This window comes from Polyodon spathula, chromosome 16 (genome assembly GCF_017654505.1).
Source record: "Polyodon spathula isolate WHYD16114869_AA chromosome 16, ASM1765450v1, whole genome shotgun sequence".
Classification (NCBI taxonomy): Eukaryota; Metazoa; Chordata; class Actinopteri; order Acipenseriformes; family Polyodontidae; genus Polyodon; species Polyodon spathula.
In genome coordinates, this window is record NC_054549.1 from 3,800,083 (window position 1) to 4,088,440 (window position 288,358).

A 288,358-nucleotide genomic window follows, 5' to 3' on the forward strand; every position below is an offset into this window, starting at 1 on the left:
CTAACCTAGCTACTGGTTAGGGTGTGTGATTGTGCAACACAATAGCCTGGCAGGTGGAAGTCCCTTTCACACAATCAATTAGGAGCTGAGCCTCAGTAATGCACATTTGGTTGGGTTGCTGGAGTGTGAAGGGAGGGGGTTTGGTGGTTAGTCAAGTCCTGAGCTGCGCGGAGGGTAATCTATTTGTTTGGCATGTGGCTCAGGGAAGTCCTGCCTAACCCCCTCTTCCTTTTCTCCTCTGAAATATCCAGCAGGAGGCAGGGCTGCCTTTGAAGTGTATTTGCTTAATGACAGCAATAACCCCTAGCTCACGTTCTGGGAGGAGCCAGGTCCAGCAGTGAATGGGAGGCAGTTTGTAGCAAAGTGTAAAGTGGTAGTTCTTGATCTTTCTATGGAAGGGAGAGTGATACAGTGGGGAACTGCCTTTGAATCTGAGTAAGTAACTCAATCTATGCATCTCTGATTAATTAAGCCTTGTCTGTTATGTTAAATAACCCAGGCAGACGGACAGATATAGCTGCAGTCTCCAACAATTATTTTCACTAAAGTATCTTTTTTGAACTTCTGTTGACCTAATTGTCCTGAGAATCAGCCTTGTTTGCATTTTGCTTTAAATAAATGAAGCAAGCATGAAAGCAGGCATTCTTTGTTTAGTTTTTGTTTGTATATTGATTTTCTCTATTTAGTTTCAGCAGAGAGACATTCAAATGGTCTCTATGTCACTCCTAATATCTCTGCCCCTGCTACTATTCTTACAGTAGTAGAAGTTATTGGACAAGCTCTGTGTTTTTATTTGAGTCACATCATTGTACAGAAGATACTCAAGAGCATATTATAAATACATATTTCAACAGTATTTGCACTGTTTTGTTGTTGCATCAATCTTCTAAGTACTATTTGTAAGATATCTGAAAATTATTTCGAGGGAAACTGGTCAATTACTTTTTCCCCAAGGTATTTATGTTGAGTTTTATCTGGATCAGGGCTCAGATATTTGAAGGGCCATTGACTGAACATTTTTTTCATAGTTTTGCCATATTCAATAGGTGACGTTTCTTACTGCAGAGATGGAACCATTAATCCATTATTGATCACCATGGCTTTTATTTTGCTAGCCTCAATTATAACATGTCTGATATTTGATTAGGAAATTGGTGGCACCTCCAAGTATTTTTCAGTTAATTCCTGATTAAACGTGAACATGTTGTTGAAGTTCATGGTAACGACTGATTTAAAGAGTGATGGTACCATATAAAAAAGGGGCTAACTTTGTGGTTACAGTTATTTCACCTGGAATAGCATCACAAGGATGTTGTGTTTCAGTCATGCCAGGCTGTGATCTGTATAAAGTTAGGATTATATTTTAAGTTAAACTACAGTTGTCTTTTTTTGTTCTGTCTTCTAACAAGAAGATATTTATTCTATCATGAGACCACTTCAACTGTCCATATACACTGAGGCATACATGCAGCGAAATCCTTGTACTGTTGATGGTCACCATTATTTAGTGATTCTGAACCTGACCCCCTAACAAAGATTACATCTGACTGTCAGATATTTATACAACCGCTGCTCCGAGGAGAGCTTCTGAACTTTGTACTGGTTTACTTGTGTAACTGGCTGGGGAGTGTAAATCCCTGAGTCTTGATTATACAATCTCTGCAAAGGCGAGGATTCGTTTTGCTTTCTTTGATTGTATTGCAGACATTTTCCTTAATGGAAGACCTCCTGCAGTATGAGTTATGGAAGGTGTATACTTTAGACAACAGAAACACCTGCCACAATATACCATACCAATTAGGGATAATGAACAGACTGCTATATAATCCTGGTTGCTATACACTGCATGAGAGGTGAAAGCAGCTCGCTGACAGTACCCTAGGTATTAAACAGTATAGCTAATCATAATGTCCTGTCATTTCTATAAGATCTGGTACAAGCCATCTGATACAAACAACAAATAAAATCAGGCTTTACTCTCTTATTTTTATATCACCCTTGGTGTACAAGCAGTCCCAGCAGCTCCATTTAAAAGTCATGATGGTGTTTGCTCTAGTTTTTAGCACGCCAAAGTGGAGGAATTCCTTTACATTTGAAATATGTCACTGTTATTGTTCCCTCATTTCTTACATCCAAGCGAATATCATTTCCCTTGGCATGAATTCGGAATGTGAAAAGAATCCCTTTGGCATCTATTCAAACAAACATCCTTTCGGCATGTTTAATATACAGAAAAAATAACCCAGGCAGACAGACAGATATAGCTGCGGTGTCCAACAATTATATTCGATTTTCACTAAAGTATCTTTCTAGAGCTTCTGTTGACGTAATTGTCCTGGGAATCAGCCTTGTTTGCATTTTGCTTAAAATAAATGAAGCAAGCATGAAAGCAGGCATTCCTTGTTCAGTTTTTGTTTGTATATTGATTTTCTCTATTTAGTTTCAGCAGAGAGACATTCAAATGGTCTCTACGTCACTCCTAATATCTCTGCCCCTGCTACTATTCTTACAGTAGTAGAAGTTATTGGATAAGCTCTGTGTCTTTATTTTGAAACTCCTCAAGAGCACATGCTATTTGAATGTAAAGTGTGGGAGTACTGTACATAAAGGGGGCTTCAGTTACCTGCATTGTCACCTAAAAACGGACAAATGTGTCTGTTCAGTGTTAAATGGCTCATGTTCCCTTGAATTACCTTTTTGCTGCTAATTTGTCAGTAACCTAACGCTGTTTCCTTTGGCCCCGGCGAAGGCCCTGCAAGGTGGTGGGGTTAAAGGTCAAAGAGGAACAGAAGAGGTCCTTTAGAGGTTTTTAATGGGGAGGAGGAGGTACTGGAAACAAATTATTAGATAAAGGCAGGCTTCCCTTAAAAAGTTCAACAGTTTCAAAATGCAAACAAGTGTCAAAAACAATTTTAATACAGGTAATTCGGGGTAAACTTCTTTCATGATAATGTACCAGTAATTGTCATGCCCTTGTAAATGGGATCAATGTAAAAAGGTCTAAATAACAGACTTCCAATTATTTACAATTATTTTTTCTCAGCTGGCACAGTAAATGGCTTGTTTTAAACACAGAACCTGTTCTGTTGCTCCCTCCTAAAGCTCCATGTGTTGTGTTTATTGTCAGGGTTTTCCTCTTGTTTATTCACAAGTCACAGGTCACTGACTAACAATCTCATTGTGCCACCCTTATCTGTGAGCCTGGCATTCATGGCGTCTGGTTTTTTTTTTAAAGCTTTTATATTTTTGCACAGTTCTGTAAAATAAAAGCAGTGTTCCAGTTGATAATCAACCAGGGCTTGTGAATAAAGGCAACATCAATAAGCCATGTAAAAACAATAGCATGTTCTTGAAGACGGCAGCTATGATGCTGGAAGTGAGGGTGGGTCTGGGAGGGCAGTAGGGCAGCAGGCAAGCCCAGCTGGGACAGGCCTGCCCAAGGAAGCAGAGAGGTGGCTGGGGTTATCTGATCAGGAAGCCCCCTGGTGTTGTTTGAGAGGAGGAGAGGGCCTAGGAGTCATACAGGCCTGTCGACTGCTCTAATAGCTTCCCCCTGCCCCTGGCACACTCTCCCAGTCCATCTCACAGGACAGCTCAGTATTGACAGGTCATTCTTCCTCTGTCTCACAGGACAGCTCACTATTGATGGGTCACTCTCGCTCTTCATCTCACAGGACAGTGACAAGACACAACAAGATGTGTGCCAATAACTACATCAAACAAATGTTAACTAGTAAACATTTATTCAACAGTTAACACATATTTTCATATTTATTTTAAAAGGGCAGTCTTTTGTATTAATACAATTGAATTCTATCTCTAAATACATGTATTGGTATAGAAAATATGTGAAACAATGTGATTTAGACCCCAGCCTCTAAACACTTGAAGCAACCTCTTGTAGGTTACAGTTTTTGCCATGTGAATAGCAATAGCATCTCGGCAATCTTGATTTGAGCTGCTTAGAGTAACTCACTTGAAAATGTCCCTGGCAACGAGTTGCTTGAAATATTGCTGGAAAGATTTGCCTGAAAGTTGGCTGGTTTTACAAGGGAATCGGAGAGTCTGCCATCTTTGAACCCAGGACCTGTGGGCCATCTGTAACCCTGTTTAATAGTTGGCGGTTGGTTCCCACACTGAAAAAAACAGTCCCCTAGCATCCTGTCTACACCACACTGCAGATGACTGAGTCTTCTTTTAATAATTCTAAAATACTTTACTGATTGTAGTCACTAGCATTCAGTATATTTTCAGATGAGCAATAAAGCAATATTACTTTAACAAAAATAAAGCAGTAGTTTGATATGCTATTGCTGTTCCTGCCTAGATTATTTTTTACCAGGCTTACTAACTCGTGCACTTGCTCAGTGCTCAGTGCACTTGCTTGGTCATTTCCCCTGGAAGGTGAAATTGTCCCTGCCCTTTAATTGATTTATTTACTAATATAAACCAACCAACTGCTTCCCCTGTTGACTCACATGCTTTCAGCCAGTGGCGTGCTTTTACCCAAAAGACACTGCAGAGGTGAAATGACCAGGCCATCACCTGAAAAAGGGGCATAGAAATGGAAAACTCTCTTTTGAGACAGCAAGAGTTTAGAGCATTGTATTAACTACATTGACTTTATGTCCAGAGCCATCTCAATTTGATGCCATTACCAGAACTAATAGTGCTCTCCTGTTTGTTTCCAGGTGAAGGGGTGTCTATCTGTAGAGTGAGTGTTGGTTGGCAGGTGATCACAGAGACTGAGGGAGTCATGGAGAATGAACATGTGCCCCCTACCTCAGGCTCCAGCAGCAGCAGCAGCAGCACCACCACAACCACCACCACTAGCAGCACTGTTACCAGCAGCAGCTCCAGCAACGGGAGGCAGCCAGTGCCTCAGATATCTGTATACAGCGGGATCCCAGACAGACAGACAGTCCAGGTAAGCTATGGTTGATGTTAGGGCTAAAACGGTTACTTCTTTGTCCGAGTTGAATAAAAGTAGAAATAGCTGACTAGTTGCCACTTAAAAATATATATATATATATATATATATATATATATATATTATATATATATATATATATATATATATATATATATATATATATAGGTTGCAACCACAACTGGACTTTTATCCATCTGACACTGCATACGTCATTTCTGCTTAATTTTAAACAGATAAATACAATTTTATTATTATTATTGTTATTTATTTCTTAGCAGACCACCTTACCCAGGGCAACTTACAGTTGTATAAAAAATAAAATACATATCAATAATTACAGTACAGTTAAGAGCAAGATACAAAATACAATGACTTCAGTCCTAATAAGAGCAAATACAAAACACAGTACGATTTAATTCAAGAGCAGATAAGTGTTGAGAGTTACATCAGGGTTAGCTATGAGTGCAAGTGAAATACAAGATACTACAGATTGGGTTGAGTGCAGGATTAAATACAGTGCATTAAAGACAGAGTACTATATTTTCCAGAGTATATTGGAAGAGTTGAGTTTCACAGTGTTGTCTGAAGAGGTGTGTCTTGAGGAGGCACCAGAAGGTGGTCAGGGACTGGACAGTCCTGACATCTGTAGGAAGGTCGTTCCAGCACTGCGGGGCCAAGTTAGAGAAGGATCAGGCTAGTAAGGACATGCTCGCTTGCTGCTAGTATACGCTTTAAATACAGAGAAACATTGTTCAATTAGTCGTCTTCTAGTTTCTGACACTGACTGTCACTTCTCTAATTCTCTAGTCGACTATTCAGTGCTATCCTTAGTTGATGTGAACTGTATGAACGTGTTTTGCTCTATAGTGAGTTTTCTTTGGTGAATTTTAAAAGTGAAGAAATTGCAAGTTGAATTACACAGTAAGTACAGGAGGATAATAGTTATGAAGCCACTATGAGGTGACATTCCATGGGTTTATACAACAATCCTCCTAAACATGTCAAACAAAAAAGTTAAATATTATGGGGCACAACATACAGATAATGCTAATTTGAAATCTTCCTTTGAATGCAATACCAAGTCCTTTACGAGGGGACTGTAGCACCATCTGCTGTTGGGAGGCAGGATTGCACTTAAGAACCAATGTGGAACTTTATTGCCATCTGCTGGTAAACTGCAGAACTTAAAAAAAAAAAAAAAGAAAAAAAAAACCTGACTAATATTTAGTGTGCAATGAAAAGTATGCCAACATATTCAGCTATTATGAGACATTTTACAGCATTATCACACAAATAAAAATATAGGACAGCAGTGTAACTGTGGACCAGGTAAATATTTTAACAGCCCATTTGTGTAATAAAATGTTACTTTTACCAAACATCCAAGATTAGTGCTAATCAGGGTCTATAAGACTAGCTGGTGTATACTTGAAGACACAGGTTTGATGGCTGGTTCACTGTGTGCTGCATGCTCTTCCATGGTTGTGGAGTAAGGCAGTCCTTTCACTGAGACATCCAAACAGATCTTTTGTCAGGATCAAAAGGCCCATGGCGCTTGTCAAAAATGGGAGTAGAGCTGGTTAACCATGGTGACCGGTTGAATTTCCCTGTGCTTAATCTGCAGGGACAGGGACTGTAAGAATTAGGAGACAGTTTGGAGTCTGTCAGGTACTGTAGTCTAGCAGTTATCACACTTAATGATTTAAAACATTCAGGTTTTCAACTTATCAAGTTTTTATACATATGTTTTTTGGCATAAAACTGGACTCTGAAGGGTTAAAAACAGCTGTGCAGTTTTAGATGTCTTTAGTTAAGGGCCAGCTGTGGCACTTGGAAACACTGCACAGCTTCCTTCAAGGTACTGTGCTTCAGCCTGCTGGAAGGGATCAATCCAGAGCGGTGTTTCTCAAAACAGACAAGGTATTAAACCAGAAAAGGAAGGCCTCTTAATAGACCCAGTTCCCCTTAAGAGGGCCCTGTCCATCACCGCACTGACTGCTGGATAATTGATGACCCTGGCAAAGGAGGTTGTCATGGTACCAGCCCTGACTGCACCTCAGGGGAATAGGCCTACTCCCCATCTCACTGCTGCTGCTAATTCCCTTTAAAGACTGCCCCAGAGCAGCATAGCCAAACAGTGAAGAAACCCCATTGGTGGATTATTAAATGGTGAAATAGGCTCACATCACATTTAAACATCATGTACACTTGTATCTTCCTGGTTGCCCAACTTACATACATTACCCTTACCCAATGGCCCATCAGAACAGAGGGTAACAGTGCAACATTTTCATTTATTCATTATATGAATCGTGTTTACCCTTCTGTAGTAGAGGCCGATATATCTACCTGATTCCATATAGACAAGTAGCCCTTATAGAGCCGCATTGTCACACTCTACTGGATTCTCACTAGGTGGCTTTCCTCTCAATGTTCAAATGCTTGCTGATTTAAACCAGGACCAGGAGATTGTTCAGTCAGTCCATTACAGAGGGATTACACCATCAATCCAAAGCACTAGCCGTGCCTTTTGATATATGTTACCGCGCTGTAACTAATTCCAGTCCCGTCTCTAGAATTTAAGATTACTGTGGTGTGTTCTACCCAGCTCTCTGCGTCTGATAAATCGCTTAGCTCTCGCTCTTATCCGGCTCTCTGTTCTACAGCTCTGTTTGTAAGGACAAAGAATGTTTTCCCGTGATTGACTGGATCAGGGCAGGATAATGGGAAACCACACAGCTATTGCAACTTTGAAAAATCTTTGCTTGGACCGTATTGATATAAGCACCCTTTCAGTTTCTATAGAAAGAAGTAGAAAAAAGCAAAACCACCATGCTAACCCACAAATGATTGGAAGTCATGTATGAAAAAATCATGTTGCTAGCCTTTTAATGGAACGAAAGCAGTGACTGTGAAAGTGCTGACAGCGAAGCATTGATATTATCATCTCAATTCTAATGAAGATGTGTTATCTGGGACCTTGTTTTAGACTGCTACCCCTGCTTCTGGAGTCACAAACTAGAAGACAGTTGAAGTTACCAGGAAACAAAAACATGAGTACAATTTCATTGTTACTTTCTTTTGTGATTTGTATTACATTTGCAGGGCTTGCCTTTCTCTGACAAAAAAAGCTCTTTAAAAATCTAAATCTGCATATTTTTGAGTGGCAATTCCAATATGCCTCCCCTTTTTTTGAAAGTACAATAGGGATGAATTTGGGGGTTAGGGGGTTACTGGAAAAAAGGTCAAAGGTGATTGGGGTCAGAGGTCATCCCTTTTTCTGCAGCTGGGGAGAATGCTGTTGCCTGGCAACCACTCTGGGAATGACAAGCATTTTCAGACAGGTTCTGGGGGGGGGGGGGCAGAGGTGAAGCAAACAGTCCCCACCCCCAATCCAGGCTACACCTACTGGGGAAAACGAGGGTCTGATTTGACAGGGGAGCCAGACTTCCTGCACACCCATTAATCAGATGGGTGGGGATTTAAAAATAGTGACAGCTTGAAAAACAAGGGGCCCCATATCTCAGAGAAAGAATCTCTGCTGTTTCAGTGGCCAGGGTGTTTGTGGATATCGTCTGTGGGATTCATATATGAACTTATTGAATTTTGCTATCAAGAGGGGAGAGCATCTTTGTGAAATCCACTCATCTGGGGCAGATTTACCTCCATCAGTCAGTGTGTTGCTGTACGCTGAGGAGGTTTATTTCATTGGTCTTAGCTTTGGGATCGTATTTCTTCTGTGATCCTCATTTCTTCACATAAGAGGGTCCTGCCAGGGTTACTATCTGGTATGTGTGTTTTATAATAATTATAATACAGTGTATTTTGTTTTGGGATCATGCTTGAATGGTATTGCAGTTCATTATGAAAATGTAGTATTACTGCCTCTATCAAATACCAGTTATTCTTAAAGGAGTAATTCCCCTTTTCATATGTAATATATTTCAAAAGGATGTTACTTTATGTGTTGATTATAGAGATTTGAGAAGCATAACTAAACATGGGAGCTGTTATACACAGTCATTTTCTAGTTTCCCCATGCATTTACCATAGTATACCATGATTTGCCATGTTTAATATAATTTACCTTATATGGGCTTTGCAGTGTTTCCCTATGTTTTACTATGCTTTCACTATGCTTTATTGATGTGCTTTTACTATGAGAAATTTTCATAAGGGAGATGGTAGCTTAAAAACTGACCCATGCACAAAAATACATTGTTTTATATTAGTGGCAAAAACATGATTCACTATAGTATACAATAGGGCTGGTGTACATATTGTGCATTTGTCTTTATATATAGGTTTCAGCTATTAACATACATACTGGCAGCTAAAAAAGAAATATTTAAGATGTTAAACAATGACTGCTGCTCCAAAAATCATACTGTCCAGTTGTTTTTCTTTACGTCAATCACAACCTAACTGTACTGCATTTTGAAAGGGTAAAAGTGTAAAACGCGTAATAAACATTATCTGGGGTTGGACCTGACTCGCACAGACACGAATATTCGATTGGTTATAGTGTGACAGGAAAGCCTCGGCGCTGTCCATCCATCACTGAGCTTGGAGCTATCTGGTCTCCCTTCCCTCCCCCCCTCTCCCTCTCCCTCGCAGACAGTAACCACACGTCACTCCTGACACACACAGGGCTGACCGATCCAATACAATGCTCCACTCCACTCCTGACACACACAGGGCTGATCGATCCAATACAATACTCCACTCCACTCCCGACACATACAGGGCTGACCGATCCAATACAATGCTCCACTCCACTCCCGACACACACAGGGCTGACTGATCCAATACAATGCTCCACTCCACTCCCGACACACACAGGGCTGACTGATCCAATACAATGCTCCACTCCACTCCCGACACACACAGGGCTGACCGATCCAATACAATACTCCACTCCCGACACACACAGGGCTGACCGATCCAATACAATACTCCACTCCACTCCCGACACACACAGGGCTGACCGATCCAATACAATACTCCACTCCCGACACACACAGGGCTGACCGATCCAATACAATACTCCACTCCACTCCCACACACACAGGGCTGACCGATCCAATACAATACTCCACTCCCGACACACACAGGGCTGACCGATCCAATACAATACTCCACTCCCCACACACACAGGGCTGACCGATCCAATACAATACTCCACTCCCGACACACACAGGGCTGACTGATCCAATACAATGCTCCACTCCCGACACACACAGGGCTGACCGATCCAATACAATACTCCACTCCCGACACACACAGGGCTGACCGATCCAATACAATCCTCCACTCCCGACACACACAGGGCTGACCGATCCAATACAATACTCCACTCCCGACACACACAGGGCTGACCGATCCAATACAATACTCCACTCCCGACACACACAGGGCTGACCGATCCAATACAATACTCCACTCCCGACACACACAGGGCTGACCGATCCAATACAATACTCCACTCCACTCCCGACACACACAGGGCTGACTGATCCAATACAATGCTCCACTCCACTCCCGACACACACAGGGCTGACTGATCCAATACAATGCTCCACTCCCGACACACACAGGGCTGACTGATCCAATACAATGCTCCACTCCCGACACACACAGGGCTGACCGATCCAATACAATACTCCACTCCACTCCCGACACACACAGGGCTGACCGATCCAATACAATGCTCCACTCCCGACACACACAGGGCTGACCGATACAATACAATACTCCACTCCCGACACACACAGGGCTGACCGATCCAATACAATGCTCCACTGAGGATCTGCTGGAGTGAGTCCTGCCTGAATGAGCGCTCTGTTAATATACACATCAAGGAGCTCCAGTATTCGGATGAACTCAAACCTCACAACTCAACATGGGGAACCACTATTGTATCAATAGAAAATCCACACCCAGTTGGCACATTCACAAGACCAGTGGCAAGCAAACACATATTCTGTTTGTTTATTAACCGCGCAGTGGAGTGAAAGTTGAGGAACTGTTTTTGACGCAGTGCTATTAAACATGACAACACTATAAAACCTGAAACCTACTGTACAGCAACCTGACATGTCAAATTGAATAGCATGTGCCGTGTTGCACAGTTTATAGAAATCAATCAATACACTGATCCAGTCTCACCATAATTTATATCCCTCATACATCACCTTATAGTCTATAGCAAGAAATGGCGCATTGAGAATTCCATTCAGGGGGGTTTCTACTCAGTGTATTGGATGGTTCCCAGTTCTGGACTCTGTGGTTGTGCAACGGTGGAACTTCAGAAGGCAGCAATTTCAAAGCAGACCAGCCTGTCCCGGGTCTTAGCTGACAAAAAAAGGAAGTTCGCTTGACAAGGTCTTGAACTCTGCTTTCTTGAAGTTGGAAAAAATTGGTAAAAGAAAAGCACATGGCCCCAGATTCAATAAACATTAATCAAAGTGTGTCACTCTTTGGGAAAAGCAAACAAACTGGTGACTAGCAATATTCAATGTGTATTTAGAAGCTTTTAGGTGGAGTACAATTCTTTGTTTTCTTTAGCAAACACAATATTATAAACTTCAGCTAATTAATTGATCATGTTTTTGGCTGGCACATCGGGTTGTCTTAAGCTGTAACACCCAGTTTATAGATTGGTAAAATTACTGGAACTTATAAGCTTGGTGGTACAGTGATGCAGTCCATATCAAGTAGGTTGGGGACAATGTCATATAAAATGAAGTTTGAACTTCCGCTTCACTATCCTTTTTGATTAAGTTTATGGTGATTATGAGATTCAGTAGCAGATTTTTTTTTTTTTACTTCACAAACTTCCATTGTGTAACAGCTTGGTACGGTTTGTATGGGGTGGGATCACAATATAGACCACTGTTTTATGTAAACTAGTATTGATACTTGCCTCGGTTTTAGGGGTAGCCAATAAGTCTTGCTTCTCTTTCCCAGAATCCTATTTCAAAGTAACATTGTAATGTGCGCGAGAGTTCCCATGCATTATCCATTCAGTACCCCGAAGCATTACCTGACCAGTGAATTCGAGAGAGGGGTGGAAAACTAGATGAAACAAGGTGGTCTCAACTTATTTCAGCGCCCGTGATTCTAAATGGCCCGCTGAAAGGCATTGGTTCCCCAACTAAAACATAGTCGGGGGGGGATCAAATTCAGTGCTTTGAATTTATGAAATAAATAAATGTTGTCACAACAAGACAGGTACTGCAGAAAAGCACTCTGTCACACTTTCATTTGGGTCTCATTTAGAGCACAGGGCTCTTTGTAAACCCCCCCCCCCCCCCAGCACTGTACAAGTTCCTTATAAACAAGTAAATAAACAACTCTTTGCAGCACTACTGTTCAACGCTGATGGATCTTCGGAAGTGAAGGGCAGTGCTGGGGGGCCCCTAGGGGCCCGGGAATGTGCCTGGCTGTCACGTTACATTGATTGATGATGCTCCTGTAATGGAGTGAGCTGACCCTTGCCATCTCTCAGTTGAGTCAGCCGCTTCATTTCAGCCAGGCAGCTATCCTATAAGCTCCTTTCACACTGGCAATCCTACCCAGGTCACAATCCCGCATAGTGTGAGACCACGTAGCTGGGTTAACCCAGGTCCCAGCAACCAACCTCAGGATGTGGGTCGAAATACTTTGACCTGGGTTGAGCGACACAAAATGCTTGATGGCTGTTCGTGGGCCAATGCAAAAACAGCCAGCCACGCCTGCGTGAAGGTCTCACTTCCACAAGGAATGTTTCTGTTTATTCTGTTTAGCCATATTTTTGCTTGAGACACATCATGAGCCAGATTGCAGCAGGAATGAAGAAACATTTGCCCTAATCAATCTAGAGAAGGTTGGATGGAAGCATCAGTAACAAGCTGCTTCTGGGGCATTGATAAGAGTCTTGTTTACTTGCATCTGTCACCCAGGTCAACCCTGCTTTATCAAAAGCAGTGTGAAACCTCGTAGCCGACACTCATGACACCGGGTCCTGCCCAGGTAGGTTCTGACCAGGGTAGATCAGCCAGTGTGAAAGGGGCTTTGGCATATCATTTTTACTTGTATGTAGTGATATATATATAAATAATATACACACACACATATTGTTAAAACTTGGGTAGGACATTCTTTACCACAAAGTCTTTGGCGCATGTATATGGTCTAAAACAGGCTATGACGTAGAGAGCTTTGAATACTTGGAGTCTGTTTTCTGCAAGATGTTACTCAACATTATGTGAGTGAAGGTCCAGGGGTATTCAACCAGTTTTTCAGAAGCCCTCTGTAAATGGTTGTTTTTAAAAATAATTTGGGTGGCCAGACAGCCCCAGCGCTTCGTCACTTCTTCAGTGCTGCGTTACTTTCCTCAGGGTATATATTCCCAGTAGCCAACAGCACTCTTATTTACTCTTATTCATTCTTATCATCGTCCCTTCTCCACCTCTACAGCAACCCCCGAGGCTTATATATGTGGGAGCTCCAATCGCCCTAATATAACTATCGGGCATACATTGAAATAATCCCAATGAGCAAGAGTCCTGTTGTATCAGTATACTGTTGCCATTTCTATGTTTTTTCCCATTTGCAAATCATGTTCTGTTAAATACTGGGCCGTTCGCCTTGCGCTCCTTTCTAACTGTGAATGCTTTCTGTCTCCCTGCGTGGTTCCCTGTGCGTCTGTCTCCTAGGTGATCCAGCAGGCCCTGCATCGGCAGCCCAACACCGCGGCACAGTACCTGCAGCAGATGTACGCCGCCCAGCAGCAGCATCTCATGCTGCAGACTGCTGCCCTCCAGCAGCAGCACCTGAGCAGCGCGCAGCTCCAGAGCCTGGCAGCCGTGCAGCAGGTACAGACTCGGACCCGCCTCGCTGCTCCACACTCTTCAAGGGACCTCCGCTATTACCAGACCAGTCACAGCAATGGGGGCTGTTTTACACATAGTTCTTAGAGTGCATGGCTATCCCTCCTGCCTGATATATGAATAGCACCAAATACAGTTCTTAGCTAGGACACTGAAGAAGGCTCTCGCCCCAACCGTCTGTCTATTTGACTTATCTAGCTTTACTTCATGGAAATTGAGGCGTGTGCAGCTTGTGAACGCTAAGGGACACTGGCTACAGAACTCGTCGTTCTAAAGGTTAAACATCTAATCCAGATCTTGTATTTGCCCTACTGCATAGAAACAGGTCAATAAATAGGAACAAAAGGTCTGCCTGAAGTCTTGGTTATAGTCGAATACAGTGGCCTATTTGGTTTCTACCCTTTCACAGTGCATTTCCAAGTATAATCCTTCTTATTTGCACGGTTAGGCAGTATACTTTATAATAGTGTTGGGATAGGGTCTCAGAGGGGCTTATCTGTTAAAAGCACGGCCTTGTGGTGTGCAGGGTGAGTTGTAGAGTCAGGGGAGTGCAGATTCCAGGATGTGCAAAGTTGCCGGTTTTCACTGAACTCCACAGGGAGGTTCGCGTTGGCTCTGGTGCTCCCATGGTCCTAGGGAGGAAAAATCATCAGGGACAGCTTCTGAGTTGCTGTGGATATTGCTGCATAATTGGATATTCTAAATTGGGGAGAAAAAAAAACAGGGTTAAAATAATTGCCGTACAATTACTTATGCTTGTTTTAAAATTCAAAAGAATTGAAATACTGTATAATAATATAATGTTTCATTTTGAATTGGCTGTATAATAAGAACCATGTTGCATAACAGAAATCTAGAAGTTATGCTAAGATTATGCAATGCCATAGTTAAACCTAGAATACTGTGTGCAGTTCTGGTCATCTTCCTACAAAAAAGACTTCATTGCACTCGAGCAGGTAGCGCAAAGGACAACTTGGCTGATCCCAGGACTTCATGCATGAGCTATGAAGACAGGTTAGAATAACTAAATCAGCCTAGAAACAAGAAGAGTTGTAAATGCATGGGATAGTCTACCAGGTGAAGTAGGATCTAAAAGATTGGGAACATTTACAAAAGCTTTTAAATTAGTTTCCCCCAGTAGGGGAGAATGGTGCGCTTACAAGGGACAAGCCTTGATGGGCAGAATGGCCTTTTCTCCTTCCCAGACTTTTCTTATGTCTATCAAGTGCCCCCGCCCCTCCGCTCCCAATCAAACTACCCAGAAAACAGCATGTATCCAAATATAAACCCTTGACCTTATTTGCTTGCTTATACTCTGTGCTTTATAATACAGACAGTAGCCTTTGCACTCTGCACACTGTAATGTATTGTCAGTGTCACTTTAAGATGCGTCTCTTGCCTGCAGGGCTGGTGTGCCTGACCCACCTCTTAGTGTTAGAAGGACTGGAATTTGTATCGATTAGATATCAAAGTTTACACAGAGCGAAATAGATGAGTTCAGTCTCAAACACTACCGGCTGATTGCAGGTTTGAAACAGACGACCTTCCTGTAGCAAATTGAAAATAAATTGGCACTTTTTAAGGCGAGCGGTCGGAGAAATCAAACGCAGAAACCGTTTGACCCAACTCAAGGGAGTTATTTTACTGATCGAAACAGCTCTTTATCAATAAATTGACTGCTTCACTGCTCCACTAAAATTTTGTTTGTGTAAAATGTTTTTTAAAAATTAAACATTTTAGTAATAATTGGCACTAGGACCCTTGGAGGTGGCAGCCCTACCGACAATATAACTTCCCTCTTGTGGTTGAGGCTCCGGTCTGAATGGCAGGATTCAGGTGCGCTCAGATTCGAGTTAAGCGAGGAAGCTCTCGTAGCCCCTCACTGCTGTGTACAAGATGAACTGTTTGAGATTAATGTGGGCAAATACTAACGTTCCCATTAGCCTAATGGAGCTGTTGAAAGAGTTTATGATTCTCGAGTGTTCTGATGAGGAGTGAAAAGACCCTTTCAGGGAGTTCAGCCTGGCTAATTGATGACCAGCATGTCATGCCCGGTTTATCCAAGCATGTTTCCCATGAGGCTGGCGAAACATGAGAGGGAGGACTGAGGCACCCCCCTTGTGTTGCTGTTGAGATAAGTCAGCTAAGCATTCCAGAGTCGCTACCAGTAATTTAACTATACATTTGAATGTTATGAAAAGATTTTTAGTTCAGATGCGTTCTTACAAACATGTCCTGTATTGTTAGTTTTTTTTATTCATGTTTTTCTTTGATTTAAATACAACAGTAAATAGATATTAGTAAAAGACATGTGGTTTTCTGTTCAGTTTTCTGAATTAACTCTAGGATTAAGCATGATTAAAAGTTGAAATGTTTCATCTTTAACATATTGGGAATGTTTGTGCCCAGTCAAAAAAGCTAGCAGAAGCTGCCCTCCATTTATTTCTATAAATCACTAAAACATGCATTTGTGTGGAAGAATGTATGTGTACAGCTTTTAATTGTATATGAAATAAATTGGCATACCCTGCACACTTACTACTATGATAACAACATTGAAACTGTTAACACTTCAATCGGAATTGATGGGCATTGAAGCAGTTGTACAAACAGCAACTCAAAAGTAAATAGTTGCAGTGTTAGAATGAACACTAAGTAACTTATCTGAATAACTTCCATTGTGTACCTGCTTAACATATTAGAGTATTCTACTGGTGGTCTTGATATCATTAATGAAGATAACTTGTATGGTAGGCAGTGGTACTCAATCCTGGCCCTCGAGATAGAATCAAGTCCAGGTTTTTACTCCAACCAGGTTCTAAAGTAAGTAATTGAACCTGCTGAGAGGCACTTAACTAATTAGGACCTGTTTGGAATGAAGACCTGGACTGGAATAGATCTCAAGGGCCAGAATGAAGTAGTACTACTAGTCTTTGGGTAACCCCAATATCCAATTCATCCAAATAGACCATGTGGTCTATTTTAATGATCTAAACAGTGGTAGATCAAAATACAGCCACTATTAAATTCCAAGTTAATCCAGTTGAGGTTTTCCCCAGTGAAATGAAGTCTGAGAAACATCAGGTTCTTGCATTCCAGAGCAGCGGTATAAAGACCAGCCTCCTGTTTATTAAAATAGACCCTCTCCATGCCTCATGTTCTTAATGCGTGAAATCCTTTCTGTTTCCTACTCCGTTTGTATTGTAACCCGTTTTCTTTCAAGATAAGTTACTGTTTAACCAGGGCTCTGTCTCTCTGAAAGCATCCATGTGGTGCCTTGTGATTAATGGGTGCATATTTAACCCAGAATCCCTCTCTGCCTCTCACACACAGGCCAGCCTTGCTGCTAGCAGACAGGGCTCCAACCAGAATGGGAGCACTTCTCAGCAAACCGGATCATCACAGACTACTGTAAGTGAAACAGTATTATACACCTCACAGACAGTCTTTCTACTGCAGGGAACCTCACTGTAACCATGGAATTATACTATAAACTTCATGGAATTATAGTATAAACTTCATGGAATTGTATTTATTGGCAAACTGCAGGTTTAAAATGTTTTCCACTGTAATAAACTGTGTCCATAACACTTTACATTAAACCTGCAAGAGTAAATAACTGAAATTCATCAAGAATGGATGATTACTTCGTTTGAAGCCAATTGGAAAGCGGTCAGCCCCTCATTACTGTTACACAAACTCTTCACACTTCCATTGAGCAAGACTGACATCTGGTGGCCAGTTTGGGGATTTGTCTCTTAAATTTGCAATAGGCTTCATAATATATATAATTTCAGATGACAGATGAATATAGATTACTACATGTCAAGAGGAGGGCTTGTGCATATCTGTATGACAGAATAGCTCTGTAAGAGCGTATGTAAGTCTACGTACACCACTCGTTAGAAAAAGATACATAACGCCTTGGTTGTAGCGACTGATTTTTAAAGAAAGGGGCTTGTTACTAGGAGGTCCCTGGTTCAAATCCCAGCTCAGCCACTAACTCACTGTGTGCGCGTGACCCTGAGCAAGTCACTTAACCTCCTTGTGCCCTGTCCTTCAGATGAGATGTAAAAAACAAGGTCCTGTTACAAGTGACTCTACATCAGCAGCAGTTGTTGATGCATAATTCACTCTCTAGTCTCTGTAAATTGCTTTGGATAAATGCGTCTGCTAAATGACTAATTAATAATAATGTTAGGTGTCCCATTGTTTATGGGAGCCCTTTTTAAAAACAATTTTAAATAGAGGCTTCCAACTTAAAACTGAAGAAAAGGCGAAGTAAACGCTGAAGTTGCCTGTAACTATACTGAGCCCTGTCTGACATCACAACTGTCATAGAGCACTACAATAAAGTCAAAGAAAAATCCCAAATTCAGGCAGATGCTTTCGTCCAGAATACTGTCTGTACGTATCACACGGCCAGTCTCTCATCCCTTTCTCCCTCTCTCAGCTTAACCTAGCCACCTCCCCGGCTGCAGCCCAGCTGATCAGCCGCGCACAGAGTGTGAACTCTGCTGCCTCTGGGATCGCACAGCAGGCTGTCCTCCTCGGAAACAGCTCCACCACCGGCCTCACGGCCAGTCAGGCACAAATGTACCTGCGCGCACAGATGGTAAGCACCAGCAGGGGGCAGCACCTACACACATACACGCATACAGGAGAGTCTATTTTAATGAGATTAATGTTAGGTAGCCCTTAATCCGGCACACCTATGCGAGGAAGTCTAATACATGCATAAAATGTGCGTTCTTCTTAATGGGACCCTTAAGAAATTATTGACACTTCACTGTGTATGAATACATACAAATACAAAAGTGATGAAGTCCAGTGATAGAAGTATATGAATCAAAACTTACAGATTGAAGACGTTGAAAAATACTTTTGGTCGAAACATTTGTCAAAAACGCTGCTGGGACTGGTAAACAAACATTGAACACTGAATGGTAAAAACAGTTGAAAGGTCAGTGTGAGAGGATATTGTGGACAGCAGCTTTTAGTGCGGCACTCATTAGATCATTGTTATAGACCCTGATGCGTATCTGTCTGTCTGTCTGTCCATACTGTGTTGTATATAAATGATTTGCATTATGTTTGTTGGGTTATATCCACAAAGCATTTATCACAGTGCTAATATTGCATTGTTTTGTAATGTTAATGTGCAAGCTCTTAAACTAACCTGCAGAGTTCTATAATCCATGATAAGTGCTTTGTGAACAAGCCCTGCTGTGTGTAGCCATGTGTGTTTGTGTTCATGGCACTTGCATGTAGTTTGTGTGTTTGACTGCATCCATTTTTCATTTTGAAGACACTGACAGTTTGATTGGCGACATTCTAGTCCAAACGTTCGGCGTTGAATCTCTTGTGTTGCTTTTAGTATTTCTAGATGTATGTAAGTAGCAATAAAATATCAACTTGTATGCAGTCGCAGTGTTCCTTCATACCATCTGATACATATCACAAGCTCAACACCAGCAGCAATGTCCTTTTGTATTTGAATTGATCTGTTATACGATTCGCCCGAGACAGAAACCACAGCCAGAATGAATCAGCGCTCCTCTCGTGGCCTGTGGTATTAAAAACAGAATCCCTCAAGCATTGAGAAACGCAACGAAGCGTGTTTGTTGTGAACGCATGGGTATCAATTTGTCTCTTAGATAAATCACTTGCAATATCTAAGCAACAGTTCATTTAACATTCAACAAATTAATAACACCTAGAAACCACTTTCTAAAGAGTGGTCAAGTAGAACTGGAACTCCAAGCCCCTCACTTAGAAACAGTTCGCTTAGCAACAGGTTGCCCAAGTAACATAGGACTTGCCTAGCAACAGCTCTCTCGGGCTGCCCCTGATTTGGTAGCAGCTTCAGCAGCAGAGCTGTTGGATAACGGTAAAGTGAACCCTTGGGATAGCTGACCTTTTTTAAACAGCACAGTCTCTTGCAATTGGTGTGAAACACCCTATTTGCTTTGAATTGTTTCTAACCTAATTTCACCGCAGCTGCACTAATGTAACGTGACCACACATTGTACTGATAATAGAGGCTTGGCATATCAGTAATCTTATATCAGAGCTGATAATGGGTAAAACGTTAGAGTGCTTTAAGGAATGTCTTAGTAAGGACTGTTTTTAAAACCCATTGATCCTCAGTGAAGTTTGCAGTTCATTCAGCATTTCTGTTTGAAAGGGGCTTAGTAGTTTGTTTTCATTTTAAACTGGTTTGTAAACAGTCCTTAACATAGTTCTGAAATCTGTGTTTGTGAATTAGGAACAATTCCAAAAATTGTTTTCTATTTCTTCAAGTTAATTCTGTCAGTGCAAAAGCACCTTTGTATACCAAGGCTATGGGAAAAAAAAAAAAAAAATCCCATATCTCACTGCAGTTTATTCATGATGAATCTAGACCATAATCTACCACAAAGAGATGAATAAGAGATCTGAGATCTCTCTCCCAACTGACCTGGAGCCAATTACAATGTAATTGTGCATTTTGTAATTAATTATAATTGAATTGTACCATATAATTGATCAATTACAGTGCAATTACGCATGTATCTGTTATTCGATCATTATTCATGTATTTTCAACGACCTTTCGTGACCCCATTTGTTTGAAAACCGTATGTTTCTGTATTTGTACCTGTGGTTATTTCTGGGTTATTTAGCGTGACTAGAGTAAACATGTTAATGCGTAAAGTTGTTTATGCTTTAATGTAATTGAATTCTAATTGTTACTGCAGCATAATTGTAACTGTAATTTAACAAAATAGCATTGTAATTATATTGCATGCAGTATTCAGTGATACAAGATCATATCAACGCCTTAATAAAGCTTCGCTTTCTTTTTCTGTTTCACTCTGTTCTGCATACAGGCACACAAGCTTATCTAACGAATAGTGTAGCCCCCACACACACAAACATGGCTTTTTGTGCGATTATATGGTAAACTCCATTGAACAAACCCACGATGTTTTTTTTGTAACAGAGCGGTTTGCTCACACTGTATGGTACGTGATTGAAATGTTTTCTTAGTTTCTCTGTGGCTGTGTCTGGTATTGAGGTCATTTTGATGTGATTTTCAGGCACAGCAGAGTAACCTTGTGCAAGTAGCTAGGAGCCTAGGCCGTGCTGTCCCTTTGTCCCCTCAGCTCATTTTCACTCCAACCGCTACAGTCACTGCCATCCAGCAAGAGGTCTCCAATCAGTCTACTGGCCAACAAACAGCCTCTTCCCAGGTAAACAGCCTGTTTAATACAGCCTACTGTTACTACTGTGGGGAAACTGTTCCTGCACATCCTGCAAGCTTCACTAGAGGGCAGCAGAGAACTACTGACTATCATAGCCTTGACAAGCCTTGATGGGCCAAATGGCCTTTTCTCGTTCTCAAACTTTTGGTATTACCCATGGCAGTTTATTAATGACAAATAGTATTTTATTCCATACCAGTATACTTTACTATCACCCACAGTCACTTGTTCACTGTGTTTAGCAATGTTTGTGAAACCATTTTTCTATATTAATGTATTTCTGTAGAATATCACATTCCAGCTTCAAAGCATGTGAAATATAACCCATACGCATACCCATGGCTTACAAGTGGTTTTATGGTCACAGTTAGAATCAGTAAAAAAACAAAAAACAAGGGAAATTAAATTTACCCACAGTACTCTTCAGAGTGTTTGGTATGCCCTTCGTTAATGCAACAATTTCTCTCTTAAAAAGCTTGACACAGCATGAATGGGCCTCCAGTCCTACAATCCTTTCTTTCAGGTCCAGAACCTGGCTCTCCGCAGCCAGCAGGGCCCGACCACAGCCTCCCCTTCCCAAGCTCAGCTCCAGAGCCTGGGTCTCAAACCGACCCCCGGCAGCCAGGCTGCTCCCCCCGCTGGCTCTGCTGCCTCCCAGCCCAAAGCTTTAGGGCAGGGGGCCTTGACTCTGGTGGGGAAGGGAGCCTCGTGTGAAGTCTCATCGGAGGGAGGGAAGAAAGGAGAGAGCCCGGCCAGCCTGGAGACTCGTGTGGTGACCGTTAGCAGGAATGTGACGCCTGTGTGCAGCCACCCCCTCATCACTCCAGGTAAGGGTTCAGGCTTCATCCATTACTTAAAAACACTTAATCGTTGTGTAATGGATCACCGCCTAGTGGCTGAGGAGTTAATAACACTGACATCAGCATAAGACATGTACTTACCTCTCGTCTGTAGAGCTGGCTGTTTAGTTGAATGGTAAGGCGTTCATCTTTGAACCGTATGGTTTGCGTTTTGTGTCAAGCCAATGCCTTTCCATTCAATTCAGTGGGCTGAGGTGTCGGTTCATTACAATTAGCAAAAGGTTTTTGGTGAAAACTCAATTCTCACTGCTTGTAACTGAAGTCAAAAAGCAAAATCTCAAAAGGTGTGCATTTATTTTAATAAACCCCAAATTCACTGAAGATAATGGTACAAGTACTAAACATAATATAGACAAATGTTTTCAATCTTTGTCTTTAATGCTGTGATATAAATATACAGTATATTTGGTGTAGGAGACCACACTGAGTCAAAGTGCACCTCAATTAATTTACACCGTGTCACCCAGGGGAGTGGCTAAAACAGCAAGGTGTCTATTATAAAATGCAATACATTGACAAACTATCCCTAATTCAAAATGCTCAATCAGAATTTGCAGGTAAAACTATAGAGAAAAGTCAAGCAGACACAAATTTGACATTTCAGAACCTCTGTGCAAAACACTAAATTGATGGATTTAATATCGCTATACATCGATTATTGTACCCAACCCTAGTGCAAATGATGCCCCTCAATGTAATGTGCTCAGTCTAGGAGTGTATTGTTGTGTGCGTGGGTGTCTGTGTGGATTAATGTCTGTGAATGAGTAAGCCTGTGTGTTTGTGTGCAGCCATTCAAATGAGCGCTGTCTGACTAGTAGAATAAAGGCCTGAGGTCTGAATTGAATCTGGCCACCGCACTTGAGGAAATGACTAATTTGGTTGCCGTGGTGATGACACCCATAGAGCAATCCTGCCTGATGATCCAAGGAGAACCCCCTGGTGTCTGTGTGCAGCACGCATGTGCTGTTTTCAATGTACTCATCTATTTCATATTATTTTATACATTGACTTTATTTTCTGCTTTTACATCTGAAAAGCAGATCATTTATATGACAAGGGAACCCCAAGGCCAATTTTAACATGGATACATAGTGACACTGCATGGGTATTCCTTCCCCCCAGAATTAAAATTAATTCACTAATTCGATAGATCAATATTGTTTTTAACAGAAAAGCTAAATAACAGCCTTTTTTCTGCAGTAAAATTATTAAAATAAAATCATAATTCAATAAAATAGCTGTTTGCTGCTTAAGGTGATACCAAGCTTTTGGGTTTATTAATAATGAACTCATCAGTTTCTTTATTACCTTATGTGGTTGCTATAGTAATTTGAATTTAGTGGATATTCATACTGTATAGTTCTGTACCAATAGCATAGGGGAATTCCAGATTCCACTCCACTCCCCTTGTCTTCTCTCAAAGTCATTGTGGTTGTTTGCGAAGAGTGAAATTATTGCAGTCCATGCTATAAAGGTAACAGTTGCAGGTACCTCTTGGTATTTAATCACGTCCTGTCCTATCCTGTGGCTCAGTTTGCCTCCAGTGGTCTTGTTAGGCCATGTGACCTTCTGCACAGGAAGTGATACGATACCAGGAAGACACAGTTTCATCATTGCTGATCTTCAGCGTGCATGTCCCAAATTCCATGTTCTGGAACCAAAAGTTATAGTGTAAGTGAGAGAAAAGGATTTATAGCCCTGGTGAGCTCTCCATGGAATGAGTAAGGGGTGGAGAGATCGAGCAGGAAGGTTCACTTAGCCTGGAGTTAAGCCTCGAATCAGTATTCAGGCAGTGTCTTCAGACTCGTTTGGAGAGGTGCTGGGGCTTCTTCAGTACAGCAGCTTGAAGAAAACGTTGGGAAATCTGGAAGAAGCAGCTGAGAAAACAAAGGTGCACAAAGACGCTGCTGTCCAGTAATGTTAAAGACACAACAGATGTTGAGCATGGAAAAAATGCATCTGTGCAGAGTGGTCACATTTTACTGTTAAAGCACAGCTTAGAGGGCTTTATTGCAATCCTCTTTGAACGAGGAGGAGGGCAATATGCTGTTAAAAACGTAGAGTACAGTGGGATTATAAAGGGTCCCTGTACACAGATACTTACAGCAAGTTATAGGTCTAAGGTGAATCTGTCTGTGTGTGTCTCGCTAACCTCAAACAATTCTGGAGACTATTAGGAGACTCCTTAATAAAGTGGTCTGGTCCAGTTTTGTGCCGTTGAAAGTGTCTCTGTCTGTGTTTCTGATTTGTATTTGCATTTGTATTGTTTTTTTTTATTGATATATTGGAGGTGGCTTTGACACACTTCAGTGTTTCACATCTAGAGAACCACTTGTCCAATTGCAAGGAAACTTGTTTAAGACATTCTTGAGTCTTTGAGAGATCCAGAACTCCTTTAGGAGGTTCCTGCCCATCTGTCTTTACATATGTACGCATGTTATACATTTTGCAGGAGTAGGATTGCTGATTAAAATGCCAGATGGAAAAGAAAGACTGGACACTCAAACGCTTGCAGTATAATCTCAGAGCTGCAGTGGGTTAGCAGGGAGGTTTGCAGCTGACACAGAGCAGTTCAAGCACAGCCAGGCAGGCAATGTGGCACAGGAGTGTTGCATGCAACATCTTCTTCCAACCACCTGCAAACTGAGATTGCGGCTTAGTTTGTGGTTCTGAAACCTAAATGAGCTACATCCATCTTTCACATTTAGCCACTAAAAGAGTGTTTTGTTATTTAAGTACTGGAGACATGTATGCAGGTCCAGGAACGGTAACCCCACTCTAAACAACAGACTGCTGTTTCAGTATAGGAAAGATCTCTCCAATCAAAACAGCAAGGCTAGTAAACTAAAGTAACTTGGTGCTAAAAATGAAAGAATTGTATTACCAATTGAAAGCCTTTTTAACAAGGAGTGCAGCTCAAAGCTTTCAGAGATGTCTAAATTGAAACTTCCATAAGAATACCTGGCTCAGTGTTCTATATTGCTTTAAAGACCAGTGGTAATGTTGCTGATCAGAGAATTTTAAAGTGTGTTTTTTGTTTGGTTTCACTCTTTTTAACACATAATTGCATTGGTTCAGCTGAGGCTTATTTAAAGCATTTACTATTGATCTAACAGTTAAAAACTGCTATGATTTATTGAGAGCGGCTATTATCTCACTGGGGGGGGTCTACTTATGAGGATCAAATTAGACTTAAAACCACTTAAGTGAAGAAAAAACATTTATTTCAACCTCTTTCCTTTTTAGAGTTTATTTATTTTGGAAGCCTAAGCAGAAACAGACTCCCACTAGAGCACCAGTCCCTAGAGTTTGCGTTTTAATAGGAAATGCACTGACTCACTTACACTGGCACTCTAAATCAACTGCAAGAGACCTTAATGTGAAGGCTTTTAGGAACAGAACTGCTGGAGCTGTTGGGTTCTAGTGTTTAAGAGGTCTTCGGGAAATACAAATACATGCAAAAAAACAGGGAGCAGTGAGTACAATTACTGGGGTCTAACTACAGTATATTTGGACATTTGTTTGCATTCCTGGCTTCTGATTAATTGGGCAAATTAATGAAAGGTATGTCTTGAGAACCAAATTTGCCAAAACATTGCATGGGCGTTCCTAGGAGACTTTTTACCGCAAATTGTGAAGCTAGATGTTGGAAAGACAAGGTACTGGCACCTGACTAGAGGTTTATTTAGACAACTTTATCCAAGCTATACATTGAAAAGGCTTTCCTGAAATGTATTTTATACTGTTCTATCATTCATAGTAAAAGAAAAAATCAAACCACAAGTGGTAATGAGCAGTGCTAAATCACAGTATACTTTTTTCTGTGGTTAAATTATAGTTTTACATCTGTTACAGTTTAATTTCAACAGCAAAATATGGATGCCTAGTTTATGGTTTAAATGAAGGTTATACTGCTGGGATAGAAATGCCATGGTATCTTCCTCGGAATGGAATTCCCCCTTTCCGCTCCCACGCATACCCACCCTCCCGGAGCCCCATTCAAACATTCAGCCTGGTGAAAGTGAGCGAAGGAAGGGCACAAGGGTGATCAGCACGGCTTGACTCTCGGAACACCAATGAGTGCAGGAAAATGAGAACTCGGACACCACTAGTAAAGAGACAAAACCAAAATGCGTTCAGGCGCAGGATTTTTTTATGCATGCCTCAGTTTTTATTTTATAGGTTTGCAAAATGACACGTGTGCTGTGCTTATGTCACAGTAACTGGTTGGCTTTATGCGTAAAGATCGGTAGCCTTTGTGTTGCATGGTTAGTACTTAATTGTCCAAATGTTTATATTTATATATATTTTTATGTACACACATTTATCATAATAACAAGCTAGTAATTAAAGTTAATAATGTCCAATTCTTTCTTGACGTTTTATTTATTGTTTTCAAAATGTAGTTAGGCATCATATCAATGCTTTTATTTTTCTTTATAAAATAACACACCTACTGAATGTATAAAACCTTGTTTTTGAGCACTAAGGTTTCTCCTGTGTCTGTCCTGGCTCAGTAATTTGGTGGAATGTTGCTGGCTTGAGGACACTGTAGGATATTCATTTTTTTTGTTTTTACCAGTTTTTGCGGTTGGTTTTCTCTCCCAGGCTGTTGCATGTATTTCCTAATGTAGCAGACTACCAGGCTTGCTCCCCTTGCAGTTGCAGATGACTGATCCTGGGAACTTTGGGGGGTTTCCGAACAGTGCAGTGCAGTGCTGTGCAGTCTCTGCTCCTGGGAGACGGGCGTGGGAGGCCTGAGTCATCAAGCTTCCTCCCCTGTGCTGGGCCCACTCCAGCCTGCTCTGGAGTGGGCCTGTCTCACTGGCAGCCAGCCTCTGTGTGCGAGAGCAAATAAAACAAACCAAGAGCCGCTTATTCCTAATGGCCTGCACAGCTATTTGTAGGTTTGCACAATATATAGTATTTAATATCCTCAGGGCGTGTTATGAATAAAACCCAAACTACTGCAGGGAAAAGGTCACAAAAGATTTACTTAAAAAAATTAAAAATTGAACAGACTACATAGCAAAGTGACACATTCTGCAGCCTAGCACAGATAAGATGTCTTGGCGTATACGGACAATGAGTTAGTCCTACTGCAAGGAATCATGTTGTCACCACTAGTCAATCGGAGACACGCACTGCATGTGTAAGTATATCCCGGTCACTGAAGTTGAAAATGCACAGAACTGTACAGTACACAACTGGGTGAATTCAATGACCTGTTTAAAAACTGCCTTCCGAAAGAATAATGCTGGAGACCCCCTGATGAGGGCATAAAAGCTGCTCCCTGTAGCCTCTGTTAGCCTGTATTTATTTTTAGAAATGATTGGCCTTTTTGTAGCTGGACAAAAGTCTGTTTTAATGGAGCTTTTTCATGCTCAAATAAAACAGAACAGATGGGAATCATTGTGCATGTTGTACCTCTGCTGTAGCTACAAAACACAGTAAACTGCACCATCAGTAGGCTGCAGGCAACAAAGAATAAGGGTTATTTTGGTGTTTGTAGAATAAACAGCAGTGTTTATCAGTTTAAACCTAACATCAGAACCCCCAAGTATGATTCCCAGTCTATAGCAGTTTGAGTTAGGGGTAGGCTGCTGATTGTACTCACAATTGCTTTTTTGGCAGGTATTCAATAAATCGATTCATTAGGGTATTGATTTCAAAACAAGCTGTACTACAACCGAGTACCAATCAATGGGAAGTAACTGAACATCTTGTTTAAGATTTAAGATAAACGTGATCATTTTCAGCTGATAACGGAACATTAAAACTGTATGAAGTGGGCCCATGAGAAGCGTTCTAGAAATTCTGCTAAGGCTGGTAACTCGCCCAAGTTTATATTTTGGGGAAATGTAAGGCATGCAGTTATGTGAAGAATGTTAGTAAAGAAAGGAAGAGGGGAATAGATAGTAATGCTAGCCACGCGATGCAGGCAGGCCCTATGGAGCTGTTTGTGTTCCGGTTAGTTTTATGGATTTACCCGGGGGGCAAAGCAATTGTTTGCTCCCTAGACACTTGAAGTCAGTAGGTTATCAGTCTTGGCCAAAGTTGTTTTGAAAACACAGCCTGGGGGATAGGTTACATGCTCAGGTATCTCTTTCTCTCTTGGAAGTTTCAGCAGTGGAAATTACAACTGATAACAGCTTCCTCAGTCTACCAGCAGTTAGAATACTACAATTGCTGCTGTATGGGAATTGATTGACGTTCATAAACTGGCTTCAGTGTTCAATGTTTAAACTGTAAAAAAAACCTAAACGTTAGACCAAAAACATTATATTTTATTGGGACCTTCCCATTTCAAAAAGTTTAATTTATAGTATCTTGAAGCATTGTAAAGCAGTATGTGTGAAAACACTATGTAACACAATTTTTATTCCTGGGTAGTAAGTGTTATTTCCTAATTGCTTATGCCTCAAAAGTATAGAAAATGGCTATTATTCCCCACAAAAAGTTTTTCGAGATTTACGATTGTATTGTAAATTTACAGTATAATCGTAAATCTTGAAAAACTACTCACTTCTAAAACTTTTGTAGTCATTTTTTGTATTACTTTAGTATAAATACATGTTAATTTGGATTCATATGTTGTTTTTTTCTGACTTTATGTGAACGAAAAGACACAAGCGCCTGTTTTCTCATTGGAAATAGTGATATTTTGAAATATCACTGTCCTGGTCACAAAAGCAAAGTTTGTGGGGAATAATAACCATTTTCTATACTTTTGAGGCATAAGCAATTAGGAAATAACACTTACTACCCAGGAACAAAAAAAAAATTGTTACACGGTGAAATCATTGTCAAGTAGGAATTAAATGAAAAGGTAAAATATAAAGATGACTATAATTACTAAATCAAGCACAGTTTTTCATTGACAATCTTTGAAACGATTAACAAAGAAGGTTTAAACATTTATTTGTTACCTAATAAAAAATCCCACTTTTTAGAAAATCTCCACAGGGTATTTCAATGACATTCTTTAGTTCAGGACAAACCCCACAACACTATTATGCAGCATAAAAGCACGAACATGAATTGATGACAAGCTTCAAGACGTTATTTAATCCAGACTATCTGTGTTTAATGATCCCCAGCTTACACACAGATCCAGCCCCACCAGCTGATTCAACAGCAGCACCTCCAGCAGCAGCACAAGCAGGTCCAGCAGCACCAGTTTGTGATCCAGCAGCAGCAGCCACAACTGAACGTCCCTCAGAGGTCCCAGCCTCACCTCCTCCACTCTGCCTCCATCCAGCCACAGCCAGTCCAGACCCTCACTATCCAGCCCACAGTGCAGCCCCAGACCCAGCAATGCACCATCCCAGTCCTGCCCAAGCAGCACATCACACCTAGTCCCCAGGCCACCATCTTCCACTCCACGCTGGGCCCCCAGACCGTCGCCCACAATGGGCAGCCCTCAGCCCTGAGCCAGGCCCAGCAGAGCGCCCAGCCTGTGCAGGTGGCAGCCGTCAATCTGCAGATCCAGCCTGCGCCTTCCACGGTAAGCAAACAGACCAAAAATGAAAATGTAAAGGAATAGACCGTGTGGTCCCCAGTGGCTAACCTAGTAGAAGTGAGACATGCAAGTGTGGTTGGAGTCTCGTTCATGCCTGATTGCCATTAGGGAAGTGCTGCATTGGTCTTGGGTTGCAACATTTAAAAGTGGATACAAAAACATGAAAATCTGATTATTATGCATATGGCATTCCTAAAATGTATTCTGTAATAAAGGTAAGCTGCATCTCCCTGGTGCATGTCCGTTTCAGTCAAGATTTCATAGACGCGCAATCAACACAATAAACACAATCTACAATGTCAAACATCCCCAAATGTAAATTGGAGCCATCAGGCATGGAGATACAAAGCAGATTGAGCCATTGCAGGTTTTGTTACGAGTTTAGTTTGACAAGATCTTTTCATTTTTACACTGTAGCTGATTAAGCTCACGTTAAAACCTAGCATGAATCCTGTGCAACATCCGTTGTGTCAACACTTGAATACAAATACATCAGTTATGTGACACAAGATACCAAGGTTAATATTTTTTGGGGGGAGTGGAGGCACAAATTGCTGCCTGGTCTTGTTTGGTAATCAAAACTGAGCATGCACACCTAATGGGAAGTGACAGAGATAGCACTGTTCAAGGCTAGCCCCTCTCTGAAGATCTCTGCTGAGTGCAGATTCAGACTCACTAAGAAATTGCCTTTTATGTGTTACTAATGTCCTAATAATGTGTTGTAACATGATGCCTTATAGGGTAAGAAAAAGCACAATGGGCATCATTTATCAACATCTAAACAAAGGAAAGAGCTTAAAAAGGTTAATCAACAGTAGAAGCCCTTTTAGTACAAGAGATATTTAGCGATGTGTATATTGTGTGGTTTAAGTCCCCTCATCCTGCATTGATAATGGTCAACACCCCTTATACCCTATACATTTTTGAGAGGAGGATTTGGGAGTGTACGGTGCTTAAAATACATAACCCAAAACAGAAAATATTATCTCCGTAACAAAAAATCTACCTACCCAACTTCAGAAACCTAATTCATTCAATTAAGGATAGCCCAGCGTCGTCTTTTTTTATGTTGTTGGTGTGATTGACCTTGTTGGTCTTTGCCCCCCCCCCCCCCCGTTCAGCCCCCAAAACTGGTCCATGACGGTGTGAGTAAAGAGAAGGTGACCTCTGTGACGGCCAGGGAGCCAATCAGAACCAGCAGCGTCCAGCAGCCCTTCTCCACGCCTTCACCTACCACAGCCACAACAGAGCCACACAAACCAGATGCCAGCAAGCCAGCCACGCAAGGTACAGTGCTGCACTCCTCTGACTGCATGCTGGCAACATTCATTCATTACAGGAGCTTGTACAAGTTCAAACCAAGGTTTTAAAATCAATTTCTTACAAATATAAATAGATCAGGTATAGTACTAATTCTCAACAGTATGCTTTGTCTGCATTATTGCTGGAATCATGGGAGAGTTGCATTATCACATGACTCACAGGAGACACAGCGACTGGAAGGGGGTTTCTTGTGTTTGTATAGTGTTGCATTACACAGTATATGCATAGTGTGTACCGTATAATCGCACAAATAGGTCCATGCAATTATGTAGAGAAAATTTGCTTATGTGCAGGACTGGTCTTGAAATACAGGACTACTTAAGTTCAAGAGTAAGAAAAATGAAATGGTTTTAGAAAAGCATTTAAAAGCTTTAATATCTTTTAACTTACCATGTGTAAACATTGCCAGGTGTGTAGGGAAACAGATTCAATTCAAGCTGAGAAATGCTTTCCCAGTTTATATAGAATTCAAGCTGAGAAATGCTTTCCCAGTTTATATAGAACATGCCATTCATGGCATGTATTTGTGGTATATTTCTTATAAGCATGGAGCACTCAGATGACTTTAACCTTGCATTAGTTCAGTCTATGATAAACTCCATCGTACAGGTCCATTTTACAAAGTTGCAGTTTGTAGACACAGAACCATTGGAAAGATCAGCATTGAATTGACACATACTCTCTAGAGAACACTCTATTGCTGTGACTCAACTGCACAAAAAACATTTCTCTCTGTCTCCTATTGCAGCAAACCCACTAACCAGCTATAGCCACTGCCTTATATACCTATTCCTAAATTAATACCAATGAACTGATTAGCCATATTTTGCGCTTTGAATCTCAAGCTATAACATAGAAATGGGGACATACAATTATGTATGCTATTACAGAGAGACACATACAAAGATATTAATTTACATACATTGGCTTTGTCCTACCATGCTGTTGTAAAGTTTAGAAACACCTCACCCCCCATGCCCTGCATTTGCACCCATCTTCAACCATGGTGTGCTTAAACTAGGACAAGGGTGCATGGGTTTATATATGAAGCCAAAGGAGTAACTGCATGTTCACAGAAAGCAATGCATATCCAAGTATAAGCCAAGTCATACTTTACTTACTGCAGTATAGGAATGTGTGACTGGGCTGAAACAGCTGTTATGAAACTGTGCACAACCTCCCTCTAGGGTATTGGTTGGGAAGTAGATGGACAGCTGGCTTCACTGCTGAAGGATGTACCTTGTCATCAAGTGTTTCATTAAGATCTCACCTTCCAGCTGGATGTGCTGAGTAGCGAGAGCGACAAGATAACAAGCCCCATTTCACACAGCCTGTGTAGCACTATACTTTTAAACACATTGAACTACTGGCTTGGGAAATTGTCAGTAGCTTAGAAAGAGCAAAATAGAAACAAAAACAAACATCAAATGCATTTGTCTGAAAGACAATAAACTTACTATTGCTTTTCTAGAATGTCATTATTTATTATATGAAATTCAATTAGTAACAAACAACCTGGGCTCACTTTCGTCTTAGATGCATCTTAGTTGCTTGCTACTGGTTTTGGAACAGGTTTATTTTCCTTACACAAAAACTGAACTTTGATTTTAAAAAGGACTGCATATTGTGCCATAGAATCACATCTCTAAAAAGGATGTCAGCATACGTTTTTCCCATAATGGAAATTCTGAAAACATCAAATAAATGCTTTCCTTTTGGATTGCTGCTTGAGTGAAGCAAACTCCTATTCAGAGCCATCTGTTGGTTTCTTTGATCCAGTTCTAGCTGACCTCTGTCTGCATTCGGCACGACAGTAGTAGAGAAACAGGGAGGAGAACAATCACACTTCTTATTTTATAATATTTATTTTGCTTGATTATTATTTTTATTTTTTTTTATAGTTCCAGTTTCTGTTAAGAAAAAAATATATAAGGAGAAATATAGACTGTTTGTAACAAGTGTGGATTTTATGCCTTTATATTTTGAGTGTACGTGTCTTTGTAACATTTAGTAATACATATGCAGGCATGTAGCCAGAGAGCTATCATAGAAACTTCCAAAATTCCACAGTGTATAAACAGCCCAGCAGAAGGTTTGGAGAGATTTCTCTCTGAATCACTCAAGCAGGATCCTAGCTGTCCCAGCTTGTCCCTGAGAATGGCAGCCTGTGCCCTGGGCTGTAGTTGGGCCCGAGTGGCAGGCCTCTTACATCACTACCATCTGTAAGACTGCCAGCCGGCCCACAATGGACTTCTCTGCGCTGTCTCTCCCCTCAAGCGGAAGAGTGAATCTGTCACGCCCCGGCGTCTATTGTCCAACTCTCGCTCTTGCGAGACGGTGACAGCAGTGGCTCTAATTAGGGAAGAGGGGTTTAGCTTCAGTATTCCCCAAAGGGCAGGGGTGCTAGAGGGATAAGAAGGCATGTGTGGCAGGTGGAAGGGCAGGTGCATCTGGGGCATGGACGGCATAGACAAAAGGTTCAACTCTTCAGTTTTTGGGTTACTGGGTTTTAAGTCTTGTGCTGAAGATGGAGTGCATGGTACATTCCTCCTGAATTTTATCAATGCTGTTTTCAAAGATTGGTGGGATTTGAAGTTACTTTCTTTAAATTGCTGAATTAAAAATATTTTCTCTAAAAATTCTTAAAGGATTTTGACACATACTGTGTAGTTTTTCTGATTTATAGACATGCTTCCTTCCTGTGCAGAATCTTAACTGTCCACTGCACATAGGGCTGCATCCATTGTGTGTATTGTGTGGTGACAAGATAAATCGACTTCACCAGTGAAAGTGAAGTAAACGGTTTATAGAAAAATGAGAAGGGACTTTGCAAGAAAGCTCTTATCCAAATAATGAAAAAATCAGCTAGGCTACTACTCTTTTGAGACTCAGCTACCAAGTAATGACCCTAGGTCTTTCACAAATCACAATTTCCCACAGAAATTCAATTCTCCTTCATGCCAGCCCCCCTATGTGGAATTTAATAACCTCTGCATAATTTCAGCTCAGATGAACAGTTACCATATGTATTGAATCAGATTTCACGTGCTGTCTCAAAACGTTTTTTGCCTGAAAGCCATGGGAGAATTTGACAAATGCGCAAGGGAAAAAAGCAATATATTTCTAGGATTCTTAAGTTAAATTCCCCAAACCGGACACTTGCAATGAAACACATGCTTCTTGTAACTATGACCCCACAGAAAGTGTTATCAGGTTCTGATCTGCTGCCTAAGAGGCCAGCCTGGCTCTCGGCTGGCGATACAGACTGTTGAGAGATGGAAGTTACTCGCAGGGTTACACACTTCAGCTGAGGCTGTGTAACGATGTTATTTTCTTTTGTAACATTGCGATAGAAAACATACTATCCAGAGATGAGACTGGATTTAGAAATACTAAAAGAATCTTAACTTCAATGACAAACATTGTCGAAAAATTTAAGTTTCTTTAGTATTTCAACATTCAGAACTATTGAGTGGATTCTGCAGCCAATTTTGGTTCTGATTTGAAAGTTTCTGTTTTATCCTGTTTGTAAGTCTGCCACCATCGCATCAGTGGTTCGGATCTCAAACTGTTTGAGATGCTGTCTTCATATTTTCCATAGGCAAATGTAATGGAACCCTAAAATGGCAACCATATTGTGGACGGCTTCATACCTCACTGTAAGCTAGCAGTACTTCTCATTTTGAACTGACACTGTGAGCCAGATTTACAGAATCACACTTGTAAAGGATTTTAACCCATGGTGAATACAGGTCAAGGTGATCTACATTTTCATGTTACTGAGCAGTGGAGAGCTGTATTTTGGAAAGCACAAGCCACATCGTACTTTGTGTTACGGTGGGGTGCAATTCTACATTCCGTGGGTCATGGTGACCTACTTCTAAAAACCTGTACCATGCTGCTTTACCCACTTAAACAGGACCGATCACAAGCAAGCATGACCAAGCTTACAGTACAGACCCTCAGATTCCTGACTAACAAAACCAGTTAATTTTCAGAGAGTGATATAAATGCAATATAATGTGGTTTTAAAATTGAAAAAATTCTCGGACAGCCCTGAACCAACAAAGGCCCAACCTGATTGCTAGAATTATATCATTGATGCAAAAATAAAAAGTTAGTTATTATCCAGAACTTTTTCATTCATTTAAATAGATTTTTTTACAACCCCGTCCAGTACCAATCAAACATGACGTGGCCTGAACTAATCGTAGTCACTTTGGAGCCTCCTAATCCATCTGTAATCCACACAATATCCACATTATCACATTCGGCTGCTGCAGTGTCCCGTTACGCTGGGCTCCCCCCTGGGAATCCCATCCCATATCTCGCACCTGTTTAAAAGTTAAAAACGGAGCCTGAATTTCTACTAGAATCATGTTGCTTCACCTCTTCCAGAAGGTAAATGCGTCTCTGTTCTCTGGTATTCTGTGTATTTCTCAGAAAGCCCTTGACAAAAATCAATGTCTTCTTTATAGCCTTGCAGCCAGAACAGTGTATTTTATCAGTTACTAGAGCCTGTAGAAATTATCCTGGTAGTTTCTTATTGTCTGACAGAGTCTACAGTAAGAAAACCCAAATACACTTATGTTAGTCGTGTAACAGCAGGGATGAAGAGAAATATTTGTATGTTAATGGCTTTAAGTTTAGAGACAGGGATACTGGTTGTTTAGAGGAAGAAATGTTTTGTGCAGCTACTGGCAGCAATACAATATGCCTGTGAAGTGAAAACTATCATCCACAAAATTAAGGTTTATTTAGATATTTAATTAGATATTTAATCTAGGACATGAAATGCAACATGCATGCCATTGACAAAACATTTCTAAAAACGAAATTACAGGTCAAAGTTTAAACCACATCAATACCAAATAACAATACACGTTTTAAAAATGTTATCTCACGTGCACCCTTTGTATATACCCTTTATATATAATGGACCTATAGCTTATATATTTTGAACCGTGGGCACAAAGCATTAAAACATGGATTTTTGACTTTGTGTGTGGGTGGGTAACACACGCCGTCCACGTCGGGAAACTAAAACCAAGTGAATTTTCTCCGTTGCGCATTTCAGTGCAGTCGGCCAAAATAATCCCCGCCCCCGTCTCTGACATTCTGTGTTTCAAGTGAATCACTCCAATCACATCCGCCAGCTGCCAGCAGAACCGTGTCGCAATTGGCTGATCAAACCAACGCAGCTGGCCAATGGGCGAGTCGCAGCGTTTCCTATTCAGTTCCCCCTTACAAAGCGCATTAGAGAAGGTCTCTTGGGCTTGTGAGGGAAAGATTTACCAAATAAATAAAAATACACCAGAACTAAAAGTTTTTCGCTGTCTGCTCTGGTATTGTGACCTGGGATGGAACATGCAACTCTTGGAATATCGCGTGTGAAGTCCCTCTTCCAGTCGCTTTGTTTTCCCCGACAGTTAACCCGTTGTTGAAAAGGAAAGCGAGCAGTCTGGAATTATTGAACGGAACAAAGGCGTGTGCTGCTTGTCGAGTGTATTAGGATTCATTCCCAGATGTTTAGTATTGGGATTTCTGTAACGGCGAACGGCTGGGCTGCTGACTTGCTGAAAACGAACAGTAACACAGGTCGGTGAATGTTTTTTCATGAAAGAAGGATTTGTTTTAGCACATTGTAATTTGAGCCGCGATTGTTTTGCAAGCACAGAGAGTTTGTGCGTTTTTTTTTTGTTTTTGTTTTTTGTTTGTTTGTTTCCGAATTGAGGAAGCTGTCTTTTTAGTTCTGCTGCTGTCCCCCGAGTTTAATAATCTTCTCAGAAGTATTATGTTGATTGAAGGAAATTCACGTGGGAATGTGGTCTTGCGATTGCGTTGTGTTTTAGACATGACACAATATGGTACGTACTTTGGAAATGTAACGCGTTACGCAGTATTTATTTGTGCATTGTGCATTCGTAGTAGCTGAAGAGACTCATTTTATTGAGCTGTTGAACTATGCACTTATTGTGATAATGTGAGTTACCTAGTTTTGGATCGACGTGCATTCAGCCGTGAACAGCGTATGGAGAGTTCATTGTTGGCCAGCTAAGGAACGTGTTGTATGTATTACGATTCATCATAATGTGCGTTTTTGTGTTGGTGAGAATCTGGTGTTGTGTGATGGTAGACTAGCACTGGGTTACTATGAGTGTGGGGTTGGATATCCCTCAGGAAGTTTCCCTTTCCTTTGCAAAAAGAGTGTAATGTCGTCGCTTAAAAATCAAAATTTCAGCATCAAATGATTTTCAGTGTTATTATTGTCTCCTCCCTTTAATACAAATTGTAAGCTCAAAGGTTTTGGAATACCCATGCGTATTCTGTTATTCCGCAGTGAACATAGACAATGTGCACAGTATTCCACTTATCAAAAATCGAAATTGTCTTTTTTTCTGTAATAGTTTTTGTTACACCTGTATTGTGTTTTTTTGCGTTTTGTTTTTTTTTCCTCTTGGGGCTCTGAAGGTACAGCCTCCTAAAAGGTTGAATCACAACACTCTAATGAGGTTCAGTTGATACTCAAGGTGACTAGTTGTTTTGTTTGCCTACACTTTTTTGTGTGGATTGAATTTGATATAGTAACATGATGCAATCATGCCTTCAAATCCATGCAATTGTAACCATATTCTAAACATGTGGCTTTGATACATTTTGTCATCACTGAAATGCACATTAAATACCCAAGTTCTTTCTCAACATGCTTTTTCTCACTTATTAATGCAAACGTCATGGTCTGAATGTCAGGTTGGCGATTATAGGTGAGGTTTTAAATGAAGATAGGGAAGGAGTCATTGTACCATTTTTCTCCTAACCTGATTGTCTCTGCAGGTAAAGCTCAGGAGAGAGGAGTGCATGTGAAGGCAGGGGGCGCCTCTGCTCCAGCCATGACCTCGGGGAACGGGAACAGCACTTCCACAGTCACAGGGAGCGCGCCACAGAACGGGGAGAACAAGCCTCCCCAGGCCATCGTCAAACCCCAGATCCTCACACACGTCATCGAGGGCTTTGTCATCCAGGAGGGGGCTGAGCCTTTCCCTGTGAGTCTGTTGCAAACACTTAACTCGAGACACGCATTAAATATTCAACAGGGCTTTATATGGGCTCATTATGGATTTGCATCTTCCATATGTCCCATTGTAAAGACTAGAAAGACTTAAAAATCTGTCCCCATATGAGGTCGCTATGCGTGAAAGGGTTAATGAATAGAGACATGGGGTGTTGGTTTCCTAGGACTAAACATCTAGGGAATGTTTGTAACCAGTAAGAAAAGATATCATAGGAAACCCTCAATCGCTGTTTTATAAATTACTACAACATAGTTGCGTCCAGCATTAAATTGAATATTTGTGGGTGGGTTGGAGTATTGTGGGGTTTATTTTTTAAAATGTTTTACCAGCAAATGCCAAAGGGTGTCCTAACAAGAACAACAAAGCTGTACTGTTCTCCCTGCCCCTAATTTATGAAATGGGACACAGTGCCTCCTTGTGGCAATTTAGGGGGAGTTACATTTGTGTTCATTGTACAGACAAAGGCATACTGTGCTGTAGTCTGCTCCAGACATTTGAGAATTGCTGAAACAAAGCCAAGAGTCTCATCCCAACGTTTCAAAGCAATATTCAGCTTCCTGCTGTGGTTCCAAGGGAATTGACACAGGCTGTGCGGGGAAGAGGGGAGTTTGCTGTTGTTGCTTAGTCCAGTTCTCTACATAATGTCTTGCCTCTGCAAACTGTAGTTAAAGTGCATACTACAAGACTAAAAGGCAGACTAATCGAAGTGAAACCTGTTTGTTTCCAGGTGGTTCGCCCCCCGCAGCTCATCGAGAACCTGAAGAAACAGAAGCAGCAGCTCCAGTCAGACCCAGAGAAGACCCCTCACAGCAACCTTCCCAATACCACAGACTCTGAAATGGAGGATCTTACACAACAAGGTTAGGGTCAGGAGAGGAGTGGTAGTGCCAGACACTGCTTGGAACTGAGAGAGGGGGAGACACACTTTAATAAACACACACCTTTTGTCTTTGCATGTGTTCATGACGTAATCTCTTGTCACCGAAGACCGAGCATTAAGAAATGAACAAAGCAAAAAGTCAGATGAAGTCGTTTTATATAAATCCTGCTGCTGTTTTCAGGGATGCTTCTTAAATATTTTTTTGTAACTGGTTTCCAGATTTAAAAGATCAGGAGGAAGAGGAAGAGGAGGATGCCCCAAAGCTGAAGTGTGAGCTCTGTGGCAGAGTTGATTTTGCTTACAAGTTCAAAAGGTCCAAGAGGTTTTGTTCCATGGCCTGTGCAAAGAGGTAAGCAGGTCCATTGTAATTAAAAATCTCAGTGACGTGTTTTAAAAGCCATGCACACGCCTGTTTTAGTATATATAAATTCAAATTACACTTCCAAAAACTAATCAAGACTGTATATTACAATTGCAGAACCCAAGTAAATCCTTGAGTCAGTAAACATGCAAGGGTGGAGCAGACCCAAAAGCTAAACAAGTATTCCAAACTGGCAAACCCCTTCTGTCAAACCTCTGTACACAGACAGCCTTGTGACATCATATTACACACACCAACAGTATCAAAACCTAAATATAAAGCGGAGATTGTGGAATTAAGACATTTAGTTTGCATTGAAATTGTTTCTTTTTAAGCTCTTAGATTTGTGTTCCTTCTTAAACCATATTCCCTTACACGGTGCCGAAACAGGAGCTCCAGAGCAAAGACTGCACACCCTCGTTCTCCAGTGCCGTTTAATGAGTTTTATATTCTGTGTGGTTTAAATTTCACCAACCCAAGATGTGAGCATGAAATTCAGAAAAGACCAGTCTTGAGTCACAGCTGTGAGTAGAGCTAAGCAAGCTGGCCTTGTGTGTAAAGCATCTATTCCAGTAAATACAAATAACTCGGAGGTGGGCCTGGGAATGAAAGAGCTGTAAAAGTGTGTGGGCGTGAGGAAGGGATTGCCACGAATGCATGAGCCAGTACTGAATGTACAAAGCACAGATTAAAGCAGCTGTTTAGTGGTCTGTTAAATGTTCTTAAAGTAGCATAAATATTGTTGAACTAAAAAAAAAAAATAATAATTCTTAGGCACCCAGGATTCTTTTTGCTTATTTGTTCCATTGCTCAAGTTTGTCATTTGGTGTGGATATATTGATACAGCTCTGCTTACCTGGGCAGTATCTCTGTAGAGCCCCTGTGTAGGACTGAGTTTTTTTCATGAATTTGTATCCTCACCAGTTAATTGACAGCGGTCATATTCACATCATGTCTTTAGCTCACATTGAATGCTGGCAGTCACAATTGCAAAATTATTTGAGTAAAATATCCCACCCAGTCATTCTGCATTTTAAAAATAGATATGTAACATTTGAGGCTTGGGATGTCGTCCTTAGTAAAACCTTTCACCTGCTTTTTGAAGAGGGGATCAATATCTGTTCGGAAAAGCCAAGATGTTTAGTAAGCCAACTGTAAAATAGTGTGGTAAACACATGTCCCATCCTCAAGCAGGGCTGGCTGAATACTGCTTACCTCATTATACAAGTCTGTGTATAAACACAGGATCAAGGTGATATGCAAGTTAATAGTTAATACCTCTCTTTAAGGTACAATGTCGGCTGCACGAAACGAGTGGGCCTGTTCCATCCGGACAGGAGTAAAAGCACACCAAAATCAGACGGTCCCAAACACAGACGCAGGAGGTCACGCAAGAGCAGTCTGCAGCATCTGAACCAGGAGACGCAGAAGCAGGTGACTAGCTGAGCACAGGAAGCAGGGCACTAAGGAGGGGAGCATGTGTATGCACTGAAGAACAATACTTCATACAATGATGATTAGGACAAATCCAGGGATATTAAGATGAATATGGTATCATTTTTTTTAATTGTTTGAGGTTCAATGTGTAATTACAGCAGCCAACTGTTAACACTTCAAGTGTGCTAATGTAGATAATATTGCAAATTGCTATTGTGATATTTTTATTAACATGTCAACATTGTGTTGCAGTTCCATAATGAATTGATAAATTATTGATATCGGTCAATGCATTCCCTTCCTCACGCCTCCTAATGTGCTTTTTATTTTGTCCTAGCAGCCTGCCACACTGCAATCACTGGGCGGGCCAGTCTCCTCTCCGCTCCCCTCAAACCCCAGCCAGGAGTCCAGCCCGGGCTCGGATATCTCTAGCTATGAGGAACCCCCCTCTCCACTGTCTGCCGCCAGCTCTGGGACTGCTCCCGGGAGACAGGGTCCCGCAGGGAGAGAGCTGCCCCTCCTCACACAGCACTTCCTTCCCAGTGACCCCACCAAGTGGAACGTGGAAGAAGTGTACGAGTTCATCCGCTCCCTGCCCGGTGAGCGCACCCCATACAAGCACAGCTATCTCATGCAGCCCATTCACTGCCCCATAGGGTTTTGCCATTTTTGGTAGTTTTCTTGTAAGCCCATGTTGGAAATATGTGAGCCTCCTTTTAAAATGTTACAGGTGTGGCATCCTCCGAAAAAAAAACACTGCCAACACTAATAGGACTGCCTTTACAGCCTGTAGTTACTGCTACAACCTGTTGGTACCAGGGCATACATTCAGTGCAGAGACAGCCCTGGACTATTGTAAAGTGCAGCTTTTCACTTATTTCTATTTTAAATGTTAAGCCCAGTGATAGTTCCACAGATTTATACACCTCCTCCTTTTTTTTGGGCATGTCCTTTCATTCCCTTCAGTAATACCCTGAGCCAGGACTAGAAAGACCTCTGCTGCCATCTGGTGGCATTCAACATTTAAATAATAAAATTAACTTTTAAGCTTACTGTGGTTTACAATGTTGAGTTGGAACAGTAAAGAAATTTCTTGCATTTACAGTAAATATATTGTGTGTCTGTGTTGTTCTCTGGGTAATTGTCTAAAAGATCAAACATTTTGAGGTCTTGCTGAACATAATAGTTGGGTTTAAAAAAAGCTAGTCCCTGTAGAGTCTAATTATTGTAGTAATATGGCACATGTCTTCCTAGTCTCTCCTCGCACTTCACACCACTTCCTAACCTCTCCTTTCCCTTCACCCTCCAGGCTGCCAGGAGATCGCAGATGAGTTTCGTTCCCAGGAGATTGACGGGCAGGCCATGCTGCTGTTAAAGGAGGACCACCTCATGAGCGCCATGAACATCAAACTGGGGCCTGCCCTGAAGATCTACGCCCGCATCTGCCTGCTGAAGGATTCCTAGCCCATCTCCCCTCGGGGGCCCGCCCCTCACGCACACCAACCCCACCACTGCGACGCCGCCGGCCGTCTCGACACAAGCAAACCACGGGGACGCATCAGTGCCACGGGTATGCTGCTACACTGTATGTGCGACACGGACAGCTTTTATTTTGATGGTATTTCAGAGCCTTCAGCACGTTTACAGAGCAAGCACCCTCATCAATGATCAAAACAAGGGCTATCTTGTGTCTGATACACACGTGACATTAAAGAACACAGGCACGTCCAGTGAAGTTCAAGCCAGGATGGGATTGGGGGGGTGGGGTGTTGAGAAACATATTTTTGGTTATTTGTGATTTCTACCCTGTAGAAATGGTTGCTGTGGTGTTTTGATTCTGACATCCAGAATGCTAATGTTTTATACAGTGTGATGGTGATTTTTAATTTTTTTTTATTTTGTTGTTGTTATTTAAAAAAACGGTTCCTACAGGTGAGGGATAGTTATACACAGGTAATATGTGCTCATTGGCAGTGTCCTGTATAAGGATTTTCGCTTGAGGTTGTCTATCCATTGTAGTAGTTGTGTGTGGTTGCCCCTGCCCTTCTTATCCTCCCCTTGCCCAGATCCCTTGTCTACACTCTCAGGGTTTCCAGGACATTTCTTACAGTAAGAATTCAGTTGTGTGAAGCCACCCCCTCTTTGGGTTCATTTATTTGAAATTCACAGTAGTGTGCCGTTTTATGTCCACTTGGGTTTCAGCTGTAAGAAATGTCTCCACCATGGTGCTGGCTTGTGTTAACTATTTTCAGACAACCCCCCTTAAGAGACCAACTCTACCACATGGACACTGAAAATGAGGAGCAAGTAGACTCTAGTTTAGGTAGGACCAGCCCACCTGCTTGGTTTTTTGTTTTCTCCCACAGTGCTGCAGAGTTGTTCGTATGTATTATTATTTTTCCATCAGTAGTGCGATCTCCCTTTTTAAAAATGTAATAAAGTACTGCTGCTTTCCAAAGATGACTCTGAAAACATTCCACCCTTTTTCAACAAAATAAAGTTCAGTAAACTTTAGGTCTGTGTTTTGTAATTATGGGGGCATTCCAACTCAGGAGCACAAACATGGCTTGTGCCTCCTGAAGACAACGACTTTGACATCATCATCCTGGACTCGCTCGGTTTACTTCCCTGCCAACCCTTGCCCCAAAAAAACCTTTTTAATTGAAGGAGCCCATCATATCATCACCCCTGGTAAGCTAAAACAACATACCAAAGGTTTGCACCTGGTCTGTTGCTCCTTACCTTAAGTAATACAATGTTATGAAATACTGGTAACATTTATGGTGTTCACTGCTTTATAATAGATAAATATTTACATTAAATAAAGATTTCTGTTGTGCTTTTTCACGTGGCTTCAACAGCAGAAACCCATGTTTTTAGTTTAGATTTCATACAATTTAAAATAGTGTAAAATTGATTATACATTTAAACCTGCAAAATAAACAAACTTGAATGTAAGTAATAATATTACAAATTAACCTAAACACCACCAGTATATGTATTAAACCCAATTATAATCAGCAATAATTAATTTCCTGAAAGCTTACCATTTTAAATAGGCATGGAACTACTACTCCTACCTTTTTGAAGAGTAATAGGCAGTAAACAAATCTCGCTCTCCGAACAATATAAAGCAGAAATAAAAGCACTGTTGTTCATCTGAGCATTTTAAGCTGGGACCTTCTGTGAATGAGGCTGGGTCCCGTTTCACAAACCCCTTCGCGGGAGCAGTCTGTTAAACACATTAATGCTACAGAAACGCTCATCTTTTAAATATTTAGTCTGGCTGACTTCTGTAACAAAGCAGTTCTGTCTTTATACTTTGTACCAGGAAACAGGTTGAAAGAAGACAGGCAAGATACTGTTTGCTTGCTAAGCAGGCTGCGAAGTGCTTTGTGAAGGGGTGGATTGTGGGATGTGATTCTGGAGCAGGCAGGCAGGCAGGGGTTATATGGTGCTGTTTTTCATTAGTAAATTGTTTAAAAGTTTGTAGTTATCAATATGCAGGGCGGGGATAATTTGTTGCTGCTTCAAAAGAATTGTTTGTTTAAAAGTTTGTATTTAAAAAAAAAAAAATGACTAATATAAAAAATAACATGTTTTTATACTGGTGGTGAATTTATTTCAATTGTTTTTATATAAATGTCAGTAAAGTGTTATAAAAATAGACATGCATACACTGTGGAAGGTACTCTAATCAAGAGTACCAGGTTCTCTTATCAAGTGTAAGTGGCGTTAACCAGCGATTTGCTAGACTTCTTGCCTCTAGTAGGTGTTCCTCCTAACCCTTCGCTGGGTACAGACCATGGCCTGGACTGTTATAAAAGCAAGTCATGTACAGGTAACATCCCTAAAGTCTAATACTTCATGCTCCATAATAGGGAATAAAGAATTCAAAATATAGTCACTTACCTCCTTTTGCCCCAGTCTCGTTGTAAACCCTGAAGCAAGTTGCTGGATAACCCGTTTAACAATAGTTCATCTTTTTTTAATTATTTTGTGAGTTTTTAACTGAGTAGCGTGCTTCAGTCTCCAAGGTATGGATGTTACAACACTTATTTGACAGCAAAATATTTTAACTGCCAAGACGATTTCCTAGATTAAAATTTTAAAGATATCTATGAACATATACTGATTTACTCTAGTGAAATTTTACAGAAGACTGTTTGTCAGTCACAAGGTTCCTAAGCAGAAGTTGAAGGGGTTACTAATAACTACCTCTTCTCCTAGCTGTAGGGTCTGTGGATTGGGTTTCAGAAAGAAGAGATCAGCACAACTATACTGTCACAATAACAACAAAATCATGCTATAATTTAATTTAATAAATGCATTTTAAGATCTAAGTAACTCCTTACTCCAAACATTAAAAAGTGTTGTGTGTGCATTTTATTTGCTACGGAAAACTGTTACAGCTGCAAAGTACATACTACAAAGCAACAGAATCCTGTGTTGTCCATGCCATGATTTTTGGGCTCTAGTTTGTGTCAGTGTGGAAATTGAAGATCCACGAGACATCCACCAGATATAAGCTTGATATCCAAGTTGGGAGTTCAATATAACCAAAACTGAAGTCTTTACTTCTTGCAGAGATCTGACAGACAGTTCCTGCTTTACCCCTAAGTAGTCTTTCTGAGGCTCATTAAGCAGCAGTTTAACAGTTCAGACAATAGCCATGCAGATCTGTCTCCTCCTTCTGGTGTAGCAGTTTGTTCTTTGGAATTACGAGGATTGAATTTCTGAAAACACAACATCAACTGGTTCTTGTCAAACATGCATGAATTACAGTAGCGACGCAATCATTAAGCTCTATAAAACTCGGCTGGATTGTACATGGTTAAAATTGCCATTTAAAAAGCATCCAGTGCTTGATGGCGAATGAGCTCTGGAGAAATTCTATTGATTTTTCTTGGCCTGTTTCTTTTGGCTGGTAAGATTCCCCACGGTGGGTCAGGGCGCATCGGAGTTAGGGTTGGTTTTGCTTTTCTTGCGCTTGGCCTTGGTAGCAGCCGGAGCCAGCTCCAGAGACTCCAGGCGGTAGGGGCGAGGCTGGGGCACATCGAGGCTCTGTGTGGGAGAGATGGTGCTGGGGCTGAGGTGGGATGTCCCATTACCAAGGGGGGCGGGGTGGACAACTGCAGAGTGTGGAAGAATAGCCGCAAGTTATTACACAAAAAAATAATGAATAAAAAAACAAGTCAAATCTGTAGCAATCGCACAAAACAAACATCATCAAAATGTGAATAGCTATGCTGGTCCAGGTAGGTTTTTAATTTTGTGTGTGTGTTATACATTTGACAGGATCAGCTCAAATATGTATAAGAAAATATATACAGAGAAAATTCCATCTTGCTGTGAAATCAACATAAAACTAAAATTGGCTCAAGACAACATTCAATAGAATATCTTTTGAAAACATACTATACAGTCTTGTTTGTTTATTTTCACGTCCAGTTAATAACCCTGAATACCCCCGCATGCAGTTCTCACCCAGGCTCTTCATGGGGTCAGAGTTGAGGATCTGGGAGGCTCTCTTGGATTTGAAGTAGTTGCTGGCAATGTTCTCACTGTCTCTGCGGTTCAACAGCTGCTTGTAGCGATCTTCTTCCTGGAAGAATCAGACACCACACTAAATAGTGCCATTTTGAATTGTTTTATTTGACCATATTTTACTTTTTACTAATATTACACCTACCCTATACCACACCTGTGTAATGTAACATTCTGGTTTGTCTTCAAATTGCACTTGAGTCCATAAAGTCTCTTTTTGCAGTAACTGATAAATGTGATGTGTTGCTGTAATGTCAATGAGTTAGCCTGAATACAAACCAGCAGAAATTCTCCATTCTCTGCCGAAGAGTTTCTGCGTCCTGACTGCTTTCCCAGACTGCCATGAGCTGGAGGAGGAACCGCTGGAAGAATGGAAAAAAGAAAAGGCACGTGTTCAGAATCAAGTGACGGCAAGATTATATATAGCGATCAATTTGATAAATTAATAAATGTGTCATTTAATCCTTACATAATACGGATATGTACACAAAGTAAAATATTTCCTGCTTCTAGTTGCATTTTCTACCTAGAAATGTCTCTAAAATGATTCCTAGCAGCTACCTGCAGGCAAGGATGTTTTTAGCGCCACCACCTCTGGGAGCCTCCATGTGGCGCTGTCCTCGTCCCAGACGGCCTCGCGGCGGACGCGGTCCATGTTGCTGTAGTTACAGTCTCGACGGACGAGCGGCTGCACGCGCTCCAGGATCTGCTGCGTTAGCTGTCCCTCACGCTCCAGCCGCCGGATTGTAGCCAGGTAATCGATTCTCTCAAACTCGAACTCTGATTGCAGGTCTGCAATCTCAATCTCTGCAGCCCTCAGCTACACACAAAGTGGATTAAATGTAGGGGTGTTAATACAGAGGTCAGCTGCAGGGTTTAGACATGGGATGTGTACATGCAAGGCTAGGTATTCAAAGTCTTTTCCATTTACACATAAATGTTGTACACATGTACAGCTGGTTTCATAGATCCCGATTACTACTATCTTGGATTATTTTACCTAAGGTCAAATGTGGTAGTTCAGGAATAGTGCTAATCTATGAAACCAACCAGCAGTTTTATCCATGTTAAAGACTAAGTAGGAGATGGTTCCAGAGAGTGGGGGCCATGAAGGTAAACGAGCACTCTCCTAAGGGTGGTGCACTTTTGCCTGGGTATAACCAGCAGGCCAGGGACATAGCGGGTCAGCAGGTTCGAGAGAGACTCTGGACCTGTGTGATGAAGGGCCGTGTAGGCAAGCAGAAGAATTTTGAAAGTAATCCTGAACTTCACAGGTAGCCAGTGCAGCTGGGCAAGACGGGGTAATGTGAGCATGGTCTTTACATCTGGTAAGGATCCTGGCAGCGGCATTTTGAACCAGCTGCTATCGGTTTATGACACGTGATGGAAGACCACCATAGAGAAAGTTGCAGTAGTCAAGTCAAGAGGATATGAATGCATGACAGAGAAGGAAAGAAGGAAGGAAAGATATGGACGGACCTTTGAGATGTTTCGGAGGTGATAGGAGGATTTGACTACAAAGGAGATTTGGGCATCAAAGGAGAGGTTATTATCCAGAAGTACACCAAGGCTTTGTACAATGGGGGAAGGCAGCAGCAGAGAATAAGCATAACCCCTTTCAAATCAGTGTTTCTTTTTTAACAAGCAGTTTCCTTTTGAAGTGACTGATTTAAGGCCTGGTACTGCTTTTTTTTTTTCCAGGGTTTTATATAAATGAATTGGAAACGCTGTAATAAATCCAGTTTCAGTAGGTCTAAATTACTGACTCCGTACAGTGAAACCTCATTATTAGGGCCAGTTTGATACGCCTTGAACTGCAAATGGTAGACTTAATGTTGAAGGAGACTTTGTACAGATGTCAATTAGAGCAAATCAGTACTATAAAAAAAGTGCCCACAATTGCGAGGTGGCCTTAAATCGAGGTTTCAACTGTCTGTTCTCTTATGTAGTTTGCTGGATACAAGACCATCTGGTGCTACTCCTACTGTCTCTCCTCCAGTAAGAACACCAGAGGGCGCTCCCTACCTTCGTGTGCATGTCCTCCAGCAGCTTGCTCTTGGCGTGCACCTCCTCCTGGATGGAGTCGTAGACATTGAGCAGCATGCTGTCGCTCTCCTCACTGTTTGCTGCCAGCGCCTCCACCAGCTGCTTCTTGCGCTGGTCCGCCAGGTTCTGTCTCTGCTTGTGCCGCTCCCGGAGCGTCTCGTTGCGCGCCTGCTCCCCGCCCACTACCTCCTGCTCCAGTTGCTGCAGCCTGCCAGGGGGGAACACTGGGCTCCGTTACCATCACCTTCCACAACACTCATTCGGCCACTGAAAGACCCGTAACTGTGGAACGTGGTCTTCTGTGGCTGTCTTATTGAAGTTTCGGGTGAGGGATGGGCCACTAGCCCTTCCTGCCCTGACCTTTGTTGCAGCCATGTCATTTAACTGAACACATTACCTCCATCCAGGCCCTAAACGTTTGGCCTGGTGGAGAATGGCCCCTCCCTGTTTTCAGTTTTAAAAAACTTCTTAGGAAATAACTTTTATTTGATCTTATCGAGACCTCCTGTGTTATGTTTTAAGTTCTGTATATTAATCTGTTGAATGAATCAGAATTAAGATTCCACAATTAACCAAGCAACAGGGTGGACAACAGAGGACCTTGACCACCAATCGTAGTGCACCACAATTTCCAGTGCACACTTTAATATGATAGGATAGACATACAGTATTGCGGGTCAGCTAGTTATACATAAGTCATTTATTTACTGCAGTCACCACCATTTCTAACCACCCAACGGCCAAACTTTACTTGTTGCAATCAACTGAGTAGTGAACTAAAAATGAATATTGGAACACACCTCTCCAGGACCTGCTTGGGGTCCAGGGGGGCTGGTGATGTGGCCCCCTCCCCCTCCTCTATCGCCGCCCCCGCTTCCTCCACACTCTCTCTCTGCACACTGCCAATGTGCTTGGCTATCTGGGGCTGGTTTGACTGCGGCTTCAGAACACAAGCAGGTAGAGACCACACAGTCTGCGGTTAGGCAAAAGCAGCAAAACTAGATGACTAGAGCTGCAATCAGCAACTGATAAGGTAATAAATCAATGTATTGAAAACATTGTAATATTCAGAAGCAAATCATGTTTAGACTTCACAAAAGCCTTCAATTACAACACGAATTTAATTATACATAGTAACGCAATATCTGCACACAAAAAGTCTGTCTTTTTCATCCTTAAAAAATACAAAGCTTTAGTCTAGCAATGACACTGGGTAGCAAGCTATGACAGGCTCCAAATAGGGCATCTGTACGATTAACCAATCAAGAACTGTTTTGCAAAATAAAAGCCATGGTGACAAATAATGAATTCATCTATAATGAGTCTACTGGTGGGCTGTAAGGTTTAAATTCGATTTGATCACTGAAGCAGGTGAAACTCCCCATCAGTAGGGTAGACTGTTTGATGTGCGTGTGAATGCAGCCGCTCTTTACCTTTGCTAAAGACTGCTCTGCTGCTGTGACCTGCAGGGGGACAGCAGTGCCTGGGCGGGGCGGGTCTTCTTCAGAGCTCCCTTCCGCAGTCACAGGGAAAACAAATCAAACAAATTAACACTGTATTCAAATTATTCCAATGCCCTTTCAAAAGATTACCTTTAGTCTAAAACCTGTGTCTTTATAGCAAACTCATTAGCATCAACACCAAAGAAGGCATTAGAAAAATATCTGTTTTAAATCATAAAGTTATAATTGAGAAAAACAATAGAAGTTCATTATAAACTTTTTCCATTGTTGGTGGACTTGATCACTGCATGGCATGTATGCAATATGGGCATCAATGCCCCATTCAGGATGCCACATCCAAATCAGAGTCGTCTGGAGCTTTGTCTTCCAAACACTTGGATGGTATTTAGCAATAACGTAATGTTAATGAATGGCTGGCAGTGATCACCACCTTGTTTGAAAGCAGGGAGCAGTTTTACCAGTGCGTTGAGTGCGTTTCTCCTCCAGCCTGGCCAGCTTGCTCTCAAAGGTGCTCTGTAGAGTAGTGATGTCCTCCTGCAGCTTCACTTTGCACTGCTTCTCAGCGGTATAGTCTGCCTGCACCCGTGCAAGCTTCTGCTCATACTCCTGCAGAACACACACACACACACACTGTTAAAGTCTCGTTGGAGCCAGGTTCACCTCATTCTGCTTCCATCAAAAAATATTTTCCAGTCTTTCAGTCCTGGCAGGACCGCAAGGTCCTGCCTTTATCTTAGCAGAAATCACATTGGAACCTCATGGGACTCCTAGGTCCCAGTCTGAGGTGTATAAGTATGTGTTTTAAAAAAAAAGTTCAATAAAGGACTTCTTCCTTCTTGAATGATATAACTTAATGTCAACAAAAATGATTCCGGAAAGAAAGGGTTAAAAAAATGTGGTGGAAAAACGTATGAGCATTTCAGTTTTCAGAAAGTTCTATTTGATTCAGTAACAGCAAGCAAGGGCAGGTTATGTAAAGAAAAGAAAATTGCAGGTTATCAAGTTTTCTCTGGGAAACTCATCAAATATTCACACATGTATACAGACAGGCAAACCCGCTTAATGTCATCCTCCACACTTCTTATCACTGAAATGTCCTGGCCTACATATAATGGATGTTAATGGGGACATCCTCTTGGTACTGTCACTCTGAGCCAGGATAGTGAATCATTGCGTTTCTATTCATATCTTTATACTGTATGGTAATAACTAGTGAAGCACAGTGTAGGTTTCCTTAATGCTGGATCCTTTTTATTTTTTTATAGCCTGTAAGCATGCAGGTTTGATAGGTGTCATTACATAATTAACTGATAGAGGTTCAATTGGTTCAATCAAGTAAATGAGACTGTTTCAAAGGATCCTGACAGAGTGATGCTGCCCAGAGTAGGGGATCAATGCTTGGGTTATTCTGAATGTAACAGTGACTCGGCTCGTGCCTGCGTTAATAGCATGCACCCTTAAAAAGGGGCCGATTATAAGAACAAAATAGGCAACTGTACTAATGCAATTATAACATTGTTTTTTAAAAACATTAATGAATGCAGGATTTCTGACAAAGTCCCCCCCCCCCCCCCCAATTACATAAATAAAAATAAACCATATACCCCTCCTCCTGTTTACCTTTACAGGCAGGTTTATGTTGCATTTGCAGTGACACAGTGTACAAATTACCATAGTACATTTGGAGCCATTTCTCAAACTAAACATAATGGAAGCAGTGGTACTTCCACCGCACGGGTACAAACAAACAACCTCTTTCACTAAAGGGATCAAAATGATCGACTGAAAACTACAACAAAACAAGCTGACTGTTTTAAGAATGGCAACAGAAACGTTCTTCTCGTTCTTTAATGCAGCTCTCGCAGGATCCTCTTACCTGCCGTATCTTCGCCTTCTCTGCCTCAATATCCACACATGGGCTGGGTGGAGGCTTGGGCTGACCTGCAGGAGGCGCTCCTGAGAGCTTGCTGGTCAGCAGAGCTATAAGCAGAAGAGGAGGACACAGGTCGAGGGGGAGGGGTTCAAAGATTGTTCCTAATGTTTAACATTCTGAAATGTATAAACCCTCCCACTTCATGCCAATCTCTGCAGTCTTATCTCAGAAGCTAAGCAGGATGAGCCAGCACAGCACTTGGATGGGAAACTACTAAGAAACATCAAGTGTGTACCGAACCTTATGGTTCAGAGTTCAAGTTTACAGTGAAGGGCACTTTGTTTTTCTAATCTCGATTTTAAACAGGAGCTGGAGTGTTAATCAGCAATCTGTAATAAAGCAATTCAAACCAGTAATATCTCTCTCTCTCTGCTGGTCTTTAAATGATTACCAACTGTAAGATAAGACAACAATGGGATGACATACATATATTAGCAAGGTATAAATCTGCTGCCCTATTCATGCTACCTATATAATGCATGATCCACGTGCGTCTGCAGCGGTTAGTAAGAGGTTTGATATGTAATCTATTCGACTGATCTAAAAGAAAGCAGATCCAGACACCTCTACTGGGATCATTTTAAATGCATTTTTACTAAATTTCTGTCTGTAAAACTATGTAAAATCTTTTTTGATTTATAAGCAGAGTAGTAACAGTTGACTGTCGCAAATCTGAACTCAGCTATTTTGATTTGACAATCTGAACCATGCTCTCACAATGAAATGCATGCTGACAGCAGCAGTATCATAAATCTATGGAAAGTATTGTAAACATTTACATCTGTGTCTATTTTTTACTAGACAAATGACTAGCCATTTTTATTGTAGCGCTGATTAAGATCAGTACTTTTCACACATTACAATACTGCACCAAGTCCACTGCCACCCTTGAGATGAGTAGCCCTCCACTCACTGGAGAGGCTGGTGTCCCCGATCTGCCCGGTCAGCAGGGCGCGGAGCTGCTTGATCTCCTCCTGGTACTCTCGCAGCAGGGCGTCTTTGGGGTCCTCATTGATCCGGGGCCGGTTCTGGATGCTCTTGGCTCGGTTGGCGTAGCGCAGGGTGCTCAGGCTCTCTTCGTAGTTGTTGTCGGCGGGCGACAGGCAGGCCACCATCAGGGTGCGAGTGTTCCCCCCCAGTGAGTCCTGCAGCATCCGGGTGAGTTTGGAGTCTCGGTAGGGGATGTGTCGGGAGCGCCCGTCCACCAGTGCCGAGATGACATTGCCCAGGGCAGACAGGGACAGGTTGATCTTAGTGGCCTCTCTCAGCCGCTCCCCCGTGGCTCCTGTCTTGGACTGCCGCTCACTGCCAGCCAGATCCACCAGGTTCAGCTTGCCTGCCCGGAGGTGGCCCTCACCGGACTGGTCTAGAGGAGACAGAGGATCTTATAGGAGGTTTGTATTGGAGACTATTGTTAGTGAAAGGGGGGATGTTAAACCAGCAAAAGCCTTTTTTTTTTTTTTTTTCCTACTATAAAATCCATAGACTAATGTTGCTGATTAACAAATGGAAGAAATCCTGGACTGTGTAAGTAAGGGTAGAGGTTTGTTTTTTTCCCTCTAAAGGCTGGTACAGCTGTAAATTAATAAACTGGATAAAGTTCAGTTTCCTAAACTCCAAATATCCTCCATCTATCTGTATCTGATGCAGGGATATTCGGTTCCATTCAACTGTCTAACCAATTAAATTAACATATTAGCATTTTGTAACCAATCAAAGAGCCATCACGAGAAGCCGTAGAGCACTGTTGCTGTGTCACAATACAATACAGCACAGATGCTGGTTAGACGACGCTGGTATGTAGAAAATACTTGAATAAATACTGAATGAATAACCTTGCACTGTACACATCCCATGTATAAACACTACAAGCTGACATCTATATTTTATACGCTTATCTTTCAAAAGATTAAACATCAAGGTACGATTCTAAATGTTTAACATCCTTGCTCAAATCCTTTAAGTGATGGCCCGACTGGCTGTATTTGTACTAAGTAGCTGAAGCAGCTGTTAAAAGCAGGTTTCACTGTGTTTATCTACTTGGTGTATGCAGTTATAAAGCAGTAGTAAAAAGAAAGTGTGGGGTAGTAGTTCAGTCCTCCTTACCGACGGTGGAGATCTCCAGGTGGATGGTGAAGATGGAGTGGGAGCGGGACGAGTCCTTGTTCATCAGGGTGTATCCCACAGACCGGTTCTTCCAGCCCTGCTCCATGATGCGCTCGCACTCCCCCACACTGTGTACTGTGTGCAGGGACAGCTCCTTCACGTACACCCCCTGCTCCGGGTGCTCCTTCAGCTGAGGACACAGACACACTGTCAACTGCTATCACAGTATGTGTGTGTGTGTGTGTGTATGTATGTATGTATATATATATATATATATATATATATATATATATATATATATATAAGGTTGTTAAAGCATTTCGTGGAAAGCTTTGTGTATGTCATTGTCCCTTGTCGCCTTATATATATACATTATATATATGTCATATTATATATATATATATATATATATATATATATATATATACACACACCATACATATACATACATACATACATACATACATACATACATACATACATACACACACACAAATCCACTTGACCTTGCACTAATTCAAATCCAACGTCACAGTGACCAGGCGAACGGCACTGTTCCACATTATGTCAGCATTCCTAAGCAGGACGTTGATCTAAGTAAAATAATTTTCTGAATTCAGCTTCAGTTTAGGGGTAAACATACTTTATTTTCCAAACTTGTTATTTTACAGAAGTTGCTGTGAACGTTACCCATGCGGATGTGTGTGGGATAATAAGAGCAAAGGACATAGCAGCACTTTTTATACAGCTCAGTGAGATAACCCAGCAATTCAAACAGTCAGAATGTGGTAATAATATTCCTCCACTTAAAATTACACCACTGCAAGTCAGTGTCACCTATTACTGTGCCTGTGCTGTCTCGTCTCCAAGCAACAGCTTCAAGCTCTCATTATAATCTTGCTGGTTGCTGTGGAAACCAGGCATGACGAGGATTTGCCACAAAGGGTTCAGAACTTGGCATGAGCATGTTTTATATTAAAAAAAAAAAAAAAAAAAAAAAAAAGTTACTACAAAAAAAGTCATCAATTATAAATAACACAGACCTGTTCCCTTTGTTCTCTTTCATTTATAAAAGCAAAAGAGGATGTCTCATTAGAGACTTCAAATGTGCATTGTAGGCACATTTAGATGCAGACATGAACTGTTTGTTTCATAAATGTTTCACTTCACACCTATGAACTTGACCAACCCACATTCCTCTTCAATACAGTTATTTACAGTACATTATAAATAACATTCTGCTTTGTATAGCTCCAGTAATAATTAATAGCAGAACAAGCTTTACAATCGTGTATCTGAACAGCATCTGGATGCTCAGAGGGGTGTATTCAACAGACATAAACATCAACAGAATTTAATACGGTCATTACTGAAAACATTCAATCTAATCACTTTTTCGTGAAAACGAGCACCTCAGTGAATGAGTTTCTTTAGAGTATTTTAATTCATTCTTTGCTGGCCTTCCACATGTTTCATTAAACAGGATGAAGCACGTTCAAAATGATGCAGCCAGAATGATTACTCATACCAAGTGTATCCCTCACGTTTTTCACTTTTGAAGGTCACTACCAGCTTCCAGTGAAACACTGTATTGATTTTAAATACACAGTTTTGGTTCCTTTCTATTTGCACGATTTTCTTTTTTCTTACAAACTGCCTTGTACTTCCAATAAAGGACTAGGTAATATCAGGGACTGGATTAGAAAGCTCTGGTGTGAGGGTATTTAGTTCTCAAGCTTCAGTTTGGAACTCACTTCCAGATTCTATTCACTCAATATCCATCCATCCATTATCATGAACTGCTTAATCCTTTACAAATTATATATACAGTCTTACATTTTTGTTAAGGACCCTGAAATGCTTGTTTTTGAATGAAACATTTAAATGAAATTGGTATGGTATTTCTTGCTGTCACACATAACACTCCAGGGAGTAGCTTTAATTATTAGAATGGTGGCGTTATTAGGATCCACCACCATTTAGATCAATTGAAGACCCTGATGTGTAGTTGTAAACTCATCAGACCTCAGAAGCTGCTCTGTGATTTAATTCCATCGACAAGCCAAGTTCTCACCTCCAGCTTCTGTTTAGTGTCGTTCCCGAGAAGGTCTCGGATTTCCTCATTGTAGATTTCAAGGTATGAGGCTCTCACGAGGAACTTTGTATTCTCTGCACACTGTAGACAATACAAGAGCAGGAAGAACGATTAGCACCACAGTACAATACAAACATGTCTCCTGCAAAGGATGTAGATTACATTCAAGTGCTATGATGAAGTAGGTTACCTTGCTAACTAACCTCACATGTGCAGACTGCTCCTTGGCAAATGGTGGGCACCAAGTCCTACCATTTAATCACAATTGGCATATACAGCAAAGAAACAGAGAGACTATTTCTGCACTAAAAAGACATTTAGGCCAAACAATGGAATTGTAGATACTTAACAGTAATACTGAAACCATCCAACTGTAACAGTCTTGACTGAATCTAATGGATGTGTTGTCAAGATATCTCAATGTTTGCAAACCCTTTGGCTAATGCATCAGTTAAGACTGGAAGCTCGCCAAGGCCATGCTTGTTGAGGATGGTAAAGACAGAAGTGTCTCAGGTTTTAAGATCACTCCCTGCAGTGCTGCACCTGAATGCTCTCAAAGATGTGCTCGAAAGCTCGGGGGATGACTCCCCTCTGGGCAGGGGGGTCCGTGATCCCCTGCATGGTAAAGGACTTCCCACTGCCCGTCTGTCCGTACGCAAAAATGGTCCCATTGTAGCCTTCTGTTACCCCCTGCAAAACGAAATCAAGACGGGAATCAAACCTCCAAACATCAAGGCTTTGCATAACCATCTGGTTACTTCTCCTGGTTTTGCTTCAAATTAATCAACTGGTAAGTTACAATGCAGCAAGTTAGGGTCCCCACCTCAAACAATATACCTTAGAAAAACATACCTCAAAATGTATGCCCTGTAGATCAGGAATGGCACTTCTGTCATATTGGCTGAGGACCAGTCAACAGGGTAGAAAATTATGCATAATATTTTTTTAAATGTACAGTATAACATAATATGTGTCGTTTTACTTCAAAGTGAAGCCATGTGCATGGTGCAGCATCCCCTTTATCTAAAGATCCACTGTTAAATATTGTGACGAGGGGCTTTTACATAGGGATAACCACTTCCTCTGTAGTGATGGCTGTGGGTAACAGTCAGCACATATTGTTCCCAAATGTATAATAACACATTATAAGAAATACAGACAAATAGACAGACAGACATAAACAATCATGGTTCACCTCCACCAGCAGGTACGCGATCTCGTTGTACATCTGTTCCGTGGTCTGATCAGTGTAGTAGGTCCCGTCGAAGGTGAACTGTTTGGGCGGCTCATTCGTGGCTCCCGGCTTCTGGATGAAGCACTGGCATCGGGCGCTATCCATAGTCACCGCCGCTTTGCAGTTCAAAGCCCGCTCCCTTTCATTCATTGGGCGACATCGGACCACTACCTTTACCGATTCGGACGTCATTCTTACCCCCACACCGCTGTGTCGTGCAGAAGCACACTGCCGAATGAATATAAAAGGTACAACCTGCGCACAACACGGCTTTTCAACTGGCTAGAACTTTAAGTAAAATAAAACAAGAAACTGAAGGATCATTATAAAGACGCTCTTTTAAAACTTCTAAGATGTTCTTGTAGATTTCCTTATCAGTTAGCTAAATTGGCATGCGCATATAGACAGATAGATAGATAGATAGATAGATAGATAGATAGATAGATAGATAGGCACACTGAGATCTATTGAATTCCACCTTTTCCTTGATATGTAATGTGTTGATTCTGGTGGAGTTAGTAAGTTAACTTAATAATTAGGTTTTCTGATTGTTATTAAATTAAACAGTACAATTAACTGCAAAAAAATTAACACATTGCAGCGGTAGCCATTCCCACCCTACACGCACCCTCTCGATATCTCTGTTTTCAGAACCAGTGACCAAGATTTTCAAGAATACACGACTTGCAAAATGCATGCGTCTCTCCCAATAAAAAAAAAAAAATTGTTTGAATTTTATCGCCCTCTCCAAACCACACAACTACAACGAGAACAGCGTCCGCTCCGCCTCTCTTCGTATAGATTATTAATTCCAGTCTTCGCAACTCATCCCCAAAATTTCAACCCCGTTGTGCTGATCTGTCCAAATAAACAGACCCGGCTGCTCAACCCCACTCCGGCAGGTTAGGGCCCTCCTCCCGTGTTGCCAGGCAACCACAAACTTCAGCAAAGACGTCACTAAACCAGTCAGGGATCTCTAAATTATTTATAGTGTGTTCTACACTACATCGTTGCTTTGGTCACATATATATATAAATATATTTAGATATATATATAAGATATATATATATAATATATATATATATATATTATATATCTACAAGATCTATACATCGCGGCAACGTGGATATTAGTAATAATGTGCTTGAACACTTTGGAAACCTACACTTACGGGAAATGAATATAGTGTAGACCACAACTATGTGAGTGAAGTAAAGAATAACGTAGATTATTGGTGCTAACGTTTCTGTTGAGTATACATAAATTTAGCTAAAGCGCCTTCCGGTGGCCAAACGGGATACATGTTAAAGCATTAATACAGTAACGCTCTCATTTTATTAAGATGGGAGAAACAGTAGACTATTCCTAGGGAGGTGCAGACAGTGGTATTCTGACAGACTATGATGAATAAACTGGTGAGGACAGAGCCAAATAAAACTGGAAGTTAAACAAAACAAAAGCGTCTTTATTAACAATTACAAAATATGAAAGCCATAAAACAAATAGTTGTCGCGTAGATCTCAGCGTATATATTTGAATTTTAAGACATTTATGTTCCTTTTATAAAAGTGCCACAAAAGCTCAGTAGTAGTGCTATCCACCATTCATCACGTGTGCTACAGTGTTCCTGCATGCGCACAAGACAGACACAGGTCTAGTTTAACTATATGAACAGTGGCAGATCTAACAATACTGCCAGACTGAAACCTGCTTTGTCAGGGATCTCTTACTTATTGCATGTAGTAATGTCATTACAGTGGTCCATTGAATCAGGCCAGGGAGTAAACACCAGCAGGATTTATTTTTGCTTAGATCAGGGGTCTCCAACCCTGGTCCTGGAGAACTACGCTGGCTGCTGTTTTTCGTTTCAACCAATCTGTTACTTAATTGAATCAATTATTGGCTTAATTAATCAACAAGTGTTCCAGATCTTCAGCCACTGATCTAAAGACACCAATAAAACCTGCAGGACAGGGGCTCTCCAGGACCAGGGTTGGAGACCCTTGGCTTAGATCATTAAAATAGACTCCACAATGGTGTGGATGCTTCAAACCAATAGTGCTTTACATTCAATCTCACCAGCTGCCAGTCACAACTAGGGTTGTGTTCCACACAGATTCCCACTCCTTCCAGCAAGAGTCCCAGACTGTACTAGGCAGTTGTGTCTGAACAGCTCTGTGGTTAGTGAACCAGCTTTGAAACAAGCTGGAAGAAGTCCCTGGTAGAAATCACAGGTGATTAGACATGGGCAGCCACCCCCAACCTAGACTACAGAAACAAGAACAATCTCTCCAGTGCTTGACCAATGCCAATCCATGAAGGACACACCATTAGCACCCTTTAAAATGTTTTATAATGAGAGGCAAACGGATATCACTAGGATATCTAGTTCCCTCAGGTTTCTCAGGTCTCCAGCCTCCATGCCTTGTTAAATGTCAGGTCTGTTTTGCAAGGTTGGCAATATTTAATGCTGCCTCAGGCTCAGAGGCTCTTCTGCGCGTTCGGAATCCGCCGCACGTTTACCTGCGGCCTGGTGTAGGCTGGAGCCTGGGCCTCGCACGCAGTCCTCCCCCTCGTAGCAATGGTTTAGGCGGGCAGAATTTAGGGAACACAGCAGCTCCCCTTTGACCTCTGTGAAGTGGTCGATTAAGGCTTCTATGCTATTAAATTCATCCTGGAGGTGCTGAGATAGAAAATATAAGAATAAAAAAAGGAGACGATGAAGGGTATCCTGTCCCTGCTAAAACTTTTGGGAAATGCACCTTTAGCTAAATGAGAGCTTGTTTAGCTTCTTTTGGTAATGCCTGACTCAAATCGATTCTTTAAATAAAAAATAGGTACACAGCATAAAACCAATAATATGATTTCTGTTTAAATCACTGATACTGTACACTTATTAAATTCATACTGGAGCTGCTGATTTTCAAGCAAAGATATAAAATCATTCCAGACTCTAAACCTCGCCCTGTATACTCTTTACCTTCAGGATGTAGTTCCCATTCGAGTTCCTGTTGATCTGGTATCCCTGCAGGCCGAAGGGGGTGCGGACAGAGAGGCACCAGGACTTGGAAGAGTTGGGGTTCTGCCACAGCAGGAATGCTCCCAGGACATCTTTGCGGAGCAGTGCAGAGCTGCTGTCCCTGCAACACAAGCACAGGGCTCTTTACACACAGAATCCATTGCTTACCTCTGCTTCGTGCCATTAAAAATATTTACAGTTCCTCCTTTTATTGCAGTGAGAATCTTTTGGTTCTCTCTAAACCAATCTCGACTGATTCTATAAGGCTTGGGGTTATTCAAAAATAAAAATAAACTTTTGGAGAGTTTTTACATAAAGTACATCAGGCTCTATCAAGTGTGAATTCATAGTTTAGGGCTTCAATTTAAACTGTACGTCCTTTTTAAGTCTTAAGTGTCGCACTGGTTTCACTGCTAAATTGCACTCAGTTCAAGCAACAGCAAGATTACAGTTGGGGATCAGCAGACGATTCATGTTCTTTTCACACCCTGAGATCCTGTGCAGAGCTGTGTAATTAAAAGGGGATTGTCGGTTTCGGACTCTAGCCGATTTCTCTAGACATGTCAGTCTGGACTGTAGGGGGCGGTATTACTGTAGGAGCCCATGCTGAAAATATCTACCCTGTAAGCGTTTCCTGTTTTATGACATCAAAAACAAAAACACCGTTTTGAGTTATGCTTTGCTTTCTCTTGCAGAGTGATGTACAGTACTAGTGACAAGCAGGTTTGAAGAGAGCGTGAGGGCAGGGGACATACATATTTAATACAAGAACAATTCACATTTCTATAGCGCTTCAGGATCCCAAAGCGCTTCACACACACACACACACACACACACACACACACAAAATTAAACCATTCAACTAAAAAACAGTCCCATACAGAATTTAATAAGACAGATTTAAAAAAATTTGGTTTTAATTATACAAGTTGAAAAACTAAAGATAAAAAGCCAGTTTGTAAAAATAGAACAATTAAAATAAATAAATAAAATTGGAATTAAAAAAAAGTTAGACTGATAGTAATAATTATACTATTAATAACAGTAATAGTCAGACAGCGAGAGGGGGAGCACTGTGTATAAAATTAAAATAGATACCATTATTATCATTATTATTGCTGGTAATAATAATAATAATAATAATAATAATAATAATAATAATAATAATAGGCACTCAAGCAGGCGTGGATTAAACAGTGGAATCTCTTTTGTATTTCAGTCAGTTTCATTGCTGAGCCATAGGTCCGGAGAGGAGTAACAGATATACTACAGGGTCACTGACCTGTGAATCCCTGCAAAGGACCACACAGCTTCTGTGAGGATGTCCTGGGTTTCTGACAGGGAGAAGGATTTTCCCACCTGAAAATCCAGACTCCTCCACCCCCGGTTCACTGGAAGCACAGACAGAGTGATGGGAGTGAGGGGGGCAAATACAATATTATTGGAGCAGGTGAACAGGTCATCTTCAGTGCCGCCAACCTTGTAAGAGGTACGGAAAACAAATCCTGACCTTTTCTGTGCATGTTTTTGAAGCCTGCCTAAAATGCTTTGTAAAATCAGTCACATGTTAAAAGAAAAGGTTCTTCATTGAATCATCATGAAACCTGGTAATTGTGCAACAAATATTATAAGCTTTTACTTCCTGCCTGCCTGCACTTAGTTGTTTAATGCAGCTTACCAAAAAAGTTTGACGTTTATGGGGAGACGAGGACAGGACAGTATGTTTAAAATATTTGCGCCTGTTTTGTTCCCCCACAGAATACATATTTTCAGATCCATTCAACATGGAGTTAGAAGCCTCACAAGATTTCTTACAAAACAAGCAAGCATTCAAACAAAAACAGGATGCAAAAAAAATAAAACGGCATGTCAAAAAGTGCTTAATGCAGCGGATCAGAAACAAAGACTTGAAAAAGATCACAGCTGTATTTCGGTGGTCACAGGACTTGTCTTTACAGTTCAATTGGAATTAGCTGCTAAAACACGCAATTGTTGTTGAAAGACAGGCTGTTTCTCAAACCTTTGCCTCATGGCTTTTTCAGTCCGCTTTTAAGAGATGTTACATATGCCGTTAATGCTTTGTGACTAGGACCCACAATAAAAGGAAGCGGCGCGGTCCCAGTGATCCTTACACTTTTCCTGGACGGAGCGGTGTGTCTGCGAGTCGCAGTTGAAGGAGCGGTACGCCCCTGAGCGTAGCACTTTGTTCCGGATCGCTTTCTTGCGGACCAGCGTCGGGGAGCAGACAGGACTCTCAGCAGGAACGCTCGGCTTCCTATGTGCCTGAGAAGGATTAAGAATAAGAATAATAAATTACACTATAGCTTAATAACTATGTATTCATGCAAAGCAACAATTGCCTTTAATAACTGTTTCAGCAAAAACAAAATGGGCAGATAGTGGAGAAGTGAGGTGGTGAAGAATATTAGCATCACGAGGTCCATATCCCCCAGAAAAGAGACACTTGCATCCAATTCAAAGTCATCTATAGTTAAAGTATCCTACAGCTCTTCAGTTTTAAGAAGTAGCTCCATTAGAGGAGGATTGGGTGAAGCTAGAAGACTCTTTGACAGGTATCCCGAGGTGTCAGCGTCTCACCATTTTATCAGGTATGAACTCTCCCTGAAAGGGGGCCCGGCGGAACGACACCAGGGCGCTGACGCTCAGGGAGACCCCGTCAGCGATGAGGGAGGGCGGGGGAGGGATGCCCTCAGGAAGGCCCTCCAGACAGGACACTGTCTCCTCACTCTCTGCCTGCTCTGGATGCTTCTCTAGGTAGGCCAGCTGGAAGGCTCTGCAGAGGAGCAGGTTCAACACCCTGGCCTGGAATTGGACAGAAATCAAGTTCAATCAAAACCTAGGCGGGTGATTGGACAGAAACTAAGTCGGAATAAAATCTGCACTTGTGATTGGATAGAAACCAAGTCAGAATAAAAATCAGGTCTGTGATTGGACAGAACCCAGGTCAGAATTTGTAATTCAGTGAAAACTTTCTCAAATAATCTACAAGCATTGAGAGGGCTTTCTACAAAACAAAGCAAAGGAATTTCAATCTGAATGTTATACTTAAACCTATACCATTGCAAGATGAAATTGAGCGTAACTGTAGACTGTATGCTGTTTCAATGAGCACAGTCTTATTCAAGAGAGGTTACATCAACAAAAAAAAGGACATCAGTCTTGGTGGTGAAATAGGCAAGTTTTAGGAATAAATGCCCAAGGATAAAGACAGGGTTTAAACAGCTGGCAGCGTGCAGTACCTCACAGGGCTGGCTGCCCACAAAGAGATGGCAGTACAGTTCATCTGGGGAGCAACCCGGGTTGTGAGCGACGAAGGCGAACTGGCAGTCCAAGGGGCGGCAGGTAGAGAACAGAATCCTCCTCATGGAGTGAGCCATCAGCAGAGTCTGTACCAGAGGAGCAGAGAGGTCACAGCCAGCCAGCACACTTCCATCACTGATATACAAGAGACGGAAACTTCAGGACTAATGTGTATTTCGATTTAAAAGTGATTTAAAAAACTAAAGCAGTAGAAAAGAGGTTTTCATTTAGCAGCGTACAGGTATTCTCTTCTCTTCTTCTGTTTTAAAATCAATATGCATGAATATCCAGACAATTCTCTCATTTATATTTTAAAACAAAAGACCAACCGTATGGCAGCGATCAGGTCAAACATAAGAAACTAGGAAGAAATCAATACCTAAAGACTCTTACTTACTGCTCCTCCTTCCAGGATTCTTCCTATTCATTCACAAGCATTTTTTTACAGCCGCGGGTTTACTCGCAGACAATCTCTACAGTACCTAAATGAACTGCTGGACTCTTACCGCTCCATCTGCATCGTACACCTTCACTCCCTTGGTAGAGAATTTCAGGGTGACGGCGCTCCGTGTGCTGCAGTCCTGGGGGAGAAGACACAGAGCTGAATGGCTGCTATATTATTATCACTAGCGTCTGGTTTCACAAACCCTGATAAGCACTCATTTTAGACATCCTAATATATATTATATAAAGTATTCCATCACAAGGATCCAATCTACACTTTAATATATAACGTCTTCTGTATGACTATTGAGTTTTCTGCTTGGATTATTAGCTGCCACTCTTACTAACTATTTTAGCAAGAATTGCTCGTGATTTTCTGAATCAAGTAGGGGAATCATATCAGTATTGCACGGGCTTCATTGCCCAATGCTTCACCTACGGGTATCGCAGAGCGACGCTAACATCACTGTGGATCCGCAGTGCGAAAAATGACGGCTTGGCAGGAACACGTTTCGGAGGACGCGTGTTTCGGCCTCCGTTTCCCCGAATCGCCTGGAAGTTGCAGCGGTGAACCGGGATCAATAACAACACAGTGAGTTAGTTTCATCTGCTTTGTATTTTAATGAAATCTGTTGTGCTCAGTCATGTGTAAAATAGAAAATTACAGCTACGCTAAATTATGTCTTTCAAATAGATATGTGAAATGTAATTGTGACTGAGCAGATACACTCAATTTGATAAGAGCTGAACAAGCGGTTCTTCAGATATTTCACTCTATAGTGTGCCATACAGCAGCGGATTTGAATTACCTTGAGGGATCGCAGTAGCTCATATACCAGCCAGGTCTTCTCATCCAGACAGCATTTCTCCACCACACAGGAGCCCACATACTGCACAGGGAGACAGGGAAGAGCACAAGAGCCAGGCTAGTACTGGTACTGCACCAATCCAGCAGTGTACCTGCAAAGGCCAGACCACTAAAACCACACTTCCTATACATAACCTTTCTCAGCAGAGTTTTCAACTGGCTAGTATTTATATCAGGCAGGCTTCTCTTTAATGAGCTTGACGGGGTTAAGGGACTTTATTTCCGAATACAAAGATTTTGTTCTGTCCGAGTTTGATCAGCCTACACCCAGCTGGGATACTTTAGGACAAGCCTATAGAAAAGGTTAAGTCCCTGTCAAATCAGTGCATGGAAAATTCAAGTTGTTTTTTTAGGTCACCCAGCAAGCTGATTTTACTTTAAACTACGTGTATTCAACAGCATATTCATTTTTCAGAATTCAATGGCTAGCTCACAATAATGGCTTGGCCAAGTTTTTAATTCAAAGCTTCCCATAGCAACGACAACATTGAACCCGTAAAGACAAAAATAAATGACTTAATCTATCAACATAAGTAAATAGTTAAACAGGCACTCTTTTTACCATGCACAGTTATGTCTTCCATCACTTATTGATTGTTTGTGTGTCACCTGCTTGGATCCACTGTGTATCCACTCTCTCATCACCATCACTCATAACGTACACAGGGTGCGCAAAACTACAGAAAGACACCCAGTTGTAATTCTAATTAATGAATAAGCTCAATATGCTTTTATGGTTTAGAATCACCAGTTTGCAAAGTGATGTGCTGCTTGATAAAACGGGTAGGCGGCTATATATTGATCAGCGTCTGAAAGGGGAACGTGGGCGACCGCCTACAGGGACCATCTTTATCCTAACTGCATTTGGCAAAGACCTCTGTGCCACGAGTCTTCAAAACCTCTCAGAAACAGATAGGCTATTCCATGAAAAAAGGTATGTTTGTTACACCAACAAGAACAATGGCAAGCCTGACATTTCTGAGGACTTAATCCAATGGAACACGTTTCGCTTTTTCATGAAATGGCTCAACTACTAGAAATCGGTCTACTCCAAGTCAGAAGCAACTTGTGATTGGGGGAAGGTGACGGTTGCAGAGGACGGCATTAGTCACACAATAACACAGACACTATAAGCGAATGCAGAATAAGTTGCATTGATTAGGAAAGTGTACAGAGAGTAATGTAGGAGGGAATTTTACCAAACACAATTTATTAAGAACATCTCCACTGATTCTAATTAGCGACATAACACATTTAGTTAATGGCACTGATACTGAGTAAAGAAAGCACAAAGAAACAGTAAAAACACATGCTGTACCTACTTGATATTTTGATCTACAGACACAAGAACACAAGTACAAAGGAAGTTGTATCGATCGTAGCAGTGTACAGGGAGTATTGCAGGGGGGATTGTTACCAGGTACAAAAGATCTGTCTTTTAAAGACAATGAATACAGTGCTCAAGCAACAGATCTTTAAAAATAAATCAACTACAGGAGCCAAGATCTTACTGTACCTCTGCAAATTTGGTCTCGGTTCTCGTCTTCCTGGCTGAAGTTTCACTCATGTCTTCTCTTTCCTCTTGTTCCTGCAGTCAGAAGCGAGCTTACTGAACTGCAGCCCTTTTCCACTCTGTAAGCCGACAAAAAAAAAAGCAGCAAAAGCATGCGAACATCACCACTAATGCAATGACTGGCTGTGGCTGCACTGTCAAGAATGGAGCGCTGATGCTTTTGTGGTTAGCTCATGACAGTGCTACTGCATGGGGCCTGCAAAAGGAAATTAGAAGGCAGTGTTAACTGACAACCTGGCTGGGCTCTGCTTTAAAAGGCAGACACACCATTGTTTGCAACATTACATCAAAGGGATGGTAATAACACTCCTATTATTGCACAGCAGTTTCATCCATTCCATGCTGTACTGTGGGGATATTTATTTGCTCAAGTAGCTGTCTTTGGATCTGCCACTCTTCAGCTCAATTGGAACCCCATTAAGTCCAGTAGACAAATGTTTCAGATATTTTACTTTAGGCTTGAACTGATCAGCCTGTGCCTGTGCCTGTGCCTGTGCCTGACCAGGATAAGCCACAGCTGGATTGTTTAGAGAATATTAAAGTGACTCCACCCGAGTTGCATCAACCACTCATTTTTAGGCGTCTCCCCTACATGCAAGCCAGACTGGTTATCTAGTGCTGTAAAATGCTCTAAAAAAACACAGCTGTATCTTATCAAGTGGGATATTGGTGGGAAATTGGGTTGCTTAATGTTTTGCAAACATTAAGGCATAAATAGGTGTCAGTTAAACCAAATCCTACAGTAGATGCTGGAATGGCACAACAACGTTTATCCATGCTTTACTCAGTCTAGACCAGTTACCCGTACACGATTACTATTCACTAGCATTACCAATTCGTTTTTACATCAGTGTTTACATTCTACTAATGCCGACCCACACAGTTACACTTTTATAATGACGCACACACAAAAATATTCAATATAAAATTGAACCGTGTAGTTCCTGCTTTCTCCGCCGCTCGCTGTAGCCGATTTGCTTTCTTCCAGGTGCTCGCTTTCCAATCAGGTGTGCAACAGGCGTTTTTCCCAGTGTTTCCCAATCAATGCAGTAATTGCAGGCAGGATGTTTGTTTTTCTCACGTTTCACCGTCTAGGAATGTTACACCAAGTTGATTCATCATCGGAGCAGATGCTTCATTTATGAAGGATTACATTTTATTTTTTTTAAACTCATAACAGTAGTCTACGTATATATATATATATATATATATATATATAATATATATATATATATATATATATATAGATATAGATAGATAGATAGATAGATAGATAGATAGTGAACTATAATTCGCTGTCTAATTTACAAGTACCGAAATTATAACACATAAATACAGTATATAGTGCTTGTGCGTTGTATTACGGGTTTTACACAGTATTCATTTTTTTTCTTAATAAAAATCAGTTTCTCTTTAAATAAATAAGTCGTTTTCATATTTTTAGAAGCATTGTTACTTTTTTTCTTGTGTACCATCTGAAGCGCAGCATTACATGTTTGTTTTCCTCCTTTTCTTTCTGCCATATCTGTCCGGCAGCTGCTGTAATTCAGGTGTGTTAATTAGGGCGTTAACCTCGATGGAAGTTTACCAGTATCAATTAAAGTGAAAAACGCAGACCGCAGCTCATCAAAAAGTTACACGACTGCATTTCACATCCACGTACTGTTTATGGATTTCAACAGGTTTCTGCGGTAACTCAAATACAAAACCGATAACATCACAGAAATGTTCGTATTTTTGAAGGCATATAACAGACGATTCCTCTTCATGAAAGATATGAATCAAATCTGGTCTTGACTGGAAATAACTATCCTTATTTACAAAGAGTAGGAATAAAAAAACAGTAATGGACAGTTTTACCTAAAGTACCAAATGCATTTGTCCAAGATTAGTGGTAATCTGGGTCTGTGAACGACCTTGGATTCCCACCAATTCCATTGCTCCCCTTAGTGTCCCGTTGGTTAAGAGCCAAGCAGCAGTTCAATGGTTTGAGGATGCTGCTGCGAAACACTATTTTGGGTAGAAGTGACCAAATTACAATACTCAGTGTATATTTGTATCTAAAATCTGTGGTGCCGAATAATTCAGGACTGAACTGACTGCATGAACTTAATAGTCACAAAAAATATTATTTTTAAAATATTTTATCGTTAATAAATAATTTCTAATTAATAAATAATAACGCAATAAGAGTAAGAAGATTAATTTGTACTGCAGCCAGCATCTGGAATCAGGAGCTGACGTAAGCTACAGAAAATGAAAAAATATAAATAACCTGCAAGACAAGTCCTCACAAAAGCCTGCCAGTACGTCCGTCCCACTCGGCTTTTAATTTCCCTGTGGCGGAATGAACTGCTGTTGCCAAGCTCTGTGTATACTGAAGATTAGCCTCATCATGCAAAGCAGGACACGTTGAGGGGGGTAGCATTGACAGCTGTTCCAGGAAACTCATCTTTTCCGTGTGAGCACTGACTGCAATTACCTTTCCCAAAACAAAGTTACTCATCAGCTGAGGCACACAGGCTGGCCTCAAACAGCAACTTGATGTGGTGTTTAGACTGACTTTGTATCATTTCCTGTTGCAGTAATCACACCCTGTTGAATTTGTTTTCATTTGGAAGTTTGAAAAGAGGTGGAAATAAGACTCCTATTGCAAAGTAGTTAGCCACAGTGTATAGTTAACACGCGCATGTGTCTTTTATTGAACTCACAGTAAAACCAGAAATGGGTCACACCACTATGCAATGGGAGTCTTATTCCCATCCCGGCTTCAGCACCCCTCTAGGTCTCAGAAGCATATCTCAATTCTGAATGTAAAACCAAGGTCCTATTTTAAGTGACTGGGCAGCAGTTGTTAATGCACAGTTCATCCCCTAGTCTGTAAGTCACTCTGGATACAAGCGTCTGCTAAATGACCAATTAATAAAAATAATGGTTACGCAGGACGCATTTCGAATTAAGCCATGCGTCTGAGTGCTGAAGCACGGAGGGGGGTGCTTAAACTTCTGAGTTTTAAAATGACCAGAAAGGATGAGATTTCTACCCCATCACTGAGGAATGATCCCACATCTCCCCATCCTTGTACATTACAGGCTTTCAGACCTGCTTAATATCACTCCCACTAATTCCCCTCACTTACCATCATGTTAAAATGAGTAGTTGTTATCACACAATGTTTAATATCACTTACATTTCAGATACGATTAATTTCCATCCCAACTAATCACCTTGGGAAATAAAAGCACACTATTAGGTGAGCATGCAAGTTGCTGTACAGAACTGAATATTGGTACGATAACACACGACTGCATACAGAACTCTGCAATGTGCATTCTTACAGCTTTCTAGTGTATTTCCTTTTTGCTCAGTCCTTTTGAAGCTATGTAAAAGGCTTTGACTATCTGTGATGTTGCAATGTTGTAACACTGCAAATCTAGTAATAAAAACACTGAAACCAATACAAATATATACAAGTCACTATTTATTAATGATTACAGAAAAAGCACCACAAGGGGCATTATGTGCATGCAGATTACTAATATTCTAGTGATTACTGAAAACAAGGTTGTCAGTCTTCACACTCAAAGAAATGCACCAATACACAGAATAGCTTTTTTTTTTTTTGATACAGTAACAAAAGAATTCTCAGAAACCTTCAAACAAAATCAGGTTTTCGTTATACTCTATTTTTAAGTTATCGCATCAGATCGAAATTTGAAATCATTTTTATTTCCCGTTTTTGTTATTTCCTACCGCTAAATAATAAACATTACCACAAAACATGTGCTTTTTCTTCTCCTTCCCCTCTCCACTAAATAAGTGATTTTAGAATTGTAGCCCTTTCGGCCAACCAGACACCTAGTTCTCTGGTATGTCCCTCCCACAGGGAGGTCTCACTTCAAATAACTTTGCAAATTAAAAGTTGATGACTAGTATGATTTTGGCACTTACTATGCATTTCTTGTATTTTAAATTTGATTTGTAAGTATTCTTTAGCTGCTTCTTATCTTAAGAGAACCAAAATACCCAAATCACTACCGACTTATTTGGGTAGCAAAATATATCTCATTGGACTTTTCATTTAAAACAAATAATTATTAAAAATACACAAAAGACAAAGCAAAGCCTAATACGCACCACACAGCAACGTGTGCTCACACAGTCAGCACCAGGTAGCACATGTGAGTGAGTCTGAAGGCAAATCTGAATTAAAACTAAATAAAGAACAAAGAAGTCAAGCAATGTCTGGGGAAGATTATGGACGTTACACAGAGGAATTTCACACACATCCTAACAAAAAAATCAGTGGATTTATAAAAGAGGATTTAAGGTTTAAAGAAACATTTCAATCCAAAAAATATTCCCTCTTGTGAGATCGACTTTCCTTGCCTTCTTTACTCTGGCGGAAGCTTTAGAATTCCAGCACTGATAGAGAGAAACTTTACAAAAATAAAAAGAATAAAACACTGTTGTTTTATTCCCCGTAAACAGCTTGGGGAGTTGAAAGCTTACAGCCTACCAAAATAAAAGGAGGAACACCAGGGGGAAAGCACTAGCAACTGTACAGCCTGGATCTCCAGAGCACGGCTGACCCTCCGATGCGGCTGCTGCACTGGCCGCAGTCTCCCCAACTCACTTCCTCACTCTCTGGGACTTGCGGGCGGCCGGTTTCCCCTTGACGGGAGACCTGGCCGGAGTTGTCTTCGCCGGGGATTTCTTGGGAGCTCGGCTCGTCATCTTCTTGGTCGCTGGCGTTTTGGGTTTATTCAGGGGGGCAGCTTTAGGGGGTGGTGCGGCTTTCTTTGCCGCTGCAGCTTTAGGGGGCGGAGCGGCTTTCTTGACAGGGGTCGAAACTTTCTTGGCAGGCGCGGCTTTTTTGGCAGGTGCAGGTTTTTTGCCCCTGGGGGTGAAAGCCGGCACGCTGACCTTCTGGGCGCTGCCCCCGCCTCTTTTCTTGCTGGCTGGTGGCTTGCGGGGTTTGGGGGGCGGAGGGGTGCGGACCTTGGGAGGGGGTCTCTTTATCTGCCTGCAAAGAGGTTTTAAGAAGCAGCAGCAGTTCAGCTTATTCAAGTAGAGGTGCAATCAGAAATCAATTTCCTAAATAAATATTGGACAGGCAATACCAATAAAAAGCAAGGAACAAAGACTTCACAAAAGCCTTTAAATACCACGGAAAACAATACATAAGTGAGGCTCCAATAGGGCACCGGGCGATCAATGTTTCATTGAGGCTCACTAAATAAAAGCCAGTGCAATGATTAAAAGATGACTGTTGCATCTTTATTTAAATGCATTACACAGCAACAGAGTAAACCACCTTCATCGTCTGCTTTACCCTAAATGCATTTTTATATTAGCACTAGCAGCATTAAAACTACTGCCCCCTTTTTTTGCGTTCTTTGCATGTTTCAGATATTAAGGACCGATGACCATATTGCTCGTTGTAAGAATATTCTTTCTACAATCTTGGTTAATAGTCTGGAGTTCTCTGCGTTGCACAGTGTGTAAATGCTGCCTGTTGGTTTGAAGGCTGTTTCCCTACCTCTGTACACTCGGGAGCTTGCTTTACCTTTTCTTTGGCGGAGGCTCGTCCTCAGACTCCTCCTCAGATTCTTCCTCAGACTCCTCTTCTGATTCCTCCTCCTCCTCCTCTTCTGACTCAGACTCCTCCTCCTTGTGTTTGTCAGGGAACAGGATTGTAGGGCTGAGAGGAGGAGAGGAGGGCAGCGACATCACAACATAGTGCAACAACAACAGCTACAAACCTACATTTTACTGTTAGCCATCGTACACTCAATACACAAAATAACGTCTAGTAGCACCTGCATCTCAATTACTGGAAAAGGAGATGCACCTTCAATTACATCAGTGGGAGACGGCAATCTTAAACATAGCCTATAAAAAGTAGTTTTTCAATGCAAGTGGAAAGAATACAAGAGTGTGTCCAACCATGAACCGAAGCATGACAACACCGGGCAATGGAAAAGCAGCTCCCCTATAACCTCCACAGCAAGAACTCCTGTCCTCCGCCCCCATTCCCAGTCCCTACCTGGGGTAGTAGGGGAAGCAGAGCTGGAAGGTGCCGCTGAAGCCCTTCCCAGAGATCTGCTCCATCCAGCCGAACATCTCGCATTTCCGCAGGGTCCTCTTCAAGTTGTTCACTACGGGGGGGGGGGGGAGACCAGACAGCAGGGCTTCAAACAGCTTGCGTTCCAACATTTAACCCACACGACTGGTAGAAATATGCCAAGATTAGATTAATAAACGTAGTTTCACTGTTGATATGTGTAAAAATAAACAACTACATGGCATACATACTAAAGTCCTGCATTGGGTCGTGTACCCGCGGATTCAGAATGTTAACCTTTTCCTAGTTTGTGGGTCAAAAAATGTAATTTTTGGATCAGTATACTCGTCTGTAACCCTTTCCCAAATAACGTTTATTGGAAAGTAAATGTACCGGTGTTTCCTGCACTAAAGCAGGATTAGGGTTTGTACTGTCGCTCGTTTGATACGTCGCAAGATCCTTTTATCACGTCCGCTTGGTGTTATTAAAAATGCCTGCGGACGAGATGAAACAACAGCAGGGTTTACATCATGCAGTGGACAATAGTTTGAGAGGTAAATCAGAAGTGTGGAATTAATCTGGAATCATAACGAATGAAAATAACGAACACGTGACTGGATTCGTTGCTTGCAAAACCTGTCATTATGGTTTTAATGCATGACAGCCACAGAACTGGTACATCTCTGTGAAAGCCCTTCCAACTGGTTGCATAAAAGGAATAGACAGGTATTTTATAGGGAAGCAAGTAAAGATGGTATGTTACAATGTTAAAGTATATCCAGACCACTAGAGAAAGCTACCACGCTCTATAGCCTATTGCATAAACCCAATCTGTGGAGAATGGTAGAGATATCTGTGTGTGAATGTGAGAGCCAGTAGACACAGGCAGTAGGTAAAGGACAAACACTTGTGGGTTTGGGTTGGGTTGCAGGTCTTATTAAAGTGGGCTGGGTCACTGATAGGACGGTGCTGCAGTGGGTTGCGGGTTTGGGCTGGACCTGTGCAGTACTCTGATACATACATTATGTACAGTATGTGCTTCCATAATATTGCTGTGTACCATACATTTTGCCGCTAGGGATAATAAAGTAAGTGCACATTATAGTTTGCCGAAATGCATTCCAATAATAGTACAAAAAGTGTGTCCTGGTCTTGCTAGGAGCTGGTTAGTGGGCTCACCCTGCAGGTTGACCTTGCCTCCCTGGCTGTTCTCCAGCACGAATTTCTTGAGTGCTGTGGTGGAGCAGGTCTTGGGTTCGTTCATGGCAGTGATGGCAGACAGGATTGCGTCTTCGAAAGGACCGCCGCTCAGAAGGGGCTTGTCCCCCAGCTTCTTTAGCTGCAAAACAACAACAATGACAGCAGCTTCCCAAAAACAGCATTACACTAACTCAAGGATTGCATATTAATTATGGAGCCAGTATGCATATAACCGCTTTTACAAAAGTACAAGTAATGCCCACTCTTGTTTGCAGGACACCATCTGAGACTAATCAGTTTGTAGATGGAGGGAATTGTTCTGTGGGTTTATTTATATTTCGGGTAGACGGGAACCTACAAATTGCTGTGCCTGAAGTAAAGAGATGTATTATACATACTGATGGTCGCTCTCAGAATTAAAACTGGCTTCTAAAGCTAAACTTATATCCAATGATCTTTTTCATCCTATGCAAGTCTATCAAAAACTAATTTTAAATGAAATCCCTTACAACATTAAGCTTCCCTCTTTAGTGGTGACAGGCAGACTGGCTCACCTGGAATGTTCCAGACGCTCCTTTCCCAGTTAACTGCTCCAGCTGTCCCTTCTCTACAGCTCTCTGCAAAGCATTCTTCAACATGTGGGGTCTGCAAGAACAAGCAAATTAAATCTACAATAACCAAGGTTTAAACAGCCCCGTTCAAGCACTTTGTGGAGATGCCTACTTGGGTTATAGTTCTACCTTGTGCTGAAATGATGGATTGTATTTTAGCAGAACTCCTTGAACAGTGGTTTTGCTATTGCATGTGTAATGAGCAGTGTTGTGTGATACATTTCCATTATAGATTCTATCCTGTCCCCTTTGTGAGAGATGAGATGAGGTTAAAAGTTCTAAAACCACAGCTGTAATCGAGTCCGACTCTCTTGCATTGTGGTTTACACGCTCGTTTATGGGCCCTGACTCACTTATTTTTCTTCTTCATTTTTAATCACATTTTACTTGTGTCCAATTTGTTACTTTTGGGAGTTTTGAGAATCAGGTTGTTATTTTCCAAAAAAATAAAAAAAAATAAAAAAATAATAATAATAATAACCTCAACTGATATACTGTGCTGGGCTTTTCAGTTTTACAAAATGGCCATTATAGGCAAAAAAAAAAAAAAAAAAAAAAAAAAAACATACAACACAATATTTGTGAAGAACATGCTTGAACCCCAATCCCTAACCGGCTCCCTACCTGCTCTCCGCCATGAGCTTGGGGAAGTACTGCTCCACGTACTTCTTGATGAGGAAGTAGGAGGCCTCTTTGGGCTCACAGAGGCGGGTGAAGATCAGAGGCAGAGTGTTCTCCAGTTTCTCTGTGGGCTCAGGCACTGCCACCTTGGCTGGAGCAGAGCCACCTTTCTGCAGGAGAAGCAACCACAGCAGAGGACTACACACAGGGGAGCAGCATCTATCTTCCCAGCTTTCAGCAGCAGCACTGCACAGGGTGTTCATAGTGAACACTGGGCTCAGTTTTTGGGGTTTTAATAGCGTCGAGTTTAAACATTCAGACGATATCCAAACAGTAAGCAATTTCAGTAACATGCATGGGAAACACAGCTGTTAGTTCTAAGTGTTTTATACGGCTGTAACAATACAGTGTAAGAATGTCTGTCTCATCTTGTGTGTTTCTCTTACCTTTCTGGATTTCTGTGACTGCTTGGAATGGCTGGAGACCACTGTGAAGCTCCCAGAGAACCCCTTTCCTTTCACCTGGAGCAGGGCAATAAATCACAGAGTCAGCCCTGCCACACACCAGGGAGCCAGAGTCCAACCTGCTACTAACAGAGCTCAACTGAGAAATACTCAAAGAAACTGAAGAACAACAAACGTTTCAAACAAGTCCAGAAAAAGACCAACGTTGGTCATTGAATTTTATAGTTTTTTTTTTAGTATTTTTAAAAGTAGTGCTCGAGTATTTTATAGTTATGGATTACGTTCAATCAATCTACATGTGCAAGACTAACTGTACACTGTGAACACATGCAGCCCACCAAACTGTATTTTATAGAACTTTACACTTAACATTGCTAGTGCTCCCTTACACGACAAATATTTAACCACTTTGAAAAAGCCAGTTGATACTAAGACAGCAAAATGGTCACGGTTGATCACACAACCATCTGAAGGGTGACCAAAACGAGTCTTGAGTAGGAAAGACTGACTGTTTGCATGCTGCATGTTGTAAGATTGGTATGCATCATGGCCCCAGCCCACCTGTCTTACGGCCCCCCTCTGCAGCTCCCGCTTCAGGGCTTGTTTCAGCAGGTAGCCCCTCTTATCCAGCTCCAGTGATGGGTACTTGTGAACAATGTACTTCTTGATGGCAACTGCAGAGGCACCAGACTTCTGAAAACAGGCCTGAAATGAATCACAGGATTAATCAGGAGGGACCCCAGCCCAGCAAGCAGCACGAAAGGCTATTTTATTAAAAAGCAATACAAACACAGCAAAACCAGCTGGCTTGTCACAGCAGCCAGTACTGCTTTGTATATGTGCAGGGCTGGGATAGAATCAGGGTATATCAAGAGGGAATGCGTGGTACTTGAACACAATAAAAACACTGCCTCCTCTTGAAACACAGTTTACATGGTTAACTATGAGTGTTTATAGCACTGTACGATTCATTATCTACAGCTATAGCCAAAAGTGTTCAATCACCTAGAATTTTAGGATTGTTTCATTCAACTTTATGAAGCTAAATTCAACAGCATCATACAAAGCTTTTGGCCATCACGGTACTGCGCATTCACAGGTAACCATGTCACTAGCCAGCAAACTGAACTTATACGGTAGGCTGCTCAACAGGGGTGAGGTTAGAGGGGCCCGCACCTGGATGGCCTCTGTGAGGATGGCATCCATCTTGGGCCGCGCGAACAAGGTGACTTGTGCGCCCTTCTGGGAGCGGGCCAGCTGTTTGGCCGACATGGTGGCCCAGGCAGGAATCTTCTTCTTCACTTTCTTCTTCTTCTTTTCCTTCACGGCATCTTTGTCACTGCAATGATATTCAGAGGTATTTAACAGGGCAGAACCATGAGATGCCCGGTCTTATGGGGGAAAGTGGTAGAATTACATTTGCCAGTGCAGAGGGGAATTTGAACGTACAGACATGAATATCAGGGAAAAAAAGTGCATAGTTATGGCCTGCAAGTTTCCTGTATGGCAGCTGTAATTCAACGAAAAATAAAAAGGCACGTTACTCTTTCTTCTGCCCCTCAGCAGGCTTCTCCTCCTCTTTTTTCTCCTCCTCTGTTTCAGCTTTCTCGTTATCTTGCTTCACCTCCTCCTGTGGTGGAGCTGCTGTGGGTGCCTCGTTCTCTTGCTCTCCCCCTGTGGAGACTGACTCCTCAGAGCTGGCGTCCGCATCTGCACACAGAAAACCAGGTGCCCATCAACACAGCTCTTCAACTTGAGACCCTTACTGACTGTGCCACACTGACAAGGACACAAGCTAGGGACTAATCCCCAATGTACAGCAGTTTCATCCATTCCAGGTATTATACATTTACTATGACTTCAACTTTAACATAACAGCTTGTTATGGCCAAATGTTTTGCATTACCCTATAAAACTAACTAATTTTGCTTCATAAAGTCAAATGAAACATGTTATATTAACATGTTGAATTACATACCGCTTTGCAGTTTTCAATTGTCTCCATCCTAAAATCCTAGGTGATGCAAAACTTTTGGCCATAGCTGTACACTGTGGCTAATGAAGCTCATATTAAAACCTGAAATGTGTGAAACCGCTATGCAATAGGAGTCTTAATTCCATCCCTGAAAATTAACATTCTAGCTTGTATAACTAAACTGTACATTGCTAAGTGTGTTGTACTGAAAAAAGAAAAAAGTGACAAAGTAAATGAATAACGTACTTCTAATACTAACAGACCTGAACTGAAGTAAATTAAGGGTCTAAAGACTTGCCCTTCACCGTCATTCATATTGGGTTAACCCCCTTTTTTGTGTGTGCTAGTTTGTATTAGACAGGTGCATTGCTGCTAACACTTGTAAACCTGCAGGTAATGTGTTTGCGCTCCTGTTTTCAAATGCATGAAGGGACCAGAATGAATATCCATGGATCAGATTGAATACTGAGATTAAACGCAGCCATGGTGCAATTTGTATGAGCCTTCTTGCCAAATAGAGCTTGTGTGTGTACAATTATTTGGTTTCATGCAATACAACAGTGCCATCTACTGCCTACATTATACTTAGATTTAATCACACACATCTATGCAGTGGCACAGCAAGTCCAGCATTTCAGGTATCAAAGTGCGCCTTACACCCGTTTTAAACCCATGTTTGCCAGGTTGCTGGGACATTGTAGTTAGCTCACACAGGACAGGGCAAGTAAGATTTGCCAGCCCCACTGTACCTGCTGCAGGAGGGTTCTTGGGTGCCGTTTCCTGGGAGGGTGTCCCGGCGGAGCGACGGATTGGCATGGCTGGTGGGTGGAATAGAACTTGCAGCTGGAATAATTCAAACACAGATATAGCAAATATAGTAGAACAAGACATTGGGGTGTATTCAACTGTAAAGAGCAGTGGATCTAAATACTGTACAGATGTTCTTTAAAAGAGGACAGAAACACACTCACAAACCCTTTCTCAATGAGCCCGCTATTCCAATGATGGCCCTCCATACACATGGAAGTTCATTCAGGGCTGAGTGTAAAACATTCTCAGGGAAAGGTTAGGTGAACACAAAGGCTTCCAAACAGGTAAAGCCATTAAAAGATACCGAGGAGGGTAAACATAGTAAACTTATTTTAAAAAGTTTAGCTATAAAGAAATGTCATCTCGTGGAGTAATAATTAACCAATAAAATATTTATTTTATCTTTTTTACAAAAATAGACTTATTTGTACATAGCCATTATAAATGTGTACTTGTTTTTTAAATATATTTTCTAACATTGGTCAATGTAACTAGCTCAATTGGTTACCGAGGTATTGTGTTTAACTGTAACTTCCGATTTTCAAAAATAAATCAAACCGATACAGCAACGCTGCAGCCAGAGCGCGCAGGCGCGGTGCGAGCGTTTAAGTGGGGCCTCAGAAAAAAACCAAAAAGAAAAAATCCAGGCGACTCATTCAAATACAAACACCGTTTATTCAGCAGGTATAGTGTGTCACAAACGTAGCCCTCTTTCCTATGCATAGCCGGAACACTGCATTTGTATAGGATTCGCCAGTTTACAACATTCACAGCGTCTCAGTGCAGCTTAAATTAACAGTAACAATATAGTAAACTACCTACAGTCTCACCCTCCCGCCTCAAAAAAAAAAAAAAAAAAAAAAAAAAAAAACTGGCCATTTTGTCCATTGAACCTATACAGCAATGGCGCTGCAGTGAGCCGATGGGGTTTTAATAATAAGTTGCAATGCAAATCAAGGCGCTTTTGCAAAAATAAAAAGGAAAAGCAACCCATTTCTCCACGTTGTTTCTTTTCACTGCACTTGCAATTTACACTGTTATTTTCCCCTTACCTTCTTTCTTGCTTGGTGCGTATGTTTGCATTTGAAACGATCCTCTTGCCTTTATTTAGGTATTTTTTTCCCCCCAGCTCCACTGCCTGCCCCGCCTCCCAGCGCAGACAACACGTCATGCGTTCAGGACGAGAAACATTACAGAGGACGGTTTCATGCTTGTCTCGACTGTAGTTGTTCTACTGCTGTGCTATTATTTGAGTTACATGCACGACCACCTATTAATTAATAAAACCTCTAATTGCATTAATTAAAATTAGATTTTATAAGTCGAGGCTGACTTACTTATATCACAATTACGTTTCTTAAAAATACATTGCCATTCATTTACGTTGGTCATGTATATTCCTCGATGTCTTAGCGGTAGCAGCTCTCTATCATTGTGCAATATGCAAGTGTTTGCTCAAAAGAGCCAACTTCCCAACGTTTAGGTATGTTTGAAAGCATGCTACGCTTTTGGTAGCATGGTAACTACACGTTTGTTTATATTGAAATCTATATGAATGTGCTTGTGATGTTATAATGCAGAGCTCTCAAATCCTGAAAACTGATGCGTGAGATTTTCTGAATACTAAATAAGTGACGTCACAGCTACTATAAACCGTCAACGCCCTGGTAATTTAATTAAACACACAAAACAATGATCACTAGCTAACTACAGCCTATCAGTGATCCGTATAACTTGCACAATAAATGAATAGATAAATATATGCATACATAAACTGGAAAATATCACCAAAAACAAAGTATTCAAGATTTTCAACAAGTTAACAATTGGCCCCTCTTTTCATCCTTGTCTTAACGCCTTCCTATGATTGATTTCCCAGAAGCAACAACGTAGCATATTACTGTCCAACGACGAAGCACCCAACGTCAGCACCCAACAATGCAGTTAATCCAAAAGTCCACTAGATGCCGCTCAAAACCAGTTACCATATTTAAATTTAACACCAGTGACATCTTTAAAAACATATTCGGTCTCATAATCCAGTTAGGGTTGTGTCCCTCTAATCAAGCTACTAACATAGAATAACGTTTGTGTTTGTGATGATGCGGATTCTTTGCTGTGTTTGTTGTATTCTCACGTTACTTTTTTGCCCTCTAAAAATTCCCTCTGGATGTAATTTGTAACATGGGTGTTGTTGTTTACCTTCACAGTATTGATGGAATTTAGTTCTATCAATATCCAGGTTTGGATGAAACTGTTTAAAAACTGTTTTGCGAAATTGTTTAAAAAGTCGTTCTTATAGTCGTGCTTATACCGAGCATCAAAATAAATTTATCACTATTATAACAAATTTATTTTCAAAATAAAGTAAGGTATGTAAATGAAGGACACTGACAAAATGTATTTGCCTTCTTTTTAATCCCTTGATCATTCATTCTTGACCATGACACGCTTGAGTCACTATTACTGAAGCATATGCACTTAATCCCTAATTAGTGAGACAGTTGACTGGACAGTGGACACAGAGTGATTTCAGCTGTTGAACTGCAAGCTTGATTAAAAGCTATAAAGAAAATCACAGAAAAAAAAGCTAATATGCCATGTTTGTCAAGAGAGCAGCGCCTTCGTGCGATCGGCATGTTAGAGGCTAGACCAGGGCAGCGTACTGTAGCTAACCTGGCAAGACGGTACAATCAGACACACTCTTGTCAATGACAGGTCACGAACTGGGAGACCAAGAGTCACAACACCTGCCCAAGATCGACAAATCATTCTTTGTGATGTCAATTGTTAAATCAGCACAATAAAAAGTCACTGCACCTGCTCTAAAATTTGTAATTTGAGTTTGTAATTTTCTCGATCATATCTAGTGAATTTTAGCCAAATATAGGCCATACGTTTCCTTAGATGCTCAGTATATATAAACAGATTAAGGACGTTAATATCAGGTTTCATGTGCTTATTCAGATTTAATGACTTACAACATGTGTATTTTCTCTTGCACTTTTTATAGGACAGACCTGACTCGCTTTGCTCGCAGGCCTGACAAAGAGTGCACGAGAAATACACTCTCAACTTGATCAGTGGTAGCCACAGAACTCTTATACACATACAGGAGAGAATCATACAATATCTGAAAAAATTTGGTTTCTATGATCCAGACACCCAAAACTCACTTATACATCACTTAACACTGCTGTATATACCAGAGTCTAAAACCTCTATTGAGGTCAAGGTCTTTACAACGAAAATACACTTCGTCTAACCATCCATGGTTATTTTTGGTACAGTATTACCCTCCTAACACAAGACCTCAAAGTCCAAACCCTGCCTGTACCTAATATTGCTTTGGGCACCCGTTTGCCCCGATCACACCCTAGACGCAACGCGGCATAGACTCCACCAGCTATTTAAATCCTCATTAATACAACATTGATGTAAAGAGCTTTGAGAAAAGTCCAAGCTGTGAACGGACTGAGAGCGGAGGTTGTAGAGTAGTGCAGTATGTCAAGAAATACCACTTACATCCAAACATTGTTTTTACTTGTGTACTGATGCATATATTATTGTATTAGTATTTGTGTTACTTACGTACATCTGCAAATACAAAATTAGAACGAGCAGTATCATGAAAATAATAGTTCACCATGACCTACATCCACAGTATATACATTTGCAAACGTGATGGAGACAGACAGATCCTCCATGCATACCCTTATTCTGATCCCCTCAATAAGAATATTCTTTCCAGGCAGTTACCGGTACTGGTTTTCTGGAATTCGATCAACTCCAGTTCTCTCAGCTGTTTGATACCATGAGACTAATGCATAATTAATAGTTACATAAACTCAAGATTTTTGACACTCGATCTCAGTTTCTAAAATTAAATTCTGATACACATCCCTTCATCGCAACCAAATTAGCAAAATAAACAGCTTTTCACCAGCCACCATATAAATGATTGAAGAAGCAGCCAGCAGGAAACTGGCTAGAACTGCTCCCCCAATATGCATTTAGAAACCATGATTTATCCTGAAGTTCTTCCTTTGTAAATGCATATTTAGAAGGCAGTAAGACTACAGTTCATTTTATATATCCAATTTTTTAAAATATTTAAAAATATATTTTTATATAATATATATGTATATATATATATATATATATATAAGATATATTATATATATGCATATATATATATCAAAATGACACACACACATACACACTGTAGATAAATCAAGGACAAAAAATATGAATTTTAAGTGCCTGAAAAATATTTTTGCAGTTCATTCATAATAAAAAATATACAAACTGCAGGTTGCAGTTAAAAATTACGCTTTAAATAACTGGCTACCGGTACAACAGCAGTCAGATACATGTAAAAAAACATGGGAAACAAAGAATGTGGCAATTACAACAACACAATTGTTATATTGCGCACACAATACAGTACTTTTCTGTACTATAAGGCTATTTAACCTGGCTTGAAATGTAACTGTTTAGTTAATTTAGCCGATAGCTGGTTTTAAACATTTGACAATCATCCTGCTGATGAAACAAACAATTGAGACCAGAAAAAAGTACTCTTAGAAACATATTTTTCTTTTTAGCCTAAAGCTCAATTGAATGATATGAATCCATGCATTTAGCCTGGGTGTCTCTTATACCAAAAAACAAACCAAAAAAAAAAAAAAAAAAAAAAAAACCTCAGACATGCCATTTTGTGTTAATTTCTCAATGTGGAGCACAGTCTCTCAAACATTGAAGACCCTATTCAAAAGCCACATTTATTAGGTTTCTTGGTAGTTTTGCACATTTGTATGAAAATGCACCTTTGCTTTTGTACAAAGTAGTGGCAAAGTAATTTTCTGTAATAAAATGGAAGCATCATTAAGTTCACCTGCAAAAGCACCAACCACAGCGATTCCTCTATTTCGCTATATGATTTACACATCCGTTTCAATTCATCCCAAAGGAAAGTCTCTTAAAACACAGCAGCATTGGAAAGGAGCTCGTAGGCAGATTTTTCCTGGGTAGAAAGAAGACTGACGTTCCATCCCTATTCTGGTTTTCCCCTTGCAGTAATCCGTGAGTAAGACTGGGTACTGAATACACTGCTCCGCTGAGACGGTAAAAAATATGGCTGATCAGACCATCTTGGCTTCTATACCCAAACAAAACCCAGCAGAAAATCACACGTCCTTTTCTTAAAGGGGCCAAGAAATGGACAACACTTGTGTTTGGATTTTTTTAAATATCTTTTTTCTTTAATGTATTTACAAGCTTTAAATTTGCTCTATAAGTTTGAAGTATTACAAGCACTTTTCTTCAGCAACCTTTAAGCCATTTGGAGTTTGTACAAGTTGCCGGGTGTATGTTTTTGCTGTTTACTGGAAATTCTTACGGTCTTTACTGTTTCCTGAATGCATCGTATTCTTTTCAGAGGAGTATATACATTTCACAGAGAGCAAGCCAAAGCAGGCAGGAAGAGATTTAATTGTTATTTAATAATAACCTTTAACTTGTGACATCTTTATATACGTCACACACACACACCCCTCCCCTCCCCCCTCCCTCCCCCAAGAAAAAGCATTTGAGATACCCTGTCTTCATCCAAAACAGTCTGGAAATCAGGAGGGAGTATTTAATATACAATTTTGATATCAATGTCATAAGAGCCTGCAAAAGTTAAATAAATCTGTTATTTGCAGTCCTTAAAAAAATAATAAATTAAAGAGTTCATAACCTATTTATTTTGCAGACAAAACAAAAAAACAAAAAAAACAAAAAAAACATGAGTCTTAAAAGTAACAAAAAAGTTAAAAATTTAAACAAAATGTTCTATAAATAACACATATACTTTAGTGCTCCCGCCCATGAATGAACTCAAATGGTTGCATTTTCAGAAACGTACCATGAATCTTCACCATGATTGAATTTTGTATTCCTATCTGTGCATATATGTTGAATTTTTTAAATATAATTTGTTGTAATTTATTTTTTTTTTCCAGCAATTGGCCTTTCTGCACTGATTGGCGAAGTCTATCTTCCTAATTGTCTTCTGATTCCTCCTCTGCTTCTCGTAGCCATGTGAAAAAGGCAGTGACCGATTTCAGAGCCACGCCCTTTCCCTCCAGCTCGGCTGGATCCTTGCTAACTTCCCATTTGTAGAATGCATCCTCAGAGATCACGTCTTCATCATACAAGCAGTCAAAGAACATCCGGAGCAAATCTGGAAAATAAAAAGGCATACTTTGCTATTACTTAGAGTAAAACGTGTGTTAAAGTCCAGTCCTGTTCATACCAGACAAGTGCCAAAACACATTTCTAAGTTATCTTAAAAAACAAAGCCCACTTGCATGAGAATTTGTCACAATAAGAATGGTTCACTGAGCTCCACAGCATGGCTCTTGATTCAGAAGTGGTTTCCCATTCATTACCCCCCACCTGTAGCAGATCTGTTTAATTTCATAGTATTGCTTATAACAATGCATGTGGTAAAAAGATACTTACTAGGAGGCTGATCGAGTTTAACGATCAATGCTTGTAGTGCATAAAGTGCTTGCAATTGTTTCTCCGTATCGGAGTTCAGGTACTTGAGCAAAACGGGCAATCTCCGCTGGATAATGGCTGTGTCCACACGGCTAGGGGTGCTCTCCCCTACAAAAAAGCAAAGAAGATATCATTAATGTTAAAATGTATTCCCTGCGGCAATATTAAACTAAGTAACAAGCCTTAAGCCTTGGAATGTTGTCCAACACCTAACGTGGATGGTACATCAAGCATTGCTACAGGAAGAAAGGTATACAAACCATAATTCTGTAGTCAAAAGCTAGCCACTTCAAACTTATAGAGCAAATTTAAAGCTTGTAAATACATTAAAGAAAAAAGATATTTAAAAAAATCCAAACACAAGTGTTACTATATATATATATATATATATATATATATATATATATATATATATATATATATATATATATATATATAGTAACACTTGCTGCAAAGACTTGTTAAACTATGCGAATTGGGCTAATTATAACTGAGATGTCTTTAAAATACAAGTACAGCATGGTTGCTTTTAACAACCATATGAAAGACGATATGGTGACTGAATTAGAGGAGAAAAGTCTAAAATCCTCCACTCTAAGTAAGCAATGACTTTTAACACTGACTACAAAACATTTCCATCTATGCTCTGAAGCACAAGGAAATGAAAATAGATGGTAATAAATAAGTGGGATCACCCTGCACAGAGAATGCTAATGTCACTGTGGTACAAGGCAATCACCACAAGAGGGCTCCACAACATTGGAAAGCACAGAGTTTATACAGCACAGTGCATTCACATGTTTTCAATTTGTTGGGCCAATGTACTAGCAACAGCTTGTGACAATCTTCTCACACTCCACACTGCCCCTCCCCCCTCCATCTACCTTTCACTGCTGCCTTGCAGACGGCTGTCATTAAAGCTCTAAGAAATGGAGTTGAACTCATCTGAGATTCTTCTAAATTAGCCTGGAACAAAAACAAACAAACAAACAACAAAATAAATCAGTAAAAAGCAATTTACAGAAACCCCTGAAATACTGAACTGCATTTGACAAAGTGTTTTGCAAGTGTTCTCATTGTCCATCTCTCATAGAGCCCAATTCAAGTGTCCGTTGATTGAGTCATATACAGTATGACTGAATTTGAGTTGAAACTAGTTCATTGGGGCCTTGAGAATGCATAATGTATGCCCTTAAAACTGGAGAGTAATACCATTTAAAATAAAGTGCACTCAAAACTTCAAAAAATCCTAGAGCAAAAAAGATTCATTGTGCTTTCAGTGCATGTTTTTATTTGAGATAGTCAGCCCTGCGTGTGGTCCGGTCATGGCGTGTGTCTGCTACTGCTGTACTGAGTGCCATACCTCTACCCAGTCGAAGATTTGCTCATCGCTGACGATATCTTCCAGAAGGAGTTTCTCTAGCTGTCTGTTCAGTTCATCAGGAGAAAGGTCTCTTTTTGAAAGTGCCTCAGTGGGGCTGGAGCAGCCCGAAACAGTGAACTGTAATTTCTGATAGTGGGGGAAAGGAACATACACAAAAGATGGAGTTAGACAATATGCAAGTGTTTGTTTCTGACCTCACATAGACCCCCAACTAGTATATGAAGCACTTAACCCCCCCCCCCCCCAAAAAAAAAGGAAAATGTACTATAAAAAAGTTCACATGGAATTTAACACATTTACTGTTATCATGTAGAATATTGAACACTGTTGTATTTTATTATTGTATGAGAAAGTACATGCTCGTTTCATAAGGTATTCTTTCCTGTTTGTTTTTATGAAAGCTTGTGTTGAGTGATATGCAAAATTTGTACAGTAGACAACTTCATTATGGCAGGGCACATATTTTTAACACAGCAAAAAAAAAAAACATCCACTTGCTGTAAATCTCCAAGCAAAGTCATTTGAGAGAGCATGTGGGTGTAACTCGCCATGTTAGTTCACAAACAAGATCACCTGAAGTCTCTTAATGAGCATTATTGCTATAGAAGAACACTCGTAGTTCCTCAGTCTATTGCAGGGGTGGCCACCAGGTCCCTGCAGAGCCGCAGGGTCTTCTAGTTTTCATTCCACCCGAGTTATCAATTACACTCTAACATATCTTCCAGGGCTTTAGGCATTAAACACACCCAGACAACCTGCAACACTGAGGCTCTCCAGGACCAGGACTGGCCACCCCTAGTCTATTGTAAGGCTTTTGGTTGGGGAGGGTTTACCATAGTTTTGCAGCTCTGATCTTTAGCTCACCTGGTCAGTGATAAAGTTGTGCACATCCTCTTCCTCCGGTAAGAAATCTATCCAGTTGAGGCCAGATTCCCTCCACAAGGCTCCAACTTTCCTCTGGCTCTAAAAGCACCCGTTCAAGAGGGTGAACTCGAGGTCAGCAAGTGACTTCCAGACAATCTCCACCATGCTACTTTGCATTCTTATTAAAAGTATGTAAACCACTAGGGCTGCAATGAAGGGTATATTTTGACCTTAGGAGGTTCGGAACACATTACCGAAGAAAGGTTCTCATTTGAGGAATTTACTGGTGACGTCACCACAGCTATTTGTTTATATTTGATTGAAAATCCTATTATTTTACACGTCATCCGTATTAATGGAATAAAACATTCACATGTAGTTAAAAACACATTATATAGAACAGTAATCACGTTTTTATAAAAAATTTAAAAAATCCACGTTGTTTATGTACATGTAATTGAGCCTGCTTGTGATATATACAGTAAGCATTACTCCAGCACCAACTGCAGCAGACAAACCTATTTAACAGCCATCGTTAAAGGTTTGCTTCTGGACAACACAAGCTGGAGAGGAGTGGGGCAGACGGTGCTCAGTTTTTGAAATTCAAATTATTAGTGTTAGCGTATATTTTGTATGTTTCAAACATATTCTACCATAGCACTTCTCTTACACTGTCTTGTACACTAGGTATTCAGTACATATTTTACTGAAGCAATACAGCCTAGAGGTACGAACTCACTGCTTTGGATACCTGCTCCACACACTGCAGCGGCACCATGGAGAGGTGCTACATAACGATTTGATAGCGGATTTTAATAACAACTTTTGTTTAAGTAATACGCATTGTACAAATCAAAAGATCACATTTTGCATGTGAGTGACATTTAATGTGTGTTTCACTTGAAACAATTCTATGATCTTCTAGTTGTTACATTCTGGAAATCAACAATAAAATTATAGTTGCGTCAAAGAAACCTTAACAGGCAAATTCAACAAATTGATAAATGAAACGCCTAACAACTTGAAATAGCAGATTTACTGGTGTCTTAGCCTTACATAAGACAGTACTGTGGCTTAAGGTTTTGAATTCTGACTAGTTAATAAAACAATGCATCATTAATCAGAATACATAAAGCTCTTACCATTTGTTTGCATAGTTGGTGCAATATTTCAGAGAGCAATACCCCAGCTCTTCCCACAGGAAGTAAAGGTTTACTGAATTCACTGGAAGAAAAAGACATCCATGTTATACCTCTGACTGCACTTAAACACGTTCATTCACTTGTCTATCCTATTCAGACTCACCAGTCAAAGCTAATTTGTTCCAAGATTTAGTCTGATGTGAAGATGCTATCAGTTAGTTTATTCTACCAGATTTCACAACCTCAGTGGATTAAAATGTCCAACAGCCATTTTCTTTTTTACTCTGGAAATACTGAACTCCCTTTGAGGTGGATAGTTTGTTACAATAATAATAATACAGCAAATAAAAAGGAAAATGCCTCCCACAGAATCAAACCCACTGTGTTGTGAGATATTTTCTTTCGTCATTATTCTTACTCCAACTCAACTGAAACAGTATTTTCTTGTCTAAACATCATGGGCAAAGGCTGAAGCAAATTTCACGGAACTGAACAATTTACCTGCTCGTTTCTACAACCACGCTGCTTCCTGCTAGTTTTACAGGGTTAGACATTTGACTTTGCACTTCCTGTAGTCAGAGTCGATTTAATTGATCTAAACAGTATGGACTTTTCAGAGGTCTTTTCATACTTTTACAAGCAATAAATAAATAAAAAATACGCTACCATGCATTGTTATAGGTTTGATTTTCTTAACCTTTACTAATTATTTAAACTGCAGCAGTGTTTCGATCTCTTACCTTTTAGATCAATTGAATATACCCCCTGTTACTGAGTCTTCCACGATGCCTATATTAAACTATGTGGGGTCAGATGGGATGCTATTTACTCTAACACAGGAAATCAACTGGAAGAGCAAAACAAGCAAACATGTTTTGTCTAACCTCAACACATTAAAATACATTTACTTGTGTTGTTTACTTCCGGTTTTGCAAAATTTGCCTAAATTATGATCACTCCTCCACCTTAATAACTCTCTCATAGAGATTCCTCCTTCACGGAACATGGGGATCACCAGCTCTGCTAGATACAGCCATATATGGGGAACGTCGATCGCCATGTCATCAGCAAACTCCAGGATTTCTGCAAACCTGAAGGAAACGGCAGACGAAACTGGTCAGAACCCAGAGCTATTGATAAGGTGCAGTGACTAATCTACTGTTTGCATGTTTCATTTCTCACCCTTTAAAGAACTCCTGTGTGGAGAGGCTCCCCGACTGCACCAGCTGGAACAGTAACTGGCCCATGTGATCCCTCGCGATCTGACTCCTCTCCAGCGTGGACTCCACACCCACCCGCACAAACACGTGGAGCATGCTGGGCACGCACAACTCCTCCACGCACTGCACTGCCTCCTGTGGGAACAAACACAGAAGTGCAGGGCTTAGGGCTGGCTTGATATCTGGGGTCACTGTCCTGAAATGAAATAGTTGCCTCTGATTCCTCTCTTGTGTACCTACACTACTCACGGAACAGACAACGGAAGTACCGGTACAACACTTCGGGTTATGGGAAAACTCTGTTCCATTCTTTCAACCTCTAAGCCTTTCATGTACCCCAGTTCTCATCTCTACCCCTCATTTGCTCCCACTACCAGAATCTAAGGCTAATATACTTATGTCTTATATAGGTATGTGTTTCAACTTTGGTTTAAATTGCAGCTTCTTTTCTTGTTCTTCAAGGAAAGCAAAACATGTGAAAGCTAATGGATCAACAAATCTAAAAGGCAATAAATTCTAAAAGACAATTGCACCAGAAGATGACAATGTCTTTTTTTTTGTACCAGAGGGAACCAGGATTCTTGCAGGTTGAGAGAACTCGCATGGGGGCAGCCCAGACGCTGCGTCAGGGAAGCTCACCTTATAATCGTTAATGTGCAGGAACTCGTCGATGATGGATTTGGATTTCCTCTCCATTTCCTCCTCAGTAATGGCAGGCTTGTCTGCAGCAAGGGCTGCTGGAGCATCAGGCTTTGCTGAAGATGAAGGAGGCAATATGTAACGAGTGGCCCTTTTCTATCATTTCAAGAGGATTGCATCTGCCTGTGTGTATTTTGTGTGTGTGTATGGGTCCTTACACAGCAGCAAGATCTGATCTTTGGTTAAGAACATAACCTTGAGAGAATACCTACAAGATACTCCTGAAGGGATATGTTTGGTAACTGTTTTTGACTGCATTTTTAAGGGCAATCGGGTCCAGTTTGATGGATTTAGGGACCCGAAATCTGGTTAGATCCCTAAAACCCCAACATTAGAATTCCTAGGAGTATCAAACAATCTCTGCTTGAAAATGCACAAGGCAGAAATGACCACGTTCCTACCGCGTAACAGAATTCATAAATGAATGAATCAAAAAAAAAATAAAATACCAAAAGAAACCACTGCATGAATGACATCACAAATAAAACGACAAATGCAACAGGACAGTGTTTCTCTCCTTACTGATTATATTAGCCAATTCAAAATGGAAGGATATTTGTAAACATTTTAATATTTGAACATGAAAACCCACATTCGCTCCGAGTTTAGTCAAATGTGATGAGAAAGCGTGTTTCTGTGTTACCAGCATCATAAGCACCGCTGCGGTCAGTGTCTGTACCGCTCTTCTCTTCGGCGCCGGTGGGCAGCTGCGTGACCATCTCGAGGGCCTCTCTCGGCTGCTCCTCCTGCACCTCCTTGTTGCTGCTGCCCTGGGTGAAGGTGGCGGGCCGGGAGAGGGCTGTGCTCACAGGGATGTCGTTCCTCTCGCGTCCTGTGCTGTTCCGGCTGGGAGGGAGACAACAGAGGAGAGACTTTCACTGTCTTAAAGACTTCACAAAATGGCTGATTCACTGTTTTTGACAGTAAATCATACCTTACAGTTGAAGGGCCCTTTTTCAATATTTCATTTTTTTTATTTTAAAAATCTTATGGAAGACAGATAACAAAATATCAAGGCAACACTGTACTCAAATGCTGTTTAATCAATAAGCAGATGCCATCTGTTGCACAGTTGGGTAATCGTTTCCTAATTTGTTGTAGGATCCTGTGCCTTGACTTACATCCGGTCTATAGGTCCGAATTGTTCTGTAACCTGATAATTGATACACAATGTCATACACCGAGAGCACTGTCTTTAAGAAAGCAATGCAGATTAAAAAAAAAAAAAAAAGATTAATATTTAGAGCCTGCTAAAGCTTTTTATGACTCTGTACACATTAATGATACATGGGTTAAATGCTTGCACAGGTGTTCAAAGGTGAGACTAATCAAATAGGTCTAACACTGATTTCACAAAAAGACCTTGGAGGATATTAATTAGGCTTGACCAAATGATCTTCAGCAACTAGGCTTGTGGCTATGAACCTCACTGAGCTTAAACTTTTCTTTGCTTTTTTGTTTTAATGATGAGAAACAGAAACAAGACAAGAATTGGAAATAACATGAATAATATGTGGGTAGAGAATAATTCATTTTTGAATCCCTTTTTCTAGTCACTTTTAGCCAGACAACTAGATTTAGAATGGGCCTGACTTCTGGTACAGGATAATTTTAAATACACATTTCAACCAGATAGTTATCAAACACACATTTGGGTGCAGGGTAGGTGGACATTTCACCATTGAATTACAGCATGCCAACTGGCTGAAAAACACCTATGCACTGTAACACAATACAGGTTCCACAACATGTGTGTGTGTGTGTATATCATGGAGTACATTCAATGTCTGTGGTACCTGCTGAGACTCCTGCGGGAATCAAACTCGGATGCCGGTGTTGTTGTAGGAGAGATGACAGCAGGCTGTGCACAAGATTGTAGTGCAGAGAACCGGTTCAAATTAGTAGTGCTCGAGCGAGAGGCATCTGGGAATCAGAAATCATGTTATTACGATAGTTTTGTGGACCACATTCCACATCATCTATTTGTGTGAAGTCATGAGCTTAACGTCAGTTAGTGCTAGTGATTTAATTGGACTTCTACATTTTTATAAAGCACATCATTGCAAGATCCTTGCATACTTGCTTATGTGTTGCGGTTTGCAGAATATGGCTCCAAACATTCTATTTTATTCGATGGCTAGCAGTATTGAGGCAGAATACGAACACAGAGGGATCAGCTATAGCTGATCGCTTCTGAAAAAGAAGTGTGTGCACGCTGGTGGGGATATTGATTATGTAAATTAGAGACACGAAAGATAAGATCAGAGCTCAGAGCTCAATAAATCGGGTTATGAACTTGGTACTTTGTACTTTTAAGAACACTATTGCAGTTCTTACTGTGGGACTAATAGCCAGTTGAACATGAAAATCAGTCGGTGATTTAAACATAAAAATGAGTTCTTACTGTCCTAGTGGGACCCTAAGTGAGCCACTTGGTTAATACAATTCAGAATGTGATAGAACTGTAAATGTTAGGTTCAAGACTTTACAATCAGGCTTTTGTTTAATCTGCACTGATTTGTGAAGCTCCATGGGATGCTTGTTTATAGAGAACACTATATTTATAATTGGCATGACCTGTACAAAAATGAAGGGTGTAATTAAAATAGGCTACTGTTCAATGAGAGTCTTGCATTATACACTGCAGTGCTACACTATATCAAACCCAGACACAGCACTTCCCACCGGAACTGTAATCAGCATAATTGAAATGAATTAGACAGCAGAACACAGCACCCATCACTCTAGAAAGCAGTGACACATGCTCACCTGATTCACTGGCTTTAGCTCCTCCACTGCTGCCTTTCCCCCAGCTCATCTGTGCTCTGGGCCCCAGCTGGATCTTATCATCTATTGTTGGCTGAAGAAGGACACATTGAATATTACACATAATGGATCTCGTCCTCCTTTATCTATTACTGCCCCAGTTATTACTGCAGTATTTAGTTTGCCCTTCAGTTGAAACTTGAGGCATCATCACTGTTGTGTATATATCAGGAATCACTAACGTGCTTCAATTTATCAAAGTGCACTATACTTTCTGCAAAACCTGCATTAAGCTTCTCACCTCAGCTTTCTGAGTTACAAGTTTACCAACTGAGCATGATTAAACTTAATTAAAAGTATTTTGAAGTTTGTACTAGCTTTATGTTACTTTAATCTCACATGACTCAGTCAATCAACCAGTTCAACTGTTGTCATCTAGTACTAGTCCATGTTCTCGTTTCAAAACGTGAACTAAATATTTATTTTACATTCTTGTGCAAAAGACAACGATCTCCGACTTGAAATAAGTCAACTGGTTGAAACAAAAAATAACATTTGGGTCTAGAGTTGAAACCCACTGAACTAGTTCAGAAGATTACTGGTACCAACCAGTGAACTAGCAAAAGCTCCTACTTGTTGCACAGCTCAATTGTTGCTTTGTTTCTAGCCAGCCAGACAACCTGCTTCTTGCATATATCCGGACACAGGGCTGAACCCTGGGCCTCCCAACTCAAAGGTATCTATGGCAACCACTGAACCATCTGGTTTGAATTCACACAGAGGGTAAACAGGCTCAGATTTCTAAATAATAAAGTTCCTGTCGCTGGGCTATGTGAAGCAAGTGTCAGGAAACGCTGGCGCCCGGTCCCTTTACCACACTGGGTCTCGAGTGATGCCGTGACACTTCCGAGCATCCACAGCTTTATTTACACTTGCAAGCTGTCACATACAAACACGTCCAGCAGTGCGGTTCCAGATGGTGCAAAACCTCTGCTGCAGGAGGGGTGAAGAGCAGAGGCTCACCACCTCACAGAACAGCTAGGGAGCGGTAAGGGGCTGGACGCAGCAATCACCCAAATTACAGACACCATGCCTTTTTTTTTTATTACTTTTTATTATTATGATATATTATCCATATACATACATATATTATCTTTTGAATTCTCCCAAAACCACACCAAGTCATGTATGGCAGTCTAGATATACCAAAATGATGCAAGTACTTTGGAAAGTATATTGGTGATCATCCATTAAAGAAGTGGTTCTCTAAGTGGTGTGTACAATGGTTACCCAGAGGGCTCTGGAGTTGTGTAAAACACCACATATACATACATACATCTATGTTCACTGCAGTATAGTTTCTCTTTCTTGTTTGTGAAAATGACCCTATTCACAATGTTTGGGAACAGCATTAAAGTGTAAAAAGGTAAAACATTTGCAGAAGGCTGAGGATCTGGGAAAACTGATATTTTTTTTTATAGTATTTGCTCCTGGGATGTAACCACTTTAATGTTCATTCTCTAGGCTCTCAAAACATAAGATGAATAGATTATAGTTCAAATAGAATGCATTTAGTTTTTCTAAAACTACATTTAGATCAGCCAGGGTATCCCATAACATGATTTCAAGTCTGTCGAGATCAGACTTCTAAACAAGTGTTAATAAATGTACCATAATAGTACAATTTTACAGTGGATACTAAACTCCACGCTCATTCGGCTTTCTCTTACCTTGGAGATCTTAGGAATCTTGCTGGGGTCTATCGTCCTGCTGTTCTTAGACATAGGTACAGTGTTCCAGGTCTCCTCTCTCTGCAGCACTGGAAACACACAGAAAACAGGACATCAGATTATCATTCTCTCTAACACTATCCCTCAGCTCAAACCAGGCAGGCTTACAGACCTGGAGTAACACAGTGAAAATATTACACTGCCATTACCTTGCAACACTTTTGTATTTCTGAAATGACCAGGTGCCTAGAGTCACAATCAGGCTCTCGTAAATGTGCTTTTCGTGGCAGCGTGAATGCGTAACTCCTGGAGTCTCTAGGTTTACTAATACGAGTTGTTCATGCAGCTATATTATTTAACATCAAATATATTAAAATAATATCATGCTAAATAAGGGAAGGTAGTTCTGAAACCCTGGACTGAGTAAAGGGCTAATTTTCAAGCCCTGACTGGGTTTCAAGCCCTGAGTGGAGGTACCAGTGCCATGCGATCTCAGATGACTAGTAGTGGCATGTGATATTCTTGATTTTAACTGACACATTAAAGCTGACCTAATCTGTGATTCTAGTATCCGTTCTAAAACTCCTTGGTCTCCCCTAAACAATTGTCTTTACTTGCATTTTTATAAACGCATCTGGCAAGCTTAAAAGAAATGTGATTTTTTACAAATTGTATTGCATTGTTCTTATTACATTTCCGATTTAAGATTGTAATGAGTTGAACATGAAAAAGTATAGAATAATAATAATAAGTCATATTAATAATTATACTAATTCTGTAGTGTTTTAAAGATGTTATGCAACAGAACTAGGTTGCGAAGGATGAAATGATCCAAACAAAGTACAATTTGTCTTTGCAAATATCCCCTTCCGTACTGTGGAGCCACAATCAGTTCACCCCTCTGAAACAATGCTGTTGCTTCGATTGAAATGAATGGCTACTGTGGGAACAGAAAATGAGCATCGTAGCAGGAGGGAGCAAGACCATGATACACCAGGAAGCTCATAAGACAAATCGTCTTCCTCATGGCTAAAGATTAAGGGTTAAAGTTTGGGAATGTTCCTTATTCATCAGCTGATTTATGATGGGCGAATTACATAAACATAAAATCGGGACTATGTTGAAACGATATTGCCATACACAGACAACAGAGGCAGTACAATAATAAGCAGTGGAAAGTTGGTGGACTGAGCCCTGGTGTAAGCTCTAAAGTAGATTAAAAGAGTATTTTAATACAGGGCCCCCTCTAACCTGGTCTCCTCTTGTCCTTGGACAGCAGCTGCTGGTGCACTTTCCTCTGCTCCTCCTGCTCCTCAATCTTTGCCTCCTTGTGGATCTGCTCGATGGTTTTGGGGCCCTGGTCCACTCTCCGTGAAACCCAGTTATGCTGAAACAGGAGGGAGTCATAAGCAGTGCCGCAGAAACAAGGACTTCTAAAAATAAGGTTTGCAGAAAGCAGATCCCTTGCCAATACCATTTAACAGATGGAGTTTCCATTTTATTTCATAGCAGTTATAAATGTGTTTTCTTGTTAGAGATGCGTTTGACTGTTACGCATTTGGAGCCTTATTTCAAATCTCTGCAAAACTGTAACTTACCCATATTGCACTCTGCTGTTTTGGAACAATATAAATATTCACAGCTGGTCTCAGCCTCTGGCTGGTATTCGTCTTACTTAAAGTAACATGTATTTTAAGATTAGTGTTAAATCAGGTTTCGTGAAACCATCTGTGTTTTACACTGGAGGGTAAACAAACCACAGTACCAGAGTGTTTAGGCTCTCATGCTTAGTAAATATATTTACAGTACATTGATCTGAACTGTATTCGACCCTATTAGATACTCTGGCCCTTTGGCTTTGTGCCGCTGCAAGCTATTGATAGCCACAAATACAGAAGGAGAAATATATACTGCGACTACTGAAAACGATAGATCTAAAACCAACCAACTCCGGCAGCTATAAATGAGTTATTGCTGACTCCTGAATCATGCTTCTCCAATGCCAGCAGTACCACGTTGCACAGTAGCTTACCAGCCTGAGGTCGATGACGTCCTGTAACATGAAGCGGATTCGGGACGATGTTTTTCGCTCCTTCACAATCTTCTCCATCTGGTTGAAGTATTGATCCATGCGAGGCTAAGGCGAAAAAAAGGGGTCAAATTTGTCAGAACCAGAAATCCTGATATATCAAGCAAGAAATGAAAAACTGACTCACCTTGCATCATACTATTTTAAATGTATGAACAGGGTTGAGGTATGTAAAATACACACTTCACAATGCAAACATCTTCGTGAGAGTCTTGCATGAAAGAAACTGAAACGGTTACAACCACTAGATGTCACTGTGAATTTTTAACTCCATTGACGACACACACACCCTTCTGACACAAACAAGAGCTGAAGTTTAGTTGAAAACGCCACCTTTTTTTTTTTTTTTTTTTATTCCAGGGGAATTTTAAAATAAACCCATTTTCAATAAAGGTAAGCCAGTAGAGTTGACCCAGAACTTAGGTTTCAAGAGTGGGATTCCACTACTGATCCAAACCTGGCTAATCTCTTTCCTACCCGATGGCAAGAACACGTGTGAGGGTTATGACTAGTTAATGCTTTTTAACTCAAGGCTTCTAGATGTATCCTTGGCATACCTACCTCTACAGACAACTTATGTTTTTCTCTATCCAGTGATTAATGTAGGTGCAGCATACCTAGAAGAAATGAACAACTGGACCTTAATGGATTTTGGTAGAAAATGAGGAGAGGGATATGATGACATTCAGGGTTAACATAAACCAATCCAAAGTCTCAGATTATTACCAACAACTTTAAGATGTAGCGCCATGTACGGTTTTAAATGTATATTTATGTTTTTCAGTAGGTTGTGATGATCCCCTGTTTAAAATACAAGATCTTTAGGTATTCACAGTAAATAATCAGTACCTGTAATCTAAATGTTTATTTTTCTTCATGATTTAGAAAAGAACTTTACAAGTGACCCTGCAGCTAAAACTTCAAAAGCAAACCCCATCTTCCGATGAAAAAGATTGGACAGATGGTTGAAGTACTTAAGAGTGTGTTAAAACAGACATCACATATAACTCAGTATTTTTAGTATACTAAAATTGTATGATACAGCACTTGCTTCCAATTGGTACATAGAACTGTGCACTTAGAGAGTTTAGATCGAAAGCTAAACTGAGCCCCCAGTCCCATCGCCATCCCAATATAATAAAGTCCTATTAAAATAGTTGGAAGTAATTTGTCTCTCAGCATTCTGCCAGAGTATGTGGAACACGATGCGCTTAACCTCTCCTGCCCGGCTCTGATACGGTTACGTTTAGAAAGAGAACTGAAACCGCCAGCTCTGGTGCCTAGGGCTTTCCTTTGAAACTCAATGATTTCCTGTTTTGTTTTTTTTTTTTTTTTTTTCACCAGACAGTGATGCGTGCAAGCAACAGAGTTAGCTGTCACTCACAGACCCACTGGCACAAATTCCACAACCTCAGTTCACTTGAAATGTAATTGTCTGATCCTCTTAGTAATCTATTTTCGTACAATTTTAACAATTGAGAAAGTGTGGTTAAAGAAACAGATTACAGCAAGGTTTCAGTACATTTGGTTTACCCTCCTAACGCTGGAAGTCAAAGACAATAGACACTTGGGCAGTGGGGCGAAGCAGGAATGATGTTTAGGGGTTTTGCAACACATCCATTGAGGTGTAGCACAGATATGGTTGGTTAAGTCTACTAATAACAGTATTTCATGTTAGATTTCGAAATGTCACATTTTTCAGTTGTCAGTTTTTCATTATGTACATGGAAAATTACAAAGCGGTATGTAAATCAATGTTAATGTAACACTATTCAGCAGGTTTTATTCGGCTATGAAACAAAATTAGTTAATTCTATAGGGTGATGCAAAACTTTTGGCCATAACCTATACATACATATATGTTCATACATTTAAAATAGTGTGATGCAATGTGAGTATATTGGAGTATATTAGAGCTGGGACGAACACAGGATTTTCGGATATTTAAATATTAGTTAGTTTTTCAAAAAGTAATCAATGCCATTATATTACTCTGAACACAGGCAGAGACAACACAGCAGCAAGGGCAGGGGGTGTGGCCGGGACCCCTGTGTGTGTGCCTTTATTTTACAGCAAGACCTTACAATGTATAACAGGCTAAAATAGAAAACCCAGGAGTAAAGAATAAGTTGTGTAGGTCTTACTTTAATCCAGTGAATTAACTACAAAACAAAAGGATGCCAAAGAGCAGTTCAAGTTAAACGCTGCTTAGTTTGTTTATTCACAAAATAAAACAGTACATAAAATTGACAACGCATTTTATTTCTTTGTTTTCATTCTTTGCCATTGCCTTTTCGTCACGGGTAACAGTGGCCATCAACACGTTTTCATAAAGTAACAAAATGAGGTTTACTTGTGCCCTTTTGTAGCTGAACAAGCAAACAAACAGAAATTTAACTTTAAACACTGCAACCAAACCAAAAACATGGAAATCACGTTGTAAAGTTAAAGTCGCAACAAAATATATGCTATATACAGTCTACATAAAAATCACGACACAACATTTTCAGTAAGTTGGGTACTGTATAAGCGAGGCATTTCAGAATGACCTGCATGCCTTTTTTCTGTCCCATGGATTCTGGCTCGCTCTAAAGCAGCACAGCGTGTTTTTGTCCCAGATTGCTTTCCATAGAGTACTATGCCTGCGCACACAATCTGGTTTGTTTACTTTTTCCTGTCTAAAACTTTTAAATAGAGGCTCAAGAGCTGCTGTGCTGATCCTGTGTTTTTTTTTTTTTATAGAGATTAATCTCACTGAGCTCTTTTTCATTTGCCATTTTTTTTAAACAGGTCGCGAAAAATCTGGTGAGAAAATTAGTGCAAGGTATTTGTGTCATTTGTAGCGAATACGAACATCTGATTTTTGTATCCGAATACATGCCAAAAAATATGAATTTGAATATTTGTCCCAGCACTAACATACATATACACACACACACACGCATTATATATATATATATATATATATATATATATACACACACACACACACACACACACATACACACACATTTTTTTATACATATATCTATCTCGTATATGGCTAGTTTCAAAGCCCCAGATTAGCACTAATCTTGGCCAACATTATCTAACATTAAGTAACCTATTATTAGTGCTAATTAGGGTCAGTGAATGTAGCAGGGTATGAAACTCGTTCTAGCCCTAGCACTAGTGCAAGTTTCAAGTCCTAAAACAGCTGACACTGCCTATATCAAACCCTCTGTTTGGGTCGCAGAGCCTCACCTTGGCCTTCTCGAAGTCCAGGTCCTTGCCGATGGTGGTGAGCAGCCGGCACAGGCACTCCAGAGACTCCTCGTCGTGGTTCTTCAGCAGCTTGACCACGCAGTCGTGCATGATGGCCTCAGTCAGCATCTTGAGTTTGAAGAGCTCCCCGATGAACTTGATGTTGCCGATGGAGCGCCGCCGCGCTTTGTCCTTCGCCTCCTTCAGCTCCTCCTGGAGTCGCTCCCGCTCGCTGGACTGCAAGAGAGCTGGAGAGTCAGGACTAGGCATCCAGGAGGCTACAAGCACCTTCTCAGACCCATTGAAATGGACACAAGGATTTAACGCACTGTGCCACCTTGCTATACACAAAAGTACCCAAGTTAAGAAAATAACTTGGGAGCCACAGCATTTCTTTTCTTTATTATAAATATTAAAAAATAAGAAAAAGAAGTGGTGTGGTTCCTTAAACATTATTTAACAGTGTGTTTAATGATTTAGAATCATACTTAAAGTTTACAAAGGTCTACTGTAAGAAAGTAGTACCGTACTCTACTGTTCACACAGATTGATTGTGCCAAACTCATAAGGGACCAACACACACAATGTAAACAACTTCTACATTGCTAGAACAATGATCCCCATTTTGTAAGCAACACACTATGCGTATTAAGCAGCAGTGTGTCTGGCTAGTGGAGCTGTAAATTGAATCGTGTCTTCCTGTCACCTACCGAGGCAGCAGCTTCCAGCTCTTTCTGCTTTCTTTCGAACACGTCATCGTCTACCTTGTCCCTCTCAAACTCTTTCTGGCAGCGGTTCAATAGCAGCTTCCGGAAATTCACAGTGCTGTTGGGTTTATCAGTCATGGTCACCTTGAGCTGTGGAGCCAGAGAGAGAGAGAGAGAGATCAGTCCAATTATACAGAACTATCCCAGTGCCAGCTTGTTCCAGACAAGGCTTTGCTACCCATCCACTAAAGGCATACTATGAAAATGTATATAACGAAGAATTTCCTACCAGTTAAACATCCTGTTATTTCGTGTTCTCGAACTTTCTCTAATCCTTCAGTTTAGACCCTTACTTAAATCAATTAAAACAGGTTGCAGATAATAAAACCCAGGGATGGAAATAAGACCCACATTCCATAGCAGTTTGAGCCATTCCTGCTTTTACTATGAGTTTAATAAGACACACCTGAGCTTGTTACATACACACTGTGGCTAAGCAAACTCATAGTAAAACCTGGAATGGGCAAAAAGTGCTTTGCAATAGGAGTCTTATTTTCATCCCTGAAATCTGTTAAAACATCGTCCTGTGAAAATGCAACTTGGTGTTTTAATATTGACAGTGGAACCCACATCAAATCAATCAATCATACTGGAACACCATCACAAAGTGCTTTACAAGATGGAATACAAGAAAATCCATAATATTTCAAATCGAGAAATGCATAATACTCCTCATGTGTTGCTACAACTGTTTATATAACACACCTGTAATCCTTTCATTGTTAACATCCTGACAACCGTTTACACTTAGAACTTTAGTCTGTTTTAACACTCTTTTTAAAAGTGTCTGCTCTAGTGCGCTGGGGTTTGAGATCTGTCCCCTAAATCACTGCAGGAAAAGCTAAAACATATGAAATGCTCTGGCGTTTCTGTTCCGTACCCCATCATGGATCGTTATTACTGTGTTACCTGTTTGACAATGTGGGCAATAATCCTTACACTATCAGTGCACTAGAGCAGAAATTTAGAAAAAAATGTTGAAACAGACTTTAAAGGTCTAAGTGTAAAAAGTTGTCAGGATGTTAACAATGAAAAGTACAATTTAAAAGAGTTATTTAAAGAGTTGTAGCAACACGTTGGGACGTGCAACGCTGTATTTTTTGTATCCCTGCTACTTGCTCTTTAAGCTAATACATTTAAGCTAATACTCTTTAAAAACCACTTATGCCTATTTTCCCCTGCGTTTTTCAGGTACAGCTAAGCTGGACAGTCTAGGCAAGGGGTAGTTAAAGATGGCTGTCTGCGTTGTGTAATTGTGGGTGAAGCTGACCGAGGGAAGTAGTAGTGTGGCAGTAAAGTTCATGTTGAATTGTGGGATTGATTGAATATAGGCAAACAAGAGAAGATGGACAAAGTTGAACAGACATTTGTGGCTTTTTAGTTTTGGTCTTTCCACAGCTGTCAGTAGTCTTATTAATGACATTTCATCACACAAGAGGAAAAAAAAAAAAAAAAACTCTCGGGTTTGTTTTTCACGCAGCCTTTGCTTACAGCTTCATTGTTCCAAACAGTTTGTCTCTTCAGCACACGGCTTTTGATGATGCACTCCCGCACAGCCCAGTTTGGCCCTGTTGGCTATGAGATTGTACGGTCTGAGGTGTAGCTAAGGTATAGCGAGCCTTAGTGGAAACACCCTTCAGCTCAGCGCTACAAACTTGGCAGCACTCGTTGCCTCAACCTACCAATTTTCCTTCCTCTGCATTTGCTCTGAATATCATTACACTGCTGACCTGCATTCAGATTGTGTCATATTGCGCTCTACAGTGAAAACGCAGCGTGGGGTACGGATACAGCCGAGTCCAGCTCTCTTACCGTAGCGAGGCAGCGGCACATGTTGCCGTAGGCGACGGAGAAGCTGGGCTCATCGACGGCCTTCTCGAACACCAGGTCGATGACCCCCTTGAGCCGCTCCTCTGTGTCGATGGTCAGATCGGTCACCTGCTTCATCAGCTGGTTGAACATCTGCGGGGTCAGCTTGTTCAGGATGCTACGCACCTTCCGGAACAGGTCCTGGAGAAGGGAATGGGAAACTCATTGCGATCCTGGGAATTACATCCCTTAACAGGGCGTACAACAGTGCACAAACTGACCCATAATCCAAACCATGCTTTTATAGCAGCTATAAAAACACAGCTTTAAATGTCACAATTATCTGATAAATGTTTATCATTTACAGCAGTATGTTTTATATAAAAAGAGGCTTTTTTTTTTTTTTTTTTTTTTTTTTTTTAAAGTCCCATTGCCCATATACCACCATATTTCTTAATAAAACATATTCGTTTCAAGGGCATTTCTACCTGTTTGATCAATCTCAGTCTCTAGTCAGTTTCTTAGAATGACAGTTTATGCAATCTCAGTGGTCTCTTAGGCCAACGCCTATATATTGTTTCTGTCTGTATGTGGCAAGGCTGAGGTCTGCCCCTGTAAAATATGGGTTTTGTGTGATTATAAATAACATTGGTGGGGCTTGGGACTAAAACAGTGTTGGATATGGCAGGGCTGGGAGGTGAGACTTCCCTCCCTGCCTTAGTGAAAAGAATGTGCAGCAACTGAAGAATTGATAATAAATTAACCCTGGTCACCTTCCTTTAAAAAGGGGTCTGGAAAAGCCGGTCCTTTGTTCTGTGCTGTCCCATGCTGCGTTACCAGTGGAAAGACTCACAACTGCGTGTTTAACCAGGGTGAGTGAACCAAACCCGAAGAACGTCTGTGGGTTTAATCTTTGTAAAGAGATTTAGACCGTGTGTTTAACCGACATAATTACAGCTTTAGGTTAGGGGATTCTTCATTTAGCTTGGCCACCTTTTATTATCTAGTTGTTTTTTGTACAGTGTGTGTTGTACATATTTCATGTACTGTTTTGCATATATCCACCCACACTAGGGCTACCATTGCTGGTACCCTAGTGGCGGCCACCAACACTGCAACAGCAACAACTGCCTGTTTGCTTAATAACACCTGGATGCCTGTGCAGCATTCCAGCGTCCAACCATCTGCGTCTCTTGTTTCTCCGCGGATACTCGCACGGTAACAGTACACCTCTGTTACTGTACTAAAATGCTGTCTATGCATCTTATGCCTGACAAATGCATCTCAAATTACAGTAGCTGACCAGTAAATCATTAGAAATGTTTGTCTAGTTGAGGACTGCCATCAGGTGGTTGTTGAACAATATGTGTCTCACTGAGCTTCACAGTATGGCATCTTTTGAAGTATCCCATTTAAATTTAATGTCTGAAAAGTCATAATGTGCATATTTATGTTGTGTTTTAAGCTACTGAAGCAGTTTCTTAGTGCAGTGGATAAGATTTTGTCAGCTATATAGCAAACTAAACTTTTACTAAAAAGCTGGTAATCGGAATGGGTCTTTTAGTCAGAAAGGTTGGACAGCGCTGGTCTAGTTGCCTGGGTGTCTCACGATGCCTTACCTGTGTTTTGTTTTCGCCGGGCTCCTCGTCTCTTTTCAGGGTGGGTTTCCAGGCGTTCTCAGCTTTCCTCAGTTGCACCTCGTTCACAGACACATTGGTGATGATCTTGCGTGGCTCTCGCCGCTGGCCCTGCTGAGACCGCCGCAGACCCGCACTCAGCAACTGCAAAGAAGGAACAACAGTGGTCAAGGACCAGGCACGCAAGGGCTTCTCCAAAAGCGACAGGAAATGCACAGATGTAAGGTGTGCTGAGGAGTTAAATCATGCAGACATGCTAGTGTAGGCTACAAGTCTTTACTCTGAATATATTTGGAATGCAAGCATGGTGCTGTTTTGGCACAGGGTATAATCTGGTTTTGCACTTTCCCCTAACATGCCAGCATAACATGACTGGGGGGTGATCTGTTAATATAAAAAAAAACAAAAAAACAAAAAAACAAACAAACAAAAAAAATGCTTGGCCATAACCCTTTTAACAGCAATTAACTTCAGAGAAAGATTTCCCTAAGACAATGTAATCTTGGACTACCTTACTTTACCTTTGGTTAGGTAGTCCAAGATTAGGGCTAATCATGTCCTATACTGCAACTGCGTTTGTCTGTTTTGCGTGACATTTTCTTTCATAGACTTTTACACCACTGTGCTGTGTTGGGAGTTAAACAATAGCATAGTATTCAGAGGGAAGCATTCCTTTACATGACTTAATACAGCAGCCCATGCTGTTTTACCACTGGTTGTTACAGTTGAGTTCAGTTTGGGCTCTCCTCATTCTCTCCCCATCACTTCGACCTGAGGATGCACCATTCCTATCAAGAAACTTGTACCTTAATCACATCTAAAAGTTTTAAAAGGAGTGACATACAGCAGCCCCTCGCCCTCCTGTGATCTGCCGGCTGAAGTCTGCGAAGGCGGGAGTGAAGTCGGGGCCACGGGCCATCACTCTGGGGTCCAGGGGCCTCATCGGCAGCTTGTTTTGATTTATCTGCAAGAGTGCAGTGTATGGTATATGATCACATGCACAATGTCAGTCACATATTATGTGCACTGTCCACTGCAGTAATACTGTGTCAGTATGTAATGTTACACAAATAGATTTTATTTTTAGTGCTTCTATTTTTACCTTTGAAACAGCCACTACCCTTGGTCTACTGACACATACAGTATTGTGTACACAAAGACCGATAATCTTCTAAAGCAAGAATGCAATACCACATTTATTTGTAGATGTGTAAAGCTGCAGTTTTTGGAGTAAGGCATCTTGATACAACAAACCTGGTCAGACAAGGACAGCTATATTTCCATGTATACCACGAAACCTGTAAAACCAAATCTTGTTCAAATGTCAAACTGGTGCTGCAGCCAGTTCCATCTGTAGTCCAAACTTGAACCGGACATTACACAAAAGTCAAAAGATCACCTGTATGGATTTTGTTTTTATATCATTGCCATGTATACATTCTTGGATTTGCTGCCGCTTACAATCCAATCCCAGGGGCAGACGGAACTTAGCATAAAGGTTTGTGTCACTTTCCTGGATGTTCTGCAGCGCTCACCTTGTCGAGAACAACATCGTTGATCTGGGGCAGCCCCTCTGGTTTCTGCACACAGGCCGCCATGAACTGGAAGCCTAGCAGGAACTCCCGGTCATACTGCTTCTTCCCATCAGAGTCCAGAGACGCTGGAGGGACGGAGGGAGGGTACATTGTAAGAAAAATGACAGTGAAGCATGAAGAGTTCCCTTAACATGGTCTGATTAGAGACAATTCACCCAGAACTTCTCAAAACAGGCTGGAAGAGACAGGTAGAAATCAAGAACTGAAAATTACCCTTTTGGATACATTTCAAGCCCCCATCATGCTGATGAATCGCATTAAAAATAGACACGTATACCATCTCCTATTCTGTTGTAAATTTTACTGCTCTTTTAGCCTCTTATATGTTAACATTGTTTTTCATTCTTCACTCCAGCAAAAGTGTAAAATATGACAACTCTAAAAAACAATGCACTGGACTGTTAGAGTTACAATTTTATAACTGTTGGTACCTGTGTCTACCGCCAGTTAATTTACAGAGCCGCTATCCCTAAAGTACGAAATAAGAAAACAAACACAAACTGTAATAACCCAAAATTACTACTTCTGAAGTCTATGAACAACATAACTGCAGTTATATTTATTAAAGCATTTGTTACATATTTCTCCTATACTGTACGTTTTCATTACATGCCACTGTAAGGTTACATAATGAAAAAAAAATCTCCCATTGCATAACACACTGAACATGCAAATTTCTATCACTGGAGTCCAGTATATCGAAGGGCTACCTTCCTGGAAGATGCATTGAGGAGTCCCAGTGGAGCTGTCCTTGTCCCCTGTGGTGGCTCCACTGTCAGTGCTCTCACTCTCGGAGACGTGCTCTGCTCCGTTTCTCACAGGCTCCAGCTCCCGCTCTCCGTTCTCCTCGGGGACGGGCTGCTGCTTCATTTCCACAGGGACAGGGCTGGGTCGATGGGGCTCAGCCTCCAGGGCCTGCTCTACAGAACCCTCCTCTCTGGGCTCAGGCTACAAGACATCAGGATGAAACATTTACTTTACAAACTTTCCCTTTCTCCAAGGTGCACTACATGCTGGGGAGGGGTTTCCTCCATGGGTGATTAATGCTACATGCGATAGAAAAATGAAAAACATGGTAGGTATCAGGGTTCATGCAGAAGAAGAGCTCCAACATTGGGAGAATCTGGCTGAAGTTCCTGCTCATCTTTCATGACCTAGACAAAAGTGTAATTTTAAAGCTTCTTTCAAGAGTTTCAAATTATTTAAAGTAAGCATTTGAAGCAAGGAGTCAACCACCCTCTTGGTCCACTTAACAAAACAAAAAAACAACACACATCTCCTGTCATGGCTGTAAATTTGATGAGCAAAATGTATACCAAAGTATGTACAGAACAGTATAGGAAAGGAAATGGATGAGTTGTTTTCCCAGATACAGTACATGGAAACTGTCAAGTGTGACCTGCATCTTGTCCCCTCGCTGGGGATATAAATGATAAAGACATTGTGGAGGCAAGCACAGGACCTGGTGGTTCTTACCTCTCTGTCTGCATCTAGCACCTCATCCTGCCCTCCAGTCGCCTCTTTTGGTTTCTTCCAGGTCTTTGGTGCAGCAGGAGCAGTTTGAGCTGTAAAAGAGGTTCAAATAACACATTGCATAAAACAAATTTCCAGTGCCTCTACACATACCTATCTGGCACCCACAATGTTGCCACCAAACAAAACCAAACTGCTCAGTTACACAACTTACTTATATAAACATGTGTGTGTGTGTATATATATATATATATATATATATATATATATATATATATATATATATATATATATATATATATATAGATATACACACACACACACATATATTGACAGATTCTCAAAGAGATGCACACATGCAAACCCATGTTTGTTTTCAACAATAAAAGTTCAGTAAAGTCCAGGATGAAAAAATAGTAATTCAAGTCTTAAATCACCTATACACCAACAGCAGAAATCAGTGCTCTTCAATTCTCTGTTGAACATCGCTGCTGTGTTCAGGAACTAACCTGGAGTTCCACTGTTCACCTTGCCTGACGCAACACCATTAACACTCAGACATAACACAGCTAGCATGCTGGGAGGTCATGGATTACCATTCCCAGTCTGCTGCAGGCGCTGTTAAAACCCATCTAAACTCTAATGACTGCCAGAATTGAAACAAAAAGGTGAGGCTGTTCGACTGCAAAAGCGTTGCTGCCGACTAGTACTGCACAGAGCAACCAGGGCAGGAGTTCCCGAGGAGTGTTGTATTTTCCCGTCAAACTTGGGAGCTGAACTCATTTCCTACCACATGCTGTGGTGTTTTAACCGTGCAAGAAGGACCACGCAGGGCAGTGATTACCAATCAAGCAATAAGCCAAGTGCAGCTGGTCTTGCTTTTGAATGATTTGCACAGCATGTCTACAGGTTAGGTGTCTGCCTTTACTAGATTGGTTTTGGAATGTTATTAAGCGCAGTAGACCACGTTTCTTCAGTGCAAGCCTTTTTTTTGTTAGCTCTGCAGTTCTGCACATTCTGATTTTATGAGATCTTTGCAGCAGTGCTTTGGGCGTGTTCCTTATTTAAAAGTAGTTGAACGTGTTGTGTCTGTCATTTTATTTTCCAAGAAAGGAGTGTTGGGCTATTTCTCTAAAAGGTCTAGCTGTCTGCAGCTGCCTGCTGTGTTGGCTAGGCAATACTAGAATTAACAACATTATGATTGCTCTTGTTATCGCTTTTTTTTTTTTTTTAATTTTATTGAACAACTTTGCTAGGCCATTAGTGACAGTTCATTAAGTTTTTTTTTCCTTTCTTTTACATTTCTGTTAAGAGTATACTGCAGAGTTACAAGAATGTGTGTGGCTGTTACATTATTATCATTTTTATTTATTTGGCAGACACCTTTACCCCTGTACTCTTTACTGTGTGCTATGATCTCATTTCACTTGAACCCAGGCTTCCAGATGCAAAAAGCTAGTGTGTTAACCTTGAAACACATGAACTAGTTGCACACTATGTAACAGGCATGCATTTATCCAGTCATTATGGGACAGGACCTATGAGGACAATCAACAGACACAAGTGGTAATAGTTTCTGTTTCACTTTCCTAAGCATTTAAACTAAAGAATTAAATAAGGTAACCAAATCAGAAACGCCACCATAAGAAATTACTGAAGCGTGTACTTGTACAGCATTTGATTGCACATGGACATAACTGAAGAATATCAAATAAATTGGCCTACACTGTACACTTACTATTTAAACATACCTTGCATATTTTTGCTAACTTAAACGTTTGGGTAAAACACTTGGCTGACGTTTAAACTAAAGTTATAAATCTATGAAAAATAAACTTTTAGTACAATAATATGCCGTTTGGGATTTTTATTTTCCTGTTCAAATGTTTAAACCGTCACAGGCTTAGTTTAACATTTAAACTATTTCACCTCTAACCCACGCATTAACTTTAAAATTTGCTGTCCTGCTTTACCTGGAATAGGACTTTTTCTGGAGTTGGGTGGCTGGGAGTCTAGGGTTTCCTCCAGCTGGACGTCCACGTCTCCCACTTCTTTTGTCTCTGAGCTGATGGGCGTCCTCCTACCTTCCCCGGCCTCAACAGTCCCCTGATTGACTGCCTGGAGTATGGGAAGAGTGGTAGCAGCAGCAATGAGAGCAGCACTAGCAGTGGAAGTTAGGATAGCGGAACAAGTGCTGGCAGGGTGGGCCGGCAGACTTGGGCTCGCTGCCCTGGCCTCTCTCAAATGCGTTTCCTGGCTCTCGGCGTTGGAAGTCAAGGGCGGAGGAGGAGTCTGAAGCAGCAGCAGCACTGGCTCGTGGGAGGCCATGTCCACGTCGCTGCACGGTGAGGTTGCCTCCTTTTCACTCAGCCCGTTCATCTCTTTCATGACAGCGGCCACTCCAGTTGATGTGGGGATGGCCGGGGAAGCAGAGAGACTCCTGGGAGGGTCTGGGAGGGCCTTGTCGGAGGGCTGTGGGGAGACTGAGGGAGCTGGTTCCTCTCTGAGGCTGCCTGATTCAGCTCTGTCCACTGTGAATGCCGTTTTGCTGGTGACAGCAATAGGAACGGCGGCAAGGCTAGGGGAAGAGCTGGGTGTGGCAACAGCAGCAGGAATGACCAGAGGAAGCTCTGGAGGTTTCTCCGGAGGAGAAAGGTCCTGCGTGGTCACAATGTGATCCCTCTTCTCAGCAGTGACGTCAGGCCGCAGCCCCGGGAACGAGGACTTTAACACAGCAGGGTCGTGTTTTGGCTTCTCTTCTGAAGAAAACGGAAAATAAGTTTTAGAAACAATCCTCATGGTCTGGGGTGGCAATAGAGAAGAGTCCAATATATTCTTAACACTTTGCCAACAACTGTGTCTACTAGACCAAGACTGAAGTTCTCTTATACAAATATATGAAAAATTCAGATGTTACATATGGGCATACCTGATAGTCTGGGGGCTTTGCATGGATTTATTAAACATTTACTCTGAAAAAAGGTACAACAACTTTCTGTGTGATGTTGGAACTACTCATCAAAATGTGACCATGTGGACATTTCCACATTTGATCTACACAAGAAACATACCTGGCTGTCATGGTATAACAAAGTGTATTTATAAAAATAAAAATAAATATCTCTGAACTGCTTTGGTATTAAAAGTATTTGACAACTGTATAAAAACGTTATTAAATGCAACTGAAGTAACATTTTCAGAAGCTGGGGTTTGGCGACTTGCACCATTTTTTTTTTTTTTATGCAGCGACAAAAAGTGTGCCCTAAATCCATGGCCTCTTATCTCAGGGCTGCAAGGAAGGAATAGGTGAGAAGGCATTAGCCTAATTACTGTCACAAAACCACGAGTGCTACAGTGCCCAGGGTCTGCCCATATTACTACCTAATTCCTTAAGGCACAAGCACTTGCCATTTACAAACAGACTCACTTGAGCAGTTCAAGTACACCATGTAAAGTCTGCAGTATGCAGGAAGCAAAAGTAAACAATGGAGATGGGGATGTTGGGAATGGTAGCTAGTGTCTTAAATATAATCTACAGTAGTCAGGGATATCACAGTGTATAATACAACCGTCATAAATACCTTGGCATTGCATACAGTTACAATACAGTGCTTCTTGTTATTTCTGATTTGCACATCAACAAAGTCAGTAAACATTGAAAACAGTGAATGACTGAACGGGTCCTTAAACAGTAGAGAACACGCCAATTTACTGTAAACATAGCCAAACCATAAACTAACCGTATTTGTGAATGAAGAAATCGGGAAATAACGAGGGAGCACTGTAGTAGTAGCTGGTATTCTTCTATTAAAAGTAAGTCCTTTCATGGTGCGACTGTATACCAGCTTGTATTGTACAAAACCCTATCAGATACTCTCTCTGCATATGTAATAAAATAAGGCAGTATGATCAAACCTGGCTTGAAGTCAACAGCTGTGGGGGTAAGCTGGTTCTCCACACTGTACATCACGTGCCCATGATCCGGGGCCTGGCTGCTCAGCTGCTGGGATTTGAGGTAGAAAATGTGAGGATAATGAGGGTGCGGACATAAAAACTAGCAAAGTGGAGCACACCCAAAACAGAAAGCAGAAGGGGGATTGGGGGAGAGAAAAAGAAAGATAAGGGGTGGGGAGTGTGATACAGAACAGAATCGGCAAATAAGAAACAAGAGGGGGTTAAAAGAATGGGAAGCAGGAATGGAGAAAGAAAGGAGAGACAAATACTGTTAATGGCAAGAAGAGACAACAATGTCACAGGACAAGTGGAGGAGCGTTCCCTCGAAAGAGGATGTGGTAGTCCTGAGACTAGCAGGTTGGTGTAAAATGAGGGTTGATCGATATGAAAAATAAATAATAACAAGGTGTGGATGTAACATACATCCTGGCTATAAATACAAATTTAGAGTGAAAAGCTTAGTGCTGGTTTAAGAGTTTAGCAAAGCCTCATTCTAACAGTCTACACAGTTAAACATACCTACAGCCTGGGGCTGCCATATTGAGTGGAGTTATCTTTTAAATCTGTTTGCAGATCTGCAGTGTCACTGCAGTCACAGAGCTTCTAAAACGCAGCTTGTATTACAACAGTTCTATATCAAATGTACTTTTAAGTCAGACGAAGGAGAGCGTTTCTGCAAATATTTACCTCTGTGTACCATTACACCCATTTTCTCCACCTACTTCTGTGCCACAAATTGAATGCAGTAATTGTGGATAGTGGTTAATAGTCCCATCTTCTGTCTGCTATTATTACTATCTGGCAAGTAAGGACATTTTCACCACTTTGTTTACTATTTTTCTGGAATAACAATTTGAATATGTAGTAAGATACACCCTGGGCCATTGCTAGGAGTGACACATTATCTATCTATCTCTTATAAGATTTATACATGTATATAATTATCTGTAGAGGGAACGCTTTCAAAAAGACAAGACACTCAGGCAGAACTAGACCATCAAAAGCAGACAAAACTGTTTGTAAAGCATGGATATAAAGCATTTGTTTAAGATGCAGTATTCCTTTTCTTTAACAGCAGAGTACAGTATATATCCAGGTCTATACATGCACTGTGCATTCACCAGCACACATTACTGTTTTATATTAAGAAAAAAGCGCACCCTTCAAAAGGAGACATCATTGTCACACATTTAATACCATGGAGTATTTTAAGTAATTGGAGTATTTAATGGAGCCTCAGAATGCCTATAGGCCAAGGGGGCTGGTTCTTACTGGGGTATGGAAGTACAGAAATCAAATTGCTCTTACAAGCTGGCCCAGGTTAATGCCCATCTATTTCAATCCTCAACCTTCTGGTTTAGAATCAAGTTCAGTACAATCTACCCACTGAATTTGGGTTTGGAAGAAAATGAATTACGGCATGCTTTTAAAATCAAAAGAAAAAAAAAAAAAACTTGGTCAAAAAAACAAAATGGTCACAAAAAAAATGACAAGTAGTAAGAGAGAGACATTGTTTACAAATTAGATACAGAGATACCCATCAAGGTCCTAACCTAACTGCCTTGTCTACTGACCCAAGCTCCACCCCCACCCTCCCAAACACATTAACATTAAATTACTTTATTCCCCCTCCACACACACTACTGTGGTGCCCGGAAATAAATTTAAATGGTCAGAGATATCCTGCAAGTACCATCTCTAACCACTAGACCACATCGCCTCCTAGACCCTCAACCTTAACCACTGGCACCTAATACTTTACACTCAACCTGTGTGTTCTAGTTCCAAACACCACAACCATCACCATTGCAGGATAGTCCCAGAGCGGCCCATCTTACCTGGGGAGGGGTGGGCGTGGAGGACGGCCTGCCTACAGGTGGGGTTGTGTTCCGGCTCCCACCCCCTCCTGACATGATCTCCTCTGTGATGTCCTTCCCGCCCTGGTTGGGGTCTCGGATTCGGATCTGTGGAAACAGTAACAGGTCCCTTCACTGAAGCACTACAGTCAAGGAACAGTCGCTTTTATTCCCAGTTTCACAAAGTGATCCTTAATATTGGGTGTAACAGGTGTTCGTAATGGAAGTAATCCCATTCTGTACTCACCGTTTTCTTCTCTCTCTTGGCGGGCGGAGGTTGCTGTGGTGTAGGCACTATGATGGGTGGAGAGGGACTGAATACAGTCTGCCCAGTGTAGTAGGGTGCTCCTACAAGGAAAATCAAGTGAAAATTCACCAGCTAGGAATGGCTTGTATTCTGTTTGGAAATAGCTGTGGATCTGTACATTGCAGACCAAACTTGAACAGGGGCAAAGGGCCACACTAATTTTCTGTGCAGCAATGCAAAGCTGGTTTTAATTTCTATTATCAAAGTAACATCGGTTGTTTACTGCTTGTTCAAACACATCAACACTTCTTCACATTTCGGAATTGGAACAAAAGGTTTGTCCCACCTCTGGCCCCATCACGTTTAGGCTGGCCAACTAAAAAAAAAAAAAAAGGATTATGTGCTCAAGAGGCTTTGGAATTGGCCAACAAAAAAAAGGTGATATTTTAAAAATGGAAACACCTGCAGCGCTGTATTGGTTAAGCCTACATTGTGTGGGATCATGACCCTGTCTCAACACAGACAGAGGAACCAGGGTTCCTATTGTTACATAGTCAACAAGCTCTTTGGATATTAATCAGCTCCATTTTTTTAATTCCTTAGTTTCATTGCAGTGGTGGCCTGTAGTCATATCTATGGTGGCCTTCCATTGCAAAGGCGGTCCAGCCAGCACGGACTACAGTAATCCGCACTGCAGACTTTGCCTTTCCCTGTACACTCAGCACTTTCCACCGATGTGCACAGACCACTGCTGCCTCCACGCGTTTAAAGGGACAGTGTACAGAAAGCTCCAAGTTTTCAGCAATCAGGGTAAAGACAATGATGTGCATGAAGATGACATCTGCAGCATCACGTCATGCACTGCGATTTGAGAACAGGCATTTTATGTTTAACGTAATGCCCGCTTGGTAGCTACAGTACCAGCATGTTCAGACGGAAAGTATGACGACTGACCCTGTTGTCACTAAATAATAAAAGAAGAAATAATGAACAAACAATGTATTCTGAAAGGTCTACAGGAGGTTAGGAGTCCATATCAAAAGTATGGAGAAAATCTGTTTAATTCAAGGCAGTTATTGTGTGAGTGTGACTGGCATACAGACATGATCACACATAACCGTCAACATTTCGAATGAGGTCCCTAATAAATTTATATTAAATTTAGCAGCATATATTTGTACCATATCGTCGGGTGCAGTTTCCAATATACTGCAAGCAGTGCTATTTTCTATTCCTGTACTATAAACTGTATTTGCTATGGCTAATCTGCCTTTAACAGCGGATTGAAGATTTTAGCTTCATCACATTTTCTTGATTTGCATTTATTATTTATAGATCTGGATTTTATTAAGAACCAAAACAATGTTGGAATGAGACTTCAAGACTACAACCAAAGATCATACCCTGTAAAACTTCAACCGAAATAAAACGAATTGAACAAAAAAGCACTCCATCAAACAAAACAAAAAAATATATATAATACAGCAACCTCTGCCAAAATCAAGTGCAGCTACAAAAATGGTATGGTTTGTATTACATGGCAATTTGTCACTTCTTTTGTAACAATGCTTGCTGCAAACATGAATTCCCTGAAAATCAGCGACTGCCCATTGGATTCTATGCCTGTTGAAGAAGAATATTTTAGTAAAATAAGTAAGTTTCCTTGTTCCAAGCTCCGATTAGGTCAAATATATTTATTTCCCTTAGAAGTAAAACTTTAAGAGGTTTATGCTGGAATGCAAACTTTACTGACATGCTCTGGTGAAACCACTGTGTAAGGACTTTCACAGCTTAACTAACTATTTAAAGCTGCACCCTCCATTTTGTGCTTTTGATTTGCTCTGCACTGTACAGGACATGCCCAGCCTCCCCAATAACACTGCACTGAATCAGCATGTCTAAAAACACCAATATATCATCTCTTGGGCATTTGCACCTACAATAAGGTTCAACAATAAGCAAACAATGAATTTTCCAAAGATAATCCCACTTATTCATCTATTGTGTGTTCACTGCCTTTGCAATGCAAATCTATTCAAATAGACCAGTGTTCGGTGAAAGCAGATTAACGTCATCAGTGACCTGTGTCATGGCACTTCTTCTGTGTTGCGTTTACCAAGACTATTTACTGTACTTAAAAGAATCACAAGTATGTGTTTTAAGTGTTCTCTGTTGAACAAATAATAAAACACTGATAAGTGGGAATCCCTTGTCTTTGTTCATATTGTTTCAAAGTGTACACATCACCTGAGCATTGTGTCTCTAGATAGCTGTGTGCTACAGAGGCTGAAGGACAACCAGCGCAAACAAGATCTTCAATTACTATCATCTAGAAAATGGATAACATTTTGCGGTACCACTTTGCTACAATATATGAGAAGAGTTGACGTTAGCAACTGCAGATTGTGAAAGCAAGCAGCCTGTGTTGGTTAAGACAAGCAAAATATATAGCACAGCTAGAGGCCCTACATTTAAACCACTGTTAACTCTAATGGGACCTTATAGCACTTAACACAGCTGGTTTCACAGTGCAAGATTAGCTGGGATTAGGTAGTCCAAAATTAGTTCAAATATCAATGTTTGTGAAACTTGCTGTAAATTTACAATTAGCGGGTTATCATGCAGTTGTTTGCACATACTCCCGGCTGCTGATCCTTTAAATAATATACTTGATTGAGTGCAGTTCTGAAACCCAGGACTGGGTGCAGGAACAGTGCGTCTAGTTTCTAACCCCGAGTACAGTTCAGAGTGCCGTGGAGTCCTCGGAACTTACCGTACGGCGTGGGGAACTCCCCAGGTCCAGGCCCAGGATAGAAGGTGTTGGGCCCCGGTGGCTGAACAGAATACTGCTGAGGAGGGCCCACATAGGGAGTGCTGTGGCGGTACTACAGAAGAAACAGAGACAACGGTTACTGCAAAGTAATCAATACACACTGCCAGGGAAACCACATTCAAAATGGTACAGAAACCCAACTCGTCAGTACGAACATTAAAAAAAAAAAAAAAAAAAAAAAAAAAAAAAAAAAAGCTATGAAAAAGAGGAGGCCTATCAATGTTCGCTCCTAGCATCTGACTGGTCCCAGAACTAGGTCAGCTCTTAAAGGATCAGCTATAACATGGCTTGGAAACCCATTTCGTACATTTTCTCCTGCACTCCATTGTGAGTTTGCAGGTTAAATTGTGCTCTAATGGTTCAGTGAATCCCAAGGGCTCCCCATACTGATCCTTACCTGTGGTATGTAGTACTGAGTTCCTTGTGGAGATGGGAAGGGCATGGCAGTCATGGTCATCATGATTGGCTGGTTTGGGGGGTACACAGCAGGGGCGGGGTTCTGTGATCCTGGGCGAATTGATGGACTGTTACTGGGAATGGTTGCGCGTGCCGTTTGCATCTGGGACCTCTGGAAAAACTGCAGGAGGAAAAAACAAATGAGAGTTACAGCACCTTTACACCGACAATTAAAACCCAGCAACCAATCATGTTACCCGTGAATTAGGCTATAGAATGAAAAAGGACAAAATTAAATAATTTTCATTGATCAACACATTTTTCCACATTCTCCCTGAAACTAACTCATGCTTAAGAGTTAGTGGGGTTCCAAAAAATATAGCGCTGTACGTCACCACATGTTGGTACAATTGTTTAAATAACACATCTGTAATTTTTCTTTTTATTATTAACATCCTGAAAAACTTTTACACTTTTAACTTGTCTATTTCAAAGATCTTTTCAAAATGGCTGCTGTAGTGCACTGATAGTGTTAGGATTATTGACCACATTGTCATAACAATCCATGATGTGGTATGAAACAGAAAAGCCAGAGCTAAATTGTTTTATTTTTTATTTTTATTTTTTTTCAAATCGCTTTTCCTGCAGTGATTTAGAGGACAGATCTCAAACCCCAGTGCACTAGAGCTGCCATTTTGAAAAGAGCTTTGAAACAGACTTAAAAAAGTTATAAGTGCAAAAAGTTGTCAGGATGTTAACAATGAAAAGACAAAATGACAGTTCCATTATTTAAACAGTTGTAGCATCACGTGGGGAAGTGGGAAGCTATTTTTGGGAACCTCGCTGCTTACTCTGACTTTCCCTGGGAATAAACTTGAGTTAGAGCGGCTGTTTAACAAAACCAAGATAACTGATGGTGGAGTGGTGGTAAAATAACTGTGCACAGTTATCAAGTTTTTGTTATTTTGTACTTTTTAAAAGCCATTATAAAAATACCATCTCCATAATTAAAATGTAATTTTGGGGTTAGGAGTTGCTACTACAGGAATTGTAAGGCTTATTCATTTGGCAAGTGGAACTGAAATACAAACAGAAAAGGGCAATGTTTCTTCACAAAAAGCAAAGTGGGCAGTAGATCTGAAGCCGAGATCTCAATATATTGTAGCATCTAGAAATGCCCTCCTCTTTCAGGTTTTATTCTTTATAGCACGATAGCAATGTGTCGTGTCATTGTTGTTATTTAAAAGATCAATTCACTCCTTCTCCTAAAATTGACAGCAAAGGTGAAATCCTCATCAGAGAAATGCAAAAATAATTATTGCAACTTTCCTGAATAAACAGTGCTGTTGAGCTCATAGGGTTGTCCCCTGAAAACATTGCTTTCTGTTCAGCTAAAACAAACATCACTTATACAGGGAGTGCTTTTGATGCTACACATGCACGTTGGTTTACAATGAGAAACAGGTGAATCATTTCTGCAGTCTTCTCACTACGGGGTTTCTTGCATCTGCTAGCACTTAATGAAACTTTAAATGCTCTCTTACAACAGTGACTAAAAACAACAAGTCTGGGAACTCTTTGAACTCAAAGAAAATAACTGAATACAAACAAGAATGTTGAATTAAAAAAAAAAAAAAAAAGTGTGTGTACGCACCATCTGCCACTGTAACACAGATATCGAAAGGGATACACAGGTATTTTCCCAGTATGGTGGCAGGTTACCCTGGTAAAAAGCAGCAAGCGAGCCAACAGACAATTACCGTTTCAAGTCAGGTAAATCTCTGGCTCACCAAAAATGGGCACAGCCTTTAGACTATTGGATCAACTGGTAAAAAAAGTTCTCCAAGGTACATTGACAACTCGTATGTACCACACTTCCACTTTTACTTCGATCTAGTGAACAGCTTTTTAAAGAGTGATCAAACTTGATTATGGCATTCTTTACCACGATAATCAGAATCCGAGAATAACTGGAGGTACCTTTCCCTCGGTATGTCACACATTCCCATACAGTGGATGAAGGTCATAGCGATCAAATTCTTTATTAATAGTGAAATCCAACCACTGAACACTAAAAAAAAATTAAAAAAATCACATTTTGGAGTTGTCATAGACACCCCACAGTAACACGATTTTTAAAAATATGATAACCATATTTGTCAATGGTTACACTTGTCTATTTGGCCTTACAGGAATGAAAATAAGGGTGAGTGTGTTAAAGCAGTATTACTCCTGACTAGCTTTAAGATCACTGTGCTTAGCTAGTACACAGTGTGATTTAATATCACTGGGGTCCACTCCATTGATCTAAAAAGTGTTACATTTGGTCACCATTTCGATATTTAAGTCAGAGTCCCTTTGGAGAAAAATCAGTTTAAAGTGATGTAAAAGGGGAACAATCCTATTTGAATGATTTAGTGAGCTGAAAAGCCCTGATTGTGTGCTGTCAAAGTTAACCATTAAAAATAAGTCAGGCGTCTTTTAGAACCCAAGAAAGTTTGCATTGTCTAAATGCTGTATCACAAAGTTTTATGTTTTACCAGTTTGCTGAAGCCTTCACAGGCTGAAAATGGGCTCACTGATTTTCTAATTTCTGCTAGCCTTTCCAAAGCACTTTTAATACAAAAAAGAGTTAGAGTGTGCTGCGTGGGATCACTCAATTAGTAACACTAGGTAGTCAATGATTAGTGATAATGGGGGTCTGTGAAACTTCACAGTAGAATTAACTAGGCATCAAAATGCTAAACCTAACGTATACTTCATTACATAAAGAACTAGGCCAAAACAAAAAAAGGAGAGACAAGGAAGAGAGCAATACAAAAAGAGACAAAAGAAAGAAAGACAAAACCCACCTATACTCAGTCTCACCCACTAGAAAACAAATGTCAGTTAGGACTCATGCCATGCGTTCTAGAGACTTAATTTACCTGGATGGGCCTGAATCCTCCCTTGAATATTGAAGCAGGAAAAAGAGAGAAGCCAATGGAATACCATACTGATGAATGGGCAAGACAGATAGAGACAGACAGACAGACAGACAGACAGACAGAGCGGGCAGGCCCACGCCATGCAGTCTGCCCTACAGTGCAATGCAATCACTGTTAAAAGAGTAAGACGCTTCAGTTTTAATATTAGATTCCATTATTACACTGTGTTTGTGTTCCTCATTGCATCCTCCCCCCCCCCTCCCCCTACCCCCCAGAATATTGACTATGAGGCTTCTGCATACCACATTTTTAAATATTAAACAGTGCAGCAGAAAAAGAACTTGATGCTATACCCTGAGGTTTTGGACTGAAAAAACACACGCTTGTATTCTGGTTTCTGATTCACGTGTACCTCATAACAAAGTAAAAGGAGTTCAAACAGGCCTCTTCAGACCTTTATTGCGATGCTTAGGAGTGCATGGCTGAACAGCTCCAGAAATATATTCCACAGCAACACCAATCATACCTCAAGCGTGGGTGCAATTTTCTTAAAAGCTTTTTTTTTTTTAATGAAACAGAAAAGACAGTAGGTGTAGAGACCCAGTGTGAGTGAAACCATATTTGAATTCCTGGAACCTTCTTTTTAAATGTGAAAAATGTGTTTGACTACATTATATAAAACAAGTCTCTAAATTCTGTTGAATGAGTCATGATGCAAGTGTGCTGTAGTATTCTGGCAGTACTGGCACCCTCACAAGAAACAAACATATTTTTCTTTACGTATCTGCAACAGTGCAAACCACATGCTGTGCCCGTGTTTCAGAGATGGATAGATTACAAGGGCAGGGCAGTAGATCCTCTAAAAAGCACAACTGCTTACAAGTAATTAAATAGGTATATAATTAAAAATTACTGTACATACAGATATGTATAACAGGGAGATGAGAGAAGGTGCCTCAGACCAACATTTCCAGTTAAGAGGGTCTAAGAGAGAGTCCTTTTTAGTTTTATTAGAAGATTCTTACATACTGTACCTGTCCTACATGTGTTAAAGGATCTTATCATGTCGAGATAGTGAACCGGAGTGGATTATAGGTGCCCCAGACCGCATTTAGTAGGTGTTATAAGGAGAGTCCAAGCACTGATTAGACGATGATTAATCCCGGAGCATTAAAATCCATTCAAATAAGTGAATCTGCATTACTGGACGTAGAGAAAGCAAAACGTGTAGCAGTGTCTGCTTAAGGGTTCACACCATTCTACTCCTGAAAATGATTGAATTAACAATTAGGGATAGGCCGGAATATATATATATACACCGCTATTATATAATGCTATATATATCCGATATATATACTGTACATTAAAAATACATTCAAATAAGTGAATCTGCATTTACGATTAAGTAAGCCAAAGCAACCGATAGTTGTGTCTTTATAAGGGTTAGAAACCACACTACTCCTGAACCCAGGACTCCCTTTGTTTAGGTATACATCTGGAGTGACCATGTGCCAGGAATTTGAGCACACTAAATCTACTCTGAAATGATTGAATTTATTTATACAGCTATATAGGATGAATACATTATTAGATTGGGGCTCTGATTTTACAAATTGTTTAAATAATGTATATATATATATATATATATATATATATATATATATATATATATATATATATATATATAAATATATATATATAATTGAATAATATATAAAATAATATACTTTACTAAGGGTAGTTATAAAACCCAGGAGTTTCTTATCCTGCATTATGCATTAGCGTGAGCGTTTTTAGGGTATTAACACGTGTTTGTTGTGATCATGAAGGTGGCAAGCCTAATAACGTACAAGAACACACCTGTGACTCGCATTACAAGTGGTATACATTTGCACTAAGAATTCAGCCCCCCTCAACCCTAGTGAATAGCTTCAGCTGTGAAAATATTCCCCTCTGTCTCTAACCGACTGATCTAACAGGCTCATTAGTAGTGCTGTTTACAGTCTTAGCAGAGGAATGAATAAGAATGCATACTTCTAAAACCCAATCATTGCCATTCACATCAAGTTAAACTCAGTATTAAATAAAACTACGTTAAAGCTATTTTGGGGGTTACACAGCATATGTTAATAATGTATTGTGTTTGTGAGTGAATGGCAGATTGAACCACCACAGCTATTTAGGCTTACAAAACCTAGAATGACTTAAACTGCTATGCAAACAAAAAACAAATTCTAATGATTGCAACAAATCTTGCAAACATGAGGTTAAATTAAATCCCAAAGCATGTGCAAAAACCCCAAAACAATCAGATTCTAAATTGAAACAGAAACCACTTTCTATACGATATACCTTGTTTTTTTTCTTTTGACAACAACATTGTTACACCTAAAACCACAAAGAACAGCCTGTAGCATTGGGAGGCTTACCGTTCCTTATGTATACACAGGCAAGTTATTTGTGTGCACAGGCAGTAGATTATATTAATTTTCCAAAAAGGTTGTAAACTTTAAAACACTTTACTGCACAACTTTGTTCTAAATATCAAAATATTGAGATATACCTTTGTAAACTTATGAACATTATTTATTTGCAAAATAAGTGGAGGGAGTTGCCATGGAAACAGACTGGCTCACATTTTGGAGGGGTGTTGGTATATACCATTATCAAAACAGAAACACAATATTAAGTGTAAAACAGTGACAACAGGTAACTAGAATGAATCATCCTTTTTTTAGCGCTCTATGCAGTAAAGGGTTTTAAGCAACTCTACACAGCAAAAGCTACTAGTATATGTGGGTTTTCAGGGCCTGGCCATGAAATACAATCCACGAGATGGAAATGAAGGGGTTAATTAACGTTACCTGATGGTGGGCAGGACGAGGCCCCGCTGCAAACTGGAAGACAATTCAGGGACAAAGCAAAACAAAACAAAACAAAACAAAAAAGACATAAAAAAACATTAGAAAGATACAATACACAGACATAATAGCAAAGATCTGCCCAGAACATGGCTAGGATAGCTTGTGCTGCTTATGAACCTGGACATATCTCAAGCATTAGCATCCTCTTGCTGTCTAAACATACTCCATAGTTTCACGACTTCACGAACACCAGTTTATGACGACAACCCAGACTTAATCCACTCATTCCGAGTGGTATATCGAAATACATATTTTAAAAGTAGTTCATGAAATATATACATAGACTTATAGACATTTGTGAATTGTGAAATAAGGGAAGCACAGCACTATACTGTATTTCACTGTATAAACACAGTAGGCTTAGTAACTTGCCTAACATCGCTGTTCTTAAGGTCACCCTCCACTTACTATAACCACATTGAAAGCATACACCGAGACAGCAAGGGGACAACCTCCCGAGGATATCATTTCTGTTATCACACACTTTCATCAGTCTTACAACTGACTTCCACTGCTCTTAATATAACTTTGGGAAATAAAAGTACAAGATTAAAAGGTTTACTTGCAAGTAAGTTGCAGTACGGTATTGAAATATCCCAGCTAGTATGCACCAGTTATCTCCCTTAAAAGTGACATTAAAAGGGGCTTCGTATGATGCCAGCAAAACCCTTTTTACAGGTGTTATCCAACCAGGTCCCATCTAAGTCTACAGGCCTTTCATGGATCACTTACTGGGAGAGCCAAACATTCACAGAGCAAAACAACAAACAAGCTGTTTACCACTTCAGGAGTTTACCACTTCAGGAGTTTACCACTTCAGGAGTTTACCACTTCAGTCTGGCTCCTGATCAGTTTAGTAACACATTGCAGCAAGCTACAGTACAGTGACCAAAACCACCCTTACATACCATGGTGTTGAGCAATGCAGGTTATCCAGACTGTATGAGCTAGCTTCTTTTTTTTAATCCCTGCCTGTCTGATCACTACATGTTTTGTAAACTGACTTTTTTCATCCTTTTGTTTTTAGTTATGCTTTAGTATATTAAACAAAACTAAGCATGGATAAAACATACTAATGATACATTGATAGATTATACATCTCTAATAAAACATACCTAAATAAACAAGACAGTAATACATTAGTATTAGTACCACATTACACAGGTCGCCAGTTTTTACACTAACAGCTCTTCTGTCCAATAGGTTTTCGACTACTGTCCCGTCACCACCCCCCCCCCCCCCCCCCCAAAAAAAAAGGTCCCTAATGTTGTGGAAAGGCCCAGAGACACACTGCCCTGAAGCGGACAGTCTCTGCAATTACTTACCGAGCGGCTCTGTGGTTGTGCATTCATTGGCTGCTGGGGAAGGTACACAGGAGGTGCGGCTGCTGCATTCTGTCCAGAGGTGTACGGAGACTATAGAGTGAGAAAGAGAGACAGGAGGGAGAGGGCAGGTTTAACAAGACCCTGATACAAGTTCACCTCTTCATCACAGGTTTATTCTCAAATACAGTTTATTTTCCAAGCTCAGGCACATTCAGCAATCACTCCCAGCCCTCATCCAGCAAGAATGAGTCTAGGCTGGGATGTGCTGTAATGCTAATGCCTAGGCTGGGATGTGCTGTAATGCTAATGCGTTCACTATCTTTATTGCCATGGCGGCTGTTTCAAAAGTTTATGGAAGTCGACAGCTTTTTGTTCTGGGCTCAGTAAGGACTGTAGCCTCCTATCTAGATTGGGTGTTGAGTGGCAAGGTCATTTAGGTTTTGCTTCCTCAGGCTGCTCCACCAGTTTCAGGAGCACTGATATCGGGAGGGACTATTTATAGCTCGGTACAGTGGCTGAGGCTGACGTAGGCGGCTATGCTGTTCCTCCACTGGCTGTGGTGGGGAAAGCCGAGCCCTTTAATCAGATCAAAACATGCCGCAGAACAGCCGAGTCACCCTAAGATTTTCATTTCCTGGTAAATTATAGAAAGAAAAACAACACACTCTCACACCATTGAGACAGATGAAAATACATTCAAAAGAGACCAACAATAAACAACCAATAAACATACACATACATGCTCAGACAACAGTATTGAAACAATTTTTAATAAATAAATATATATCTATATATATATATATATATATATATATATATGTATATATATATATATATATATATATATGTGTGTACATATATGTAACATACATACATATATATACACACACACACACAATGTCTGCCCCACTTCAATGCCTGGGCATTGCCCTGCTCTAAATATGCAAACAAGGTTGATCATGTGATGTGGCTGATGACCTATACAGCACTATAAAGCTGTAGGAGCAGCACAACTTAAAACATTCTACCAGAAATGGAGAAGGGCAGAGATCTAACAGAACTTGAAGGGGGCATGATAGTGGGGCACGACAAAAACAGGTGCAACAGTAACAGGGCCAGTCATGAGCTGCTCCCAGTATTAGGTATAGGTCCTATTAAAAGTACCCAGGCAGTGTAAACAGGGACAGATGATTCAGAGGAAAGTAACATGACATTCCCTCATCAAAAAAAAAAAAAAAAAAAGAGCCAGTCATCAACACACCAGCCTCTAACCCAACAAACTACCGCAAACACACACAGAATAGGTCTGTGGAAATACACCCAGTTCAGCCTAATGCTAAATCTTCACTTGTTCAGATTCTGGAGATGACTTAAGTGCTGGAAGAGATCCAGGCAGCCATGAAAGGAAAGGGGTTTAGAGCTGTAAAAGCCATTGCTTCTCAGAAGCAGCACCAGTCCCTTATTGTTTTGTTATTGATCATTTTGTTTCCCAGACTTCACTTATCATGACTTGACTCAAGTGCTTGCACAAAACGAAACGTTCAAACAGCAAAACAACTGAAAAGGAGAATTATATATATTTTTCAACCAGTCAATAGAATATTTAGTATGGTACTGTGGGCTTGGGACAATATCATGAGTCGCAAATCATGAGTTTACTAATTATTGTAATGAAAAGTGACTAGCAACAATTCTAACAGTCATCTACAGCTTTAAAGGATCACAGCCACTGCTGCCAAGATGTTTTGTTCATCTCTCTTCCATGGTCCACATATTTGAGCATTAAGAAAGTGGTGCCATGTAATCAAACTGGCCTCTACTATTGGAGGGAACAGTGGTGTGTTTTTTTGCTTTTGTTTGCATGTTTATTTTTAAAGAAAAGACGAGAATCAAAAAGCAGAAAAAGACTGCGAGAGAGGAAGAATTACTGACTAGGAAGAAACAATTGCTGGGATTTAAAACATGACTTAAGATAATAATCATTTTTAGATGACAATTAAAAGTAATTACTGCCCAACCCTGCAGAATGGACCTCATTGCTGGTACATGGTCATTCCTGTAATCCATTCAAAAACATTACAAAACAGTTATGTACACTTTTAAAACAAGAACTGCCATATAAACTATCACTATTACACCCCAAATATAACTGACACTATCTCAAGTACATGCATGCCCTTAAAAAGACGCACACCTGTAAAACCAAACACAAAAATTAATAAGGGAATCAAATTTCTCATCCATATCTAAAACTAAACAGTCGAAACCTTTGTTTTCCCGAGTCTGTTACAGTTACTTGACCCAATCAATTGTGCAAACCACAGAAAGCAGTATGAGTTTTACAAGCATGGTGGAAAAGAATCACAATTGATAGTGACACATACATAGACCGACAGTGATGAGTTAAACGCAGACCGACACACACACACACACAGGAAAATCACAGTGACACACGAACGCACTCACCCCTCCGACTGACTCCCAGCCCTTAATGCAGCGATATAGGTGTGCTGTGGATACTGATACCTGAGAGAGTCCTGGAGTGGATGTGTGGCCTGGGGGGGTGGCCGCTAGACTAGGATGTCCCTTGTTGAGTTCGTGTGCTGCGTAGGGAGGTGCAGGCTGTCTGGGTACCTGAACCACACAAAGAGATACACACACAGACAATAATGAAAGCTGTTCCCTGGAAAACGTCAGCCTAGTGCTACATAGAGTAAAGAATTCTGCCTCTCCAGTTTTGCATGTAGTATGAGATATGATAAATGTTAGGATATTATTTTGAGTGTTGTCATATAGCTCCATGTGTAATGCATCATTTCTTCTTAATCAACATCTTAAATGGAAGCCCTGATTCTCAAATGAACTGTGCCTTTAGCAGTTTCCACAGCTCGGACTAATTGCAGGTACTGGGTGTATGTGACCCAGTTTCCCCTGGATTAGTTGGTTAATCTCTCTTCGTTTCAGGAGTCCCTTCTGTTGTTTCGGCAGCTCTTCATTTCTATCAGCGGGTGGTTGCTCAGGTCAGATTCATGCCTGGTTTAGGGGATTCTTTCTAAATCATTTGGAGTTGTCTTATATATCAAGTGCCAAATCCCTTCTCAAATTTGATTATCAATAAAAAGGTAGTTAAGAAGTTAACCTGTATAATTTACAAAATAAGTAAATGGTAATAATAAATAATGATGCTTTCTCCATTGTTTGTTAAAGCCGTAATATTGTGTTTTTAGCTACCTATCCAATGCCTGCCAGCGGCTGCTCCTGTGTACACTGGCTAGGATGCAAATTAGTTTCATTTTTATAGCCCAACATACAGATTTTCTATGACTAATGTTTAAGATTAAATAACCTCCCAGTGTAGCAAACAGCAACCATCGTAAAACCTCACCAAGAATAAACATTCTTTACATTTTGTTGTCTGTTCCTATTTTCTAAACTGGTTTAATTAATAAGCACTATTTAATAAGCATGCTGTCCTCCAGGAAATCTATGAAAATGAGATGCAAATGTTAAAGCCCTTAGCCAGGTTAATCTTTCTAAATAAATCCGTTAATCAATTCACAATCTAATGGCGCTGCAAAACTGATGCAACAAAGCGCGTTAAATAGTTTTTTTCACGGAGGTCAAAATCTGAAATTGCACATACAATATGGTCCAGATGATCTAAACAGTGCTAGATCTAAAAGAGAGCTCCAGTAATTAAACTAGGTCTCTTTGTGTACCAATACTGTGAAAACCAAACAGTCCTGTGGTGTATTTCTCTCTGTTACAATGGAAGATCTTATTTGAATGACGTAAAAGTTGCCGGTATTTAGATTCTCTGCAACAATAAAACAAATCACTGGAAAGCAATTACAGAAAGATACATCACACTGAAAGTGGCTCACATTCAAGCTCTATTTGGACAATATAGCAGCCCAGCAATGGGGATCAATGCTTACTCCAGGGAACCCCGGTGGTGTGAAAATCACTTCACTTGACATGCTTCACAGAACAATGAAACTTGTTACGTACGTAGCAACCGTGGGTCAGAGAAGGATCACAGAACAGTACATTGTTAATGCACGATATATTTGTGTTTGTTTGTTACGAAAATGAAACATGCTTATTTACTTAAAAAGGTCCTGTCTCCACGCCGGGGTGGATTTGTAAAGACGGTTACGACATGAACGATAACCCTTTGAACAAGGATGAACATGCCGGCAGTAAAGGTATTTATGGAGAGCAACCCTTTTGATTATGTACGGGTATTGTCATTTTCCAGGATGAACAATGGATGAAGGCACTAGATGTTTTTCTTCTTTACAGTACCTTACCCTCATCCGGTATTGTTTCAAATCATGGTCAGCCACTCAAAAGAGCTACATCTGCAGTATTATATGCATTGCTGAGAGATGAGTGAATACACCACTCGCTGGGAAAATTACATGCAGGCAGTTTTCAATCAAAAGGAAAGTAAGATTGTAATAAACCAATGCAGCTCCACAGTGTCCTGTACTTTTTTCTCAGAAAGTTGGCAAGTACTGTATGAGAAGTTTTGATTTAGTGTTCTGAAGTTAATGGATGCATTTTTTTAAACACTTTGGCATTTTTTCACTTTGACCCAGATTTCATTTGATCATCCTGGTGTACAATATCTTCTATACATAGTAGACCCTGATATTGTTGTGATACTGCCATTTGAAATTTCTTTGCATCAGATAGTGTGTCAGATGGCTTGTATTAGATGGAAATGACATATTTCACTTAGATTAGCTGTAGCATTTAATTATTCTTATTAAAGTATTTATTATAAATATAGCTCAGCCAGTTTTACTCAGATCACCAGCACTGGTAGGTACTCACTCTGACCTCTGAGTGGATATCAGCTTGTATCATACAGCAGCCGGTAAGATATTCTGTATATTTATTAAAGAAGATATAGGCAAACACTTACACCGAACACAGCAGCTACTGTGGCCTGCGTAGGGAAGATCCGATCTTCAAGTGTGTGCTGACCTCTGGGGATCCTGAAGCGCGACACATTAAGGAAAACTCTGGCACAGCGTCAATTTAAGGCAAAACATTTGAAGATGGTGGTACTGCAGCTGGAGCAGCAATCAAAACAAGGTAAAACCAATGCACTTTCAAACACTGTAATATAAAAAGGTCCTTTTATTTCCAGTTTTTTTTCATAACAAAATATACCTTTTTACCAACATTAATTTTACAAGTAAACTCCTCTCAAAAAAAAATTATTTAACTATATGAAAAAAAGAAAGCATTTTCATGATATTATGACCTTGTTCTGGTACCATCTGGCATAACCATTAAACTAGAATTTATAAGCAACTCAGCAGCTTTCCTGGTCTCTCCACTATATTCCTTCAATATACACCTAAAATGGAAAAATGAATAAAAAATAAAGCCTAACTTGCACTAAAATTTATACTACAGTATATGCCCTCATCAACATTTACAGGAAGGACTGGGCTAGAGATTCAAAGTCTTATTTCATTTCCAATAAGGTGACTCCTAGTTTGTTAGGTTTAAATAAGAGCAGTTTACTGGTTCCACAGTCGGCCAAGGAATGTTGCTCTCCACAAATCCCTACCAATCAGGGTTTCCCTTAACTTCAGGCTTACAAATCCAACTAATAAACTAAGCTGTTACGATGGGTGCTGCTGGAATCTGAAAGCAGTCAATCTGATTCCTGCCCAGGGCACCGTGAATATAGAGAAACAGGGATACTGGGAATCTGGCTATCTACACCAGGAGTTAGGGACTAGGATTGAATGAGGACTCCAGTAGGTGGTGTACTATCAATTATTTTACATTCCCTGAAGAGGAAAGCTAACTGTGAACTAGAATGGCAAGCTGTCAGTGGCTCTGCATGGTCCCCAGTGGAATGCATTGTTGAACAGGTTCATGTTTTGCACATAATTCAAGACTAATACAAAACACATGCAGTTCTTTAAAAACAAAACTCACACAGCTTTAAAACTAAGTATTGTAAACTGAGCATGCTAAAGAATTCTGAACTTTAATGCCCCTGAACTAAACATGCCACTATAATTAATATGGTGCCACAGAGAAGTCATGTGAGTTAAAGGAAATGGATGGTCTCCCTTTCATCCCAGTCGCTGTTTCAGTAAGGCAGACTGGAGCTGCAGTCTCTGTCCGGGCTTGCAGAAGGAGCCTTCAAAAACTTCAATAACAGCAGCCACTTGCAACTAGAATTACAGCATAGCAGTCACTGCTGCAGTCTGAAGTCAAGTAAAACTAACTACAATGTTATTTTAGATATGCCCCGTGTAATGCTAGCATTGTTAACAGCAGCAGTAAACGGGCAAAAGCAATCATGCAATTGCAGATTCTTAAGATATTTAGCCTGAAAAAGAGTGTGTAGAAGAGTTGTCACTATTGGTTCCTACTTGTTAAATGCTAGCTATTTTTTAGAACAGTGTGTCTGCAGTTTCGGACAGTCTTTGGTTGTAATAAAAAGGTACTGGTTTGTGCCCTGGCTAGGTAGCATAAAAACTGATTGGACAGTGCTTGATGGTTTTATACCTTGACATAGAGTAAACGTTTACTTGCAACTCGACTCTGTTAATTAGAGCGGTCACGAACTTTATGGCTTCAGTTAATGACCTACTCCGGTGTCTACATTAACACACTTGTGATAAGAGAAGATTTTCCTCCTAGCACCAACTCACTCAACAGTATTGTTAAACAAAGACAATTCTGAAATACTGGACTGGGTGCTGCTAAGACTTAACACTGCCAGCCCCCTGATCACGCACAACCATCCAAAGAGACATCTTAACCAAAGACATACTGCTCAAATGGGGTAGAAAATAACACGGGCAACATTTATAACACAGACTGGAAGGCTACAAATACAGTACCTTACCAAATCAAAGCACATCAGCAAGCAGGCTTTAGTCCCGCAGAGCAATCTACTCATCATGGCTGCATGCACCCAGCACCAGGACTCGTCACACTCACTTAACCTCTTGACCTGCAATACTGTTTCACACAGATGTCTGTCCAGAAATAATCATCAACACAATGTCATCAACTAACACCTCCAGCATCCACCTTAACACAACACGCTTTGTGCAGATTGGTAAACACTCCAAAAGGACTCAAACATGAAGCTTGTCACTTGGTTAAGACAGAGGGGGCTATTTTATGATCTAGACAGCATCATTTCTAAACACATTTTTAATAATTTTAATAGTCATATTAAATACAGCTCTTTCATGGATGGTCATTCAATTTTGGGAGAAATGTTTTTTTATACAGCCCTTGTAGGATCATTTAAGGTTATAGCTAGAATGGTCTACAAGTCACACAATCCTTCTTTATGACTACCAAGCACTCAATTCAAATAATTTTTAGCTGTGATAAATCATGCTATGCATACAAATCCATGCTACGAAGGAGTTTTTATTTTGATCTCATCAACACATCATCACAGATGAGAAATTGCTCCACATTTGCTCTGAACTCAAATCTCAGCTGAGGGACTGGATCCCTCGGCCACACTGCTTCCTTGTCTGTGAGGTTTAACCACAGAATATTAGGCTTATAAATTTAGATTTTTTTATTGTATAACAAAAGATACAATAAACGTCAATGCTACATTGATTGGGTTTCTGCATCTACCTTCCACATTCCGAACCCCAATAAGGTCTGTGTGGTCAACACTTAACAGCATACTTCATGTATCATATCACTGCCTCAGTAATGCAATTATCTGGAACCGTCCGAGATAACCAACAAATATTTTGCAGTGGCCATCTGGTTAACTGGGCTTGACGCTGGGTACTCGCAATAGCATGTATACACTCATGTGCCGGTTTGTAATTTCTATAGGTTTTGCTCACATTTTATTCTTTTCACTCATCCAGGTCGGACATCCATTCAAAATCTAGTCAATCAAATCAAGATCTAGTCTTGCACTTAATTATCAAGTGCCTTGGAGAAGGTCCTGGGTTGGCCGGTCATCATTTAGCTACTGAGCCCCCTATGGCATTGAATAGTCTGGACAAGATTATACTGGATATGATGGAGCATCACATAAATAACCCAAATGAATGTTAATAACATAGTTAAGCAAGATTCTCTTTAGTCTATATAGGTTTAAATATTTCAATATTTTATACTGTTTAAAGAAGTACGTAATTGAAAAATGAAACAATGCGAGGAAATGGCCGTTTTTATACGGTACAAAGCTACACTTTGTTCACATTCAAACCATGGCGATGAATAAATGAATAGCTTAAGTAATCACACTGATTCAATGAAATGCGAATGCATGCGTATATCACAAAATAATTCACAATTCAGCATGACAAAGGGAGATGAAGGGAGGGTTCAGTTCCGAGTGACTGTTTTGTAGGCATTATGAATACTTCGCCACCACTGGCTCACAGTCCGTCAGCTCTAACCACTAGGGCACACTACCTCCCAGTCTCTCAGCTCTTATCACTAGGCTACACTGCCTCCCAGTCCCTCAGATAATCACCTCCATACTGCCTCCTAATTAATTCCTAGCTCTAACCACAAGGCCAAACTGCGCCCCAGTCCCTTAGCTCCAACCACTAGGCCACACTGCTTCCTGGTACCTTAGCTTAGACCACTAGAAGCCATCCTTAAATCCTGTCAGTCCTCCTCCACTCCACTCATCACAGAGTGCTTATCACCGTGCCACATTCAAGCTCTCTCTCTAATCAACCCCCACCAGGACAAATCTCCTCTTCCAACTTCCCCTACAGAAACAACAAAACGTACAGATTCGATGTTTAACCTCTTTCTGACAAGCATGCTCTGTGGCTAATGGAGGAAAAAAGGAACCTTGTCTGAATGCAAAGCTGTGGAGTCGCTTCCCCTATTGCGGCGGCTGGTGGAGCAGAATCTTGACTGTCACCCGCAGCCTTGGGCACAACAAGCACAGCTTTGTTATCTGGTAAAGGCCAACCCCCCCATCCCCTCGATACAAACAGCTGAGTCTTACAAGAACTCTTAATACATTATGCAAGAAAACAAAAACCCAAAACCTGGGGGCTTCTGGAGTCATCTATCTGTTACTTATGAATATGAAAAGCATGCTTTATTCACAGCCCAACCTGTAGATTTCTCTTTCTTGAACAAACTGAGGTAACGTACTTGTATGGAGGGTTTGGGGCTTCATCTATTTATTATGGGCAGGGTTCCTGGTTTTTACCCGCTGTAATAAATCTCCTCCTAGAGGCTGATTAGTTAATAATAGTGACAATCCACATTAGACCCGAACTTGCCTCTCGCCTTCTGAGCTTGCTCTTTAGTTGAACGGTATGACGTTCAACTCCGAACTGTACAGTTTGTGGTTCCAGTCTAGCCCTTGCTTTTCCACTCAATTCAATGGGCTGAGATGCCAACTGATTACACCGATAGAGCCTGATCCTTTAAATGGATTGACTGGATTTCACCCGAAAACAGTGTCAGAATTGAGCGACAGATCCCTTCATTAATGTTTTTAAATGTTTATTTTTCCAATGATCTTAAGTTATTTTTCTGTTACTTAAATGGAAGTACTGCTGCTTAATGTTTCATTGGTTGACAGCATATAAAAAAAACAGAACCCAATGTACTCCCCATTTCAGTGTGCATGTCTGCATATAAAGTCGATGAAAAAAATCATTAACACAGAATCTGCAGCAAGACGTGTACTGTCTGTACATGGATTGAGAACTGTTTCGATGGCCATCAGAACAGGGATATCAATTTAACAAGCATAAAAAGTCCGTGCCTGACTGACAGTAAAGTTGACAATGCACTGCACTATATAGCAAGGAGCAGCTGAGCTGTCCACACTAGCTAATCTCTCTGCGTGTGGTCTGGGAGTGTCAACTACCATAATGTACGCATCAACAATTATTGTATTTTCAGCACCTGTGTCTCCCTTGTTCCTACTGCACAAATAATAAAACTAAATATTATGTACATATCCAGACATGGCTAGCAATACAAAATTAGAGCTATCAATAACATGAAAATACAGCTCGCCTCAGCCTACATCCACCATATGCACATGTAAAGATCTAGGTTGGATGACTGTATGACAGACAGACTAGCAGCTACCTCGTTACAACCCGAGATACTCCCTCCTCTCTAACAGGATTTACTGTATCACACCACACAGTTCTCTAGATACTGTACTTGTAAAAATGCGTATTAAATATACAGACAAAAAACAGACATACACCCTCTATATATCCCCCCAGATTCTGATACATCTGATTAGCTTTCATCACAATTGGTTTTCTAGAAATAAAACTGTGTGACTTGCATATCCCCATCGCCAGGATTATGCATCCCAAGCTGGGGATAAAAAATAAATAACAGGTATTCTAGACAATGGGTAGGATATCTAGAATTCTATTAAATAGTGGTTTATATTATGCCTTGTATTTAGGTTTACAAAACAATACGATACAGCTTTTAAATATACATTTAACCCACAGAGCTCTAAAATCATGGTACAATAGTTTATTTTATCATACGCATCCAATACAAACTACTAAAATAGCAACTCAAATATCAGAAGCTTCTAAAGCTTTAATTATTCTTACAAATATCACTGAACTTAATTTTTGCAGCTAGCACAAACCAGTCTGCTTCAGGTAAATCCACTGCTGTGGATAGCACCACAAGCCTACTGAAACAGCAGAAATGTAAACCCATCTGCTATTGGGAGTCCCTGGAACAGAAAGAAAGCCACTGTAAATCAGGTTCTGAACAAAAGAAAAAATATGTACCACTTCAAAGATCATCAGCATGCAACTAGTCAGCATGTAGCCTTCACAAGCAGCCAACAATAATATGGTGTGCAGTTCAAAAATGTGAAAAACCTGCTGCAGCTTCTTGACCGGCCTCTAAACATTCTCTCCCAGCAGACTCCGTAGCAGGGCGTTGCTGGCACTGCTACTGCAGGAGCAGAGAATGCTCATGGAGTATCAGTGCTGCCTTTGGAAAGCTGCAGCATCAGCCCGCTTTACGCAGCAAGCTGGGAATTACTGGGGAGGCTCTGAGCACCTCTTCCATCCGTGCATCGTCGGATTTGAACAAAGGAGTCGTGTGACCCCCACAAGTGTTGGGGTTTATGCTCCATTTCCTGAACACTTAAACTTTAGTATTGAACACATTTTTACACTTTTAACATATTGGGAGTGCTTATAACCAGCCATCATAAGAAGCCTCCCATCACTATTTTACTGTGATGTATTCGTGTCAGACTGTATGTGTACAGCATTTAATTGTATATGGAAGACCGTGAAGAAATAATGAAGTAAATGGGCCTACATTATGCAGGTACTACTGTGTAGATACTATGGTAAGACTATTAAAGAAAGAGCTGAAACACTCTTCTATACAGTAATCCTGTGTGTTATTTATTTCAGACCACATTGATGATTCTTTCTCATGATATCTTTTTGATCCAGTCATTTTTTTATCTACTGGTCGTTTTTGTCACCAAATCCATTTCAAGCAGCATTTGCTGAAATATTCTAATACTTGGAAAGGCGCTATGTTCGAAACCCCTTCAGAAAGCCGTTCCCCTCTAGAACATTGTGTCATATACTTTGACCAACCTCAGCTCTGGCAATTTCCAATGAGCGCTGCCTTAAAACAACCCCCAAAAAATGCTGTCTCTACCATTTTAAAGAAGCTTTTACATCAACATTTACTGTACTTGTGGGATTTCAAACACTGCAACACTATGTCACGAACTGACACCGAGACTGACCCATCAAAATAGACGTTCAACTGCTCAGCCAAGCAAGTGGCAGTACTGTGAACAAAGGAAGTGACTGCGAGTAACATGCACAGTAGAAAGAAAACATTTCCAGACACAGTCGGCATGTGTTACACTTCTGTATCGACACCTGTATATCATAATGGGTCAATTGCACTGAAAGCAGCGTACTAACCCGTACCAACCCCATAGTTAGTACAGAGCTATGTACTAAACTAGTACGCAAGTTAATACCAATTGCAACGAACTTGGCAGCTCAAGCGTCCCCAACTGCGTACTAAAAAATTATCTCAATTGCAACCACCCCAAAATAACTGCTGCTGCCCTCTAGAGGATAGCAAGTACGGGTCTAACCCTTTCTATAGACTAGCGATTTATATTACCGTACTAAGTGGAACAAATGTGAAAAGTCCCAAAATGTATTGACAGCTTGTCAACTGAACTACTCATAGCATCAAATCCAGCTTTCATTTACCTACATCTTAAGTATGAAAAACATACTTACATATAGCCTATAATATAGCCTAATGCAACTTGAAAATAGCCTAGGCATGCATGCATGCATACATACATACATATAGACATACTGAGAAATTAAGCTTTGAGGCTATAATTATATGTCCTAATTATAAGCCATGCTGATTTGAGTAATACATATTTCCTACAATACTTTAATTGTATAAATTATTTTTTTTGTTTTGCGTGTGACTTTAATAATTACTAATACAACACAACACTACCAAAATGAACACAGCTTGGTTCATTCTGGTACTGTTTTAGGAAAATGGTGATGCATGTGAACTCAATGCAAAGGAAAATAAATGATTAATTCAGCCTTTCTTGGGCCAATATTCTTTTGTATATTCTTAGAGTTTAATACTTTTAAATGAAAATGTAAATATTAATAATAATAATAATAATAATAATAGGTTAAAATAAAACAAAAAACAACACTCTTAAAATATAATTAGCTCGCTAAAACCAATCGCTCAGATTTTGAGCACTGCGCCCACTTCAGTTCCTGTTTGGTAGCACAACAAACCATAATCCTTTGTACCGTACTAAAGCTGGGGATCAGCTAGTCTAAGTTGGGGATGACCCCCAAGATGTACCGTACTAGCTGGTATGCAACTTAGTACGCAGCTCTGTACCAACTCTGCAAGTTCGCTGCAACTGACCCAATGAGTTCTAATGCTGCGTGTGGAATATAAATAAATCACCGGCATCCGAGTCCTACAAGAAAATAAACACTGTAGCAGACCCCCATTACTGTGATTAATTAAGTTTATGTTAAAACCTGGGATGGCTCAAACTGATGTGTAATGGCAGTCTCTTTTCCAAGCGTTCGCTAAAGCAGGCAGCAATTTTATGATCATTTAGTAAAAAAATAAATAGTTTATTAATCTTTATTCAAACATTTTTAATCCAAAGCAATGGAAATATTCTAAAAGCTGTAGCAGTTTAGAAGAAAATAAGTAAAATGAGTGTTTCACTAAAGTCTTACATGCTTTTTCAATGTAAACCATTGTAATTAAATGTGAAAGTCAAATAAATTTGAAATAAAAATATATATTTAATGCTCAATTTATAGTGATGGAAATATGACTCCTACTGCATAGCAGTTTTCCCCTATTCCATGTTTAAAATGAGCTCTACTAGTACCAGTGCATAGGTAACAAGCGCTTATGTGATTTATTAAACACCTAGTAAAACCAGGACTGGATCAAACTGCTAATGCAATGGCTTATTTCCATCCCTGAGTCAACCTTTTCAATTGAAAAATACTACTCTTCATGTATGTTTTAGAACATTATTACCTTAAAGTTTTACAACACTATTATGGAAGTGCTAGTAGGGGTAGCAGCCCAGTGTGTGAAACATTAGGCAATGGAAGGGTTAAAAATGGCTGCAGTTACTGTCTGTCTCAGCTTGCTTCGAGATAAAGTTGCTGCTTGAGTCTCAGGCATCCTGCCCATTGTTGATTGTCTGTCTAACGCACCACCTCTGAATTCAGCCCTGAATGCTAAGCAGCATCGGCATTGTCTGGGGAGCAGAAAGCCAGCCACATACATTGTTCGCTGCCATGGCAACTAGGAAATCGAGATTACCCACCCTACCCCACCCCCCTCCCCTCCTCAGACAGAGAAGATTCCCCCTGGCTGGGAATTCCATCCACAGGGAAATCTAATCTTACAAAGATAACCGGAAATCAATGTTGACAGAAATTACAGTGGGTCTTTAGCCAAGCCCAACAGACATGAAAATGTATTTCAGATTATTTATAGATTTTTTAATGTGTGGCATTGTGATCAAAAGTGTGTTAAAAGCACACACTGATGCTATCACAACAGTCAATTTGCGCAAAATATTCAAAATAATTATTTGAGAATTTCAAATTAAAATTATATTCAATGCTTCATCTATTTTGCGACCAAATAGTAATACCTCATTTTGACCTGCTTAGAGTTAAACGGTTACAAACTTTTGTCTAACCATTAAATATATGACTTTGAACAAATTATTTTGTACTAGAACAAGTACAGTACAATCCCATCCTGGAAGCCTAATAATTAGAAGATTTAAAAGACTGCAGGCTAGGCTGTTCTCGTCTAAATGCAAGCTATTCGAAAAGGCTATGGGCAGCCTAACAAAATGCTCATTGTGCAAAAGTGGTCTTTAGGGGACCCTGGAATGCAATCACATCTGAACACAGAACACATTCCAACAATCACATACATTTCATATATCCACTACACAACAAAACACTGGAATACAAACGCAATGAGCAAAAGAAAAAGCAAATAAAAAGCGCAATAGATAACTCATCTTTACGTTTAACACACAATCAGACTTGTTGCATTTTGACTAAATCTTCTGACAAAGACAATACATTTTTGAACTCGTAAACAGACAACGGGATACTTAAATAAAAAAAAAAAAAAGTCAAACTACACATACCATTAAATGCAAAATACAACAGAATATAGGATTGTGAGAAGCTTGTGTTTTTGTAAACTCCTTATTGTCACCAGATGCTCTTGAACTTCCACTTGAGTTCAAGAGTAGTCTGTGTTACTCCTGGTATGTCTGTGCAGGTTCAGAGCACTCGCATACCGTGAAATGTGCAGATATCCGAGTGCTAAATGCTGAAACGAGGGTGAGCAAACATCAGACAATAAACCGCTTTGGGGGTGTAGAATAAACATGTGTTCTGTTAAAGGCGCTGATGCCGATCGGATACAATACCGGTGGAAATGTTGGGGGACATATACTGGAAGTTAATAACCTGTGCTGTATAACTGATGTCAAATATGTTTTCTCATCTTTAGAATTTTGCTGTATGTTCTAGGTACAGGATGACATCTATATACAAGATAAAATGCACTGGAATCCTAAACGGTGATCCTCATACAAGCCTGTTTCTAGGACATGTCCTTGAATGAAGCATGCATTAAAAAAAACAACTATTTAAACTGAAAATAAACTTACTGCAATTATACAAAATGTATCAATGTTTTATATACAGTATATAATACACTGCCGCTTTGTGTTGGGTAAAGAAACAATATTGGCAGTAAAATGTTTTTAAATTAATTTAGACTGAGGACAGCACAGCCAGTAAGTTCATAAACCAAGTGACAATCATAACTATTTATAGGAAAGGAGCGACATTATTTATTTATATATATACACACACACACACACACACACACACACACACACATATATAAAAGCTCCAAGTTATGTGAGGCGGGACAAATAAGTGATCCCAGAAGTGCCCCTTTATTTACTGTGCTTTGATAGTGTGATAATGAACAGCTGTTGGACACAGAGAAATGGAGATGCCAGTTGCTGTACAACATAGCAAGAATTTCCTCATGGACAGTAAGAGTGGTAGTTTTTCTTCTGTTTTCACATCCCTCAGAGTTATTAGAGTTATTTGTGTTCTATAAGCAGATGAGTAATGCTGAGCACCAGTTGGTTCAGTTGGGCAGCAATTAATTGCTGGCTCCCTGCTGATGGAGTAATTAACTGATAAGACCGAAAGCCAGGAGCAGGCTTGGGTATCGCTGTTACAAAAATCTGGAACACATTAGATTGCTAAGCCTCCAGCAATACTTGGAGGCTATCTATCTGACAAGCTTGTCAACAGTGTCTGAACAGGAAGGAAATTACCTGAAATGCTAAAGGACACACAATGTGCAGCTTCTGTAGCAGGGAGCAGGACACTGTCTATTGCAGCTCAGGGTGTATAACTCCAGTCGTGGACAACTACCACACAGTACAGCCTTAAAATCGACAGGCGCTATCGCTCAAGCATGGACTTGCTAACCAGGCTACAGTCCGACGAGTGCATCCCACGTCTCAAACAAAAGTAGCGATCTCGGTTAACGCAGGCAGGCTCACCACACAGGGCGAGGCAATCCACACGCAGGCAGTGGGTGGGCGTGAACCCGGGACCTCTCGCAGTAAAGCATAGTGCCGATACCGCTGTACAAAAGAGCCGGCTGCAACACGTTTTACTGAATGTTAATACATTTATGGCATATCCTCTCATGTTGCTTGAATAAAGCCATAAAACAGGGAAATAATGCAAGTCATATAGCACGGTATGTTTAAACTAAATCCAGTCCCTTGGTCTTCTGAGCAGAATGTTATTGCTATACAGCAGGAAGGAAATAAAAGGTCAAGCAATCTGCTACACACATATATTACTGTAAACTGTCCTCAGAGGGGAATCCCAACTAAGCAGAGGAAACTGACGTGCAGTTAATTGGAGGAAAAGCCTACCTAGTACCAATTAAGGAAACTGCCTCATATTTTAACATGGGAAGAAGTGGACAATTCACAACTGTAGTTCAGCGGAAAGGGATTTGTTTTTTTCAGTCACAACTGTCTCTGTGGTAAACTGACATTTTCCTAACCTCTAAGTTGACAATAAAAATAAAAAAAAGTGCTCTTGGCTGTACCAGCTAGTTCACGCACTGGGGTGTTGTGTTTCATATTCTGGCCTTCCAGCTGTGGAAAGTGTATCCAAAGTTTCATCCAAGAATGAGGTGCAGGCCTGAAATTCTACAAGTTTTATTTACATTATTTTCCAGTAACAGTTTTACAGTATGTAGTTCTGTAAAGACTTCCTTTTGTGGTTTGCCCTAGTTTTGGTACAGTCAGTAGGTTTACTGTGTCCCAAACCTCAACAGCACTGGCTTATTATCCGTCACATTATCAAATACAGGGAAGTGGGCGACTAATGATTTTTACTAGACCACTTTGCAAATGCAGTGTGGTAATTTTACAGTAGTAACACCTCTGGTCTTTGACACAAGCAAAGAGCAGTGATTGAGTGCAGATGAACCAGAGGGACACCTAATGTTGTATCCAGTCATTAACTGGACAGTTTAAGGCCGATATCACATAACTGATTTCAAGTTACTGTTTTGATGTCCCTCATATTCAGCCATGGTGGTAAAAGATAAAAGGCTACCCCATAAAATGATCGAAGTGTAGAGGTTTTCTATGTGGGTATCCAAAGAATTTTAGTCAACAGATTTTAACAGTACATTTTTTAAATACTTTTATATATTAATGCAAATCTAAGTAAACATGAGAAATTGTTATTTTAAACTCCAGTAAAGAATGCTACAAAAAAATCCAAGCTGTGCGTTATACAATCATGCTATATTTTACACCAAACATATTTTTCCTTTGTGTGTGTTGGCCACGTTTTGTCATAGTTTCACTTCCTACATTATCAGAAAGCAGAACACGAAAGTCCAGTTTATATTAACCTAGTTTTAAATGTAGGGAGACAAGTTTCCTCACCCCTTGAAACTCAACTACCTGTATGCAAGCTAAACAGGAATACAGGTTTGTAAATATGTAATAACATTTCTTCATACAGAAAATATAACAGGAATAGCTTAACAAACTGGTAACTTAGCATTCCCTGTGACTGAGCATCATAATTATGCAATGCTCCAGTTGAGAACCCACAGCATGTAGGAACAGTATTTTCCATGGCTGCTGTATAGTCCAAAACATATACTGCACCTCATTCTTCCACAATCGAATGCCATCATTCCAGCATTCCTGTGTCACGCAACCGCCAATGAAAATCAAGCAAAAGTTTTTTTTTTTCTGCTGCACTATATTAAGTCATAGTTATATTTTAATTAAATTTTATCTCTAGACCAAGGGAGGGTGCCTTTAAATGCCACAAAATTATAAAAGAACTATTTATTTGCACAACAGTATTCTGCTGAGTTTTAACACCATATATCTTTTGCTGCACACAACGCTTACTACTGACAGCTTTGTATAAAATGATGGGACCCCCTGTCGAAAACAGAGGAGCTTATCTTAGTTATTTAAACTTGGGATGAATTCAGGTCTGGGATCTTTGGAAGATGGTGGTAATAGATGAAGTATGAAGTTGGTTTCTATGCTTCATACAGCTATGCCTTCCTGCACAGTGGATAATTAAGACCATTTTCCAAGGAACCATTGAAGTGGATGCTCCTTCAAGCCCCTATAGTGTGTGCTGCGATTCGCTTTGACAGAAAAACACTCATATAGCCTGCTGCTTCAATGTGCTCACAAACACATCTTCATCCCTCAGTACTCAAGGTATTTATAGAATGAACAATTCCTGGTTCATCAAAGCGTGTCCAAAATGCTATTCAAGTATTTCTGACAATTATTGTTATACAGAATCAAGCATATTAATCCCTCATTCTAGAGAGCAGGAGAATGTTTTTTTCTGCATTTTTGTTTTTTCTCACGTTTGTATCTGGGCTCACAGAGGTCAGAGAAAGTGGTCAATGAAGGGTTCCCGCCGTGGGTTCATTGAGTGCATAGATGTCAAAGTAGGTCACCTCTGTTGCTACCGCTAATTCAATATACCGTGCACCATGTAATTACACGTCAACACAAGCCAATGATAAACAAAGTAATAGTAAGCATTATGTCCAGTGGAAAAGTATAACTTCTCCCAAAATATTGCAAGTGAGGGTGAGATCGGAGATTTTATAATAACTTTTTTTTCGTGTCCTCAGCTCCAACCACTAGGCCACTCCTGTGAGCCCCCGTCTGAGTAACTCTCATCTCAGCACTCTCAAACCCATGACTAACGTAATTCCTATTAAATTCAAATATTTACTTAATAAACAAGGTATCTGTCTTTAACAGTGGTTATTTTCAAATCACAACTGAACGAACAACATCATTGTGGCGTAGCACCTGCTGTAGACCGATGTAAACATGCATTTGTTTAAGTAAATATTTATTTTATAGGTAATTACCCATATAATGTGTACAGACTGTACATATTAAAATGTAAATACAATTTCTCGAGTCCTTCCAACTCGAAATATGATTTTCATCCATAATATAGTCCTTAAGAATATTATAATCGTATATGAGGGCACATCTTCACACTTCAATGCAAAACGCTATCAGGGCCCTTAACATTACAGCTGCAGCAAAACGTACATTTTAAATAACACACACTGACAGGACAGGCCCCGCGTAAAAGCGCAAAATGCACTAAATATTTAGACACCCCCGTCTGCATGTTCCGAATCTGAGTGCTTATGAAATCTATTGTCTTGCGAAAACGAGAACTCAAATCGCAAGTCAAACCGACGCTGTCAAGTCCCTCAAACAATGCTGTTATTATTATTGTTTTTTTTTTTTAAAGGGAAAAGGAGCATTAAGAAAGGCCACTTACCCTAGCCCCCCACTGTCAGAACAAAACAATAAAAACGCGGAGATCCCTTTCTGAAAGGAAGGTTTCCTGCGTAGCGGAGTACATTTGCAGTCGCCCCCCCAAAACCCCACGTTTTCCCCGGCCACAGTGGAAGAGAGAGACTCTTTCTTATGAAGGATACTGCGGCGGCGGCGCGGCTGGCGGCTGTGGGGCGGCCGGTGCTCCCGGTACCGGCACAGAGGTCGGAAGAGCCCGCAGCTGGCTCGGCGGAGACAGCCCGGTTCCGGGTCCACTTCCAGCGGCAGCAGCTGATTTTGGTACCGCTCTCGGCGGCAAACTCATTGCAAAAATGTCAACAGAAGAACAAATTATAATAAATATGAATAGACGTGTGTAAAAATATAATACATATAAAAAATCTGTATAGCGGTAGATCCCCTGGACCAGTCTCTTGATCCCGGAGTTGAGCCGGGATAGTAAAAAAAGATGTTGCTTTTTTATTGAAAGAGTCGGTTTATTGGGATTTTTTCTTCATGGGGACAGAGGGGGTGGGGGGGGGCTGTCTCCCCCTCCCCAGCCGGGGATTCCTCGATTCCGGTTCGGTTCTGCTTGCTAGAGGGATGGCGGCGGTTTTACCTTCTTCTGTTACTTATTGCTTATTCAATAACTGTTATTTAAAAAGTCCTTTTTCAGTCAGAAGGGAGATTTTGCTCAACATGGCGCAGCGGCCGCCTCCAGCAGTCCGAGGAACGGACGGTTCGGAAAACGTCGGCCAAATCCGGAAATACTCGGGAAATCTAGACGAAGGGCGTGACGTTTCGCTCGGGCATCTTCGGAACAGCTCGACTCGACCGTTTTTTTTTTTTCAATCATAGTCGTAAATATTCAGAAATAGTTGGGTTTGGAAAACGAAACTATAAATTAATGGAATAAACTAAATGGCGGTATAAAAAAAAAAGTTAAACATGTTTTTATTTATTTAAAAAAAGGTACAATTCATTTTATGTCTGTACAGCTAAAAGAAAGCAGGTGTGATAAAAGGAACTAACAGGAAGTCTGGGACTCTGTTAACTTGTGTCCTAAATTGCCCTCTTCAGCACTGAACTAAAATTCAGGTTAGTAGCGACATCTAATGTCCCTTTTGTGTACTACAGCTCTATTTCTAAATACAGTGCAGACTTTTGCTTTGGGAAAGGATGTTCTGAGCCAATGGTTCCTGATGAAAATTTTGGACAATTTGACCTAAATTATTACAATTACATTTCGAATCAATAAAACAAAACAACAACATTGGTTCATTTAAAATGATATCATTTGCAACTTGAATTAAGAACCCATTAACGAATGGGGTGTACAGTCATCTGCTGATAATGACAAAGTTCAGTTTTTTTTATAATCACCAAACAGTGATCTCACATCAAGGTTTTGTTTTGCGGATTGTACAATGGCTGTCGCGGGTCTGCTGTAGTGCGTGTCCTTGGTTGATCTGGCACTGCAGTACTGTTGCAGTAGGGGCTGTTTTTCATTAACACACACTAGGGTAATCAAATCAAATCTATCCTTTAGCAGCCTTACTGTAGTGTTACTAGTTTATCACATACCGTAACTTTAAATGGCATAATGTTCAATATCAAAACCTTATTTAAAACATGCATTTGGTGTTTCTTTATTACAATTTGATACGACCACCTTTCACTTTGTGACGTTTTGTAAACGTGCGCAATGAATTCCGTGCAGAACTTAAGATCAACGAAAACAGCTTGATTTCAGTCCCAAGCCTTACCAGAGTTTGAAAACTTAGACGAAATTCGTTTATATTAGAAAGCTGAGTTTAAAGATGTAAATCAATATAGTTTGTAAGTAAAAACACACACACACACACACATATATCATTACAGCACAGTGGAAAGATTATATTTGACACAGTTAAACAAAAATGTAGCACATTGCATTTTGCAATAAGAATCTTAATACATCTTGCAGAATGGAATACTTATTTTAATGCAATTCTTTTTGTTGGCAGTATTAATATCTGGAGGGTACACATACACAATATGCAAATATATACACACAAACAATAAAGTGGTAAAACAAAAAGTATAATCTTTTTCTGCATCCAGTAGACAACAAAAAAAAGCAGCAAAATGAACACAAATGTCAGCAACAAAATGCATCATTCCCAAAAATAAGCAATAAATCAGAGTTTAGTGTTCACAGACATAATTCATCATCACATCAGAAAGCGAAAGCTGTAAACACAAGAGCTGAAGTGCAGAAGTAGGTACACTCAAGTTCAGTAGCACATAATTTCCGAACAACACTCTTCTCTTTTATATCTGAACATGGGGCTGTTCGTGCTGTGAGCTATACAAGTTTTGCATTCATCTTTCCTGGGAAATGAAGAAAGCATCTTGGCCAAGTGGTTTCTCAAACGTCTTGAAAACAGAGGAAACGCAAAAATCACTCAAAAACTGTCCAGCCCTGAAACGTTCAACTTGTGCTGTGTTTCCCACTACCGAGAGATTACTGAGTGCAGCTTATATAAAAAACACTTTGCATCTTCTATGTTTAGAAATAACACAAAAATATAGACAGAAGATCTATCTTTTAAACACCACATGTTTTTCTTAATTTTCCCAACCAGGTCTATCCTTTCCAAAACTGTGACTAAATCTAAATTAATTTGATCATATTATACCCTACCAGTCCACATCTGGATTCTGTTAGACCATTTTACAGCGCTGAGGAATCACCTGTCTATGGGTATTCCTGGCATTTCCTCTACATTACTGTCCAGGTGGATTCCCCGGGATTGTAAAATGCTTTGAAATCCTGGAAAGAATCAAAATCAACCTCAAAGTCCTGAGTGAGTCACCTAGTAAAATGACTGGCTTTTGGAGTGCATTGGGAATGCTGCTTGTGTCAAAGAGACAAACACTGGGAGAAAAGCACTGGATTGTGTGTAACTGTAATAGGGTGCCAAATGGCGATCCCACACACTGCAAAAGAGCTGGGAATTTTACTAGACAATGGGAACTCAATAAATTAACTAAAGACATTGAGAAAGACTTGTAATGGAAACGTTTGCCACTGAGTTTAAGACGTTTATTTCAGCGTTGGATATTTTGCGTAATTTGAATTGTTTAATGGGCGAGAGGTCATAGCTTGACAGGTCCAGGTCACTAAGTGAGACCTCAAAAAGAGAAGTAAAATCAGAAGTAACACATGCAGGTAAATATCTTGTTTGACTAAACAACATTAAAACTGGCATCAGAAAAAAAATAAGTATAATACCAATGTACAGCTGTCCACTTTGAATGGAAAATATTTATTTTTCAAGAGAATAGATATATATATATATATATATATATATATATATATATATATATATAATATATATATATAAATTAAAAATTGAGAAAACGCTTTTTGATATGATACTAGATTGCTACCACAGTGTACGGTTTCCTCAAACCAAACTAACCCATAACATCACAAGGTAGGAGGCTCGATTTAAAGTTGTGAATTTGCTTTGCTTTGTATTCAAAACAGGAAATGAAACTGATATGAATGCTGTTTTTTTTCCTCTCTCAATGGAGACCTATGCAGTCTTAAAAGCTGTTTTGAGTCATATAAAAGCTCACTGTACACTTTGCTTATTTACTCAAAACCACATTAGTACACACCAGAACAGAAAAAAAAAAAACATCTCAGAGTTATATTTCATTTCAGAAAAAAAAAAAAAGTTAGGACGGTCTTCTGTTTCAGTTAAGTTTGATATAACAACGCTTAAATAAAAAAAAAAACTAAGTGTGCACCATAAAAGAAAAAAAAAAAAAAATTGTGTTTATCAAAGAATCCATATCCTTTCCTCTTGACATACCCATCATGCTTTCTATTTTCAGCTCAATCACTTTTCAGGTTACTTCAGTGCACAGCAGGCAGCGTGGTAGCCACAAGTAACAACTGGTTGCTATGGTGTCTACTCAGAATCATTGCAGAGTCATATGACCATTGTCTTAATACATCTATTAGCATTGTAGTGTAAAGACCTCTTGTTAAAAATAACAGCCTTCACCACAGCTTGCATTACCAAGACAGTACTCCACATATAACGCTAGGGGGCACACTGTGTTCAGCTCTCCAGGAGCTCCTCATCTTGAAAGACCTCTGAATAAGTAAGTCCTGACACTTGGCTATATGAGCCAGTTGTTTTGGCATCACTTAATAAAATAATGACTGCAAATTCTCACAACTGTTAAATAACAAGACTAACAACGTTTGAATAGTTTGACATTTTAAAATGATAAACATTTTGATTGTAACAGCTGGTTTCACAGACCTTGATTAGCAGTGATCTGAGACCACCTTACCTAAGGAGCCAGGGTTTGTGAAACCAACACTGTACTTTATTGATGAGTTAGTTTATTTTTATTACTAAGTGAATGAACTTTTAGCTAGAAAAAAGCATTTTAGGAAAATATACAATTCATAAAGCAGAGAGAATGTGGAGAGTTTTTTTTTTTTTTTTTTTTTTTTTTTGATTAAGACATTGTTGATAAGGCACCAGAATAGACTCCCCTCATTCATCTGTTTTTTTAATTTTTTTTTTTTTTAAATTAATTTAGATTTTCTGAAAATAATTTTTTTCCTGGCTAAAATGTAAACAAGCCCGAAAAGGACAAGGGTTTACACGATGGGAATTTTGCATAACAGTGTCAGACAAAAATGAAATACTTAGTATAGAAGTTGTTTCACATTGAATGTAACTACCATAAGGTATATTTTAAGACACAAGTGTGTCTAAGACCACTTTCTTAATTTTTACATTTATACTGAGTTTATCGTTGTCAATCTTGCTTATTTTAAGGTACATTTTTCTACTCTGCATCCATTTCTTTATGTGAGCACCATATTTTAACTACTGAGATTTTATAATTATGAAAGATTATATTGTTTAAAGATAGAGGTCACATGGCAAAAATGGATGCAAAGCAGTAACCGTTAAAGTGAGCACAACTGCAGAAATGGGCCTTCATAGGATTGGTAAATCATGGGAAAAAATAAGAATGTGGATACAGACCAGCTTATTTCTGCGAATATACGCATGGCAAATTCCCATCTTACAGAAACTTGCCCTAGCTATCCTGTTGAAATATGCATGGATCTATGGCCAGGTTTTCAACTATTACCAGCTGCTGTATGTATGATCTCTCCAGTATTGTCAGCGACACCTTCATGGTACTTACAGAAATCATACTTGTCAGCCTGGCTTATGAAGACACAACAAAGAATTCCAAGATGGGGTTGGTAACACAATTAAGAATCCATGGATAATAAAATGCCAGAAAATAAATACTTTTCTTTAAAAAACAAACAAACAAAATAATTTTTCTGTCGCAGTATCCAGTGGTTTTTTTTTTCTTCTCTTTTTCATTTAGAGAATTGGTTTGTCAAAAATGTTAACATAGTTCAAAAAAAATATATATATATTATTTTGGCTATTGAAAAAACTGCCGAATGACACCTGAACGGATAAGGTCATAGTGGTTCTGAAGATTGTCTGCAGTCCTGGAAAGGCAAGGATCCAACGCCTCCTTGTATGGAATCCAGCCCGTGGCTTTCTGTGCTGGTCCAGGAAGAGGAGAGTGGAGTGGGAGGAGGTGAGGGGTGAGGGTAGGCTCACCAGAGCTCACACTTCCTGGCAGGGTTCATGGGTGAGCCAGCTGGACAGTGGAAGTGCTTAGAGAATTCCTGAGAATTAGACACTGTGCCAATGACTCGGAAACGCGACGGGCTGTGGGGGTCCGTTATCATGCCCTCGTGGGAACTTTCTGGAGTACGAACGGAGCACCACACCTACAGCAACGGGACAGGGAGAAATCAACAGGTCAGCACTGAATCTAGACCACACATACTGTACATCAGCTGCAGAACCTGGTACTTATTTAAAATGTTACGTCAACGCGTTTCAATGCAGTGCACAGATGGACGATGGAAGAATGTTGTAAAGGAATTAAAAACCACAACCCAGCAAGATCTTCAAATACATACATTTTAAAGGAATAATCTGACAATTATGTGGCGAATCAAAATATTTTCCATATGTTTGACAACGGAACAATTATCTATTAAGGGATACAAAATAACAGTGGCTGAAAATGGAAACAAATGCAAGTTCTTCCCCAGTTAGAAGCTAGAGCTGTATTTATGTGATTTCTAGATCCAGATAAATGAAGAAGTCTCTCCAGTTAAGACCCACCCACCTGTGCAAAACCAACAAAGAACAGCTGCTGATTGGTCAACCCCAGCGATGGAAGCTCCTCTTCCTCCCCATGCTTCCTGGTCCAGCTCTCATAGGCCTGAGGGTAGGAAAAAACGCTTGTGTATGGTTCCCAGTTCTGTTGCTCCAGTATCAAGTTCATACAGAGGAGGTTAAAAGCTCTAAAAGCCTGTTTTATTTTTTTTTTGGGGGGGGGGGGGGGTTGCATTGTGGTTAAGAAGCTCTCTTAGGGTGTGCCCATTTTCCACACTGTTACATTTCAGTGCTGCTGTGGAATCTACTTTAATGGGAATCCACATTCTAGAAAACCATGTGAGGCTCTGCACTGCCAGCTCTACAGTACACTAGGATACTTTTTCTTTGTTTTAGTGTCAAGTCAATCCTCCTCCCACAATATCAATCTGTTTTTTTTTTTTTTAAATCTGGACTTGGGAGTATATAAAAGTGTCCAGCAGGTGGCAGTGCTGTATATACCAGCAGGTGCCCTGCACTCAACACTATATCCATGCCTAGGCATCTGGTTGTTCCTGTACTAACTGCTTTTAAAACCCCCTCTTCTACTCAGAGTATCACACAGATACCTTGTAGGCAGCCTTGAGCCCCCCGTTGTCGGCAATGTTCTCTCCCAGGGTGTGCTTTCCGTTCATAGCCTCGCGGTTGATGCTGTAGTTCCCGTACTGCTCCACCATGCACTCTGTCTGCTTCTTGAAAGCCTCGATGGACGCGTTGTTCCACCAGGGTCGCAGGTTCCCCTCCTTGTCATACTCGCGGCCTGCCACCAACACACAATAAAGATAAACACTTTTAAAACAAGAAGAGCCACAGGAATGCTGTCAGTACCACAAAGGAGACAACAAAGCTATGAAAATGTGTATAAAGTACATGTTCTGCTTATTACATGTAGAGATGACTCAGCTCTTCAATGTTAGATCCTCTTCAAATGCCCGCTTGCATGGTTCGGAATAATCTTCTTTTTAAGTAAGATTTAGCAAAACAAAATGTAATTTGCTGGAAATATTTTATTGGTAATCAGAATATATGGGAAACTGACACGTTAACAAAAAAACTAAGGTCGTCTCAACTGCCTCTCGTTTAATTGGGACAGACGTTTATTTCAGGATATTTTTCCTTTTCCTGATTTTATATAATATAGTGAATTAATTAATTTACTTTCAGTATAAAAATTCAATTCCAAAAAAAAAAATTTGTACCTTGATCATCAAAAGCGTGGGTCAGTTCGTGCCCCATGACAACTCCGATCCCACCAAAATTGAGCGCCCTGCAAGTTAAAAAAACAAAAAAACAAACAAACCCCCCCCCCCTGAAGTTTAAATGGTAATGTTTGGGAGAACGAGCTCCATGTCACTGGTTATATAGGACAGAAGAAGGGGTCTTATAGGAACTAGAAGGGGGCAGGGAGAAGATGAGGGAGAGAAAGAGGCTCAGGTAGGGCTGGGGTGGGTAGCAGGAAAGGGTGTCTTACTTGGGCCAAGTCCTGGTGTAGAAGGGGGCTTGCAGGATCCCGGCAGGGAAGACCATCTCATTCTTGGTGGGGGAGTAGTAGGCGTTGACCGTTGCAGGGGTCATACTCCACCTGTTGGGGTGAAAGGTCAAAGACGATAAGAGTTAGGACCACTTCCCCATTATTATATAACTGCAGGCAGGTGCTTATGTAATGGGAGGGCATGTTTACTCTAGCTAAGCACTTGGCTTGTATGCTGGACAGTTTTAGAAAAGAGTTGAATACAACTGAAGTGAAAGCAAGAAGTAGATCAGAAAGAAATCCTACACAGAACAATGTAGCACTTCTTTCGTCCACTAGTGGCAGAATGGAATGAAAGCCTTTCGAAATCTGTTGCCAACTTTTCAAAGTTGTCTCTTCATAGTGATAACCATTACATTTTTAAAAAGGCCTGCTGCACTTTAATGCAGTTTTACACTAATAAAAAGCACTCAAATGATAATGTTTTATATTTAGCTGTTATCTTTATTTTAATGTGATGATTTTTAGTGGCAGCATACAATAAAATCAAACTTTGTACTGTAGTGTTTAGCACCATATGTCCAAGCTTTCCATGTACTGCAACTCTACCTAGCAACACACCATGCCCCCCCCCCCCCATACCTTTCATTGTGCAAACAGACCATTCAAATCTGTGTTTGTTATTGCTTTTAAAGGGGATGCATAATGCCCTGTATATGAATTCTAATGTGCATAAAGATCCCTGCCATATTTCAGCTAGTATGTGATAATGGTAGCCTAGAGATAGGGGTGTCCTGATACCTGTACTCACCTTTAAGAAGTATTTAAAATCAGCAGGTATTAAATAAATCCATTCATTAATGTGTTGATTGCAAAACAAGAAAAGCTGTCCTACCCTCACTTTTACAATTCAGTACCAATCAAGTTTTCCTCTCATCCATGGCGCTGATATTTTTAGTGCCGTCCTGAGACCGTAAGCTGACGAATCGGTACGGCAGTAAAAATATCGTGCCCCCGGTGACAGGAAAATGCACTTGCAATCGGCTTTTGAAACACTCAGTGCAGAAGTTAATTGCACTGATTGGTACTCGGTTGTAAAGGTGAGTGAAGGACGGCTTTTCCTGTTTTGCAATCAACGTGTTAATGAATGGACATATTTAATACCTGCTGATAAATACTTCTTAAAGGAAATCAGGAGCACAAGTATCAGCACCCCCCTACCTAGAGCGATCTGTTCTGAATTGAAAAGCAGCCTCTTGGCTGGATTTGAACCCGGTCCCTTGTCTATGCCCACAGGCACACTGCTCTACTCACTGTTCACGGTTGGGCGCTTTCCTCAGCTGGTCAGCAGTCACCCGCGCAGAGAAGTTGTAGTACTGCATCACGTTCTGGAAGTAAAGCTCTGACACCACTGTGTACTGGAGTGGAAAGGGAGGAAACAGAGAATTCAAAAGAAATGGACTGAACCGATACAAAACAAACTAGCCCTGGCCGTTTACTCCAGTCAAACCTCCTTAATATCACTCCCGGTCATGCTCACCTTATTATCACCACACGGGGTGTCAGTGGGGACTGATAGTATCATCTCAACAGTCATACAACTGATTTCTACCATCCAAGTATCATTTTGGGAAATTAAAGCATATAGATTTACATGTAACGAAATTCAGCATTGAAATGATTAGGCTATAAATAGCATAACATGGCATGCAGAACACTGTAGTGTGTATGAGTACACCTTTTATGTACCAAAGTTATTATTGCATGTGTAAAAAACACAGTTGTAAGGAATGCCAGACCAAGTTCTTTGAGTTCCCATTCAATGTACATAGTATTTTAAAATGGGCTCATCGTCATAAGGAATAGTTTGAAATCAGGCCCAATGATGCAAATAAGAGTAAGAACATGGTCCTAACTCCTGTACACTGTCACAGCACCCCCTACCTCTCGTCGGTGCTGTTGATGCTTCAACACCTCTTCTGTGTTTAAATGCAAGCTTTCTACCTTTTTCTATTTTTCTGGTAATTTAGTTTTCCATAGTGCTAATAGAAATTATAAGGATATATATATATATATATATATATAGATATATCTTTGGGATAATTTTCCAATACCACTGCTATCGTCTTCCAGTAACTAACAGATCCCTTTGTTTTACTTACGTCATTAAACACTTTATCCAGCTCCTTGGAATCCATGATGAATTTGGGGTACCCAATCATATTGTAGATTGCATCGGCCTATCAAAGACAATTTGAGAGATTTAGGTGTAGAAAAGAGAATTCCAGTCACCCTTTTTTGTGCAGTTGCACTTCAGCAACATAAGGTGGCAGTGTTGAGCTGTAAACAAGGTTGACAACAGCACAAAGAAAGCATTTAAATTTAGTGCTAATGATACATATGTATACTCCTTCATATTTAGCCTCGCTTCAGTTACAAACATACACAGTTAACAAGCTCAGGTGTGTCTTATTAATCCTAGTAAAAACCAGGAATGGATCAAACTGCTATGCAATGGTGGTCTTCCCTGATGAATAGGCTTCTTTACAATAGCATTATAGTTGCCGTGACTGCAGTGCACACTGGGAACAGGAGTTTTAGACAGCAGGTGTTCTTTAAATATTCGGTGAGGCTTTGATAAACAGTATCATACCTTTTCCTTAGCAGCTTTCCTGGTCTCCACATCCATCCAGCCCACGTACTGCAGACTGTCTTCGAAGGCTGTTTTAATTTGAGTAATCATCTCTTCAGCCTGGTGTTGAGAATTGGTTGTTGGTAGATTAAAGCACAGTGATTTACCATTCCCTACTCTGTTTTACTACCACTCCCTTGTGACTGATCTTACTTAACATTCTGTCACATTGCGTCCAAACTACACTAGTGTTTGAGGGACTGGAAGGAAGCGTGGCTCACCCATATATCTGGATCTTGTTAAACCCTGGTACAGCATGTTTTTTTCATGGTTCTTATAACATGGCTTGATTTGGCCATCATGTACCATTATTAACAATTGTATATTTGGCCATCATGTACCATGATTAACAAGTGTGGTATATGGCACCACAGCCAAAACACATTCACTTGAGAGATTGGGCAGCAATGTGGTTGCCTGGTAACTGCTGGAACTGGGAGGTAGGGTGGCCAAGTTGTTAGGGTGGCAGGTCTGGATGGCAGCATTACCCAATAGTTACAGCTTATGGACATGGATACTGTGTGACCTAGTGGTAATAACAGAAGGTCTGGGAGGCTGTGTGAACTACTGGTTAGAGCCGAGAAGCTGGGAGGCAGGGTGGCATAGTGGTTAGAGAAAATGGCCTGGGAGGTGCTTAGAGATGATGGACTGGGAGGCAGTGTGGCCCAGTGGTTAGAAATGTGAGACTGGTCAATGTCAATGATTCTCTGAAAGGGACAGGTATGAGGAACACTTACAATCTTCTTGCTGTCTTCTGCGAAGGTGGCCTTCACAAACATGGCTCCCAGTGCGAATCCCAGGGCGCTGTCCGTGTCACTAACACACAGCTTCCACCGGGGGGTGCAGCTCTGAAACACACATGAGGAGGGTCAGGGTTAATGCACAGCACTGCTGTCACAGCAAACAGGGCTTACATGTCATCCACCTCCCTCTCACCTTCTTCATCCCATACATGACCTCAAGAAACTTCTCCTCTGCGTCCTGAAATCTGTGGTCCAGGCTGGAGGCAGTCTTGCGCACAACATTCAGGATCATGTAGTTATTGAGGATGCTAGGGAGGGCAGGACAGTAACAGGAAGGGTGAACGCTGAGAGCGGACTGAGGAGACAGAGGCAGCCAGTGAAAAATGCCACTGAAAAATGAGCTAAATAGGCTCTTCAATATAGAGGTGTTAATTTCCGGTTGATTTTCTAAAGGTTTAAATTAACATATTGGGAAAGTTTGTAACTGAACAGAACAGCCCTGATAATATAATAAGCCATCACCTTTTATAATTGACTGCAGCACGTATTTGTGTGCAATACTGTATGCGCACAGCATTTACTTGTATATGGAAAAGACTGTGAAGAATATGAAATAAAATAGGCCTAAAATGAACACTTACAATTTTGCAGGGTTGGGGGTCCTTTTAATCAATTCCAACACATCATTGATCAGAATTTCAATTCGCAGTATTCTGTTAAAATGAGCTTCTCACAGTGGCAACAAAAGTAATCATATTGAAGTCACTGTCAATTTGAACCAATTCAACAGGCTTTAAATGAAAGCAGTTGAACAATCACAACAATTTACATGTCTCTAAAATATCCATTCCAATTCCTTCGAAGGAACTGCAATAGGAATTGGAATTGAAAACCAGGAATTGACCCCAATCCAGCTGCTAGTAAACACTAAGGCTGAGAGCGATACTTGGCCTGCACGTTTTTGACGGTGTTTAACATTTAAACCAACAATCCTACTTAAACGCATTTTTATTGTATTGTTTTCCCAAAACAATTTCCTTGCATGTCAAAATATGATGCCATAACCCATTCTGAAATTAAATCTGTTTCCTAAATAATATTTACTTTTCATAGAACATGTGCCTTAAACTGGGAGCTTTAACTTAAATGAATGGGCTCAACGCCACTAAATAAGGGATAGTTCAAAATGAAGCACAATGATGCCAACAGGAGTAAGACAATGGTCCTAACTCCTGTACAGCTGGCACAGCGTGCCCCCCCCCACCTCTTGTCGGTGGTGTTGATGAGATCCGAGACTCTCTGCAGGTACTCTGGTGCGTAAACGACCACCGGCTCCGAATCGTTCAGCTGCACAGGGGCAAACACAGCCGAGAGGAAGGGCATCCAGTCTACTGCCGGGGCCAGAGCCTAGAAAACAGACACGAAATCACAGCTCACTACCGTTCAGAGCATAAGAGAATCGTTTAACACGTGACCGTTCCATAGACCACTCCACACAACACTGCTCCGACACAAGCTCTAGACCAGGGCTGTAACTTTGATATTTGATTCACAGACACAGAAAAAACAAACCTGCTCTTACTTACTATACTACACTGCAGCTGAACTGTTTTAAGCTGATGCCCATTTGCCTCAGGCTGTTCTCCCGTGAGTGGATTCGATTTCTAAGGTTCTCAGATTTTAAATGATGTCATACAGACAGGGCACGCAAGCCAGAACGAGTGCACGCACATGCAGCGGGTCCTCGTTGTACAGGGTGACAGATCTAAATACTGTCAATGTTTAAACAAGAAGACTTTGACAAAACTAAAACTGTGGGGGAGTCTCTTTACATTATATTTGTTTTACTAATAACTAAAATCACAGGTTTTTACAGTTTTACAATATTAAAATGGTATCTGTAGATTCGCCACTGTGTCTATCAACTGAATCCTGTCCACCAGGTAGACAGACAGACAGACAGACAGACAGACAGACAGACATGACCAGCGCATAAAGGGACCCCATTTTTTTAATAAGAATCCTAAAAAACAACATTTGTTCAGGCCCCGTACCATAAAAAACATGAAATCACCCATCAACCCACATGGTAGCCTTTTGTTTGACACCTTATTCAGTGGTACTCAATTTTGGCCCTTGAGATCCATTCCAGTCTTTATTCCAAGCAGGTCCTAAATTAGTGAATCGCCTCTTAGCAGGTTCAATCTTATGAGCATTGTGTTTGAACACAAACAATAATAGACCACACCGCGCTGACTGTCACAAAAGGTGCGGGATATGTCTTAAATAACATGGTTGCAATCTCAGGAGTCAGTTAGCAGTTGGAATGCATTAGAAATTTGTATACAGTAGAAGGCTTATCGAAAATGTCCAACTTTTTTTTTTTTTTTTTTTTGCAAATTCTCAGCGGCACCACCTGCTAAAATTAGCTTGTCACAAATGCAGCTAACTTGGGTGCTGCTTTGTGGAGCAATACTAAAAGCACACATGCACAGTGGCATTCCGGACGAGCTAGATGTCCATTCCCATTAATCAGCATGAATCCAGACGGGAAGTCAACCTTCGGAGCTTCTGACTGTCCTTGTCTACGACTGCTGTAAATACAATGCAACTGTTCAACCTGTTTTTACAAGTAAATATTTCTGAATTGCAGTATTTAAGTGGCTCACAACAGCATATGCTACTTTTCAATTTGTTTGCACTAAACGTTTTATGGTAAGCATGTTGTAAATGCTGTAGCACTGAGTGTGTTTAAAGATTGGTTTTACTTTAATAGATAAACAGGTGTTGATGCTGGCTGTGTTTTATTAACATGTTTAACAGAATAGCAAACGAATGCATGGCTTCCATTTACAGGGGTTACTGTTTTTTTCACTATAAAAACTGTTCCAGTGCCACTGTTAGGAAGTTTTGCCCAGTCAAGCCAGGGACTCTCCCTTTCAACACACCTCTGGCAAGTCCCTTACCGTACCACTCACTTAACTAAAAGCAGCGTCTCCAAGCAACAGAGGAAACAGAACCCAGGCATCAGCAATGAAAATAAACAGTGACAGGTGTTGCACTAAAAGCAACCTTAGCTGTAAGTATTTCGATGTGAAGTTTAAACAAAGAACAGACATTGGAAGAAGTACAGAACTGTTCACGTAATACACTATGACTGATACCTACACACAGTATGGCTTTTTTCAAGAACACCGGGGCTTAAAAGGAATACTTTGTATAATTAATGTTTCTTTCATGTGTGTTCCATATCATTCTCTGTCGCTGATTAAGCACAGATCAATATTAATTTGCCATACTTACCTTGACAAACAAAAAATACTTCAGAAAAGAAGTGAGGTGGGGAAGCAGGTCAGTATTGCACAATACTGCACCAGTATGCTTCCCCTAACTCCCCACATTCATCCTTGTCTTTTGAGGAGCAATTTAAATACTTAAACAGTAAGCCTGGCAAATAAGAATCAAAACAAAAACAGTCTCACCAGGTGTCTGGCCAGTAGGGTCCCCTGTAGCTCGAGTAGGAGAAACAGCCCCTGCCGGTTTTTGTCTCCCTGACCTGGGGGAGCCAATGTGACGCTCCCTCTGGAATTCCCAGTGAAGACCGGTAACTTCGCATAGCCAGGACGCTCCCCTGCGCTTCCCTGACTGTACGACAACCTGCACCCCACACTGCCGTGCTTTTACTGGATGACCCACTTTAAATTGCACATTGTAAGACTGTGGCCGACAGTGTGGCACGTTCCCCCTAATTCTCTGGTGGAAGGCAGCCTCACCTGCAGCTCTCTGGCCTTGACTTTGTGGTAGATGAGCTCCTCATCTCTGCGCTCCTCCTGAGGAATGGTGATGTTGGCGAGGGTTGTCTCCAAGTCCAGGACCTGCTGCATCTGCTCCCGTGTCGAGGCCTCCTCTCCCCCCAGGAGCACGCCCAGCTCCACCATGAAGTTCAGGTAGGCCGTCAGTATCTGCCGGGAACACAGTCTTACAAAGGACGTTGCACATTGTTTTAAAAGAGCAAGTAGCTTTTCTTCATTCTTCTGACATTTTCTTAATTTGTCATTTACTGACCCTTATGATTTTTTTGCAATCATTCTGAGTGCTTCTTTTTTTTTTAATATTCTTTTTGTCGAGTGTTTTTATAGAAGAGCTAGTAAACATTTACTTTGGATAATGTTAACTTTACCTACAACAGTAATGCCTATCTATGCATGCGTACATATATATACAACAGACAACTAGAACTGAAGAGAAGCTCTTGAACTCAAAGTCAGATTAGACCATGTGTATTGATTTTAGACAGACGAGATTATGCAGGATTCCAGAATAGAGAGGTTCTGAATTACAGAGGGGTTCCCGCTGTTAATTTCAGTAGTGATTTGGTTGGGAAGAGGGGCTGATTAGACAGGTTTTCACTGTAAACACGATATCTGAGTACAGCAGTTTGGGACATTTTGAATATTACATTTATTCATTTTGATTCATGTTGTCTTTTTGCTCACCAAAAGCATTGCTCATAAGAACACAATTACATTCCATTAGAAAGTGGGTCACAGATGCTTTTTTAGTTTTTTGCAGAGGGAAATGTGATCTTCAGCACATTGTAATGAATAGGAATATCTACAGAAATATCTGGGTCAATGTGCAAGAACCCGCAAGACCTCCACCCCTACCTTCTCATTGACAGTCTTGTTGAGGTAGTAATCTCTAGAGGGCAATCCCAGGCCCGACTGGTCTACCTGAAAGAGAAAAGACCCTGATTACTGAGGAATAAACAAGCATGACTGCAGAGGTCAATTTAAAGAACACATACACCTTAAAGGGATCAACTTCATTTCCATAACATGCAACATCTCACCTGTTTAATGCCTTCATATGATTCTATCTTAGAGTTATTTACATGTCTGTTTTTAGCCACTGAGTCTGCTTCTGAAAAGACTCCTATAAAAGTGCGATGGTTTGTGAATTACCACTAGGGGTGCGCATTTGTAAATTCTGCCCGATTGTATATAGAGATTTTTTCTTTTACAAACTCCCAGTTGCCACATTTCCAGAGCTCTTTGTGGTCATTTCTTTAACAACACTTTAGTTTTAGGAGTCTTTTCAGAAGTAGCTTCTTGAAATAAAGAAACATGCAAGAAATGAACCCTAACATATAGCTGTGCGGGGGAAGGTAGTGGAAGGTCTATACACACCTGGATGACGTTGCTGTTGGAGTTCTTGGCGTCTGTGCTGACGTACACAGAGAAGAAGGGCGAGGTGCGGTATTGCGCAGAGACGATGCGCAGCACCTCCTGGAAGTTATCTTTATCCCAGCGACCAGTCACATTCCAGCCCCCAGTCTGAAAAGCACAGAAGCACGCCCATCAGAAAGCACCTAACCGAACGGATTTACTACAGGGGTACTTATTTACATCAGGGTGGAACACAATACTTCAGAGACAGGTGTAATGTGAACCTTTTCAATCTACTCTTTCTGACATAGCGAATCTAAGTGCAAGTCCAGCTAAAATCACCTAACAAATCTTGGAGCATCCTTTATAAAAGCTTCCCACGGTAAATGTGCAGTTTTCCCAAGCTTTTCCCCATGTCCCCATTTTTTTGCTATGTCTTAATTTGCTTTACCACACATTCCTATCTGTGCTTTACAATGCTTAGCTATGCCTTAATACACTTTACTATAGTTTTTAATATGGGCAACGTTTTTTTTTTTTTCAGAAACAAGATATATTGCAAGTGACCCAGATATCTGAGAGCAGTCCTGTAGAGTGCAGAGGTGCAGGGGTGCATTGTGGACCTGGTCTCTGCACACTCACCTGGTTGATCAGGTCTTTGAGTGGTTGTGCTCCCAGCTCCTCTATCTTCTGCTCGTTCATACAGGACTGGAAGTACCTCTGTGCTTTGCGCTCTGCCTCGCTCGTCCCGTTCATGGTGGTGTTCTCTGACGGAGAAGGAGATGCACACTCTTACCCTGGCTCTGGAGCCTGTCCCTTGTAACATGCATGTTTTATTTCAAGGGTCAAAACGGGAGATTCCATACAAAATATAGGATATCATTTCTAGTGGAAATTACCAGTTGGTAGAAATGGCAAATATAATAAATGCAGGACACTCAGTAAGCATTTTGTATGTGTAAATTAATAATGAAAGTGAATGCAGCTAACAAACTAATACCAAAAATCAGTTATGGTACTGAAATGTGTGTTATATAGGTCTCAAATTGGGTAGTTTTGAATGAAACACATTTTATAGTATGCATATTTGAAAATAAAAATAATATCTGGTACTACACTAGGTTAAATAAATCTGTTTGCAAACCGTGCTTTCAGATACTGTTACACTTCCTTAGTCATTTCCCAATGGCTAATGTGCCTTCAGCCTTGAACATGCTTTGACCAAAGAGACACCGGTGAGGTTAGGTGACGTGAAATGGCCAAGTTAGTCTAATAAATGTTCTCAGGGTAAGGCAAGAAAACTGGGAACTTTATTTAAACTTAGCACCAGACATGTTTTAAAATGATAATATGTGTCTGTTATAACATGTGTTTCTTTCAACATTGCACATTTAAGTTTTCTGTAGCTAATGGAAGGAAACAGGCAGGATTTGTGGAATTAGTTTGTTTGCTATAATCGCCTGAAAGTATGGAGTTGAATACAAGCGCTGTGCAGATACTCAGATTTCCAAGTGATTCCCTTGAACATGTTTTATGTCATATTCTCATTTGAAACTATACTTTGCTCATAATTAAGCAAGTCCCAATCAATAACAATAATAAATCTGTCTAATATCTTGCCAGACCCTATCTATCTCAGATTATTTGTCTTCCCTTTGTTTCATCAGTTTGATATAACATCCATTATATTTATTTTCTAAGCAGTTTCAATTACTCTCATTCAAAGCTTGTGTTTTCCACATTCCATGATCCAAGAGCCAATCACCGGAAGAGCACTTATAAAACAAGGCAGGGATTGAGATGGAGGTTCAACAGACACAAGCTTGGAGAATGATATGCACTGCCCTGTCCACTACTCTGGCTCCTGAGGGCCACAGAAGGGAAGGCTACTGCAGTGATTCTGTAGCGGAGATCCCTGCTGCCCTCGTGTTCCTCCCCTCACCGAGCAGGTGTTTTATGATGGCTTGGTTGTGCTCCCACAGGTTGTTGAAGGTGCCCCAGCGGGAGTGGCCATCGGGCAGGGGGTTGGCCTGCGCCCAGCCCCCGCAGGCAAAGGAGTAAAAGTCTTGGCAGGGGTCCACAGTGCGGTCCAGAGAGCCCAGGATAGAGCTAGCAACCTTGATACAGGACTCAGACAGGCAGAGTTGGGGTTGAGCTGGAGGAGGAGAGAGGTGGGAGAGACAGCATCACAGGCTGCCCTGTACTGTCCATGGGTTTAAGATGAATCTTTTCCATTTAAAGTTAAATGACAAATATTTAAATTAGTCTTTCTCAATACCTATCATTGCACAGGGTTCCTCAAGTGATTTCATTACTGATTGATAGGTATTCAACGTTTACAGCAGTGTATGGTCATACATGATCCCGTACAAGCCAGTTTCATCATGGGGATTTCAATATGGGTTTCGGTTAGATTGTAAACATTCTTTTCAAAGCCTCATGCTTGATTGACACAGTGCCAGCTAGGCTTCTGTTAGTGCTACTGCAATTGAGACTCATTCGCGGTTACTGATTTTCCGCTGGGAGTCTGGGATATTGAAATGTTGGATGTTTATAGGTGGAAATAAAAGGGGAAACCATTCCCAAAGAAGGGAGCGCTTCCTCTTCGGAATTGCTTGGCGTCACAAATCTGGACATGCGAGTCCCTGGAAAGTTAGTAGGGATATTCTCTTGTGCCAATGTCAATACCACCCAAGCTATGAAAACACCACGAGAGGACGGTGGAGAATACACAGCCTGATAGCCAAGCTGAACTAACAGCCTTTGTGACAGAAGTGTGCACTACTGATTATTATAGGAAATCTAGGGTATGGCTACAGATATTGTTAAAGAGTAAGCAGCAGGGTTCCGAAAAATATAGCGTTATACATCCCCACGTGCTGCTCTAGTGCACTGTTTGACACGTGAGCAATAATCTTTGCACTATTAGTGCACTAGAGTGCCCATATTGTAAAGAGCTTTGAAACAGACTTTAAAGTTGTAAGTGTAAAAAGTTGTCAGGATGTTAACAGTGAAAAAAAAAAATCACAGATACATTATTTAAACAGTTGTAGCAACACGTGGGAACATGGGACGCTATATTTTTCAGAACCCCTCTACTTACTCTTTAATGCTAATGGTACCTGTATGACCACTAGGGGCGCATGGGGTGACTCCAGCCAAGTTAAAGGGGTAATACAGCCAAGACTTTAAAACAAACTAGACTTCTGTCTCATCAGCATAGCAAATCATTTAAATCCATTTACTCTGCTACCACACACAGGTATTTGGACCCTACCAGACACCTGGACCTCCCTTTGCTGCACATTAGACCCTAAAGCCTGGGTAATAAATCCTTTAACCAGCCTGGAATTCCATGGCTTTCCCTTGTTGGGTTCTATTCATAAATTCCTGACTAGAAGGTTTAGAATTCTACCGAGCATTTAAACATGACGCACACAATGGGAACTCGTCCCAACGGCCATTTTGAATGTCAGGGAAGAAGTTAGTCTCCATGAACTCCTATGCTTTGAAAGTAAGAATTTTTTTTTTTTTTTTTTTTTAAGTTTTATCAATGTGTGCTTCTGTGAGGAGAGTACAAGGGTGAAAGAAAAATGGTTCCTCTTTGAAAAGCACCACAACCCGTTTCTCCCTGGTGCTTTGCTTTCAAACAAGGAATCTGGTGAGCTTTCTTTAACATACCGGTCTTGTATTGTCATTAAACTACAAGAAAGTGGAATTCTGAGGAAAGAAAAACATGAAAAAGCTGGCTTGTATAGGCATGGACTACAGATTGAGTTACCCAGATAGCATCTGACTACATTTTTACATAAACTTGAACCTCAAGAAACCTGAAATCATTCGGCAGTTCATGCCTTTAAGGTTTATCTGGTTTTGTGAAAGCCTATTTAATGCAAGCCAAACAGGGTTGTGGTTTTGTGATAAGGCCTACTGTCCATTGGGGCATTCATTGAGACCACCAGGTTTATTTTACTTCTGACTGTATTTGAACCTCAAGAACGGCTAGTGCATTCCCCAGTCACCAATTGTGTAATGTTTCAGAGGGACTGGTTCCAAAACCAGGCCGGATAAGTTTGGATTCCTGTAAATATATTTTTGTGGTTCTGCATGTAGACAGTACGCCCAGTGTCACTTACCATTCCTGTAGCGCAGGCCCAGAACGAATATACAGGACAGCAGACAGACAGACAGCACTCCCACGATTACTAGCAGCTTCTTCTCAACGTGCGTCCGGTCTGACCAGCATCTCCGACTGCGGCTCGGGCCACCAAAACTTACCTAGACACCCAGACAGACAGGGGATCAAGTTCAATAACATTTTCAGTGCCTTGTGCACGAGGCCTTGTCATTTTACGGTCTTTAAATGAGGTCTTGTCATAAATTTACTGTTACAAATAAAGGTTATAACAGCATCTTATTTTAATAATTGTGGTCTCTTTAAAAGCACTCTGCCTTTATCTGGGGAAATATACTTATTTGACAGCGCAGAGACTGGAAATAAAAAAAAGGTGTTATGAAAAAGCCGTTTCTGAAATCCTGTTATACCAGGCACAGGTTCTCGCTGGCTTCTCGGGTGGAGGCGTACGTTTGCAGGAGAGAGCCAGATGCTCTACCTGAGCTGTGCTAGCTATTGAGTTGTGAGGAACTGCAGCTGGGCATTGGTCAGCAGCAGATCCCTAACCAGCAGGTATGCGTGTCCCAGTGGAGCGTCACATTATAAAAGGGGAGGAGCTGAGACATTGGGGTTCTTCTGAGAGCCAGGACACGATCAGTCTCCGTTACCAACAGAAAGAAAAACCAAAGCCACTGATCACCGTGTGGGGAACCAGGATCACGGTTTTATCGTCTGAAAAGGGACAGAGATTAGTTTAGGGATATTTAAGTCCCACTTGAACAGATCGTTTGGGAGTGTGTCAGTGAGGAGAGTCTTGTTTGCTTTTGTACACTTGTGTGTGTCACTGTTCCCCTATCACTGCTGGTATTGCCCCAGGATTGCTGTTGCTCTGTAAATGAGTGTGTGGCGTAGTCAACAGGAACTTCTGAGTCTCTCTATTTGTCAGTGGATAGCCAGAAATCTTTATTTTACCACTGCGCCCAATGTTTTCTCTGAGATGACATCCATAGGTGTGTGTTGATAATCCCATTTTCTCAGTAATAACCTTTAAGAAGTATTTGTCAGCAGGTATTAAATAAATCAAAAACACAATTATTTATTAATGTGTGGATTTCAAAAACAAGAAAAGTCGCCCTTCCTCAACTTCTGAATTCAGTGTTTTAAATGCCAATTAGAAGAAAGTTTTGCTCTTATTCAGGGCACTGGCAAGGGCTGTAAACTGGCAATGGAAATATGTTGCAAAACTAGCAAAGGCAACTGATTCATCACATAAATGTGCCAGCTACTACTGTGGAAACTGGGATATGTATTTCTTTCTCAGAGAAAACACCTTGCCTAGGACTACAATAACGCAATTCACTGCAGAGATGACGTGTTCCAAGGAAATTAAGTAAAAAACACAAATACAAGTTACATATTTGTTTTCAATTGATGCTCAATAAATTGTGTAAACAAGGGAAACCGAGGGGCCGCATTGTTTTGTGTTGAGAAATTAACACGTGTTGTTCAATTACATTTTTACCTAACAACTTCAAACTTCTTAAAAGGTAATAACTAAAAAAATACAAGTAAATCAGCAGACACCTAATACTTGAATGGTGTGTGCTTGGAATTCGTTTTGACAAATGTTCTTTCCATGGCACAGCAGATGAGCACCAAAGTGAGTGGCAGTAAAAACTAAACGTAAAAGGGTTACAGGCAACTAATTCCATTGCAGGTGGTGCACCTCACTATGGCATGAAGGCCTCACACATGCAATGTTATTATTATCCTGTACCTTACTTTCAGTTAGACTGTCACTGGCTGCAAAGCATTCCAGTCATTAGAGGAAGCAGATTTAACCCCTTCCTTACAGTCACTGAACAAGCAGATGCTTTTTAAAACGACCGACATCGACACGACCCTTAGAAAAGTACCCCACAGTAAAATCATAGCAGAGTGTAATAAAGCAAAGAGCAAGCACAGCCAATTACAGACAAGCATTGTAAAGCATGAGAAAACTGGCTGTGCAGAAATACCATGGTAAACTGTTACTGTTTGCAGGAATCAAAACCAAAAAAAAAAGGGGGTTTTGTCATAACTTTCAAATTCAAAGGCAATACACTTCGTAAACTGGTGTGCAACCTGTATGGGATACATATTGAAACTGGAGGGAGACACAGTTACATTCTACACAAGAATGGAGGGGACAAAGCCTTCCCCACCTTATCACACATTCTAGGACACTGTTAAAGAATGTGAGACTCTGGAGGCAGATTCTTATCTCGGTTACTATGGGAACATGGTGTGACTGACGATGACATCACGGCAGGTAAACATCCAGCACTCCTGAAGGGGTGAGACATCATGGTCCTGCTTGTGCAACCCAAACATCAACCTCACAGCACTGGAGCTACACTGCAGGCCCGCTCTATCCAATGCTGCTGTAGCCATTGCATGATTTATTACATAGGAAAACAATGGTGGTCATTCAAAATGAGATAGTTCTACATACTGAGCACCACGCTACAGATAATATAGAAAAACGCAGACTCTTCACATTGTGGTCCAACATTTTAAGGAAGACATTTCCCAACTGCAATTCTAGGTTACCAATTCCAAAGGGTCACTGAAGGTCAGTTCTGTTACTTATATTGTCCACTTCAAGAATACTACAACATATTTGATTTCTACTGCCTTCCTAACCTGCAGATTTTAGTTATATTATTAAACTGGAAAAGTGTTTTAAATTAAAAAAAGAAGCATGGCTTAGTAAAGCTGGCTATAAGGGGAGAAAGGTGGCCAGAAAACCAATAGCTATTGAGCATGGCGTTTCCTATAGACATTGTCCATTGATTTATCCTATTATATTATGTGTGAGTCATTGTGTAAATTTATTAACCTCAAAGAGGCTAAAAATGAAAAAACAAACAAAAAAACCCTGATACACTAGTTATTTATTAAATACTTTCACTTACACAATGTGCACTGATGATGCACATCATTTAATTATTATATAGAGTGACCTGAACGTTGATATTTAAGGAACAATTTACTTTTATAGCAGGCTGTGCAGGTTTCTGCCATTGGTATTCGAAGTCAAGGGGCGTCTATTTTAAAGATCTAACCAGTGGCGGATCTAATTACTGCCTGTCCAGCTCTAGATTCAGTCTGCTGATGTTTAACCACTGCAAGTTACTAAGCAGAACTGAAGAGCCACTTCTGAACTCACACTCAAAAGCACATAAACACAGACTTACCAAAAACAAAAAACACAATGTTCTAGTCATGGTAATAGAACCACTCAGCAAGATTGCAAATATAAAAAAAGGACAGATTTCAAACCACAGTGCACTAGAGCAGACATTTTGAGAAGAGCTTTGAAACAGACTTTAAAGTTATGAGTGTAAAAAGTTATATGTTAACCATGAAAAGAACAATAACAGGTACACTATATAAACAGGTGTAGCAACATGTTGGGACGTATAACATTATATTTTCGGATAATTACTCTACTTAATTTTGTTACATACTATTGCTCTAAATTATATTTCCATCTTCTAGAGTGCAACAGTGCACCACTAATTTGTCAGGATCCTGTGGGCTTAACATCCTGCAAGAATGAAAATATCTAACCACAAACCATGGCGATGCTCAAAGTGCTAAACAGTGGGAGTAAATGCATACCCTACAGCTAAATGACAGGGTGGGGCATTTGTTCTTAAATTTACCTCAAAAACAGGTCAAGTGAAGGAACGTAGTGAAGCAAGCAAGAAAAAGTGATTGGTTACTGAGGAAGTTGCTTCTGGAAGTATTAGAATTCACTCTTGTTCACAGCAACCAGTTACAGTCACTCTCTGTATTCCTTTATGTGAATTCATGAATGCAAAGACACAGTAGAAGTGCAGCGTTAAAATAGCTGGAGGAGCTGCGAATTCACAGTAGCTTGAAAAAATACTATTAGTACAAAATCAAACATATATTTAGCATAACGTATGCTTTTTTTATACAGGGAAATGTGAGACATAACGATGGTAATAATACATTGGGCAGTTAGGTATTTTTTTGTTAGCTCTTGTTTAAGCTCAAATCCTTGTTGGTACCATTGTGTTAAACTAGACTTTCCGTGAAGCTAATATGCATTTCAAAGTAAGTACTTTTCCAACTTCAGCAGTTCAATTTCAGGTCTACAAGTTAAATCCTGAGCAGCTTTCCGGGTTCAATCACACAAGCTTGGAGATCCTGCTTCAGATCTAGTTTTACATAAGCAGAGGAGAGATTTCGAGATGTCCTACCTGCATCCCGTTAGGATACACGTCATCTATGGGAGAGTCCACAAGGTCATCCTCCTCAAACGTGGTCCTCTTATAGGCAGACATCTGAAGGGTCAAGTGTAGAAAAGACTCTCTTAGTATCTCCATGTTTCAGCAGTATGTGGGCATATATAGCAACCTTACTCTCAGGATTCAGAACCTGTTGAAGTCCGTTGAGCTTCGGAATCCTGCCTGGCTTTTATGCGACAATGGAATCTAGTCTCTGACCACCTCCCCCCCACACCCAACTCCTTTTTAATCTCACCAGGATCTAGGCAGACTTTCTACCCATGTGGGAACTCCTTGCAGTGATTTTCCTGGGAAGCACACTCTGTTTTTAAACAACACCACTTCGGATATCCCAGCGTGGCTACAATGCTACTTATTCCTCAAAAAGTTTTAAATCTTTAAACAAGGGGCTCCTCCGAACAGCTGAACAATACAACTCCAACAAAAACAGGAAGCGCAATTCCTTGATAAACCTTAGCGCAGTGTGCGTGCATTCCACAATGTGGTTCAGCTCGAACTGGGAGGCAACCTGCTGGAGGTAATCCCGCCTTCCCCTTCTCATTCGCCCCCTTGCATTCCGAGCCATTTCACACAGCTCCTCCCCTTCCCACTCCCTGTTGCCCTGGTTACTGTAATCCGAGGGCCCAGAAACTGGGTTGTATCATAAATCCCCACCCCCTGCATGCACTGCTTTGGGTCCCTGAGGGCATATGTTGAAGCCAAGCCCCCAGTTTAGTAAATCCACACACCAGTGATTGACCAAAAAAAAAAAAAAAAAGAAAACAGAGACACACTTCTTTCAGGCTACATACTTTAAAAGTCCTGTAGTAAGAATAAAAGGATAAAGCAGAATAACCTCCCAATCTTGTTTTTTTAAGAAATCCTCCACGTCTGTTTACTACATTTCTCCAAAGTTTTCTTTGGTTCTCATAGCTTTATCATCAAGGACATTAACATTCCTATAAAAACCAGACTCTGTACTAACACCTGAAATCAACTTACAGCTTGTGGTTGGCCTCTTAAAGTGTTCCGCTGATTTTTTTTTCTTGCATCAAATAAGAAAATTGGCTTCCTTTTTTAGTTTGTTGTACCGGTATCTAACAACTGTTTTCTTTGGCACAGACCTTGTTAACTGTTATTAAATACATTTTGGGTACCCAGCACTTGTGGGAAAGACTGTTCAATAAAATCCCTTGCATATTTTTAAAAGAGGAGACTATTTTCTATCCATGGATACCAAGATATTATGTGAGTAAATAGTCTGAGTGAAGTTATCCAGCAACAAACTCCCCCTCCCCAGCTGTGCTGCTTTCCTAGAAAAGGAGAACATTTCGGGGGGACCGTTCTACTTGAGAGATGCTTTGCTCATTAAAATATTTAACATATTTCTAAATAAATTATCTATCCAGTGATACCAGGGTATTTAGTAAGTAAGGGGTCTGAGTGAGGAGACATGGGCAATACAATCCCCACACTTATTCTTGCTGTAAATCATTTGTTTCCAGACTTTTGAACACTTATAGCACAGAACACTGCAATGCATATATTTACAGACGGTGATGCAACAGCCTGATGAACACATTTCATTCATGTACACTATCCAATGCAGTACCTAGTACTAGGTATCGAGTTCCACAGCAAAACAGGCATATTTGCTGTATCAATACTTCCCCGCAAGAGCTTTTTGCATCGTCAGTGTGAGCCAACGATATGATTTCTCATTAGCAGCGGCAGTAAACTAAACCAGCTCATCACAAATCGAGTGTCAGCATGTAGCTCACACAGGTGTTGAAGGGGACAAATAATCAAATGAATCTCACTCTCATACCTTTACTTAAGAAGTAGACAATAACCATCAAGGCTTGTCTCTTGTTAGCACACCATTCTTCCTACAAAGTGTGTGTGGGTGGGTGGGGGGGGTGGGGGGGTTAATTTAAAAGCACAGAATCTAGTCTCTTTTTAAAGGTTCCCAGTGTTCTAGATTCTACTACCTTACCTGGTAGGGTATTCCATGCATTTATAACTCTCTGTGTAAAATAGTGCTTCCTGTCTTCTGTTCTAAACTTTTACTCAATTTCCATTCATGCCCTCTTGTTTTTCTCTGTGCTCAATTTGAAGACAAGTCTTGGGTTCACTTTATCTGTACCATTTATGATTTTAAAGACTTCAGTCCCCTCTTTTCCTATGCTGATTTCATTATTCTAACCTGTCTTCATAGCTCATGCATGAAGTCCTGGGATCAGCCAAGTTGCCCTTCTCTGTACCCTCGAGTGCAATGACGGGTGACCAAAACTATGCTAGCAGGCTCCAGACCTCTTGATATCTTTCCATCGCTGAGTGGAGCTACTGTAGAGCCAGGCCAGGTGCAAACTCCTAGGGTCCACCAGAGGGAGCCAATCCGGCTTGTTGTTACAATTTAGTGAAAAATGGAGATTGGTTAAGCTCTCTTCCACAGCTGACAGAAACGTTTAAACACAATCAATTTCAAATTGATTAGAAATACATGCTAGCTGAGAACATGGACAAATCAGACACAGTATGGATATCCTTAATAGAAATAAAGTTGCACGATTAAGTAATTCACAAATTTGTTTACGTACAGAACTCATAATTTCAGAAGACTGCAGAAAATGCAATAGAAATACTCTGCCATGGCACCAAAACTGCATATGAGAGACAACTGAATGACTCAGTTGTGAACTTGCACAGCAAGGAAATGATGCACAAATACTTGCTAATGCAAATATGAGAAATCTAAAAGCCGGGAAACGGGATCTGGCTAAATGCACATAAAGGAATGTAAAGGAAAGTTTTTATGAATTAATTTCCCGTCTGGTGCAAAAAGGAAACAAAAAACGTTTCAGCAGGATGTGGCAGAATCACAACAAGCTGGTTGAACACATCTGCCATATGTCACACACACACACACACACTTGGGTGTGAATGGACTGGCCCTGAAATGACCGATTCATTGGTTATTCAACTGGATTCTCTGAAATGTATTCCTGATTATATAAAGACTCTCCCTGTTCCCAGGTTCAGTCACAATAAACAAGACATACAAACTTCGGTAGAGATACCATACTAGGTGCTTGATTTGATTGTAGTCTTGTAGTCAAGACAATTTACTCATTTCACAATCAATATAAAATATGTTTATACATATGTACACAGTGTACTTTAAAACTAGCTCTTGAGTGATCAATGATTTAAAAACAATATACCTAATCCAAATATCTGAATATCTAAGAGCCACACTCAATTTCAAACTTTGTTTATGATTGATATACACTAGAAATATCCTGTACTGAATTGAAATCAGTTAGTGCTGCTTCTGCTGTACTGTGTGTGGTTTCAATGTAGGAATAATTGTTGGTTTATATATTTTTAAATGGCTCCCTGGGTAACAAACACAGAGACAAGGAATTATTATAAAGAAGGTCAGCCAAACCCACGCAGTTCTGTGAAAGATGATCCAGTCCCATCCAGTCTTTCAGGGCCGACGCCAAAAAAACTAAACAAAACTAGAGCCTTGAAACAGACAGTTCACATCTGTACCAGGGTTATCCTGCATGGACACATTTAAAAAACCTACTGTTACAGTTATAGCACACACAAATTACCCGGCACTAATGTACAGCTGGATGAACAAACACAGCCGTGCTTGCAGAACTGCGCTTGCATGGTAACAAAGTGAAACAGTTAGAAACATATTTTGACCTTACGTTTGTAAATTCAAGCTCAGAAATGCACACTAGCCCTGCATCCAGACCTGGGTTTCAGAACTCAATTAAGTATATTATTGAAAATCGATCCAAACAAAAATCAGACCCCTTTCAATTTTAACTAAAGGTGCAACATGTAATACTGAACTTACTCAGGTGAGACGAGTGTGAGTTTCTAACCATGTAAATGTGCTCACAGTGACAGCAATGCAAGGATCTCTTCAGTCACACCATGAGACCTGTACTCCTGCAGGAGATAATACACCTGTATTATTATTATTATTTGTTCAGGTAATGCCACAGTTTATTACCAGAATTTGAAGGATTTCTGATACACTCCGAGTATGTCTTGGCTAGACTGCAGAAAACATGTTACTGCAAATCTTAAATTCAATACAAAACATAACACACTAATTATCTTGATTTAAATAACAGTCTGACAAGTGTGGTAAGAGCATGGAGACCTAGGCTTGCAGGAGCCCAAAGACCTTGGGTTACCAGCTGGTAAATCTACAAAACGTACAATCTGTACAAAAAACATAAAATAATTACAAACCTCTGAATGCTCACGATAGTGTGTAAGGAATTGGGTTTGACGGCTGAAAATCAGGTTTTAATTATTTTTTACTCGTTTATATACTATTTTGTACTCGTTTGTATTCGTTATATACTGTAGCTCTCAAAAGGTGCAGTTTGGGAAGAAATATGCATTACAGTAAACATGGATTTTTAAATTTTATTTTAAAACACAAAACAGTAGAAATCTCAGTTTGTAGGCCATGCTTTCAAAAAGTGCTGCACTTCCTTGATCCTACCCCCTGGAGATTGAAATAAAGGCCTGTTTTGCAGTCAATCAACCAGCAGCTTCCCCTGTTGACTGACATGCTTTGCTGTAGCCGTTACCAGGTCTTGAAATGACTAGGAAGAGATAGTGTAATAGACTTCCTGACAACAAGACATAGAAACTGAGAACTTTCTATAACCCAATGCAGTAACAGATACCATGTTTAAAAAAAAAAATACATAACACATGCTCTTTGAAAACCTCTGTGTAGCTAATGGAATTATTTTGCCAGGTATAAACACTTTAAGGCTGCTAGACTCGCATCAGGGAGACACAGCTTTTATATTAGTGATCGCATGACAATTTAAAATTAGTCAGGAGCAGTCCAGTCACATAAAAAAGTGTGTGCTAGCACACATCACATTGATTTCTTTGTCAGGTAATGGTGGTAATTACACTGGGATTCATGTACAATTGTAACTATGCAATTCAGAATGAATTGCCATTTAAATGTAATTATACCGTACACAGTAACTGATCAATTACAACTCAGTTACAGACCTTTCCAAGCTTAATCATTCACAGTTCCATGTTGTGTTTTACATTCTCAGATGGTTCGATTTTTAGTGACCCTATTTGTTTGAAACAAATAAAAGGTTCTCTAGTACGTTTGTGTATTTGTACCAGTTATTATTGGGTTATTTAGAATAAACACAGTTGTTAATGTTACTTTAGTATAATAGTAATTATATTTGTAATTCTGCAGCAGCAATTGTAATTGCAATTGGACAAACTATCATTAGAACTGGAACTGGAGTTTCATCGAACAATGCTGCTGTAACTGTTTGTAATTAGAACTGACTCCAGGGCTGGTGGTAACTCTCATAGAAGTGAACACTAGTTTTGAGAACAATGCCTTCGGTGCCAGCAGAGTTCCAATTGCCAGCACGCTCTGTGACGGAAATGGCCACAATTATGCATTAATAATTTCAAACACTGTAACATTAACCAGGTCTGGCACATGTGGTGGTTGAGCGATCCTTGGGGAGCCTAAAAGGTATCCACCCCACTCACTGCAACAATGAAAGCTGCCGTTTGTGGAGTCTGCACCTTTGAGTTCAGACACATAAGGGTGCGTATCTTTGGGTATCTTAGGGTACGTATCACTATGAATCATTTCCATTGTGTACAACAATATGATCCAGTAATGCAATCAGCACGGTTTTGTTTATATGCAAAAACAATCTCATTACACAGTTTTCATAGCTTAGCTCCTGTGTACTCTACTTTATCAAGAGTGTGTTGACAGTCCGGTTTGTTTACAATCTCTGTATTAGCTGTAGGGACATTGTTCTCGTTTCCCGTCAATACCCAACCAGCCAGTAACATGCTTTGACCCAGAAGACACTGCTGTGGTGAAATAAGCAAGCAAGCAGTAACAGACTTCCTGGAAGATCAGGCAAACAAACTGAGAACTTAGTGTAGCGGCAGATGTCTGTTTTTAAAATAACAATGCCTGTTTGTTAAAGCATGTGTTCCTTTAAAAACTGCACATTTGAGACCTATGTAGCAAATGGAAGTGCATCGTGGGTAAGATTTATAGAATTCTTTTATTAGCTACAATTCATTAATCAGCTAACATAAAACCAGGTGAGTAAATAATTAGTTATCACACAGATACTACAATATATTTCATTTACTTTTGGCTGTTTGCAGAGAAACAATAAATGCCCCCTCTCCAAAGCCTTAACCTATATCTAAAAATATAATAAAATACATTTGCGACAACATACATTTCAGATACATACAGTGCTAGATTCCTAAACAAACTACTCCAGTTTGTTACTGGCACAAGAGAAACACACCCAATAAAAAGTTACCAAACCATACAGTAAACAAACAATTCAGACAAGGTATTCCTTTTTTCGTTTCAAACGTTTAATTGATATATTCAGAAAAAAAAAAGCAAATAGCTTTGAGACTCCAGCCCATATTATATTACTGTGTAATGTATGGATATGACCTTCAGGACAGAGGGTCAGGGTTTATTTATAACAGCAGCTTCGGAGTGCTATCACACGGCCTTGAGAAAAGGTTCAGAAGTTTCCTCAGCAAGCAGCCAAGGACCCAGAGCAAGCAGAGCACATCTGCACCAAGACCTCCTATCAACAGACAGAGACACGAGCCAGAGTGAGACCGGAGAGCTGAAAATCAAGGACAGTGATTACATGGCCTGTCCAGCTGAGCACTTCTGAGCCATAGCAACCAACATCACTGCTTGAGCTTCACATTGCAGTGCTGAAGCATTAAAGAACATGCACACACACACATTTCACCGGCATGCAAAAAGTTAGAAATCGTATACAAGTTTATCATGGTATTTTTACAATAATACCATGTTTTTTCCATGGTTATACTATTCATTTACCATAGTTTGCACCGTTTTTAAATATGTTTTACTATTCTTCGCTATTCTTGACAATGTTTACCTATGCTTTAGCATTTTTTTTCACTATGCTTACACTTTGCTGTGCTTTTACTATGGTAAACTTTTATAAGGGAATAAAGACGAAGACAATGTTAAGCTGAAACGCATCATTTTTTAACCAGTGAAGTACTTTTTGAGTCGCTGGGTTTCCTTCCCTTTATTTTGATGCTGCTTTTAAACCCTGCGCACTGCAGTTGTTTTTTACGATGTTGCGACAGTTCCTCTGTGTTTTGTCTGCAAAAGGAGCCAAGTTATATACAAAAAAGAATCAGCTCTGTAAAGAGGTCGTGTAAAAGTGGCCAAGTTAAACAAGATCCGTTTGGGCCCCACTTTTCTTTTAATCATGTAGCTACTAGGTCCTGCTGCAACTTGGGGTCCTTAAGACACCGAGAAAGACTTTTAGTCGAAACTCCTGTCATTGAATTTACTAAAGCCCCTTTCACACTGGCGTGATCTACCCTGGTCAGAACCTACCTGGGCAGGACCCGGTGTCACGCGTGTCGGGTACGCGGTTTCACACTGCTTTTGATAAAGAAACAGAAATGTTCCTTGTGGAAGTGAAACTTTCAACGAGGAGTGGCTGTTTGTTATTGAGTTGGCTCACAAATGGTTGTCGGGCATTTTGTCTCGCTCAACCTGGGTTAAAGCATGCAGATCCACATCCTGAGGTGGTCAAGAAGAGATGCAATCAATACTGAAAATACTTTTCTTGACTCGATTTCTCATAGAAAAAACGTGAGTTCTACAAAATGATGGCAATGCATTTTAGGTAAGATTTGCAGATACTGTTTGTACTGTAAAAAAACACATTCAAGGTTTTAACAACCCCCCCCCCACCCCATCCTACTTTACCCCTACTTTTACTGCTTCCAGAATCATTGTACTGTTGAACTTGCATTTCTAGTGGGTATGATCCAGCATTAGTGTTAATCAGTAGCAGGTTCTCCTGAAGAATCTAAATAAACAGCAGGAATTGAAGCCCAGTCATTGTCTCCAGTTTCCCTTTGTTTACAAGATCTCCACAGGAAAAAGAACAGCAAGATGGCTGAATGAGGTAGGCCTCCACAGCCTGTACTCAACAAGCAGGGCCTCTGAAGCACCGTAAGCAGCAGGGCTGAACCCTGACCCCACAGTCAAGCTTATCTTCCCCTCCACTTCCTTTCAGAAACACCCTGATAAGGAGGCTCGCCATTAGCCTACACTTTTTTCATAATATAAAAACAAACCAAATAGCTTCTGAAAAAAACACACATATTCTACTGTACACAAGAGAGTTTCTGTCTTCCTTTTTATAGAAGTTCATTCGATAGGCTGCTGGGTTTATTTTACACTGAAGTAACTAGGTACTAATTATACATTATCTTTTTGGCCGTTTCAAATTAAAAGAGCTTCACGGCTCTTTTACCACACAGCAGGTAGCAATGAGAAACAGCAATGTATACTATCTACCCAACTAATCTGATGGTTCTGAACTATTTCTGATGCTAGTTATGATCGATGCCATCTGCGATTACAATGTAATTTCGCTCAACAGTATTTATTGTTGGGAAATGATATAATGTGTACTTGTTCACATACAGGCATGTGTTTGGGGTCCATTGTTGTAGTGGTTCTGTAAACACCAAAGTGGCATTCGCTTTAAATAGAGTTTGGGTGAGAGTTCACCAGTCCTCTGAAAGACAGACTACAGCTTCCAGTTAAACTCATGCCTGCTGTGGAATGCCACCTTTCCATTGTCCTTGGTCTCCTCTTTTCAGAAAACAAAGCGTGGGTGTTATGTGTTATACAAATGTAAAAGCACATTAAAAATGGCACTGGCAGCATTTTAATTATTCAGTAAACCATTAAATAATATGCTGTCTCGAATTTACTTCACTGCATGTACATCTAATCCTTACTCCCTTAGGCATGGACCACTGGGGTTTAAGTTGAGGACCCTAAACTCGTTTAACTTGTGACCCGAACGATATTTGAACCACCCGAGGCACGAGAGGATACAGAATTAGCTCACTGCGGCCCCCAGCCCCTCCACCACCCAATGAAATATTCACAGAGGGTCACACAGTCAAATAGTTTACTCCAGTCTTTAATTAACTCCCCCCCCCGCCCCTTTTTTGAAAAGAGAAAACCCCCTATTGACTGAACTAAACTAGAATCAAAGTGTGAAAGTAATTTTATGTATTCGTAATCTTTCAAAAAAATAGCAGTTGATTAAACTGGAGTAAATGTTTTGAAAACATGGTCTGTCATGGAGTCACGTTCTCCATGCAAACAAAGGGCAAGTGTCCCACGCTTGTTCTCAAGAACACAAGCACTGCATCAACATGTGTTTCTTCTGTGCTAGCCGTGTATTTAAGCACGCCAAGGCCAGCAGGGTTTCACATTTAAGACATAAAACATAAAAACAGGATTATGCACCGTCAACAATACTACCAATTATGAAGGCAAGCAGTATGGTGGCAGGTTATTCAGGTTTATTAGCAAGACTAGACTTTATTCTAACTATAGGTAAAAAAAAAAAACAGTCATTATTACAGTTACAACTTGTAATTACCCAAATCCACAGTATAACCCAGCATAAGGATTAGGGCTGGGGTTAGGGTAATAAAGAAATGCATTTACTTGGTAACAATTACAGCATCTGTTAACAATTGCCTAGCTGACATATCGGTTATTTATACACAAGAACTAGCAGCACACAATTTATTCATGCATGAGGTAAATCTACTTGTATAGAGTTTGTTTTACGAGGGAGATTGTTGACTTGAAGTAACAAGTAAATTCATGTGACCTTAGAATAGGGCTCTTCCACTTACTTAGACATGACACCCCTGAAAATCATATCCCAAATCCCAATGGAGCTATCCTTTATAACTGACAAGTTACAGCCCGTACAGAATGAAAGTCAAAGCTGAAATTTGCATTTCGCTGCTCCCACATGAAACAAAAGATTTTGCAAGCGGGTTTACAGGATTTTCAACATGCAAATATTGTCGCTGTTAGGTTTGTTTGTTAAACATAAAAAGTACACTTCACCAGGCAAGCAAACGAACACAGCACTGCAGGTCAAAACAGAGCTCTCTGCTGTAATAATGTGCTCCTTCTCAGATCCCCAGTACTGACTGCTCTATACTAGACTGTATTGAATGAGTCAGTTCTCAGATCCCCAGTACTGACTTCTCTATACTACACTGTATTGAATCAGCCGGCTCTCAGATCCCCAGTACTGACGTCTCTACATTAGTCTGTAGCAAACCCAGAGTGACACCAATGCAAGCTTATCAAAAATAAATGTACTGGCTTAGACTGGAGATCCCAATTCTCTCTGGGTTTGTTAACAAGCTAGAATTCTCAGCACAGTTTCCTAGCCTCGAGGCCTCAATACAGAATTCACTTTATTACATTGGCCGATCTTAAAAAACACAATATTCATCATTAAATGAGCATGGATTATAAAAAGCATATGTACGCTGAGGATTTAATGGCTGCATGTATAAAGATTAGCTGTATCTTCTTCCTGAGGTCAGTCATTTATTAAATTATGTCTAATGTTGTTTATGCATGCAGTGATTATCTGTGAAGCTGCCTGGCTTCACTTGAATTGTCTTAATGCGTGAACAATAGGTGACCTTGAGATGCAGACAGAATATCTACCTGCTAAACTGTAGTGATAAAGAACATCACCAGAGCAGATTGAGGATACTATCTGTGTGCAGTGAATGCGTGCAGATTGAGGATCTTGCTTCTTCTCTCCTACCAGATATTGCTCACTTACTTGGTCCACAGATTTAGATTCAGAACCATATTCTTGTTGGGTTGATATATTTCCACCACAATTTCCAAACTTTAAATCCAGTAGCGTCTGAACCAATATCAAAACACGGCAGACAGTGTTAGCAAGAACAAACCGCATTCCGCAATTAATTAAAAAAAAAAAAAAAAAAAAAAAGCACAAACATTACCCAAGGTCAGGTTGGCAGGATTTTAGATTTTTTAATTAGCCTAGTGTACCAGAACATGCTTTGAAAACACGACCTCCTCCTGACTGTGTCAATATTACTAAAACTTACATCAGTATATGACTGCCATAAAGATTCACTGTTGCAGCATGTATGATAAACCCTTGTTCACATCAGAACCAGCTTTTCTTTTTTTTGCTTTTGACATGTAAAGCCACCTTCAACACTGAGGCCACTCCTGTAGTCATGAACAGCCACTATGTGCAGTCCCAAACTTATCAAACCTCAGTTCAATGACAGGACTGTAACAAACCTGAGGTCCATTAGAACCAAAATTACTAGGGGTGCTCTGATTGAGATAGGGTCGATACGGAGAGCCAACGATTACCCACCCAATACCAACCAATACAGCTTCCAATCCCAACTATAACACAGATATAGCTGTGCATGCACTCAAATTCACACAGCTGAAATCAAATTCACACAGCTGAAACAAGGCTTACATTTTAACCATTGTTTTATTACACACACACACACACACACACACTGCTTAAATGCTGCCAAGCTTAAATTAAATTATATAGAATTTAACAAATTGAGACATAAAAAAAGTTCTGCTTTAAAATGATCTGTATACACGAATGCAGATTAACAATAAAATAAAAAAAGAATAAATCACCATGTAATGCCCCCAAAACCCCACAAAGCATATAACTGCTCCCAGCTAGATGTAGTGCTGCAGTAAGTCTGAGACGGAAAGGCTTTTCTTTGTCACATACAATCCTGTTCCCCTTCTCATCCTCAACATCCGAAGCAGCACTAAATAAAGGAGCTGTCAGCAGCACAGCCTCATCAAGCAGAAAGAAACGCTCTTGCAGCTTCAGACACAGCTGGGTGACAGCAATGTGAGTGTTGCACAGGACTCCGAGGAACATTCATGGTAGATGCGCCTAACAAAACACTGCATTTCAGGCGGTCATAAGTTAAAGCATGCATAAATATCGGTGCGCATCATCGGCTAAAAACAAAATGACCCTCGACGGCCGATTGTGCCAATTCACCTTATATCAATCCCGACTCCGACATGCTTCCAATTAACAGCACATCTGTAATAATTACCATCACAGTTACAATTATGTAGCAGTAATTAATTAGAATTACAATTACACTAAAACGTAACATAAACAACACCACTCGTTAACATGTTTACTCTATTCCACATAACCAAGCAATAAATCACAGGTACTATACAGACACATAGGGGAGACCGGGGACAGTAAAATGTTTTACCTTTCTCTCCATTACACACAGATGGTTTGAGCTAGTTTGACCAGACTTTGACACAAACAACTTACATCTCTCTGCTACCAATCCCCATAGTTATCCTGTTTTAAGAGCTGATATACATATGGCAAGAGGGCTTGAAATGTAAGGTGTACGATGTTACAACTGACCCCATGGCCAGGGTCACTTCTAACGGGGGTGGGGTCAGATGTAACATTTTGTGAAAAATAATTAAATAAAGAACACTGCATTTAACTTAACTGAAGAAATTAATGTTTTGTTGAATAAGATATATTTTCACATGAGCATGTGTCGAGTGAGGAGTGGCATAAATTCAAGGTGTTACAACAGTCTCGTGTTACAACTGTCCCCGGTCTCCCCTACTTTATAACTTGTTTTTTTTTTTTTTATAAACAAATGGGGTCACCAAAAATAATTAAATACACGAGTAACGATCGAATGACAAATAAAAGCATAACTGATCAATAATCAATCTATTACATGGTATAATTACAATTCCACAGTGCCAAGGTTTAACTACAGTTACATTAGAATTGCAATTAATTACAAATTGCGCAATTACAGTATTGCGATACAAGACCAGAACCTCACTGCAGTTCCTCAAACTGTTTTGAAGTGTGTTTTAAAGTTGGTATGAATACACACTGTCCCAATATCTATTCATTTTTTGTCTTAACAAAATAGCCCATCATTAAATGATCACTGTTTCTTGTTATGCATAATACAAATAGCCCATAAGGACCATAATATTCAATAGAGACAAAGGAAATGGAACCGCAGAAGATGAAGGAATTCCCTATAGAGAGCTTTCACTGGAGTCTCTCATTGGACTGTGGCATTGGGAAAAATACCTTGCAGCTAAATGGTTAAGTACATTTTAGCAGCTAACAATAGCTTAATAAGCACTTGTTTCTATAATCACATACTGCAGGCCTGCATTTATGTCAAACAACTTGTCACTTACTACATTATATTGGCTTTAACTTCCAAACAAGAACAAAAAAAGTTCAAAGAAGAACGCAAGACAAAAATAGACCCCTTTTTTCCCCCCACTATATTAAAGTTATGGAATGTCTGCATGTACTCATTGGGGGTTCTGATCTACCCAGACACACTGTGTGGAGACAGTGCTAACCAGGCACTGAAAAGATACAGTGTGACTAACAAACTTTAAGGGCGGTCTTGTGTTCTTGTATAAATACATTTTGAGTCAATTAAAAAAAAAAAAAAAATCATCATTATATTTTAGGTAGCAAGGTCAGCAAAAGGTTTACTTTAATTTTAATAGAAAACCTCAGGATTTAAGATTTAGATTCAAACCGAATTTAAACTGAGAGAGACATTATGCGGTAGAGTTGAAAGGTCACGTGAATGGAACGCTTTTCAGTCAGGCAATTAGGATTTTCCAGACTAAAAGCCAGGTAATTATTTAGAGACAAATGGTAATAAACGGCTCTTTTATGATTCTCAGTCATAGCGGTGAAAATGAGCCCTCCGATAATGACAGAGGATAATCACAGGGCTAGGACTAGGTTTGAATCATACATCGGATTTAAACTTAGATTAAATCTACCTAGACATTGGCTTTAACCCTATGCTGTATTGTAACACATACAGCTGCTCTACTGGTTTTTCTTTTGCTGTCAACAGCGTTAAGCATTGAAACAGTAATTTGTACAGATTTCTCATGTGAAAAGACATACACACACACACACACACACACACACACACACACACACACATATATATATATATATATATATATATATATATATATATATATATATATATATATATATATATATATGTTTAAAAATAAAGAAGCAGTGCAAAGTGTCACTCAAAAAAAAAAAAAAAAAAAAACACCTAACTAGGAAAGATAAGGAGGGACAGGAAATCAGACTAAATTTCGACGCAAAATGGAAGTCGACGTCAGATACCCAGAACCAACCCACTTTCTATTTTAAATCAAATTACAAGAAAAAAAGACGATAGAAAGAAAAAAAAAAAACAAAAAAAAACACATAATTGGAACATATATTCAAATGCCGAAGTCTGCTATACAATTACAAGAAACGAGCCCTTGTTTATTTAAGTTATTAAAAAGTGACGGTAAGTTAGAACGACTTTGCAATAAACATATTTTACAGGCGCTTTCCACTACTGGCCCGCCTCTACAGCACCTATATTTTACAGATACGCACGTTAGTATCAAACCGTGTGATCAATACTTCCAGCTAGCAATATAAAATGCCAGTGTACAGCGACGCTTGTGCTGTTGGTCATAGTTGCAATCCATTAATATTGACGATGAGCTTTTAATAACGTTTCATAGGGTTCCACTAGTTCTGTATACTGTAGTTTTGAGTTTTGAAATAGATCTGCATTATTTTGGAAAGCGCAATCCACAGATTTGAACAATGATTACAGTGAACCCCGGTATTATTATTATTGTTATTGTTATTATTATTATTATTAACTATACAATCCGTCTCCATGTGAAAGGACCCTTATCTATGGGTCTACGTTAAGTGAATCTCCAACTTGTTACAAAATAACACATGGCATGGCATTGCATTCCGTGATAAATAAAAAGAAGTAGTTTTAAAATCTACTGCACATACAACTAATAGACGTTACCTACCACTTTCTGGACTGGCTGCCTTGTTACTGATTGTTGTTGTTGCTGTGCCTCCCTCCCCCAGCAATGATCAGTCCTCCAAGGCTGCGAAAGCAAACACTTGCTGTTAAAAGAGACCGAGCGACAGATACACTATTGCTCAAATCGATGCAATCTTCCAGGACTCTGAAGGCAAGCCAAGAGAAACAGTGATTGACACATCCCTGCACCAATGTCCTGAACAAAAAGTGTGGCGTTTAAGATGGACCTACCAATTAGGTAGCACATATGGGGTGGGTCTTCATTAGCTCCATAATTTACCCTAGAGTGCTGTCAGAGTGTACACACAAACAAGGACGGAGTACTGTAGACCCAGTGCCCTCCCTCATTAATACATGAGCAGTAACTGGAAAAAACAAACCAGCATACAGCAAATAATAATGTTCCTCACGCGACTAATAAATGTGCTTTTATATAAAAGTTGCATCTCCCTGTTACAAGGTTCTAATTCATTTACAAGGAATTTAATAATTAAATTCAGGGATAGAAATCAGACTCCCGTTGCACAACAACTTCATCCATTCCAGGTACTTGATTAACAAGCTCAGGCACGTCTTATTAGACTCACTGTAAAACCAAGAACTGAAAACTGCTATGGAATTGGAGTCTTATTTACAGCCCTGAAATCGGTTATAACATAAGCCAATGAACACCAGTTATAAGGGTGATCTATTTATTGCAATTAGATACCAGTACCACATAAACAACAAATCCTATTCAAACAAGAACTGAAAACTTGGTGAAATAATAATTTTTATACATAGTGGATCACCATCACAAAGCACTTTAAAAGTTACGAGACTAGGGTGTATGAACTATGCATCAGCTGCAGAGTCACTGACAACAACGTCTCACCTGAAAGATGGAGCACTTAAATAATTTGCTCAGGGTCACACAATGAACTGGGATTTGAAACGGGGCCCTCCTACTTACAAAGCCATTTCTTTAATCCCTGGACCGCACAGCCTCCTTAAACAGTCTTCAAAGGCTGACAAGACTTGCATGCCCCCTTCAGTTGAGCCGATGCAGTTCTCAAAGCAGGGAAGTGTTTAATGTTATAGTAGACAACAGTTAACTAACTTAAACGACAGTAGTAGATTTAATAGCTACTGTGATTGTATGCTTTCAAGGCAGGCACCCTAGATCGTAATGTTTAATTGGGTTATGACGGACCGGTAGTGCCGATAGCAGGAGATTTATTATTTAAAATCAAACAATACTTCTAATGAGCAACGCTGGCAGGACTGGCAATGTTATATTTCTGAAGCAGGCAAGGCTTGAAGTATCAGGGTTTGCTGCCTTGCTGTGCATCCTTGTTATTTTCAGGGTGAGACTCAATTATCCACACTATAAGTTAAGCCTATTGAAAACGAACCCTGATATTTTAACGAATCTTTGCAGCTAGCCACTGGGTATTTTAAACTTCAAAGGCTAAAACTATTGCGAGTGTCTTTGAAGTACAGAATGCATCCTGCAGGGCACTTCTATCAATACTGCAGGCAAGAGGATTGAAAACACACATCAAGTGAAGTATGACACTGGTGGGACCATACTGGTAGATCAAAAGCTAATTCAAGATGCCTTGGATTTGCTGCTGCTTTCCAAGTTATTAATACATGACACCACTGAAAGATTCAGTATAGCACTAGGAAAAGGCATGTTGATTACTTTGATAGCTGAATACACCCATGAGCTGTTACAGTACTAGTCATTCCTCCTAACTTTTTCATTTGGCTGCTGTCAAACTACAATAGTTTTGGTATCAAAATGTTTCAGCAAATGCTTATGCAGTCTAGCAATGGTATCAATGGCTATCTTCAAAGAAGGGATTTCAAAGACAGGCTCAGCGCTCACTACTGCCGTCTTGTGGTGATTAAATGCAGCAGCGCTTCCGCATAATACTGGGAGGGCATTTTTGACATGTTTGTTACCATAAAGTACACGTTTGTTCTCGATATAGCCCCGCTATGTATATACTGCTACATACTAATATACAGTATATGTATATGTTTGTGATGTAGGAATACACACTGTGTTTGGTAACTTCAGCAAGTCTCTATTTACATACGTTGTTTTACTTGCATTAGTTCTGATACATCAGAGCGCTGCATTGGGACTTTGTGATGTATAGATTATTTTTTATTTTTTATTTTTTTCGGAGGCTAGGATCCAATACATATTTTTACATACTAGCGGTATTTAAGATAAATATATTCTTTATACTTTTAGAAACATCCACTACTTTCCACATGTATTTTTTTGCTATTTGATTTTGTCATTGATTTTTAAACACCAACTTGATTTGACTTAGTTATACGGCTGTCATAAACGAACATAAGGTGACATCATGTGGTCAGCTGCAGTAACTACATCAAATTTATAATTTTTTATTTTTATTTTTATTTTTTTAAGATACAATTGATGTATTTTCAAGTTTCTTCTTGCTGCAAGGTGTATACATTCAGCAAACTCTTCCTCGTAACCATCGTCTCCACAGAGCAGATAAGAAATATCATTTATTGTATTTTAAGCACTGTTTGTTTTTCATGTTGTAACATTAAATGGTGTTAACTATAAACTGTACAGGAATTAAAACGACTATTTAATATGATTTTTTTTTTTTTTTTTTTTTTTTTTTTTAATACTAATACTAGTATTTATGTTACCTTTGACAGTGCTTAAAAAATGAAATAAAAACATGTTCCATAACACTAGGTTGTAGGGCCACTAACAACAGCCAGGACATGACAGGACTGCAAAGCATTTCAATTGCTCTGGAGTGACATTCATCAAAGACAATGCTTAGTGTACAGCAGTATTCTTTGAAATGGAGCGCCTACAATTGGTGTGTTGAACATTGTGACCGAATCTAACTTGTAACGTCAATGCAATATGAATTCAGGTAGCAGCATACATGACCAGAGTGGGAAGAAATCACAGGGTAAACCAACTGGACAGTCAACAAACCAGAGTGAGTAATACCAGTAGAAAATATAGTAGTAGCAGGCTTTTAATGGTATCTGTTATGGTAACATCTTCCTTCTGATTTGGATCAGGGGGGGTTAATCTGGGGTACGCTTAACAATTCAGAAATGGGAAAAAAAAACCAAATAATACAACCCCCATCCCCTGTGCATAAATATTTCATTTTTGCTTCATTTGCAGGCGCGGTTGCATTTTTTATTATTTATCCCCCCCGCACTACCATAGTCCAGTGTTGTATTTGCCAGAGCATTGGCAGGAGGAGCCAGTGGTCTACGTTTTATTCCACTGCACAGTTAGAGGGGTTCCCCGCTGCTCAAGACCGACCAAAGCAGCCAGGGTAAAAGAGACGAGAATTGGCTGATTCAGACATTGATGTGTGATTGTTCAAGAGCGCTCCTGCAACCCAGCGACTTTTAGCCCATATGTGGAGTATTAAAGCAGGTTTATGAGCGGTAGCTAGTCCCCACTGAATAAAAAGTTTGCAAGAACATCATCTTTAAAGAGATATTTTCAGGTAAGTTTGCTTTTATATATATATATTTTGGTAATAAGTATATATACTTATTAAGAACCGGCGTGGTGCTATATTTTGCGGTACAAGTTAAAACGTGGTACACCGTGTACGGTACTTGTCCTTGCATGGCAAATTTCTTGTCACTAGATTTTTTAAAGCAAACCCTTTTCAAGTTTGCTGACTTTCAACTCCAGTATTCAGAACTCGATTGCGAATTTGTTTTATTTTTTTCAATAATGTTTTATTTTTTTCATAAACGTTATGATTAAAAAAAAAGAATAATTAAACCCAATTTGTATTCATTTTCTTTCTTCTGTGACTTTTTTATTTAACCAGTCTGTTGATACCATGCAGTTTATCATGCTTTTCCATGGTTACTCTAGTTTGCCATGTTAATGTGGTACCATGTCTCGCTATTCTACAATATTCACCTATACTATACTGTTCTTTCACCATGCTTTATTACACTTTGCTTTTTTTAATTAGCACTCCCTCACAATGTGCATGCAAGACAGGTTAATGCACATTTCAGACAGGCAAGGTGAGTAACAGCAAACATCCTGGAGCAAACTAAGACCGGTTTGAGCAGTTTTCCCTGTCCACACTGTTCCTTTAAACCAGATTAACTGCCATTAAACCGGTTTAGAAGTTCTAAATACGGTTAGCGTCCACACTACGCAGCGTTTAGTGTCATACTCAGGATATTAAGGAGTGTATGCGTTTGTAAACTCGGAGCAAAAAGACGCACAGAATGAGCTGTCTTGTAGTTCGGCCAAAGCTGTTGTGATTTACAACAGGTAGCATCTTTACAGAAATGGCCACAAAAAATGACTCAGATTCCTCTGCCTTCCAAAGACCGCACTGTACACACAATTGCCAGAAACAATGAGAAATTTGAGCTCTGCCTTTCAGCTAAACTCTGAAATCAGCGGTAGATCTACCCATTTTGTGCAGAATTGTGCTGAAAGCACTGGCCAAAAAGACACGAGTCAACTTAATATTTACCATCGTTTTTTAAACTAACAGAAATATGTGGCGGCTGTAATGCAGAAAATATAAGTGCAGCTATATTCAGTTGTTTGGAAAATTAACAAAATGATGTTCCAGTACAGAAAATAATATGGTTTAAATCAGACAGTGCGTCAGTAATACAAGCACAGCATTATGAGAGAGGCTGTGTTTATTTTATATTATAATTAACTGTACGTAAGACTAACGGACAAAATATATGATCATGTCTAGTAAAGTCAGTATTTTGTAAGGTGTCCCTCATAACACGACTCAGCCGACCCCTGCATTTGATATGTGTTGTTTAGGTTGAATGACCGCAATTATATCTGTGGCCAAAAGTTTTCCAGCACCCTATAGAATTAACCAATGTTGCTATGTCCAGTGTAAGCTGTTGAATATAATGTTACGTTAACATATTGAATTACGTACTGCTTTGTAGTTTTTTTTTTCATATATAAAAACTGACATGAAATACTTCTGCTATTATGGCTTCCAGTAGACTTTTGCGATATAATTTTGTAGTTTATTTGAGTAAATGGTGTTAAATAAAATATCTAAATTATGCTCATGTAGTTTTTTTTTTTTTTTTTTAATTACGCTATGTCTCAGTCCTAAAATGACATTCAAAGCTTTTGGCCATAGCGGTAGTCGGTAGATTGATTGACATGTGATATGTGTCATTAAGTTTTAATTCCGTGCAGTGTTCCGGTGGAGATGAGCTGCGTTGACCACGTAAACACCACCATATTACTAAAAAAAAGTATAGCTATCTCATAAAATTATCTAGTAAAGTATTTCCATTGCATTTGTGCGCATAATTTATCGTATAGGACACATTTTTATCCACCCATATTGAACATATATATTTTTGTTCGCTGACATGAATTAACCGAATTTGGCCTGTTTCCATCACAGACAAGTTTTTTCTAATACTGATGAGTTTTAGAGCATTAAAAAAGTTTAATGGAAACATAGCTTGTGTCTGACCACAGCTAACTGCAGGTACAAACAGCAGACAAACAGAGTTTGGAGAGTGTGCATAGGCGACATTTTACACCAGTGCATCTTTATCTGAATAACCACTAGTGTTGGGTGGGAACCAGCAATCCTGGTCAAATGAACAGATTAGCAGGTATCAGGAGCTGGCATTCTACCGAGGTCAAACCTAGGTTTCACGCTGTAGCTGACAGTAGTTATATGACTGCATGGTATTTACTATTCAACCTCCATATTAGGATTAGGACTAAGCATGTTGCATTGAGTGTGAATGGACTGGTGACTGTGTAATCACAGACAGTGTCTTTGAGTTCCAAGCGGTTCTTTTTGCTAACTGGGTGTGAATGAAATGATGTCAGGGTAAGACAGTGACTGAAGAAAGATTAGGATCACAAGTAAATATATACTGCACTGGCATGAGTTCTCCTCAGCACAATGCCCTACTATCTTACAGTTCTGTGGAGATATGGTGTTATGATCAAAGGAGCATGGAAACGACCTGTCATTTTGAATCTTATAAATGCTTGAACTTGACATAAGGAGATACCTGTATGAGCAGCTCAAGTTGTAATATCAGTGTTGTAGTTAGGTTGTTCTTGAAGTTAGCCAACAATAATTCTTTGCTTACCTTTGAAATTATGTTGGCGGTCCCCTCTTATCGCTTCCTGTTGCATAGGCTCCAATTCCATGGGTGCTGCGGGGCTCAAGCACCCATGGGTGCTCAGCACCTGATAAAGGTTATTAATGATCTCTCAAGTTAAAAATGTTGCCCTGAAATCTAAGACATGGCTAAAATGAAAAGGTCCAGCTCGCTTCCACAATGCATTTTTCAGTCCCTGCCAGCACAGTTCTGTCAGACTGCAGTGTGGATGCTTGACAATCAGAAATATTGTAGCTGCGTGTGTTTCATCCTGCGTTGCAGAACACTCATTCTCCAGCCTCAGAAGACTTCGGTCATCAATGGGACAGACGAGGCTGAATCCTGTTGCTGTCCTTAATGTCCAACAAGACCTGACCAGATGTAAATAAGATTGCTGACCATTTCATCCCGAGGGCTACAGTGAGGCATAATGTCTTTAAACTGGGACATTAGTGAAGAGCGTGTGTGTGCATTACATTTCAAAGCACCCACTAGCTGAAGCAAGTCGCTGCCTCTACTCTATTGCCACTGCCACTTTGGATCAGGTTTCTTATTGTTTTGCTGGTAATACACTGCTGTGTACTAGATTGTCCTGGCACTTAATGATAATAAATGCAATTTGAAAGTACTCTTTAAGGAATGTATTCCTCTCCCCAATCAAAATACCCACGGTGGCAGGTTGTTGTGGCAGGTGTTTATTATTATTATTATTATTATTTTTATTATTATTATTATTATTATTATTATTATTATTATTATTATTATTATTATTATTATTATTATTAGTTACCAGTATCCAAATCTGTCAACTGAACAAGTTTTAGCCCTTTCCACACCATTACCTAAGTGTTCAACTTGTACCTAACCAGCTTTTTGAAATACAATAACACGATGAAGGATTTTTGAAATTACAATTTAAATGGAGCAAAACACTCAGACTGTGTCTGTGACTGTTCCAGTGGCAATGACATCATTCTGAATCTTAAACAAATGTGTATGGCTGGCAGCTGCCTCTGTGTTTTAAACACATCTGTTATATACAGTCAGGGTATCTATTACCCAGATACATCGCGTTTTACAACCCTTGTATTAAGAATGTAATCAATTTCCTTTTATAAGTATGTAACAAATTAATACATTTACCGGTCACACACGATTTCAATGTTACAATGTACTTGGCATTTTTTTTTTTTTTTTGGAATAGCAAATCATTCTGTCTTTATTATTGTGCAGGTTACACAGCGCTTCCTCCAGAAAAAGACAAGCTATGGTAATGTATTCATTAAACATTTTTAGAATCTGTCATCTTTAGTTGCTTTTGTGCATTTTCATTTGCAAGTAAACTGTGACATTAGGCCCTTATCGAGCACTATGTTCTGCAATTTTGAATACTGACTTTGGATACTGTTTTTATTCTGAAACAGTTAAACATTCCAGACAGATTGCTGTAAATATCCCGCTGACCCTGCCAAATAAAACCTTCCATGAACGATCTACCATCATCATGATCCATCTCTTGTGATATGTCAGATACAAGCAAAAACATAAGACAAATAAAATGGGAACAGTGCCAAAGAAAAGAAAAATATGCACTAAAATATGCATCTCCCTGTACAGTTCCTCACACCCAAGCCATATTTTTTCTTTCCGTACAAAATGTGTGTGTATGTGTGTGCGTGTGTGTGTGTGTGTGTGTGTGTGTGTGTGTGTGTGTGTGTGTGTGTGTGTGTGTATGCAGGGCAGGGGGTTGTTTGGATGATAAGGGGGCAGGTTACAATGTGCTCACCTACATACAAGTCAAATCAGATGAAATAATCAAATATGCGTCACACTCGTTTAACCGTGTCTGTGGCTATTGTCTGCTCACAGTTGCTTTGTAAGGTTGTGTTAAAGCTGCAATGTTGGCGATCTAGTTTGATCATATCTTTTTTAAAACATGGTTTCACCTGTGTAGTGAAGGAAACTAAAATGAAATTGAAAAGAGAATCTTCTAAGGTACCAGTCTTGGCGATCACCAATTCATTTTTGGGGGATAACATGGCAGTACTTTAGATTACAAGGCATATATGACCATAAAATTACATGGTAATAAAATGATAACTGCCGATGGTTTCTGCTCTTATATAACTAGCAATGGAGTTTATATTTACATGGAAATGGCCTGATTGTCTTGTTATTACATCAGATAACAAGATGTTCACAAGGCTATTTCCATGTAATTACATGGCAGCATCGACGTTATTACCACAGCACTTCATATCCCATAATCTAAAGCATACCAATAGACAATTATAGAGAGATTGCATTGAAGCCATCATTGGCATCTCTTGTGGAAGAGACTCCACAGAGCAGGAGTGTATCCTGGACCTTGAAGAGGGGAGGGAAATTGTTTGTGCCGCAGGACACCCTCCCCACTGAAAACACAATGAAGAACAGTTTGGAGAGTTTACTGAGTGAGAGATTCCATTGGTGGCAACACATTTGGCTTTCCTCCTAGTTAAATACAGTGCAGGCTTTGTGCTCTTACTGAGAACAAAGTGGAGAGCTCTAGGCAGATAGCTGGAGAGGAAGCAGTCAAGGGCGCAGTTTAAGTTTAGAAACCTTTCTGTATGTTTGTCCTTGTGTACAGCAGTTCTCATGCAATGAACCCCCTCATATCACTATAGCACAAACAGCACAGTTGGGTCTGCTCCTATTATCTTCCTATGTTTGTATTACTTTTTAAAGTCATCCTTTGAAAATGTAGTTTGTTATAGTGAATTGTCAATATTAGACAGCTGGCAAGCCCACAGACCACTGACTGTATACTTATTATAAACCCATCACGACAAAATAATGTTTGGTTTGACATTATTCTTAATACAACATGACAGAATTCTAGCTGCCCTAAAACCTTGAAAGCACATAATACTAACAAAATCAGTCCATATATTGTCGTCATTGTGTAGGTTTTCACATTTTTTCTAATGGAAAGATATCATTAACATGAAATAGATTTTTTTAAAGCTGTTAGAGGAGAGAATTTCTGAAAGACCCCTTGCAGATTCTTCAGTGCTACACTTTCGCATCACCACAACACATTTGAAGCGATTTAGGGATATTTTTTCAATGCCTTTCCTTCAGTTCTACCAAGAAAGGAGAAAAACACCTTGCAATTTTACAAAAGCTAAAAGCAAACAACTAAGCTATATATTTTAAGTTTTGCTTTTAATTTTGTAACATTGAAAAAAAAAAAAAAGATTTCTCCTTTAAAAAAACAGGAGTTAATTAAAGACTGCAGTAAAACACCTTGAAAATACAGATCTTAATATTTAAACGCCCTACAGACTGGGTGCCAGCCCAGACCTTTGCTGTCCACGTGCCCAGGGTGTCCCTACACCCCCATTGACTGTGCTATGGCAGGTGTTTCTACATTGCCTCTGATCTCCTGTAGACCCTGTCATCATAGATCAAACCCTGTCCTTCACTGGAAAGAACAGTCAATTTGTCCACTTGTTGTACGTTAAAGGTGGATATCAAGTTGATTTAACCAGAACTTGTAATGCTGTACCCACCCAGGATCTTCACACAGGATCAAACACAAATATTTACAGCGAAGCATTTCAGAACATTGCATATTTGGGTTTTTTTTGGTAGTCTGTTTTATCTTTAGATTAGTGTTTTTTTTTTTTAAAGGTGCTGTGCGCCATTCTTTATTAACTATTGTTGTTTTAGTTTTTTTTAGATGTTTCCATTTAATTTTGAGTAGCATAAATAAGTCTTCAATTGATATGAAGTTCATTACATGCTAACAGACAGACAATAGATATGCAATTGGGGTGCTTTGTAGACCTTTCATTGCAATTCTGTATTCATATTCCATATGCATGTTGAGTTTATTGAAACTTAGATTGGTAGTTTCCTACTGGAACAAATATTAAGACCCAGGAGGGATCTTCTATTTTCCCATTATTTAGTCATTTAGCAGACGCTTTTATCCAAATCAGCTTCCAGAGACCTTGGGCTGAACTATTCAGTCACTTCCAATAGGACCTCTGTGTTACATCTCACCCGAAAGAGCTGGTTGATCTCAAAACTGTCCAGTCGAGTCTTTAAGGATCCCAATGATTCATCGTCGAGTACCTGGCTGGGTAACCCATTACATGCTGTAGCATTTCCTTTTAGAAGATGGCCTTCTATAGTGACCTCATTTTCAGTGTGTGAAACCTGCTGGTGAAACATTGCATTTTAGTGGCAATCTGTGGCAAACCAGTTTCTAGTTAGAAGATGTAGGACAGGTTAATTAAACTGCATATATCATTTACCTCAATTTTATTGAGGGGAATACCGCAACATACTTTGCCATTTTTTTTAGCTTGGTATAAATTATTCCTCATCCTGGGACTCCAGATGTTTGAGCTGCAGACTTGCCTGCAGGGTGCTTTGCTCTTGCAAGAATCTGAGGCGTCATACTTTTTCAGTTTTGTTTTTGAATAATTGGTGATGCTAGATAAACTAACAGCGCTGCTAACAATGAGAAATGGTATGCAGTAGATTACAAGTAGACTTTCTACAGTAAACATATTTGGTTGAAAGGGCGAATATACTGATTAAACATTGGGCTGTGTGTTTTAATAGCTTAAACATAACTGACTTTATAAACACAACATACTGTGGCTGATATTGTGATATTATAAATGGAATCTCTACTGCAGTAAAAAAAAAAAAAAAAAAAAAAAAAAATACAAAGGCTCCCATTCACAGGTGATTTGTTTATTGTTATAACAATCTGAGATTGTGAGTGCTTCTTCCACGACCATTAGAAAGGCATGCACAAATTCCAAATTAATTCAACTTGTCGTTTGCAAGGTGTAAGTTGAGAGCAGTCATAGAAACACAAGAAAACGTACTGTATGTAAACAGTATGTGTGCTGATGGGTTATTTACCTGTGTGCTGCAGTAGCTAGCAGATTTCATGCTAATCCCTGTTAGGTATTATCTAGCTGTGCTGTGACACTATGTCTGGGGCTGGTTAATGACAGCACACTGGGAGGAGGAGGTTGTTGAAGCTGTTGGGAGTCTGCACGGCTGGGGAGATCTCTGTCTCGCACTGATTAAAGACCCCCTGGCCCCCTTTCCCCCCTCACCCATGCCAGCATGTTTTCTCTGGGGCCGCAGGAGGTCGGAGTTCTGCTCACCACGATGTTCTCCGGTATCCTCTTCTTTGTGGTTCTGGGTTTGCTCTGCTTCTTCACCAGCAGACTGGCTGTGAAAATCAGTTTTTAACAAAAAAGCTTTACAATTCCAATGCAATACAGTACTGTGATATTCTATTTCTGGTTAATTCACAGTTTACTCATGAATAATTTCTGTTAGTTCAGGCTTAGGTTGTGGGGCCAGGGTGAGAGATCCCCGGTAATGTGTAATGGCTACAGTGGCAAGTCCAAGCTGTAGGCAGGGTGGTTTGTAACCCAGATAGGCATGTATCAGTGAAGGGGGATAATCAGTTGTGCTCTGATTACTTTGTAACTGCAGTCTAACCTGTTTAAGTGTATTATCTATTTTCTCATGAATATTTACACACTTAGCAGAGTATACATCTGTGATCCAAGTTCTTGTTGTTAAATAATACAAAATGCATTACGCTACAGTATTTACCATTTCTTTAAGCATTCACTTAATGCAAGCTGACAATTAATTATTTTACTTGAATAAGAAAACACATAACCATCAGTTTATAACCATTTTTTTAATATACATGTGTACAGTGAATGGCAAACAATGCACATCGATGCACAGTCACAAAATAGCCCTTTTTACTTTCAAGAATTATAGGGAAATAACTGTTTCTTCAGTGTTGTATGCACGTTGCAGACAATTAAGCACTCATTCTGAAAGCTGCGTTCGTTCTCGTCTCACATCTGCATGTCATTTTACCCGAACTGAAAACTCAACAGAAATCATTATAGACATACCTTTATTAACAAACATTGTGCTCATTTTAGCACATCATAGTCCTTCACAGCCTCTTAATGAAAAGTCTTTCCTTTTTTGCAGCCTCTTTAAAGCAGGAATGTATTGAAAGCGTTCACATTCCTGACACCGGGGCCTGTGCCTGTTTACATCAGTGTACAATGCACATGTTCAGCTAACTGTATGACAAGTATAGCCGCTATACAGTAGTATACACTTACAATATCACAAAGTAAATGTAATGATGCAGCATTGGTGATGGTTTTTGTATTTTGGAATTGAATACCCTTAGTTAGGCTGGATATACAATGAAACGATATAAACTTAAGTGTTCTGTGTGCGTGTTTTAAGTGTCCAGTTTGTGAGCGTGTCGAGAGCAGCCCACGTTTATGAACTTACTGACCACTGCCTGCATAGCTCATCCCCTTTTTACCTTGCTCAGCTTTTATCTCCTTATGTCCCTGGACACCAGCCCAGGTCATCGAGGCTGCTGGTGTTCAAGATTTAAACAGGACAGATTTGGTGGCTGTTCTTTTGGCTGTGTGGTCCCAACCTGGTTTTGGAATTCGCTGACTGAAGGGATTACAGATAACTGTTCTACTTTTGTGTGTAACAGCTTAAGCCAGAGCAATGAAGTGTGTCTTGAGTTTGGATCATAACGTTGTTTTTCTCACGAGCTTTTACTGTTAAGTGCTATGGCTCTCTCTAAGTGTATGTATGCATGTATGTATGTATGTATGTATGTATGTATTATATTATTATTATTATTATTATTATTATTATTATTATTATTATTATTATGAGAATATATAAGAAAGAAAGAAGTGCATACATCAACTTGGTGTGACAAATTAACTGACGCTCATTTAAGAAATTTATAGGACTGCTCCAACACAAGACTGTGACTCTTTCAAGATGGTGGGATGAGCTGCTGCAGCTCCTGACATGCTTGCTGAAAGAAAAGGGGAGGTAGAAGCCTGAGACCGTGGCCTTCAATGAGATGAGAAAAATAAACATTGAATTAAATAAATAGACTAAGGATTGTTTTTGTAAGACAAATCTGGAGCGCCTTGTAAGAAGCTTTCATATTTAATTGTGTCGTTGTGTGTAATGCAGCGTGACACATTTTCCAGATCCTCTGGTTCACCCAAACCTCCCCTGATGTACTATGAAGCAGAAATTCATATGCCGGATTTCAATCTGCCAGACTTAAACAGACACTCTGTGCTGGTTAGTGGTGGTGCATTAGCTAAAGTAGTTTAGAAAAGGACAAAACAATCCCATTACAGCATGCCATTATAAAATGTTACCCAGAACTATCACTAACCAGAACTATCAGTGCGTTTGGAATAACTGTAACCCAAGTACAAGGTTAACTGTGGTAATCGTCGTTATTTTGGCTATTAAATCTTGCTTTGCTGCATGATTCAGATCCTATTATAATGACCTTTATAACAGCTCATGCAACTCAATAGCACATAATCCTGAGCTTCAACAGCCGGGGTCAGGGTTAGAGCTGAGCCTCTGTCTGTCTGTCTGTTTATTTGTAATGCTTGCTTTCTGTCTGTGTGCTTTCTTGTTTTTAATGAACTAAGCTTAACAGTTCAAACTGTAACAATCTTTTACACGATTGCGAAATGGCTTCCCTGAATCAGATTTCCATTTACTCCTCTCTCAATAGCACTAGCAATGTCATCACTAGCCCCCTTTTTGTTTTTGCTTATGTTTCACTCTTGAGTGTGGAATGTGCCGATATTTTAAAGACAACGCTGTAGAAATAAGTTTCTGCTGCTGCCTGGTCCCTAATCACTTCATGTGTTCTAGTTCAATCTCACTCAAGTGGTCGAGCAGCAATCCGACCCTGTGTCCTAGAACAGGACTCATCACTCAGTAAAGAACCAACAATTGTCGGCACAGTCAGAGGGTTAGAGAATGGGCTGGAGCGATTACCAGGCCTGCGGTGAAATGAGGTCGCCATTTAGTTTTTTGGTTTTTCATTTTTTGGGGTTCAAAAACATTTTTCTTGGAAAGTGGCACTGGAGAAATTGGAACATAACCAGAATATATCTTTGTTCCCCTCAGCTCGGAATCCAACTGAGGTCCTGGAAGTGAAAGGCGACTGTTAACTCCACCATACCACCTAGTGGACTCCTTATCCAGTGGTGCGTGGCATAGAAAGGACAAAAACAACTGCTAATAAACAACAGACGGATGAATAAAGAGAATACCTATCATCCACATTTCCTAATATCACATTTCTTAACTGTTTATTATCCTATTATGTGTTTTCTGAATGATTCACTACAGTGTGTGCGTCGTTGCCCACAACTATGAAGGCACAAAAAAACATTATAAAATGCATGAAATTGAATGAAATGCTGTGATGCAGTAAGAAGAGCCTTCTGCAAGGGTAGAGACGAATCCCCTCTGAAGATCAAAGCTTGTCTTGGTCAAAATCAGTTAAGGACTTCGGGCCTAATAGATATTCACGATTTCTTTGATAGTCAAATGCTGACAGAAATTAAACAGGATTGTAGAAGTAAATGTATGATAATTCACTGTCATGAATTAATTTTTTCTTTACAATCTCAAAATCTTGATCTCTTCGGCCGCGGTGACAGTTACTGTACCGCTCCGAGCTCGGTGGTCGAAGGCATTTGACCTGCGGCTTCGTGCCTCACAACGCACCCAGGAGTGCGGAAGATATGTCTCACTGCACACCCTGTCCCGAGTTATTGCTTACATACCTAGGTCACGCATGTGATACGTCAGCGCTTAACCCTGGAGATTGAGAGGCTGGTTATCTGCTTTTTGCTGCAGCAGTAAACAGTTTTAATGCTAATCCCTGCTAGGTATTATCCAGCTCTTCCACTGAGCCCACTTCATTTCTGGGGTGAAATAAGGACTGGGAGGTGCAACAAGAAGCTGTTAGAGTCTGTAGCACTCAGTAACTGACTCACCACGCAGACCCTTCTCCTGATTCCACTGCATCACCATGTTTAATCTGGAACCTGTGGAGGTCGGATATGTGCTGTTCTCGATCTACGCTGCTATCATCACTGTCGTGATTGTCATTTTGGCCTGGGCCACCATGTGTAGAAAACCTGTGAAGCAGTAACCTCTTGATGACCCCTGCACTCACGAGTGTGTGTGTGTGGGGGGGGTGGGGGTAATGGAGCGCAATGTAGGTCAGTCCATCGCTATTTATTTATATATTCGTTTTTGTCGAAGAGACTGAAATTTTAGAAATAATTGAATGCTTGATGCTTGATTAAGAAAAAGCTCGGAGGAATATTATCAAATGGTACTTTTTTCCATGTGATTGTGCTGTGTCAGAAATGTAAGTTTATTTTATAAAATGTATCTTATTTATTTTGACATGTTTGAGTAGTTGATATGGTGATATCTTGCTTTTCAATGTAATTCGGTTCATTCACAGTTCGACTGTGTTGACAGTAACTTGTACTTTACTGTGTAATGTCTTTCAATGTTTTATCGATAGTTTTTATGCTGATGTGCCTAAAACATGAATTTAAAAAACAAAAATGCTGCATTAACCTAAACCTGTACCATAGCGGTCTCTCCAGGACCACAAAGCAACAATTAAAATGTCATCAGCCCGTCAGACTTAATCAACCTAATCAAGCTTTGTACAAAGTTCATTGGTTGCAGTTGTTTAAAAAAAATAAAAAATAAAAAAAATCATTAAACTAGTGTATTACCCAGAAAAATGTTAACCAGCATACTGTAATTTTAAGAATATAACATATTTTTACAGCCCTGTGTATAACTCATATGAAGCATCTTATATACTACCATAGCAAAAACATAGTTTACGATATAGAATACTATAACCCAAGTATACAGCACACCTCAAATATAACAAGTAACCCGTATATAACTTGCAGCAATACTAAGAGTGCACCTTATACTCTAAAGATTATGGTATTAGACCTCTGTCAGGTATTGATATTCTTCCATTTGTGTTCTTCCATCAGAGTAGAGCATATTTTCCACAAATATTTCTACACTTAAATGGAGTAAACACTTAAGCGGATTGGTGATCTGCGATTGCAGTTCTTATAAAATATTACTGTACTGGTAACAAAATACATTACAGTGCTAAGGGTTAACTGTTCCTTTGATTTGATTATTATTTTACTTGAATAACAAAACACAGTTTATAACCTATTTTATTTAAATGTACAATGAATGAATTTCAAGAATGAAATGGAAATCATTTTTTCTTCAACGGTGTACATACTTTGCAGACAATTTACCATTTTCATTCTGAAAGCTGTATTCATTCTCATCACACATCTACGTGCACTTGAAAATTGAACAGAAATCATTATCAAGGCACCTTTAACAAACGCTGTGTTCATCATAATCCTTCACAGCCTCTTAATGAAAAGTCTTTCAGTTGCCTTTTTTTGCAGTGTGGTCATGTATTGAAAGCGTTCACATTCCTGACACCTGTGCCTGTTCACATCAGTTCACAGTGTTCAGCTAACTGTATGAAAAGTATCACTGCTATACAGTAATATGCACTTACAATATTACACCTGAACTGGGTCAATTTAATGATGAAGCATTGGTAATGGCTTATGCTTGTAGTGGGGTAGACTGTACCAGTTCTGGGTCATACCATTGTGACTGACATATCAAAATATGACAATCCTGCCACTGTGGTCTTATTCAGCCAGTCTCATCCCACTGTAGATGTAGACATTACTACTGCACTGCCATTGTAGATCAGTTGGTAAGGGTTATAAAATGCAGGAGGCAAGGGGAGGCGCTGTACAGAAATAGATGGCATGAAGGGGCTAACAGTAATGAAGGACCTGTAGATATGGTATGTCTTTACATAACTCGGAATTGTAATCCCCTCTAAATATTGACTCACTGCATGGAGCAAATCCTATTAAAATGTCCTTGACACACTAAAATAACACAATCCTTGTTTCTGAAGAACAGGATCAGTGAGAGAACCCAGATCTGTCTGGGTTGAGCTTTGTGTTCTTTTTTTTAAGGGTCTATAATTTGCAACTAACACATTGGCCGATTACTCATCCATTTTTTTTTGGAGGTTTTCCCTAAATATTTTAGATGTAAATCAGAGCATTCCATATCCATATGGTACAGGTTAGAAGTAAACCTACGTACAACAACAAAAAATAATAATAAAAAAGAAAGTTTTTTAGGAGTTTTCTCATTTCTTTTCTGAAATCAGCGATACCACCAATTTCATGTTGTGCTAATGCGGCATGGCTCTGTGTTTCATAGAATGGACTTTTTTTTTTAAAAAGGTGCTATGTGGCTAGCGATGCTATCATTTCTAATTTATTCCTAAGGATAGTCCATCAAATGTTTCCATCATATTGTAAAAACCCAAGGAGGTCGTGTACCCTCCTTTTCAATACCTTACTGGCATTGTAACTGATGTTAACCATGCCTCTTGCTCTCTCCAGCTCAGAACTCTTGTGTTGCCTCAGCTGACAAGCTTGTGTTAACGCTGTGGTTTTGTTTTCCCTTCAGGGTACAGAATGAACGGATCTTCAGATAGTAATTAGAGTTGCTTTGAAGAATATATACATTTTGCACTAAACGCTTTAGGAAGTTGACTGGTTGAGGACAAGATGAATGGAATAGCGCTACTCTTCTTTTCCAGCTTTGCTTACATCTGTGCAACAATTCCACAATTCCCTGGTGAGTTTCTGTCACATTTCTTTCAGCATTTCTGTGACTTTAACTGGCAAAGGCAAACTTAGAGAAGACAATATTAACGGTATAAAACTAGCAAGAAATCTCACAGAATATATTGTAACTGCAAGTTGTATTACAATGTTACAGTTCCTTTAATCCTCTTAGTAAGTTTGCTTTTGCCCTTCCGAATTAGGGTTTTGTAAAATGAATGGCTTCTAGCACTTTGAGATAAAGATCTTCATAAATATGCCTTAACGCTTACTGAAAAAAAAAAAAAAAAATACATGGTGATACCATTGTAATGCCAGAAACATTGAAAGGCTATTGACTTCTGATCTGCTTGCAACAATTGTTCCCAAGTGTGGAACCCACCTAGCTGTGGCACAGAACATCTGCACAAATCTACGTTTCTCACAAAGCATTTTCAGACAAGGAAAGTGCTTTAATTGACTGTTTAATTCAGTCCTTGGGGAAACTGAGGGGTCTGTTCCGTGATTGGAGAGCTGTTAAAACCTCTCACATTCTAAATTGGAGTGTGATCAGACCACCGTTAAGGGAGTGTGTGTGTGTGTGTGTGTGTGTGTGTGTGTGTGTGTGTGTGTATATATATATATATATATATATATATATATATATATATATATTACTTTACATTCATTAGAGAAAGTTGATAACTCCATGCAATGTTTTTCCAGATATAATCAGTGCTGGAAATATAATTAAAACATCTTATTTTCATTTACTACTCAGCTTGAAATGGAAATATCAGTTACTTCTTTTGTTATATAAATATAACTAGCTAACTCAAAACATCTGCCTCACTGGTTCTACAGTTAGGTATTTTTAGTTAAATAGCGAAGGAACTAACTATCATATGCCGTGCAATTCCGAGTTAACTATTTTTCCATTTCAGTCTCATAACTGAAATGTAAACTACTTTACCATATCCACCTTTCTTGAACAAATATAGCAATGAGTCCCTTACAGTGTGTTGATACTACCAACTCTCCAGCACAGCAGGCTTGTCTTTCTCAATACCTTAACACACATATAAAATCAAGACAATAAAGAGAGCAATACAAGCTGGAAAACAGAAAAGTGTCTTGACCGATTCACAACGTCAGAAAATAGCACTGTTTTGAAGGCAGTGTGTGCATAATATTGGACCAGTTCAGTGCTAACTCTGCACTGTCAGGATACTCATTCGTGTGTTTACTTGCTGCTTTTGTTCCAGAACAAGAGAAAGACCCCAAATTCTGGAGAGACTGGGCTCAGAGAACTCTCACGAAAGCTCTTTCCCTGCAACGCCTCAACACAAACGTCGCGAAAAATGCCATCCTTTTTCTGGGTGACGGTAGGTTCTACTGACTTTAACACTGAGCGACGCTTGCATTGTGAAAATGAAGCCTTTGGCGTAGAGCAAGTTGTTTTCTGAAGCTGGAGACCAGGGTTCGATCCTCAGGCATTACATTCTATTATTATTATTAATTTTTTAGCAGACGCCCTTACCCAGGGTGACTTACAGTTGTATACAAAATAAAGTACATATCAAGAATTACAGTACAATTAAGAGCAAGATACAAAATACAATGACTTCAGCCCTAATAAGAGCAAATACAAAACTCAGTACCATTTAATTCAAGAGCAGATAACAGTGTTGATAGTTATGTCAGGGTTAGAGACGAGTGCAAGTGAAATACAAAATACTACAGATTGGGTTGAGTGCAGGATTAAATACAGTAAAATAGGGAGCAGATAAGAGCAAGTTAAAGTTCATTAAAGACAGAGTACTATATTGTACAGAAGGGAAGAGTTGAGTTTTGCAGGTGTTGTCTGAAGAGGTGTGTCTTGAGGAGGAGCATCAGGGGAGCGTAGAGGAGGTACAGCCAGTCTTCTAGTGCAGGCGAAGAGGAGAGGTTGGGTGGGAGTGTAGGGAGCGATGAGTTTCTGGAGGTAGCTGCAGTCTGGTCAAGGCATTGGTAGGTGAGTACAAGAGTCTTGAACTGGATGCGAGCGGTGATCGGGAGCCAGTGGAGTGAGCGGAGCAGTGGAGTAGCATGGGAGAAGCGAGGCAGAGAGAACACCAGGCAACAGCGGAGTTCTGGATGAGCTGGAGTGGACGGGTAGCGGACCCAGGGAGGCCGGCCAAGAGGGAGTTGCAGTAGTCTAGGCGGGAGAGTACCAGGGGCAGGACAAGGAGTTGCGAGAAGTAGATGGTGAGGAAGCGTCAGATTCTTCCTATGTTGATCAGGAAGAATCGGCAGGTGCGTGCTAGAATGGAGATGTGCTGGGAGTAGGAGAGGCAGGGGTCCAGGATTACTCTGAGGTTCTTGGCTGAGGAAGAGGGAGAGAGTGTGGTAGATTCGTGGTAGACTCCAGAGGTACAGAGTATTGTTTCAATTACTGTAAACCCCTGGATAACTTTGTCCTTTTTACATTTTTCTTAATATTAGTCATTTAATTTAGTGATTTAAATGGATGCCTCTCAAGCGAATGACAAGCGGTGTTTTATTTGTTAGGTAAATAGAATCCCTTTGCAGCTGTACTTCTACTTCTTAAGGTAGTAATTCTCAAACTTAGGTATTTGAACACAGTTTCAATGAAATACAAAAAAATATATATATATATATCATTCTTTTTTTTTTTGTTTTGGGCCCCCCATTCAAAAAAAGGTTCAAACAGTTTGAGAAGGAACATGCTGTGGATTATGGTATGGGGACTTACCTTTCCTTGAAATGTGCATCTGTAATGTGTTACATCAATGTGTAAGTGAAGTGTGGGGTTTTGCAGGCATGGGGATTCCCACGGTGACAGCGGCCCGCATTCTGAAGGGTCAGATGAACGGTTTCAGCGGTGAGGAGACACAGCTGGAGATGGATAAGTTCCCCTATGTGGCACTCGCTAAGGTATCTGCTCTCATATCCTGCACATTTGGATGGTTTCAGCTCCCAGTAACTCCAGACACAATAGTCAGGCTGCTTGGGAGAAGCAAGGGGTAGGAAGGGGGTATTTCAGACAGCATTGGGGAACACTCTCTTGCTTACATAGCTGTGAGGGGAAGCATTCCCACCACTGTGCCTGTCAACACTAAACTCATATAATGCAGTGCTTGTTTTATTGCACTTAGAATATATAACAAAGCAGAAGTTTTCTTGAAAGGTTCTTTCATACTGAAAGGAAAATGGTCTTGTTTTGTGTGCTAGTGAAGTGACCCTTCACAATGTCAACTCATTGGTTGTTAATTTCTTTTGCTTGTTTCCTTCCAGACGTACAACACAAACGCACAGGTGCCTGACAGTGCTGGGACAGCCACAGCCTACCTGTGTGGGGTGAAGGCAAACGAGGGGACTGTGGGTGTGAGTGCAGCAGCTGTGCGCTCCCAGTGCAACACCACCATTGGAAACGAAGTCACCTCCATTCTGAAATGGGCGAAGGATGCTGGTAAGGGACTGAATTCTCTTGTTCTTCCTCTGAAACAAAACAGATCTTCAGTTATTTATGCCAAAACATGTGTTTTGAAATGTTTTCTCCCTTGCTGAAAAGTCTCATTGGGATACATTATAAAATACCAGTGAATTTCTCTTAATAAACTCATCAGCAGACCAAAGTACTGCCAGACATGGCAACAGAATGGCTATAGTGCAAATATTGCACAGTGGGCCTGATTCATTAGCACACTGGTACGCATAAGAAATCAATGGATTCTAGGGTCCTCACTATGGTTCACACAGGGTCAAGGAGTTTACAGCTACAAGTTTTATGCAGTGATTATATAGAGCACCAATTTCACAGGGAGACACATCAAACCAAAGGGTTTTCCACAGTAGCAGAGGTGGTCAACTCACTTTACAACCCCTTTGTATCACAGAAGACGTGGCTGAGCAGTTAAACCTAGAACAAGTGTTTTAGTACTTGTTTTGGTTCTCAAGAGGGTGCCAATTTTACATCTGTGTGTGTGTCAGACCTCGACTCATTTCAAAAGAACATTTTAATGATCAAATGGGAGGATATAGCCACGTGAGGGCTTTGAGCAGAACAGTCACAATCTGGCAAGTTCATTAGGTAGTCTGTGAGGGTGGTTGTGCCAGAGCAAGCTGTGAAGAATTGGCATGGTAAGTGCTTTTGTGTGAGTTGTATTTTCCCAGCTGTAGGTCTAACAAGACCCTGGAGCAATGCATATAAAATATGGTCATTGCCTTCTAGTTTTGTCTTTGTATTGAAAAAATAGCTATAAAATATTAAACTGTAGCTCATCTGAAAAGCCCAATTCGAATGTTGCTTCTTTTGTATGTTTTTTTTTTTAGCTAGGGCACCTAGAGCTATTGTTTTTGGCAATCTCTAACTCTTAATAATTTATTAAGGACTTCCAGATACTTTACCCCAAGGTCAATCTCCTCTAGAACATTAGTTTAAACCAATAAACCAAGTCTACTACTCTAAACTGCTTTGCAGCTCATTTTTCTCTCACTAGGCCTCTCTGCCTGAGCTGTTTTCTTTATTTACTTCATTCTCAGGCAAATCAGTAGGCATCGTCACGACGACGCGTGTGAACCATGCAACGCCCAGTGCTGCCTACGCCCACTGCGTGGATCGTGATTGGTACTCGGATGGGGAGATGCCCCCGGAAGCAATTCAAGGAGGCTGCAAGGACATCGCGCGACAGCTGCTTGAGAACATACCCAACATCGATGTATGCTGACAATATCACCTCTGCCTTTTAAATCTTAAATGACATTCTGCTATACTGCATGTCCCTTAAACTGGGATCTTTAAAGGAATGATAACCATGGTTAAAATATACAGATTTTCCAAGTTTGGAATTCAACACACTCAAAGGGTCTATTTTAATGATCTAAACAGTGGCGGATGTAAATACCACCACTCTGTAACTCTGAACTTTAATCCAGCAGGGTTGTTCCCCTGAGGGTGCTTTATTGACCACATGCTACAAAATGACAGTGAAATTAACTTTGCGAATAAGTAAACTGGAACTGGTCTCTGCAATTTAACTCCTGAGAACTCTTGCTGACCTTACCCAGCTGAATCCTGCATGAAGAAGCTAATTAATTTGAAGCTTCCCTCCTTGAATGTATTCACAGGTGATTATGGGAGGGGGGCGGAAGTACATGTACCCCAAAAACACCCCTGACGTTGAGTACCCCGATGACCACAAAGCCAACGGCACTCGACGGGATGGAAGGAGGCTTGTGGATGAGTGGAAGAGCTCAAAGGGCAATCAGGTAGAGGGGAGATACAGTGAATTTACTGGGAATGGGCCATTTTAATTTAGCATGTTTAAAGTCCAGCGCTAAAGATGAAGACTTCCAGCTGCTTCCTGCTTTAGCTCAAACCCTCGACCGTGTTTTTTTTTTTTTTTGAATCAGGAACAGCATTTTTTTTTTGGATCTATAGCATTGTGTTTGAAATTCACATATCCTTGATTAGAGTAAAGTGGTAGATAGTAGATAATGCTTATAGGAATGTGGATTGCAAAGCCTTGGTTAATCTTACTCTATGAAAGCTTGTGAAGTGCCCATGCCGCTGATTCATTTGATTGATTTTATTTTTCTCTCCAGGCTGCTCACTATGTGTGGAACAAGAACCAACTATTAGCTCTGAATCCACCCAATGTGGACTACTTACTGGGTAGGTTGTGGTTACAAATAACTGCCTTCCATACCCTATTGAAGGCTTCTCACTCAAGTGCCTCTTTAAACTAATATTTTGGTTTATATTATGAGGGGTCTTTCACCTTTGCTTTACTGGCCAGGTGTATAAAACACAAATTGGCCATTTCTACTTTCCAACTCTGTACTAAAACCTTTATGATTAAAGCCAGTTGTTTAAAGAGCTCCATAACGTAATATCATAAATATATATTTGTTCACAGGTTAGTACTGGCATAGTCAAATTTGATTGAAAATTCGGATTGCAGAATAAAGGATTTTAATTTCTTACATAGCTATGTATTTTATATTCTTCTGATCACTTGACCCCAAACAATCCACAGTAAGCTGGTGATGTTGTTAATAGTTCTTTAGTCCACCTGTGTATAGCGATGGCATCTTTATTTGCACCTTGATTATAGGAACTCTTCAGTTTATATTCAGGACAATACGGTACCATTTGGTATGTGATAATACTGAAATTAGTGTTAAAAATGCACCAGCTGCTTGGGAAATAACACACTACAAAACTCTCTCAGAAATAGTCAGGTTTGTGTGAAACCAGTCCAAGATAGACGCCAGACCCTACTGTGGTCTATCTCTCTCTCTCTGGGGTTTTGCATTTCTGACAACCAGTTGTTTTGAATGTTCTTTTTTTTAACAAATCTACAACTTATGAAAGCCACAGAAGCCTAGGTGGCTGCCAGCGTTGTTTCTTAATGGAAAGAACTCAACAGATCGCTCATGCCAGCGATTCAGCTTTCCTAGACCACCTATTCCTTGCTGCCAGTTACAATGCACTTGCTTAGTTAACAGTTACACAGTAAAACAAAATATACACTCACAATATTACACTTGAATGGGGTAAATTTAATGCAGCATTGGCAATGGATTTTGGAACAGAATACACTTAGGCAGGATATACACTGAAACAATATACACTTAAGCGGAGTAGACTGTACCAGTATTGGACCATACCATTGTGATTGGCATATCAAAATATGCTGCCACTGTGGTCATATTCAACCAGTATCATCCCATTGAAGCTGCCATAATAATGGCACTTCTACTGCACTGTCATTGTAGATCAGTTGGTAATGGTTATAAAATGCAGGAGGAGAGACGTTGAACAGAAATAGACTAACAGCATGAAGGGGCCAACAGTAGTGAAAGATCTGTAGATGTGGTATGTCATATCTGTTTTTAACTTACCTCTACCCCTGGGCTACAATGTGGCACAATACAATGGCCTGGAAAGTTCTGAAATGTGCTGTTTTTACTTCAATTTGAAAGAGTGCACACTACTGAAAACCGATCAGTAGTAAGCCTCTTTGAAAAGACAGAAAAACAGAAGAACAAACCCACAAGGTCTTTTCAGAATTAACGGGAGACCAATTAAGCAGCAAGACCCAATGAAGTGTTCACGGATTCCCTGCAAGACACACTCAAGGAGGTCATTAGCTGACAGTCGTTGTAATAGCCACTAACGAAATGATATCTGTCCCTCATTAAGTTGTTCAGATTGTATATTAGCTAATTTTAAGGCTTCCACAAACTGGACCAAAACCCAGGCCAAACGTTTAATTTTAAAAAACTCTGCAATTCACTGCCTTCATTGCACTGGTTTAATTGCTAGTTTCATTCTTGCCTACTGTGAACAGTAGGGAGATGTGCTGAATGAATAAAACACGAGGCCAATTACAAATGCACTGGTATTTCATGCTTAATTCTACCAGTTTGGACTGACATGACCTGTATTGTTTTTTTCAGGTCTGTTCGAGCCAGTTGACATGCACTATGATTTAGAACGAGACAAGCAAATGGATCCTTCCCTGGCTGAAATGGTGGAAGTGGCTATTAAAATCCTGCAGAAAAACCCAAAGGGTTTCTACCTGCTGGTGGAAGGCAAGTGGCCAGCGAAGCAAGTCCTGTTTTCAAACGGGATTCTTCCATTCACTTCCAATTGGATAAATATTGTACAAAGATTTTGTTCAGAAAAATATGTTTTAGTTTTACTATGTATAAGGTCAGTAGTTACATTTTATATATATATATATATTAACTACTGCAGTTTTTCCTGTGCATGTGGGCTGACCTAAAAGAGTCAAGAAGCTAGTTTCTCAAAGATATTTTTTAAAAAGGAAAAACACACACAATGAAATGAATTAACCAGAAATAAACAACAGGCATGTAAATGTAAGGGCTTGTAAGTAGTCTAAAGTTGGCGTTTTTCCTTACTGAAAATAAATCTGCTGATGATAATTGAGAGTAAATAGGGTTAAAAATCAAGCCGTGTATTACATCATCGATTCTGATTCCGTGACCCTCGATTCTCAATCCATTCCATAATGGATCTGAACTGTGGAAAGCCTATTCAAAAGTTTCATAACCTTCACTTAATTAAAACGTCATGGCATTTTGAAGGAGAGTAGAAAATGGCTTTATACTCAATGGGTATACTCAATGGATGATCTGTTGTGCCCTGGCAGGCGGGCGTATCGACCATGGGCATCACGAGGGCAAGGCGAAGCAGGCTCTGCATGAGGCGGTGGAGATGGACATTGCTATCGGCAAGGCAGGGGTGCTGACCCGCGAGGAGGACACGCTGACCGTCGTCACTGCTGACCACTCCCACGTCTTCACTTTCGGGGGCTACACTCTCCGTGGAAACTCAATATTTGGTGAGTAAAAGCAGCAATCTAAAGTTGTCAAGGTAAAACCACAAAGGTTACAGTAAAGTGGTTATTTAAAGTACACAAGGACCTTTTTATTTTATTGCGTTACATGTTCCCATGTGTTGCTAAAACTGTTTACGTAAGGTGTGTGTATTGTTTTATTGTTTTGTTTATTTTTTACCACAAGATGGCTTCACACGTACCCACATGGACCTCTCAGAACTACATTTCCCATCATCCTCCTGCTCACATATGTAACTGAGATGGATTTACCAGTGAGCAGGAGGATGATAGGAAATGTAGTTTTGAGAAGTCCATGCAGGTACATGTGAAGCCATCTTGAGGCAGGGAGTACAATTTAAAAATTGATAAAAGTGGTCAAAACGTAAAAAAGAAAAAAAAAATCAATAGGAACGAATAAGGTTTGCAGTCCAGGGGCACCAATACAATACACTAAGACATTGAAAAAAAATACCATTTTGTAGTTTTACCTGAGAATTTATGCAATGTTTTAAAGTTCTGCTGAAGTCTAGATTTGTATATGGGTGTCAGTGGCGGGAAAGGAGGGGGTGGGGGTAGGCTTTTTCTTTATCCCTGTCGTGCTGGTTTAAAAGCGAGGTCTTGTCTGTCTCTGCAGGTCTGGCGCCCATGCTGAGTGATGTGGACAACAAGCCCTTCACCTCCATCCTATACGGGAACGGACCAGGCTTCAAGCTATCTAATGGAGAGAGAGAGAACATATCCAACATTGACTACAGTACGTTGCCAAATAAGACACAGGGCTCTGCTTGGTGTTTTCTGACAGCCCCGTACCAGTTGTGGCTATAAACTAGACTCACTGTAGTGAATAAGCACACCTTCAGTTCATTGCATCTGTTATTCCTGATATGAAGCATTTGGAAAACCCTGACCCTGACACTAAACACTGACATATTCATTTAGCATGTATCACTGTGCTAAGCTTACGCCATTTGTTAAGGACTGAAAATCAAACAGCTATTTAAACAGAACTAACAAGAAATAAATACGGAGCAAGTAGAAGCGATTCCATTAACCTGCTGAGTTATTTATTTATCATTAGTGTTTTGTAAGCATTCATTTAGCACGGTGGTAAATACAGCACTATTATCCAGTACAACAGTCATTACTCACCAAACATGCTAATAAGCTAACTTAAATAAAATTATTAAATAAAATAACCGGTTAACTTAAACAGTAATTGTAGAATAAACTCACAGCCCTGTTTTTATATCCCTCTTTCTCTGACCACAGAACAGAACAACTACCTGGCACAGTCGGCGGTGCCTTTGCGACAGGAGACCCATGGTGGGGAGGACGTGACCATTTTTGCTAAAGGTCCCCTGGCACACCTGCTGCACGGAGTACACGAACAGAACTACATCCCCCATGTGATGGCGTATGCCACCTGTATCGGGCAGAACACAGAGCACTGCAAAGGGGGCTACCCTGTCCCCTGCGGAGCCTGCTTCCTCACCTCCACACTCAGCAGCCTCCTCTCTCTCCTTGTTCTCAGCCTGCTGTTGTGCTTGCCCTGATACTGCTCCCTCACCTCCACACTCAGCAGCCTCCTCTCTCTCCTCGTACTGGCCCTGATACTGCTCCCTCACCTCCACACTCAGCAGCCTCCTCTCTCTCCTCGTACTGACCCTGATACTGCTCCCTCACCTCCACACTCAGCAGCCTCCTCTCTCTCCTCGTACTGACCCTGACACTGTCCCCTCACCTCCACACTCAGCAGCCTCCTCTCTCTCCTCATAATCAGCCTGCTGCTGTGCAGGCATAGGACTGGGAGTGCATTCCAACACACCTGGACATTTTAAAGCACAAATTTTTCCGGGGCTATTTTAATCGAAGCTGGAATCATTGAAAAATGCTGGATGGCAGATATTGTTGCTCCAAAGATCTGCTGTATTAAAATTTGTGAGTTATGTTTGTGCTGCTAGGACTCCTCTTTGAAAAAAACAAAAGCTGTATCCGGGGTGGCGTACCTTTCTGTCATGTTTGTTCGTTTTTCCTTACTAACTGAACCAGTCTGTGATAGATGGTGGTTTATGAGTAGGCTTGCTACTATTCAATTTTTATTTATTTGCCAAATCGAAGATTAATACCGATGTTAATTTTAGAAAGAATTTACCCTTTTTTCGATCTTTATTTTTCAATTTAAGCAAGAATGGGTGAAATCGACTTTTATGCTTTAAAAAAATACTTTTTATGCTATTGAGTCACTGGAAAGGCAAGGCAGATGGCTTGCTTCGTCCTGCCGCGGAGACTTCAACCATTGGCCAGGGTATTGTGCACAATATTCATTAAGTGTTTTTCTCTTGCGCCCCATTTTCAAGTCAAACTAGTAACTGTCACCGTATACCTAAAGCAAAAACTTACGCACACCTTAAATGAGGGCATTCTAGCACTGCTTCAGTCAACGAGATCTGTCAGAACAGGGTGAAACTAACAGTACTAACGCACCACTGAGATGACTGACAGCGACCCCCAGCCATTCAGAGCGGAATGGAGACGGGACAGACAGCAATTATAAAAATTGCACAAAAAAGAGGATTTTTAAATGATTATTTTGGTAAGAAAATAAAAAATAGCGAGTGGCTTTAACCAACGTTTATTTCAGTCAAACTTTTTGGGGAATTCGACATTTAACGAGCTGTATCGATTGATATTGAAAAGTAGCAAGCCTGTTTATAAGGGATATATAATTAAATCTGTGTTAAAATGGGCTAACATGGTATACATCAATCTAGTTCACCAGACAAATAAGTTTGGTGGGATGGTCCAAATGTAAAGTGACTTACAAGTGTGTTAAAAAAAAAAAAAAAAAAAAAGAGTATTGCAGCAAATGTCATTGTGAGAAATTCATTCATGGAGGCAAATGTTTTGGCTTCATCAGTGTTTGTGTACTTGAATTCATGTGAGTGGCCAAGCCCTCTCAATTATTGATAACAATGACACTTAACAATGAACCAGAGTCGACAGAAGAAATATCACTCAAGAAATATCCTAAAAGGAAAACAATATTAAAAGAATATTGCAAGACCTTACGCTTTGGCCCGTGATCGGGCGTTCTCAGGGATGTTGTGTTATTCCCCACCCTTGTATGGAAACTCCACCAATGCCGACAAAGCTCCTCCCATCCTGCCACCCCCCTCAGTTCTGATAGGTTAGTCAGTTTCTGTTGATGCGCTGCGAAGGCGAAGCAGTTTGTACTGATGCTAGTAACCAGACAGCTCCCACATTGCTATTTATCAGTGTTGCTGCTGAAGTAGCATCTAAACACAGACATACAGTAAAAGCTGATTGCTATAGAAATTGCATTGTCCATACCACATTCTAGATGCTGTACATCTTAACAATATATATATATTCAATCAAACTGATACAAATGCTACTGCACACTCACCATTTTTAGTTCCAGTTTTAGGTATAATTTGTATTGCAGTTGTTATACATTTTTAAAATTACCAAATTAAATCTAGCCACTACGTCAACCCCCACCCCCCATTCACATCAGCATTCAAGAAGAAATTTTGGATGTCTTATGTAGTGTGTTTAACAATAAAAAATAAAAAAAAATCTATTTGCAAATCGATCTAACTGGTCTTTTAAACTAATGAGTCTTTGTAGCTGCTTTTCCCCCCTTGAATTACTCAGGAACCAATTGTCTCAGAGTTGTGAGATTAAGAACATAGATATTCTCATGGCCCCCATCTATTAAGTTTGTTTTTCCAAGGCAAACTGTTTATTTGATTGGTTTGGGTTCGCCTAGAATGGCCTTTCGCCTTTGATACTGGAAAAGAAACACAAAGAAACACATACAACAGGGGCATAAAAATCTCCAAGGAAAACCATTCCGTGCCATTCTCTAAAACCCAATGAAAGCACGTCCAGAGGCTCTTCATAACCGCTTGGTACCTGAAAGGTCAATAGATTTGTATGAAATCAGGAGTTTATTACATGGTCAAATGCAATCTGAAATGTCTATGGGAGGCTAGAAGTGTATGAGAAAATGAATATCTAATAGCATAGTACATTACATCTGACACCCCTGGCACAACTGCGCCCTACATGTATAGACACATACAGGGCATTTAACCAGATTTTGTGGATTATACCCATGCCCAACTGTGCTGCAGCACTGTAATTCACCTGATGGTGTGCCAATCAAGTACCGAGGTTCATAATAAAGAAGCCAGACCCTTTATGTTATGAATTTGAGGTGATTAGGGATTCAGGGGACAATTCAATTTAACATTTAACTAGAAAAAAAAAGTTCTATGAAAATACAAATTTGCACATTAAAAATTAGGGCATCTGCATCCAATATCTTTTTGGAACGGTTATCAATGATGTCAAAGAAAATTTAAAGGACTCCACAATTACATGCATTTATAAATATTTTTAAATACTTTTCCCAGCTCATAGTAAATTGAAGTGGGCCAAAAGAAACAAAAGTCTCTCCAACTGTCTGTCTCTCTTGCTGTTTTACAAATGTATAAGCAAACACACAGTTTTTTCCCATCAGTCCAATTATCATTTAGCTAATGTGTTTTCCACACTGTCCTGACTATCAGGTTCAGTTTATCCTGTCACCACATTATACGTACACCTCCATTTGTGCAGGTTACACAGGAAGTGAGTTGTTTGTGTGGTGGTAAAATAACCTACCCTAAGCCAGGAAAAATGAAAAATGAAATCCCAACTCAATTTAAGACAGAAGGTGAATCAATTTCCCTTTTCCTCATAATGTTGTAACACTTCCCTGTTGTGTTTTTTGAGGTTTCTAAATGCACACTCTCTCCAAAACATGTCAAAGTTCACTTAGAAGGCAGCAGTGCTTGGAGCAGTTGTGAAACATGTATTTTCTAACTGAACTTTCTTAATTAGAAAGTGTTCGGCTAAAATGAAGCTTAGGAACCAAATGTGATTAGGCTGGATAGTTGGGGACTGGAGAAAAAAGAAGAAAAGCACTTTAAACAATGCAAGTGTACACAGCACTGGCAAAGGTGTGCCAGCGCTCAGCAGCAGTTCATTAATACCCCTCCATACCATGTTCGTTTAACCTTGTAAAACTCTTAGTCTCGGTGCAAATTCAAGAGTCCAAATACCTCACCAGCATGTTCTCACGTGGAGTTTAAATGTGGCAATATCATTGCATGGTACATCAAGCAGTGACAGTAATAGGGTTACACTTTACCACAATGACACAACTTGACATGAAACGCGTAGGAATCTTATTTATTTTGCAATGCCATTCAGTATATACGTCTCAAACGTGCAGTTTTGAAATACAAGTTATACTAAACCAGTCTGATTGTTTTAAACAGCTTGCTCTACACTAGGTTAAATAAATCTCTGTTTAGTATGCTTTTAGACAGTGCTGCTCTTTCTTAGTCATTTCACCATTCCACCCTTTCAACAGCTTCTTTCCTATCATTAACCAACCAGCTGCTTCCCCTTTTTTTACTGACATGCATTTAGCCAGTAACATGCTTTGATAGAGAGGACATTGCTGCGGTGAAACTGACCTAGGAAGTGCAATACAACAGCTTTTTATAAGAGTAAGGCATGAGAAATTCCCAAAACCTAACGTAGAAACAGATTCCAAAACCCAGATGGTTCATTTTGATAACTCCTGAGGCAGTAGCTCACAGTGTCTGAGAAAGTTGCAAAGACCATATCCTTGCATACACTATCTGTCTCGTACTGTCAAGCCTTTTTAAATCTAAATTGGAGTGAATACCCCTCTGGCTGTCAGTTGTCCAGTGTAATTGCCAATGCAGTACTGCAACAATCAGTAGCTGTTTATAGACGGCAGTTGCTGGCTTTACACACAATTAATTGGTTAGGGTTGTCGCTTCATGTTAATCCTCAATTGTTTAAAGGCAATAGGGGATGGCAAATGGTGTTTGGTAGTAGAAGCGTTTGAGTATTCTATTGATTCTGAAGGAGACTAAGAGGGTGCCCCCTGGTGGTGTATACAGTATCAGCAGGTGTAAAACCTGTAAAATAAGAAACATACTCTATTCACTATTTTTAAATCTGTAAACTCTACCTTAATATAATTGATCCAAACTGTTTGGGGGCTTTATTGATACATATGTATTAACCATTGTTTTCACCATAGAAATGCTGTCAATTCCACTAAATGCCCTAAGTGTTTTAGGGCGGGTCAACATTTTTTATATTTTCAAGAATGTACAGCCACCCCTTAATATCAAGCTTGCATGGTCTAATAAATGAGAGAAAGAAACAACTTTGATCATTTTGAAACTTTTCAATACTGTCACAGCAACACTGCGAAACTGCAGACAGTAATTTGCAGAAAACTAACAATATTATAATGCATAAGAAACTGCAGGTGTGGGTTTATCAAAATTTCAAGACATAGTGTTGTGTGCTGACCAGTGCATAGAACACATCATTGGTAACTATGAGCCCCCAATTCATGTTTGTGATTTCTGTTGCGTTTAGCAGGTTTATTGTGTTATCTTTGTAATATATCTCATGAATTTAACATTAACATGAGAAGAAATCGGCCTTATTCACAAAAAGGGACCTGTTTCAAAGAAGGTTCTGAAGACCTTTCAAGAGTGAAAGTTGAATGAGCTCAATTAAACACATACATGGAAGTTTATAGATAAAGACACACTTAGACTACAAATAGCCTTGTAAAAGTTTGCCAGTTCCCATTAAACCTGACTCATGCAACTCTTAGACAGCTTTTCAATAATATATATTTCTAACTCCATAACTAATCCAAGCCAGCGCTGTCTTTTTCAGTGTGTGTGTGTGTGTGTGTGTTCCTTCAGTTGGCATTGATTGTCAGTCAATTGAAATTCCTCCCTCACTCCTCTGAAATAAGATCCAGGATCTTCAGTGAGTAGATGGGTTCACACTGGCTACCCAATAAGGCAGCACACATCACAATGGCGACTAGAATCAGCCTCTCATTGCTGTTGTTTGTCCTTGCCAGCAGCATGAGTCACAGTACACTCCAGCATTGTGAGAATAAAAGATGGAGAACAGCTAATGTGACTACCTATATAGGACCTTGAGTGGGGTGAAAATCAGCTTGAACATATACTATATTTATATAATAGTTAAATAAGAATAATTCAACAGGATAGCTCATTTCCATCTGATACAAACTACCTGATACAAAACATCTGCTACCAATCAGATATCATACCTATCAGATATAAAGAAATTTAACATGGCTGTGTCACATCAATATCAGGATCAAATGTGTGTATTGCTTCAGAAGAAGCTATAGACAATGATGCAGTCACATGTTCAACAGGAATCAAATCTATATTCCTGCACCCAGATGTCCCGCCTGTTCTTTTAAAACAGAGCTGCCAGCGAAAAATCTCTTGAGAGCAACTTGACCGAACCCTTGCCAAAGCACATGGAAACTATCCCCCACACTCCTGAGATAAACTTTGAATGAGCCAGAAACAATCACAGAGGTTTCCTCAGTTTAATGAGAGGTTAAGAGTATATTTCATTCTCAGGCTGTTTTGGAGAGCCGAGGGATAGTTATTGTTAAGAGGGGCTACATCACAAGCAACTATGTTTGCAAACAAATTGCCTTGTTATTCAAGGTAATGAGAACTGAACCCGGTAGAGGTATTTTCACAGATAATGCAGAGTCTCATTATGACAGGAAGAAACCAATAAAATCCTATTCCCATCTAGCTGGAAGTATCAGACTAGAGAAGCTAAGCAAATTTGGGCCAGGGTAGTGCTTGGATGAGAGACCTCTGGTGAAAATCAGCTGTTGCATTGTATGATGTACTCCTGCTTACCTCTCAATCAATGCTATGCTAAACTTTTTGTGCACAACGCAATTTTTCGAGGGGTGTCAGGCATTAGCTAAAGCAGGGGTTCTCAAACTCGATCCTTGGGAACCCCTGTATCTGCTGGTTTTCATTCCAACCAAGCTCTCAATTACTTAACTGTACCCTTAATTGAACTAATAATTTGTTTAATTAAACCTTTTTACTTGTTTTCAGCTCCTAAACAGTTGCAGTTCAAGTTACTTATTAAATGTTAACTTGAAATCTGCAACTGCTAAAGAGCTGAAAACAAGTAAAATGGTCTAATTAAACAAAGTTCAATTAAGGGTATAGTTAAGTAATTGATAGCTCGGTTGGAATAAAAACCAGCAGACACAGGGGGTCCCCAGGACCGAGTATGAGAAGCCCTGAGCTAAAGATTGATTGGGTTTGTGACACTAAGCCACTGTGGCAGGACAGAGGCCCTGCATGTGTAAATAATGTGGTTTTGTTTTGCTTGTAAATAAAATGTGTATACTGTGAAAATAAAGTTTGTGTTAGATATGACAGGTCTGGAAGGTTAGAATTCCCTCCCTGTCTAATTCAAACCCAGGTGTTGATGGTCTAATTGAGTATCATTTAACCCTGGCCACATGCCTTTAAAAAGAGGCTGAAAAGCCAGTTTCTTTGTTCTACAAGCAGGGGTGCAGACTGTCTGGTAAGGCGAGTTCACTGTCTTGTACTAAAACAGTGGTCTGCAATACTGCAGGGGAACTATCTACTTACTGCACTCAATCTCTGCTCTTATGCCATTTGATAAATTTGTACTTGAGAACAATTTTATTTATCATTTTGGAATAAGTAGTTAAATATCACAAGGGAAAAATGATCATGCCTTCGACTTTGTGAAAAATATACAAATGTGCCTGTGGCCATAGAAAACAGGACCACTGAACCAATAGACAGTGGTTATTCATTGCAGTATTCATTGCTGTCCAGAGGAGACTTTGTGGCGTTTTTAATTCTGTCCTGCTCTTCCCAATGAAAGAGAATACTACATTCTAGATTCCACTTGTCTTAAAAGTAAGCACAGATGAGTGCTGAGTTCAGGTGGCCATCAATACAGGTTACACTGTGTTTCAAGACGGGCGTTTTAAACACATGGAATAAAAAGCTTTTTCAGCTGGTATTCGAAAAGGAAGATGCACAAGGTCAGCTGCCCTGTTCCCATTTGATATCTGAGACCTCTCTCTTGGTGGCTCCCTGCAGATACTCCTGGAACCAATATCAAAGAACTCTAACCAGTCAACCACTTCTTGGTCAGCTGAACAACTGGGGCTTGCTGGCTTTTAAAAGGTAGGTCTTTAAGGTTGGTTAGTTTTTGCTCACTGTTGAGAATCAGAAGAGGGTGATCTTCCCATCAAGACTTGCACCTTGCACGTTTAACTATTTATTACATCGAATAAACCAGCAATGGCAACACAATGAATTTGGAACAGATACTGCACACTGCCTGGTACTGACCTGGTACCATGGTATCGCAATGAAGTACCTACATATTCTGCGTTACTATGGTCATAAAAGGCATTACAGCATGAACACTATTATTCTATTCATAGGTCAGTATGTGCAAAAATACATTCCTATAATGTTTTTGACTGCACTAATGGGTTACTGCCCCAAATCAGCTTGAGATATCTATTACTGTGTGATGATAATTCTGACTCATATATTATTGTATTTGCACTGGTCTATACTGCCGGGGTACCAGTGGTATCAGTACTGTTGTATCAATGACAGCTTTAAACCATTGTGGCTGCCCTTATGTTACTGGTCCTTTAGTTTAGAGCCATTGTACTGCCACTGAAGTTGAATGGAAGGGTCGTCTTCAAAGACATCAAAAGAGTAGAATGTCTTCCATACACATTGACACAAAAGCAAGGGACCTTCCCAGTGCCAAACCAATGGAAATCCACCATTGGATTTTACTATATTGTGGCTTATGGTAGTTACAGTATGAATTAACATGGTGTGAACCCACCAGACCATAGTGGTATAAAGCTTTGTGGTAATGTATCTTGGTGAGATCCCATCTTTTATTTATTTTTACACACTCACATTACACCCTGGTTTTCCAGTGCACCATATTAAGGGTTTGGCACAGGCTCCCCTGCCATCATGTGGCTGGAGTTTTGGAACCACGACTATGCATAATATTTCACTTTTAGCACTGCAGTATATTCCAGCGTGTGATATGCACTGAAATGTGGCAGCACTGTCTTGAAGCCGATCAGGGCTAGGGTAACTCGGATTGTGTTGTGTCCAGAGTTAAAAGACTTTCAGGAAAGCATATACAAGGAATCTTTTTTAATTGTGATTTACAGTTTTGGCACACATGAAAAAGAGGAAGCACATATTGAAATTCAAGCACAAAAAATCCTTTATAATCTTGACCAAAACACTGGTAACGCTTATGCAGATACTTGTAACGATGTTTTTGTCATGTTAATCTTAAAGAACCCCTAATTTCAAACCACCTAAAATGGTTCGATATTTCTAACTCAGAGGATGATTACTCTTTTTCCAAAATGTGCTTTATAAACAAAAGCAGCAGCTTGTACTAGGGAGATTGCCTCTTGTGTCACCCGTGATAGGATGCAGAGGTGCAGAAAGAAACCCAAACAAGTATCCCAAATTCCTCAGTCTGGAACTTAGAGAGGAATTCCAAGCCATTGTAAGAGATAACCTCACACCAACAAATAGCCTTGTTTTTAATTCATCAAATAGAGCTGCATTTCACAAATTATATATTTCTGTTTATGGTGCAATCAAGTTAGCATAGAAACAGAACTTCGGTAAACTGTTGTTAATTGCTAAAATATGTTCTCATATTTGGCTGGATTTCTATATGGCAACATCAGTTAACTAACTGATTAGATTGCACAATATTTTACAGTAATCCATTTCATGTAAATGTGGCAATCTGGTTCTGGTATTGCAATGTATTTCAGGTGTTTCAATGTATTTCAGTGTATATGCATAGAAATTACAAAAATGGCCAGAACTGATACATCTGGTTGTATTGAGTCACAAGCTAACCATGCAGGATCAGGAAAATATATGCAAATATCTGTATTTGTTTTTCCTGTTTAAAGTGTTTGTACACATGAAAAGGAGACAAATAGAAGAGCTGGACTAGTGAGGCACCCTAAAGTTCCCCCAAATACAACTAAAAATCCCTTTATAATGACCCCACAGCCATAATCTGAGAAACAAACTTCATGTCAAACCGTAGAGTTTTAAGAACGTGGTGGTACATCACAACCAGTCATTGCTATACCGTGAGTTAATTAAACAATCACCGATCGCAATGTGGTTTATCTAATGTCTGAGATTAACATAACAATTTAACAATCCATTTTAATATTCTTGTTCAAACGGTTTCTCTATGATGCCAAATTGAACTGCTATTTACAAGCAGTCACTCTGGTCTCTCAAATGTACAAAGAGACTGGCCTTGTGAACTCAAAGTCTTGCGGAATTATCTGATACAATCCTGAAGGACTGGAGTTTGAGTAAACACAAGCAGAACTGCATGGATCAGCTTTCTTCTGGGGAGAGAAAAGGAAGGTTTTCATCGCCTGACTCTAAATCAAGATGACAGCTGCCAGTGAGACAGTGGTAATGTACTAATGTGTCACAGTATTCACTGAAGCGTTTAAGATAGAGTTTTAACCACAAGTACCAAGCTCAGGTGGCTTAACAGTGATGCTTTAACTATTAATCTTACGTGTTAACCCTGAATGCTTTTGCAGTGATACAATGCTGATGAAGGCATTAGCTGAATCGTTTGTCTGCTTGTCTGCTCTGCTTAGGTTATACCCGAGAATTTGTGAATGAGTTTTGAAGCATCTTAAAATAACGTAAAATAAAATAAACTGATATTAAAGGTGACTTATTTCTAAAATACTTAACAGGATTGGCATAAAATGGTCAGCTTCTGTTAGGCATTAAAAATGAATATGTTAAGCATGAGAACAGGTCCCTGATGTCAACTAACTGGGGTGTACAAATCCGGTCCTCGAGGGCCAGAGTCCAATAAAAATGACCTGATTAAGACCTGAAAGGAGGATAAATTGCTGCAATTAGGGGATTTTTTTTTGTACAACCTTATACAAAATATGATTGACTGTGAAAGCTGTGCCGTGGCTAGGATTTTGTTGGTTTGTGCTTATGTGCAATGTGTACACACTTAAGATATGCACAACCCACTGTGTAAATATAGTTTTTAAAGTAACCATAAGTATTTATTCAGAAACAGTCGCTGTATGTCATTTTAATCCTTTATACCTCTTGCTGTAATATAGCTGACCGGTTCCCCACACCGATCCTCCCTGTTCGTGCAGTTTAAGCCTATTCCAAAGACCTTTCCTAAGAAGCCTATTTTACCTCCTCATTGGAGGCATTGCCGCTTCACTGTTAAACAGATCCTGGTTACAGCCTTTACAGCAGCGCTATTGTCGGAGCAACTTTTGGCAACACAATGGACTGCCTTGTATGTTACTGTACCAGTTTCTAGGAATATGTTCCTTCTGGACTAAACAGTATAAAGTTGTTTCTGAGTCTTTGCTGTTTCTCAAGGTGCTCAATTTTAAACCAGGGGCAGGAAGGCTCCACGACTCTGTTTCTAGCTGTTCCAAAGACGTTTCTAGATATCACTCAGTTTTGAAGTCGTTTTCTGCTAGCACTGTTCCAAACAATGGGTTACAGTCCTGAAATAGTAAACACAGTATAACACAAACAAAGACACATACACACACGATCAGAGTGAGTGCTAACATGCAAGTGGTGAAATACAATTTATTAGTGCACAGTGGTGAAGTGTTGTTCGGGTTGGTGCTGGCCTTAAGCGACAGCTCCAAGGAACGTTTTAGCCATCTAATAAGAATTCACAAACGAGTACAACTAGACATGACAAAACAAACAAACACTAAACGCTCATGGTTAGTGTTTTCTCTCCTTCGTGGGTTTGCTTGCAACCATAACAAAGGAACAGATCGCTTAGCCATGTCCCCTTTTTGTTCTGTCAGCATCGCCCCCTTGGTTAGTGAGTGCAACCGTTTCTCCTCCAATCCGTGGTTGTCACATCTCTTCCCTTCTGGGGTGATGACTTAATGTACTGTGTCACTACCCACTTTCTAGATTGCCGACTTCCACCTTTCCCTGGAATTCATTGTCAGACCATCCAGTCCGGGGCTCTCTGTTCCCTTTACACAGCAAGCTCACAGGTTGGGAGGGAGATTTATAACCAAGATGCATTGGTTACAAATGTACAGTAGCTTTAAAAAAAAAGAAAGATTTGGGACCCATCTGAGATCCAGTGGTAGCTCTAGCAAGAACCCATAGCAAGACATGTGTTAAAAAAAACCTCTAAGGCATAGCATGGTGGTAATCTGTCCATATGTGCTCCAGATCTTACAGACTCAAAAAAAGGGCACGTGATCGCATTCAGCAAAGCTCTGATGGAAACCCAATATTTGCCGACCCTGCCAGCTAAAATGCAAACAGTTCTTTCTTGCATTGTAAAATATAAAAAATCAATTTTTAAAACAAATTGAAAATCTGTTGTTATTTTCTCTCTTTGAGCTTGGTCATGTTTATTTTAAGGGGGACTTTTTAGTTACCTTTGTTTTGATGGGTAACAGAAGTTGTTTGCAGTTAATAAATTAATAAAGTCCTCCTTAAAATAAAGCACAAACCTGTTTTCTGTTGAGTAAGGCCAGTTTTGGGAACTCTACGTTGTGGCATTTTCCAAGTAAGATTATTTTAAGTTACTTATCCCCTACCAATGAGCTACAAGCACCCATCCTAGAGGAAAGGTTAAATGATCTACATGCCCATCAATCCTTGATTGCCCTAAAAGACAAGTTCTAACTATATGGTAATTACCATGGTGATAGTCTATATTTTTGTGATATGGACACTTGTCCGTTAAGAACTGGACTTGTCATTGTTCATTTCAGATGGCTTTCAATGGATCTATTTTCATTTGTGAACTCACTGTTTATATTGAAATACTGATAAACATCACTCTGTTTCATTTTGTCCTTAAACACGATCTTGCTTCTGCTAAGATACTATAACTTGCTGCAATTTGTTTAGAGTGTGGTTTCAGCTATTTTCTCCTAATTAACCTCAGCAATGGATGTAAACAAGCTACTAAACCCTGGAGGCAGGCCTGGGAATTCTCTGCCTGGACTCACTGGGGCACCTCACCAGTAAAGCTTCACCAGTAAAGGCCAATCCAGCACCCCCTGTGGGTGCCTAGGCCAGGATTCAAACCATGCACGACTTACCCAACACTTCAAACAGCACTGCTTTTATTAAGGGAGCCACTGTGTAACCAAACAATATAAAATACATAATACAATATATATATACCATCCTTTACAAGCCACAGGTCTGAGGTAAGTGATTGTATCTGTGCTGCAGCAACTGACAATAAAAAAATGTATCGCAGACTTAACTGCCTAGATATGGCTCAATGTAGCTCCAGCATCAAAACAATCTTACTATAATTAAAACAAGATAGACCTTCTGTTATGCAACCCACCCACCCTCATCCCTGACCAAACATTCTATAAGGCTCTTTGGGGAAATGCAAAACATACAGTTTATTTTATTTTCCATTCCTTATTTCAGACACTAATGTGTTAGCCAGTAATCCCAGAGACAGACCGACTTATTCTAAATTAAAGATAGAACACCAGATGTGTCAAAAAGCTAACAATAAACCACTCCTAAGACCAATGGCTTCTACTGTGTGTGTGCAGCAGACAACGCTGTGTCATGCACTGTCTTTACAGATTCTGACCCCTATTGGTGAGATGAGATGACATGGTTACATCAATTGCTGAGGGTCGCAGGTAAGTGGCATCTATGTTTAATGTGGCTATTACTTAAAGGAGAACTCAGGATAAAGGGTAACTGAGACTGAGATCAGGTTACCATGGGGATCTTTATAGAAGGCTGAGAAACAAACCAATGCGATGCTTGAGTTATAATTCCAAAAAATTATAAGAATTATAAGAAACCCTAGCATACGAAGTATCTTAAGCTATATATTGTTAATACCAGTCCACAGCATTACCAGCAATAGCAACAAGGGATAATATTAAACCGATACAGTATGATACAGTGCCTTGACACATTCTGGAAGGTGTCTCGGAGGATCTTTTTAGTCATTAATATTTTGCGCAATTGGTGTTTAGTTCCATCCCAAACAAGTTCAATTGAATTGGGATGTGGGGAGTGCAGTGTCCATGGAAGACGCCCAAAGTCTCAATCATGCCCCTCAAACCATCCGTGCACAATTCTGGTACGGTGTGTCCATTATCGCCTTGAAAGCATTGTTGGGTGGACTTGATCCACAACGATGCTTAGGCAAACTGTGACCATTTTTTAGTGCTGCAGGGATCATATGTCACATGGTCAACCTTATTTTTATTTCTATTCCAGGGCCACGTTCAGTCAGTTTGGCTGGTCCTATGAAAGTGGCCTAGAAGACCTATTGGGCCCTTGGGAACTTCATAACCAGGGACTTCACTCAAGATACCCCCTAGTACAGCACATTAAAAGTATATATTTTCGCAGCATTTTGGCATGGCAGGCAAAACATTAGTGCAAAGTTTGTTCATTTTTGGGTGGTCTGGCACATTCAAAACCTCTTGGCCTATAGAACGGTTAGCAGCAGGGACTAACTAACTAGACTTGGCTTCCCAACTCCTGCCTGTGAGACCAGACTCAAGGGGTAATTAACCAAGCAGCTAGCTTTGTGTAATGACTTTCATAAGGCTCATTCTCCATAAAACAGGTTTACAGCATCACAAGCACAGCCACTGGAGAAAAGACTTTAATGCAGAGCCATTGGGAATAACTCCTGGTACAATGCATGAACCGCAGGGAATTAATTAATCACTGCAGGCACATTCAGAGGGTCCTCATAATCGCATTTGTATAGAATCGATTTTTTATCAGATTATAGCCAAACGGATTGTGAAATGTAATTAGGAGGTATGACATACACCTGGTGAAGAAGTGTGCAGAATCAAGGCACCTGTCTGTCACCTTGTGTGACAGACAGACAGGTGTGCTTCAACATAAGGGTCCCCATTTTTTTTAACGAAAACCCCCTTTTTGTTTCTGTCTTGCTGATTTGAGGGAAAATCGTCTGGCCAATGGTAGAGCTGCACAAGAAGTATCTGCAAGACGCATACATCTCTTCCATTTCTTAACCCTTTACACTACTTTTACCATTTACCTCATCTTGTGCTCTCCAGACGTTGAAAGAGGCACCCCATAATATGATGTATGGCCAGGAAACTGCTCTTCTAATGGGTGCACGTTAATACTCAGCCTGATTTAGGCTCTAGTCCCTGCAGTGTAAGAAACATGGTGTGCATTCAAACATTAGGAATAAAGCTGAAACCAGGCAAGGTCTCACTGCTCTGTGCATATGTTGACTGGCCCCCAGTGCGGTCTAAGCAGCCCACAACTGTCAAGTCCCATTACTGCAGTGTGGCGACTAACTTGAGAGTTTGGCTGTATGCTTGCAAAACATTTGAGATGACCATTAATCACTTTCACATAGTTCTAACTACAGTGGAGGTAAAGCAGAAAGGGCCACTCAACAGCTTGAAACAATACAGAAAGCTAACAAGAATAACAACATAAGGGATTGATGCTGTCTGTGTATCACAAGACATTAAGTTATGATGATTGTGGTTGGCTGTGACAGCAAAGTGAATGGTTCTTTCTTTCTGGTACACTGCACTCTTCTTGAATGTTAATGCCCATTGTTTCATAACTGTATGAATACGCAACACTGCTGGTAACAACCGAGGATCACCAGAGATTAAATATGTTTCTTCACAGAGTGCCTCTAAAAGTAAAGTCAAAGTCCAATACACAATATGGAGGTCCACGATTCATTGCATGTGTCTGCTCACTTGATCCACCATGACCCGCTTGGTTACTGTTGCCATTCCAGGAACTCCCTGCAGACACATTAGTCAATGCAGCTGCTGCATCGGGGGAAGGAGAGCATTTATTAAAGTTAATTATTTATTATTAAATTCTCCTTTTTCTTGGCCAGTCCACATACAATGCTATTAACCCTGAGGTGCATAAAAGGGGTTGTTCAAAGACGGGGATAATTCCCGGTACACAGTAAAGATTTACTTCATAACATTTGAATGCCAGGATTGAGAAATCATGATGAAACAGATTAAAATAGTTCTTGTTACTTTATTGTGCCATATATTTTTTTAATGGTGGAATTGTTGCATTATTTTTGTTATACAGTCAAGGTGTGTTCCTCATTTGAAGAAAACGCTAAATGATTTCAAGGCTTGTCCAACTGTCAGCATATTATAAGAGCCAGTGTTTTACAGAATGTGTCTGCTTCAGTTCTAAGGAACAATGGCTTAAATCTCATCACACATTCTAAGTACAAGAAAGCACCAGTGGAATGGAATGTGAGTTAACCTGAGTTCTTGTGACAGGTCACTCTGTGGAAACATTTTAACAAGAGCCGTTCTCCCCTCTAAGATAACAAGACACTGGGGTTTGTTTTTTTGCAAGTGCTGGAATGTCCATCGCTTTCGGTTTCCCAAGTCCTTGCTCTTTGGAATGAGGACAGATCAATTTGAAAGTCTAGCTTTCATAACTTATTTTGAACTGTCATACTCAACCCTTATCCATCACGAAAATGTATGGCCCCTTATCTTTTTATGGTGTTTAAAATCATTCAGGGTTTTACTTCTTGTACTCAAAATACTCTCTTTTTTTAATTTAAAAAAGTCTGTTCAATGCTTTCATCTTAGGTCAGGACTTGCTCTTCAGAACTTTGAAATGTACACAGAAATAACAGAACCTGAGGCCACTGCTTACTTGTTATTATGCATTATATATATATATATATATATATATATATATATATATATATATATATATATATATATATATATATATATGAGTGTGTGTGTGTGTGTGTGTATGTATACATTATCATTCTCAGATTTTCACTGCATATATAATTGGACCATGTCAAAAGTTTCCCTATCAATGCTATTGACTTGTGTGTATTTTATTTTTTTATAATATTTTTTTTCAAAGCTGCAGTTCTAATCATCTTCTTCTTTGCTCCTTCCAGATATTTCAATACTGAACTTCCTCTGTGTCTTTAGATATAGTACTTATGAAAAGCATTTTACTTGCATCTACTGAACAGTTTATCCAATCCAAATATTGACATTAGTTATTGAGAGAATCATCAATATAGGGATATATGGAGGGGCCTGTCTGTTCGTTCATATGCCACACTCAGATTTCTACATACTGTTCAATGGATGTATATCATTGTGATTTACTTTTTCATACTAGTAGCTTTTTAAGTAATGAAATGATGTATAACATCCTACTGTTGCAAGTATTAGCAGCAGACTGGAGAAAAAGGCCCTTTTGTACTTTTATCATTTATTAATTTTGCACCCATTTCATGCTCGATTCCAATCACGCCACCTCACCTGTTAAAGATCACTGGCAAGCTCCATTCCCGTTGTCAAGACAATGCACACTTTCCTCCGCCGTGGATCCAGCCTGGAACCCAATAAGCCAAAAACTAATGGTTTCTATGTCAGCCAGGAAACAAAGGCAGGGATAAAAAGTGTTCCACTGATTTTTTCTGCTGCAGTGCAGTAAAAGATTTAGCCTCTTTTGTTATGGGAAGAGCTTGTGGAAAATTACATCCCATACTTAAATATGAGAACTCAAAGTATGAACCAGACACATTTTACAAACAAACCACAGCAGTCAGTTGTTTGTAACGAAGAAAGTATAGAACCCAAATGAGCACCAACCATTTTGAATCAAGAGCCTCAGAATAAACTCGTCTGAGGTAAGCTTTCTAACTGCATTCCTGTGAGAGATTTCTGGATGGGGTCAAGGAATGCAAGACTTCTTCATTATTTCAAGAAACTAAATCACTTCAATATGGTACATCTGGAGCCATTGCGGTCATGCTTTGCCAGAGATCACAATCCTGGAGGGCCATTTCTCCCCATGTTTTACAGGTAATATGATATAATGAATTACTTCAGGGTCTGGATGGAGATTTAATTGGTTATATTAAACAATTTAGAACAGGGCTGGAACAAAGACATGGACTGGAATAGCAAACTTTGGCTGTCCCTGTAGTATGCCGTTTATCTTTATACCTCCGGAAAAAGCCACAGCTGGTTATGAAAAAGATCGGTAAAGGAAACGGACTTTGAAGAGTGTATCGTGAGTGTTAATTGTTTTGTTTGTTTGTCTAAACTAGCCGTCTGTGTTTGTCATTGTTAGATGGCTAACACAAACCGAGGCTGTCGCTACAGCCCAGCATCAAGCCTGGACTACACTTCACTACTGTCACTATACTTGCCTTGAAACACACCTGCACTAAGAACACTCACTATCAGGAGAAGTGACCGTGCCTGTGTTGTGTGTTATTCACTGTATTATTACTTCTGGACTGAACCCAGTGCTTTATATGCTGGCAATACGCATCGTTTTGTAGAGCCAGTGTTATTGTTTAACCTGTGCACTTCAAACCACACAATCACATCCCCAATGTATAATTATAAATGAAACTAAATGACAGTGGGAAATGGACCTCATTACACCCAGGAGCTATAGAGCATCCGCAAGCTATCAGTCACTGGAGGTAAAAGGCCAACCCTGCATATCTGCTTGAGGAGAAACAGACCCTGATATTGGCTCCCTAACTCTTGGAAGTTCAAGAGCCAACACTCCCTGTGGAACTCATAACAAAGAGCAGTAACCTCAGCCAGACAGGACACAAACCTTCAAGCCCCTGCATACCACCCATTTGAGCCTTTAACCGATGAGCCACTCGGGTCCAGCTTTGGACTGCAGCTTTAAATCACTGTGGATATTAGCTTTTCCTTGTTATACAATTAATCTAAACACCCATTCTTCAGCTTACATAAATATGTATGCAGTAACTACTGTGTAAATACACAGTAATTAGAGACACTTAATGCAGTGTGTTACAGAATTATATTGTAACCAATTAAGTATGAGCATTCTGATTGTATTTGACAATATCCTCTGGGGCACATCATGATATTGTGCAGATTGTTTTATGTTTTACTGAACTTTTTTGGGAAAGTGTTAATTTTATCATACTTTTTTAAAATATACTATGATTTGAAACAATGCCTTGCAACTTTAGAAACTGTGCTGTTTTACTAAGGTTTTAAAAGCCTAGTAAAGCAAAGGGAATTGTAACAGGACGGAGCCTAAGCATAAAGCATGCACCGCACACACTGCAAGTGACAGCTTAACCACTACGCAGAACAGGCTCTTTGTGTTTCTATGGCTTTCCATATCACAGTTTCCCACAGTAAAGTGTAATAAAGCACCGTGAAAACAAGGTAAAGCTTGGGTAAGCATTGTAAAGCCCAGCGGTATGGTAAAGCATATTTAAAAATTTGTCAAATTATGGTAAACTATGTTAAATGCATGGGAAAAATACAGTGAAAAAAATACAGTGGTAAACGTTTATAAAGGTTTCGCCCTCATCTCACTGACAGGCAGCAGAATCCGTGACAGCAGTTAATCACACAGCTCTGCCTGTTAATCACTGGTGGCACATGTGGGAATGCATAATGAATGCATGGGAAAAGGATCATGCAAAATTTGCAAAATTTACATTCAAACTGAGGATAACGTGACAAACTTTTATAAGGGTAGAGGCTTGTAACTGCAGGAATATGCAACAGATTTTGAAAGACGAGTAATGTAACTCTTCACATAACAGGAATTTTGAAGGAGTTGTGACTAATTATATTATACAACTAAAGCCAAACAATTATGCAAATAAAGGCAGGACAGGCACTCTCGCAGAGTTCAATTGGTCTAAGTATTTTCAGGTCCCAAAGTAAAATTAGTTTTGAACCTAGACCTGTGCAGTAGACTTGAATTTGGGTTTAACAGTGGGTTTGAGGAATTGGTACTGAACAGGAACTGAAGTTTACGTACATATTAAATACGTATTTATAACACTGAGAATAAAGCATTACCGAACAATCTTTTCAAACAATATTCAAATGATCTTCAACCATTTATACACTATAGAGTATTGTTTTAAGCAGCATTGAAGTCTTATTTGTGTGTAGGCATTAAAATAAATCAATTCACTTCGTATTCATTCAAATGGAAATTAAGAGTTAGTGTAGTCTTTAAAGACACTTAAAAGACAACTAGAGGACTTCCATTCAGTGTCATTCAGTTTATTTTTTGTAAGAAGCAATGCACAGTGCAAATTGTAGACAGCAATTATGCTTTTAGGTGGTTATTTACTAACAATTTTAGGCAATTTTAGAATCCAAACAATGGAAAATTGCTTGTACAAGGTGAGTTAACTGCTTTAAGCATTTTGAAATGTCAAAGATGGCTAAACAAATACAATGCAGAACATGCCCTCTGTTGGTCAAAAGATGTTGGTGAAAAAAAAATTAGGGAGAGACCAGAAGGCACCAGAATTGTGCACCACTGCTGTGATATATAAAAGCCACATCTCCCAGTTGCAAGTCACTGTCAGTCACAATAGGCAAGACAACAACAATAATGCACATCTCTATAGTGCCTTTCATCACAGGGATCCCAAAGTGCTTCACACACACACACAAAAATGAACAATTAAACTATTACATTAAAAACAGTCTAATTCAAATGTAATAAAACAGAAATCAAAAAAGCGACACAAAAATGTGATTTTAATTGTAAAAACTAAGATAAAAGCTAGTTTATAAAAACAGAGTGTAAAAATGTCATAAAAAAAATCCAGCACCACCAGAACCTTTGCAGACCTATCCCTTAATAAACATATTCCTAGGAAAAGTGATCAGAAAATGATGATCTGACACGGATCTGCCCAGCATGGTGTCCAGTATATTCCTGTATGTGTCAGGCATATGTATCAGCAAACTTTAGCAGCAGTACCAGGGTGCAGAATTCAAGAAGAGTATATTATTATTATTATTATTATTATTATTATTATTATTATTATTATTATTATTATTATTATTATTATTATTATTATTATTATTATTATTATTATTATTATCTATCATTCATCTTCATTCAAGAGGTTAACAATCAAGCTGCACCACTACAGGCTCTTGTATTTGTCTGAAACAAGCATCACTATATTGGACTGGAGCATCATTGCTTTGCCAGGTCTTATCTTCTTAGTTACTTTTAAAAGGAACACACCCTTTAATTGATATTCAGTTGGTCTACATGGTTAACCAATTAAAGGCTAATTAAACAATTAGGCTGAGCATGCGCTCCTTCCTGTTTCGAAGAGTATTTATATTGCTCTCTGACCTGGCGTCTGTAACTTGAATGCTGTTTAGGTTCTGAAGACTGGAAAGGAAAACATTTCTTTAAATTTTTTCAGGAGGAAAGAGCAACAGGCCTTTCTTTTCAGAAGCTGCGGTGGCATTTTTTAACATTGCTATACAGCTTGGGCTGAATTGAAAATGGTTCGATCTGGCTTGTTTTGGTCTGGTTATAGTTTCCTAGGGTAATACTCTGATATTGTAAGTTAATATATCAATGCTATTGGTGTTTCTCATCTTTATAAATGTTTGGGAGTGTTTATATTTGTCCATCTCCTTAAATGGATGGCAGTCACTCATCTGCTGTGTATAATTCTGCATACACTGGTTTTATTTGCAGATCAATAAAATGGTTCAAGGGCATTCTCAAAAAGGAGAAGTCAGATATTTTCATAGCTGAATTGATACATAACTGACTTTATTAAAAAGATTGAACAGGTCTGAAAAATATAAATATATTCTATAGCTAAAGGATGCATTGAGTGTACTTGGAGACATCTCCTAGCTGGTACAAAATCCTTGATTCCAGCTTGGATTTGATCCACTTGGAAGACTGTTATCACCTTGTACGTTCGAAACTCCCTGTAGTTATTGCTTAAAGTGTAATATCTTCAAATTACTTGATGATTAACTGCTTTAGGTTGATTGGTTCATTTAGAACAGAGCTGGAACAAAGACCAGGACTGCAAGGGCCAGCTATGGGCACCCCTGAGCCAAAGGGTTTATATTTGTAATGGTCAACAGCACCATCTAGTGCACAGCAGTGTATTGCCAGCAAAACAAAAGGAAACTTCCACCTAATGTGGCATATCCCTTCTCACTGTATTACTTCTATAATGACACTACGGGAATCTAAAAAAGGGATCTAAAAACATGGAACAAAGATAATACAGTATGCAATGTATTTTACTGAGCATATATAACATTGTCCAGGGCATTTCTGCTTGTGTTGCTAGCGTGTTATTCCGGTATTCCAGTAGTATGTTAATTATAATTTCCAAATTAAAGGAAACACTTTGTGTATGCGTACTGTATGTTAGTAACATAAAATATTTCACAACACAAAATATATACCACAAACAAAACAGTCTTCATTTAATTAGATTTTAATAGTTTTGAGAGAGGTAGAAAAAATTGAATATAGAACTATACTACAAAACATCCAGTAACATTCTTTGTGGTTTAAAGAGAAATACTCTTAAGGGCCACTAAGGGGCAGTGTGGGACCAATTATTTATACACTATACTGCCTAACAGCAATTTAAAACAGTTTAATGAGGATATTTTAAATTCGCTATAGCTCAAACCTCTATAACAATACGAACTGGAAACAATTACCGTAAACAGCCCTACTTTGATTCGGTGTATACACTAGTTCAGGGATGTATTTATTACATTCACTGTAAAATATTAGAAGCTTCATGTGTGTATCCCTATAGCTGGGATAGGAGTAAAAGGTGCAAATTGCTTTAAAAATTAACAACAAAAGATGTACCTTTTATATGTTTCTTACAAAATATTATCAGTATACAAAAAGGCCCAAAAAAGGGGAGAGGGAAAAGAAATAAAATAGCTTATATATTGCATTTATAACCCCTTGCTGCTGCAGGTAGTTGGCTGTTTGGTTCATAGTGGAAAGAAAATGAAAAACCAACAATCTCTGGAGAGGATGCAGCAGAGTGCACAGAACACTACACTATGGAAACCTATTGTAGTGGCAAAATGAACATGATAGTGGCAACTTTAATGATTGGTTGTGTGTGGTTAAAACCATTATAGGAACAATAATAGCATGCAGCCTTATTGGTTTGTTCACTGAAAAAGCCTCTTTTCCACTCCAGGCGTATCTACACACAATGTGAACAGCAGACTCATGCCTTTACGTTTGAGGTCGCTGTTTCAATGTTGCTGTAAGTCTCTGAATGGCACAGGTGGTAATGGCCTCAAGAGTCAATTGACAACATGCAGGATTTTTTTTTACAATTTGTTTTAAAAGCAGTAAGTTTGCTTTTCAATTTCCTTTTGAGCACAAGATTCAGATTTGTTAGTTTGGCTAGGGTTTTTATCGATTACATCAGACTTATTCAGTGGACAAATCAATAACCTGCATGGAGGCACAAGGTTAGGCATTACAATGAAGCCCCTTTAGATCACACTGTCTGGTCCATTAAATCATATTTTCCTAAATGTGTTTTCAGAATTCAGTGGTTGGGAGCCTCTCACAGCAAATGCTGTTTTTGCTACATACTCTGTTGATTGATTTTCCATACATTTTTTTTTAAAGGGATGATCTTCAAGAATCATTAGAAGCATCCCGTGCAGGCAGCCATGGCACAGATCTCACAGATATCCTCATGATCAGCCACTGTTCCTGGGGAAAAAAAGAAAAGAGAAAATATTGTATTTTTACACATTGTGAACTCTAATAGTCATCAATAAGATCCCATATAACCAATCGTTTTTCACACCTTGTCTTAAATAAGGTATTAGGATCCAACATGATGCCATCTAAAGCCCTACAACATGTGCAGCTGTGGGAGTTCAGATGCTGTCTTAATACCTGTGCACAATAGAAGAGTTATTTTGAATTGACACACTTTTTTAAATCAGATCCATACCTCGTGACAGCAGACAATTCAGAGAACCTCATTTGGTCTCAAGTTTCTTGTTCCGCTATACAAACTTGCACATAAATATGGGGATTACAGAATTGTGAAATGGCAAGGAAGTATATAAAAGAGGCATATCCCTTTTGAAAGCCATTTTTATCAAGATGGACTAAGCATACAGAGTTGTGTTGAGGTCATAGTAAGAGATTGATTGGCAGGCAGGCAGGCGCTATTTGAGATCCAACAATCTTAAAAGTGACAGCTATGCAAGTCTGGAACACAGCTTCCCTGACTCATTTCTTCGAAGGAATTCACTGGACATGATCAAGGGCTGCGTAGAGGAAGAGACCACAGGAATTAATAATAGAGATATGTGCTTATAACTTAGAGAAGAGTAAGGAGATTCCCCTTGCCTTTCTGAGAGCCGCCCTTGCGGAGGTGAGACCGAACCATTCGGTCTCCAAGGCTGGGAAGCAATCGATACTTCCCCCAAGGGGGAACTAGAGGAGAGAATGGAAAGATGACAGTGATAGATAAATTTGGGGTCCCCCTTAACTTGCGGAGGACAGATCCAGTGGCGGCTGGGGTTCTAAGGTTGGGAAGGGAGCTTCACTTACCCCCGAGAGGGAGATCGCTGCAGAGGCAGGCACAGTTGCAGAGGAGGAGAGCCGAATAGAAGAGGAAGAGTAGTGGAGGAGGAGGGGAGGATGGTGGAAAACAAAATAAAAAACACAAGACAGAGAGCAAACTCAAGACTTGTGGTTTAAATAGGGGATTAGCCGATGTTATTGGTAGGAGGGAAGTAGGGGCAGGAGTCCTCGTTCATGCTCCCCAAATAACACACAAGTTTACAATTAAAGTTAATCAGTAAGGAATATTTCTGTGCAATTTAAACACCTTGTAGACTAGACGCATTGTAGGGTTTTCCTGTCCTGGCTGCCCATGGTTCTTTTTATATTCTTTTTTTTATCTCTTATTGGGTTCCTTCTCTTTTCTGGACCTGTAAACCTTTACGACTCTGACTGATTAATGGAGAGGCATTATTTGTTTATGTTTATATGCCAATTGAGCCCCTTTTTTTGGCCTATTGCTGGCTTATAAAATGATCTGATCGACACAAAATGATCATTTCTTTAATTTAAAGTTTTCCGGAAATGTAGTTTTACAAACCAGCCGCGGGCCAAACAAATAACTTATTAGTGCTCCTCGTCGGTTTCTTTCCAGCACTTTCCTCCCCTTGGTAACTTCACATCTTGGATGTGTAGTCCTTGGTAACATCTGCCATGTGATTTTAGTTCTGAGTGGGTCAGATTCGTTAAATCTTTTTACTACTGGAATGTGTTCCAAATACTAAAGGGGCTGAAGCAATCATAGTGGACAGCCTAGAGCTCCGTTATAAAGATAGCATACACTTTTGCAATAGAGGAAGCTGGTTCCACCAGTATTTGCAATGCAGATCTTGGTGCAAAATTATGGGTCAGAGCATGCCGCCCCCTGCAGGTGGTGTTGTGCACCGCCCCTGCTAACACTCACTGAGTCTGGAGAAGACCATGGACGCGTCTGTGCTCTGGCACACTGCTCTGAACTCCTCTGGCAGGGCAGGGTTGGTACACAGCACTGCAGAGCTGGACATGCGAGATCTTTTCAAAACAACGCCATCCATCAAATCCTTCAACTTCTTCACAGCCTCCAGAGAGAAAGTGAAATCTCCATCCTGGACATGGGGAAAGAACAAGAGATAAGTAGGTGGGGTTTGCCTAGGAGGGATGGTGAAAAATATAAACACATTAGAAAAATAAATATTTTTGCCATATTGTCAGTATAGTGTACAGTAGTGTCGTAATTTGCAAGTAATTCCCAGTTTCACACTGTTTACAGTCTAAAATGATGTTAGATATTCAAATATATTATTAGTCTGTTATAACTCTACATTGACATGCCTCAAGATCAGGAGCCAACCTATCCACATGTTGATCCTTGTATCACATATTAAAACCATTTTTGATTACAAGATAGCATTCAATATTTCTCCAGTTAACCCTAATGCAGCGGTGATGGACCTTACATTTGATAAAGAATAAAATAGAGGATTACAGAGACTGATCTATTTTATGTAGAAATAATGAAGTCTGATATGGGTGCATGCATGTATACTAGAGTATAACCTGAAAATGCTGTTACTTCTTTGGTTCCACATATTAGCCAAGCGGCTGGGTCTGATTATATAGCTGGTGTAAAAATGGTTACAGATGAGTGTTACTATACAACAGCATGGGAAGTTGTTACAGCAGCATTTGTAAAACACCATGGGCTAGATTCTAAAAGCTATTTACTCCAAATTGACATTAGCTCATTTTGGAAAAACACGTCCTAAAACAAATAAAAAAAAAACAGCTTAATACTTAATTCCAGGCCCTGCATGAACAGCCTGAGTTATTTATTCCTGGTTTGGTAACTTTATTTGGGTGCGTTTCTCATTGCTGAACAAAATGTGCGAATGACGAATAAATAGCTTTGAGAGCTAAGCCCCATATGAAAGGCTTGTGGGTGGAATTCTAATATATATTCACTGGGCTCTTTCCTTAAGTGCTCCCTTGCATAAGCCAGTTTAGAAAGAGCATATTTGAGAAAAGAGTGAAAATCAGTGAGAAATCCACCTACAAGGCCTTCACGTGTCAGTTTGCATGATTAGACAGTTAAATACCTTGGATGTTTTTTTCTCCTGCAGTTTACTTTTGTTTGTTTTTAGTTTGGCACCATACCTGTACTGTATTTGCAAAGATCCTCACTTTAATATCTGCAAATATATTACAATATTGTGAAACCAAAATATGAATAAAATGCAGTGTTTTGAATTACCGCTGGACTACAGCACCTAATTCATTCAATTGCATTTCCTGACATGTAGTCTATAAATTGACTGAATGTTGAGCAATACCATATCAACTCAATTAAAGTAACTAGAGCTAACACAATCATTTGGTAAATGCCAAGTGTCCATTCACTATGCCTGTTTTACATGTGCAGTTTTGAAAGAAACATATTTTCATTTTTAAAAACAGACATCTGGTTCTACTTTAGGTTAAAGAAAGTTCTTAGTTTACTTGTGGCTTGTTAATTTAATAAACTATTATTTACCATGGAGAAAAGAGTTCATGGCACAGTATTTACTGTTAGACTAGCTGAGAAACACTGGCCAATAGGACACCTACCCACATCGTATCTGCTTTTATGGGGGCCCTAAACATTTCACAACAGTACGATCACGAGAGACATTTTGTTCAGATGCACCAATCAATGGATAGGAAAGGTAGAGTGCTGCAGTCAACTTCAAGGACAAATGTACCCAAACATTTTTTTCAAAAAATAGGAAAAGAATATACAAATTAATATAACTTTGTAAGATATCATTATTTAACGCAAAAAAAAAAAAAAATGTTATTTTATTACCTTTTTACTTTATTTATATTTATTTTTTGGCACTATAATGCAATAATGGACCTTCTTTGTTGGCTTATTGCCTGTTTGAATATTAGTTGTTTTGGTACAGTAAAAGAATGCTGTTAAACGACAAAAACAAAACTAAAACGGGCTTTTAATCTGTTTTATATGCAGATTTAAATGAGTAATTTGGATTTAAAATGCAATATTCTTAATGTAAATTAATTCAGGTTGTTTGAGCAATTGCAATAAGAGCCACTATAAAAAGGTAAGGGGGTGGAAGCTACTCTTTAAAGGACACTCAAGATGTGTACCAAAGTTTTCACTTTAGGTAATGCTTTGAAGAAGTTAATACTTTGTATACAGTTCTTGTTATAAGAGACATCTTGTGCAGTTCGAAGCCTGCAAAGCTCATTTTCTGAACTGTGGAACTACGTCTTGTGATCTCAGCACTCAATTTTTCACATATGATTGATGGTGATTTTTCATACGCGATTTATAAAATACATGAAGTGATATTTATAAAAACCGAAAACCATTCATATTGTAGTATTATTTGCATTTACTGTAAACTGTACTGTATTTAAATATTAAGCTTGCATCTCCAGCCTGAACAGAAGTAAATACAGGAAATGATTATAACTGAACTTACCAGTCTCCTAAGACTTTCCTAAACTAATCATTAATGACATGTTCTGTTAATTTCAGTATTAACTGCTTTGTAAATCTGAAACGCAGTTAGCAGCTGTGGAGTTTATATGCACAGTTCCTGAAAGATGGCATTATTTTTTCAGTGCCTGATTTTTTGTGATAACTTTTAAAAAGGTGCCAGTCGGTTAGTTTGTATATTTATGAAAGTATGTACATATAAAATAACAGTATATTCACATGTATGTGCAATTAAACATTTTAAGATGAAGCCCTAAAAGGTTCCTATTATTATGGATAGCATGATTAACAAGCATTAACATTATTTCTCACTGGTTACCTTCACAAAATAATAAATGTATTATTTTTTAATTATTTATACATATATATGGTTTGAAAATAACAAGATTTCTTGACAAATTCTGAGAAAGATTATCTTCCGCATCGTAGCATTAAAAGGTTTTGGCACATTTCTACTGTGCCACCAGACTAGCAACCAAAAACTCTCAGACACATGGGATCCATTCTCAGATTGTCATCTGGAGTTGACACGGGGTCTTGAGCATTTGAATTCAGCAACACGTGACACTTCCTACAGTGTTAAACTGAAGTCTGTTTAACCAAGAGATCCTGTGTAATAATGTATTATTACAGCAGCAATGAATCTCAATATTTCTTAGTGGTATCAGTCTTGGCAGTCATCTTGGCAATATTTTTTGGAGTAAAATTGACTAATGTTGTTTTTTAAACCAGTAAACTGATAATATTTGGGGTATCATTGAAGAAGGAGGCCATTCGGCACCATCAGTGCTTCTCCAGTTCCTAGTAGCTGACTGATCTCAAAACTTTGTCAAGTAAAGTCTTTAAGGATCCCAGTGATTCAGAATCAACAACATTTCTAAGTAACCCATTCCATACCCTTCCCACTCTGTGTATAGAAGCGTCCTCACTTAATTTCTAACTGTGTCATCTGGTCCTGGTATTAGGCACTTATAAATCTTCATGTTATTATTATTTTTAGAAGTACTAAAAGAAACTGAATGTTTTTCTCAATGTTTTCAAAATAATCATTTAATCATATATTATATATTTTTAATTATATTAAAAAAAGGCACTTACTTTCACTACAACAGCCTCTGAAAGCACAGAGAGTGTGGAAAAGCAGACAATTGTTGCCAAAAGAACTCTCATTTTGTATAGCGGTAATTTGCCTTGGGTCTCTGGGTGTCCCTCACTGAATCAGTCTCTTGGTTGTCTCTCCTGTTTGCTGTCTGCCAACCTGTTTTTGAAGCCTAACTCTCCAGTTCTTTAATAACCCTTCTTAGCCGCTATTGGTTACAGGCTAATATTTAACGTGGTTAATGTTTAACTGTGGTACGAAACTTTATCATGTCATAAATTGGGATTACTATATTGTAGGGGGTTACTGGTGAAACGGTTTGTTTAGTTGTGCAAACCAAAAACCAAGTAACCTGACTCACTGCAGTTTCACAAGCAGACACACTGTAGTGATCATTGTCTGTGGTTTTATATTACACAATGGACAATGCCTTTTTAAAAACTGTATACTTCACCAGATCATTCATTCCGAGTTATATCGCACCCCTAGAGCCTAGGGCGAAACTGGTACATTACACAAATGGTCAGTTTTGAGATATGACTAAACATCCTCCTGGTCTCCTGGAACGAGATTTCAAGCCGTGGATCCTGATAAAGAGGCTTTGTGCTCCCTCTGCATCACAATCCTTCCCCAGCCTGCTTTTCAGGAATCTCTCTGCAGAGTACCCGTTCAACTACTGGTCCCGCAGACCCTATGAGATATTTCCTTATTTTGACTTGCAGAATGTAAATTCAATCTGAAAAAAAAAAAATCTCTGGAAATGTGATGAGTCTGTGTGTAAACCTCAGGCTCTGTCTCATTTTTTTTCAGTGTTCCCTGGCTGTGTACACCTTGTAAGAACAATCACACAGCTATTTCTTCTTGTAATGCTGCAAGGACTGGCACCAAGGCAAGTGTTTTTCTTTAGGGGGAAAAAAAGGGTTTTAAATTAGATTTTGGTGGGATTTAGTCCCAGTGCTTCATCTTTCGCACAAAGAGCTGCACATTAAAGATGTCACTTTTAAAACAAATCAGAAATCGGACAAAGAAGGCTTATTTCCGAACAGCAATATGCTCTCCTCCACTATCGGACTCCTCTTTCCCTTTTGCAGCTCTGCACACGTAACTAGGGCCCAAACAAAACCAAAGAAAATAAAATAAAAACAGTATATAACATTTTTATATTCTAAAAGTCGATAAACCATTTTTTTTACAAGATAGCATACACATATTCAAATAGTTAAGTTGGACCAAAACAAATACTTTAAAATCCTATGTTCATTGGTTTCAAATGATCATGCCGTATCCCCTTTTGAATGAAAAAAAAACCAAACAAACAAGAAAAAACAAACATAGAGATACATTATAACTGGAATATTTAGACAAAATATTCACACATACCAGTACAAATTCAAATAGGAAAATAAAGATAACTTTAATTTGATAAACTCAATGGTAAAAATATACACACTTTTAGGCTACAAGACTTGACCCCTGACCTTGACCCCCTCAGACTTTCCTGTTAACCGTGGTAACATAATGCAGACTTTAAAAAGCCAGGCCTGCTGCCAGAGGTGCCCAAGAGCCCCTTTCCTAAATGGAAGGATTTAACAATTGGAGAAAAACAATATTTTTAACATCCCAATAAGATACCAGAATTGCATATTAGTCTGAAGAAACCCTGTCTGTCCATTTACAAGAAAAACTTTGCTTCTTTGTTGATGCAGGCTAATGTAGCAGCACACTTTGTTCTCCAAAAGGAGACGGATACAGCAGTGTGTACACATTTTAAATACCAAGGTTTGCAGATTGATCCTTTGGTAAATATGCTTCAGGTGCACGGCCTTGGTAACTGAATTGAATTGCATGAATTGAGAACCGACTGTCATTTCAGAATCTTACCTTAGACGGATTAGAAACATATGTTATATAAAGGATATGGCAGGATAACTGAACTTGGCAATTGCTATGAGTTAAAGTTCTGCAGGAATATACTGCAGCTCCCCTAGCTCATTCCATTGCACTGTATGGTAATCTATTACTTTTTACAAGGCAGTACAGCGCATCTCGCTTCTGACAGGTGAGCTGGATGTACTTTCTATGAATGCACCTTTTTGAAGTGTTGAAATAGCCTAATTTAGATTAAATATTACTTCAATTGCAGCGTCAAATTAAAACATAAAATCCAGTTGTGATCTGGATGGTGGCAGAGGTGACATCAGACCAGGAAATGAATCCACAGCAAGGCAGTTCTATTGGCAAAACTGAATTGCTGCAGCACTCAGTGCTTTTATTAAATAAATAAATAAATACATAAATAAATAAATAAACAAAATAAACAAATAAAAACAAAAAAAAAAAAATAATTTAATTATATAAATAAATAAATAATAATAAAAAAAAAAAAAACACTGATGTAAACAAAAGGTCACAAGGGCCAAAACGACAGGGCACAATGAACACAAATAAAATGCTGGTGTAAATATACCCTCAACTCTGTATTCTACTGCTGATTGTGTAAGTATAGCCTTGCAATTACACTAGCTGGTAGCCCTAGGTGGAACTTGAACCACAATTGAATTGCATGTAACTTATGTGTCGTGGTTTAGTTCCAACGCAGAGGTTTTATTCATAAATTTCAATACAGTAGATTAACTTTGTGTCTGTTTTTTTTACTACTGCATTTAATGTATTTTATAGCTGCTCTTATCTGTAATATGATATTTTGTAACCTGCTACTTTGTAATGTGATACTTTGTAACAACACACAATAAAAAGTCACTGATTAATGTTTACAGGGCTTTCATTTTGGGAACTGTGTTTGTTTTCAAGAGTAACGCAAGGAGAGGCTCTACATAGCTCAAGGCCATAAAGTAGGAACGGTGTCTTTGTTTTGTACAAGTGGATTGATGCAAAGACATTAATTAAACAAAGGCCTGCAATAAAATGTGTTGCGATTCTTACACACTTCAAAATGAGAACAGAAACACTTTGAAAATTCTTTAGGTCACTCATGTAGGGTTTTGAGGTACTTCAACTTTCCTTTCCAATACATGATTGGTGATTTTAAATTGAAACCAAACTCTGCAGTCAGTAAATTAATTAAATATTGTATTAAACTTGAAGACTTAGGAAGTTTTACTTTTTCTATGAAGCTGACTTTAAACTATTCTGTTTTTATGCTGTACAGTATGTTAGCCAATATATTTATTATTAGGGGTGATTTTTAATTTTGTTTTTTTATCAGAATATTAAAAAAATATATATATATATGAAGATGCATTTGAAATAATTTTAATTTTAATGATCATATTCTATATTTCTCTTAAAACATGAATTCAAGCTTTTTGAGCATATTCATATTGTATGTGCCATTGTGCAAAATGCTGCATTGACAGACCATGTAATACTTCATAAATGCTACCTCTTGTGTGGTATAATGGACACTCTTGCTAGCGAAACAAAAATAGGCTGTCCTTTCTTTTTACTTTTTTCTTTTGGTCTCATCCGTTATAAAAGTTTCCCATAGTAAATGCACAGCAAAATGTAATAAAGCATAGTGAAAGAATGGTATAGGATAGGTAAGCACTGTACAGCCCAGAGCGGCACGGCAGAGCATATTAAAAAAAACATAGACAATCATGGTAAACTATGAGAAATGCATAGCAGAACCATGGAAAAGCAGGGAAAACATACTTGCCGTAGTAACCTTTTATAAGTGATATGCCATAAAGTAAAACATTATGAATTGTGTTGCGACATCTACAAGTAGTTACGTTATTAACTAGCTATTATTATTCATCAGTCCATGAGTCATGCTTGCAAGCAATAGCCAACCCCATAGATACTGTAGATAGATAGAGAAAAAAAAAACATTTGAAAACCTAGAACACTTCAGTGCATAAACAGATTGCTAGCATTTTTAATTTATGAAAAAAAAAAACACATTATTTTTTTTGCCATGTTCTGAAAGATATTTACTCCAAACCATTTGGTGAAAGCAAAACCCTATTTAATAAAGTTACTAGACAAGGAATATGCAAGTCAGACATTCAACTTAGGGGCATGCGAGTAGCTTGAAGTTGTTTCTCTTTAGTTTTAGAATTGTAAATGCAGTTTTTTCCCTTCAGACAAAAATAGCACAAACAATTTGGATTAAATGGATTAAACTTCTATCCCTATGTGAGACACGTGTCTGGATTTCTATATAATAACAGACTTTTGATCTCAAATACAGACGTGTTTATAGACTGCTACAGAAATCAACAAATATAGATTACTGCAAAATTCAAACCGCTATAAAAATAAATTAAAAAATCTATAAATGTATTCTAATTAAGAGGGTAAATAAAATAAAAAAAATGTTTACTTTGGGAGTTTAAGTGGGAAATACAAAAGGCACTGACACAGATATGGCAATTACTTTACAGAGACTTTAGAACAGATAGGGAAGAGAAAGCTGTTTTTTATTACACCTCACCTCAGCAGACAAAGGTTTATTCTCTGTTAAGGATCTCTGACATCAGAAAAATGTTAATGAGTAGCTCCACAAATGCCTGAAGCCATCATTTCACAATACTGCATTTTCAAAACAATCACAGGTTGAGTAGCTTGCATTCTGCCATGTTCAGTTATTCCTCACAGAAAATGTAACACATGTGATACCGTTATAATACAGGTGTATTAAAAAAAGAAAAAGAAAAAAAAAACACCCAAAAATACCCCACCTTAAATATAGCACAGTGGCTACTGTGTGGTACTGCATGAATTTAATAACACGTATTGGTGTAACAAGGGTGGAGGCTGGGCGCTAACCTGCGACCACGCACACCGCAAGAGAGTGTCTTAAACACTGTTCAAAATAGCTGTGCTCTTCTGCATTTGTAGACCTTTCAACCTCATCCCATCTGTGACAGTGTGGATTTGTTCTATTATTATCATTATTGTTGTTATTGTTATTATTTAAATGTATTTTGTGTGTGTATGTGGGGGGGGGGGGGGCTGTTTTATTATTATTGTTTTGTTTGGTAGGGAAGGAGTTAAAAACCTTCCCTGCTAGAAATACCTTGCCTGCGTATTTTCTTCCAGTGTTTTGTTTGTTGTTCTATTAAAGTGTCAGAGTCTTCTTCCTGGTAGAAACGCTGTCCTGTCACAGTTGGTGTTAGGTGGGGATAGCACCGCTAGATGCTCAGACAGGAAAGCTGCAGGTTTAAACACGCTTTTGCGCACTTTAATCACCAATAACACAACAATAAACAAAACATTGCAACAAAATAAAAGGGCATGGTGGCCAAAACAAACTGTTGAAACAAAACAATCTATCTATCTATCTATCTATCTATCTATCTATCTATCTATCTATATTGAACTCTGCAGTTTTAGATCAAGCCGTTGCTTTCACGGCTACATGAGCTCCCCTACACCCCAACAATTATGAGCTATAGACATATATTTACACAGCACCTCACAAAATCTTCACCTACTAACACCGACATAAATGATCTCCTCTCATTCTCCTAACACCCAACAACCCCCATTTCAGCACACAGCTGCCGTTTATATTGTCATGGCCATCCTTAAATTGGCCAACAATTAGCCAATTTGAAGTCACATTCCACACGAGTATTTCTGGCAGAGAAGGCTTTTAACTCCTCCCTGCCAAGTAAAAGAACAATAATAATATAAAACAGGGTTCCCACCCCCCACAAAAAAACATTTCAATAATAACAATACTGCTGATGATAATAAAACAAATCAAAATTGGGGCGGGCGTACCCCGTCACACCATCTTACTGAAAAGGAACAGAATCCGGTATGACAGTTCATCACCCTACACTGGCTGAGCTCCTGGGATCCGTTTTGTGTCTCTATTCAATCAAACATGGGGGGGACCTTTCAAACATATCAAAAACATTCTATTAAGCATTTCTCCTGGAAAGCTGGATTGAATTTCGCCATACTCTGACTCGATTGAATCCTCCATGTTGTCTTCTAAACTTCTAAACATCTAAGCTGATTTATAACACTCCTGTGTACACAGTGATAAAACCTGATCTCCCCCTCTAATCTCATATTGGAGAAATGAATGGATAGCGCTATGCATTTGCCTAGCACCGAGGGGTGACTCTCCTCTTTATCAGCCCTTTATCACCTGCACAGTAACTTATTGTTAAACGTTCAGATTTCAACTTGTTATTAACCTTTTCGTTGCCCTGGAAAAAGCAGCAACTTTACGTCATTTAACACTAGAACTACGAGGGGTCATTTTGATAAAGGTGCCTGCCAAAATAACAATGACAATACTAATAATGAAATCCAGAAAACATGATATTAAATCATCCCACTGGTAATTTTTTTCTTTATCTTATAGTCTGATATAACGTGTTTGTGTTACATGCTTATGGGAAACATGTTGAAATTGGCCATAAAGCAATTTATCGGTATTGTTTTGGAAGCAACACATGCACACGCACACACACACACACTTTTACAGTACTTTAACCTAAAATAACAATTATATGGCAGAATTGTCGTATTCAGTTTTCACCTCCATTGAAGCTCAAAGATGAAGGTGGTTTTAAATGGCTTTTCAAAGCATTATTTACAAAGAATAAATAAATAATGTTCATCCTAAGGGAATGGTTTCAAAAGAACAAACACATTTCAACCTAAAAGGTTTCTTGACAGTTCTAGAAATTGTTCAGAGCTCTGACATTATAGTAGGTGTAGGTGGAATACTACAGGTTTCGTGTATTATTTTCCCTTTTACAAGTCTTTTATATTTATGAAGGAGCCCTACTTAGCAACCCACTTGTGTGTTAAAAGGGTCATTCTGTTGATATACATTATGGAGGCTCTAAATACAGCTGTCCTCTTAAAGCATTAAAATAGTCTTTCCTGGCATCCTTGAGATGAGCTGATAGATTTTTGTCCCTGGCCCTGTCTGAAATAGTTTTCTATGTGTTTAAGGACTCGCCCTTTCACACTACTGAAAATGAAGTTTGGAAATCGGAGTTATCCTGCTAGTTCTAGTTGCTCAGTGAAAGCCTAAAAATGAATATCATTTCATTTTCTGATTTCACCATAATCACATTGGATTAGTTGACTAGTAAGCCTGGCTAGCTTGGAATGACTTGGCTAAATGTTAAGTCTCAACACATTTGCTTGATAAGAATGTTGCACTCTTTGGCTGAAAGCACAAGTCAGCAATTCCCAATCTGGTGGTACCCCAGCAGTCTGCCAGTGACACGCCAATGCACTTAGTTTGTGTTTGGGAATCTGTGCATTCCTTCTTCCTTCCTATAGTTTTTAGTACCATCTTGAGGCTGTCATAGAATATGGGATGGATAAAACCAGTTTTGATTTGTGGCGTTTTCTGCTCGTGTTACAAGTGCGCACTGAATTTACAGGTTAATAATTTTGAATATAATTCCAGTGGCTGACTTTTGGTACTCTGAACAGAAAACATTCTGAGACGGGAACAAAGGTCTTTTGATGAACCGGGGGATGAATCAGACCTCGATGAAGAAGCTATTGATTTTCAGGCCCTACGACATACACCAGTGAACAAAGCCAAGATGCTTCTAGCAGTTCTGATAAGCGCCCTGAACCAGTTAGTGCATTATTTGCTATGAACTCTTTCTTATCAAATCATTCTATGAAATCTTCGTCATTGTCACAAAGCACAGCTCTTTAAAGCCTGTTGATTTTTTAAACAAAATTGCAGGAAGGGATGCACAATGTGTGAGTTTCACTTAATGTTTGACCTGTCCTGGATGCATAAAATACAGCTGCAATGGGGCAAATCAATAGGCGAAAACATAAGGCTATGGCAGTACTAATATCTACTATTTTGGCTAGAAGACGACGTAGTGAAAACCATATATTACTGGAGACATGCATGTATTCTCTCTCTATTTAAAATAAACCTCTCTCTCTCTCTCTCTCTCTCTCTCTCTCTCTCTCTCTCTCTCTCTCTCTCTCTCTCTCTCTCTCTCTCTCTCTCTCTCTCTATATATATATATATATATATATATATATATATATATATATATATATATATATTAAAGATATAAGTAAAAGTGATGTCACATATAGAACACTATTACATCATGTAGGAATAAATCAGGGATTTGAATATAAACAATAACAAGTAGTTGTCATGCTGTCAAACACCTATAAATACCTCCAATGTTTTGATTCAAACACAGGACCCCTTGAGAAAGATATGTACAACATATCGAAACGTTGGGCAGCTGGCTCTTTGATGTCAGGGCAATATAACTATTGCCCTGACATCCTTATACCACCGGGCAATAGTTACATTAACCATACGTTAAAATAATAATAACACAACGCAAATACAAAATAATACATATGCACACAGGGGCAGGGTGTACCCCGTCACGCTGCCATATAACAATCTGCATGTTGCAAAATGCCTTGATTCCTGTACTTTGCGAAGTGGTAACAGTATGTGTTTAAGTTTGTGTAATAATTGTTGTTTATGATTCAATGCACAGTCTAGTAACTTTGTCCTTCCAGTCACACTATCTGCCAGAGGAAATCGTTTAGTGCTGGCTCAAGTCTAGATTTATGCATGACCTGTCTGGTTTTATTTGATAGGAGCCAAATGTGATTTTCCAGAATATTGCAAATCCCAAATTAATTTGTGTTCAGGTTTATCCCTAGTGTGAATATAGTTACTTAGCAGCTATTAACTCATTTTAAATGACAGTGCAGAATTACTTTCACTATCGTATTAGACAGGACAAGAATGGGGTTTCTCTGATGTTCTGAGCAACCTGTGAAATATCTAAAAAAAAATTGGGAGATCTTCAAAGCCTGTAGTCTAATTTTTAATGTAATGAAAAATGAAATGAAAGCATGAGAAGCTGAGGAGAGGCTCTTGTGTTTTCTGTGTCTGCCTGTGTCTTTATCTCATGGGTGGCTATGAGTTTCTTTGATACACATGGCAGATCAGTCACAAATGCACTGATTGAAGGGTCAAATTGGACCTTTTGGCACTTAAAAGCTTCAGAGTGACTCTCAGTGGTTTCAATGATCATGCAAGGATTTTCTTTTTTCTGCTTCCTTTTAATTACTTTTTAGTCACTAGGGTGTTGATTTAAGCGATATAAGCCGCCCCTGGATTTAGTTAAAGCATTTCAGTACAGCACAGAGAAATCTTAAAACGGTAGATATTTTGTTTAACAGTATTTTGAACCAAAATGCCTGCTATTTAAAACACTGATCACTGTGTGAAAATATGTCCCAGAAATGTGTTCTAACCGTATTTCCAGTGTCGTCATTATTAAGTCTCTTTTGGTTATGGATGAGTATCTGGATGAATTCTATGAACAATGGGTCCTGTCCACCTGCCTAATTAAAACAATATAAAACTGATACCTGATATCTACATGCTATTGTATACACTCTAAATACTGGCCAGATTTATCAATTTCATTACAAAGAAAACTGAGTAACACTTTATACTGTGTTTCTAATCACTGTGTATTTACTTAGTAATTACTTAATAATGACAATGTTATTATGCATAGTTACAATGTATTTAATAGGTCAAAAAGATTGTACAATATAACTCTAACCCTAACTCTAAACCTAACCCTAACCCTTTTCTGATACAACTGTGTAACCTAGATATATAGTGCAAAAAGTTTTATTATTATTATTATTATTATTATTATTATTATTATTATTATTATTATTATTATTATTATTATTGACAAAAAGATAAGAGTAGAACTGACTCAGTAACTGTAGCGATACTGATAACCAAGATTGACTCACTAGATTCCCAGGCACTGTAGTCTGAGTTCTAGTTAACTTTTGTAAGTGACTTCAAGGTCAGGAAATAGGTTTTCTTTGTTTCACTGGGTTTGTCTAATCGTGCAGGAACAACTTTAACCAGCAGCTCCAAGCAACATCCAGCAAACCTCTCAATAATTAATAAACCTTGCAGAAAGAGGAAGAGCAACGATTAACAATGTGAACTGCCACTTGCTAATAACATTCAACAAACACCCTTATAATTAATGTCAGAAAAATGGGAGCTTTTAGAAACAGCTTTATCCAAAAGCTTCAAACAACAACTAGAAACACACTCAATAGTCAATAAACTTTGAAGTCAGAGAAATGAACAGTGGCCTATGACAACTTGAACTGCCAGCTGAAAATAACACTCAAATACATATTCTGCTTGCATATTCCTATTATTATATGACTAAAGGATATTATTAATTATTGTAGAAAGATAAATTATATTCAATGTATGCTAGCTTTTAAAGATATTACCTGACTATCATTGCTTACTAGGTTGATGTGCTGATTTATGCTAATTTGATATTAACCTTCTTTTCTACTTTTGTGCCTTATTTTATTTACAAACTTTTGATAACATTTATCAAAGATATAACGATGTTGCATGTTTTATTGTGCAATAATTTCCTTTACAATCTTGAGCTCGTTTGGGAGAGGTTTGTAACTAAGAGTGCTGACTGAGTTAAACCATTACACATGCTAATTAAAACTGATATTTCTCAGAGTGACAGCCTCATGAAACAATTCCCTTCCAACAATATTGTGAGGGATATTTATAAATACAGACTGACAGGGAGGGGGACACTTATTGCCCAATTTACCACTCTGATCCCTTACATGCTTACAATACACCACTGACCCTACCCCTACACTTGCTGTGCGTTACCTTTACCACAGGAAGTGACACGGCATTCATTTACTGTTGCTATACATGTAACTAGCATTTATATAGTTCTGAAAACACACTGTTTTTTACCAAATGAACACCCAATTAAGAGATGCATTGCAGCTGTTTTACATTTAGTTATTGTGCAAATGTTCTCTCCAGCTGGTCTTGGTGTGCATTGCTCAAGGTCACCTGCCTACGAGCTGGGAACTTGTATATTAATACTATAATATATTTATGGATAAAACTAAATAAGACAACATTCTTAAAAATAAATATCTGTCTAGGCACCTTATAGATGGAGTCTAAGCCACATCATGTTAGACACAGTTCATGTCCTGAAACAATGGCCAGGCTGTGAATACACGATAAAGATGGAGCAGGTTGCAGGTTCACATGTCCTCGTGTGCTGCTAAGATGTACGGCTGTTTAGATAACTTGGGAGTTGTCTGAGCACTAAAACATAATTCCATTTTTCAAACCTAAGCAGTTGCCTTGATTATTGGTTGTCAGGTTTTGTAATTGCACTTTAATTAGAATTAGAAAGCATTTCATTACTAACACGAGTGTTTGACAAAGCTGCTACCTGGATGTGCCGCTGAGAAAACGCTCTAAGATGTTAAAAGCAATCAATTTCCGTTCCGGTTTATGGAGAAGAATAATCTTTAAAACTGTTAGAAAGAGCCAGTTTTATATCTATAGATGGCATGCCAACAAACAACAACAGCTCTGGGAAAGTGTTCTGAGCAGGCAATAGGCAGCTTCACAGCCCAATGAGTCCCATTATATTAATACATGTGCCTGTTCAATTCCAAGCAGTGCTTTTTATAGACAGATTGAAATGTGCTGGAGAACGCAGAATCGTCTGTTTCATTTCTTCTAACCTAGCTGGAGAGCTGAGAGTGAACGTTGTTAGTGTTTATTAAGGTTCGTGGAAAGGTGCCAGAAAGGGATGTTAGATTAGTGCTCATCATTTTTATGGTGCAGTGTAATGACAGCGCTAGAGAGCAGGCAATGGAGTGTTTAAACTAGTGCTCACTATTATTAAGGTGCAAGGCAAAGTAACATTCTTCTGTGCTATGCCTAACCCCAGCAATATTATTTCATTATAATTGCAGTCATATCTATAGTTACTATTCACACACTCTGAGTCACTAGTAAACTGTGGAACAAAACCAAACTCATACCCCTTCATAAGTCCATAGTAACCAGTCTGAAACTGGGTTTAAATGCCATATCACTGTATCATATTCAAATAACAGGTCCCATTTAGAAGCATTCTGAGCACAGCCTACACAAGCATAATCAGGAGTTGCTACAGTATGGGTGTATGACCTGTGAGTGAACAGAATACAGACGCTATCTTTTAGTATTTCTGCAATCCTCACTCCCATCAATCCTTCCTTATCCCCAGTCACTATGAATCCAGAACTCCTAGGAGTTGAGGTTAGGGAACTGATATTCCTGTCCAGAAAGTTGTTGGTTCATGTCCAGCTTTTTCACTTTTTATTTTATTTTTACCATGTTTTTCAAAATATTATTTTTTAGGTTGTACTTTTTCAGAGATGCCAAGGGTGCTCTGTGGTTTTAGATAAGTTTCTATGTAATGTAGTTTCATAGCTCCATAGCTGATTTACAGATATGACCAGGGAGTACTTGATTAGCAGTTATCACAAAAAAGCACAATTAAGTTAGGCTAATTTAATGCATTTTCTAAACAATCCTTGCTGTTCTGAAACACTTTAACTGCTAGCGGGAGGCCAATGTTTCTGATTGCTCAGACTGGCTCTGGAAATTAAGTCTGCTTTACTGTTAAGTGCAACCATTCTATTAGAAATCTCCAAGTGTGGTTGCTAACTACAGTTTATATAAAGAAACACCAAGATATGCACAATGTATAAAGTTTTCTCTAGCTGTATTGCTCTAAACTTCAATCTTTACTATTCATCTTTTCTATGTTGGATAGACAAAGCTGATGCTATCTGCTCTAATTTGGAAGGTCACTGGATAAACATGAACACCTTTGGGTCTATTTTAATGCTCTAAATGGTGGCGGATCCAAATACTGACGGTATTTCCACATGGGTTTTTCTAGTAGATGTGTAAATGTGTCTTTATTTGTTTGAATGGCTGCTTAGATTGTCCATATAATACAACACATTTATCCAGCACTAAACATCCATTTGATTGTATATAATAATACTTGGCTTGGCGTTCATTATGAAAAATACTTTTCATCACTTAAAACCAAGCCACCGCAATCCGTCACACATCTATGCTGAGTGTAAATCTTAAATTAAATAGGCCCAGAATGTTTCGTTCAATATTCTCCAGTTGTTATTCTCAGTTTGATCCTTCTGCTAAGATGGCTGCCCCCCCTGCAGCCCCCCCCCCCCCCCCCCCACTTCCAGAATTTTGGGGGGGGTGGGATAAGGTCATACAAACTGAGGAGACTAAAGACTCTCCCCATTTCTGGACTAAAGTCACAACGAGTAAACTCGCTCCTGATTTCAGTGTTGCTCAGAAAAGAAAAAAGTTTCTTTCTTTCTTTCTTTCTTTCTTTCTTTCTTTCTTTCTTTCTTTCTTTCTCTCTCTCTCACAGAAGCAGTGTTCTGAACGAAAGTGACTCTAGATGGCATCTCTGGATTGTTACCAAGGTTAACACCATCTTATCAAGTGTCTGTATTCCAAAGCTGGCATAACATTCCCGTTTTGCAATTGCTTGGGGTGAAAAGGTGATACATGCCTTTGCAGTAAATCTGAATACCGGTAATTTTTTTTTGTTTTTTTGTTTTGTTTTGCTTACCTTGCCAGCCAGTTTGGTTTGTTTCAGAGTCATTTCTCATGCCTTTTAGTTACAGCGCGTTTTGTGTCCTTGAACATTTCTGTCAGAGAGTGTTGCTAGAATGCTGAACAATTTTTCTATTAAGCAGTTTGCTGTGGTTTATCAAGAAATAACATACATGTGTCCTTGTTTGTAATTGGTGTAAAATCCTTGGTTTGTCATTATTAACCCTTTAAATCTTACCTGGGTCACCACCACAGAGATTATTGGAAGGCTAAATGAATCTGATGGGGTGGTTTGTCTATATTCCTGGCAGTTGCTGTGAAAAAATGTTTTTTTTAATAATGTTTGTGAAAAAGGAATGTAATATTAATAGATGTTGCAGAGGGACCCTCTTCACACACACACACACACACACACACACACACACACACACACACACACACACACACACACACACACACACACACACACACACACACACACACCCAAAGTACAGTGCACACACACTCACTCTGTCACTGTGTGTGTGTGTCACTAAGTAAGGGAGGGGGCTGTTAGGAGGAGCTGAGAGAGATGGGCAGACGCAGGCAGCTCAGGCAATTGCATCGTTCAGAAGACTTACCAGCTTGCACAACTTCTTTTTGGGTGCACAAGTGTGTTTGTGCAGCAGGAACTAAGCTTGATTTGGGTCTATCTATCTATGAGTTTGTATCGCTTTAGTTTTTTGTTTTAAGGTGATTAAAATTTGGCAAGTTTTGCTTTCTCTTGTGAATGAGATTATTGTCAATGAACTGAGAGCTTAGCATAGGGATTTCCTCAGAGATCTCACAATGCAATCTTTAGCTGGGCGCTTTGACATGGTGCATATCATAACGTGAAAACAAATTAGGTAAGTGCTTCTTTTTTATTACTTAAAAAATACAGTACCGGTATATTAAATTGTTTATTAGACAATGTGTAATTAAAAAAAAAAAAAAAAAAATACTGAAATAAAAATAAACTGTTATGTTGTTCTTCATTGCTGAAAAGTAGGAGAAGCAGAGCTGGTCTTGTGTGATAATACCAAAACTCAATTAGACATATTATAGAGAAGCTCAATTGGGCTCAAACTGCTATGCAATAGGATTCTCATTAAGCTAAACATTCTCCAGCAATGGTGTGTATATATATATATCTGCTAGCGTGCACTAGCCTATCGCCACCTACTGACCACAATTTACAGTGCTGTTTTATCTGTTTTTATATGATGATAAGATAACATGATACTGCCACATCAAACGCAACCAATTTGGCATACAAACAGAGTGATTTATAAGACAGGGCAACTGTGTGACAAGCGGGACTGCTTTATGATTAAATTTTAATCCAGAAGCAGCATGATAAATCATACCAGATTAATTAGGAGGACCAACTGGGATGTATAAAACAAGCAGAGGACAAAAAAAAAAAGATCTTCAATTGAGGAAAAAGTAGGACCTGGTGCAAGGAATTGATTTTACAAGCAATGCTTTAAAATCCATGTCCTCTTATTAGTAACTTCAACATGGTAACTGGTCCTCCTTTATAGGGCTGCGACTCTTGGTTGTTGGCTTGTTTTGTTCTTTTTTAGTGTTAATCCCAAGGTGTTCCAAGCCTACAGGGTTTTATATGAGTGGCTGAGGATAAATGCTCCTTTACTGATAACTGAGATGACAGGATACGGAAACTTTCTATAGTGTGGGCTGCATGGACCAAGTGGGACTAAAAAACAAGCAGACAAACCAACAATCTTCAGCAGAAGACAAAGGGAGATCTGGGGCTAGAAATGGGTTTAAAACCTTGGTTAGTGCTTCTTTAACCTGACAAACAACTTGTTTCTATTATAAATAAAGGAAATCTTTTATAATTAATGACCACAAAGAAAAAAAATTATTAAATAGAAAACTATGTCATGGTTTCCGGTTAACTTTATTTAAAATAGACTGAAATTGAATTTTTAAAAGATAAAAGTGAAAGCTCTTTAAAACAGAAAGTCTCCTGTAATTAGTAGGCAGACATCATGAGAGCGTTACATTTGCATTGTTCCTACCGGTCTCCTGTCAAGTGAAGGGGTAGTGTATTTATAAGTACAAGCACGCTCCAGCCCTGAATTAATCTCTCTTGCCATACTACTGACCCATTGAAAAGACGCTGCTCCTTGGAATAAATTACGGGAGAGAAGTAGAAAAGCATGCATAGTTATCTCCTAGGAGTTTTGAGGTGGGATGGGAGCCAGGATAGGCCATTTGGCTCACTACTGGCTTGACAAGTGTAATTGAGGTAAAACTCCAATGTTTCCTTTGAGATAGCTGACAATATTTTCATTAGAATGTGTTTTTGCAATCATTCTTAATGGCAGTTACTCAAACTCCGTGTTAAGGTACTTTCACTGGAGTGCAGGAGCTCTTCTTCAGTTCTAGTTGCCTGTCAGATATAATGCAATCTAGGCTAAATCAACAAAGGTGTATTTGTCTTGTCTGTTTCCTTTTATTTTGCTGGCAATACAATGCAGTAGAGGATGCTGGCAATTACTAATGTAAAGACACTGATCTTGCTTATCTTGCAGGGATGGGAATAATAACCCAACTAACAAGACTCTATACTTGGTGTACCGCAGTTTGAAGGGGAAATCTTGAATCCTGTCTGTCTCTTAGAATTAAGGGAATCTTTTGGAAGCCTAAAAAAAGGGATGCCATTTCGAATAAAGGGAGAGCTAAGAAAGGAATATGTCTAGATATGCTGGCCTTTAAAATGAAGAATCTAAAACTGGGGCAATGATACATTGGCGGGAATGAATGACGCATCAGAGTTTTACCATCACAATAAGCTTATTTAAATGTGCCTCTATCTGCTACAGTGAATAAATACAAGTAAATACTGTCCTTGGATAAAATGATGACGATCCCTGTAATAATGTAAATAGGTCAACTCTATCATTCAGAAAGAAGACACCATCAACGGACTGAAATAAACAGTTTATTGAATTGACAGATAAACATGCTATGACTGAATGGCCTTGCCCATTAGAGCTCATTAGCCGCCTTTATGCTGGCAAACTGATGAATGAAGTATATGTAATTTATAATGCCGGCAGGCAGGACAAGTGGCACTTGAGGCTCACCTTCCCCCTAGAGAAGGCATGCTGAAACACTGAAAACATATGGTACATTTTAAGTAAAAAATACTTCATAACACGTGGTTTTAATCAGTCTAACTTTTGGTAAAGACTGTGATTGAGAGTGAATATTACTACAGTAACTGGGAATAAAACACAAAAAATGAATACGGTACTGTAACAAGCCTTGTTAGGATTAGATTTGTGTGAAACTGAAAAATATACTGAACTAATTCAATGTTACATGCAATTCTGTGGGAGAAGACTGAATGTTGTTTTATTATTATTATTATTATTATTATTATTATTATTAATTATTATTAATTAATTAATTAATTAATTAATTAATTAATTAATTAATTAATTAATTAGCAGACGCCCTTACCCAGGTCAACTTACACAAAAAGTACATGTCAAGAATTACAGTCCTAATAAGAGCAAATACAAAACACAGTATGATTTGATATCAAGGCAGTTCAAGAGCTGTGTTGAGAGTTACATCAGGGTTAGCTATGAGTGCAAGTGAAATACAAAATACTACAGATTGGGTTGAGTGCAGGATTAAATACAGTAAAATAGGGAGCAGATAAGAGCAAGTTAAAGTTCATTAAAGGTAGAGTGCTGTATTGTCCAGAAGAGAAGAGTTTAGTTTTACAGGTGTTGTCTGAAGAGATGTGTCTTGAAGAGGCACCAGAAGGAATTCAGGGACTGGGCAGTCCTGACATCCATAAGAATGTCGTTCCACCACTGCAGGGTGAGGGTGGAGAAGGAGTGGCCTCTGGAGGCAGGGGAGCATAGAGGAGGTACAGCCAGTCTTCTAGTCCAGGTGGAGTGGAGAGGTTGGGTGGGGTTGTAGGGAGAGGTGAGGGTCTGGATGTAGCTGGGTGCAGTCTGGTCAAGGCACCGGTAGGCAAGTTAAAGAGACTTGAACTGTATGTGAGTGGTGATCGGGAGCCAGTGGAGTGAGCAGAGAAGTGGAGTAGTGTGGGATAAGCGAGGCAGAGGGAACACCAGGTGAGCAGCGGAGTTCTGAATGAGCTGCAGTGGACAGGTGGAGGATGCAGGGAGGCTGGCCAGGAGGGAGTTGCAGTTGAGTTTATACTGGTCTACCCTTGCTCCTCCACCCACAGAAAAGAAGCCTTTCAAAACCCAAGGTTCCTGAGGTGAAAGGCAGGAGAAAATATCGGATTAGCGCTCTGAGTCACCTAACATTGTACATATCAACTTCAGAACTAGCTCTGGATATTGCTAAGAGCACGATCAAAGGATCAAAATGACAGGGACAAAAATACCCATGGAAACTGCTAATACCTCATACCGATGTACATATGTGCACAGTACAGAAGCTAACAGAAGTATTCGATAAACTTTGAGCCTGTCTGAACAAAACAACACACTGATTTTGACAAATGCAAGTTGAATCAATAGCAGTTTTTCATGTCTCTATTTTCAGCCTGAAGAAACCATCAGCCACTTACAGTCCACAGTGATGCTATTTTAAACTGGAGCAAATATGAAAGCAATAAAGCCAAGTGCGGTTTTGGAGAATATCTGAACGCCATGAGGTGTGTTATTGTGCTGATAAAATGAGATTGCTCCCTTTATTCCTCCTAATTTATAATACATAGTAGCACACTGGTACAGATTTGGTGCCTTTTTCACTGCAATCGGTTGCTGGTTTGTAATGGTTCATCCCATTGTAATAGCATTTGTATGTCAAGGTATGTGTTTATTGTGATACCACAATACCTTGTGGCCATAATACAGGTCCATTGCATTGTACTACTGCATTGCCATTCCAGATCATTTGGTAAGGGTTATGCACTGGTGAAGGCATTGGCTAAAACATTTACCCACTTGGCTTTCTATTGCATGATTTCACTTCAGTACTTATGATTGACAGAGTCAATGTTGATTTCCATTCTATATACAACATATTGTATTGATATAGTGTATGCATATCTTTGGCAAGGGTTAAATGTTTAGGAACAATTCTAACTTGGAAAACATTTACACATTTAAACTATTAACATTCGTACCCCATCCCAAACTTTGAAATGAATATTTCGTTTCCCAAGCAATAACGAATGCCTTTAGCTATAAATATAAGCATTAAGGTTTAGTGTTGGTTGAAATGTTACTGCTAATGTTGAAAAGTTGATCTGCTAACCACTAACTTATGATGAGCAGCAGCTTTAGTTTGAACTGTTTTAAGTACAGAATGATTTTTTTTATAGTTAGCCTTTAGCACAGTCAAACATTAAAATATATGATTAATAACTATGTTACAGAATATTAATAAAGCGTTATAGATGGTTTATAACCATGCAATAGCCATAGACGGAATTACGATTAAACATCTCAAAGTAGAATAGGCATATGTAATACATTTATAAAACATTAATAAGCAGCACCTTAATATAAAGTGTTACCGCTAATAGTGCATCTATATATTTCTAGAAAAAAACCAATTAGATGAGAGCACATGCTATTTATTTTTTACTCAATTCTTCGATCGTTTATCATCTTGCTTTGTCCCCCCCTTCCCCCACCCTTCTTCTCCACCTCTCAGCTGGCTTTGTCTATTAGAGGGTGGTTAAATTATGCACATTGTTACTCGTCTTGACTTACTGAACTGTGACTGGGTATTCTAAACACTAGGTGACACTAGGTCCTTATAATTTCCTTCAGATAAAAAAAAAAAAAAAACCTTTCTACCCTGGCCCTCAACTTCAGTAGTCGTCTCCTTGCTCACTGTAAACTTTAATTTGTAAAATAACTCACATGACTGGGAACAGTTATTAACCAATGAAAGAAGTTATCTTGAAAAAAATCCTTAATTCTTGTCTAAATGTGCCTCATTAACTTTAGGTGGGGGGGGGGGGTGTTATGTTATTCATAAAGATAATTTTCTAATTTGCTGTATCAGTTTGAAGGGAATTTGTCTCCCTCCCCATGGAAAACTCTGTCTTTGCAGACTTTAAATTGCAACCTAAAAAAAAATATGAACTAAATCCAAACTAATGAAGAATTTAACAAAAAGGCTTGAGAATCTAATCTGAGGTTCACACAGTTCTAATTTAAATATATTCTAGTAGTGTAATCTACGTACATCATGGGGTTTCTTTTAAATGTGTCTAATTGTGCAAAATCCATCTGTGCATTGAAATGCAGCTTCTCAGTCCATGCCACCTGGCTGAATATTTTTCACGGCATGTGCTCTACCAAGAACCCATTACTTGAATATATTAACACTGAGGGCAGAGAGCTACATTTTCAATGCTATGAACTCCAATTCATCATTAGCACATTTTTTCAGAAAGGAGAAACGCACTCAATAAAGCTACCAAACTAGAAATAAACAACTAAGACCTTAAATTCAGCTGCTTGAATTAAACATTAAGTTGTTTCTTATTCATTTTAAACGTTCAGTGGGTGTTTTTTTTCATTCAGAAAAATATAGCTTTAATGACAATTGGCGTAAATAATTTTGAGAATTTGGGTTGTCAGCCAATGACAGAGCTCAATGTTTACCAATTAATTTGCTGATGAAATGGTCAAGAATCATCACACCCGTTTCCCTATTAACCGAATAAGATCACAGGGAGGCGATGAATGGGTAACTCTGATAAATGGCAGCCTGGTTGAGATTTCATGACATTAGTGTCCTGTAGATTTCTGTCTGATCCACACTCACACATAGTTGATGCAACCTCAAAATTAAGGTACCTACCAGAAAATATCTTCTGTCAGTTTATTCTTCAAGACTGGCCAAATCTGTCTTCAATATTCTATTTAATAGCAGCTTAATTGACATGGAAGGGGCATACATTTAATACTGCAATCAATCTGCTATTGTTACAGGGCCTATTGTGCACTTCAAAGCAAAACTGATTATTTAAGGGCCTGAGATGAAAACCTTCCCATTTCTCTCTGATCTGATCAGATCTGGCTGAAAGTGGTTTTGGTACAATAAATGCTCCTTCAGCTCACAAGCTTGTGCTAGCTACCAATATTGAGAACAGCATAAAGTAGGACCAAAATAGTGTGGATTTATGGGTTTTATGGGATCATGAATGGGTTTTGTCCTTGAAATGGTGCTGCAAAAAGTATGTATAACATTATTACACCAGTGTTTAATGCTTATTTGACAATGGTTAATAGACTCAATCATAAATTCTGTATTAAACTGTCTGTGAAGTACAAAATTGATCGGAATCCAATAGTCTCTTCTTGTTTTGAACACATTTTGATGTTTTTTTTCTACAGGTTTCCTTGAGATTTGTCACATGGAAGGGTTCTTTGTGGTCCGGTTCCGATCAGACTGTACCATTGAACTCCTTTCTTCATTGGAATGCTCATCTTGCCGTGATTGCCATGTAGCCCTATACAAACAAACATTTCAGTTAACACCCCAAAAGTACTGATTTTCAGGTTACAATGTCTTGGGAAACCTTAGAGGACATGTTCCAGAACTGCTCAGAGCTTAGTTCACAATCCTGCAACATCACTGGACTCAACAAAACCTTGAACGACACGGGAAGCCAGAGACTCTTTGTGACTGAGGAACTTCTTCTGAAGTTTCTAGGACCTAAGAGATCTTCTTTCTTCGTGCCCATCTCCCTAGCATACCTGCTCATCTTCATCACAGGAGTGGCAGGGAACCTTCTTACCTGCACAGTGATTGCCAAGCACAAGAAGATGAGAACCCCGACCAACCTCTACATTTTCAGCTTGGCCATTTCAGACCTCTTGGTCCTGCTCTTCGGGATGCCTCTGGAGACCTATGAAATGTGGCAGAACTATCCTTTTCCATTTGGTGAAGGAGGATGCTATTTCAAAACCTTCCTCTTTGAGACGGTTTGCTTCGCGTCAGTCCTTAACGTTACGGCTCTCAGCGTGGAAAGATATGTTGCGGTGGTACACCCGCTCAAGACCAAATATGTCATGACCAACACCCATGCCAAGAGGGTCATCACTACTGTTTGGGTCATATCTTTGGTCTGTGCTATTCCCAACACCTGTCTCCATGGGATCTATTACTTCTACCTCCCCACTCTAGAGAAAATCGAAGAGTCGGCTATGTGCATGTTACTGAAGCCTAGGTGGATTTATAATCTGGTGATCCAGCTCACTACAGTCTTCTTCTACTTCGTCCCCATGACTATCATTAGCGTCCTCTACCTGATGATAGGCTGCCGTCTCAACAGAGAAAGGAAGTTTCCAGTCGGCAAGCTGGGGAAGAATTGCAGCACCAAAACCAGCTGGAAGATCCATTTGGAGAGTGGGAGAAGGAGGCAGATAACCAAGATGTTGTGTGAGTTGCTACTTATCTTCCCACTTATACTTGATTGTGTTTTTGCCTCCATTTCTTCCATTAAGTCCTTCCTATTTGACTCATCCAATTTCATTTCCAACACCCCTGAGGTAATAGGCCATTTTATTTTATATTTGTATTTAATGACAAAACCTATGTATTTATTTTTTTGGGAGATAACATGTGAAGTTTTTTTTAACAGTTTTTCTTTCTCCTTATGGAATCTAGCAATTCTATCTGTGGTGTATGCATAATCTACCTATAAATAAAGTTGTTTTTTTGTAGTCCTTTTTAGGGGTTGCAAATGGATTGCTTTGTGAAACATTTTCTCATTAGAGACAAATGTGTTTTGTTTGTAATTTTACTTATTTGAAATCAAAAAGAATTAAACACAGCTGTCATCTTGAATGAGCTATGAGTCACATTCTAATAGCTTTAAGTATGTTGAATTGTAATGAACAAGTATGAGCACAAACTGTCAACTTCAATAACTCAAGATCATTCCCTCACCAACATCCTGGAATAGCTTTCCTTTAACCAAAATAAATTGTGATAAACATACAGGACACTTCTGGAATATCAACTATTCAAATATTTCCTTAACCTAATCTTAAAATAAGAGAATTACCTGTTTCCCTTTCTCTAAGGGCCACTAAACTATAAATGTGTCACATTCTTCAGTGCAACAAACTAGCCTAGTCTTAAACTGTTTAAAAATAAATTAAAATTAACAAGAAAGCTAAGTTTATTAATGCTAAAAAAAAAAAAAAAAGTACATTCAGACCCAAACCCATTTTTTACATATAGCAATGGATTATGCAATGGATAACAAAATACAAGTTAAACCATAAAGAGGGGCATGCCCCCTAGTGATGCAAAGTATATGCGTGCAAATACAAGCTATGCTCATCGAACAATGCCAATGGTGAGCATACCAACAAAAGCCTTATTCTCTCTATCACCAGTTTCAGCTTCAGTAGACGTTGCTATTAAATCTCATTGGGTTCTGGCTTTATTGTTTTGGAGCTCTTAATATATTACACTTTGCAGGCAGGATACATTCTTTGTTAAGCTGGGATTTATAAAATCATTAATGAAAAACATTCAAGCTGCACTCAGGAAACACTGCGGGAATTACAAGCACATAAACAGTTGTGCAAAGCAATGATCTTAATGGATGTTTACTAGCCGATAAAACAAACAAGAAAAAACCTTAAAAAATGAGAGAAAGAGAGAGTCAGAGAGAAACAGATTGTAAATGGTCCGGATACAGATGGTCACAAAAATGATGAAAACACAGGGAAAGCACATATTTCTGCTATGTTGCTGAGAAGCAAAAAAAGAGACATAAACGCATCCTGTGGCTGTACTGTAATTGGGATTTAATGCCTTTGTTTCTTTCTTCTGTTTTCCCAGGTGTAGTAGTGGTGGTATTTGCCATCTGTTGGGCTCCTTTCCACACAGACCGACTGCTGTGGAGCTTCATCACGCAGTGGACGGACTTCATGCACAACGTATTCCAGTATGTGCATGTCATCTCAGGGATCTTTTTCTACCTGAGCTCCGCGGTCAACCCTGTCATCTACAACCTGCTCTCCACCCGCTTCAGAGAACGTTTCAGAGAACTTGTGTGCAGTAACCAGGAGTCCAGTGTCTCCCGCAACAGCTCCCCAGCTATCTCCAGGATCCGGAATAGCCCAGCCCTGGTTTACCATGTACCAACCAAACAGGATGCTCCAAAGTTCCTCCAGCCTTCTGGGAGCTGGGAACATGAGGACGAAACCACTTGCATCTAAAGAAGAGACATCTGCCATTAACTTACTAAGAGAACTATAGGAGGGTTCATTGGGGTTAGTTAATGCAGGGTTTCATACTCATGGTGAAATTTTACAATCACAGAATGCAGTGGTGGAAAATTCATAATGTTCATTGCAACTAAAGTTATCCAACCAGTTATTAGACTCCTCTGAATACTTAATTTAGTACTGGAGTGAAGAGTGCACGTAAACCAGTTAGTCTGGTTGCAAGGAAAGCAAACTTGTCACTGGATTGTCTTTTAAGCATATCTTGAGGAACACCAGAAAAAAAGAACTATATCTTTTTTTGCCTCTTTTAACTTCATCTGCAGGGTCAACCAAACCTAGCCATTGCCACTACGAACTGGTTATTTAATAATGACTTCATCATTACTATGTGGTTATTAAAGTATACTGCATTACATCAATGTAAGGAGAAGGCTTGACTAAGACTCCTACATTTAAACATGTAAACTAAAAACAATCTGTAAACTAAAAACTATCCATCTGACAAGTCTGTATCATTTACTGTACCTCCGTTGAAATTAACCCTCCAAGTTCTTGTGCTGTATAGCAATGGCAGACTGACTCAAAGACACAGCCAGGTCCATAATTGAACACTGCACCCTTGTTTAGCTCCAAACGCCTACATGGAATGTAAATACAGACTGCTTGTTTCTCCATCATCAACATTTCAAAGAGATATTTTATTTTTATTTTTTATTTGGAACATGAGGCAGGCATTACATGACATTGTATACAGTACCTCTATGATTTAACTAAATACTCTTTTTTTTAAAAAAAACTAAGCCAAATGTTTTATACATCTAAAGTAGTTTTATTGTCAAAATAGTGTTTAACAGTTGTTTTCATTGTTTGCTGGTGTATGATATCTGGTCATTCTCAGTCAGATATTCTGCAGTGTGGAGCTATTGGGTAAAGTAAAAGCAGCAGCTGGTATGTGCTTGACATTGTTTTGTTTTCAAATTAGCCATGTGTTCTTTCAAACTCTGTACTCCACTGTAGAAGCACTGTGCAAATAAGTACTGTGTAATATCTTATTAGGTAATGGTTTACTTTGTATATATTTTTAAAATTGAAATTGGTTAAAGGTGCCATAGCAGGCGGTTTACATGTTTTTCAAAAAAATATATAAATGTGTCAGTCTTACCTTTGACTGTATTGACAAAATGCAGTACTACAAATATTCGTACTGTTAATTCAGTTTCCCTAATTTAATATATGATAGACAGGTTCAATTGTGTAAAATTCACAGTTCACCCTCTTTAACTGTAGCTTTGGGTTATCATGATTCATTATATGAGGCATTACTGTCTCTTACCTGGAAAAAAGAGACCCTCCCATTACAAGAAAATGAAAGAGGCACCTAGAATAAGCTGCTTCGAATGTTCTATCCATTTGAGACTAGTTACTTCAGGTTTCACTGCATTACATCATCAGAATTAAACACTATAACCTGAAACAAAGAGGGCTTTACTGTCTGGTAAGGCCTGCTTCGTGCCGTTAAATATTTAACATAACAAGAAGGCCTTACCAGACGGTAAATACCTTTTATGAAGGATCTATTGCTATTAGAAAATGGCTGCCTTAAAAAAGGTAACATTGACATTGTTCTGTTTGGGTTTTTTTTTTTGTGATTTTACACAGCACTATTTTTAGTTTCTAATGAATACAAATGTTTTCCTCAATATTCCATGAGTAACCATGGGCAACATGGTTTGTGAACTGTTTGTTTTTATCTACCTCTTGAACAATTTTAAACATGTAGAAGAAAAGCACAGGTAACTTGTATTTTGAATTAGGATTAGAGTGCCTTTTAATGTATTTGTGAAAGTTAGACCCTACAATTTCTTAACGAGAAAAAAAAAAAAAAAAGAGACTATTAGTGATTACAAATATCTGGTAGCCTACATGTGTTAATGCTAATCATGCTGTTTGCTGAGTAACTTGTTCACAGTCTCCTGGCTTTGTTAGAGAAGAGAGCATCATGCCTGTGTTGTTATTATGACATGCTGAAATACAGTTGCTGAAAGTAATCAGTCTGCATCCGGTTGCTTGATTTGGGCATGATTTAGATTCTGGTATAGTAAGCAAACTTGTTAAATTTGCAGACGACACAAAAGTAGGAGTGGCAAACACTGTTGCAGCAGCAAAGGTCATTCAAAATGATCTAGACAAGATTCAGAACTGGGCAGACACATGGCAAATGACATTTAATAGAGAAAAGTGTAAGGTACTGCACGCAGGAAATAAAAACGTACATTATAAATATCATATGGAAGATACTGAAATTGGAGAAGGAATCTATGAAAAAGACCTAGGAGTTTTTGTTGACTCGGAAATGTCTTCATCTAGACAATGTGGGGAAGCTATAAAAAAGGCTAACAAGATGCTCAGATACATTGTGAAAAGTGTTAAATTTAAATCAAGGGAAGTAATGTTAAAACTGTACAATGCATTAGTAAGACCTCATCTTGAATATTGTGTGCAGTTCTGGTCACCTCACTATAAAAAAGATATTGCTGCTCTAGAAAGAGTGCAAAGAAGAGCGACCAGAATTATTCCGGGCTTAAAAGGCATGTCATATGCAGACAGGCTAAAAGAAATGAATCTGTTCAGTCTTGAACAAAGAAGACTACGTGGCGACCTAATTCAAGCATTCAAAATTCTAAAAGGTATTGACAGTGTCAACCCAAGGGACTTTTTCAGCCTGAAAAAAGAAACAAGGACCAGGGGTCACAAATGGAGATTAGACAAAGGGGCATTCAGAACAGAAAATAGGAGGCACTTTTTTACACAGAGAATTGTGAGGGTCTGGAATCAACTCCCCAGTAATGTTATTGAAGCTGACACCCTGGGATCCTTCAAGAAGCTGCTTGATGAGATTCTGGGATCAATAAGCTACTAACAACCAAACGAGCAAGATGGGCCGAATGGCCTCCTCTCGTTTGTAAACTTTCTTATGTTCTTGTGTTCTTATTTCTACAACTTGTCATTTAAGCTGGAGCCGGTCACTATTGCTGTTATAATTATTGTAGTGCCGCTGACAGCAAACACCATTCTCAATGTATTTGTTTTTTTAACTGTATTTGCTATACTACATTTAAATAGAGAGATTGAACATGTAGAATTGTGATGAAGCAAGCTTAAGGCTGGTTCATACTTCAGAGCGACATCATTTCTGAGGGTCTCTGACCCTGTGCAACATGATGGAATTATTTGGAACAGGGATTAAACATCATTTGAATGATAAAATTTAAGGTTCTTTATCAGAGATAGGGGACGTCATATTGACAATTCAGGCTAAATTAAATTTCAAATCCATTTTTGTAGAAATGCTCAAAAGCATATATTGAATGGATTTATTTTTGTGGCACAAGAAAGGGACTTGTAAGATAAAATAAATATATAACATATATACATATTCTAACTATTTCCATTTTTTTCCCATTATCCATGTCAGTTTCCAAAGACAGCCTCAAGGTTGCATCTGAATAATTTTCACAAGGAGAGAAAGTCACTATTGAGAACACCAAGTTTTCATTATAATACGCATGACCTAAAACAGCCTCTGAATTGACTTAGTGAACTTTAATAGGAAAAAAATGCAACAAAAATGCTTTATAGTGTCTGTTGTTGCCACAGTTCATGCATTCATTTATCTCTTCCTACATTAGTGAAGCTAACCCATTATTTTTCTATAGCGTTGTCCATATTTTCACAGCCAAAAGCAGATATTGTTTTATAAAACCTAAAATGGCTTCATGAATTTATCCCACAAGCAATATTCAGAAACATTTTCTGAAAACTGTATTTAGATGCTTTTAAAATGAGAAACTATACTTTTTCCAAACTCTAACTGAATGTCTGTACGTATGTAACCACACTCTCAAACTCAGTATTGCATTTCTGCATCTTAAGTTGTTGAATTAAAAGGAAAAATAATTTATCTTTTAATTTTTCTTGTTTTGGAAGCAAACCCACTATAATAACCTACAAAAAAAGTACCTAATTTTCCAATGTCAAAGCAGGAAATTCAGTGAGAAAAGATCTGAATGTATTCCTCTATGTGTGATTACCGGAAAGGAGGTATTTGAGTTCCAGTACTGATTGTCCCATTCAAACTATAATTCCACTTGGAGAACACATGCAAATTTATAACATGAATGATTAATTTGCATACATTCTCCACAATTAAATTTAATGAATGTGAGATCCTCATTGGCTATTTTTGTATTACTGATTGGAGAAGGGTTTTGTGGGGTCAGGAGGTGGGCAATAAACTTGAATACCAAAGTTTGAAGCCGTGGAGCAAATGTTATCAATTCCCACATTCTGTGGAGAGCCAGTTCTTCCTCATATTCCTATGTTTGAGAACAGAGGCCAATACACACCGTAATGAATTTTCTCTGCATACGTGCTCCACAGGAAGTGCTGGTTTCTGCACCTCGAGACAGGGGACAGTGGTGTGATCCTCACTTGCAGCTCTCAAGCAGCTCTTTGTTCAGAAATGAGGGCCAAAATCTGTTCAATTAGGATAATCATTTTTGCGAGGAAACGGTAACAAGACTAGGCCAAGGAATATTTACATTTTTTTTCACAGTTACCTGGGGAGTTAATGACTAACATTTCACATGTTCCCCTAAAAGGGTTTATTCACATTATTTACATACATATTTCATTTATAAAGTCAGTGATAATAATCACTGTTATTTAATAATACAACTTACAATAATACGTTTTATGACATATAATATCAGAGCTAGTAAGATATCTATCACAAGAGTCCATAAAGTTTGGTGGTAGAAATATAATGGAGAAATATCAACTCATTTTAAGACAAAAAAAAGTGACTGACACAGTGTTGCTATGGTTGCAAAAACAAAAAGAAAAGCAATTAGTTACCAGTGGAAACAGGTAAATTCGAGTTCTAATTTGTTTTTGCTAGTTTTTTTTAATCAATCAATCAATCTTTATTTTATATAGCGCCTTCCATAGTGGACCACCATCACAAAGTGCTTTACAAAATACAATAAAAAACAGTGCATAATACATTAATTACAGTGAAAAACAAAGCATAATACATTAAATACAAGGCTAGGCTATGAAAATTATAAAACACTGTGGATGCGACATAGCAGGTCAACAGGTTGAGGAGGTTATTCGGGACCTGTGTGATGAAGCGCATTGTAGGTGAGCAGCAATTTAATATTTAAGTATTGAATTGACCTGATTGGGGATATAATTACTTCTGAACATTGATGAACCCTTTTATTTCCTGCATATTTCTCAAGTTGCTGCCTTCAAAAAATACGCACATGACCACTGGATGAAAATCATCAGCAATGACAACACAGTGGATTTGGAACAACTACTGCACAATACAGTAGCATGCTGGTACCAATAGGATCCAGTGACTGCAACAGATCATTGGTGTATTGGTGGATACCACACTATTGGTATATCAGATATGAAAATGTTACCACTGTTGTACCATTCTGACATAGTACAGCCTTGGTAGAGAATCAATAAACCATTGAGTTACTGTGGTAAGAGCAGTTATTAGATTAAGTTTTTTAGATCCAGCGAGATCTTGAATCTTAGTCCTTTTTTGCTAATTCCCTTCATCAATCGGCTAACCAAAAACGCAGAGGATTACACACAAAACTAATTATAAACACCAATTTAGTACATGCTACAGATGCAAATGACAAATAGACAACCTACCTTAATTAGTAATAATAGCATTTGCGTTTAAAAAAATGAAATGAGGTCTTCACATCTACCGATGTATAGACAGGTGTTGTGAGAATGTTTGTAGAATGGGAAAATAGATACGCACTGGTAAAAATGTTAGTGTTGTTTTAAGCGACATTGCTTCTGCTTGGTTAAGCCACTAGCTATATTCAGGAGGTTTTGAATCTTGTTTGAGGCAAATACACCCAAGGGTCTTCTATTTGCTCTTAGTTCATGAAGCTGAATATAAAACACTGTTTGTGACGCACAGCACTGTTTTTTATGATGCTTGGAGAATATGTGTGAAACAGTAACAAAAAACACTGTTTGCAAATTCCCTTTCTCACTGCATGTCTGTGAATGCTTATTATATTTTTGTAATGAATTAGCACCTGAATTTTAATAAAACTAATTATCGTGATTATCAACCACACTGGTGTTCTTATTACCAGTGCTTCATTCACTAATAGTGTTGGATATATAAATAATATCAAAGCAATTTCAATGAATTTCAGTAAGCAGGGGGCCTATACATTATTTTGCACCTGCAGACGGTTGTTTGTCAAGAGGCAACTGATTATTAACAGGAGATGACTTTTCAGTTTCAAGCAGAATGCATTTGGTGTCTTAACCAGGGAAGCAATGTAATTAAAATTTAGTGAGAAGACTGGAAACCTTTAAACAAAAAAATGACTTTTTAAGCCTCTATCAGTGTTGAACTGCACAAGAAAGACAGCTATCTGATAAGGGTGAAAAAAATGAATCTCAGATATATTTTTAGTATGACCTTCCAACCCAACTATTGTGTCATTTTAATTCACCACCATACCCTAACAATCAAGCAAGCAGTTCATAGAAAGCAGATAGAAAAATAAATAACTTCTTAATGTCAGGTTCCTAAAAATCCCACCATGCTCACCCCTTTCTTGTCTTCCATAAAGAAAAGTTTAAGTGTTAAATGTGGGTCTGCTAGGAATCCGGACCACATTGTAAGTGTTGAGTCCTGGAGCATCGAATCCAGGAGACAAACCCTTCTTGTCAAGGGGGTAAAAGTTAAAGAGCTGCCCATCCTGAGCTTCCAGAGAGACAGAGGCAGTGCTGACTTGTAAGACACAGGGGTATTCTTTCTCAAAGACCACTTGAAAGACCCTGTCTTCCAGGTAGTGCAGCTTTATGGTCCTGTACCTTTCTGGGATCAGATCCGCAATGTGTGGACCAAACTGTTGCATGATCAGGACCCCGTCTGGCCCGGGTTTGATCTCGTAGAAGGTGATGTTGCTGTAGGTGAAGTATCCAGCATAAGAGACCGGGTTGGGAGGGGGGGTCAGTACTCGACTGGCTTCTCGGAAAGCTGTCTCCATGGCTGGGATAAGGTAGTCATAAGCCTTGGTTACCACATCCTCGTCTTGGGGTCTGGTGCCAGACATCAGGATGACCAAACCCAGCTTGAGCCTGGGAACCAGGGAGAAGGTGGCAGAATAGCCATCCAAGTCGCCGTCCTTCCGCACCACCTCATAGCCCAACTGTTCGTTGGCCTCCCAGGGGGTGCCTGTCTGGTTGGCGAAATAATCCTTGGAGCAGCGTAAAAGTGGCGTGAGCATGATCTTTAGGGTGTCAGGCTCTAGAAGCTTGCGGTGGTAGACACCCAGGAAGACCATAGCTAGCTTGGCCAGGTCGGCCGCAGTGGAGTACATCTGCCCTGAGGGGCGGTACCAGCCGAGATCATAGAGGGGGGCTGGGTGCCCGCTGGTGTAGAAGCCCACTGCCATCTGGGCCTGGATGGCGGGTGTGATGTCGAAGCCAGTGTCCTCCATTCCAAGCCGGTCCAGGATGTTTTCCAAGATCCAGCGCTGGTAGTCGAGTCCCACCACCTTTTCTGCCAAGACGTGAGCCAGCAGGGAGAAGGCAAGGTTGCTGTAATGGCACCTTTGATGGGAAAGGGAAATGATCAGTTTCAGTTGTGAAGACCCGTAATGTTGATAAGCATGCATACTATACTCCCCTAATTAACATTACGCTGTTCTTGTACAAAATATGCCCAAAAGCTTCAAACAATCAAGATACAAATAGAGCAATGTGTAATTAATAAATACTTCATACTTTTTAGGCACATTTTGTCCTGTGCCACCTGGAGGGAGGGAGACAGTGATGCAGAACACTGGGGTTTCCTAATGTACCTTGTACCAGGATCAGCCACCAAGACATCATCCTGTAGCAGATTGATCGCTGTCTGTGTCTTACCCTTCCATAGCAGGTTAGTCGCTCGCAGTCTTCTAGGTAAACCTGTGGGGCACACATCAAAGACTCAACCATACACCATAGTATACAATAACTATCCATTAAAAAGCTCTCATTGTCATGAATACACTGTGCCCCTCAACCATACTGTATTGCACACAACAGTCTATACTAAAGGAATAAAGATTGTTGGCCAAATGTTATTAATCTCTTAGTTGTCACCAGCGCTAAAAGCAACACTGAAGCAGACCTATATATAAAGTTAATTTCCCTGGCTTACTCATTCTTTTGCCTTTTAAAAACACCTCTGACCTTCCTGATACCATATCTACAGTATCTATATATCTTTATATATTAAAATATATTATATATTTATACGGTTTCAGAATTAACTGCAGTCAGCCTGCCATTTTTGACAATCACTTAATCCTCCAGTCCACTTGCCCTGTAGATAATCGGAAGGAAATGTCAATCTCCCACCTTCCCAAAGCAATTCATCCTGTACAATAGCAGGTCTGTGTACAGAATAAGTTTCCCTTTATGGTGCTGTCAGTCACTCACCTTTCACATACATTAAATAAACCTGATATTTGGTCAGCGAGGTGATTGATAAATATACAACTAAAGACAGACCCACACTTTTCAAGGTAACTTATGATGTAGTTACCTCTGAGTCTGTACATCGTAAATTTGCACTGGAAGAGTTTTCCCATACCTTTTCCATATTATACCATGCATTTACCATAGTTTACCACTGGCTGCCATGATTATTGCATTTGCTTTACAATGCTTGTCTGTGCTTTCTTACTCTTTGCTATGCTTTTACCATACTAAATGTTTATAAGTGTAGTTCTAGACATGTGCTGTCCTGGAAATGTCACTCAAAGCATGCATGTAGACAATAACAATGTGAACTAGAATATAACTCAGGGGGACTCCAGAGGAATATCAATCATCTGTTCAAAATTGTGCATTTACAAGTGCACTGGTGCTTTGCATGTAAGCCTCATGTAAGTACTGAATTGAAATGATTTGCTGGGCATTTGTAGTCGTTCAGGAATCTGTTCACAAAAGATATTTCTGCAAGTTCAGTTTTCTGACCCTTTACTAGTTTACCTGGTTATAAAATGAACTTAAAAATAAACTTCAGGTAGAAGCATGCATTTTTCTTATTCCTAATGAAAGGACAAAGGGTTTCTAAGATGGGAAAACTAATTGTTAGACCTCAATTAGAGGTTGTTTCACCTACTAAACTACTATAGGGTATATTTGCAAAAATTAGCTTGTCTATTGCTGCATTCTTATTTTCCCCATATGCATCGAATCATATGTATCAGTTTTTTAAAACAAATTCAGTCTTCTGTATGTTTGGCATTATAAGATGTGATAAATATTAAAGGGCGATACTGTTTATACTTTAAAAAGTGGATGCAAAGTAGGAACCATGACCCCAAAATTTAACCTACAAACAATAATATGGCAAAATATACTTTGTGGTATTCTGATTATATGAGAAGCCAATTCCATTGGAAATATTTAATTTTTGACCATACCGGAGAGCTGGCTTGCCATCCTGCGCAGTGTGACGGAGGAGGTCCGGATGGGCACGTCCCCACTGTCCAGGAAGATGAGCCCGTCAGTGGTGTACTTGTGCTCCAAGTCGTTGGTCTTCCCTAGGGGGTTCTTGATGGTGAAGTTCTCAACGTATTTTTCCAGGGGGTCGTCTAGGGAGGTCACCTTCCCCTCCTCCCACAGCCGGTACAGCATGAGAGTGGGGAAGATCTTGGACAAGCTTGCGATCCTGTGGGAGAATGACGCTGTTAATTCCTGCCTGTTTTGGGGTGTGGGAGCCTGAGTAAAACCTCTTAGTGTGTTTTATTACAGATTCAGAGATCATTGTTCCAGCAAACAAAGAAAAGAAAGGTTACAGGTTCTGTATAAAAAAGAGTGAAAACAAGTTCAGAATCTAATAGAGATGCCACTTTACTTTGTGCAAACAGTGTCTAGTTTAACACACCAGCCCAGATGTGTGTCAGACAGTTAAATACTCTGAAGCAGCAGTTCTACTATATATTATTCAAGTCCAGAATCTAGCTGTGCCCTGTGGGGAAGCATATATCCCCGATGATGGGCTTATAGTACAGATATGCACGCTTGTGTCAATGTACACATTTTAAGATATTGCATAGCTGCAGACTGTTTTATTAACATGTAAAGGAACTACGGTCAAAATGTATTTATGGCATTCCAGACAAAGTGTTCCTGTGATTTTTCAGTACAGGATGAGCTTACCTGTAGATTGTGTATTCGTTAGGTGGGGGAGAGAAGGGGTCTGATCCGTTTCTCTTGCCGAAATTGCCAGTCCACAGGACAGTGTCATTATACATGACGATGGCGGACATTGATGGGAGGCTGGTAGCATGGATGGTGTGTCGAAGAAGCATGTCCACCTAGCAGGGATTTACAGCTGTCAGGTTTTGCAGTGGATTATCCAGGAACAAATCAACATTGAGTTAATTAAGGATAGTATGAAAGCCAAATGGCAATCCATTCTCAGTGGGGTGAGGAGGGGCTATTCAACCCCCAGGGTGATTACACTCCCATGTGCTGGTTATAGGCCACCTCTAATCGCCTGAATCAGATTATGAAATTAGCTGTTGGGCTGTCAAGGGTTATGATTTGTGCTCCACTCTGTATTGGAATTACCACGAACCCATAAAAGCAGGTACATTCTTACAGTCCAGCTTCTTGTGTTCTACAACTATATTTGTGCATTATTGAAACTGGAATTATCCTGTGCACATCTGGTTAATGCCTCATTCATTTAATGAGGGGCAATAGCCCTGTGTTGGGGTGAGGTGGGATCACCCCACATTGCTCTCTGGGAGGGGTGGAGTTTTCTTTTTGTGAATAAAAAGTCAAATAATGTGTTGGGTTATTTGTAACCTCGGAGTGGTCAGTAAAATATGTTTTTGTATTTATGAACTCTTATGATTATCATTTCAAAATGAAAGTGAAATAGCCCCACCTCATCCTACGTCCTATTCACTATATAGTGTTAAAGAAAAATGTTTTAAACAGCAACTATTTTTTGAATATTTTATTTTTTTTTATCTAAATGTCCTTGGCCATGACTCAAGAAAGCAATTCATTTAAAAAACACCCCACAATTCTAAAGAAACTTCCTGGCACCAGCTAAATATATCTATCTTGGGTTTCGGAAGTAAACAGGAATAAACACCAAACCATCTTCAAAACAAGCTGGGAGTTATATGGATACCAAACATTCCTCAGCCTTCTTTAAGGAAAGCATATGTTTTGTAAATCGGGCACATTGTTAATGTCCTGACTTTTTGTTTGTCAGGGATATTAAGGAAAGGCAAAAGATATGGGCTACAGTCAAACATGATGCCATCTGGCAAGCACCGTGAGATCCTCCCCTAACAGCGCAATCCTCACCTAAACACCCCCTGCCATTCACCCTGGTAGTGGCCCCTGTGTCACACTGGGCAGGAGTTTTGCAAGGGCTGGATTGAGACCATCATACTCATTTCACTTGTTAACCGAGTCAGATTCAAATCTCCTAGCTCGCTGTGCCACCTCTTGGTTCTCTGAAATAAAAAGCCTGATCGCCTACCTTCTCAAGTGCCTCCTTGAGATAGGGGATGGGGTGCTCCAGGGGGGCTGGTTCAGGGAACCGGGGGCACATTCGCTCAGCATCATCATTGCCTGATGACCTATTAGCTGCAGAGAAGCAATACATAAGTGAGACTTGCTGCATCAGAGTACTGCAAGGCATGGATTTAATAGATAAAGTAAAATGTTATGATTAAGTATGTCTGTACCTGTTCATAAACATGGAAATTGAAGAATAACGCAATATAAGATGCAAGCATTTACAGTTTTGTACACTCTGTTAGTTTTGGAGAAAAAGTGGCAGAGAAGGTATAAAAAACTGAAAAGTGCGAGATTGCATCAAATAGTGCTATTCGGCAGAAATCGTCCGAACCCACAACAGCGGGAGTTAACAGCTGAAAATACTACAACTACCCAGTGCTAGAGAGAGTCTGAGAACGCTAAAGAACGAAAGTACAAAAGGTACAAAACATAAATCAAACCAGAACCAGTTTACTTTCTGCACGAGCAACCTTTAGATCACTTTAGAAGGTTATATCAGGTAAATCTTTTTCACCACATACAGCAGATATTCAGTTGTCACTGAGATTTGCTGGCAGCTTAGAAAAATAACTTGATTTCTGCCAATGCAGTGGGATTGACCTTTATTTTTTATTATTTTAAAGACGATGCCACATTGAATGGATCCCTAAATGCCTTTCATCTGTCAATATAAATGGACGTACAGGATTGTAGAATATCATCCATGCACAACTTAATTCCCCTCTCAGTTTACAAACCATTTAAAATAATAATTTGCTGGTTGATTAACTTCTAATCCATTTAGTGCACACTGGCTTTATTTTCCGAGAACCAGCATTGTAAGGCAATCAACATCAGTACTGTGTTCAATTGTAATAAACCGTGTCCTTTATTGGGCCAGTAGTGTCTATTCAAGCGCCATCTTCATTATCAGATCTCATGTCTACACAAGCGTTGTCATGTTCATATACAATACCCCCAGTAGGATGCAGCACTGCTCATTGGGCTAATATTATGCCATCCTATATATATTTATCTTTATATTTCTTAATATTTTAACTTAAAATGCCTACTGTTTTTCATCCTTTGTTCTTTTTGTTTTGTTTTGCTTGGACCGCTGCTCCATCCTTAAGAGCAAGCCAGGCTTTAGCAAGTTCTTTGTCGTACCGTTTTTGTGTAACTTGTTTTGCTTTTAGCTTCCCTTGAACTACTTTCAAGTTCAATGCTACAGCAGCAGGTCATTTTGACTTTAGTCTATGGCTCATCAGTAATTATGCTGGTGAACCAACACCATCAACTGGAGTTTTGCCACAAGACAGCCTGAATCACATCTTTGTTCTCTTTTGTGAACACCATTGTTTTGCATATGTTTGTGAAGTGCTTTTTTCATTACTATTCTGACACATTTGTCCAAACACCAGGCGATTTCTAGGGACATGCTGCCGGTAGCATTTCCTTTCCTGAATTTCAATTTGTATAACTGGGATTTTGACATGGTCTTTGACATGGCAACATCTTTTGGTTATTTCTGCAGCTCTACAGATATCAGTTAAGTTAATTCTAAGAGACAAGATCCAATTGCATTCAACCCACAATTCTGTTTTTAAGAAGAGATTCACCTCTGTATTTTTATGGCAAGAAATTTTAATATAGTCAGGTATTGATCAATAGTTTACATATAGCCTTGGCAAAGACTATTAATTGTGTGCCTTTAAAATGTTACATTTTCCTTAGGATTACAATACTGTTCAAACTTTAAACAGTAGCCCTATTTTGTCTTGTAAATCAACAATTACGCAGGGATAAGCAGCTCAGAGGGCTAAATGATTCTGTGGAGCTTGAAATTAGTTCCCGATTTAAAGGGCCTAGAAATAGCCTGGAGAGGAACGCTTAAATCCTTATTTTAGTGTAAGATTTACAAAGGATCGCTTATTACAGAGTCCCCTGAAAACTTAGAAACTATTCCAAACCTGACTGCTTCTTTAGTGTTGCATGGCTTCTTTAATGTGAAGGTAATAAAAAAAAAAAACCTACCTCTTTATTCTGCTTCAAAGAACCATCAAAAGCTACATAAATACCAGCAATATCAGTGTCATGTCTGAAGAGTCAGCAAAGCTTAAGATCTGGCATGGGCCCGTGCTTCATCTTTTCTTTCAGCCTAGCCTATGTTCATTATTTTAGCAATGCATAATTTCATTGCAGGATATTTTACTGCATAAACTGATCCCTAGATTGTGTATATGTGCAAAATTAATACAAAGTGTAAACAGTACAATGTACAGCTATGGCCAAAAGTTTTGCATCACCCTATAGAATTAAACCTGCTGAATAATGTAGTTTTCCATACTTAACGAAAAACTGAAAAAATTTGTCATTTCAAACATGAAATATTGTACTACTATTATGGCTTCTGGTGACTTGTGCAATATCATTTTGGAGTTTCTTTGATTACATGAAGTAAATACATTTTAAATGTCTCAATCCTAAAGGATGCAAAACGTTTGGCCTGATCTGTGGTTTATTGCAGTATGTACCGTATGTTTGCTAATATCTGCAAATGTGGAAGCTTAGTTAACACCTGTAGCACCCTGAGAGCCCATCTACAATACATTCAGAGATGCAGCCACTTAAAGGTAAAATCCCAAAAAAATGTTGAAGGGATGTAAGTAAGTATTGGATGTGGCCTACCATGATGTTAAAAGAATGGGAAATCGCGTAAAACAAAGAATGTAACATTTCAATGAGGACATGCTACACCAGAAACTGTCTACTGTTAACCTGCAAGTCAACTCAATGACCGATAGCTTTGACACTCCACATATAACCTACCATGGGGCCTATGTGTTGCAAAAGGGTTCCACTGTGAAAGAGCAGCCAGTCTAATAGATAAATGGGTAAAGAATTGTGTTGCAATGCAAAAAGTTGCCCTATTGCAAGGCGTACTTTCTCAGTTTTCTGCTTTAATGAATTTCATAGGGGGATCCTATTCAGTGCCCCTATTCTTCAAACCACTACAGAATTTTTAAAAACTCAAACAACCTTTATTTCCAGTTTTCTGTATGCATTACAAAAGATCAGTGAAACTGGAAGCATCAGAGATCCACACTCGCCTTGTATTGTTCACATTACATATTTAAACAACATGTTTAATAAGCCGTACAAATTTCCACAGGATTAAAATTTCCTCATTTTTAATCAGTGATTGAAAAAGTTACATAACTTACAAATTCCAATATTTGATCAAAAGGAAGGGCTGTTGTACAATGACAAGGTTATAATGTACTCCCTCTGGTTGCTAATGATTGTCATTTGTCTGCTTTTCAAATGTGTCTTTTCGCATTACGGATAGACAGTACATTGGTCACTCAACCTGGAGAACAAGGTTCAATCCTCATTCACTACCTTATACAGATGTACCTTTCCACAGTCCAACTTTTAAGGAGGTGCTTCCTCCATTTGTGGTTATTGATGGACTAATTTGAGCTGGAATGGCTCTGGTAGGCACCACACTCTTAGGCTAAGGGGCAGGAGAGGGTGGCTGGCTCACATACCCTCCTCAATCTTGGGAAGCTGGTACTGCCACAGGAAGCAACCAGTCATGACGATGGACAGAAGCAGGAAGAAGACCATGCCCAGTTGGGTCCACTTCACCTCCATTCTGATATTTCTGGTTATGCCTGGAACACTCCCTGTGGGCTGCTGGAAAACAAGGCAAACAAGATTTTATATGTTAACCACACATCCACATGCACTACTATCAATGTTTCCAGAGGCTACCAGGGCCAAAAAAAAGCCATTTTAATAGCCTTGAAATTTCTTAGTTTAGGTAATTGTAGACTTTCCTGCTGACATGGGACATTGTGTACCAGGTATTTCTTTTCCTGAGACCTGTAAAAAACAATATCGCTTTGATAAACATGTTTTTTACAGTTTGACTGTACCTTTTGTCATTTTATTCAAACCCATTCTCATCCCAATATGAAATACTTGTAAATCAATAAATATTTTGGATTTTATTGTGCAATATATAGCTCAAGAGCCATCTGTGGGGCATCTCTGGTGTTCTGTGTGGCCTAGCAAATTCCAGTCCTCTGTGAACCAAACTATTTCTACACCATTGTCTTCATTTGAATTTTAACCACCCCACACTGTAGTAAAACTGTAAAATATTGTAAATTGTGTAAACTTTGTTGAATTTGTCATATAATAGAATAATTCAGCACTATTACCGAAGGGCACTAGTATCTTGCAGTTGTTTCTTCAGGGTGAAGTTCTGGCATCATAATGGTACCACAATAGTAACTTTTCACTTTAATTTTACTTATCATTTGATGTACAGACTTGCAATATATTTAACTAGGGAATGTGTAAATCAACTGACTTAAAATCTTGCTGAAGTGCTTCCTGTGAATGGCATTACGGCTTTTCACAGTGAATTGATGTAAAATATTCTCACTCTGCCTACATCCACAGCATGGGATTGAAAAGGTATGCAGCAAGTTTAATTTAGAACAGGGTTCAGTGGCGTCACCAGGATTTCTGTGTGGAAGTTATTGAAAAACATGTTATGTTTTCTTGTTCTAGGAAAAGGAGAGGAGAACGTACATTTTGTTGTGGAACGCATTACCTTTTTCTATTAGAGATGCTGCATCGTCATTATTTTTAAGTCAAGATTAAAGGCTTTCTTTTGTAGTTTAGCCTTTTTAACTTGTCATACAAAATCATTGTGTTTTATTTGTTTATTTCTGTGGTTTTTTTTAGCCATTCTGTTTAATCTTTTGTTCTTGTTCATTTCTTGTTTTATTCAATGTTTTTTATTTTGATTTTTTAATATGGTTATTGATAGCATTATTATTATTATAATTATTTACTGTTATTTTGTCATTTTACCTTCTTGATGCTACATGCTTCTGTTCAGTTTTAACCGACTTACTGTGGTATGAAATGTACTGAATAAATAAATAAATTAACATTGAACATGTCTGCAAGGTTCTCTTCAGCAGGGTACAAACATACAGCAAATCAATACAAAGATATAGCCATCCACATGAGCTATTACAAATATAACCCAGATTTATGTTAAACTGTGGATAAAAATGTCTTGCCACAGTACCACTTTTCTATCTTCAGGATGTGTACTAAAATTTTGAAATAATGTAGATATTCATTATTATGACTGCTTCTTGAAAATGTGTATTGTTGTAAATAAAAGCATTGGGAGGAAAAAAGAAAAAAAAAACATTTCATGGCAATGCTCCAATAAAAACATTAATGAATAGAAAGCTTGCGATGTTTCAGACAGGAAATCTAAAATACAAATGATTGGTACATTCATTGGTTAATCTATGTACAAACCTATTACCAGCAAGTTCCAATTAACCTATAAGGCAGGTGTGTGTGTGTGTGTGTGTGTGTGTGTGTGTGTGTGTGTATACTGTATTATAATAAAGGTGGAAATTGTTGTTTTCCAATGCAGTCCTTAATGAAAATGAAAGGCAATACCAAAGCTTTAGAAATGCTGCTTTGAAAATTTTTGCTGATCAAACAAGCCTATACCACTGGCTTGTGAAATCATTCGATCATCCTTTTACCTGCCTCCTGCAATCAGTCTCCCTATCTAACATCTATGCTTAAATGTGAGAACTTCATTCCTAGCTACTCCGCCAACAGTCTGCTTTTTTGCTCTGCTATTTTATGTGATGCAATACCCTGGAGTGCAATAAAGCAGAATTGAAATCGGTTGTACCAAAAGAATGCCAAATTATACATAAAACAGAAGTCTCTTTATTTGCTTTTTAGACTCCCATAGGCTTGCTGTGCTTTTCTTAAAGACCCTTGTCCTATGCAGGAGGCCCTGAATGTTACAAAACTTTGTTCTAGCAAACAAAAATGGTGTGAACAAAATGATCAAGCTTCTTGTCAGCTGCCATAGTCACAATGTTGAGCGAGTAGAGAGCGGGTGATTGATGCAGTACCACAGTGTTTATCCCTGGATCTGTAATACTCAGAGTTGCATAACTGTACAACACATTCTGACCCTTTCCTCAGGGATACCAAACCCTCAATCAACATAGGAAATGGAGTTCCAGTCCATCATGCTTTTCATTACTGAGTGACGAGACAAAAGGTAGAAAAGCAGAGAAGCGGAATACAGAATGACAAACAACCTTTTCAAAAGGAAATTATATTTTCTCAACCCTTTTTTCAGTAGGCTGCAACTTGCATTGATTATTCTAAAAGTGTACGCAGTGGCAGTAGTGTCTGTAAAGAGTTTACCAGCCTCGTGTTTAAAAAGAAATAAATAAAGCTACCTTAGTGTCATGAAAAGCTACTACAGAAGATGGAAAGCAGGGTGCATTTACATTTTCTAAGAAGTATATGCAAAAATGACATTGAGCAATTGATCCCATTTCACCATTAGCAAGAGCCACTGAAACCGAGTCAAACTCAAAGAAACAAAAGACAGAAATTACATTTTGTTGAGGTCATCTGTATTTGCCAGCTTGGAAGACAGGTCATCTTTCTCAATGAGCAAAATTCACTGTCATCTAGCTGCTTCTAGGCAAAATTCCAAAAAAGAACAATTTAAAATCCTTTTTTAAATGACTTACCAGTTTTTTTAAATAAATGCAGAACACCACCTCAAAGTAAACTCCCGTCAGAACTATTTAAACTAACTTCTGGGTTACTATATTTTCAAACAAATTCCAAAGTGCCGGATTTTTTTCTCCCAAGGGGGGGCTTCTTTATGGCAGTAGCTGTTGTGGGATGTTGGGTTGGGATATGACTTAGGGGCCCCATTCCTTTGCTGATCGTGGTATAATCCGACTGATTCTCCCTCTACTAACAATTCTATTCTCTCTCTCTCTCTCTCTCTCTCTCTCTCTCTCTCTCTCTCTCTCTCTCTCTCTCTCTCTCCATCGCCCCTGACATTATAATCTCTGGGATTTGCTCCACTAAAGCCGAGCGGAGCAAGGTCTAATCTTTTAATTCATTTCTGAACACTGGCCCATTGCACACAAAAGCAGCCATTTCTCTCCAAGATAGCTCTATCAGTGTATTTTGATTTACCAGTATGAGAAACTAGGTTTAGATAAACTGGTTTAGACTTTAAAATAATACCTGATTCCTAAAGGCGATCAATATAAAATCAAATGATTCCAAAGAGAAGTTATTGAACCATCTCTTATATCCCACATAAAATTAAACCGTGTATGTAAAGGTAAGGCTATACCATGACAAGCAGGCTAATGTATGGAACTCCTACCAGCCTAGATGAAAGAACTGTTTATTTCGCTCACCAGATAAAGTCCTTGTTTTGGTACCAGAAGGTCCAATCTGTGCAAGGTTACCCATTACATGGTGTCAGAGTGGGATGTGTGCCTTCCCGTGAACAGTATGTGTAAGAAAGTACAATCTGATATGTGATGAGGTGCAAGGGGAAGGAAATGTAATCATTGGGTCATATTTTTGAACAGCCTGACTAGCTTGAAATCCAGAAGGTGCTGTTCCTATCCCCACATAGTTAGTGAAGAGCATACCACAGGGACTACCATACCATTCTAAAGGGACTACAATATAATTTTCTTAAGCGACAGCAGCCTCTTAACCTGGAGTGGGTTTGCTCATCAGTCATTCTATTATACAATGTGTTATTACAAACCTTTCCAACAGTCACTCATAAATAGAAGTGCTTTAAAGAGAGCCCTGTAATTTGCAACAGGTTATGAAACTGCTTTTAGCTACAAACTTACTGCATGGGACACTGACAAGTCATTCAGGCAAGCTCAGTGGTGGCTAGTTGTGATTTACACCAGGATTAGTAGCAGCAGCTAAAAGGAGTCACACAGGCATTATTACTTCTAAAAATAAACTGTACAAGCAAGATTACAGGGGGAGACCATGGTGGAAGCATCAGGGTAGGGAGAGTAGATTGAATACCCAAGACTGCTTTTGTTCAGTAGCAATTTAATGTTTCTAGTTTAACATTTTCAGATGTTATTTTCACTTTGACGTATGTGGTCATAGCAACCAAACTCCGTAAAATATGTTTGTCATGAACCATTTGCTTCTGACTTATTGAAACATTACTTCTTCCACTTCATTGGTGACCTGCAGAGTGAAATTGTCCCCTGCCCCTTTAAAGCCTTCTGTAATTAAACAACCAACTGCACCCCCTATTGGCTGACATCCTTTGCAGTTACTAACATGCCGTTACCATGAACACATAGGTGAAATGACCAAGGAAGTGGAACAAATAGACTTCCTGAAATTAAGGCAAGCAAACTGAGAACCTTTTAACCCAGTATAGTGTCAAATATCAAAAGAAAAACATGTTTGCTATGAAATCTGTTTCTTGCAAAACTACACGTGAAAGACCCTTAAATCTGTTCCATCTCAATTGTAATATTGATGCATTTCAAACATTTAACATTTTTAGAAATATAACTGGTATTATTTTCTGAGGCTAAACTGACCTGTGAGAGGAACTTTCAGTTTCTTCTTCTCACATGAAGAAGAGATCATTCTTGACAGCTCATGTAATTTATATTCAGATCAGTGGATCCTATTGAAAGGTATGTTAATGGGCTAGTGTAGCTTATTCTATTGTACAGATCTATAGATAGAAAATAAGCAAGGCTGTAGAATGAAAGCAGCTGTACTAGCCAGTAGTGTAGACTTCACCCAGGAGTCTCCAACAATCTAGCACAATGTTAAACTGTGTTTGTGGGTTAGTCTCAATGTTTAGAGCATACTCTGTCTGATGACTTCGTTAGGACCTGTCTACCATAATGGATTTGGCATCTCCCTGAATCAGAGATTAAAATAATGTGATATGTGATCCCTGCAGCACTATAAAGCTGCTGTAGTTTACTTAGGCATTGCTAAGGATCATGTCAATACAATCATGCTGCACTTGTAGCCTGGCTACTTTCAAGATGATATTGCATCCATCCTCCATGCCAGTGCTTGAATGGTTTGAAGAGCATAACAGAAGGGTTGTGTCATTCTGAGTTAGTTAAACACAGTCTGTGACTTATTCTAATCAAAAGCAGAGGAGAGCAAGACAAACAAATATCCCAAAGATCCTTATTACAAAGTGTAGTGAGTATATTCAGCACTTTACAATATTTCTTGATTGTAATAGGCTCAGTTATACAACTCGGAACATTCATTCTCAATTCATTCTCAAATTACCAACTGGCAAAAAAACCCATAAAAAACAACTTGCTCTAGAAAGTTAACAAATAAGCTTCTAAGCGATGGATGCAATGGGTGGGAAACCTTGAACTGAACAACGCTGTTGGCAGAACAAATGCTATGAATTCATTTATTTTATCAACAAGTTGATTAGCTATAATGGCAATTTGCAAGCCAGGAGGAGCCTTACTGATCTCAACACCTGAAGAAGAGCTTCCTAACCCTGGTCCTGGGGACCCCCTGTGTCGTCTGGTTTTCATTCCAACTGAGCTCTCAATTACTTAACTAGAACCATAATTGAACTAATAATTTGCTTAATTTTATCTTTTAAATTATTCTTAAAAAGTTGCAGAACTCAAGTTACTTATAAAATGTTATACTTGAAAAACTGTTTAAGAGCTGAAAACAAGTAAAAAGGTCTAATTATGCTAATTGTTAGTTCAGCTAAGGGTTTATCTGATTAATAGCTCAGTAGGAATGAAAACCGGAAGACACATGGGGTCCCCAGGACCAGGATTGTATTACTATACAATCATTGGATTGCATTGGCCAACTGACATAAAACTCTTCAGCTCACTCAACGGGTACCTAATGAGGTTTCAAAGCACAGAACACAAGAAGCAGGCTTTAAAACTTGAACTGAACGAGGTTGTTGGCAAAACGGAGGCTATCAATTCATTTTATTATTCCGTTTTTTTGCTGTAACGACAAGTGAGAGGACGGTTTACTCAACTCAGTATACCCAGGGGAAAAAGCATTTAATTCCATTCTCAATATCCTCTATACAGCTGCTCAGACATTTTCTATCCATAAGACAAACTGTTGTTACCTGAGGCTGAATCCCATCCATCGCTGTCTCTCTCAGCATTCTACTTCCATACTTCCACATGATAACGACAGACACCCTGCAAATGAAAACTAGAAACGTTACTTATCTGTCTGTTGTCAGCAATTGAATCTTAAACTCTTCCCTCTTTCTGTTTTGCCCTCTCTCTGTTCTCTATGTAAAAGCTGAACAGTATTACCAACCTCCCATATAACATATTGTGGCCCATAATCCTAATGTCTTTCTAGAATTGCATTCATTGAGCTGGACTGGTTTAACAGCTCCAGTGCATTATATCAATGTTGTTTAGCTTGGCTAAATAAGACATATTTTTTTCACAGTTATTTTATCCTTGTTTTTTGTTATTATTTTTTTGTGCAATTAGGCGATCCTTTGCATAATTTCTTCAGTATATCTTGTAAAAACTATACAGTATCATGTTATCCCATGAGAATTTTCTTGTAAAAACTACGAGTCCCACTACCCTTGTGCTTACTACAAAACCATTGATTTGCAGGGCCATTTCTGCATTGCTATTTAGGATCATTTGGAAAGCCTGTTTATTTATAATTGGAAAGGTAACATTGCATAACATCCTGGGAGAAGTTACTTATCCATAGAAGCTATATATTGTGCTGGAAGGCCACAGTTTGGGCAGTCTGAGGGGCTGTTTTTATATCTAGTTCAATCACTTAGTAATTTGTGCAGTCAAAGTTCATGTTACAGTGTGGATTTTGTATGCTTTAGGATAATCAGTCTGTCACAAATGAATAGTAAGCCTAAGGTATTTAAGGGATTTTTTTTTTTTTAAATCCTGATTCCATTTAAAAAACAACAGAAATTGCATTGTATGTGTGGTTCTGTCCTCGATCTTGTATATTGAAGCCCATTTCTAATGGTTTAGTAATTTCGAAAACACATCAGTCTTATTACTCATCTTCTATTTGTCACATAGCAAAGTGTAAGTTATACTTATAATGTGGTAGTCCTTCGCTGTGATTTAAAACATTCATTCTCTGTTAATTATTAAATCAATATTAATATACATTCCTCATCTCAAAATGATTTATAATGTAAAAGAGGTATTTGAATATAATCTTTGAAAACAGTATTTAAATGAAAATGGGGATACTATTAATAGATTACATAAACCATACTGATTAGAATGACGCAATAGGGATGCTTCAGGATTTTCAAATAAACCAAAGGACTTTATTACTATAAAACACTTACTACGGGATAATGTTCATTGTGTTAGATTATATATTTCATTTAATTCAATTTAACCCTTAACTTCTGGGGTGCAGTTGCAGGTAACAACATGTTCCAAACAAAATGTAATATCTTTGAACTGCAAATAAAATAGGGAAAAAAGTTATGAAAAAAAAAATATAGAAAAGTCGTCAAATGCATGTATTATTATAACTTCTGAGCAAGCAGAAATCTGTTTGACGCAGCAACAAATCTTCAGTCCCTGTGTTGACCAGCAGTTAATGCAGGAACCATCTTGTAAGTTCAGTAAGCATATTATAGATTGATGCACATTAATGTATGCTAATTAAAGTTACCACCTGGTTCCAAGGTGTTCAGTATGCCTTGCAGGGGCACACACATCCTATTTTTTATTAATTTGATGTAATGTGTGGCATGAGACCTCACAAGGGTGAATCACACATTACAGACACACATTCCGAATTACTGCTTGATTTGATAAACCAAGACATTATTTCTTCAAAAGGCACACACTATCAATTAATTGAATTATACACTGGATACAGATTTTATCAAGAGAGTTTTAAACTGCGCCTTCCATTTAGTTTTTGTGTTTCTTTTCAAAATTCCTGATGTCAACCCTACCTGTAACTGCAATTACCTGTATTTCAACAATGCTATTCAAAAGCACTCCCTGCTAACCAGCTGCAAACAGATAAATAAATCAGGTTAACTAGTTTCAAAGTAGCACTAGAGCTGCTAACTGTCCAGTCTGTAGGCAACTCCAGTCTACAAGCCCTATTCCATAGGCATAATTAAATAGTACCAGGTCAAGGGGTCTAATTGGATCAATTTAATAATGAAGGGCATAATAAGAACAAATACTAGGACTGGAAGCACCTAGGTTGCCTTCAGCTGAGCTTGGCTATCACATATTTTAGAATTTTGGACACCTCTGCATTGTCAGATTAAGTAAATGTTTATAGGATCTTGAGACGTGAGTATTAATTTGTGATCCTTGCATTTCTCAACATCTAATTCAATGATCTCTTTGAAACCAAGCTGTGTAAAACATATTGTGGTGCATATTTTTTTAAATACAAATATACCAATTTGTAGCTCTGAAGTCTCTAAATGAAGCCACCAGCATTTGTCTTTAACCTTTAAATAGGCGTCAATGTTTTGCACAACAAAAAACAAGTCTTGTAATACCAGTATAAATTTAATATATGATGTAAAGTATAACTGCCATTCAAGATCTGCTTCCCCTATCCCTCCCCCTGCCCCCTCCACTAACAATAGGAAACCACGTATACCAGTTGAGAGCAGTTTTTCAATGGTTAGTATTAATGTTTCTCCCAGTTTCGATGCACTTACCAGCACTTCTGTTGTGTATTTAGTGGTCTGCCTCTCTGGAGGTATCCCCCACAGTGTGTCCCTTTCTCTGTATAAATTTGGACTGCAGTTGGGTGACAGATGTTGATATCACAGCAGCAGATAAATCCATCCTGTATCAGCCCCAAGATCTTGGATTATCTCTTTCGTCCATCCCTAACATCTGCCAAGGGTTGAAATGTGCGGATCACCTTTTTCATGTTTTGCATTTTATTCTTTTGTAAAGTGCTTGAAACCAGTACATGTTATTGGGTTAGTGTTTAGTGTTTTGTTTCTTAATTGTCTCACAATTAAGGGAAGCTATTCAATAATTCTACCTTGTGATTGTTTGAATAGACATACAAATAGCATCTTGGATATTGTTAAGATGCAAATGTTTATTTATTTATTTTTTTTAGAATAATAGACCAGCAACAAAATATAAAAAGTGCTACCCAAACTGGACTGTACTTATTTACCACCAAAACATGACCCGAAACCGATCCAGCTATATATTTTACTATTTTAACCCAGTTGTATGAACATTATTATAGGCATTTCCCGGTCAATACTGAATTATTTTGGAAATGTTCTTGTGCTGTTTTGGGTTCAAATGTAAAGTGCTAATACTAGTCACAACTTTTTAGGATCTAAATACCTGTAGAGCTGCGGTTTAATTATGTCACTGTCATTATCAATAAAGGATCATTTAAACTTAACATGATTACATGTATTAAACTTCTGTTACTTTTAATTATGTAAGGCGGTCACTAGCATCAAACAGCAGTTATCTTTTTTTCCACTGGGAGGCGATGACTTTTTCAGGTTGTGGATAGGAGATTTAGAGGTGTTGGAGTCATCTTGGGGTGTCTCAACTGCGCTTGTTATACTGAAAACATATTGTTCTTACAAAACTGGTCATAAACGAATTTCTGTCAAACAGGCCACTATGCTTCTCTCAGCCATCACCTTTACGATATATAACACAGGTTAAATATAGGTCAGTACACACATATATTCTCTTGCCAAAGCTTGATATAATACATCTATTGAAACCATGTGTTTGAAATTATCTTTCAAATACTCAGTCAATTCCACTATTCATTTTTACTTTCTATACATAATTCAAACTCCCACTTAGTCCCAACTGTGCTATAAAGCGCTCACTCTCACAACTGGTGGTCGAACTTGGTTTACATGGTCATCACATTTCTTTATATACCACATAGGTGATATAGAACTAGAGCCAGGCTCACCCAGACAAAGTCCTTGGTGTTGTAATAAATCCATTGCTGTCTGCAGCCAGACAATGTGAGGAAATTTTTGGTCAACGCAGTACCAAAAGGACATTGTGTAGCACTGAAAAGGGTCCAGCCAAGAGCAACCAGATTAATCCCAGTGTGTAAGGGAATGAGCAATGAAGATACATTGAAAGAACTGAATCTATTTAGCCTGGAACAAAGAACAATTAGGGAGACTTGTTTTTAAGTATTTTGAAATCTTAAAAGGAATTGGCATAGTTTACCCTAAGCAAGTCTTTAAGTTCAACATGGAAAACAGGACCAAAGG

General features: G+C 39.5%; 10 protein-coding genes across 36 annotated transcripts in view; 3 read left to right on the forward strand and 7 right to left on the reverse strand.

Moving 5' to 3' along the window:
- Positions 1-43,022, forward strand: part of LOC121328601 (polyhomeotic-like protein 2) — a 68,332-nt gene extending 25,310 nt beyond the window's left edge. For 3 of the 11 annotated variants that reach the window (XM_041273415.1, XM_041273418.1, XM_041273417.1), the window contains 14 exons: positions 4,692-4,927; positions 13,633-13,791; positions 17,140-17,217; positions 18,260-18,421; positions 20,888-21,040; positions 21,576-21,879; positions 29,013-29,419; positions 30,556-30,721; positions 37,592-37,800; positions 38,558-38,690; positions 38,930-39,059; positions 40,361-40,505; positions 40,846-41,107; positions 41,818-43,022. In XM_041273415.1, coding sequence (XP_041129349.1) covers positions 4,757-4,927; positions 13,633-13,791; positions 17,140-17,217; positions 18,260-18,421; positions 20,888-21,040; positions 21,576-21,879; positions 29,013-29,419; positions 30,556-30,721; positions 37,592-37,800; positions 38,558-38,690; positions 38,930-39,059; positions 40,361-40,505; positions 40,846-41,107; positions 41,818-41,972 — 2,634 coding nt within the window. In that variant the 5' untranslated portion in view covers positions 4,692-4,756 and the 3' untranslated portion in view covers positions 41,973-43,022. Of the gene's footprint in view, positions 1-4,691; positions 4,928-13,632; positions 13,792-17,139; positions 17,218-18,259; positions 18,422-20,887; positions 21,041-21,575; positions 21,880-29,012; positions 29,420-30,555; positions 30,722-36,006; positions 36,356-36,722; positions 36,826-37,264; positions 37,288-37,591; positions 37,801-38,557; positions 38,691-38,929; positions 39,060-40,360; positions 40,506-40,845; positions 41,108-41,817 lie in introns of those variants that run through there. The other 8 variants (XM_041273419.1, XM_041273420.1, XM_041273426.1 and 5 more) reach the window with 8 other exon arrangements.
- A 1,097-nt stretch (positions 43,023-44,119) lies between these two features.
- On the reverse strand, positions 44,120-57,873 carry LOC121328603 (kinesin-like protein KIF17). Its single transcript, XM_041273428.1, has 14 exons — positions 56,894-57,873; positions 56,242-56,388; positions 55,678-55,779; positions 53,604-53,793; positions 52,411-52,863; positions 51,441-51,544; positions 50,023-50,170; positions 49,535-49,614; positions 48,902-49,041; positions 48,081-48,309; positions 46,617-46,875; positions 46,335-46,417; positions 45,996-46,113; positions 44,120-45,640 (listed from the first exon to the last, which is right to left on the reverse strand). Exons 1-14 carry the CDS (start codon positions 57,122-57,124, stop codon positions 45,456-45,458), a joined length of 2,469 nt encoding a protein of 822 aa, XP_041129362.1. The 5' UTR covers positions 57,125-57,873; the 3' UTR covers positions 44,120-45,455.
- Positions 57,874-58,241: 368 nt separating this feature from the next.
- LOC121328462 (SH2 domain-containing protein 5-like) lies at positions 58,242-68,535 on the reverse strand. 2 transcript variants are annotated; one of them, XM_041273140.1, is made up of 11 exons: positions 68,433-68,535; positions 67,092-67,248; positions 66,101-66,216; positions 64,526-64,606; positions 63,779-63,853; positions 63,212-63,358; positions 62,550-62,774; positions 62,084-62,234; positions 61,234-61,342; positions 59,913-60,072; positions 58,242-59,615 (listed from the first exon to the last, which is right to left on the reverse strand). In XM_041273140.1, the coding sequence occupies exons 3-11, from the start codon at positions 66,149-66,151 to the stop codon at positions 59,397-59,399; spliced, it is 1,218 nt and encodes a 405-aa protein (XP_041129074.1). In that variant the 5' UTR covers positions 66,152-66,216; positions 67,092-67,248; positions 68,433-68,535; the 3' UTR covers positions 58,242-59,396. The 2 variants fall into 2 exon arrangements, with proteins under 2 accessions (XP_041129074.1, XP_041129073.1); XM_041273139.1 differs by having other exon boundaries at positions 67,092-67,290; positions 68,433-68,498.
- Positions 68,536-69,621: 1,086 nt separating this feature from the next.
- Positions 69,622-79,139, reverse strand: LOC121329103 (heterochromatin protein 1-binding protein 3-like). Its single transcript, XM_041274443.1, has 12 exons — positions 78,958-79,139; positions 77,845-77,938; positions 76,665-76,830; positions 76,297-76,459; positions 75,682-75,825; positions 75,103-75,177; positions 74,660-74,826; positions 73,979-74,069; positions 73,404-73,563; positions 72,207-72,318; positions 71,727-71,861; positions 69,622-71,183 (listed from the first exon to the last, which is right to left on the reverse strand). Exons 2-12 carry the CDS (start codon positions 77,909-77,911, stop codon positions 70,790-70,792), a joined length of 1,674 nt encoding a protein of 557 aa, XP_041130377.1. The 5' UTR covers positions 77,912-77,938; positions 78,958-79,139; the 3' UTR covers positions 69,622-70,789.
- Positions 79,140-83,666: 4,527 nt separating this feature from the next.
- On the reverse strand, positions 83,667-143,593 carry LOC121329189 (eukaryotic translation initiation factor 4 gamma 3-like). Of its 9 annotated transcripts, none has more exons than XM_041274626.1 (35): positions 143,003-143,593; positions 128,268-128,340; positions 125,801-125,968; positions 123,335-123,424; positions 121,950-121,982; positions 119,086-119,106; positions 116,160-116,339; positions 115,703-115,814; positions 112,930-113,030; positions 112,665-112,790; positions 110,788-110,926; positions 108,846-109,631; positions 106,876-106,964; positions 106,110-106,347; positions 105,340-105,464; positions 104,649-104,768; positions 103,787-103,948; positions 102,171-102,368; positions 100,302-100,448; positions 99,592-99,828; positions 96,292-96,396; positions 95,511-95,646; positions 94,260-94,348; positions 92,533-92,623; positions 91,560-91,686; positions 90,407-90,609; positions 89,704-89,819; positions 89,027-89,199; positions 88,810-88,935; positions 87,845-87,926; positions 86,703-86,801; positions 85,818-85,964; positions 85,339-85,420; positions 84,416-84,562; positions 83,667-84,134 (listed from the first exon to the last, which is right to left on the reverse strand). In XM_041274626.1, exons 1-35 carry the CDS (start codon positions 143,161-143,163, stop codon positions 83,953-83,955), a joined length of 5,211 nt encoding a protein of 1,736 aa, XP_041130560.1. In that variant the 5' UTR covers positions 143,164-143,593; the 3' UTR covers positions 83,667-83,952. The 9 variants fall into 9 exon arrangements, with proteins under 9 accessions (XP_041130560.1, XP_041130564.1, XP_041130562.1 ...); XM_041274630.1 differs by having other exon boundaries at positions 125,861-125,968; positions 128,268-128,367; XM_041274628.1 differs by having other exon boundaries at positions 110,788-110,872; positions 128,268-128,367.
- Positions 143,594-148,224: 4,631 nt separating this feature from the next.
- LOC121328663 (endothelin-converting enzyme 1-like) lies at positions 148,225-182,655 on the reverse strand. 4 transcript variants are annotated; one of them, XM_041273578.1, is made up of 20 exons: positions 182,511-182,655; positions 171,483-171,577; positions 167,579-167,662; positions 163,327-163,468; positions 161,133-161,345; positions 159,833-159,957; positions 159,212-159,358; positions 158,690-158,755; positions 157,796-157,984; positions 155,287-155,429; positions 154,216-154,330; positions 154,017-154,127; positions 153,241-153,339; positions 152,750-152,827; positions 151,902-152,005; positions 150,588-150,698; positions 150,316-150,383; positions 149,686-149,876; positions 149,088-149,183; positions 148,225-148,680 (listed from the first exon to the last, which is right to left on the reverse strand). In XM_041273578.1, the coding sequence occupies exons 3-20, from the start codon at positions 167,660-167,662 to the stop codon at positions 148,504-148,506; spliced, it is 2,259 nt and encodes a 752-aa protein (XP_041129512.1). In that variant the 5' UTR covers positions 171,483-171,577; positions 182,511-182,655; the 3' UTR covers positions 148,225-148,503. The 4 variants fall into 4 exon arrangements, with proteins under 4 accessions (XP_041129512.1, XP_041129510.1, XP_041129511.1 ...); XM_041273576.1 differs by lacking the exon at positions 171,483-171,577; XM_041273577.1 differs by lacking the exons at positions 171,483-171,577; positions 182,511-182,655 and adding an exon at positions 167,862-168,085.
- Positions 182,656-185,829: 3,174 nt separating this feature from the next.
- Positions 185,830-210,642, forward strand: LOC121329258 (alkaline phosphatase-like). 5 transcript variants are annotated; one of them, XM_041274763.1, is made up of 14 exons: positions 185,830-186,045; positions 189,926-189,962; positions 196,727-196,806; positions 200,183-200,353; positions 201,585-201,704; positions 203,141-203,256; positions 203,617-203,791; positions 204,865-205,040; positions 205,450-205,590; positions 205,927-205,996; positions 207,787-207,921; positions 208,506-208,697; positions 209,329-209,448; positions 209,964-210,642. In XM_041274763.1, the coding sequence occupies exons 4-14, from the start codon at positions 200,284-200,286 to the stop codon at positions 210,245-210,247; spliced, it is 1,599 nt and encodes a 532-aa protein (XP_041130697.1). In that variant the 5' UTR covers positions 185,830-186,045; positions 189,926-189,962; positions 196,727-196,806; positions 200,183-200,283; the 3' UTR covers positions 210,248-210,642. The 5 variants fall into 5 exon arrangements, with proteins under 5 accessions (XP_041130697.1, XP_041130696.1, XP_041130700.1 ...); XM_041274762.1 differs by lacking the exon at positions 196,727-196,806; XM_041274766.1 differs by lacking the exon at positions 189,926-189,962.
- Positions 210,643-232,057: 21,415 nt separating this feature from the next.
- LOC121328488 (guanylin-like) lies at positions 232,058-238,958 on the reverse strand. Its single transcript, XM_041273173.1, has 3 exons — positions 238,785-238,958; positions 235,110-235,290; positions 232,058-233,338 (listed from the first exon to the last, which is right to left on the reverse strand). Exons 1-3 carry the CDS (start codon positions 238,854-238,856, stop codon positions 233,271-233,273), a joined length of 321 nt encoding a protein of 106 aa, XP_041129107.1. The 5' UTR covers positions 238,857-238,958; the 3' UTR covers positions 232,058-233,270.
- A 13,910-nt stretch (positions 238,959-252,868) lies between these two features.
- Positions 252,869-264,607, forward strand: LOC121329213 (neuromedin-U receptor 2-like). Its single transcript, XM_041274687.1, has 3 exons — positions 252,869-253,167; positions 259,681-260,728; positions 262,145-264,607. Exons 2-3 carry the CDS (start codon positions 259,852-259,854, stop codon positions 262,522-262,524), a joined length of 1,257 nt encoding a protein of 418 aa, XP_041130621.1. The 5' UTR covers positions 252,869-253,167; positions 259,681-259,851; the 3' UTR covers positions 262,525-264,607.
- Positions 264,608-267,571: 2,964 nt separating this feature from the next.
- Positions 267,572-281,014, reverse strand: LOC121328547 (putative beta-lactamase-like 1). Its single transcript, XM_041273257.1, has 7 exons — positions 280,788-281,014; positions 277,728-277,875; positions 274,157-274,263; positions 272,812-272,969; positions 272,073-272,320; positions 270,459-270,564; positions 267,572-270,207 (listed from the first exon to the last, which is right to left on the reverse strand). Exons 2-7 carry the CDS (start codon positions 277,831-277,833, stop codon positions 269,229-269,231), a joined length of 1,704 nt encoding a protein of 567 aa, XP_041129191.1. The 5' UTR covers positions 277,834-277,875; positions 280,788-281,014; the 3' UTR covers positions 267,572-269,228.
- Positions 281,015-288,358: the final 7,344 nt, after the last annotated feature.

What these genes read in the sequence shown, in the direction of transcription:
- LOC121328547 (XM_041273257.1), bottom strand. Translation starts at nt 277,833, where the DNA reads ATGGAGGTGAAGTGGACCCAACTGGGCATGGTCTTCTTCCTGCTTCTG. An exon ending in GCTTCCCAAGATTGAGGAGG is followed by an intron (nt 274,264 to 277,727) that starts GTATGTGAGCCA and finishes GCTTCTCTGCAG; the next exon opens with CTAATAGGTCATCAGGCAAT. An exon ending in GATGGCAAGCCAGCTCTCCG is followed by an intron (nt 270,565 to 272,072) that starts GTATGGTCAAAA and finishes TGTGCCCCACAG; the next exon opens with GTTTACCTAGAAGACTGCGA.
- LOC121328462 (XM_041273140.1), bottom strand. Translation starts at nt 66,151, where the DNA reads ATGAGTGAAACTTCAGCCAGGAAGACGAGAACCGAGACCAAATTTGCA. An exon ending in CCGAGACCAAATTTGCAGAG is followed by an intron (nt 64,607 to 66,100) that starts GTACAGTAAGAT and finishes CTCCCTGTGCAG; the next exon opens with TATGTGGGCTCCTGTGTGGT. An exon ending in TCCTTTGCAGGGATTCACAG is followed by an intron (nt 60,073 to 61,233) that starts GTCAGTGACCCT and finishes CTTGTGTTGCAG; the next exon opens with GGACAGCAGCTCTGCACTGC.
- LOC121328488 (XM_041273173.1), bottom strand. Translation starts at nt 238,856, where the DNA reads ATGAGAGTTCTTTTGGCAACAATTGTCTGCTTTTCCACACTCTCTGTG. An exon ending in CAGAGGCTGTTGTAGTGAAA is followed by an intron (nt 235,291 to 238,784) that starts GTAAGTGCCTTT and finishes CCCCATGTCCAG; the next exon opens with GATGGAGATTTCACTTTCTC. An exon ending in CATGGTCTTCTCCAGACTCA is followed by an intron (nt 233,339 to 235,109) that starts GTGAGTGTTAGC and finishes TTTTTTCCCCAG; the next exon opens with GAACAGTGGCTGATCATGAG.
- LOC121329189 (XM_041274624.1), bottom strand. Translation starts at nt 143,163, where the DNA reads ATGAGTTTGCCGCCGAGAGCGGTACCAAAATCAGCTGCTGCCGCTGGA. An exon ending in CTGCAAGGCAGCAGTGAAAG is followed by an intron (nt 84,563 to 85,338) that starts GTAGATGGAGGG and finishes GCTTTTTTGTAG; the next exon opens with GGGAGAGCACCCCTAGCCGT. An exon ending in TAAACTCGATCAGCCTCCTA is followed by an intron (nt 84,135 to 84,415) that starts GTAAGTATCTTT and finishes TTTATTTTCCAG; the next exon opens with ATTTGCTCCGGATGTTCTTT.
- LOC121328603 (XM_041273428.1), bottom strand. Translation starts at nt 57,124, where the DNA reads ATGACGTCCGAATCGGTAAAGGTAGTGGTCCGATGTCGCCCAATGAAT. An exon ending in CCTGGAGATCTCCACCGTCG is followed by an intron (nt 52,864 to 53,603) that starts GTAAGGAGGACT and finishes TGTCTCCTCTAG; the next exon opens with ACCAGTCCGGTGAGGGCCAC. An exon ending in AGAAGGCGAAGATACGGCAG is followed by an intron (nt 50,171 to 51,440) that starts GTAAGAGGATCC and finishes TGTGTTCTGCAG; the next exon opens with GAGTATGAGCAGAAGCTTGC.
- LOC121329213 (XM_041274687.1), top strand. Translation starts at nt 259,852, where the DNA reads ATGTCTTGGGAAACCTTAGAGGACATGTTCCAGAACTGCTCAGAGCTT. An exon ending in GCAGATAACCAAGATGTTGT is followed by an intron (nt 260,729 to 262,144) that starts GTGAGTTGCTAC and finishes CTGTTTTCCCAG; the next exon opens with GTGTAGTAGTGGTGGTATTT.
- LOC121329103 (XM_041274443.1), bottom strand. Translation starts at nt 77,911, where the DNA reads ATGCCAATCCGTCGCTCCGCCGGGACACCCTCCCAGGAAACGGCACCC. An exon ending in AGAGGGGGGCCGTAAGACAG is followed by an intron (nt 75,178 to 75,681) that starts GTGGGCTGGGGC and finishes GCCCTGCTCCAG; the next exon opens with GTGAAAGGAAAGGGGTTCTC. An exon ending in AAGCTCATGGCGGAGAGCAG is followed by an intron (nt 74,070 to 74,659) that starts GTAGGGAGCCGG and finishes TTGTTCTTGCAG; the next exon opens with ACCCCACATGTTGAAGAATG.
- LOC121328663 (XM_041273575.1), bottom strand. Translation starts at nt 167,704, where the DNA reads ATGGAGATACTAAGAGAGTCTTTTCTACACTTGACCCTTCAGATGTCT. An exon ending in CATCATAAAACACCTGCTCG is followed by an intron (nt 159,958 to 161,132) that starts GTGAGGGGAGGA and finishes CTTCTCCGTCAG; the next exon opens with AGAACACCACCATGAACGGG. An exon ending in TACACCAGGACTTGGCCCAA is followed by an intron (nt 150,384 to 150,587) that starts GTAAGACACCCT and finishes TTTAACTTGCAG; the next exon opens with GGCGCTCAATTTTGGTGGGA.
- LOC121329258 (XM_041274763.1), top strand. Translation starts at nt 200,284, where the DNA reads ATGAATGGAATAGCGCTACTCTTCTTTTCCAGCTTTGCTTACATCTGT. An exon ending in CATCCTTTTTCTGGGTGACG is followed by an intron (nt 201,705 to 203,140) that starts GTAGGTTCTACT and finishes GGGGTTTTGCAG; the next exon opens with GCATGGGGATTCCCACGGTG. An exon ending in AGAACATACCCAACATCGAT is followed by an intron (nt 205,041 to 205,449) that starts GTATGCTGACAA and finishes ATGTATTCACAG; the next exon opens with GTGATTATGGGAGGGGGGCG.